This window comes from Xiphophorus couchianus, chromosome 3 (genome assembly GCF_001444195.1).
Source record: "Xiphophorus couchianus chromosome 3, X_couchianus-1.0, whole genome shotgun sequence".
Lineage (NCBI taxonomy): Eukaryota > Metazoa > Chordata > Actinopteri > Cyprinodontiformes > Poeciliidae > Xiphophorus > Xiphophorus couchianus.
In genome coordinates this window covers 11,617,388-11,858,421 of record NC_040230.1, presented here as the reverse complement: position 1 = coordinate 11,858,421, position 241,034 = coordinate 11,617,388, and the positions used below count along the sequence as shown (strand labels likewise).

The 241,034-nt window shown below is 39.5% G+C and overlaps 5 protein-coding genes and 2 long non-coding RNA genes across 13 annotated transcripts in view; 5 read left to right on the top strand and 2 right to left on the bottom strand.

Moving 5' to 3' along the window:
* The window catches only part of atp1a3b (ATPase Na+/K+ transporting subunit alpha 3b), a 27,512-nt gene extending 21,311 nt beyond the window's left edge, over positions 1-6,201 (top strand). For both annotated transcript variants that reach the window (XM_028008304.1, XM_028008296.1), the window contains exons 15-23: positions 1-12; positions 423-591; positions 1,097-1,251; positions 1,349-1,472; positions 2,375-2,520; positions 2,618-2,748; positions 2,832-2,933; positions 3,029-3,120; positions 4,651-6,201. The exon at positions 1-12 is cut by the window's left edge and continues 139 nt beyond it. In XM_028008304.1, the coding sequence (XP_027864105.1) occupies positions 1-12; positions 423-591; positions 1,097-1,251; positions 1,349-1,472; positions 2,375-2,520; positions 2,618-2,748; positions 2,832-2,933; positions 3,029-3,120; positions 4,651-4,679 (960 nt within the window). In that variant the 3' untranslated portion in view covers positions 4,680-6,201. The remainder of the gene's footprint in view (positions 13-422; positions 592-1,096; positions 1,252-1,348; positions 1,473-2,374; positions 2,521-2,617; positions 2,749-2,831; positions 2,934-3,028; positions 3,121-4,650) is intronic.
* Positions 6,202-7,701: 1,500 nt separating this feature from the next.
* rabac1 (Rab acceptor 1 (prenylated)) lies at positions 7,702-12,252 on the bottom strand. The gene is made up of 6 exons (XM_028008549.1): positions 12,124-12,252; positions 10,295-10,436; positions 9,971-10,183; positions 9,694-9,791; positions 9,393-9,494; positions 7,702-8,527 (listed from the first exon to the last, which is right to left on the bottom strand). The coding sequence occupies exons 2-6, from the start codon at positions 10,423-10,425 to the stop codon at positions 8,439-8,441; spliced, it is 633 nt and encodes a 210-aa protein (XP_027864350.1). The 5' UTR covers positions 10,426-10,436; positions 12,124-12,252; the 3' UTR covers positions 7,702-8,438.
* Positions 12,253-12,449: 197 nt separating this feature from the next.
* Positions 12,450-28,261, top strand: dedd1 (death effector domain-containing 1). Its single transcript, XM_028008478.1, has 6 exons — positions 12,450-12,605; positions 12,892-13,087; positions 15,727-16,240; positions 16,344-16,466; positions 16,795-16,935; positions 26,450-28,261. The coding sequence occupies exons 3-6, from the start codon at positions 15,769-15,771 to the stop codon at positions 26,845-26,847; spliced, it is 1,134 nt and encodes a 377-aa protein (XP_027864279.1). The 5' UTR covers positions 12,450-12,605; positions 12,892-13,087; positions 15,727-15,768; the 3' UTR covers positions 26,848-28,261.
* A 34,534-nt stretch (positions 28,262-62,795) lies between these two features.
* pou2f2b (POU class 2 homeobox 2b) lies at positions 62,796-129,306 on the top strand. 5 transcript variants are annotated; one of them, XM_028008319.1, is made up of 16 exons: positions 62,802-64,230; positions 105,168-105,233; positions 105,393-105,427; positions 107,427-107,483; positions 108,191-108,310; positions 108,466-108,816; positions 109,055-109,160; positions 111,102-111,193; positions 111,307-111,462; positions 111,547-111,688; positions 111,763-111,911; positions 113,314-113,511; positions 113,600-113,826; positions 115,222-115,290; positions 115,556-115,629; positions 119,123-129,306. In XM_028008319.1, exons 1-16 carry the CDS (start codon positions 64,131-64,133, stop codon positions 119,449-119,451), a joined length of 2,271 nt encoding a protein of 756 aa, XP_027864120.1. In that variant the 5' UTR covers positions 62,802-64,130; the 3' UTR covers positions 119,452-129,306. The 5 variants fall into 5 exon arrangements, with proteins under 5 accessions (XP_027864135.1, XP_027864120.1, XP_027864150.1 ...); XM_028008326.1 differs by lacking the exon at positions 62,802-64,230 and adding an exon at positions 99,429-99,576; XM_028008334.1 differs by lacking the exon at positions 108,466-108,816 and having other exon boundaries at positions 62,796-64,230.
* A 4,970-nt stretch (positions 129,307-134,276) lies between these two features.
* On the top strand, positions 134,277-155,177 carry LOC114138987 (uncharacterized). Its single transcript, XR_003594360.1, has 4 exons — positions 134,277-134,407; positions 142,162-142,272; positions 154,092-154,185; positions 154,282-155,177. It is a non-coding gene; the product is annotated as an uncharacterized LOC114138987 (long non-coding RNA).
* A 2,299-nt stretch (positions 155,178-157,476) lies between these two features.
* On the top strand, positions 157,477-218,803 carry erfl3 (Ets2 repressor factor like 3). Its single transcript, XM_028008361.1, has 5 exons — positions 157,477-158,287; positions 203,661-203,895; positions 215,377-215,492; positions 215,904-217,036; positions 217,376-218,803. Exons 1-5 carry the CDS (start codon positions 158,266-158,268, stop codon positions 218,021-218,023), a joined length of 2,154 nt encoding a protein of 717 aa, XP_027864162.1. The 5' UTR covers positions 157,477-158,265; the 3' UTR covers positions 218,024-218,803.
* Positions 201,553-228,511, bottom strand: LOC114138978 (uncharacterized). Of its 2 annotated transcripts, XR_003594357.1 has the most exons (5): positions 228,497-228,506; positions 228,125-228,251; positions 214,197-214,277; positions 203,639-203,833; positions 201,553-201,858 (listed from the first exon to the last, which is right to left on the bottom strand). It is a non-coding gene; the product is annotated as an uncharacterized LOC114138978 (long non-coding RNA). The 2 variants fall into 2 exon arrangements; XR_003594358.1 differs by lacking the exons at positions 201,553-201,858; positions 203,639-203,833; positions 214,197-214,277 and adding an exon at positions 220,217-222,300 and having other exon boundaries at positions 228,497-228,511.
* Between the last annotated feature and the right edge of the window lie 12,523 nt (positions 228,512-241,034).

The window sequence follows — 241,034 nt, the reverse complement described above, 5'->3', positions numbered from 1 at the left end:
TGCCAGAGACAGGTTGAGACATTTTGACATTGTTTTAATGAAGAGTCTTATAAGAAACTTGGTACTGCGTGGAATTACGGTAGTCTGTCCGACATGTTATACTTGTTCACCAGCAGGTGGTGCTAGATATCCAGTAAATGGGCATCTCTAGACAAAAGGATACAGTTAAATAAAATACCTATTTTTAGTTGCATTTCAATTGAAATAAAGTAGATAATTTAAACAGTTTACATCAGAAAACAAATTCAACCTGTCAAACATAATCTTATTTATACCTTAAAAAATAATATAATATTTATTATAAATAATACTTAAACTATTAAGGCTTTTCAGAATGTTTAAGTTTGACTGTTTCTAAAATAAAAAGCCGTTCCTTTGGTAGATCATCTCAGCATCTCATGCCTTTTCTCCATCTATCCCAGGGTGCCATTGTCGCTGTGACAGGTGATGGTGTGAATGACTCTCCTGCTCTGAAAAAGGCCGACATCGGTGTTGCCATGGGAATCTCAGGCTCCGATGTGTCCAAACAGGCTGCAGACATGATCTTATTGGATGACAACTTTGCCTCCATTGTTACCGGAGTGGAAGAAGGTGGGAAGGCCCAGTGGAGAGGACTGAGATGAGATCGATAAAGTGTTGATAATGGAAACCTTAAATAATGGAAGACGGTGGAAAATTCGATTTCAAAAAAACATAATCTGATGGGAAGTCTTTATGAATAAAATATATAAATTGATGAAGAATAACATAATTTGGGTATTATGTCAACCAAGTGTGGTTTAACCTTTAACCAATCTGATTCTGGCCCAATTAAACAGAATGTAGTTGGGCTCAGTTGACCAGGTTTGGTTTAATCTATATTCTAAATTGTTTAAAAAACAATGTTCAGCTTAAAGTATCCTTGTTTACTTTTGCATCAGATATTCATACTAAGCATAGAGTACTTTGTAAGTTTTTCCTTTCTGTACTGACTATATGACCAAGCATTTTGGTCCATGTCTGAATCTTGAACATAGCTTAGCATCTTAGCATTTCTATGCCCAGATGTCCATTGTAAATGTTGTCTAATGTGATTTTTCCACTTATTCACCATCAGGCCGGTTGATCTTTGATAACCTGAAGAAGTCCATTGCCTACACCTTGACCAGCAACATCCCAGAGATTACCCCCTTCCTGTTCTTCATCATCGCCAACATCCCTCTGCCTCTGGGAACCATCACTATCCTCTGCATCGATTTGGGAACTGACATGGTGAGAACAATTAAAGCCAGACAGTGTGAATTTATATACATACACTTAGAAACAGCTGTGCAGTATAGAAGGTTATCTCTTACTCTTCCTTTGATAGGTTCCAGCTATTTCTTTGGCTTATGAAGCAGCTGAGAGCGACATCATGAAGCGTCAGCCCAGGAACCCCTTCAGGGACAAGCTTGTAAATGAGAGGCTCATCAGCATCGCTTATGGACAAATCGGTGTGCAAAAAAGACTAAACCTAAATGTTCTTGCAATTATTCACAAGCATTGTATGTAAATACAAGCTATAGTCTGAAGAAGTATCAAAACAACTTTCAAATGATATCAAAATGATATTTGAAAGTTAAAAATCAAGACAGCTAAAATTATGGGGTGATTTACTATAAACTATATTTACAAATAAACCTGTGAAAAGTTAGATTTTTCTTTGTACCTATCAGAAAAACATCTTTAGTGAATGTTATTCTGTTTTATTGGTTAGAATAAATGCCAGTTAAATGACTTACAATAGTCCCTTTATTCTACAAAAGGTCACATTCATTCCTGTTGAATGTGATATTCCCACCATTAATAGTGAAAAGGTACATCTTACTTTGAAATTAAAATGTTAGGTTTTAATTTCCCCTCACACAAAACACTATGAATAAATCCTGAACTAAATTATTTCCATCTTTTTGAAACAGCTTGGATTTTGCTCATTTATCAAATCAGTAAATATTCAGTTTGGTTGCTTGAAACATGAAATTAAAGATTGTTTGATTGACTTAAAAAACAACAACTCATCTTTGTTGGACCAAAACATGAACAATAAGGTGTCAACAAGAATGAAAAAATAAACTACTAATTATATTCTGGGTATCTTATCGTCTTTTAAAATTCTCAAAACTGCAACACTAATCAGCTAATGTAACATGTATTTAGGGGGATTATACAGATAGTATCAAGGGATTGGAGCACAAATGGAAAACACAAACTTGTTGATAGCAATAAATCTACTGAAGCTATAAATCCTACCTATGCTTCTTTTAGATGGATTGTTTATTTTAATAAAACCTTATTTTAGTCTTACTTGTTGAACATAAACCATGTCTACATTATGTCAACCTGTCTGCCTCCACAGGAATGATCCAGGCGTTGGGAGGCTTCTTCAGCTACTTTGTCATCCTGGCTGAAAATGGTTTCCTGCCCAGTCGACTGTTGGGCATCCGACTGGACTGGGATGACCGCAGTTGCAACGACCTGGAAGACAGCTATGGACAGCAGTGGGTACGTGTCTTTTTCTTTTCTTTTGTAGTTTCAGTATCTTTCTTCATATTTTGCCAGCTGGTCTTACTCTCTGTCTGTCGTCTCCTTCCTCACACAGACATACGAACAGAGGAAGATTGTCGAGTATACATGTCACACAGCCTTCTTTGTCAGCATCGTGGTGGTGCAGTGGGCCGATCTCATCATTTGCAAGACCAGACGTAACTCTGTGTTCCAGCAGGGCATGAAGTGAGTGCTGGAGCTACACATATGCATATTTAAAAGTCTTCATGAATTGTTCTTACTGATGCTTGCTGCGTTTCTGCGCTCAGGAACAAGATTTTGATCTTTGGCCTGTTCGAAGAAACTGCCCTGGCTGCCTTCCTGTCCTACTGCCCTGGCATGGATGTGGCTCTCAGGATGTATCCTCTAAAGTATGTCTCAGAGATAAATGTTTCGCTCTGTTATAAGATCTGACATATTTCTTGCTTACTTTACTCACTTTACTTTACTCATTTCTTGTTTGCAGGCCTTCCTGGTGGTTTTGTGCATTCCCATATAGTTTTCTCATCTTTGTTTATGATGAAGTACGAAAACTTATCCTCCGCCGGAACCCTGGCGGTAAGTCTCTGTTTTTTCTCTTATTAAGGGTTTTAGTTGTATGGAAAATATGAGATTTACATTTTTACATTTTTGCGTTCTTCTCCACATGATTGAAGTTGTTCAGAAATTGTTCTTTGGCAAGTTTTTCAAAAGCACAGTTGTTCTTCTCTCCTCCCAGAAGGTGTCCTTTAGGTTCAGGAGTGTTTCTTAGTGGAGAAAAAAAGGCAGGTCTCATTCTGCAGAGCCGTTGTCAAAATAAGCTGCCGTTTGTTCTTGATAAAGGTTAAAACCATTTTCCCAGCAGCTTTTCTTTCTTTTCTTTTCTTTTTGTTTTTTCCTGAATTTAGTGTAAAACATTTCACTCCAGATTAGGTCATAAGTCTTTGCTTCTCACATTTTTTAAATTTTTTATTTATATATTAAAAGACACTAAACAAAAAACAGATCAATAGTTAGTATTCATTGCATTGTACAAGGGCATCTCAATAAATTATATCAATGAAATCTTGCCTTTATTTCAGTAATTCAATAAAAAGGGGAAACTTATGTCTTACATGGATTTATTACATGCAAAGTGATGTATATTTTATGTGTTTGTTTTTATTTTAATGATTATATCTTACACAAAAATTTTCACTTCTTAGAAGAACTATTCCCATGTTCTGAGTACTATAAACACTCGATACGTGGTTGGGTCTCCTTTTGGCTTGGATTACTGGATCAGTGCAGACCAAGTTGCTTTAATATCAGAGATAATTTCATCTGTTTTGTTGGTTCTGGTGTCTTTTGTGCTTCTCTTGACCATAACTCCAAACTACATAGATCGGGGTTCAGGTCTCCAAAATATCACTGACTGTGGAAACTTCACAGTGTGGGTTCTGCCTTTCCACTCTTCTTCTAGATCCTGCTAGGACCTTGCCTTTCAGATAAAATGAAAATTTACCTACATTTTAGGACCACAGAGTTACCCCTCTTTCCCTTAGTCCAGATTTATTTCTGACATTTCTGAATCTGGAGTGGCTTAACAAAGGGAATGTGACAGGAATATTGGAGCATAACCAGGATATACCTTTCTGTGGAGGATGTTGAAGGTTTTAATCTCACTGGGTCCAAACTTGTAAATTAGCTTTGCTTCTCAATCCTGACCATTTATGGCGTACCTGTCTTGTTGATGGTGGCAGTGAAAGGCAGTGCTGGTTTACCATGATTGTGGAGTCAAAATATTTCTGTATTGAAATCTCTATTACAAATGAAATCCCAGTATTCTAGAAAATTTACTTTTGTTTCATTAGCTTTGTCATAACTATCAAAGGGAACAGAAATGAACATTTGAGCCATATCACTTTGCGAATAATGAATCAACATGCCACCTTTAAATTGAATTACTAAAATGAATTACCTTTTTAACTATAATTTACTCAGATGAACTTGTTTTTTGGGGGGGGGGGGGGGTTGCGCTAATTTAAGAATGCCAATGTGCACATTTCCTAAAATGTTTATAACGTCAAGTGTGAACTTCTCTGTGTTTTTCATATTTTTGTGCTGCAGGTTGGGTGGAGAAGGAGACATATTATTGATCAGTGGAGCACCTTTGCTCAAGCCCCTTTACATCTTCTACTCATCCGTTCTCCCCTTCACTTCATCCTTGGCAAGACTCATCTCCAGATGCCCTCTGCCCCCCTTTTAAAGACAAAACCTGCTTTCAAGCAATTTCCATCACAACTGCCCCAAAGATTAAAAACAGCAAAAGCACCTTTACAACTTTCTACATTGCCCTGCGCCCCTTCTCCTTACCTCCTATGATACTCTTTGCATGTGTTCTCTCACTGCTGTGTACTTAAACCAATATATCTACCAAACGGCAGCTGCATATTGTGTATGTAGATTTGAATGAGCTGACGATACAGAGGGAGTGTCTATGCTCTGCAAAAAAAGGACCATTCAGCTTCCTTTCCTCCCTTTCCTATCCCCTCTGTATTTTAGTAGGCCCATCTCCTTTCTCTCCTCGCCAGCAGCCCTTTTGCTTGTCCTCCAATCACACACAGATTAAAAGATCACACCGAGTGATCCCAACGCCGGCCACCACTTCGACTGCCATCTCTCGCCTCTGTCTCCTGTTTGTGGAGAAACCGCAGAGTGGTCACCTCCCCGACGATCTCACTACATCCATTTTTATTTTTTGTTTCTTCTGTTTTCCACAATCAGTGTTGTTGTTTTTTTAATATGTGGGGGCAGGAGGGATTTTGATGATTTATTTGTCTTTTTTTATTTCTGATATGGGAGAGAAGGTGTGTGAGAGCAACTTTTCCTCATTTAAGCTTAACAAAGCACATCTCATGGCGTCCTGTCCTCCCTCTTGCTCCCTTCTGTCTCTCACAGCCCTCCTCTCCCTTTCCCTCCTGTCCCATTTGTCTCTGTTTGTGTGCACAGTGTGAACCATTGTCGTTGTTAATAACTATTACAGTACATCCCCTCTACCCCAAGTTGGTAAATCAACTCAATCTTTCTGTGTGCTCTAGGAAATCTATGTAATTCTATTCCTGAATTTAAATGAGACAATAAAAAAATATGTTGGAAAGCAATGCAAGAGAGACATTCATGAAGAGCATAAACACTACTGGTCAGGATCTGTCTCTCTTTTTGTATTTTCTTTGTTTTCTGTTTTTTTTTTTTTGTTTGTTTTTTTGCTGGTTTCTCAAGAGGCTAATCTTCAGTGTAACAGCAAAGCAGGGTGTCAGGTTGTGTTTATCAAACCAAAAGGCTTCAGGTTCCCCATCAAGGCATGTGTGCAGGTATGATGTGGTGAAAGTGTGCTGCGATGTAGTTCGAGTGGTGACAGTGTGACTCCATGCGCCTGGGGCCCTTCTTACGGGACCCGGGTCCTGATCCCGATAAGTCCGGCTCGGATCTGTGCACACTTGCGTGTTGGAGACCAGTCGAAGGGCACCAGCAGTCTCAGCTGGGTCCATCCCAGACCACAGAAAGGGACGAGATTGATGAAGAAAAAAATACCATCATACAAAACTTGTAGAAATATTGTGTGTCAAATAAATGAAACCAACACCAATAAAACATCTAGAACATTTAATACAACCTAAACCTGCGTGTTTGGTTTTGATTTTGTGTCACTGACTTCCTGCATCTTTCATGTCGAAATTCCTCCATTTTCCAGACTGACGTTTTTAGAAACACAACAGTAAAATGTAAAATTATGGTGAACTTAAATTCACTGTAAACTCATGGTGAACCAGGTTACACATCGCTTCAGGTATGAAAGCTGTAAAAAAAATTTTTTAGTAGGAAACAGATGGATGGATTTAAGCAGTAGGGTTGATAAAAACCTGATTTTTAGTCTATTTTATAATCATAAGTACATTTGAAACCTGGAAAACAATTGAATCAAACTCTAGATTTTTCCAGATAGTGAAGAAGTTCTTCTATTACATGTGATACATATTTCACCTTTACTTGAATATAGTTTTCCTAATATGAATGGATAGAGACATTTCACATTAATTCTTGCAGCCTTCCTCCACTCTTTTATTATTTAATAACATAAATGTAGATTTGGTGCAGATATGTAGCAGTAATTGTAGCTGAAATGGCCTAACATGAATCTGAGGTTAAGGAGCCACCTGGTGTCTCTGATCTATAGGGGAAGAGTTGGCAACAGCCCAGGGTAATGCACCAAAACCTGTACATGTCAGCCTCACCTGACTTCAACATACGAGCTTCAATAAGAGACAAGATTGCTAAGTATTATTGTAAACAATAAAAATAAGCATTGTGAAGGTGTAGTATGGATTAAGAATAAGAAAAGGTTGCATTCCTGTAGCTCCTGCCTTCAGGCTGTAATCTCTCAGAGGTCATCTGTTTAAAATAAACCTCCTGTAGATCATCTAGTACACAGGAAGCCATGCATGGTTTAATTCTGTATCACCTGAAAGAACAGGTTACTTAAATACTTTGCCTGCCGTGGCAAAAATTGGAGAAACAAAAACTTTCAGAGACTGCTCCACCGCTGTCTAATGACAAACCTGCTCCCTTTCACACACACATTGTGTCACTCTCGCTGACAAACACCCTCTCACTCTCACCCTTGTTCTAATTTCCCTGGTGTCTCTGCAGTGAGCTCACTGCAGTGCGACTCCCCACTCTCTCCCCCTCCGCCCCGACGTATAATAGAATATCGATCGCTCGGCTTTTTGCCGCAGTGTGTAAGCGAGTGTTCCTGTGGACGGGTGAATGTCTGGCTGGGGCCCTCCAAGGTCATTGCCATGGCAACTGGTGCATGGGGTCCTTTGGCTGTGCTGTCAGAGAGCACAGGTCACAGGGGTCACATGAAGAGGGGGAGCAATGGGGGGAAACGAAAGCGAGAAGGGGAGGGCGGTTGTCGGTGACCGGTGCAGTTTGCAGCGCCGCAGACACACAGAAAGAGAGAGACAGAGAGAGGGAGAGCAGGGATTCATGGTGTTTTATTCCACTGTGCATTCAGACCGGACCGGAATAATAACCGAACGGTACAGACGAGGTTCTGAGGGCTTCAAAGTTCAACGCAAAGCACTGCCAAGCATGCACAAACAGAAGACAAACATGCTGTTTAAGGATGAATCAGTAACAAGGATTTATTGCACTTCCAAAAATTCCAATACAAAAACACACCACTTCCATCAGATGTAAACAAATAGTACATTTCTGAAACATGCTTTCATTAGCTGAACGTTCAAAGCAGACTGATTAAATATGCACACCATGAGAACAGCGAAAATCTCAACACAGCAGGCCTTCAGTACCTTGTAAGTGATCCAGAAGCTTTTCTCAAATTAGCATTTTATTCAATAAAAACAGGCATTTTAAAGCTTTATATGGCACTTTACCTTTGGAAATTACTCATAAACAGCCGTTTATAAATATGAAGTATGCACAGAATCTGTTTCTACAGCAGAGAGTTCATTGCGGAAGCTCTATTTATAGATGGTGAGTATATCAGTAAGGAGCAAGAGGCCTTATGACACAAACCAGAGGCATAAGAGGTTAGAAATATTCAGATCAAGGCCCATAATCTCACAATGTGCTTTAATTGATTATTAAGAAATTCATGATTTGTGCATATGACCAGCTATGTACATGAAAGAGTGTAACAACAGTTCTTTGACACAATGTAAGGTGCGTTGATAAATGCCATAATGTTAAATACCTGGAATATAAGATACACGTATAGCTTGGAAACGGTTTCAGAGCAGTTTCTCCCCCAAACACCTGAAGGCTGGTGCAATCACTGGGTCAAAAAGACGCCCAACCGTCCATCAGCAGCTGCTTCAAGTTCAGCTGGGTCGTCACACGGGCTCCATGAGCAGCTCATCCAAGTCCGTTCCCTCCAGCTGCCGGAAGGCGGCATGGGAGCCAATCACAAACAGCGTAGCTCCTGGGAGGAGGCAAAAATGGAAAAATGCATTTTAGAACAGAGAATATGTCGAGCTTTTTAATAAAACAATAACAGCCCATGAAACCGAATATATTATCAGGAAAAAAACCAAGGTCATAAAAATGCAATGGCCCTCATTAATTAGACATTTGGGTGTAAAGTTATCATCACATAACAAATTTAACAATTTGTGGGTGAGCGTAGGGCTTCACCACACCAGGCTTCAGATTGAAACAGTGTGGACCTGAGGTGCAGCAGAGAAAATTAAGTTGTGCCAAAGCAACATTATTATTCCATACTAGTGCAAAATGATGAATAGCAGCACAAGTTTTTAGCACATTTATTTTAGATTAAAGTTTATCAATAGCTTTTTATCATTAACTTGGTTTGAAAATTTGAGAGGTTGGCTGCTTCAATATGCCATCGGCTGTACAAAGCAACCACTGAGGTGACCTGCATATTTAGGCAGACAGAATAGCACGCCTGGAGACTGACTGGAGTTAAAACTGTACATCTCCTAAAGAAAATCTGTGGTTCAACTGAGATGAAAACAGTATGAATATAGGGATGTTTGTGTCTGTATTGGTTGTCATGCAGGTAAAGCACGACAGCTTCACCTGCATGACCTAAAACAAAGTTTCAGGTTTTGTTTGAGTCTTTTAGTTTCTTGTAATTCTTGGAGTGATGCACCTGAAAAAAAGTGTGTATTTCTTTGAATAACCTTTTAATGCCACAGATTTTGTGAGCATGGCCACTGAATAAACATGTACAGTGCCACATATTTTGTTGGCAATTTGTTGCCAGCAAACTAATGCCAGCAGATCAGCAACATGTGGCAAAACCTAACTGCAGTGGTTTGACTTACCAAGAACCCAGAAAACAGCAGTACCGGCTCCTGCCAACCAGAACACGGGCAGAGAGATGGCTCCAGCTAAACTCATCTGGTGGGGGACGGTTAGCTCTTTACCTGATGAACAAGAGAGTACAAAGAAAACAGACTGATACACTTTATACGTGCTGGTTTGTTCTGCCTAATACAGGACTGGTTGGGCTTATACGTCATGATAAAACGACTACATGCTTCCAAGGAAGTCTGAGAAATAAAACTCATCCAAGGAACACATGTAAAAAAATACATAACTTCATTTTATGCCAACTTTACTCACCAAGAACAACCAGCTTGGACTCCAGAGACTTGAGGTGGATTATGTAGAAGGCACCAGCAAACACAGCCAAGGCAATCAGCAGCATGGGTGAGCTGATGCTGAGGATCAGGAGCACAAACAAGTCAATCAGTCAGATTTCAAGGTAATAATTCTTATCTCATGACCTTTTAAATGTGTTTTAATCACACAGACTACATAAAAACAACTGCTAATATGAGAGGCAAATTTTTTTGTTTTGAGATTAAACCAACACTGATCCATCTCATTGAGGCCTTACATGCAGTAGAGGATGAGACCCAGAAAGATGAAGGTGTAGTTGCTGTTGTAAACCTCCACATTCTTCACCACCCTCTGGCAGAGCTCTCCGAAGTTTCGAGGTTTCGAGAACTTCCTTTGGTCAACAAAACTGGCCCACGGTCGAATGGACACCCTGCGGCGGTTAAACCATTCTTTAGCCACGCTGACTGAGAGGCCTTTGGGAAGCCACAGCCTGGAAAGTAAAGGCAAGGTAGAATACATATGAAAATAAAATAATCTATGTAATAACTTTGATGTAATCTGTTATTTTTAACATGAAAAATCTAAAGTGAAAGGCTCTTACTTCGACAGGACTCCAGTAGCGCCGTTGCCCCCCGTTCCAGTCGGATGAGCATCCTCTGCACCAAACAGATCTCCAGCCTTGCTGTCCATGTCCACAAGGCAGTTCTCTCCCTTTGGTGCACCTGAGGACATCTGAAGACTTTCTGTTGAAAGGAGATTTCAAGGAATTTAAAATGTCTGGATGTAAAATGCGACTAAACATTGAACACGTTTGCAGCAATAAGTTGATCATCAAGTAGCTGCTAACCAAAAGCCTTCCTCCTCTTGACCCAATACACTTTGCTTTAATAAAGACTTTTAAAGTGAGTGGTAGAAGTACTCAGAAAATACTGCTTGATATTTACATAATAAATATCAAGAAAGTTCACAAAGAGTTGCACTATAATAGGAGAACATGCAATTGCAACATGGTATTGTTGAATATTGTGATGAAGATATACGGTGTGATAAACATTTTCCTTTTCATCTAAATCAGTTGGTGTATTCACACCTCAGACACTAAATTCTGTATCAGGGAGGGGATCAAAACCCATATAACTCAACTGATATACAGTTATCATGTGGAGGATGAATACAAAACACATAAAATACAATTGACAACCTAGAATTATGTCAAAGGAGACTTTTGGGATTGTAATATTGTACACATGCTTCAATGGTGATTGCAATTCAATATATTATGAAGTTAACATTTATTACAAGCCAGTTTTGGCAATACTTTAGGTATAACATAAAGTGTAAATAAGGATTAGCTACAGATGTCATGGAGATACAAAGCAACACTTTATTACTAAAGTTTAAAAAGTGAAGCGGCCATATTGGATTTTGACATTTGATTGGTGAGAAAGTCCAAATCTGTTCCTTCAATGTTAATTATTGCAGCAGTACTAGGAAATAATATTCCACAAACTTAATGAATAAGAAAAATAGAATCAGTTTGTTCAATAAATAACTTGGTGATCAATGAAAAAATTGCTACATCTGACTGACAGATTGGTGTATTTCTAGTATTTACCCTGGCAGTACTTGTTACATAAGGTGAGAACCACCTTATGTAACAAGGTGTAACGCTCATTCAAATTACTTTACCTGTTTGTTTGTTTTTTAATCCATTGAACCAACAGGGAGAAAATGTGCAGAAATAAAATCATTGTTTTAGTTTATTTACGAGATTGTTTGGAAGATCATCACAAAGCCTGGACAGCTCAAGATAATTAGAGGGGGAAGAATTCTTTAACGCAATATACAAATATAAATAAAATAGCTTACCTGATTTTATAACCCACTATACAATAAATCTGGTGGTTAAAACTACATAAAAAATGAAGCATAATTGAACTTAAGGCAACTACACCTATGCTAAAGCCTAAAACAATACCAATAGCTCGCTCTCAAATCCAAAGGCTTTTAATTTATACCAGAGAAAACTTATTTGAATAGATTGTTGATCAAATGTACGTTCAAACCGGCTGAATACTTTGTTAGTAGAAGAGCAGTGGAAAATTACAATCAAAAAGGGCCTGGTCAATACCACATCTCTCAACAAACATGATATTCATGAATCTGTTATTGTTAGCAATAATATGTTTATTTAGAGAGTCGCTGTGTCAAGTGATATCCATAAATATATGCTTAAAAACACAACTTTACCGGAAATTCAACACACTAACATGTAGCTTCTTTGCTAACGTTTACGTCAACTCTAGTCCAAGCGGACAGCTTATCATAACATCAAAACACTTTACACATACTCATATTCGTTCTTGACGACTAAAGGACATTTACAATTTTTACGTCATACAATCCTTAATATAAAATCTAGGTACTCACTGAAAAAGTTTTATGAGACAACCTCCACCTCTTTGTTGCTGTTCAGGATCACGGATGTGATGTGGCCACGGAGATAGAGAGAGAGGGGGAAAAAAACATCTTGGTATTCTGATGCACCACATTGCCACCTATTGGCCACACTGTGAACCTCATTGAAAACGGGATGCTTCAAATAATAAAAATAAGTTTGTATTAATATCTTTATCTCTTCTGTGTGTTTTAACTCGAAATGCTTATCTACAATATGTAAGCTAAGCGACAGCCATGAGATCAGATGTGTGGTGCCCGTTGTCCTCGTTCACAGTTCACAGATCGCACAAAGAACTGACCGCAGATCAGTGGCGTGAAAAACGTGACCTTACGTCATCCGTCAAGAAGGAGGGATATGATTGGTCGTTTTCCCAGCGTTGTCGTCAGCGTGGACGTTGGTCTGTGGAAGTTGCTAGATTTTCCAGCGGAAGAGGAGAAATAACAAGAGAACTGTAAGTATGAATTATGTGTTTTATTTTACTGAAAGAACAAGTCTAAAATGTTTTCAAATACTTCACAGCACGCTCTTTATTCTTTAGCGAAACTGTGCTTCCATAACAAGAGTCAAGCAATGTTATAGACTTGATGTCGGTTAGCACAAACGGTAGAAAACGGCTGCTAACAAAGGACCGATGCATGTTTAACAACCCACTAAATGCCTGTCGGTCTAACCTTGACCTCTCAAGCATAAGAAACATTTTTGTTAAATGTGAGAAGCATTGTTTTGTTTTCCAACAGAAAACGTGACGGGTTACATAAACCATCACACGGCTCCACCAATCAGCGCTGCTGTTGGGCGTCAGAAGAAAGGACAACTTGTATTTGGCTTCTAGCGTTTTGCTGCATTCTGCTGAACAAAGCGACAGTTTAACATTCACAGCTGGCCGTTTGTTTGGCGAGTCTCGAAACAGCGTTGAGCTACGGACGCTAAAAGGTAAATCCTCAGACCTCGATATGCTTTAGTTCTATGCAGTCCTGTCCGGTGACTAATGCTGGGCTGTTATGAAGTATAATTATAATTAGAATACCATTAAAAAGCTAATACAAATTCTACACACAGAAATCCACTTCAAAGGTTTATTTCTGTAAGCTTCGATGAGTATGGTTTAAAGTGAATAAAAATCCTCAATTTTGCTCTCCAGAAAACTAGTATAATGACAATGTGAAAAAGGAGCTTCAATACAGAAATGTTATTGCCTACATCATCATGAATGACTGCTGACTTGACGGTGGTTCAGCAAACAGTTATTGACACAAATAGGGTAGCCCACAGAATGCCATTACTAATTAAGCTGGCTGTTCAAAGAATGCTTTATCCAAGCAAATGAGTGGAAAATTGGATGGAAGGAAAACCTATGATGCAATAGGGGGAGGCTTCAAAAGCCAATTGAAGAGTTAAGCATTGACAAGGCGTCATTAGCTAGAGACAGAGCATCAAGACTCACGCCACGGAGATGTGTCCATGACATGGTTAAATTGCCATTTTGTCATGCTAAGCTATACCTGAAACAGAAGACAATGTTGTTGAGACAGGTTAAAGTACTTTAAAAAAAAAATAATTAGGTTCCAAGTCTGGACTGGTGTTAGTCTGCTGTGTTGTATTATGTCTAAAGTCAGAGCAGTCATCAACCAGGAGTTAAAGAGCACTTTAAGCTCCTCTCTTATTCTCTTATTCATTCGTCAAGCCGGCGCAGCTGGCTGCCTGCAGATGCAGCTCCCGTCGTGTGTGTTTGTCTGTGTATATTTGCTGTAACCGATTAATGAACCGTGCTTGAAGAACCCATGAATCATCAGTTGGGCTTTCCACAATGGCTGGATGTGGTTCTGTTGATGTTCTCTGCGTTCTTCTGCTACTTTTTCTACTCTTGGTTGCGGAGAACCTCGCCGAGCGGAGTAGCGGCATTGTTTGCTTACGTGAACGGCTGATTGCGCTGTGTAAGCCTCTGCTGCTGCCCGGAGACGGGCCTGTGGTCCCGGAGGAGTTACGGAGGAGACGACGGGGCTGCGGGTCTGGAGTTAAACGGAGGTAGAAGAAGAGACGGCGCAGGCCAGCGTTACCGGCGATTATTGTGGGGAACGTGAGGTCTTTGGGAAATTGGACAGACGAACTCACGGCGCTGGTTAGGACCCAGAAGGAGTACTGGGAGTGCAGTATCTTCTGCTTCACGGAAACCTGGCTGCACTCGCTTATTCCGGACTACAGCGTGGAGGTTCCTGGATTTTCCTTGGTGCGTGGGGACAGGGACTTTTCCAAGAGTCGGAAGAAGAGGGGCGGCGGGATTGCACTTATGTGAGTGAGAGGTGGTGTAATCCCGTCATGTTAACGTGAAGGAACAGATTTGTAGCCCGGACATTGAACTTCTGGCTGTGGGAATGCGGCCGTGTTATTTACCGAGGGAGTTTACGTCCGCCATTTTGATTGCTGTTTACATTCCCCCATCAGCTGATGCAGCGGTGGCCTGTGACGTCATCAGCTCTGACACAGCCAAACTCCAGAGTCAACACCCGGACGTTGTTATTGTGTCTTGTCTCTTGTCTTGTCTTGTCTCTATGCTGTAACTGCGAAGTAATTTCCCTGCTGGGATGAATAAAGTACTTCTATTCTGACAAACTTGATTGATATGCTTATTCAGTTTTCCAGAAGGACACAACCTGCTTTAATTACAGTGGTACTTGACTGACCACCAAGCTGCCCTGATCTAAAATCTACAGAGATTCTATTCTGTATTGTCAACTGTAAGATGAGACACCAGACCTAATACCAGTTAATGGGGGCATATGCTGTCCAGTACATGAGATTGTTTTTCATTTGGTCAACACGTCTGCACAAAAGTTATTTTTTTATTATACTTAGAAAATATTCAGATTTTATAATAACAAAGACTTTGGGTTTTCATTTGCTGTAAGCATTGAGATTAGCTGAAATAGATAATTTAATATTTAAAACCATGTGATCCAGAGCCAATATAAAAGTTGTATTTTTTGAATTCAGTGTCCTGAAACAAATGAACTGTTAATGAAATATTTATTTATTAAGATGACCCCATAACTTTTTCTATTAGCATCTTCTGCTAGTTTAGTATTATTTGTTAATCCTTCATAATTCAGCATGTGATCTATCCCATCTATGACATGTTAAAACCAGCATTTACTGCTCACATGCCTTTGGTTTGTTTGGGGGGTTTTCCTATGTTTTTCATTATAAGACCCTGGTCTGAATCCAAAATTTGAGTCACTAGATTCAAATTGTGTTTCGAAAATTTGCTAATTAAACAAATAATGCAGATCAAAACAGTCAAGCTGCAGCAAAAATGAAAATGTATATAAAATTGCATAAGCTTTGTGCAGCACAAATTTTTGTTTCTCACTGTCACCACTCCCACAACTAATTCTGCTCCATGGAAACTACCAAAACACGGCTTGACACACAACACTCACCTTTATTGTTGTTATAAGTAAAAAAATAATAATAATAATTTGAGTAAATGTCGGTTTCCTGGTACCCATGGAGTCGGCCAAATATCTTATTGTTTAAAATAATGTTTGTGTATCTTTCCTGTTGAAATTTTTCAGATAAGAGAGACCGTGGGAAGGAACCACAGTGGAACTGTGACCATGGCTGCAGTGCAGTACCCAGGTCGCCCCATCAGGGACTCACTCCACTGGGACGAAACCGAGTGCCTGAACTACTACGGGATGCTCTCTCTCCATGAGATGTTTGACGTAGTTGCCTCTCAGCTCACAGAATCTGACATTGAAGCTCTCTCTTTCCTTTTGAATGAAACCTACCCTGCACAGCACCCTCTTGACCCAGCGGGCTGGACAGTTGAACCTGCTGAAGACGATTCAGAGGACTCTGGTGTAGCTCCAAGTCCACAGCTGCTGAGGGCATGGAGGCGGTTAAAACCTAGCGGATCACAGCAGCCTTTAGAGGACTTCAAGTTTAAAAGTGGTCTTGAGCTGTTGCTGGAGCTTGAGAGGAGAGGATATCTCTATGATGGCAACCTGGAGCCACTGTTGCAACTTTTAAGAGTGCTTACCCGTCATGATCTGTTGCCATTTGTATCCCACAAGAAGAGGAGGACAGGTAATCATTATGATCTCATCTCACTAGCTGTTGTAACTCAGCAATAGTCTCTCAGAATTAGTCATTCATTTGTTGGTTAGTTAATTTTTTATCTGTTTTTCAGTGTCTCCAGAGAGAATTGGACAGAGATTTGAATTGGATAAAACAGAACTAGTGTTTGGATTACAGCATAGCTGCAGAGCGACAGATATGCCACTCCCATCCTTCACACAACAGTTAACAACTGGTAAGTCTGCTGACCTGTCATTTTTATTGTAGAATAGTATTCATTCTACTTATGCAAATATTTATAAAGTGCCCTCTAAAAGTATTTACATCTCATTTCATCACATGACAACAACATACAAACTTGAGTTCAGAGTTCTTTCTGGTGTCCTTATGTCTACATGATATTATAGACTTTTGTTTTTAAGTCTGTGTTTTGAAAATGTGCATACAATTGCTATTGCTGCAATTGTAATCAGAAAAAACTGTCGCAACAGCTATTTAAAGACAATGTCCAATTTCTGCCCATTTCTTACATTCAAGTAGTGACACAGACTCTGGGTTTTCAGATATTTACTCTCCAGCTCCTGGGTCATCTACAAGGACGCGGAGGAAGAAGAGGGGACATGGCTGGAGCCGTAGGCCCAAGAAAACAAGCAGACTGGTCCAGCCACTGCCTCTCCCATTAGGACCTCAGAAAGTGTCATGTGGTAAGTGCAGTGAATACATGTGCAACATGTCCCTTTTCAGTTTCTTCCCTTTGCTTTCGGAAACACTTTAATTTTTCCTCCTATTAACTGTTTTTTCTTCATTTAAGTTTAATATTCAAAAAACATCCGGTCTTCAGTCTGTTAACATCTTCAACAATTCTCTGTATTTTATTTACTGATGTTCCAAACTGATGATGTTCATCTCTGCTGAACCTCAGCTTGAATCATTGCGTTTCCTGACAGCCTGTCATCTTTCTCACCATTTAGTGGAAAAACCAAATAAGCCATCTGTTTATTTACAAGTGCTACTCTACAAAATGTTTCACACACTAGAGCAATAAGTTACTATATTTATCGCTTGATGAAGATAAAAACAGGTTAAAAATAATTTAACACCTTAAGAAGTGTTGCGCATTTGAATTAGACCTTGTTGGTAAATTCTGCAGATCCAAACCCACTGCTGCTAATGTCAAAATCACACTTTTCTGGCTCATTCATTACATTTACCAGCCTACAGTTTGAGTGGTAAAATTCACAACTTGAGGTTTATGATTGGACAAAAATAATGTCACCGTTATAACTTTCTACATTCCTCTTTTGATCACCAAAATCCAAAACATTCAAGCTATTTTCAGTCTTACATTCTTATTGGATGGACAGTATCCTAATAACTTTCTCAAACATCAAAAATTTGTTTTCTGTTTCTTCATCTTGACTTTCCCTACATTTTTGTGCTCTCATAACATTTTACTAACCCATTGGTCTGTGTTCAGCTGCTGCTGCTACGAATGGAAACTGGTGGCCACTCCCTGTTCTTTTTGTCTTTACTTTCAAGCCAAGTTTTTTAATCTTGTCACCTTAAAAGATGCTCTTATTCTGCTATGTTGTGCTTCTTTTATCTAATTTTCCTTTGATATTTGTAAAGAATAATTGAAATGAACTAAACTCATGGAGATATCCCAAGTTGATTCCTTCAAAAGTGAAAAAATCCCTTTAGATCTTGAAAAATAGTTGGTAAACTATTGTTGACCACAACACTTTAACTCAAGAGAAAATGGACACTAAATACTTGTGCAACAGATTATTCAGCTTTTCGTTGCTTTTTATCTGGGATGGGTATCAAGATCCAATACAAAACTGCTCCGAGTTCCTTGTTCTTCAGCTCTGAAATGTCATAATTAGGAATTTTTATTTTCAATGATAAATTATCTCTATTAAACTTGAGCGACTTTAATGTGAAAACACTTCAATATAACATGAACATTGCGGTATTTTAAAATGTACTCCTTGTGTTGCTATTTGGAATCAAATCATGTAGGAATCATGAAAAGATACCTAAAATAAAGATTTTCCTTTTAAAATTGATGATTATCAGTCTAACAAAATACAAGTGTGCAACCTTTTTTGTAACACAGCTGGTGTTCCTTGTAATTCATTAATTAGGCTTCCTCAGGTCTCTTCCACACACATTAAAAATCAGACAGAACATGAAGAATTCAGCAGTCTTCCTAGTATGCATTAATCCACTGTTTTGAACTCAAACATAACTTTGGCAGTGAGATCTTGTTGGTTTATTGTGGCAACATGCAACTTATCCAGATTGTGTTGCCTGGGTACCAGTGGACTGGCCATCAGAGAATTGAAACAGGAAAAGATACGTTGGTCTCATTGTATTCACACCGGATTGTCGGTACTAAAAGAATGTTCGAAGAATTCTTTGCGCTGGGGCTTTTGAGATTAGGCCCATGACACATGGGGATCAATATGTGCTTTGTTCTCAGTTCTGGAGAAGTGCACACTTCTCCAAATTGCACACAGACTAAATACTGGAGGAGCAAAGGAAGTTTTGTGTTTTTCAGGCAGCGCTTGAAATGTCAAATTCCTGGCATTGTACTGTCATACAGATGCTGCATCACCACTTTTAAAAACTCAATTCAGGCTTTAGTATTTTGGTAAGATTATTAAAGACAGATTTTTATTTATTTATTTTTTGTATAAGTTATTTTTTTGACTCTACTTGTCAAGATAGAGTCACACAGCCCCAACCAGTTTAAAATATTGGCAGGATGGCCATCTCCACATTGACCAGTAGTTCATACAGAAATCAGCCATTACCTAAGTCCTTTCATTCTGATAAGCTGATGAAGGATTCCTCCTCTACAGCAAGGTTAAAACTGATGGTGCGGGAGCAGAAACCTTCCATGTACTCAAATAACTATTTACATAGTTATGTAAATTATGAGGACTCATCGTAGTCCAACATTCAAACGTGATTTAAGTTCTGGATACTATGGAATGGTCTTAATCCAGTGTTAAGAGGACCTAAAGCATCTGAGGTATGTCAGTCTATCATCTACAGTCAGGCCAGGCTTTATTTGCACATTAATAGTTACACATATACTATGTAGTCTGTGGAAGAGGGTAATAATAGTAACATACAGGCAAGGTCTGCATAGCTGATTATTTTAGGATAGGAAGTGCTTCGTGTAATTTGTTCAACATCAGCTCTATGGAATAAAATGCATCCATCTACTGACAAACACAAATAATCAGTAAATATTACTTTAAAATTTGAGAATAGAACATTTAAGTATCTTCCACAGCATTGTGACAAATAAATCCTCTTATGTTTTAACTGTTACTGTTTCAAAATAGTAAAATGCTTTTATTTTGACTCAAAATAATTTAAAGGGATCTTTATCAGATGCAATAATTCTAGTATTCATGTCAATAAAATCCTAATGATACCCATCCCTTTCTCAACACTTAAATATGAGTATTGCGCCAGAGTTTGTTTTCCTTTGTGTTGTTTGCTCAGTTATTTAAGAAGCTTGCACGTTGCTTGTAAAGGCCCGTGTCTGCCTGAAAATACGAAATACAGGCCAAACCAAAAACTTCATGATCCTGATTTGATCAAAATATAATCTTAGAAGGAAGACAGCCCTCCCCCTATTGGTATTAAAGTTGAGTGATGTGCCTGTGAACATGCTGCTGTCTTGACTCCACATTTGATTCCACCAGGTTGACTCCGATTGTGACTCAGATCAAGTTACCTATGACACAATGGATCACGAAGACAGAGATCGAGACTGAGGAACAAAACAAAAAAGTCTGTCACTCCACTCTGTGCATTCGTACCGCAGTGTGCGTGATCAACTCAGTCATGTGCTCTCACAAGTCTGGGCCGATGCCTAAGGTAAAAAGAGGCTCTCCTCCCTATTACAACAGGGGGTGGAGCTGCTACTTTGCTCTGTATACGATGCTTGTCTATCATAATATAGGTGCTCCTTACCTGGTCTCCTATCCTCAAATTTAATTGGATTTAGATAAATCATCTTTTGTTATTTAGTCTTGTTCACTGTGGAAAAAAAGAAAACCTTGTCACAGAATATGGATTCCTTCCTGTTCTGACAAGAGTCTACTGTTTTACAGAACTGACCAGAGTCCTCAGCAGTGCGCTACAAATTCCTCTCACAAATCTGCAGCTTGTGTTCAAAAGTAAAACTACCAAGAGATTTCTGGAAAGGTCTTCTTAACTAAAGTCATGCCAATCTGGAACTGAATTGTAGTTAATAAGAATGGATAGTGTGTTCTGTGGGCTTAATAAATCTTAACAAATATGGCCAACATTCTGTCTTAAAAATGGAGTGAAATTACTCCTGAGTTTATAAAAAAACAAGAGATTTTTGTTTCTTACAACAAAACATTTAAATGAAGCAGATATGTTTCATAAGATGAGAACCCCAACTGCAAAGCGAATGAAGTCATGAAGCTTCAAGTTGCAACCAGAGGTTTATGGCCGATGTCCTCCATCCAGTTTTGTAAAATTTTTACCTGCCAATAGTGATTTTAACAGAAAAGGTAAATCTTTTTCCTTAACCTTTAGGCATGTAAATGGCTGCCAACATAAATCTGTAAAGGAACCATCTGAAAAAAAAGGATAGAACAGAGCACTTCTGCTGCAATATGATCAGCCTTCACACAATTTGCTAAAGTCTCTCGCTCTGTTCAAAAATTGTCTCCATAAACATAAGAACACTTTTTAGATGAAATTTTAATCTTTACATCTCCTGCAGATTCATTAAATACCTTAATGGTGGCCACGTTTCTTTTTCCTCTGTAACATCTTCCACACAGAAGAGAGAAAAAAAGTCAGATTTTTGGGTTTCTAATGAGACGGTTAATAGTCATAGAGACAGTCACCAGCTGATTTCTCTGCCCATTAAATATTTTTTTTTTATGATCAACTACTTCATTCTGTCTTTATGCTACCCACTGCACAGTGGTGCAGTTGGTAGCACTATTGCCTTGCACAGTTCTTCTGTCAGGTTAATTGGTCTCTCTAAATTCTCCCTAGGTGTGAGTGTGCATGGTTGTGTGTCCTGTCCGTCTCTGTGTTGCCCTGCGACTGACTGGCGACCTGTCCAGGGTGACCCCGCCTCTCGCCGGGAACGGTAGCTGGAGATGGGCACCAGCACCTCCTGACCCCTCTAGGGACAAGGGTGTTAGAAAATGGATGGATGGAGAAACAGTGCAGCATTATTGAGATGAAGTTGAATCTACCTAAAGTTGATTTGTACCGCAGTATTAAAAAGATAATATATTTGGTCTAATATCAGTTGAAAAAAATTTTGTCCAAATTTGGAGAGACTTTTTTTGTTTTAGGAGGTCATAAAATAAAATAGAAGATAAACACAGACATATGTTGGTCACATTTGTGAAAAAAGCCCATTTCACCTTTTTAGCATAATTTTATAAAAACTATTTGTCAGTATGTGAGGACCAGCCCGTTTTTCTTTTCAGAAAATCTAAGATGGCTGCCACTTTTAAAGAAATTACTTTTTTTTTCTCAAGCAGTTCTGAGAAAACAGAGTAGTGCTCTGCTGAGGGAAGGTCGTGTTGTATCTTATCTCTGCAACCCGTGTGAGGCCCCTCATGTGCGTTTGTCAAGACGGAGCAGAGATAGATAGGGCAGTTCAGTCCATCACTGGCCCCTAGCATTTCAACAGACCTTAAATAGTCTCTCTTGTCATGACTCATCTCTGAAACCATTTTCACCAGAGTGTCTGAATTAAACTGTGACAATAACGACTGCCATTATTGCTGTTCCTATAAAGGGTGCTTGGGGAAGCGTATGCTTGGTTTAATTGACCCTGTTGGTTAGCCTTTGCAGTTGGATCTTAAATTATTAGCTCTCAAGGTTGAATGTAAGAAAATTGTCCAACGTAACCCTAATCCCAAGCATCCCAGTGTCTCATAAGGACATATTTAAGTGTATCTGGATATATTAAGTTGACAATGACTCCTACTGGTCAGTCTGAAAGCTGATTACAACTAAGAAGTGCCTGCTTGATGTTGAAGGAAAAAAAAAAAAACAGCAACCCAGTCAACTATCATCCAACCCACTTGTGCTTGTCTCTTTCTTTTTCTGTATTCACAGTTCTAAACAGTCCCAACGTGTGTATCAGGATGCGATATCCTTACACACAAAGAGAGAGTGAGAGATCGAACACTAAATGTTCAAACCACGCAAAACGGTAAAGAGTGATTTGTCTATGGGACATGAGAGGTTTGTGTGCCTGTCTCTCAGATTTCCCCGTAGCTCTCCACTCTTGGTCGGTTGTTCACCAGAAAAATGGATCGATAAAGAGTTGAAGTTCTCCGTGCCAAGCGACTCCTCGTAAATGGGTACTTAAAGTTTTTTGAGAGGGGTGGGGGGGGGGCTGAGATGAGGAATCCAAACGGGCTTGGTGCTGAAAGTGAGTAATGAAAACTGTGCCTCCTAATGTCCTGTCTAAGTGGATGTCTCTGTGTCCGATGAAGCGTGAAGTGCTCTGTAACCCTAACAAAATGACTATCACTGTGTTCCTGTGGTTTTTAAATGGCCTTCCCCTTGCTGTCACTGTCTTTACTTCTATCCTGCTCAGTGTGAAATGAAGGCCACCCATAAATGCAGTAATTGGCAAGTATTTATCGTAGCCCTGGCAATCGCATGCTGTGTAATGATAGAAAAGGTCAATTTATAAGACTTTAAATGCCTTACTCTGACCACAGAAGGTACTTTAAAAAAGTTAAAGCTTTTGCAAACAATAAAAGATTTACTTGGAGGCCTTGACGGGAAACATCCCAATTGTGAAATTGAATCATAGCACCTTTGGAAGTGTTTTTTCTGAGTCAAAGCAGATGTACACAATGGACAGTTGTAAACTTTAACCAAAGAATCTCCAAACCTTTAGATAACAGAATCATTTAAGATTTTTACACCTTTTCTGTTTTCACCTCATCCCCACCCTAATCTTAATTATATTTGACTTTCCCCTGTAGGGTATTGCTGCTTTTGAACAAAATATGAGCCTTTTCCCCTCCTTATTGATTGATCATTCATTCTTTGTAATATGCCTGCATTTTTTTTTTTTTTTTTTTTGCTGTTTTTTCTTTTGCCATGAAAAAGTTACAATCTTTTATTAGTCCACTGATATCGTAAAGTATGGCAATGGAGCCATGAAAAATACTTCCATGTACTCACTTTTCAAAATATAAACAATGAATTGTGGTATAAAAAGAAATACTATAAAATTGTTCATTTGTGATGTAAGCCATCAGAATTAAATGTCTTCATGAAACTGGATTTGTTCTTGTACCTTAATTCTTTCCTAAACAAAACCTATTTGCTGTGCCTGAATCTTGCAACCAGCCCTTACAAATGTAACATTTAGATTGTCCTGTTTGAGCCAGTCTTCTGCTTTTATAATCTAATTACACACTTCTGAAGAATGCAAATGAAAACCAATGTTTTGATACCACCCCTCTACAAATGTTAAGGGATTCAAAATCAATTCCTTCATTTGTCATTTGCATTTCTAATCTTGGCATTTTCTAAATGTTTTCCTAATGAGTCGGGTGCCTTTCGCTGTGGCCTCAAACAAAATGTTGAGTTAATGGGACTTCTCGCATCAGGGTGTAGCTGTTGAATGAGATTGAAAACGAAACGTGTTAAAGTAGTGCATAATGTCATGTCAGCATGGACTGAAACTCTTGCAATTGTCTTTTCAACAGTCACAAGTACAAACTGTATGTACAGTATGCCCCTGGTACATATTTGTGAAACCTTTTAAAGGAATCCATGTTTTAGCGCAGCAGTATATCCTCATTTTAAAAAGTAGAAAAAATGCAGCATTTAATTTGACCAAGCTCAGTGGGGGATATTAAAGAAAGTGTTCTTTTTACCAACACGTTTTAATAAATTACTTCTAGTTCCTATGGGGTTTCAATATGACGTAAACCATTTTTTTCCTTGGCTAATATTTGTTACAGGAATAGTGACTGGAGATTATTAAATGATGTAGATTCTCCTTCACTACAAGTCTATCACTGCATCTGGTGAAACTCTCCTAGACACAAATAAGTTGGAAAAAATATAACCAGTTTTCAGTCATGCTTTTAAAAATAAATGCTGCATTTGATCTTTCTCTGAAATAGTTGGGGGGGACTAACAAGTTCACTGGAGGTAAAATACATAAAATTCACTCTTGAGGTCAAAAAGTCCACATCATATTTGAAGGCTTTTCTTCTCCTTGCCAGAGTTACCAATAAATGTAGCTAGAATCTGTTTTCTTCGTAAACGAGAGTGGTCCGTCCACTTACCTGAAAAGACAATTTACATAAAGATATTTCAGTCCCAATACTTTAAGACTTTAAATTGTTTCAGTATTTGCTCATGATTTTAGCAAATACTAAACTCAGCCCTTCTAACCCGTTAGAAGGGCTGAGTTTATAGTTAGTTTCACTAAACATTATTGAATGAGCATGTTTCTAGATTGTGACAACTGCTGTTGTTGGAGAGCTTTGATTGGGAGAGCTGGGTCTTTGTTGCAGCAAAAGTCATCAGCAGCTGGTTGCCTCTTGGAGCTCTGGAAAAAATTCATGGGAGATGATCTCAGCGTTGCTCTTACTCAGTACAGTATGTATCCTCTAATCTTTCTCGCTGTGCTGTTGCATGACCATCAGTCCTGTAAACTGCGGAATCTCAAGAAGCTACTTATTTTCTGCAAAGAACATTATATTGAGAATCTGCCGAATGTAAAGATTTAAAGTGTGACAATAAGCCCGTCTAAAACTTGGTACAGCTGAGTTGTTTTACAAAAAAAAAAGAGAAAAATTTAAGGTGTCAACTTTTTCAGTACTTGGTTACATGAACGCTTCAACCATGATGTTTGTGGACCTTTTAAAGCTGTCGCACTGAAAGTTCTCATGCTCCAGTTTCTTCTGATTCAACCGTTTTGTTAACAGCTGCCAATGATACTCAAATTCATAGAAATGACCGACCGAGAAATGGAACAACACTGCTGGATCAGATGAGTATTTCTTTCCTTGCTCCGACTTACCAACTTAAGTTTCACCAAAACAAACCGAGGGGCCAGATTTACAGCAAAGATGCTCTCAGATGGGTTGGTCTACTTCCAGTGCCCTCTCATCTCAGTTTACTCTGCATCGCTGCACCTTTTTTATGTGAAACTGATTTTAAAACAAAAAGAAATAACATTGAGTTCAGCCTGTTGAGTAGGAACTGCGCCCCCTTTAAAAAAAAAAAAAAAAAAAAAAATCACTGCTCAGTTTAATATTGATCAATATGATGCCCAGTGCTATGAAAAATATTTACTCTGTATAGATTTCTTCTCTTTGCTTTTTTGTCACTAAATGTTTCATATGCAGAAAACAGCTTTTAATTTATCATTTTATATCTTAAGATGGAAATGCTATTTGAAATCTTGTTCTAAATGAAAACTGCTTTTGATCTAAAGCTAATAAGTAGCAGTGCCACATTTGGCAACAACTCCTATAAAATATTGGTAATAACAAACCAGTCAGTCCTTTACATCACTTAGAAAAAGTTTTGACCCACTCTTCTTTCCAGAATTGTTTTAATTCAGCCTAATTTTAAAGTCTGGCCTGTTTAATGTCAGCATCTCAATCACTTATTTCCATGCAAAAAAATCTTTTTGAGATTTTTTTTAAACCTGTTTCTTGTTGTCATACTGGTTCCATTTAGAGTATTTCCTGATTCTACTGGGCTAACCGTAATAAGGCTTCAAAATGGTTTCGAAATGGAATAAGTTTTCCATTAAAATTAATTTTAAGTCAATTTATGATTTAACAAAAGTAGCAATAACTTTTCAACACAACCAACAAGCTGTGTTATTTTGTTATTTTTCTTTGATTTTAAAAAGTTTAATCTGAAACAATCAAGTGTGACAAAAAAAGCAAACAAAAATGTATAAAGGCATTGAATGCTTCTTCACAGCACTCTAGAATAAACCTAAATAATTGGTGTCTGAACATTTTTTTAATGTTTCTGTCTTTCCTCCCTTTGTTTTGCCCTCATGACCCCTTAAAATCTTTCCCCTTTCTTTCTGTCATTCTTTTCTTTCCCTTCTTCATTATCTGCTGGCTCCTTTGACCCCTTCACTTCCTCCCACCTGCCCCCACTGTTTCCTCCACCTTCTGCTGTTATCAGATATCCGCCTACGCGTACGGGCAGAGTACCTGGAGCACGAGTCAGCGCTACGTGAGGGCGTCTCGTCAAACAAGCGTCAGCCGCTGGAGCGTCAGTTCGAGTTGTTCAGCAGATCCAGTTCGCTGCTGCGCGCCAGAGACCTGGGCTCCATCGTCTGCGACATCAAGTTCACAGAGCTGGACAACCTGGAGGCCTTCTGGGCCGACTATCTGAGCGGGGCTCTGCTGGAGGCCCTGAAGGGTGTCTTCATCACGGACTCCCTGAGGACGGCCGCCGGCTCTGAGGGCGTCCGCCTGCTGATCAGCGTTGACCAGGACGACTACGAGGAGGGCCGCAGGCTGCTGAGAGCCAGGAAGGCGATGTCCTCCGGTAACGGTGGGCGCACACAGAATTGCTAGGCCTTGTGATCCAATGAGACTCTTTTGGTTGTATGATATGAAGCTTGAAGGAAGGAATAGCTGGGACTATAATGGAAGGTTCAGGTGGAAGTCGGAAGCACTTTTAAGGCCTTTTTTGTTTTGCTGTTTACGTGACAACCACTAGATGGCATAAGTAACTATTGGCCCTTTTTGTTTATACCATGCCTTTCAGTTTTCAGTCTAAGTTGGGACATTAATATTTATGAATGAAAGAGGAATAATTATGGATTAGTCTGTTAAATTTTGTTTATGTACAGGTGCTACATTATTAAACACCAGGATGAAACTGGAAGGAGGGAGAATTTTTTTTGACGCAGCTAGAAACGGATAAAGCAAGAGTGGGCCTCCTGATTGAGTGATGACACTGTCAGTTATTTAATAGATTTATAAACTAATAAGCTAAAGACCATAGTCAATTGACTATCAAAATTTGAACATTTTATTTTCTTCTATACTTTTTACTTGGTTCTGGACAGTCTCATTTACAACTCCACCACTAAAACTACAAACACTACTTTAATTTAGTTTGAATGTTAAGAAAATAATGAAATCAGGAATTTGGTTAATACTTTATTTAAAAAATGTGGAAAAAAAGAAATAATTTCTGAATCAAACTAAAATTGAGCAAAATCGGAAGAATGTGCAGCTTTCACCACAGTTTGACTTCTGCATCGAACTTTGGAGAGCCCCGCCGACACAGGAGAGACCAGATAACGCCGGGAATCTCTGCCCCGTGCACCACCATAACCCACCGTATGATTGCCGTGGTCAGTGGATGCTTTAGTCATCAGTAGATGACAGCAGTGATTAGGAACAGGTCTCAACAGACCATGGAAGATTCATCATCACAAGCTTGTCAAGAGTGGCCCTGATAATGTAATGGTGGCTTGTGCCTGGGCTCCCAGTTAGGCCTCAGCAAGTGCTTCTCTCAGCAAGTAAAGCACAGGACGGAGCGTCAGTCAATACAAGTGATGTTGGAGAGATCAAAATCAAAAGTGCACATCCCAGCTCCACTCAGCCCTGCGATGTTGGCCCAGTAGAGTGGCTCACGGACAGCTGTCTACTCGCCCTGCTGGAACTAATGCCTGGACTTCACTCATAGAAGACGATCAATAAGGCCTCTCTCTCTTAAGTCCCTTCATACTGGCACGACTTAAGCAGGCAGACACTGTCTGAAGTACAACTCTCTGCAGGGCTGAGCAGAGACCAGCGAGAGGACAATGGGCAGATTTCCATGTTTACTTTGTGTGTTTTTGGTAAAGGAGATAATGTATGTTTGTGCTGTTCACTAATTCAGGGGATTTTTTTTCTTTTGAACAGTAGTCATTTTTTGTGGAAATCTTTGTATATTGGACATTACTTCTGGTGAATAATAAAAGTTTTGATGACCTTATGTTGTTTTTTGATACATTCATATTTGTCAACATTTTGCATAGTTCCGATTGTGATATTGGAAAAATCAGTACTGTACAGTATTGTCTTTTATTAGCTATTTGGCTAATTTATTATTGGTTCTTCACACTCTACATCTGAAACATTTGAAGTTGATTCTTAACACAAATAACCTGAAAGGCTCTTGCTGAGAACTGACTGTTTAATATTGCTGGTTTAAAATGTTCCTGGAAAAAGTATTTTAAAATTTAAAAGATAATATTTTGAATTATGCTAATTGCTGCAATAAAGTAATTTAAGTTGTTGAAATTCTTAAATCTTAGTTTTTTTGATACTTTTGAAATTTCTCATGCTTCCAAACGTTTGCTACTGTTCTCCAGAAGAAGCTGATCATATCCAGGAGAACTTCATGTAAAATTGCACAAAACTTTACCACATTTTTTTAAAAGGAAATTTGTTATACAATGAATTGGCTGAGTGGAGACGCTACCAGTATGCCATACCGACTCATGGAGTTCCTTTTGCTTAAGGTATTGTTTTTTGAATTGACTAACCTTAGCTTTTACTGTTAGCAACAATCACTGAACAGAAAATAAAACTGAAGCTTAGTATCACATCAAGGACTTTTAATTCTAGAATATAAAGATGAATGGTAAATACAAAGCATGTAAACAAAAGTATATTTTATTCCACTAACATTATCCTAAACTAAAATTTGACTAATTAATTATACCAGGCATAAAAAAAAGTGTTGGTAGCTCTAATGGCCCGTTTTTAGATGAATGCAAGTGAAGCACTTCTCATTTGTTTTAATTTTCAATATTGGTGAAAATGTTGAGGAACTTGTGATTGGAAGTCTGGAAAATCTTTTCTTCGTGGTTTAAAAATGCGACACAGTGACCCGATTCTTTTAGCCGTTGGCTCCAAGACTCCAGAGGAACGTGTTTATCTTGGATTTTAAGGTGGTTAGAAAAGATTAAAATTAAAATTACCCTGTAAGTATTAATTTTATGTAAAATTTAATGTTGAAAAGAATTTGTGGAAGTGTTTCTGAATGTTCTGAATTAGTAGTTTTTTATTATTTTTATCTTTAAAATGCAAGAATTTGTTCATAACTTTATAGTTTGTCTGCCTGGTAACATAACTTATAACATTAAGATTTTATGATCGGTTACTCAGTACTTGAGTAGCCTTTCTACTAAATACTTTTATACTCTTGCTTGAGTAATTTCCTGGATGGCTGTTGTTTACTTTGACTTGATTATAAAGTACTGCTCTTACTTTAGTAAAAATTTTGACCACTCTACCCACCTCTGCCATTGTTTTTCCAGAGTCGTAAATCTGACGTTTTTGAAAAGCGAATCAAAAGAAAACCACATTTTATTTAAAACATTTTTGCCTTCCACAAACTCTACATCAACCTGCTGTAAAGATGCCACCATCGTTTGTTCAGCTGGTAGCTTCCAGCGTCCAGAAACATCCTCTGTGACAAATGCAGGTCTCTTATTGAACGGCCCTCGTGGAGAACAATAATAAGGCCCAACCCTCTGGGAGAAAACCTGATGGGGTGTTTTCTACCCTGTTTGGAGTACGCTTTGTTTGATGGCCAGCTCAACTGCCCCGGGCTTGCCTTCGGGGAAAACCTTCTTGTTTTAGAAAGCCCAGTTCTCACCCTCCCAGCCTTAAAGCAGAGAGCAGTGAAGTGATGCCCACAGGTAGATTTAGGCACTTTCTCTGAGAAGTCAGCAGAACTACAGAGAAATGGCTCAAATGATACTGTGATGTTCTTCCTTAGAACTCTGACTCTGCCTTCGATGCTCTTGCCATTATGAGATACTTTCTTGGTAGGGAAAAAAAAGAGATGCACACAGTTGAAACCAGATGTTTACATACATAAAAAACATACTTTTTTCTTCTTTTTTTTCCCCCCCAAGTCGCTGACTGAAGTTAAATTAGACAAAATCTCTTGTTTTAGGTCAAGTAGAACTACCAAAATTATTTCTATATGCTAAATACCAAATAATGAAAGAATAAATCAGAGAAATATTAGTTAATGCCTTCAAAATCAGACGTTTACATACAAAATGTTTACAGTTTTTTTTACGTAATGAGGGAAAGTTCAGATGATGTCATGGCTTTGGAAACCTCTGATAGGTTAACTGAATTAATTGGGTTTATAAGCATTTTTCTATACAAACAATTATATGATAGTATAAACTTGATGGGAATGTCGAAACATCATACTGCTCTGGAAAGAGAGCAGGAATTAATGTGTTTTGTTCCAAAATGCACAAATCAACCCAAAACAAAACTTAAAGACTTTGTGAAAATGGGTTCTTTAAAAACATGGGCTGAAGGGCCACTCAGTGAGGGGGAAGCCTCTACTCCTAAAGCAAATGCACACAGGGATAAAGACCTGCATTTTAGGAGACGTGTCATTATGGAACACTTTGGCCATAATGACCTTTGTTTGGAGGAAAAATGTAGAGGCTTTTAAGCCTGGGAACACCATCATATCTGTGGCAGCATCATGTTGTGGGACTGTTTTTGCTGCAGAAGAGACGAGTGCACTTCATTACAGAGATGGAATCATGAGGAAAGAACATCTAAAGACGTCAACCAGGAACCTAAAGCTCAGGCGGTCTTTGTAGATTGCAGCTTCTCACGTAATGTGACTTAAAAATCTACATACACCTTGATGATAGGGCAGGATTTTGTGATGTGAAAAATTACTTAAATATTTTTCACATAGCTATCATGAGACATTTATCTTGGACAATTCTTAGAAAAACAAATCTGCTAGAGAAAGGAGGTGAATAAAGGTCAGCTGTTCTCTTCAGATTTCCCTGTCTTCCATGTTTACGTCCTTTAGTGAACAAAGTGTGGACAAGAGATGTCCTCACAATCAGATAAATTTGTAGAACCTTTGCAAGGTAGAGTGGACACAAATTACAAAGATAAGATGTGGGATGCTGAAACACTCAACAGGAACACTGAAAGCTAAAATTAAATCCAAGGGCGTTTGAAGTCATTATTTTGTTGTTCACATTGGTGTAATTCCTTTTAATAGATTTGTTTCTTTTCCAGTTGGATTGTATTGGACAAATGTTGCATTTTATGTGAAAACTGTTTCAAATGTGCACTGTAGTACAAGGAAAGTCACTCTGCTTTGGTGATCCACATCCAGGCCAAAGAATCTACAGACGGGTTCTAAGATCAACTAGTTTCAGTGAACATGATTCTGTGGGAAATTTTCAGTGCAATCTACACTATGACTCGAGGACAATGTGAGAAAAAAAATTGTTTTTAAGGAAGAAATCAATCAGTTTTGACACATGTTTTCACTTTCCATGACCTGCACTGGGGAATAACTTGAAATAAACTACATAAACCACCCCTTACTTTTTTTAAGCATCACATCACACTGAACATTTTCTGAAGCGAATGTCCAGTTTATTACCTGGCCCACTTCAGAGACACATCAGAGACGGTTTCGTGTTCTGTGGTGCAAATTGTATTGCTGTACAAAAAGCTAAATGTAATGTTGCTTTGTGTGGCAGGGGACGGCTCATCATTCTCCTGTAGACTTTATTCCACTGTCCGCAGGTGTTCCTCCGACCGCCTTGATTGGATGGCGACTCCAGTCATCTTGTGATAGCTGAGGCCTAAATCAGCCCCGCTATCGAAACGTGTCATCTAAAGCTGATAGACACTATAGGCTGCTGTCGGCCCGCTGGGCCCGCTTTCATTGTATGTATACCCTGCAGCATATTGCTCATCCCTTTGATCGGACAGAGAAATATTTTGCTTTTATTAAGGAGAAAAGAATCAGATAAGGTTTCTTTTCTGATTCCCCTGCACATGGTGTGTTCAGCTGTCAGTGGCTTCAGGTGCCTTGTCGCTGTAACATGACTTTTTCCTCAAAGGGACATAAATCAGATGAAATTTGTGGAATATGTTTACTTGTTTCAGTGTAATGAATGTATCAATAAATGAGTAAGTAAACCACTTATTCAAGTAAGTAGTTGCTGTTGATTTTTCCAGTGACTTTGGTATCAACCAGTCTCTGTGGTGCCCTAAGTGGCTCCTGAATAGAAGATGGTATCATTAGAATCTTAGCGTCCACTGTAACGTACAAGAGGTTTGTTTAAGGGTGCTTTGGTTGGGTTTTAGAGCTGTGTTTGGCAGCTGAAATTATATCTGGTCTCATTTGGACTTTTTCTGGTAATAGATCATTTAGTTCTTTGAAACATCTAATTTTCTATTGCTTTGTATAGGGAAATGTTCCTTGTAAGTCTATCACTCTTTGTGTCTCTCTGTAACTTTAATAGATTTGAATTATGGTTAACAATTTAACATTTAAATTCAGTTACATAAAATGGATTTGATGATTTTGATGGTTTGACTTAGAAAACGTGTGAGGAGAAAAAGATTTGTCACTGTTCAGAGCTGATCTGTAGATATGGAGGAACACCAGCTCTACTTTGAGCTCATCCTGGTCGATGCAGTTCCTCGTCATCTCTCTAAAGTTCCTTCCTGCTGCAAAGCAACAGTGCTACCTACGACCATTCATGATGCCATACCTAATTTTGAACTATTATGAATGTATTGGTTTATTTATTGTTCACCTTTTTAGTCATACCAGGGCCTAAATGTTTTTGATTGCCAAGCTTTGTGTTTTTAATCTTCATTGGTTGATGCAGGAGAATTTAAATGGAAATCTATGTAATTTGGTTTAATACAACAGGATGCACAGTGGTGCAGTTGATAGCACTGCAGCAAGATGGTTTGAATCCCAGCCTGAGGTCTTTCTGCATGGAGTTTGCGTGCTCTCCCTTGTGGGTTGTCTCTGGGTAATGTAAATTACATTTTCCTTAGGTGTTGGTATGTCTGCATGATTGTTCTTGTCCTGTCTTTTTGCTGAAAGGATTAATATAGAGAAGCATAGATAAACGGTTAAACCATGCAGTTTGTTTGACCAACATTTATAATCTTTTAACTACATTTTAAAATTCCCAATCTCATAAATATGCAACAGATAGTTTACAAGAAAGTCTGTAACAGCTAATTTTTGTTTTACTTTTTCCTATAAACATAACCAATTGTCCAAGTAAAACTTGCTATGCTTACATCCTGGCTGCCAGAAGTCGGTGGTAATATTCTGACCAAAGTGGAGTGTTTTCTTTGGCCTGCAGGTGGCAGCATATTGATGCATGCTAAATTTGAGGAGGCCTCGTATTCAAAGCAGTAGAGCTGCTGCTGAATATCCGCTCAGGTGAGTCCGGGTAGGAAGTTATAGAACTTATTTAAAAGCCTCACATAACTCGAAATTAATAATAAAGTTATAGATTTAACTGAATTGAAAAAAAAAAATAATTTTCTCAGTACGTATATTAATTAGCTCTTTGGACGCTAATTAATATACGCAGGCCTACCTGACTTTGAGAGAAAATGAAAGTCAGGATCTTAAACATGAAAACGGCAGAGCTGTAAATCATCGTCCAGATGCTGCTGATAATCTTAGATGTGGCTTCATCCCCCACCAGCACCTCACAAATGACCGTCTCCTCTTCATCCTCTCTTCTTCCTCACTCTCACGCACGCGCCTCTTTCTCCTCGGCAGCATCACAGCCTCCGAGTCGCTATGGAAACCGCTGAGAGACACGCGTCGAGGGTGAGAGATGGAGAGAAAGAGGGGGGAACATAAAAGGTTAGGGTGTCACCAAAGCCTCACACGCACCCCCCTACCTCCCAGTTTAATGCCGAGCCCCCCACTCCAGACCCAGCGTCCCACTCGGTCCCAGCCCCGGCCCCCCTTTCACCTACCTCTGCGCCTCTCCCCCAGCTTTACCCGCTCTCCATCCCTCCTCTTGTCCAGACAGGCTGCACGCGTGGCGGGGATGGAGACGTTCACCGATGGAAGCACTGGTAAATTTTCCACACCTATAAAACAAACTAAACAAGAACATTATTCTGATAGGGGTGGGGTCCATCCAGCACATATTCCTCTCACCCCCCTTTCACTCTCTTTTCACCTTCTCAAATCTCACCCTTGTTCTGTTCAGTCTGATCAAAAAATAATAATATTTGAGTCTAACTTTCCTGCTCGCGGAAGAAGGGAGTGAGGACATAATGATGGGTGTGTGTGTGAGAAAGTGTGCGCGCGGGGTTGGGCTTTTTCTTTGTTATTGATTAGAAAGAAATTAATTCACCGGGGCAACCCTCTGACTGTTCTGACTCTCACCTCTCCCTCACTCCCTCTCTCCTGCGTTCTCCCTTGCTCCTTTGCTCCGCGGACGAATGGCGTTGAGTCCTTTTGCCTGCTCTGCATGTTGCATAATATCGCGGGAATATTTGATTCGGGATGCGCTGTGTGCCATGCACCTGCAGGTTTTGCACGTTGTGTGCGCGTGATGGTGCTGATTGGCGCTCACATTTGAATTTCTGCGCCCATCTATGGAGGTTTAGATCTCTAGGAAGGGAATTGTTAAATCAGACACATGTAAATCCATTTCCAGTTTTTGCGCTCTGGTGGCGCTGATCCTAATACAGATCTCTTTCTGGATCTGTATAAGGATATGATTTTTTTTTTTCTTTTTCGATTGTGAATACCCCATAAGGTCTGCATTGACGGCCAGATTCACCTGCGCTGAGGGCTTCTTAATCAATGTGGTCGATATTTGCTCCCGACGTCCGCAGATAGCAACAATACCACCTCAGGATGTAGGAGCTTATGCGCCGCCGAAAGGAAATCGATGGACAGACTGAGTTAATTATGGGAAAATCAATTAAAAGGAGGGGAATTGAGGGGCTTTATAAGCCCGAGAAGGAAGCGCTGAGCGGCAGAGGAGCGGAGGAGAGAGCAGCCGTCCTGCCGCTGCGCTCCTCTGTCTGCCCGCCTCGCTGCTCCGCTGCTCCGCTGCAGCGGCTCCGTCTCTCCGCTGTTCGTCTGTGGATCTTCACCATCCACCAAACTGAAATATCTGCGTGCATTTATTTAGTGGCACCGTTTTAATTTTGATCTACCCAGAGATTAGTTGCAGGCTGTCACAATATTTGTAGAATTCAGTTTGGAGACATTTTTATCTTTTTTTTTTTCTTTTTTTCCAGACTTGACCTTTGCTCGTCATAAAACTAAATAGTAAAACACAGATTCTGTTATGTGAGACGCATTGTGTTATGGCAACACATCGGTTTTAAATACAGTCAAATTTAGAGCTGCCATTCTCCTGATTCCACTGGTCTTACTGGTTTCTGAGTGGGAGCTTGTGAAGTCGTTCAAGTTTGTAGAGTCAGGTGCAGACAGCACGTCCCACTCTGGCGTTTTAAATGATGCGCAATAAATGTGACAAATACAGTGAAGTGCACATTTCAATGTGGTATATGGATTAATGCTACGAGGCTAAAGTATGTTACGAATGAATGAAATGTGCGCAGCGACGTTTCCTAATGTGGTTTTAAAGCCAATGAGGCAGAGGATTCATTAAAAACAAACTTTTAATGGAGGATAACTATCTGTCATTTTTATTCGCCAGCTTGTCTCGCTTAAATTGAACAGGAAAATGGAGTGACCGCATGTTGTTGTTTTATGAAACACGTACTTTTTGCTTTATTCCGAAAGTTACCTGACAATTATAAACACACGAGGGAAATACCGCAGCCAGGCCTGGTTTTCATAAATGTTTATCCAATGACTTCACCACTAAAACGCCACATTAAGTTCAGTTCAGTTTATTTATTTAAACTAACACCTCAATGCATCGTACAAGAAATTCAGGTCCAATTCGTAGCCAGTTATGTAGAAATATATAATCCAGTCTAATGACGTAGACAATTAAATTCATTCAAATTACTTCCTGAATGTAATACGACTCAAATAAAAGTATTCATTTGTATTTTTATTTGATGTATCCCATTTCTGTCTTTTATAACTTGCCTACTTTAAGGTGTGTGCAAGTGTGTGTGTGTGTGTGTGTGTGTGTGTGTGTGCTTCAACCTCTATCAGTTTTTAAATTTATTTTATCTCTAATTCGGAAATTTGTTTCATTTTTATTAAAATTTAGGCTTCGATGTAGATTTAAAATCGAATTAAACTTTTTTTCAGCCTCGATTATAAACTTTGAACATGGGAAAAAACCCAACAGATTCATTATTTGCATACGCGGCTACGAGCTCAATTATCAATAATATTTTGCGTTTTTAGCGTTTTCTTTGCTCATTCGGTTAATTATATTTTTAGATTTTGTCAGTGAATATGTACATTTTAATTCAGGCTGTTTTGCATGTGGATATTTTTATATTAGGACGTTTTTGCTGTTGTTTTTTCAAATCGCCTTATGTCAGGTGCTCCACTCACTGTTTGGAGGCCCGTATGCTTATTATTCAAATAAAATCATTCACTTAAATTCAGAAAAAATATTGCTGAATATTTTATACTATTAAGTTGAGCTTAGAATTGTGATATTTCTTCACTATGACGTAGAAACTCTCTGAGTCATGTCCATGCTGCAAATAAAGATTTATTATTTATCCGGGGATTGTTTGTGAGAATCATATGATGATTTTGTCCGTTGGAGTCGCAGCATTGATAATGACAGTAAATGATCCCAGCTCAAAGTGACTGTTTGTTGTAACTTCAGAGAAAAAAATTCAGCTAAATCTTTTTTTTTTTTTTTTTTTTTTTTTGCATTCCAGAAATAAGGCAAAACACGTTGAGGTAAATTTTCTTTTTCCCCTTCTTTCAGAATATTATTTAAAATTCGGTCTAAAATGATTAATGTCCATCGAGATGCATTTTTAAAGCTTTAGTTTTAATCTAGTAATTACTAATGCATATATTTAGGGGCAAAAACGCTAAGATTAAATTTCGAATAAACAATTTCCCAATTCTGCATGTTTTACACGGAGCTCTTTAAAGGACAAATTGATCACATTTAATCGGTGATCAGAAAGTGATCGAGGTGAGGCTCTGTCAGATCCTGCTGCTGCTCCTGACTCCTTATCATCTTCAAACACACCATCACAGCCCAGATCTCTCATTTCATGGTTAATGTAAGCAGCCATGTCCCAAAATCTTCTTCCTGAAACTTTATTGGTTCAGTTTTGATGTAAAACATCTGCATCGCTCCTGCAAAGGTTTTGAGAGTCTGGATTTTTTTTTTTTTATTCTCTTCCCTTCCTGTTCGTTTTTGTCACTTGCAATTTTCAGTCGGTATCAAGCACCACGGGCCATATATTTGGAATTAATCCATTTTCTGCGCACGGCTCTTCTCCCCAAATGGTGCTGGCGGCTCTCCATGTCCCTGTGCACAATGAGCTAATGACCTGCAGGTCAAAGGTCGCCTGGCCAGTTCCTCAATTAAGGCAGAGAGATTGCAGTTGCACAGCCAGTCGCCTTTTTTTCCTGAGTAGGATTCATCATTGACCAGCAAACTAAATATATATCATATTGTATTATTTTATATGATTTGTTTATGCATTCATTTATTCTCAAAATAAGCTGCCAAATTTAAACTTTTAAAATTTAAAGGCCCTCATTTTGTATTATTTTATTATATTTTTTCATTGTTTAAAATTAGCCTACTTTCAGGAATATATGCCTTCACTGTATCAGTCATTTTTATTTAATGATTTTTTAAAGCATATAGTGCAGAATTATTAAAAATGACCAGAATCTAATGCTTTATGCATTTTTCTTAAAAGCCAGCTGGAAAAATAGTGTAAAGTATGAAAATAATGATTTGTAATAGTTTGAAGTGTGTGTGTGTGTGTGTGTGTGCAGATTGTTGACATTCTTGCCCTTACCTGTGTGTTTTTCACTGCATCATGTTTCAGAATCTAATGCTTTATGCATTTTTCTTAAAAGCCAGCTGGAAAAATAGTGTAAAGTATGAAAATAATGATTTGTAATAGTTTGAAGTGTGTGTGTGTGTGTGTGTGTGTGTGCAGATTGTTGACATTCTTGCCCTTACCTGTGTGTTTTTCACTGCATCATGTTTCAGCTGTTACTGGATATAATCAATGATCAGTTCCCAATCATGGTCATATTGATTAGCTGATGATGGATTCTTTGCCTGCAAAATACAGAAAATGTGATCAATTTTGTTTCAAAACTGTCGTTTTGAAGCCGACTGGCTTGACCGGTACAGCAGCAGCTGCACAGAGGGGGGGGCTTCAGCAGCAGAGACAGGACTTCAATAAGTGACAAAAGAGAGGTGATAAATTGATCAAAAATGACCACAATGAAACGGGGCTCTTGTGAGGCCACACATGTCCATTATGGCAGTGTGTCTGCGGGGTTTTGTGGTTGGAATACATCAAGGTTCTTCGGGTCAGAGGTGAGCTTCATCCCAGACTGATGACCCTGCAGACGGACTGACCTCTGAGGGGTCTAACAGCTGGGGGAGGAGGCAGCACTCTGGACCGGGCAGGGGGAGCGGCCGGAGGGATAATAGGGGAAGATGGAGAAAGAAAAAGTGAAGTAAAAGTTGGAGCGTACAGCGGGACCTCGCCAGAGGAAGAAGCAGAGGTGCGTGGTTCCAATAGTGGACCTTTGATGTTTCCGAGTGGGTTCTGTCGCCCCTGGTTTCTGTGTTCTCGACTCTGGTTTGAAGCAGTGAATTAACACCTGACCCCAGCGTCTGACCCTGCCCCTTTCATCCAACTACCCCCTCCAGATTAGCAAATACGGACTATCTGGCCTGGACACACACACACCCACACACGCCCACACACACACACACACACAACACAGTCTCTCTCAGGAACATACATAAATTTACCTGTATCAACAATCAATAGCAATCACATGTAAACGCACACAGCTACCTAATGTACAGAGAGTTAGCAATATGCTAATTCAGGGTGTGAATATGGTCTGAAGAACCTCACATCCCATCATCAGCGCCCATTCAATTCCCCCGAGTAGATCTTCAGTGTGTCAGTGCTTGTCGTCGTAATGGTCAGTCTGTAATGGCTATCTCTTCCCCATCACACACACACACACACACACCCCCACGCACACAGACCTGCAGGATACCCGCAGGTCCATTTTACCTGCAGGATATAGTCTGCTGTTTCTCGGGGGGCTGGAGCTGCGACTTGGGGCATGTTCCCACCATGACAGACCACCACAAACATGACTTACAGTCGACCAGTCAATAATGACAATTTGGAAATGTGTTTAATTTATATGAACAATAATTGAAGTCTGTTTATGCAAAGTGGTAAGAGAGTACGAAGCAGGGCAGAATGAATGTAACCCAACCTGGTTTCAGAATGCGACACTGAGACTGTGGGGCTATAAGTGATTGGTGCAGTTATTCAGCTTGATGTGATGGTTTTTGTTGGATAGCTTTTTATCAGTTGGCATATTTCATTGACCTCCACCTCTTAGCAAAGTTGTTGTTGTCCTCTGAAACTTGCTTTATTGAATTTGATGCTTTCTGATGAAGGCAGATTGAAGCTGTTTTCAGTAGATTACAATACTACTAAAATAAAACTGCAGTATATTTGCTATTTTGAGACCTGAGTATGACAAAAGAAATCAGGCTTAATGTGGATTTGACATTTATACATATTGTAAATAGCAATATATAATTCATGAATGTAATAATTTAACACTTTGTGTATTTTGGTAGCAGAAAACTAAACCATAAAAGACATAAAAACTGAGAAAGTGATTAAAAAGATGAATCCCGTTTAGGTAAAATCATCCAGGTAGCAGATCAGCTTCTAAGTTATAAAAGTTTCTGCCAAATATTTTTTGCATGAATGAAATCAATGAATGCAATCTTTATTCTGAAGATATAAAAGAGAACTATCAACTGAAAGCTATAATAAAATATAAATAATAATAATTAAAAAACCTTCACATTCAGTTTAAAAATTAGCAGAAAATGAGTCGGTGCTTAATGAATGCTATCCCCGTTTGACCAACTCAGCATAGATACTTTATATATTCTAGATTGAAATGCATAGTATCAGGCTGTAAAGAGTTAATCTGAATTTGACTGTGTTGTTTTATAATAAGGAGTGAACTGGAATATTTAAATGAATTTGAATCTATTTGATCAGAATCATAACCAGTTTATTTGAATGATTTGTTCACAACAACAAGCTGACTTTGGTTCCACTTTGCTCTCAGTGTTCAGATATTTAATTATAACTATATACATAAGACAGATTTTTAAAAATGGACATATGACATACAGCATTATTATACAAACAAATGAACTGTATTTTACTGATTTTCAAACGTATTTCTGGATATAAATTTGATCTAAAGGGTTCTGAGATGCTTTCATAATCAACTGAAGAAAATTGAGCTGGTTTGGGTTTTTCTCAGAGGAGTCATGATTGGAGTTCAGTGTTTTGAAAATTCAAAATGTCCCATTTCTAACTGAAAACTATACTTGCAATTAACACAAAATAATCTCCAAAATACAGTGTATATACACACTAATGCAGTGCAAGAAGATTAAGTTCACAGCTTAATAGATGCATGAGAAACAATAGATGTGAAAAGACAAAGTAAAATGACAATAGTCATAATAATAAAGATCTAACATGACATGGACTGAGTGTGCAACAGGAAGTAGAACACAGGCGGTACCAGCATTGATTGTATATAAATGCGTGCAGCTGTACAGGTTTATTACTACTACTATTACTTTAGACTGAAATTATATGCAATGCTGCATATAATTGTAATATCAGCAAAGTTCAGAGCATGCTTTATAAAACTCAATGTGAAAAATTAGTTTATTGCTTTTGTGTCAGACTGGATTTCTTCAAATCTCTCTTTGTCGGTCCGCCATCGCAGGTCTGCAGCGAGTCCAGAAGACTGCTGCCAGAATTTTAACACCCAGGAAGCAGGAAGCCCTCAAATCAGCTCCGGCAGCGTTCAGTACTGATTTTAAGGGTTTTGGTTTTAAACGTCTTCATGTTCGCGCCCTTCCATATCTTGGTGATGTGATTAGCAGATATGCTCCACCTAGATTTTAGGGTAATGGCATTTTACTAGGACTTGAGAGATGAGGGAAAAACTGCTTTAGTTATTATGGGAACACAATCCCACAGACTTTGAGAACTGCTGACCCTTTAAGAAAGGATATGAGAACTCACTTTATTTTCTCTCAAATTTCTCGTCTTTGTTTCTTCTTTGTTGCTGTTGCTGCTTTGTCTTTAAAGCTCTTGATTGCTTTTAAATTTGACATGAGGTGCTGTACAATGTATTTATTTCACCTTTTTAACATCAGAAGGCAGATATAAAAATTGATATTAGTTATTAGTATGAGTGATTTAAAAAAAACTGCATATTAGATCATTTATGTATTTACGTTTTTTATTGTCACAATGTTTTATCTCTGAGTCTGATGCTGAATATCTACAGCTTATTCCAAATAATGCTGTAAATTTGTTACAATTTGTTCAATCTCAGATACTAGATCTTAAAAAATAAATTTTAAAGTTGCATTAGGTTGGTTAAGTTTTTGGTCATACTTTTTTATTATTTAATGCAAATATAGGAGAGTTTGAGCCGTACCAAAGTGATGCTCTGTTTTTCTATTAAAACATTTTTGATTTTTTGAAATGGACTTTTAATTTCCTGCATATCATTCAGGGAAGGAAACAGAAAATGTTTCCACTTGAACTTGAACTAGACCTCTTTCATTCTAATAGCTTGACACATTAATTGTCTTTGACAAATAATCAATTACCTAATGTTGGTTATATTAACATGTGAACCGGGAAACATTTTCTCTGCCAACTTGTTCAGATTTTTGTTTTTGGTGGTCACAGGCGCCGTCAGGTTTCACTCAGCTTGTGTTTTTTTGACACTTCAGTGGCTCATCGTACCCACTGAGCATTGCAGGACCACATCCTCTCCTTCTTCATCCCCTCTCGCTCAGCCTCCTCCGGGCCATTGTCCTGGATTGATGGCCGCTAGGTGAGGAAGGCGGGAGAGAGGACGGGGGATGCTGGCCTGGTCAGCAGAATTTGTAGTGCCCTCCCTCTGCCTGTGAGTGTCAGCAGAGAGCAGCCAGATTGTCTGGCTTGATTAGGTTTCCTACCTATCTTCCCACTGTGTCAGACAGAGGAGGATGGTGGCATAGAGAGAAGGGGGGGGAGAGCAGCGGGAAGTTGCCCAGAGGAGAGGGAGTACAACAGAAGAAGCAGGAAAAACACATCTTTTTATCCCCGCTCTCTCTGTCAAAAGCCCTGTACAGTTTCCTCTCGCTGTGTCTCTCATTCTGCTGTTTTTCTGCTGCTCCATCCCGCCTGCCTCTCACTTTGTCCCACTCTCCCATCCAGACCTCTAATCCTCCTCCTTTTACCTCACACTCATTCCCTAATCCCAAATCTCCTGCACCAGACCCCCTTTTTTTTTCCTCCTTCAAATTCTTCTCTCTGTTTCTCACCTCCGCTCTGATCTTTCTTTCTGTCAAATCTGAACATGCTACCTTTCAGCACAACCCTCTTAGACACTCCAGGTGACGGCAGCACACCTCATTTTCTCTTCTTCATCACTTTGGTGTGTGTGTGTGTGTGTGCTCAACATGTTCTTTGTTTTCTCCAAGAATTGTCACCCAAATTTCCTCTTCATGATTTGCTCTTATTATTTATGCTTTGATATAAATGCTAGCACTTCCATTGTGTGAAGGCGGGTGCCTGGTTTACTGGTATCTTGAGTGAGCTCACACCAGTTTTTGTCGCCGCAGCCATTTTGTTGGATGTGATCAATTTTCTGTGATTTGGCCTCGGTGATTTTTGGCTCATCGGGCATCGCTGTGTTTCCACTCGCTCTGCAACATTTTGAGCTTATCTGAGGGTCAGATATCAAATTTTCATTTATGGAAAAAAAAACCTTTGGTTGTTGCTCATTTCTTTATATTTTCCTTGCAAAGTGGCAGACATTTCTTGTCATCTTTTGAATAATTTGCAGGATTATGTCAGACATACAGATGTCAGACATGATACTTTTTTTGTATTTGGCTGCTTTCTTCATTCATTTTTATTTTGAGCTCTGAACCATTCTGTGATAAAATGGCTCCTGAACAGCCGTAATAGTAGAAAACCTGTTTAATTAGATTTTTAAGCACTTTGTTCTGATCAGCGTCACAAAGACAGGATTTATTTCTATTTCTTTTGATGATAGTATAAAAATTACTAAATGTAACACATTTTACCTGAAGGAAAAATATAATTTTAGCACAAAATAATGAGATTTGCACAGAGTTGAGCTCTTAACACTTGTCACACAGCAGATGATCAACTGAAGGATGATGCATCTCTCAGGTCCTGTGTGCAGGGCTCCTGTTTCTCTGTGATTGCTGCATACAATAACTCGGTATATAAATGAAATGTAAATATATATTCAATTATTGTTGTATAGTGTTTTGGAGAAATGTCTATGCCATTTGAACCTTATCACAGACTGTCACATTACAAGCACAAACATTTTTTTTAAATTATTTTATTTATATTTTTAAGTGACAAAGTAACACAAAAAAAGGGAGTAAAAAATTATATGGTTTTCAAAAGCTTTTAGAAATAATCTGACAGGTTGGTCATGCATATGCATTCTACTCTCTGATTTAACATGCAAATTTCATGTAGAAAGACCCCAGCCTGAGATTCAAACTCTCAACTTTGTTTTGTTTTAAAGCAGCAGTGATGTTAACAGAGCTACTGTCCATTCTCCTTCACAGAACAGCTGCATTTATACTGAGATGAAACACTTTGACAGCTCACTAGGTGATCCATGCAGCTGTTTGGACTGTCGGCTGCATAAACATGCTCACCACACTTTTCAGGTTTTTATTTATTTAAAATTTTGAAAACTGTGTATTATTTTCCTTCTGCTTCCTAGTTATGCTGTACTTTGTTTTGTTCTCTCACATTTGATCCAGGTATAATACAGTTGAATTTGAGATTATGTTGTGACAAAATACAATTAATATGAAAGAATATGAATATTTGCAGTCAACCCTTCTTGACTAGACGAGGTGTGTCAGTCTCCAGTTCTCGAGAGCTAAGATGCATCCTTTCTTAAAAACACCTGACTCAAACGACTCATTTCCCTCATCAACGTATCTCATTCAGTACTGCAGAAACCTGGTAATAAGCCTTTGATTTGATTCAGGTGTGTTGAAGAAGGAGGAAGGAAAAAGTTTCAGATTGATGACTCTAGAGAACTTGAGCTGTGTCTAAACATTCTGGATGTGATGCCATCCTGGCTTCTGTCAGGTTTGTGCAAGATTTCTTTCTATTTATTATCCCATGAAAGTCAAATTTTGTTGAGTTATTTTGAAGTCTTTTTAGGTGATGTCAACTTAGCTTTTTGCATGCTGCAGAATGAGCTTTCATGGTACAAGGTGAGATGTAAAATAAACACAAAAAAACTCTCACAAGCTTCAGACGCTTGTCTCCTTGGTTGCAGAATAGTGTGAATGTCCCGCTTCCCATCAGAAAAAGTATAAATTGATATTTTCCTGCCAACTAAAATTATAAATATATCTGTCACACATAAAACGATGTTGCAACCAAAGCGAAACGTACGTTCACTTCCACAGTTGAAATTTTTTTAAGTCGTGATGACAGGCTGTAATTTCACTGTTTCACACGCAGCGTTTCAGTGCCGCCTCAGCGCCACTCACATTATTCAGATAACAAGAGAGGCTCTGTCACGTTCTACAAAATGGGATATGTTTTCTTAATCTGCAAATGGCTCAGCTCTCTGAAAGACTTCATTTTGGCTGAGCTATGAAAAGGCTCAGAAAACATCAATATGGCTGAGCAGGATAAGAAGAAAAGGGCCGTATTCTCCTACTGCATCACGTTCCCTCCATATCCCTCCCATTTGTATTGGTGCAGATATTGGGTCTCAAGCGAGAAATCAGGATTGCGTCCCTCTCTGAATGGCAGCATCCGTCTGCTGAAGTGGAATAGGAACGTTATACGGAACCAATGCATCCAGGCTTGCCTGGACATCTTCAACAATGCGACTTCACACTTTCACCCGTCTCTCCTCCCCCCCTCTGTCCACTCCTCAATATGTTTCCTCCTCTCCATCTCCATCATAACCACAACAGTGTGAAGGAAGAGGTTTGGATTAGCCCTAAACATAAAATCATGTCGACCCCAGCCATGACTGCCTGCTGCTCACCCCGGGTCCACCATGAAAATAAAGAAGGAAGGAGAAATAAAAAAACAAACAAACAGGAAATCCAGTCCATTTCATACGCTTCTCACTTCCATTCTCTTTGTCCGTTTAATGTGTGAAAACGGATTGCTCTGAAGATGTCAAGCAGCATGGAAAAATAAAGAGAGTTGCTTTCTCTTTCCTTTCAAACTGCATGGTTGATTCAAAGAAACATGCAGAGTCTGGATTTTGGCCTTTTCGCATAACTTGTACGTCTGAACGCAAATTTAAAGGCCGATTTTTATGCATCTGTCTGTAGCTGATCAATCGTGTCCTTCTAGTCACACTGCAGGGATATTCTGCCTGCATGCAGAAATTCATCCACTCTGAGCCTTTTTCTTGCATTAATATTAATTAACCAGAGTTAGATGTAAATGGATCAGTATTTTTTGGTGGTCTGTCAGTGCAGAGATGTGTGCATCTTCCACTTTTTCCCTTCACCTTCACTCATCCTGTTTTCTGCTCTTTATTTTTTTACACAAGGGAAAAAATGAGGAAGAGCAAAACCAACATATGAAAACTAAAACATGAGAGACAGAAAAGAGGGGGAGGCGAAAGGAAAGGAGGAGGAGGAGGAGGGCAGGAGGAACAGAGGAAGGAGAGGCAATCTCAGAAAACAAGGGGGCTTTCAAAAGTAAGGGATGAAAGCTAGTCGGGCTGTTATTTTTGAAAAATGATCCTTGTGTAGTGCTCCTCTTAAGAGCCAGGTACATATTATTTTATCTTCCTGAGGACACTCAGCGAGGTGCTTTGGCACAAAGGAAATCTGCAACAGTTTCCTTTAAGTTGCACACTTTATTGTTCTTAATGTGATTTCTGACAGCTGCATGCTATCTCCTCTGTAAAAGGCTTTTTTGATCAGATCTGGTATTTCTTTAGTGAGTATTGAAATTCTGATTCTTCGGATTGTTTTGCTGTTATTTTTTCACTGATTCTTAACAACTTAGATGTTTGAAAATGTTCCAATGATTCAGTCAGAACTGGAAGAGTGACTCCACAGACTCTGGACCTGCATCCTTGCAATGAAGGCCGGAGCTGACTGGACAGCGGTCTCCATGCAGTCATTACGGCCAACCTTAAAATCACACGGCTGGAAAGATGAGACAGATAACTAAATGTGTTTGAAAAATGTCAAAACCACCTTTCATGCCTGGGAATCCTGCTTTTCAGGACAAGTTTTGCAAAAGAAAACTAAATATTTCTGTTTTTCTCTCTCTTTTGAGAGATCCAGCCTTGGAAAAGGTATTCATTTCCCACATTTTTCCACATTACAACTAAAAGCTAAAATGTTAGGATTCTTAACACAACATTTGCATTCAATCCTGTTTACTCTCAGACCCCTCAATGCAATTTACTGCAGCTAATTTACTTTAAAAATCACCCACTTAGTCAGTGCAGGCAGAGGTCTGTCAGAGGAAATTGGTGAAACCGAAGCCAAGAAACAAGGTTGGATTATAAACCAACAGAGGACAGACGACAAAATGAAAAGATTATGACACCAGTGCAAATGTACCAAACGCATGACTGTCCACCTGAACTATCAGGGAAGCTTTGATTTAAGGAGCCTTTCAGAGGCCCATAGAGGGGATGCAGCGATCCAGCTCAGGTGAATCTGTTCACATCAACTTTCAGCTCATCTACAGAAAGAATCGGCAACAAGAAACTTCTTGATAAAAGAAAACGATGGCTGCCCTATTTGCCACAAGTCAAACTAGAGACACGGTACACATGTTGAAATAGATGACTTGGAGGATAAACACTTTTAGTCGAGGAAAAATAAATCTGATTAAATATTCTGTAGTTGAAACACATGAGTGGTTGGACCAAGGCATGGAGATGCTTTAGAGTATGGATGAAGCTAAATACAGAGCAAGAAAACTTGCAAAGATGTTGAGACCGGGGTTTTACCTTCCGACAGGATACTGACCCTAAACATGCAGCCAGAGCTACAGTGGAACAGTTTAGATCGAAGCATTGTCACATGCCAGCGGCCCAGTCAAAGTCCGGATCGAAGTTCAACTCAGAATCGAAGACAAGATTTGAAGATTGCAGTAATGAAGATTGAGCAACAATTTCAAGTTCTGCACACTGCAAAAATAAAACCTTACCAAGTATTTTTTGGTCTTGTTGGTAGTAAAAACAACTTGAAATAACACAAAAATAACTTACAAGTAAATTTTCAGCAAAAAATAGGAGCTTGTTTTAAGTCAATAATTTTGTAATATTGATGAAAAAGTACAAGTTCTACTGGCAGATTATTTCACTAATAGTGAGACATTTTAATCTCGAGAAAAAGTAAAACTGGTACTTTCTAATCAATAATAAGAACTAAGCGACTTAAAACAAGCTCCTATATATTTCTGGAAAGTTACCTCTAAGTTTTTGTCTTATTTCATGCATACTAAAATTTTTATAATTGAGACTAGGCAGTCTTTGTGTTTTTATAGTGCAAAGATGGTATTCAGTTCATGCCACCAAGGCCGTGCTTGTGTTGCGCTATCCCAAAATATTCCAATAAAATATACAACGGTTGTTAATGGTTTTACAAAGTGCTGTATTTTCTCCTCGCTCTTCGTCATTCTTCAGCGCAGCTCTGTGTTGGAATCCGTCCACGTGAGCGACGGTCCGTGTGCGTCCAACACGTGTCTCCCTGTATCAATAGGTTAATAGCTGAGATGTCAGTTTCAGTGAGTGGCTGATTAGTTGTGTGTTCACTAATCCACTCCGGGGTGGGGAACTATTGGCTTCCCCATTGATTTTAGCTTGGTGAGTAGGCAGAAGATAGAGAGAGGGGAGATCTATTGATTGACCCCAAATTAGCCCACCACCCTCCACCCACTTTCCCTCCACCTCCACCCAACCTGTCGTTCCTGTACTCAGCGGCTGCGGTCCCATTGGGCCGCCACCCTGTTGAACGTTGGTTCTGATTGGCTGCTTCGGTGGGGAGCAAAATGCCTCATTTTTTGTGTGTTGTTCCTGATTTGGAAGTGCTGCTTGTTTGTGATTTTGCTGTCACTTGATTGGTCGTCTTGTGAGGATGAGTGAGTGACTGTAGGGCGCAGCTGCTTCGGGAGGCTTTGATGAGCGAAATAGCTGCACTTCCACAGGGACAGCATTACTTTTGTGTTTCTGATCACAAAGTGTGACCTTATTTGTAATGGTTACATGCTCTTTTTTTTCCTGTCTTGGACAAAGAATACTCAGAGAAAAAGGCTGGATTTATAAAAAAAATAACACACAAATCCTTCAAGTTTTTCTTTTCTCCTACAAGACTGTCAACCTGCTGCATCATTTTCTTTTTTTCCTACTCTTTATCTCCATTTTTTATCCTTCACTCACTGCCTATCTCGTCCCTGTCCAATCCCTCTTTCCCTGGATATGAGCTCTGAGCTTCCTCTCCTGAGCCTTTCCCTCCCATATATCACTCCATCTCATCCTTCTGTGTCTACCTCGGATATTCCTCTCCAGGCCCTTTTTTTCTCCCCCACTGTCACTCTCTCTCCTCCTACTCCCTCTGTCTATGTAAGCAAGAGGAGGTTGTTAAACATTTTTCTTCCCTCTTAATTGTTTTGACTGGGCCGATTGGCATCCCGATTAGGCCCATTGATTTCCTGGCGCTAAGTGCATTGATTTTTAAATTTCTTATTGATCCTCGCTCTAAATCTCTTGCACACTCACTCGCGCAGCCCTACAGCATTCGCCAGGGCTAAGACGGAGGAAGAGGAGTAAAAGAGGAAGCGGGAAAAAAAGGAGGAGAGGTTGGTGTTTTGTAATTATACAGTGGTGTGAATTAACAGACTGACTGAAGAAGAGCAGAGATTAAGTTCGGAAGTGAGAGAAGCTGTGAATCACTTCAACACATAGCAAATCTCTTCTACTCACTTTTTAATGAAGGCCAGATTTACATAATGTCAACAGATCCTCCCACCTGAGCTGTGGGTCTCAATTGCTCCTCCAGAGTTGCCATTATCTTCCCTGATTGATCCTTTGCTTTGCTGGTCTGTCAGTTCAGGTAAACCAGACAAGTTCTGGTTAGTTTTGCAGATGTTAAACTATCTCCATTTTTAAATGATGTGTTGAACGACTGTCTGTTAGATACTGAAATGTTGTCTCATAACCTAACTGCTCTCTGCAACTTCCTCTCTGTTCTTTGGTCTTAGAGCTGGCGATGCAACTTTTATAAAGAAGAAACAACGTTTTTACATATTTGTTAAAACTGTCACCATGTCATGACCGTATAGTACAAGACAGATAATCTGTGAAAATATGGAGTTCTTCCCCCAGTCCTCCCAACTAGAAACAACCAATCAGAGCCAGGAGGCGGGTCTTCAAGCTGTCAATCATTCTAGTGTACTCTCTGCTCAGAGCCTCCTCCTTTGTTTTCAGCTATGCTAAAGCTATAGAGCATGTTGTGAATGCCCAGGCTAGTTAACATGGCCACCGATGACGGCAGATACAGTAGATGTTTTTTTATTGGAGCGGTAAGTTGTTTTTCCACCTTTACCACATTGAGCAGCGCGTACACAAGCTTGATTGACAGTGCTAAGACCTTCCTCCTGGCTATGATTGGTTGTTTTCCACTGTGAGCGGAGGAGGAGATTGATCTTTTCACAGATTATCTGTTTCATATCATGTTATCATCATGACATGGTGACAGTTTTATGTTTTTTTTACAAATATTTTAAAATCATACTTTTGTAAAAGTTACATCTCCCAGGTTTAATGATGCTGTTTGGTCATTAATGTTCAGTAACAAACCTCTGAGCTCCTTCGGAAACAGCTGGATTTTTCCTGAGACTCTAAAATTTCCTCCTTCATGGTGGCAGCATGTTGGAGCAGCTCTGCTATGTTAGATTTGATTTGTTTAGTAGATTTTTGTTCATAGTGGATTTTTTTCTTTGACGATTATTCCCTCTGGTTTTGGACGCTGTGTAACTGGAAAGATTCTTGCTCTTACCTTTTTACTTTTGGACAGCTGTTATGGTGAGTAACCATGGTGACAAGGTATTTATTATTAGTATTATTTATTTATTTTTTTACAGTTGGGAGCAGATGATTAGCATCTTAAAAGGTCAAATAACACGTGGGCTGCTAACAGTAGCAGGACCGAAGAGCAGTGAAAGAACGAGGATGCTCAAATCATCTTTTTGCAAAAGCAAATGAGGTGGATTAGTAGTTTTTGCCAATGACTGGTGGTGTCATCAAGAACATGTTACTGTGAAATATTGTCCCTGCTACCCTGATGTTGAGCGTTTCATGACAGTCTTCAGGCTTCAGTCAGAGGCTTCTTCAGATTTGTTGCAAAACTGACTGCTTCCTTCCTGCCTCAACATCACCAACCTTAGCGACTCTTTGAAGATACTTGGATGATATGAGTCACCTCAACATCTAATTTCCCTCTGGGATAAATAAAGTAGTTTTGAATTCACTTGAGTTAAATTATACATCAATGCAATCTGTTTACTAATTAGAGGAATCAGAGTAAAGCTGGATGAAAACAAATGCTCCCAGATTTTTAGTTGCAAAAAAGTTTGTAAAAAATATGTTTGGTTTGTTCCACCAAACATTTATGGTTAATTTAGTGTTGGTCACACAAAATCCACATTTTTGTGTAAACATGAAGTTGTGGTGTAAGCTGTGGTCTGAATAGTTTTAAGGCTTCGTAGATATCCTGAGTACTTAAGATAACTCATCATAAATACATCTGATTTTGCAACAGTTGCCACATTTAAAAAGAATCAATATTTTTGTGCGGGTAACAAGAATCGCGGCGTGCTGTCTGTCGGCAAGCTGGCAGCCGGCTGGATGGAACATGTTCATCTTTGAAGAATGAGACACTTTATGAGTGAACAGAGGTTTATAAGGGATAGACAGATATTGGAAATGTCAGAGATGGAATGGAGTGTTTTGTCTTTGCCTTGCTATTTCACATGGTCTGCAGAGCCTACTGGAGACGCTCGCGTGTGAAGGCGTGTGTGTGTGTGTGTTATTTCTGGCTTATGACTGTGTTAGGGTTTTAGAGGCCTGCGAGACTCTGAATCTTACATGCCCACTGGTGTTTCTCAGAAGGTGGTGGGCCTAATTGGCTGAATCCGAGTCTGTGCATGTGTGGGAGCACACGCTGACACACTCCACTGTGTCTGTGTGTGCACGGCGGCTCAGCTATACGTGTAGCGAACGTTAAATTCTGTATGTGCACTGGAAGCTTTTTGTGTGTTTTTTATAATCTGTTTGTATATTTTTCCGTGTGTATGTGTGCGTCTGACCTTTTCTTGACTTAAGCGTTGAGGCTCACATTCAGACGTAGCTTTTCCTTTTGTGTCCTCTGTACTTGATGGAATTGTGCTAACCTTTTCTGGAGTCATTTGCTGCTTTTTTGATTCTGTTTGTGGTTTAAGCGGCTTGCATGATGCCCAATACATGGACCATATGTACCATTACTCTCTTGCAATTACACTTTACTCTGCGTGGATCCACTTAAGATAAGTGCTTTCAAAAGGCGAAAGGAGGAAACGCAACCATTGTCAGCAACACTAGCAAAACTTTAATATCTTTGCAGCTGTCGGAGACGGTTCAGTGCTCTGATCTGATTTAAAGTTTGTGTCTGTATTTGTTACAGATGTTTTATTGAGATTATGGCGAAGCTTTAATTATCATAGCACAGACAGTATGTATAAACGTTTGCATTTGCAGAAGCAAGCTTGGATTAAAATAATACATTCCAGGGTTGTGCAAATAAACAATGCAAGATAAAGTGCTTAAAATGCATCCACAGGGCCGAGCTGTTTGCCTGTAGTGATGGGGCTTGTGTTTGCTCTGATGATAGGGCTGACCTGACAACACATGCTCTCGAACACGCACACACACACCCCCGCACACACACATACAGCTGGTTTACAAACTAATGGATGCATTAAAAATATGTGTCTCTGCTCGCTGTTTATTACTATTTCTGGTTTAATGATGCTCAGACGAACTGATGGCTGCTCAAATTGGCCGCTCTCTCAGACGGACTCGGCCACACACGTTTCTCCTAGCTCATGCACATACACAAACACGCTCTATCCTTGGATCACACAAGCTTTTTTGTTCAACACAAACTCAAAAATTACCCTTGACCTGCAGCGCTCTGAGCCTGCACGTGCTTCATCCGGTGACAGAGGGATGTCACACGTGTTTATGTGCATCTTTTAGCACATACTGACCACACGTCAACGAAAAGCACAAATTCAGACCGTCTTCTCTGAGAGATCTGAAAAAAAAAGCTTTTGAGCTGGCAACCTTGTGGTGTGTTTGCTTATTCTCAATCAATATTTAATAGGAAAAAGCCGTGAAGATATTTTACTATTTTAAATTACTTGAACAGATAGAAAATACTTAAGGTGTTGAACTTGAGTAGTAAAATAATGTTGAGAGTTTTATTAACTGTTTCACATGAACATAAACTTTTGAGTACTTTATTGGGATTTTTTTTCTTGGTTGACCAACACAAAGAAGCACATTTATGTGAAGTGGAATAAAATAAGTTGCTTGGTTTTCAATAATTTATATAGTGTAACATTTATTCGACTCCCTTTTTGCTCTTTCACCCCTAAATAAAACCCAGTGCAACCGTCTCAGTATAAATCCAGCTGCTCTGTGAAGGCCTCAGAGGTTTGCTGGAGCACATTAATTAACAAACAGCTTCATGAAAACCAAGGAAGAGAGCAGAAGGTCAGGGAGAAAGATATGGATAAATTCAATGCAAGGTTAAGTTATAAAACACTATCTCAAGCCTTGCAGACTCCACAGAGAAATGTTCAGTACATCATCTACCAAGACATGGCTGGTCATGAACTGATAGGCTTGGCAACGACAGCGTTAATTAAAAAATTAGCCAAGAAGTTACTCTGGATGAGCTGCAAAGAGCAACAGCTCAGGTGGCAGAGACTAAAATAAGATTGAAAGAATCCCACGTTAATTTCCTTCAGCTGTCTGCTAACAGGCCTGGAGGTGACATGGCCAACAAGATCCCACTTCTGAATACTTGGAGGCTGCGGCATCATGTTGTGATGACTCTTTTATTCACAAGAAACATTTAAACTTTTAAAAACGATGGGAATATCAGTGGCAGCAAAAGACTTGTGGTGATGGTTCACCTTGCAGCAGGACATTAAACTAACTGACCAGAATAGCCTAAAGGATATTCATCATGTGTTAGAAATATCCATCAGAGGTTGATATTTATCGAGATAAATGTGTTATCATGATAAGATTTTTGTCTTGTGTACCATGATAAATTCAAATAGGTAAAAAAAAAAAACTGTCCATACTGTCAGGATTATCACCATTTATTTCTGTTTGATCAATGAGACTATCGATAAATACCAATAAATTTTAATATATAATTAAATACAACTACTGTGTGCAGTTTGAGTAATAAAAATGACACTTCCTTATGAGACTGGTGTCCTAAAGTAGCACATAACAAATAGGATTTTTTTTTCAAGAGCAATATTTGTGTTTGTGGGCCTATGAATGTCTTGCAGTTACACCTATACAGGTTCCTAAAAAGAAGTAATAAATAGTTATTTTTCATCGGTTTTATCATTTTCACAGTAGTACCACAATACATTGCGATAAAACTTAAGTCCATATCACCCAGTCATGGTTCATACCTCATATCTGTCACAAGAGTTAAAGTATCTTCCCACTTCCCAGTAATCTGCCACTCTGTGATGGTTTTCAATCCCAATGAAATGCTACATAAAGTTTATTGATACAATATGCTAATATACAGAAAAGTTCAAACTTTTGGCTGGACTGTATCAATTCTACTCTTTGTCCAGTTATTAATTGAATGAAAGGCAGAACAAAATTGTGAGGAGTGCTTTATCACACCTTCAAATAGTAACTCAGAAAAACTCAAAGTACTGGACCTTTATTATCAGAGTACTAGAGTAGCTGTAAATCCTGTTTGCATGTAACGTACCTCTGTCTATCAGGTTGATGGTGGGTTTAGGATTTTAAATATTGTGTTGGTCAAAGCCTTTATTTTAGTAGTTTTGCACCAGAATAGTTTAAATATGTTTCCTGGCCTTTGCACCGGGGCTGGATATGATTAATTTTTGTTTTTGTAAATGTTTGTTTCCACATTTTGGGAGTAAGATAAACTCCTCTCCCAGTTGTTACATGCTAACAAGGTAACTCAAAAAATTAATATGTGAAGCAGTTAAAACACAAAAAATATTGTAATGTAAAGAATTTAAACCAAAAAATGTTTTCGATAATTTTTTTTTTGCTTTTTTGGTCAGCTGAATTTCAGTTCTATTTCTCACATCTCTGTGTGTTTGTTCGTTGGTTTTCTTCCCAAAATGTGTCTATAAAATTAGAGCAGATTTGGCCGAACCCGGTGATGAATTTCACTGTCAGAGACAAATTCGAAATAAATCTCTCGCCATGCACTTCCAGCATGTGTCGCACTCTGATAATTTCCACAATATCCTCTGCAACCCCCCTTGGGGGCAGATTTTTTCCCCTCCTCTCTCCTCCTGTTATTTCTCTCTCCATCCTCTCCTGTTTGTTTCTGTCCCTGTAAAACGCTGGTTGCTTTACTGAAATACTGCAATGTGCTTTATCTGCCCTCCTTTTCCTCCCTTTTTGCCCCCCTCCACGACCCACCTCCTACACCTTTAGTTGTTGTTGTTAAAGGAGCTGCTGCTGGTGGTGGTGATGGAGGTGGAGGTGGTAGATGGGGTGAGGAGGAGGTAAAGGGTGAGACAGAGAGGGGAGGGGGCTAGTAGCAAGAAGCAGGCCCAATGACGTGGGTGCGACATGTAACCGTGGTGCAGGAGAGGAAATCAATACATGAAAGGATGAGGAGCACTGGGGTGGATTACCGTCTGGGGCCCTGGCTACAGGCGGAGGGGGGGGTGTAGATGAGGCCTGTGGGGGTGTGGAGTAAGAGAGGGGGGCGTACGGGGTGGATTAAGGAGGGCGAGAGGCCAGATTGTCCTATCCCCTCTCTCCGACATCGCCTCCCCTTGACCAAGTGCTGTTTGAATCTTGACCCTTCTTCCCTTCCTGCCTCCTGTAGAAACTCCCTCGGTTCCTAAACGCCGCTCGGCGCCGCCAGGTGAGCCTCCCGCTCTTCATGGACTCTCACACACAGCCAGAGGACTCCATAATGCCGGGTGAATGCATGGAGCGGCCGCAGCCCGATAACCCTGCACTATCTGTGTGGGGAATAATCGCCTGATATTACCAGTGTAAATTAAAGACTCCCAGAGAGACTGTGTGTTCTCTCCTGTGGGTGTGGGTGTGTGGGTGTGTGTGTGTGTGCGTGTGTGTGTGTGTGTGTGTGTGTGTGTGTGTGTGTGTGTGTGTGTGTGTGTGTGTGTGTGAGGTCTTCGGCAGGGTGCATCTACAGCACTGCCACAAACCCAGATAATAAATATCTATTATAAATATCATTATTATTGGGCCAATCTCCCCCAATAACAGAGCCTCAGTGAAAGATGGCACGAGGGACTGAGCTGGATATTGGCAATATATCAGCATTGATTATTGGGGGTGCTGACAGAGAGATGGAGGCAAAGTTAATAAAAACTCATAAAAAAAGACAAGAAATACAGAAAGAACAAGGGCTTTAGCTGGATCAGACGGAGGGAAGAGGGAGTGGACGGTGGAGGTATGCAGGTGGGAGATACGGGCTGCATTTTCTGGCTCTGTATCTGACTCCCAGGTCTTATCTTCCCTGCTGGGTATGTGGTACTTTTTTTGTGTGTGTGTGCGACTGTGAACCAGCATTGACATCCTCATGCTTACATCCACCAACAGACTCGCACAACTGCCGCTCTTTCCGCTTCTGTTTGTGTGTGTGTTTTCTTGGAAAATTGATTGGATCTCAGTTGGATCTGAACTCTGTAGTTTGGTGGTGGTGAGGGATCCAAAGCCTGCCGAAAACCTCGCACCAACCCACACACCATCACCCACCGAGATGCACAAACAACATACCTGCCCACATATACACAGACTGAGACACCAACAAATAAAGCTCATAAAAGCCCATGCATCATATCCATATTATCTTGACAAATCTATACATCATGTCAGAATGTGGTTTTCTGTGAATATTGCATTTTTTCTGCTGGATGTTATTGGTGCGGTTTTGCGGAGAGGATATGAGACCAACATGTTGGACGGTTCTTGAGACGGAACGGGGGGGCCGCCACGTCCTTCCTAATAGGGGGCCTTGTTAGGTCGCTGACAGAGCCAGAAACGCCACCGTTGGCCCGCTATTGATTCCTGACCAAAGCTGTTATTGATGAGTGAGAATTTAATTCAACCCGCTCGTTTGTCATCGTGACATCACCATTTAACTGTGACCATGACATGGATGCGAACACCCACAACAGAGCAGGGTCACATGAGAACACACAGACACACACACGCGCGCACCCCTGCCCGCCCACCCACACACACCAGTTTTTCTTCAAATTAAACTTAGTTCATTTTCCCTTTTATGTCTTCTGCACCATTTCCCATAAAACTGATGCTAATTATTCAAATCCTGTTGAAAATCGGTCAAATCAATCATTCAAAAATGGATAAAAGGGCGATTACCAAGAGTGCAATAAACAAAATGACTAATGGATGGCTCCGGTTTATGACTAATGTGTAGCCTGAGGATACTTTTGTCTCCTTTTGATTGGATAAATATTTCATGCAGCGTCCTGACCTACAGCATGGATGTGACATTGAAAACATGTGGTGGTGAGAAATTGAACAAATTGCTGTTTGTTGTGATAGAAAACCACATGATCAAGTAGATCTGAAACAAAAATACTTCAAAATAATTAAAAAGTATGACATACTTGGAAAAAAAACATAAATAGATAGCCATTTATGACTGAGATCAAATTAACTGTAGCAGAAAAAGTTTAACAATTCATGTTTTATTTATTAATTAAAGCATGACTGTTTATTTTAATATACGGTGAGATTGACGTGTTTTTTTAACAAACTGATTATGGCAATTCTAAACAACCTTTCAAGCATAAAGACAATTATTGATTATTCCAATAACTTGTTTATTCTCAAGATGTATACACTTTAGAAATGTGTATCATGAATATTTTACTTCCTAAGAGTACTGTAGTTTACTTTATAAATATGATTAATGTAATGCTAAATTTAAATACAGCATTTAAAACAAGCAGCAATCAAAATAACAAACACAATAAAAAAATTTAACAAATATATATACATTAACAGATGAGATATGTGTATTTTGAATGTTACAGAAAAACTGGAAGAAATGAAGTTTGCTGATTTTAGAGGAAAAGTCTCCTGAATTTCTTTGATAAAAGCTTGAATTCTGCAGCAAAACTACATGAATTATCTTCAATCTCTGAACTTTGCAGAGAGTATCCACTGTTCAATATTTCATCCATTACCGTATCTCAGAAAAGAATAGAAGCAAAACACCACAAAGAGAAAAAGAGACAATTTTCTATAAGACCGTTTTTTTGTGTGAAAGCACCGAATAGAAAACAATGGAGCCAGATATCATGGGTCTGTATGGATTGTAAGAGGGATTGGTGGGGGGGACAGTCAGGACAGTCAGTGAGAGCGGTCCAGTGGGGGTTATTGGCTGTAGCGACCCCTCCTACCCCACCTCAGGAGAGTCCTCCCTAGAAGTCCCAGGGGACTGAAGCTCGCTGCGGGGGCCCCATAGGCAGCAGACGAGAAGCACCGACTGGGCTGAAACTCACGATGTGGGCTTGAGACGGACAGATGGACTCAATGTGAGACCGCAGACGGGTGTCATCACCAGGTATCGCCCCCTTTGTGTTGGGGTTTGTACTTGTCAAACTACACGACGCAGTGGAACATGATGAGGGAGAGCCGCCTTAATTGGGTTAAAAAAATAATTCAATTGAAACCTTCATTTGCCTCAGTCTGCCGGTGAGTGAACGACCCCGAAACTCAGGCAGGTGTTTTAAAAAGGTTTTCATGTCGGGGAGATTACCTGGTTGGCAGTTTTCCGTGTCAGGTGGAGGAAAAAGAAGAGTTTGGCAAGACGAGTGTGTGGAGGACAAACGGGTGGATGCTGTTAGCGCCACCACCCTCACCCCCCCGCCCCATTCTCCTCCTCACCTCCTCATCTTCCTCACCCCTTTCCAACACCATCTTATTTTCCCCTCCTTCAATCTCACACACCCTCCCTCCATCCCTCTCTTCCACAGACGCGCACAGCCACACTACATTCTACAAGAAATAATTGCTTTTGTCTGGAAGGAGTGCAGGGAGGAGGGAAAGGGGGCGCGCATGGCTCCCTTTGTGGAGAGAAGGGGGTCTTTGAAGGACAACTAGTCACTTCTCCCTTCCCTCATTTCTTCCTTTCTCCTCTTCTCCTACCTTTTCATTACTCCTCTCTCCCTCCTCTTCTTCATTGGACCTGCGGATGTCATCTGTCATGTGTGAAGCGGAGGGAGAAGGACAATAAAACCGGGTTGTCTTCTGCAGGGGATGAGGCATTTTTCATAATTAAGAGCACACCAGATTAGTGTGCCGCTCACATTTCTGGCAATTAGGCTGTCGGTTGATGACTGAGTGAACGGGGAACATGGCGATGAGAAGCAAATAACTCACTGCACGCATCCAATCTCAAGTTCAAGCAGGCCTAATCACCTGCAGATACTAAAACATGCAGCCCTGATGATGGAGGCATGGAGGGAGGAGGTGGAGGTGGTGGGGGGGGATTTCTCAGCCCCAACAGGAGCAAGAGCAAGAGCGGGCTCATTCCTATTGATTTGCCCGTATTGACTGTGATGTTTAAAGTATAGATTTTTCTATTTAAAAATCTATATCGACAATAATCTGGTGTGTAAGCGCCCGGCGCTGACTGATGCTGGCCCGTAATTGACAAGCATGTAACACGTCGCTGCAGAGGAAGCGAGGACAGAGGGGAGCTATCCAGGGACGAAAGGGGCAGATAGTGATTTTACCTGTAACCCGGGAGCATCGTCAACATTTATTCAAAATACAATCCTGGGGATTTTTCATGCACTTATCAGATTTATGCAGTTCACTCTAAAAAATAAATAAATGAAAGGGTTTTTTCAGCCAAGTTACTCATACCAGGAGTGCTGCTTCCTGTTTAGAACTGTATCAGGAAAACATGACATTTCAATATTATTTCAATATTTTCCATTTGCTACAAGGACTTTCAATTATTTCCCTCCCTTTTCTCAGGATGTGAATTGATAAAATCCATCTCACAAGGGATCATAAAACAGAAACCAAGTGGTAAAATGTGTTAATGCCATGACATATTTAATGCACTACACTTGAAATATCATAGCCAACAAAATATTGCATCCAATCAGTCCTTTGTGATTGTGATTTGCACATGCTGTTGTTGCATGGCAATGGTGATCTGATATATTATTCAGTTGTTCCTGTCTTCTAGCATTGACCTGAAAGTCCACTTTGGTCCACTAAGGGGGGCTTAATGTGGTCAGGAGCAGAACAGGCCAAGATTGTTTGCAGCTCTAAGCAAAATTTGATTTAGAGTCAGTTTTTTATCACCAACAACAGGACCACAAAAGTCCTGTTTGATTTGTCTCGGAGGTCAGAGCTCAGACCTGGGAATAACGTAGCACATGAGAAGAACCGGTTCTAGCTCTGGAGCAGAAGCAGTTGAGTCTCCTAATTGTTGTGGTGCCAACTTGACAAAATACTTTTTCTTTATTTTATGCATTTAGAAACTAAAGTGCTAATAAATAGTTTAGCGATTCAACACGCACTAGTTATTTTCTACATTTATAACTTGAAAACTCTGACTTCCCAGTACAAACAGAATGAAACATAATATTTAACGTAAATTGTCTAAGTTGTTTTTTTCTTCTTCTTCTACTTTTTGTTGTATGTTTTGAAGTAACCCTTCAGACCAACGACTATAATAACTATGTCACACAATATACTTTTTGGGTCAGTTTATTCCTCTGCTGATTTGTACCCCACTTCATAACTACACATTGCCATTTATTTCTTTCCCGTTTCCTTAAAATATAATAAATTAATATTTTGTACCAACGTGGCCCACCTACACCCTCACATGCTAGTATGTTTTTCTGTGAATTAAGTATTTTTTATGAATTATAGAAATGCAAAACATTTAATTACATTCCCCCAAAAACATTTGATTACAGAACAACCACCACTACAACAATAAGAAATGAAAAGAGAACATTTTTAATGCAGAATTAGATAGTTTGTAAAGGGGGACATTTACATTACTTTTGGTTACAAGTTAACAAAGAAAATAATAATTTATTCATTGAATAAAGCAGCAACTATATGAAATGTGACAGAAAATATCATAAATACTCAAGCTAGCATAATTAAATTAATGCTATAATTTATCTCAGTAAATCCAACTATCTTTCTGTTTTTAGTAAAAAAAATTATTCAAATTATGATCAATTTAAATTCTTTCAAATTTGATGTTCAAAAACCTTTAATGTAAAAAAGACTGAAGGATATACAGTCTGTTTAAATGGTGAACCAGTGTTGCCTTAGCAGTGACGTTTACTTATGCTTTGTGAAACATAGCAGATGCTATTTGAAGGCAATCTTCAAGCTCACAAAGTGATACTTTATTAACCGCTGATGCTTGTTTATTCATTACCCCATTTATCATCTATGCTTCACATTTTGTCTTTGTCTACTTCCATTTACTGCAAGTAAACAAACCGTTTCACACCCATTTTATTGAACTATGGAGAAACTTGTTGTTCTTTTGCCTCAAACCACCACACAGCCATGGTGACGTTTCTATACCACTAATGCCTGTTGATGCATATGGAATACCAACAAGCATCATATTTACACACATTTAGCTCATCTGAATGCTAAATATCTATAGTCAAATTCATTACATGTGCTATATGATGATTAGCTACCACCACTCTGTTTAAAAGTTAAACCCCATTTAATTTTGTATGTAGTTGCACATAAATTCAGGAAGTAAGTTTATTTTTCCTATAGTTCATATGGTGATAAATAGTAATTAAGATGTTAAAATTAAATATTTGCATGAAAAGTCTCATCTGGCTTTGTATTACACTATATTTACAGATTTTTTTGTTCTGATTTCATGTTTTATAAAATTTTGTCTACAAAGCAGCCTTACGGGATACAGAACCCCTGTGACCTCTGACCTTTCTGGTCAAAATTCTGACTTTAGGTGGCATTTGTTCCATTTTCTATTGGAAACTAGAGAAAATCTGTCTGTGAAGTATGAATAGAGCCCATTATAAAATCCCTTCAAATAGCCCAAATCTTTATTCCATGTATTGCATTTAACCCCAATAGATTCATGTTTTACTAGCAGTGCAACAATAAGTATGAGATAACCTGGTTAGCTGGACCCTCATGGTAACTCAGCTCTGGGTCACTTCATTTCTTTTTCATACAAAACCTGCAGACATAAATAATCATAAACATACTCAGATGGCATGTAATGCAATTTAATTATGACTTTATTTTCTGAAAACCTTTTAAAAAACACTTTATTTTGGTTGTGACTCATTAAATATGACCCCAGATCAAAACAAAAATAAATGAGGGATTTCGTATTTCTTTCCCTACAGAGTTTAAGTAGAAAATAGAAAATAGTTTTAAATGTTTACCCCTCAACCGATATAAATGAAATGCAATGCAGCTCTGCACAAAGCATGCAAGCTAATCTTGCTATTCTCAGCAGCAACCAGGGGGTTTCTACTCAACCCATAGGCACGCGGCTCCCCATTGGCCGCTCATGTATCAAGCAATAGAAAACTTCTTCATGGCCCAGCTGACAAATATCTTCTATGTTTCTATCTGGTGCTCTTTGCCCTTTCAATGCGTCCCTGGGCAACCTGGTACCTGCTTGCCCCTCTGTCAGAAGTCACTCTTGCTGACTGGGGTGGGGAAGCTTAATTCGCTTATACCTTCGGCCGGCTCTGAACGGGAGCAGCGTGATAACTTCATTATGAGCAAGCCTTGCATCCTGACGGATATCGGCTGCATAGGCGCCTCTTATGGGGACTTTTGTCCCTTCTCAAGGAGTCTAAACAGTAATGCACTGATCAACGCTGGCATCATTATAGTCGGTATTATTAAGAGGAGGTGGTGTTGGTGGAGGGGGGTGATGGTGGCGGTGCAAAAAAAATCAATACAGGATACCTTTTGCAGCGGTAGTGAAAACGAGAGAGAGGTGGGAAAGGAGGGGCGGTGGTGAGGTGCTTAGGCGGGTGTAGGAGGCAGGAGGAGGGAGGGATTGAAGGAGGGAGGAGGGAGGAGGGGAGGTGCGGAGGATGGGGGTGGTGATGTGTGAGTAGTAGCGGCTCCTCTCTCGCCTCAATGTTGCGGCCAGCCTGGTGGCAGATCGCTACAATCCTGGAGGGGAGCCGGGTCGAGTGAGCTATCTGGGGGTTCCCAAATTATAACGGGAAGGGGACAAAAAGAGACAAACAAAAATCAAAAAAGAGAGAAAGAAAGACAAAAAAAAAAACAAAAAAACAAAAACAAAAACAAAGACACACAGGCGGATGGACGGAGATATAGGCAAGTGTTCCGATAAGACGCGGCACCATGGTCGGATTCTAGAATAGCAACGCCGTCTTGTGGTTTTATTTATTTATTTATTTTTTGTTTCTTTTCTGTTCGTGGGGATTTCCGTTTTTAGTATTTATTTATTTAGATGTTTATTTATTTATCTATCGATTGATTGCGTTTTAATTACTGCCTTGTGACAGAGAGCGAAGGAGGAGGAGCGTCAGTGCCATGCGCGCTCGCTGCTGTGTTCTCTGACTCCTGTTTGTTTGTGCCCCCTTTTATTTATCATTTGTTTATACCTATTTATTATTAGATTTAGAAAAAAAACCCCGCTTAAACCGAGCTGTGTTGAATGCGCGATCCGGCGCGTTTGCGCGTATTGGATGAATGTAGACGACTAAGGAGCAGCTAAAGACCAAATATATATACAATATCCCCACAAAATGCATACATCTTAACAACTCTGCGTGTCTTTTCTTGTCCTGTCTTTGTGTAATCTCCGATGGTGTTGTTCTAAACTGCAAACGCGATACCAAAGCGGCGACGCCACAGGAATAGGCTCAGCGACTGTTCTCATGCCTTCTTCACACCTACAGGAACTGCTGAGGAGTGAGAGGATAAAATAAGCTCCGGGGGCCTCTATGTTTACTCAAGGAGAAAGCTTTAACAGAGCAAAGGTAGTGAAAGAAAGGCGTAGGTGCATCAGCTTTTATTCTAAGCTTTAATTCTAAGGGAACTTTCTACGTAGCTGCAGAAGTCGAGCTCCTCTCTTCCCCGTCTGCGTGATAGTTACTCAAGGGACCACGTCTATATAAGTATATATCTATATATGAATGCTCTATGCACATTTAGGCTACACCAAAACTCTAATGCATCACACGTGTACATAGAAAAGTGCGCAGCCGAGGCTACATGTGCACACATCTAACTGCGAATGTTGTGAGCTCTACAAACCAAATATTCCCCCAAAGCTGTCTGCCAGAGAAGAGCCAGAAGCATCAGAGGAGGACAGAGCTTGTCACCCAGCTTGTGTCAGATTATTTGCATCCAAACGAGAAGCAGGAGGAAGAAGAAGATCATGTTTGTTCCCTTGCCGGTGCCGTTCGTCTTTCAGAGAACTGCCCCTGACCTCAGCGCCTGGCGTCTCAAGTCTCCTCTGGCTCTCCGCTCCAACTCTGGTAAGACATTTTTTTTTAATTTGTATTTATTTTTACTATATTGTTTTATCTTCCCTCCTTATCTTCCTTGTGCTACACCTCCTCCATGTCGGCCAGCCTTGCAGACCCGCCCCGATGCGCTTGCAGAGCTGGAAGAGCTGTCGGCGCACACACACCCACTTTACACACTCACTTCCCCCGGTCTCCTCTTTTTTTCCTAACCAGATTCCTGTGCAACCTTTTGTTTGAATCGGAATTAATTTATCCGTGCATTAAGATAAAAAAAAAAATATAGATGTATATCCTCGTATTTGCTGTCCAGTCCGATGCGCCGTTACTCCATCCACCCCCTGCGTGTGATGTTTTATTTCCTCTCCGCCTCTGTGCTCCTTTCTCCGGGTATTTCGCTCTCCAGAATCCGCTCCCCGTCCTTCCCCTCTCCTCCGCTGCCTGCGCCTGAGCCTCAGCCTCCGACTCTCCCCAACTAGACTCTCGGCAGGCAGGGAATATTCATGCCAACTTATCGATCCTGCGGAGATCGATTCCGGGGCCGGTGGAAGAAGTGAGAGGGGGAGACAGAAGGAGAGAGCAAGGTGTACGGAGAAGTGCAACCATGCTGAATGAGAAGAGAATTACACCCTTTTATTCCTTTATTTATTTTTTTTAAATTGTGTGCATGAGCTTCATTCACAAACATAATCTGCAGGGGAACCACATACTAGTATTTATCATTGTTTATTGAGGCGCACGAATGCTCCCATCTTGGCAAAAATCTCCACTTGGAGTGACTGACTGCGTCTCTTTCAGTCCCATGGCTTGGCTGCTGCGCGGTTGGGAGCGAAGGGAGTGTGGAGTCAGGGAGGAAGAGGAGAGGAAGATGAGGGGGAGAGGGGGGGATGAAGCAGTGGCGCCGTCTGTGTTTTATCTGCGCTCATGTGGAAGAAAAGGGACGCATGTTGGGAGCATCCAGACCGGCCTCAGTATATAAGTGCTGCTGTCAGAGGACTCTGAGCGCAGTCCAGCCTGGTCTGATTTCTACGCATGCAACAGCTTCCTCTTTCTGTCTCGTTTGTGGACGAATAAAAATCAAAATAGTTCAGCAAAGTGTTGTAATAGTAGATCTCCATAGCTTGTGAAGATGGCCTGAGGTATAAGCAAACTTTGAACCTGCATAGTTGCACAAATGCACAAGTTTTATGCAGTTGCATAAAACTTAAATTATACTATCAATAGTTTCATTTAATTAAGTAATTTATTTTAAAAGTGAAACTAAAGTTACAAAACCTGACTACACAGTGTGTTGTATTCATTTCGATAATTTTGGTTTACAGAAAATGGCGCATCTCCACATGGAGAGCACTCCACAAAACACTGCTGCTAAAAAAAGAGAAAAAGCTAAATGTTCACAGAGCGCTGTATGTTCATGGAAAGTTAAGTGGAAGGAAAAAGGCATTGTAGAAAATGATGGACAATTAATTTATGATTGCCAATAGTTGTACGTTGTAACCATCTAAACAGCAACAAAAGCCAGAAATATATTTCTGTGTGTCATCAATCTCAAACTTCACTTTTTGAAAACTCTTTAATGATTTTCTCCATTATTAAGATGCATGTTGCCTTTGTCCACTGATTTAAATTAGCTTTTAAAGGGACAGTTAAAAATTTTGGAAGTGAGGTTCTGCTAAAAGACTATTATTTCACCTTTAATGTGCTATTCCACACTTCCATTAAGTATAATGTAGGGGACCACATATGTGTTGTGATGTGCATCCTTGCTGCATGTAGTAATCCAGTGTTATTTGTAATTGTTTTATGTTTTTATTGTTTAAATGAATGACAACAATTCTTTCCATTTCATGCATTCAAGCACTAAATTACATTTTTCACAAATAGCGGTGTTACAGTACATATAGTAAATATAAATTATATATTAAATAGATGCAACTTTTAGGATATTTTTATGCATGGCAGCCATCTTGGATGGATGCGGGGCTTCTCGGCAACTTCCAGCTTCACCAGTTACAATTCTGGTTTCAGGGGGACGTTCTTGTTTTGTTTTGTACGGGGAACCCAAAAGTTAAAATTTCCCCTTTATAGAGACGATGCCCCATAAATCCAGACTACTAGGACCCAGAGGCTGAAGAGGAACCTTTTTTTTTCTCAGCTAATGTGGGGAAAAAAGTAACGAACTATCTCTTCAACGGCACAACCAAAACAAGCCGTCCCAAATTCCTAGTATCACTTTTAGAAATCTGTTTTGAATCATTTGATTTTGGAGACAGCCAGTTTCACCTCTCACTGCAACTGCAGCCACGACAAAGGGCAAGTGATGGAGATAAATAGAGAAAAACAGCGTGCAGGGACGAGAATGACCTGTTACCTGACATTTCTCCAGAGATGTATACAAAGAGGAGAAGGGACAGATGTTGGAAGGAGGGTGAGGCAAAGGGACCCGCGGGGAGGAGTTTTTGCACTCCAAGTGTTGAAAAATGGCAAATGTCAGAATGAGATACAAAAAAAAAATGTGGAAGGAGAGAGAGAGAAAGGAGAGAATCACGTGAAAGTGAGTCAGATGACAGTGAAAAACGAGGAAGGTGAGGAAAACTCAGTTTGAGTGGAGAGGTGAGGATAAACCACAGATGAGCCATTATGTTGCAGCGTCCCGGGCCCTGGCCTTGCATCTGAATAAGCAGACAAACGGATGGGAAGTTTGCGCAGGCAGCTGAGCTACTTGAATGAGGGGGATGACAGTGATTCACAATGCTATGCTGATTTTATTCTGTTTAGATAAAGCAGAACGGCGCAATGTCCTTCTTGAAAAATGCAGGGTTTGTTGCTGCAAGGGTCGATTCACAAACCCCGGAGTGAAACGAGATTGGGAACACAAGGAAACAAGATGGAAGCAAGGATGTTCGGCAACAAATTAATACTGAAACCAACTAACAGTAAATTAACCGACATTTTAAAGTTGCTTAACATCTGAGCTGTAATAGTTCATAGCTTTTGCTCTGTAAATGTATTTTTGCCACCAACTTTCTCATATCTTGTCATGTTACTACCACAGACTTTAATGTGTTTGGCCAAAAACAATTTGTAGAAAAGTGGAAGGAAAAAGGGATGTATGTGATTTTTACTAATAAAAATTACAAAAGTGTGTCAAGAATATGGATTCAGGCGATTTTACTCTGATACCCCCTAAAGAAGTGAAACCTGCTGGCTTCAGAAGTCAACTTGTTGGTAAACAGAGTCAAAATGTCTGTGATTTAATCTCAATAGGAATCCAGCTGTTCTGTGAAGGCTTCAAATGTGGAAAATTGATGCTTGCAGACACTCTGTGAGCTCTTTGCAAAGAGAGAGAGTTTTAAAAAAACTTCAGTTCAAGCAGGTAGCAAAAAACTCCAAAGCTGTTACTGCATTAAAAGGGGGTTTGACAAAGTGCTGATTCAAAATGGCTAAATATGAATGCAGGCCACACATATTTGATTTTTATTCATACAACATACAGTAACTGTGCTTCACTTTCCTTCCACTGCAAAATGATGCTCTACTTTGTGTTTGTCTCCCACATCAACTCTCAGTGAAATACATTAAAGTTTGTGATTGTGACGTCACAAAGTGTGAAAAAGTTCGGATGGGAACACTTTTGCAAGGCCTGCAGATTTCCCGTGTAGTCGATGGGCTTTTGACTTGAGCTCTCGGTTAACTTGTCTCTTTGACTGGTGGCAGCTACTTGACTCCTTTGCGTCACAGCTTTGTGCGGGGTCAGAGGTCACAGCGGCAGTGTTAGATTCAGCCCCACCTGACCCTGCTCTGCCCCCCTGTGTGTTCATTCTCTTTTATGTTACAACAGGCCTCGAGCACTCATGCACAACCCCTGTGGGGGCTCTCACACACACACACACACACACCCCAACAGACACCCACACACACCGTCATGAAACAGACAAGCCATCACATACAGTAGCATAAAACAAGCGTGTTAGACCCTTTTCCACCTGGATGGCGAGCTGCTGTAACCCATCCAGGTTTTGTTCTATTTTTAATGGCACCGTGTCTGTGAAAGGTACAGGTCAGTGGCATCGCTGTGTGAACTACCTGTGTGTACGTAGTAAAGTGGTTTGTAGAGCCATCAGCATTAACCGGCGTATGAAAGTTTAATGGGACATAGAGGAGAAACCGGTGAGTTTCCCGCACAGTGCTGGGCTTGCTGGGATATGATATGATGGGGCCAAAAACTGCCTTTTTCCTCACACACTCATAGATTCAGTTCATCTTCGCTATGCACTCTCTGTCACACACCATTAGCCACTGTTTCCTACAAGACTGACTCTCTTTCACGCATGCAAGCGCTTACACTTACAAATGGGTTTCAAATTTCAGATTTAAAATGCTGTTTATTTTATTTTATTTTTTATATATACTGCTCAAAAAAATAAAGGGAACACTTTAAGTGTTAAACACCTGTTTAAGTGTTCCCTTTATTTTTTTGAGCAGTGTATTTCTTTATCTGCTTTTATCATTTAGTGACATTTAGAGACATTTTTGCTGTGCAGCTCCTCCACGGTTTTCATTCATATGACGAATAAAAAATGTGACCTGTATCCAGATCAGGATTTTCCTGAGGTATACAAATGTCTGTTGTTTTTTTTTTTCTTTGATTCAGTTTTTTTTTTCCTGAAAGCCATAAATGCTGATATGAAATCAACACATTTCCATTTACACTCATCACATTTTTGCTGTAGAAGTCTGAGATCCACATTTCGTTATGCAGAAATTTGCCTCAGAGTCTTTTAATATTTTGAAATTCTTTTGAGCCATATTTCTCTAGGCTTTCCAAAGCCAAACTCTGGCTCCTTTGGGACCTTGCATCCAAACTCAGGTCATATTTCTACTCATATAAGATGATTTTGCCATAATTTAAGAGAGGCAACAGTCAGGCTTTGACACACTGATACTGATTTCTGCTTGATTTGGGCTTTCTCTGTTTTTTGTTGTTTTTAAGGGCAATAAATGCCCCCTTTTTGTAACAAGACTGAAAAAGTGCCCTTTTCAATGATTGGATCTCTTAGCTTAAATGCATTCCCCGTTTTTCCACCAATCAGAGCTAATCAGTGAAAACTGATGAATTCCAATCTCTGGTTGGTTGACTGGTGCATCTCACTCTTCAACACTTCAACTCCTTCTTTTGCTCGTGTTTTTTGTTCCTTCCTTTATTTACTTGGAACATGATGTAATGTCATGCATGCATCTACTTTGTGTGTGTGTGTTTAATGAAGAGGGAATAAATGTGCACAAGTATGAAGGCGTGTGCAAACTGGTGTGTGCAGGTATAGATTGGCTTGTGGAGGGGGAGCGTGCAAGTCGCAGTGTTAACATGATTGCAAATGACAAAATGTCAACCTGGGTTTGTTAGCAACATAATGGGGAATCAATAGACACGAGAAAGATGTCAATACTACATGCTTTATTGCATTAAGCAACCTCTCTCTTCTTCTGTGGCTCTCTCCCTCCCTCTCCTCTTCTTTTCCCATTTCTTTCCCACTCTCTGCTCTCTGTCACAACCCGAATCCCTCTCACTCCCTCCGCTCCGCTCTGCTCTCCCTGTGGTAGTAGAATTAGATTGCAGTTTATGAGGCAGCCGCGGAGTCCTGAATGTAGCACACTTATGTCAGGATGCTTCAGCAGCTAATGGGCTATCAGTTGGTCTATATTAGTTTGACAATGTGACAAGACCCAAAGAACGCCGGAGGCGGGGTGGTTTATGTTTAGCTGATGTGGAATGCCTTAGCCATGGAAGTCAGGATTGGATTTAATTTTAAAATCGGCGTATGGCAATACGAGCATGTAATCATACCCGCTCTAATTACAGCGACTTCATTCTCCTAAAATACTCACTGGAAGTTAAACCTGTTATGTGGTTCTGGATTAATCCACACAGATTCAGTCTGAGACTGTATGTAATGACACCATTATTTAAGATGTCTTATTTGTACTTCTTAGTATTAATGCTCATTAGCAGCATTAGTAGTATTGAATTTCCCTTAAGAACCACAGGGATCAAGATGCATACATATAAGGGGCATCTTAATATGTATTTTTGTCATGTTACAACTACAAACAAAATTTTTGTGTGCTAAATCAATACAAAGTAATGCATTACTGTAAATGTAAAGAAAATGACCAGTCTTAAGTTATACATTTTTTTAAAAAGGTTTTTGTGGCTCTTATTTGCAGTATTCAGAAAGTAAATGGGCAGAGAAAGAAGAGAGTAAATGCAGCAAAAGTCCCAAAGTTTGGAATCAAACTCTGGATTGCTGCTACAAAGTTCAATATAAGGGTCTCACTCTACCTCTACACAACACAGTGGTGGCAGGATGATATGGTATGGTATGTGGTAATGGCTTTTTCTGCCTGAGCAGGAAAACTGGTAATAGTTGATGGGAAGATGATACAGATTAATCCTGGAAGAAAACCTGTCAGAGGCAGTGAAAGACTTGATAGGTGGAGGTTCTCCGTTCTCCAGGACAACAACACTAAACATACAGCCAGAGCCACATCAGTTTAAAGGATATTCATGTTTCTGTATGGTCCAGTCAAAGTCCAGATTAGAAATCTGTGGTAAAGCTTTAAAACTGATGTTCACAAATTATCTTCAATCATTCTGACCAAGCTTGTCTAACTTTGCGGTAAAGAATATTATGTAAAAAAAAATCAGTCATTTGGTGTTTAAAGAGAGTAAAACGTAATCATATGAAGATTTGATTTGGCAGTGGAGAGAGACAAGCAACACATTTTCAGATTTTTACTTCACTAAAAAAATAAACTGGAGATAATGCATCCTTGATCCCTCAACACATTATATGCTACTTTGTGCTGGTCTATAAACTCCCAATTAAATCCATCGAATTTTGAGGTTTTCACATGAAAAAGGGTGAAAAAGTTCAAGTGATGTGAAGATGTTTGCAGTGCGAAGGGAAAGTGACCTTTACAGCCTTGCTTTAAATGTCCATACCTCCACAAAGACACTTTGAAGCGTACGCAGCTGGACGTCATTAAAAAAATATCACTCACCGACCTCGATGAGTTGCATCTACAGCCTGATTAGCTCTGAATTTGTTTACTGAATCGCTGCAGATGCATTTTGTGGTGTTGGTCGGTGTGTGTCCGGTGAAATAAAGCCCAACATTAGCCCCAACCAGGAGCTGGATGAGCGGGCCACTTAATCACATCCCGAGACCTTAATCAGCTGCAGAACACACACATACACACCAGGATGGAAGAAGAGTGTGTGGTATGTGGTGAGGTGTGTGCAGTGCAGTTAATCAACACATCAGCAGGACTAAACACATACAAACCTCCTGACTCCATTCTAGATATTGATTTATACTCCTTTCTCTGGTTCTTGCTCCCATTCCTCCTCTCTCTCTCTTCCTCACCCTTTCTCTTGGAGCGTCTCTCTCCGGCTGCGTTTGGATGCTTGGTCAGAGGTAGAAGCTCTGTTATCAGGGATTGAGCGGACGTCTCAACAGGCTGCCAATCACAAACCTCAAACTATCAGGAAGTCACAGTATGAATCACACCAGACTGTTTCTAACACTTTATTAACTTATTAAATATATTATTTCCACACAGTTTACTCCTAATGTCCTCCCTGGGACATTAGGAATATGAAATCTCAGTTTCATAATATAAAACTGAAATGATTCTGTAATAGAGCAGCTTGTATTGTGCTTTGTTGTCATTACTCCACAAGTGTTAGAAGACTGTGTGACATGTTGGGATGATTTTCTCTTAAAGGTAGATTAAACTACTCACTACTCGCGCTGAACACCTGTGATTTCATTTCAAAATGTATCATTTAGCCAAAATAGACATTTTCACTTTACTAGGCATGCTATAAAACAGAAATGTATTTTTCCAAAGGTTAGAACTAATGTACAGTTCTGCTCTGTGTAACGGCAGCATATGTTATATTTAATGATAGTAAATTAAAGGTAAAATATTTTAGTGTTCTTCAGACAATGTACGTTTGTGGTTGTGAGTTGGATATATTGCACTACTGTATATATATCTATATACAGTATATAATATGGTTTATGCCATGTTGTCTTGTTTTGTTTTTATTTAGTTTCTAAAAACTGTTTAATGATGTGACTCATGTGATGCGTGGATCACTGTAAAAATAGCATTGATGGAGCTAGATGTGGATATAAACTAAACTAAACTAAACTGAAGCTAAATCCATTTTCTCTTCCCTCTTTTTTCCATTGGATTGGAGTTGTGTGTACTACTCTCCTCCTCTTACTCATAAATAAGGGCTACATTTCATGCATATTCTTCATGCACATTGTGCAACATCTGCAGAGATGACTGATTTACAGACTACCAATTGTGTTTCCCCCGGCCGTTGTCTTCTTTTGTTGTTGATTGCTATGGGCTGTCACCTCTGCCACCCGGCTCATGTGCCAGTACATTTAGATAATAAAAAAGACCAATAAAACCCAGGGGTTTGATTGGGTGTCTCCCTTTTAGTCCAGCGGAGCAGGAGGCCTAAATCAGAGCCCCTTCTCGCCCATTTCATTTAGCTGATAAGATTTATGGTAATGAAGACGTCCTATTAACCTCCGGGGTTCCATCGCATGTCCTTCAGAGTGCAGGCGGATGAGAGTGCTCAGCGTTTGGGGTTTTCAAACCGGCGGTGAATGTGTCTTCCAGAAGCTATGTCACATCACTGCAAATGCATACACATTCACACACATTCACAGGCAGCAGAGACCCCCACACACCCCACTCCCCAAAAAAAAAGAAGAAAAAGGGAAACACTGCAGCCCTTTGAGAGAGCTGAATGCATGTTTAATCTCCGTTCTCTTCTTTTTCTTCTCAGCGTTTTCCCCGCTCCTGATCCCCTCTATCCTTCCTGCTCTCTGTCCTTCTCTCAGCAGGAGCATTCTGTTCTGAAATTAATCTGTTGTACTTCACCACCTCTTCTGCTTCTCATTTCCCTCCCTTGTGCAGCTTCTCTCACTCCTGTCTTTCTTCAAAAAGTGCATAAACTTTTTTTTTTTATTGCAGCTGCAAACACGTGACAGTCTTTAGCAATTATTTGTTGGTTTTTAATCCATATAACAGTCTTTGTTGCCTTGCAAAAATATTCACGTTCTTTAACATTTAAAACTTTACAGCTACAAACTTCATCGGCAAACTTTAACTTCTAATAAAACTTCAATGTGTTTTATTAGAAGTTAATATGATGGACCAACACATATAGTGCATAGCTGGAATAAATCTGGAAGAAAACTGAACCCAACGCACTGAGCCTCTGTGAAAATTAAGTTTCAGGTTTTGCCTCTGTTGGAGTTGGGGTTCAGACTTTGACTGGGCCATTCTAACACATGAATATGATTTCATCCCAGTGTAGCTCTGGCTTGTGGGTCATTTTTCTGTTTGAAGCCGAACCTCTGGCCTAGCCTCAAGTCTTTTTCAACCTCTAAAGCCTGGTTGATTTCTATGCCGATTTTCGGCCCGATCTTCGTCTTCTTCCAGTCTAAAGGTCTCTCCGATTATCGTGATGGCTCTTAAGATAATCTTAGGAGATATTCCTGCTCTGTGTGATGTCTTAGGAGTGATCTGGTTTGCTCGGAAGGATGTCTGGACCGCTACGACCTCAAATCGGGGATATTGAACAAGTCGGATTGTCTTGGTCTGATATTTCGGAGTGTGAGTTGTTCCCAGTGGAAAAACTCACTTGAATGTGACCTGTAGCCAGTCAGAAAGTAAATTGACAGAAAGATGGAGGGGAATCCAAAACACATGATAATAATTAAACCCTCACCTATTAAAAAACTATAACTTCTTCAACTAACTCCTTTTATTTTTGAGTTATTGTTTCTCTTTTAAAAATAATCCGCAAACTATCGCCTTTGCTTCTTCCTCATCGGCCTTGTTTACTTACTCTGAGCTATTGTTTTGTATCGAGAGGTTTTGTGAGATTTTCTTTCCGGCAGCTGAAATATTTGTGAGTGGAATCTGCTTGTGTCTATTAAATACACGATTTGTTTTCGTCGTGTGTGGAGCCTCTCCGATTTGGAAAATCAATGAAAAATATTAAAATCTTGCCTTTTTAAACAGGCAGAACAGTTTTTCTTCCAGGATTGCTTTGTGTTTACATAATGACTAGCTTCTCTGTCTCTTCTGAAGAAACGCATCCCCGTATCATGATGCTGCCACCACTGTGTTTTAAAGTGGCAGTAGTATTTTCAGGGTAATCAAAGCATCTTCTTGCATGGTTTGCAAACATAACTTTTTAGAATCTTCATTTCTGAATATTCTGGTTACTATTTATACAGTCAAGCCACATTTTTCTGATTTTTATTTGACCAACCCCTAACTTAAAATCTAGATGCTGTCTAAATAAAAATGTTACACTTTGTCCACCATCTTAATACGCTTGTGGTATTAACTGGTTGTCTGGAAATATTAGCAAGCGTAGAAAAGAGGGGAGGTATCTTAGGGTGTTAGAGGGAGGCACAAACCCCTCCCTCCTCTGTACAAGGGTTGCTCCCCTCTGTCCCTTTGTCTGCTTGTAAAAAAAAAGAAAAACAAGGGGGGATGAAGGAGGAGGCGCAGAGCGGGGGTACCGGGGGAGTGACTAAGTGACCCCTCTCTCCCCTCTCTTTTGACGTGTCCATGTTCTGTCCATTTTGTCCCTCTCCCTTCCTTTCATCCTGTTTCGTTCCCCCAGTTTTCAACCTGGTTAAGTCGGCCTCGCGTGTCCTGGCCCTCTCTCCCTCGTGCTGTCCTCACATCTTCTTGGGAGTGGAGGGGGTGGGGGACCGCAGCCTTGTTGCCAAAGTGTCTCTAGGACACATTAAGGCCCATAAAAGCCTAGTCTGCCGTCGCACTCTTAACCACCAGTCAGAGGTAGTGTGCAAAAGTGACTTTAAATGAGTCTGTGATTACCTTGGAACATGGGCACACGCTGAAGTGGCCAAGAGAGTGTGAGACAAGGCCAAAGCATCGTGGAAAGAGACGGAAAGTGCATTTCTCTGCTTTGTTTCTTGAATCCCGTACGAAAGATTGAACAGGAATTAATATTGGTTTCCGGCATAGGTAAGAGCTGAAAAGGCCAGCTAAGTGGAAGAAGCAGTGATGGGCCTAAAATCTCCCTCCCCCACGTTGCAACCTGCTTGTCCCTTCCCTCCCCTTCACCCCGTCCTCCTAATTGGCCACATGCTGCCATGAGTGACAAGTGTAATCATCAGTCAAATTATGATGCGAAGAGGAGGAGGAGGAAGGTGGAGGTGGGAGAGAGGAGCAACAGAAGGAGGTTGGGGGGCAGGAGGAGGCGATATGAGTGGGGGGTGAGTTTGAAAGGATGCGCTTTGATCAGAGGCAGAGAGGGGGCGAGTGGGCAAACTGACAGAGCAACATGGAAACCTGCTGTTCACACACCTGCTGCTTCAGAGATGGGCAGCATTAGTACCCTCAGGACCTCACAGTGGAACAAAACAGCTCAGGAAAAATCCACAGCAGCAGATAAGGAGAACACAGTTCATGCTAAATAGAGTTTAAATAGTAATTTATTAGTATTTACAAAATGCAGCCAAAGTTTGCACTTTTCAGTCTTTTGCACAGAGGTTTGGACATTTTTCTATGTGTTTCTATTGAGATATCTTGTCTGTTCTTAATATTTTGTGATTTCGTTTTTGTTTGTAACACAGTTTTGATTATTTTAGCACAAATGACATTGTAAAATGTCACATTCCCATCTCAAGGTTTCCCAAAAACCCCAAATCCTCTCACAATAACTTTTGCCAACCCTACATCGTCCCCACTCTCCACCAGATGCTTAATGATCCGAGTCATAACAACAGTTTTAACAAAAATGAACAAATAAGAGAAAATAAATAAGGAAAATAACCTTAAAAAATAAAGATAAAATCACATAAACCCCTGAAGTCGTATTCACCATTCAATCTGATGCCCTTTTATAGGAGCTTATATGAAAAAATAGCAATTTTTGCCTCTACAATTAACACTTTGAACTTCCTGATTTCCAATATCCAATTTTGAACTGTTGAGATTTTAGCATTTGACTCAGTGCAACAAATGTTCAGAAAGTAACAGAGTGTCTTCAGTCAGAGGCTTCTTCAAATTCACTTTAATACTGACTGCTACATCCTTTCTGCTAACGGCCATCACTGTTTATAAGAGCTCTGAAGAATTTGAATGAATGCGTTACAACAAGATTTAATTTCCTTTTGGGAGAACTGATGTATTTCTGAGTTTGAATTTGAACCAGTGTTTCATTGAAAGATCACATGGTGGACGCCACATCTTAACCACTAATTGCTTGTCGCAGTTAGACCAGTCAGCCCTAATTTGTGTGTATTTGGTACCACTGAAAAGCTGGAGTCATCTTTTTTCTCTTGTAAAACTCTGAGACAAATGTAACAACTTGACAATAAACCAAATTTTGATTTTGAAACTCCAGCTCGGTCTTTGTTTTCCTGCTCCGCTACGTCAGGCCATGTTGATGTTACATTTTTGCTTTAGCTAGTCACTGAGAGCAGATGTTGGCTTTCCAGCCGGCTAACGAGGTTTAGAGTAATTAGAAGTGCTGATGAGGCGCTTTGATTCTCCGGCTGTGGCGGCCTTCTCATTAGCGGCTAGCTGTGGCTAGCGCTGCAGCAGTCACATCCTATTAGGCGGCTCAATGTACTCTGTGAATTAAGAGCAAGAGATTAAGAGGAGATGAAAACGGTCTGTGTATACACACACAAATACACATGCACACACGGAGACAGATGACTCAGAGTGTTTTGAAAAGATCAGCAAAGTTCACATCTGCTCACTCCTGTAATGAGATTGGAACCAAAAGCAAAACCTACAAACTGTTCAGCTTTCCAACCTCAGAATAACAGAGGAAGGAAGCAACTAGTGACCCCAACTACAAGTTGAGCCTGCAAACTTTACTACTCAATTAAATTGGAACACAAGCTGCAAATACGTTGTCACATTTGCATTATTTTCTCAGTTTTTCTCACTTAAACAAGTATACTGCCAAGTAACCAAATAGCAGAGGTGTAAATAAATCCTGAAATAATTCTCACTGAAATAAATAAATCTGTCTTATGGATTCATATGCTTTATTGCATTTTGAAATCAGTTTCATTGCTTAGTTATATCACAACACTGTCAAGCTAGTTAAGTTATAGTTGTTGTTTTGGCATTTCTATTGGCCTTGTTTGTAGTTCTAATTAGAATTAGAATAAAAAATACTTCTTTAGTTTAAACGTCTTTTAGCCATAGATGAAATAGCTACAGCTAAGTCATCATCACTAAGCCAAGCAGTATTTATACCGAAAAGTAATTCTCAAGATATAAAACAATGTATAGAAACTATATCTTGTGAGAAAATAGCTTATCTGTTTATTTTCATTTTATTAAAAAAAAGATGTTAAAAATTATTTGTACCTTTCTCAATAATGACTGGCTTATTTTGTCCATAATCTTTTTATTTTAACATTAATAACAGTGTTATCACTCCTACTGATGGGACATGTTTCTGTGTTTTTTATGAGAACAGCAAAGAGTTTGTAGATGCATATTTACGTTTTCAAAAATGGTGTAAATGTTTTATAAGTATAATTTGACAAATATTACACTATTTATGCTTTAATGCCAGCAACACACCAGCAGGTCAACATTAGACAAATATATTATAATATAATATTCAGAGGAATAAGCTCCTGATTCTTGGGAACTCTGGCTAAGGAGAAGGTTGTCCTAAAGCAGAGTTTTACTTATGTTTTACAAAAGATTTTACCCTTTTCTCTGAGTCATCAACATCTTTAGCTTATAATTAAAGTTTAATGGAAACAGAATCTGGACAAAGTAATACCAGTGTAGAATAGCTGACATAAAATTACAATATTTTTGTGTTTCCTAGCATGAAAATTAAAGATTAGGAATGGGCAAAATGGACTTCTAAGTCATATTCTCTACATATCCAGTTCACGTGTATAGAAAAAAATCCTCTTTGATAAGCATTTTTTTTTATATGACCAGTTTTTCTTCACCAAAGCCTCTTTTTGCGTTTTTAAAATTTTGTTTCTGAAAATAATCTGGACTAACATTGGCAGGACTTCTGATTAATGTGCTTGTTTTTCATATAAAAAAGAAGTACTGCAAAACAGTCTTACTTCTTCTTAGATTTTGAAACTGTTTCCTTCAAATTACAGAAAACAAAAAGACAACCTTGAAAACACATTTACCCCCAGTCGTCACTGCTCGTCATCAGCGCTTTCCTCTCCATGGTTCCCTTCCTCTCCTTCTGTCTCTTGTCGTCTTTTGTGTGATGGAGTGATTATTGAGGACGTGGCTCCTGTGTTTAACACTGGTTGATGAAGTCTGCCTTTGTCTGTCTGCGCTAACCTGTCGCAACCGGGACATCGCTTATAGCAAAATCAATACACAGAGTAGAAGAGAGAGGCCAGGCGAGGGAGATATGGAGGAAAAAGAAAAGGTTGGAGATGATGGGTGGGAAGACGGGGCTTTTTTTAGTGTGTGTGTGTGCGTGTGTGTGTTGGAGGTAGATAAATGCTGCTATCAGATGGACAACTGTAAGCAGATTTAGAACTGGAAAAGGGCAAAGTGAGGAGAGCAGCGCATTTATATGTATATGTTTGTGGAGCCTGTCGATGGCCTTGACCCAGGTGACGGTTTGCATCACTTGTGGTGTGAATGCCGGCGGTTGTTTGAGTTGGAGCCCCTATCTGTTTTCATCGTCTTCCGATCCCCAGAGCTGAAAGTGGTGTGAAGAGGAAAAGGGGGACCAATGAGAAAGGGATGGGACAAGGAAAAGGAAAAACAGAGGTGTGTGGGGGCGTGCGAGTGTGTGTGTGTGTGTGTGTTTTTTGTATTAAGGGTAGAGGATCCAGGGGGGTGCTGGCTGTTGTGTGAGAGAGGCACAGCTGGGAAATGAGAAATGCAACCCCCTCTCCATACCACTACCTTATACTCACATATCCAGCGCACACACACACACACACGGACACACGATCCCCATCTCTTTATCCTCCCCTCAGGAAAGACGGTTTGGAGGTGCTGGTGGTGAAGGAGGAGGAGGAGAGGTGGAGGAAGGAGAAGGGAGAGGCATGGAGAAGGGGACAGATAGGGGCATTAAAATTCATGGCTCTTTTTTTTATTTTCCCTGCTGAAAATCAATAGTGTTTACTATGAATGAGTGGAACAGTGGACAACAGTGGTGCCGGGGGGACACGGAGAGAGAGAGAGACGGAAAGAGGGGAGGAGGAGGAGAAGAAGGAGGAGGAGGAGGAGGGGTGACTTTATTGCGATAGGCAGAAGCACCAGAGGCCAAGGTTAAAGACTATCCGGGGCAGAGAGACAGAAAAAGATAGCAGTGCAAAGTAAATTCGCTTGTCTTCTAAATCAGACATACTGCCCCCGTGAATGCATATTTATCGTCCACTGCCATAACAATGTAATGCAAACCACAGGTTTTCATGCTGAGGCAACATCAATTGTTCCACCTCCTGTGCTTTTTTCTTTTTTTTTTTTACTTTATCTTCCCATTCCTTATTTCCCGCTCCAGCTAACTCTGAGTCTGTGTGTTAATTGGCAGCACACAAACATCACTGACATGGTTTCTAGCAGACAAACACCAAACTCCCCCTCCAAAAAAAAAAAAAAAAAAGTGAAAGAAACCCCCACACACACTGAAGCTGGCTCACACTGAGTTGTTCAGCAGCCTTGACCCTGTTTCTTGCAGTCGAAAGCCTGGAAGTTCAGGATGGCTTACCAGTGTTTTGATTAAGCACTGTCTGTGTGTTTCACACCGCTTGATCAAAGTACGGGTTTTTTTTATCTGTTTTTAAACCAGCTATGTCTCCAACGTGCTTCAGAGCAAGCTAACGCTTTCAAAGAAGCTTCTGCAAGCAAAGTTTTGTCAGAAACTATACCATTAGACCAAACATAACACACATCTATAGGACATAAAGTATTTTCATGTTGAATTACTTTTTAACAGAGTCTATTTTTTTTTTCAATCTTGTCTCAACGTATCGGCTCGGCCGTCTTGTGCATACCTGCGCACACGCCGGGGGCCTCGTGCCTTCTCGCGCGTGTCGGAGTGTGTGAGTGAGCTGTGCAGAGGATGATATATATGCAGTCAGCTCATGCATTATGGAGAGTGCAGGTGAGCTCGTCTAAATGTGAACTGCTGGTATGTGGAAGGTTCAGGGCCAATCTCACCAAAGCCTTTTTGTATTAGCATAGCATCTCCATTTCAAATCGACCCCAGTCAAAAACCAGCTGCATCTTTTATTCAGCAAAAGATATTGATCACACTTTTCGCATGAATATCTAATATGCGTTGTATGCTAAGTTTAAACCTCTAGCATGTGTGAGAGGTGTGTCCTGCTAGAACACTTTGCATGAATTAATATGATGCAAAGCTTATGTTTTTTTGTGCCAAAATACTGATTTGTAGGGTTATGCTTATTAAAAATCTTTTGGGCTTCATTTTTGCCTATCAATACAGGTTATTCTTAAAATATATATCATAAGACAATATTAAAACAGGACTCAAAAATGTTTTCATTGCCTTCCCTTCCTCACAGTTAATTATTTATATTAGAAGCTACACCATAAACACCATAATGCTGAATAAGAGAGGAATCACTGTAAATAACTACAGTATGATTACATATTATTATTTAACCTGTCAGTAGACTCTGACTTTAATAATTAGCATGGTTAGGGCAGCTAAAACCAAAGTCTCTGTGTGGTTTCTATAGAGAATGTTGTTTCTTTCTTGTACCATAGGTTGAGCAACATTTCAAATTCAGTCATATTCCATAACAGATGATGGTTAAAACCTCAAAAACATCAAACACAGCAACATTACGTACTTTGTTAAGGCTTCCTGTTATGTGTGGAGGAGTTAGCTCTTTCTTTCTGTCAGCCTGAGAGGACTGCAGGCTGCAGTCTCAACATGATGGGACCCAACAGTATATGGAGACCCGCCATGTTTCACAAGTTTTTTTTAGCACTTTCCTAAATCTCTGCGCTCCCTCTGATCTCATTCTGAAAATCCTTCTGATCTTGAAAATCATTCGCTGCATTCTCTGATCCCCCAAAATTTGTTTTTTTGAGTTTTGAAGCAGCATTTCACCAGTCAGGGTTCATCAAGCTGAATATCATCTGATTCAGCCTTTTCTCTATGTTTCTGTTATGTTAATCTTTAAATTAAGGATGCATTCACACCAGTCTTGCTTATTTTGTTTTAATTGAACTCTAGGTTTTCTAAGTAGTCTGATTCATTTGGGGAGTTTGAATTCACAATTGAACTTTGACAAGGACCAAAAAACCAAACTCTTGTTCCTCGGTTCAACCTCGGTTTGGTTGAACCTCGGAACAACCAAACCTCGGTTTTGGTTGTTCCGAGGTTGTGCATAGGTTCGAACATATGCGGTTCAAATGCGTATGTGAATACAAGGAGGACCAGAGACCGCTCCAAAAGCACGAAGCGAACTATAGCACAGGGCATTCTGGGAAAATACAACCAAAACAAAGCATGAATCTAGTGCTAGTTAGAGGAATGACTCATGGTCTTCTACCAAAGAAAAAAGAGAAATCCTTCTACTACTAAAATCTGCAGATACTCCATTTTTGTTTACATTATTTGAAGAAGGAAGTTGATGTTATATCTTCTTCTGAGGTTTTTATGTCGTTTTGTTCAGTGGTTCTTGCTGCAGTGCCACTAGAGGCGAGGAGTGGAACAGGTTTTTCAAAAAGTTTGGATCCTTTGTCCAGTGTGAAAGTGAACTACACCAGCTGAAAAAGTAACAAATGTTGCAATTTTGGTTTCCCAATTGAACTGAGTCAGCATACTTGGGCTCAATGATTCAGGTCAGGTTGGAGTGGGTTTTGGATCACAATAGCTTTCTCATATGGGATCCATTGCGTTTCCTAAATGCATCCCATATGGGAAAAAAACAGTTTGGTACCTTCAGTCTTATCTGGATCTTAGATATGAAGCAAACCAATTCAAATCAAGAAACACAGATAGAGCCCATACTGCAATTAGCACAAGGCCATCTTGTACCTTCTTGCCTTTTCTCTACCGATATATGAATGTTGGCTGGGTAGAAAGTTAAGAATGCTTTATTTACTAATTGTAGGAGAAGACAGACAGAGCTACAGTAACATGGAGAGCCTTCCAAGGTCAGAGTGGTTTGTGGCCACAGCCATGTTTGTTCATTACTGCAATGCCTGAAAAGATCAAGGAACGTGTTGTTTGCTAACTTTAGTTTCTAAGTGCACTCTCCTGGCTTTTTGCTTGTTGGTCAGAATGACCTCCAAAGCACCCTTATATACATTAACGGCCAACATTTCACTATGACAGCTTCTCTTTTTGCGTGTACATGTTTTTCCATCAATATTCCTCTATGTGTTAAAACAGAGACAATGGAGGCCGTCTCTGCCTCTCTGTCATGTGCCTGTTTTTTACCATCATGCCGCTCTAAATCTCCCCTTCCTAAATGACTGGAGTGGATGAGAGGTCACAGTATATGGGGGAGGAGGAGGACAATGCGGGCTGTGGCTGTGATAGAGCCTCTCCTCGTTGCCTTTTATGAGTAGAGGTGGTCCATTGGCTGAATCGGACTCAGGGAAGGTAAATGTTGGTATGTCGTGAATTTTTGCTGTTTATCAGCAAAACACATTGTTGAAATGGTTAAATTCAGTGCTGGATTAGCTGTTAGTCTTCCATGCTACCTGCTCCACCTTCCCCCTGCCCCCTCTACTCTGTTCCCTTCGCGACCGTTTCCAAGGTGCCCATTCCCAAGGGCTGGAGGAGGGGTGCAGTGATGTCATCCATGCATAACTCCACACCTGTAATTCATGGCCTGCTCTCCCAACCTCTTTGTCACTGTCACTTATTTCTTTCTGTACTGCATCTTTTATACTCCCCCGCCACTTTTTTCTTGAATATTCTGTTGTAGGCATGCTCCAGTATTTTTTATCCAAACGTGCAGTGGCACCATCAACTATAAAATTTCACCTTTGATTCAGGAATAACTCAGTTTTATTCCAGGGCTTTGTGAAACCGTGACACTTATCTTTTCACTAGCCATTAAGAGACGGACAGTTGAGGCGCCCTCTGTCCATAGTGTGCATAACTCTCTACATCTGCTCCATGTTTAAAAGGTCATTTGTCTAACCTGACATTTTCTGCCCTTACCAAAGGTTTCCTCAATATCCAGCTCCGGCTCGCTCAATCAGAGTTTATGTTTTCCCATCTATTTATATGCGTTTGTATAAACCTTTTCTGACAATATGTTGCTCTTTTGGTGTCAGAAAATATCAAATGAGTGGGCGGCTGATTTCTATCATCTTGTAATGTTCCATAAACTAAGAAATGACAGATGTTATCCTGTGTGTATGTGTGTGGTCTTGTTTTTGCTACAGTGTAAGGACCATTTTCCTACCTATTCCCTGGTCCCACTAGTCCTTATGGGGCCAGAAGCCTGGGTCCCATAAGAAGAAGTGCTGTTTCTGGTTAGGTGTGAATTGAGTTTAGGTTAGGGTTAGGGTCAGGCATGTACTGGTAATGGCTAGGTCTAGCATTTGTCATCTTACAGGGCTCATTAGGCCAACAAATGCAATCCAACTGCAAAGTGTGATTTTAATACCTGTGATTCGTGCTATATAATAAATTTTACTTACTTACTTACAAAGCCCAGGCCTCATACGAATGTGTTGTTTTTTGGTTAGGTTTAGGTCTATGGTGTGAATTCAGTTCAGGTTAGGGTTTAGAAATGAACGAAAAATGAATAGAAATTTTTGCAAAGTTATTGCAACCATAAAAAGACACACCCTGTGCGGGCATGAGTGTATGTATGTGTGGTACAGCTAGATTTACCGATACCAGTTTGAGTTTTGAGTTTTAGACGTCTGCAAATAGAAAGCTGGGAGAAAAGGAAGGCATTGTAGAAAATATGTGGCAGTAGGAGCTTTTTTATATATAATGAACTCAGCACAGGTTGTCACTCTCTTGTTTTTGCCTCGTGTGCCTTTTGTTCCTCCCCTTCTCCACCATTTTGGGTGTTGTCAAGGACAAAAAGAGAGGTCCCACGGAAAGGCCCCCTACCTGAGCAACTCACTGCCTCCCACCTGACATTCTTCTAAATCTCTATCACATCTTGGTTTTCATTTCTTTTTGCTTTTTTTCCCAGTTTATTTTTTACTCAAACCTCAGTATTTTGTAGGAACGAATGTTTTGTCAGCAGCTAAATGGACTAGTTTTAATATAAAATCATAATGTTGAACTTAATGTTAATTAAGTAATTAATGTTTACATTAATATTAATGTCCTAGGCATTATAAGTTTTTAACTGAGCACTGCTCTCACTAGTGATGGGAAGTTCAACACATTTTAGAGCTGAACCGGCTTCTTCAGCTCACAGTCTTACTTTATTCTTATCTGCAACTTCATGTATTATCTTAACTTAGCAAATATGCATATTTTGTATGATAATAAGTCCTTTTGCATTTAGTATTTTATTTGAAGCCTTTTGCTGGCCTAATTTTACGTATTTATTTTGTGGCAAAAGCAGGCATTAATACTTCCATGAATTCTTTATTCAAATTTTTAGCTTTTATTTGACACAAAAAACAGATGAACAAAACATTTCAAACAACTCTGCAGAGCAGAAACTTTAGCTATTTTATGCAGAAAAGAAATTACGTTAACCCTCAACGGTAAGCGCTTGACTTGTTGCGTGTGTTTATGCACACAGGAAAGTTTCAAACTTCTATGCACACAGATCTGTGTCTGTGGAAGGACATCATTGGTTATGTGTGCCTCTCATTTCACTTTTTATTTGTCACTGTAAATGTGTAGCTGAAACTACAGCATAGATATTTAAATTAGAGTGAGGTTTCTCTTTAATCTGATTCAAATGTCACTGATTTCATTTTAAAGGTTTTAAATGAAAAATGAAACATCTGTCTGGTTCTTTGAAAATTCACATAATTAAAAAAGCATCATAAAATAGACAAATTTTCAAAAGGTTCACTCACTTTACTATTAAATTTATAGATGGTATTGTGTGCCAGGGCTCTTTGAATCACTATAATTAATTTCAGATAACTGGGTTGATTAGTTTGTCTGGTGAGCTCAATTAAAGGAAATCTACTGAAGAAGGATGTTCCACATTATTAAGCAGGCCACAGGTTTCAAACAATATGGGAAAGAGAAAGGATCTCTCTGCTGACGAAAATCATCACATAGTGTAGTGCCGTATGACAAGATATGAAAACATTAGATATTTAACAAAAACTGAAGCGTTATCGTACTGTGAAGAGATTTGTGGCTGATTCAGAACAAAGATGGGTTTGTACAGATAAAGGCATAATGGTGGTGGATGGCCACCACGTCCCAACACGGCTGTGATGTCAGCAAGGAGGTGGTGGAGTCATTTTTTGGGCTAAAATCATGTGGAGAGAATCAATGGTCGGCCCCTTGAGAGTCCATGAAGTGTGAAAATGACCTCAGCAAAGTATATGAACTTTCTGACTGATCACTTTCTTTCGTGGTTCAAAAAGAAGAGGCGAACCTTCAGTAGCAAAATCATATTCATGCATGACAATGCACCATCTCATGCTGCAAGGAATACCACTGTGTCATTGGCTGCTATGGGCATGAAAGGGGAGAAACTCATGGTGTGGTCACCATCCTCCTCTGACCTCAACCCTATTGAGAACCTTTGGAGTTTCCTCAAGCAGAAGATCTGAGGGTGGAATGCAGTTCATATCAAAACAGCAACTATGGGAAGGTTTTCTGACATCCTGCAAAGAAATTCAAGCAGAAACTTCCCACAAACTCACAAGTTCAATGGATCAAGAATTGTGCAGGTGATATCAAAAAACGGGTTCTATGTTAACATGTAACTCGGTCTGTTAAGATGTTTTTGATTGAAATAGTTTTTGATTTTAGTACATGTGACCACTTAATGCTGCACATTCAAAGAATGACTGTTTGCAGTTCTTTATAATCCATAAAATGTTTAGAAAATCTGCTGTGCATAATAATTTGGAACAGTGCAATTTGAGTTATTTTTGAAAGAAATACTGTTCTCATGGGGAACTTTGTTCAGTAAAATTTTATTTATACTGTAATAGTTCATGACTTAAAAATTATATATACATCATTTGCATTGACCATTTAAGAAAATCTGAGAAAATATCACTTGCATAATAATTTGGAACATGGTGTATACTTTTCTTATCATGATTAGGGAAATTAGAATTCATCAGTAAAAACTGAGGAAACTCCCCCCCCCTCGTTTTGATTTATAGGGACCAAATCATTGTTGAGCCAAGTTTATTTATACTCAGTGGTCAAGTTTAAGTTGCTCTTGGTGTATTTCTTGTCTTTTCTAGGCTCTTCCTCCTGCTCCTCCCTTTCCTCTGTGCAGCCATGTGTTGTGGTGATGGGAGGGCACTGGATGACTTGTTGAATGAACTCTGTGGCTGTACTAACAAATCAATGATAAAGAGGAATGACATCAACAGCATAATGCACCTCTTAATGTTTTTATTGATGCTCCTTTCCTCACTCCCTGACCCCAGACTCCCTTCTTAACTTTTGTGCCACCTCATGTCTTTGCCTTTTGCTTTGCCCAGCAAACAATCTATTTCTTCATATTTTTCATTATACGTATTCTTTATCTGTGTCATTTGTTTCTCTCTGTTGGTCTGTCTATCCTCTAACTACCTCCCTCTCCCTCCCTTCCTCTCTGACTCTCCCTCTCTATTGATCCAGTCATAGTTTTCTCAGTCTTCACAGTACTGGGCCGCTCTAATCAATACAGATAATTGTCTGCTCTCTCTCTCGATGCCAAACATAGTCTCCCCTTCTCCCCTCTCTCCCTTTTTATCAATGAACCCCCGGTCTTCCCTCACCCCGCCTCACCCACCAGGCCCTCCCCACCCCCCTTCCAGACAGGGATTCCCCCTCCCATAATGACGAAAGATAACCTGCTTTCTTTACCGATTTTCTCCCCCACACACACATCCCTTCCTCACCCACTGCCTCCCTTTCCTCCCTTGTTCATCGATTACCGTGAGAGTCTGGGCTCGGCCTGCCCGCCCTGCAGATGTAAACACACACGGCGCTCGTGTTGTGGTTTAGTTGCCCTTCAACTCTTCCACGTGTGTGGGCCCTTTGGTTAATCCGACGGTTGTTTTGTTTTTTTCTTGCTCACCCTCATCGTGAGCAATTATCAGATACACATGGCTCACATTAAGATTTATATTTTTGTTAATTAGAGGATCTTCTGTTTTATCTTTTTGACCCTATCAGACATTTACGAAACTAAAATATTAAAGCCACCAACCAAAAGTTGCGCAGGCAGAACAACTTGGACTGAACATTTGACCTGCTGAGGTGGGCAGCTGTCAGGGACTGCAGTCATGAATGTGGTCATGGTCTTTTTATATGTTCATATGGGCAGAATATGTCAACATAACAACAACATGAATGTCGGGGCCTCCTGATTTCCTGCAGAACATTTCATTAAACAACACGTACAGTGTTTCCATTAAAAGCAACAACAACTTGACCTGCTGAGGGGTGTCACTGTCACTTATTGCTGTCACAAAAATGGTCTGGATATTTTCCATTGGCGGCATGTTGAAAGTAAAGGACAGTTTATTTATCTGACAATTTTTACAGAAGAAAATCACAAAATGCTCCTTTACAGAGTCGAGGAATGAGAATTAAAACGTGGTGTGGCCATTTTTTAACATTTTTGTAAATCATAAGCATTTTTCTTTAAGCTGTTAGAATATGCTTAAGCTGGTTTGTAACAAAAATATTAAATTAATTATCACATTTGAAAATATTGTGATTGCTAACTTTTAAATGCTCCAATTAATTTAAGAAAGTAAGAACTGGCTGGCTTGATGGATATAACTTTTGTTTGTCTGGCGTGATGAAGTGAAGTTTCTTAAAATTATTTTTTAACCACTTTTCGAATGTGACGAATCAGATTAAGTTATCTTTTGTTTACATCTATGTTGTAAGACAATCTTGGTTATTAATTGTTATATATATTTTCTTAATTATTATTTTGTCTATATTTCTACAACAAATAACACATCTGTCAAAGAATCAAGTTGGAAGTGTGTTGAAGAAACCTGCTCTGTGACAAAATATGTAAATAGAGACATAAAAAGAAATGTTTAATTGTATGGATAATTAGAAACTAATAAAAAAAAAAAACATTGAATTGTCAAGAGAACATAAAATTAAAAGTGGAAAAGTATGATTGCCTCAACTTTTACTGTCTGGCCTCTGAATGTAAATTATATTTCTTTTAGGACCTGAGGAGTCGAGTTGATTCTTCAAGTTTCCTGATGTACTAAGAAGTTTGACCATGCAAAGCCGTGGAAGTTTAACTGGTCCAATAGTGATACTGACTTGATATTATTGGTATTTTGGACCCTTTATTGTACTCCAGGTCAATCAATCCTGTGAGCCCTCTATTGAGCCTTTTCTGGAAAGTAGTTGCTGTTCGAGTTCAAGTTGACCTGCTGAATTGGAAAGGGGCGGGGGTGCTGTCAGAGACTGCCATCATGGAGGTGGTCTGCACTTTGTATGCTCTGCTATGTTTAGGTGGGCAGCATGTGTCAGTGTAACAGCCACATGAATGCCAGCTTCTCTTGTCTCCCAGCAGAACATTGCATTGTAACAAGACAATTTTCCTGCCTCACCTGTCAAGTGTGACCGCCATGTTCAGCCTGGCTAATCAGCACACATGAAACATTTTTGCCAAAGATTCTGTCTTTTAATATGAATCAAAATGTAAATTATTATTAAATTATTTTCTGGAACAGTCGGAATTTTGCTAAGAGTAAAAACAGGAAAAATGGTAAAGAAAAAAATTGTTTTGCAGAAAGAAAGAGCAATAATCTTTTAATAATAATTATTATTAAACTATTAATTTAACACACTAACATGTATGAGGTAAAAGCAGTGAGTAAATTTGGTCCAGAATAGTGAAAACTGAAGGGAACGAGTGCATATCCACAGTAGTGCAGCATTCATTTTCTGTCTCTACATATGAAATCCTATGTGTTTAATAATGCATTTACCCATCCAGCCAACAAGGCAGGTTATGGGCCTGCAGGTTATTGTACTATTGGTGTGTGTGCATGTGTGCGTGCGTGCCTGTGTGTGTTTCCATGTGAGTGTGTGCAGTGGCACACGTATGTGTCTATCTTTCTACAAATCAAACGCGTAGTATCCAGCACAAGTCTCTGATGTATACTCTATCACTGAACTCAATCTGGAGCTGCGCTAAACCACACAGGCAATATCAATGACAATATATATTTATAGTGTATGTATCCACTGTTTACAGGAATTTGTCACATTGACTCACATCTGCTGCTGCTGATATCCGAGGCCCTGACATGTTTCTGGAGTAAGTGAGATGGAGTTGGAGAAGGCAGCGATTGTTTCAGTCATGATGGGGGCTGGGAATTACATGATCAGTGGTAATGTGGGGAAAAAAACAGACAACCGCAAGGAGGGAAACATTTGTTTTTGAATTGTACGAGCATGCTGGAGTTTTATGAATATGTTCCACTGAGTTATCGCTGTGAGTGTGTATTTGTTTGCCAGTGCTTTGGCGGTCCAGCCCCAGGTTTACATGGGATCAGACTAAGTGGGAGAGGGATGTTTGGATGGGAGACAGAGGGGATTCTCCTTGCCCGCTGGGAGTTGAACCTACAACCCCTGACCTCCATCTAGCCCTGTGGTCATAAACTTGAACCCTGTAACCTTTGTGACACACAATCTGTTTCAGTCCCTGCCTTGCTGCAACGCTGCGCATCCTATCAACGGATAAATAGCCCCCTCATCCAGCCATGTTGAAGTCAAGTGTTTGATTAGCTGGCCTCGTCTTCAAATCTCTTCTTCAACACAAAAGAAGAAGAAGAGTGGGGCGAGGAGTGGCATTTTGCTGTTTCAATTCTCCCCTTTCTTGTCACTTGTTTGTTGATATTTGCTATTTGTACGTCGGCGTGAGATGCGTTTCCTCCTTTTTGCGCTCATTGAAGTAGTTCAGCATGCTACAGAGCGTCATCCTCAGGGGCTTTTTCCTGTCACTCAGTGGGTACAGTCTCCCCTGCTGTCCCTCTAACGAGGACAGAAACAGGGAGCTTTATGCATGCTTGGGCCCGGTTCATTCTTCACCTGTCAACAAATTCCTTCTCACCATACACAAGCGGAAAAAAACAAAAAGCGTGGGGATACGGTTGGGAGGAGGACAGTTACTGTGAGAGGGGGAGAAAAGAAGGAGTACAGGAGCTGATTTATTCCTTTTTGCTCGTTTATTCCTCCCATTTCTTCCCCCTGTTTGTGTTTGTGGGCCCTCCTTATCAGATCCCAGCTTCATTCAAGGCCTCAGTCAGGGGGAGAAGCCAGACGCCTCCATCTCTCTCTCTCTTTTTTTCATCCAGTTTCTCTTTCTTGAGCTCTCCAACCTCGAATTTGAATTTCAGAGTGAGCCAGCGAGCGAGCAGAAGGTTTTGGAGTCGGGAGGAAAAGCAAGGAGGAGAGGGGCTGGGAGGAGAGGGGGAGCCTCGTCATTGAGAAAGGGCCCGCTCGGCGCGTCCCCCAGCCTCCCCCCTCACAGGGGCCCCGATCGATACAAACTCGGAGCAATAAAGCTTTCCCCCTGTCATCTCTGCAGAATACAAAGCAGAATAGAGGGAGGGAGAGAGGAGGAAAGGGAGGGAGAGAAAAGAGAGGGAGAGAGAGGTGAAAAGCTGTTCCGCTAGCCAGACCAATTTCCTTGCGCCCCCCTTCTCTAGTTTGCTTCACCACCACCTATATCACCCCCTTCCTTAGCTTCTTATTTCTCTTACCTATCCCTCTTTCACCTCTTTGCACAATACATCCATTTGACTGCATAATTGAACAAATATTTCTCACTATAAATGCAACATGAGGAGAGTCTGATCTTGCAAAAATAATGGTATTAGGTGGGAAATGGAATAGTATGGAAAAGGAACAAGGGAGGAAGTGAATCTGTAGAAAGAGGCAGGCAGGAGCGTTGAGGAGAAAATGTGTGAAGAAGGCCCAGAGAGGTGATGGGGTCAAAGAGCAACTCCCTTAAATTGAGAGCCAATCGCTATAATTGTCATCTAGATTCAAAGCAGACACACAAACACACACTCCACAGACAAAGGGGTGCGCGTGTGCATGTGTGTCTACATGCTGTGTTGATTCTTGTGAAGAACTGCAGATCCATGTGAGCGCGAGCGTCTCCATTCTTCTCCACTGAATGGCGGTGCAGGAGTCAGGCTGCCAATCAACTATTGTGCTCTTGTCAATTTAATAATATTTCTGAGCGCTGACCTCCACAGCTCTCCACAGCCATCACTCTGTGTGTGTGTGTGTAGGGGTGTTTTTGAGTGTGTTCCTCTATATTTCTCTGTCTCTACCTCTTTCACCTCAGTCTAACCCCCCTCCTCACCTCTCTTTGCTTTCCGGCTCCCTCCCTCTGTCCCTGTCTCCTGTTCTTTCCTTTATTAGAAGGAGATAGTATGAATCCTTCATCTCTTTCTCCACTAATTCTCCCTGTTATTGTCCTTCCTGTTTCTCACCATATTCCCCATCACTTGTCTTTTTCTAATTCTTCCGTCCACTTTATCAAACCCCATCTTTCGTCTTGTATTTTTCCCTCAGAGCTCATCCCTCTATCACCTTATCTCAACTTCCAAGCACCTCTCCTTTCAGCACCATCCAAGGCCGACTCCTGCTGCCGTCCTTTCCCAGTTTTCATTTTTTCATCACCTTACTCTCGTTTTGTCAACTCTGCGTCCCCCTCCATCACTCCTCAGACTCCTTCCTTTCCTTCTATCCTTCCTTCCTTCCTCATCTCTCCCTTCCTCCACCCTTTTTCATTCCCTGGGGAGGTCAGTAATAATGGTTGTGATGGAGTGAGAGAGGGAGGTGCGATTATTGTCTTGTCGGGAGTCAGAGGAATCGATCGGCCCAGAAATATGAGGCGCGAGAAAGAGCCGCTGTGTCAGATACAATAACCACCCGCTCCCGGGGGCTTAGATACACACACACACACACACACACACACACACACACACACACACACACAGAGCATACAGACATATACCCATTTCCAACACGCGCATTCATTTAGTTGGACACTGACGCGCGTGCACACTTGTGCCATCTTTCTTCTTTATTAACGCACACATATATCCCTCTTCTTCTTCTGCGTTGGAGGAGGACGGCGCCGAGGCAGCCCAATCATCTACATGCTTTGATCTGTGATAAAGCATGGAGGTATATCTGTTCTGATCATTCTTCGTGCACAGATAAAGGGCAAGGCGAGGAAAATCGCTCACACACCTTTCACTCACGAAGCTACAAACAGACATAAACACACACGCGCACACACGAGCGAGCACGCTCTCACCGAGACCTTTCGCTGCTGTTGCCTGGCAACGTGGCCGAGTGTCCAATCCAAGCGGAGAACGGTGGCCGGTGATGTCACAGCTGCTGCTGACCAGCAGGTCTGAGGGAGAAAGAGAGGCAGAGGAGGAGAGGAGAAAGTTTGAACTGGGTGAAAGGAAAGACGAGGAAGGTTGCAAAGAGAGAGCAGGACACTGATGAGGATGATGATGACAGGGTTTGGCATGAAAGAAGAAGAAGAGGAGATGAAGATTAGGCTGAAGATGACCACAGCTGAAGTCACTAGAGATGTTCTGATCTGAATTATGTGAATCTCTGGGTTTGGTACATCTTCAAACTGCCAAAACCAAATCTAGTCGATTCCAATTTTGTTTTAAGAACTATCATGTAAGGAGCCAAGAGGAGAATTAAAAATATATTTGTTTAGCCTTCCTGCCATGAGCCATCATTAATTATTTATATTAGCAGAGGCAATGTCATGATGCGGTGTGAGAGATCAGACGCTGTAAAATAGGGGTTTGCTAACATTTTAAGGCAAAGCGAAAATCTTTTAAACCAACTTTTTCCATCTTATGGTAGCTGATAGCGTTACTAAAGCAGCATTTTCTGATACCTGAGGCTGATGTTTGATAATCCAGCAGATCCATAGCAAACAGAGATTCAAACGTACAATGGATGAAACAAAACAAGTTTTCTGTGCAGCCTTCCTGTTAACTGCTAAACTGTTGCTCTCCCTCACAGACTGAATGAACTGCAAATACGTTGACTTAGAAAAGATTATCTGAGTCTCTGTGTTTCTTCTGAAGCTAAAAAACTAGTTTCCCCTCAGTAACAGCATCCACATACAGCTGTGGTTACTGAAACGTGGTGGCAGTTAAATAAAGTTCACTGATTACAGAAAGATACAAGTTTTCAACTGGTTGGTAAAAAAAAAAAAGTCAGAACCAAAATTTTCCATTTCTGTCCAATAAACCATTTCTCAGTCCATCTCTGAACTTGAGCAGAGAAGGTAATGTTCCAGGGAGGAATGTAAGCAAATATTCAGGACAATAGATTATTAATCTTAAATACTTCCAATATGTAGCTTGGAATCAGTGTCTGTACTTGAACTTTGGATTCCTCTGTAAAAAAATAACAATAATTGACATACTGTTTCTGTAACTTGCAGCTATGTGCTGTTTATTGTGAACGAGGTCATTCTAAAACGTTCTGTAATCTTTTCAATTCTTTTTATTTAGATAATACCTATTTATAACAAATATATCAAACCACTTTAAAAGATATACCATCTAACTCTATATCTTACTTGCATAGAATCCACTTGATTCCAGATTCAGTAAATTTCAATCCAGTCAATTCCTATTAAATCATGCAGTTAGTTTAAATCCGGTTGGATTCACTTTCGTTTAATTGATTTAACTGAGTAATAATGGCTGACTGGTAAAAAGTTATTGATGAATCTCAGGCAATAGCTCATCCTGAGTAAGTATGTGGCAAAAGTGGACAGTAATTACTTTCTTTTAAAGGAGATCTATTATGTTAAATTCCAATTTGGCATGTTTTTATTCTTCTATTTGGGTCTCAACGCCTTCTAAAAACACTTATTTTTTGCCAATAAATTAATGTCTAAAAAATTTGCTGCTTCAAAAACCTCATGAGTCACAGTTGACAGACGTCAGTGTCACTTATGGCTATAATTGTTTTTCCACTTTACAATACATTTTATAAAATTGTTATCTAATTTTAGTCATTCAAAGAAAGAAAAAATAAAAAGTAATGCTTTTACTACTATATAGTATGCACATTCTTGAGAATGCAAACTGATAGAAATGCTTTTAAACACATCTTTAATGTAGGTGTTTGTACGTTTTATGTGTTTGGATGCCATATTGGTTTTTGAGGTTGAAATTGATGACTTTCCAGAAAAGATGTCAATCTTTCAGGGTTAAGCCGATTTTTAATTTTTTTAACTTTGAACTCAGACAACATTGCATTTGATGTAAAAATGTAGTCCAGTAAGTGCCACAACATTTAATGGGCTTTTTTCTAACTTCCTCTTGCACCTAATTGTGTTGCAGAGACACACTAAATCGTTTGTAAACAGAAAAACATCGAGACTCAGTTTTAGTTCTTCTTTTCCTCAGTTGCAGTTCTACTTATTGTTGTCTAAATAATTTCAAATTCAAGTTCAAAAATACTTTACTAATCCCGAAAGGAGATAGATGTTGTTGTAATTCACTTTTTCAAAGCCTTCGAAGGGTTATTGTAGTTAGTGATTACTGTTAGCAGAAAGATCTCTTGTAACAGTCTATTTTGCAGCGAATCTGAAAAGGTCTCTGATTGAAGAAACTTTGTTTTCCCAAGACAGTCTCATGAAGAGGATGGTCAGGGTTGTCCATAATTTTCTTGACCTTATAAAGAATCCCTCTTAGCATCATCATCTCCAGGAGGTTAAATTTAAATTAACAAATCTAAATTTGATAGCCACGTTGCCATGTCCCTCAGCGGCCACAAGGGGGAGAGGTCTCTGAAACCACAGCAACTTGATGTCCATCTGTACATATTTTAATAAGCAGAGTGTTAAGAGCGTGGATGGCTTTTTGCTGCAGCCTCTTTAGTCAGTGAGCAGTTTAGTGGCCTTGGTGGCCCTTTGTGCAGCCAGTCCCTTCCCTCCTGTGCCTAAAGAACAGGCCAGGGTTAGGCGAGCAGAGATAAAGATTTGAGCTTCAACCTTGGTCGCGCCATGGGAGAGAGCAGTGTCTGTCTAGACAAACCTGGCTCCCAATGGGCTGCCGAGATGCTACAGAGAGGAGGAAGAGGGATGGAGGGGCAGAGGGCGTAGAGGATGAGAAGCAATTGAGAAGTATTAGGAGAGGAGAGGAAGAGGTGTTGTGAAGGTGTATGTGGTTGAGATGGCGCCAGTCCCAAAGCAACCAGCAGGGTTAGTGTGTTTTAGCCCCTGCTGCGTCCCATAGGTTACCTCAACCTCTGTAGAGCGCATACTGTTAGAGCTACTGTTTATAATCCTGCAAGTCTTCGTGGAGCTACACACAAACACACCTGGACGTGGGAGTGGATTTTAAATCTCTCCCTTTGTATAATCGAGTCATACTGTTTGGACTTGGGGTTCGTGTCCGAGCCCCGTTCTGTCCCCATCCAGAAGGAGAGGAATGTGATGGATTATATGAATTAAAGCCAGAGTGTGCTGTAGGCCCGAGGCTGCGGTAGATATAGGAGGGCCTCGCTGTAGCACTATACTGAACCAGTTGGAGACCTTTGAAATGTCCCTGTGATGACCCATTATACAAACATCCTCCTCCCAGCTGACATCCTCCCTCCAATCTCTTTATTCATCCCCTTCTCACCTTCATCCCCGTCACCTTTACATCTCCTTCCTCCTTCCCTCGCAGTTTCCCCCTTCCTCTTTCTCTTTTTGTAGCATCTAATACTCTCCCTCCCTGCCTCTCCCTCATTCTTTGACAGTGGAGTGATTGATGGCACTCCAGAGGCTCCAGCCTCCTCCCATCCTCCTCCCTGGAGTCGCACAATCAGATTGCGTGCTTGTGTTCACCGTTTTACAAACACAACTTTTAGTAGTGAGCAAATTCTCACCATAAACAGCTGAAGCTTTGAAATCTCCAGCTGGTATAAATCAGTTTCGGCAGTGGATTTGGCTCACGGCTCTGGTCTGAATAAATAAGTGTAAATGACTGAATAAAGTCCTTGTGTGGTTTAAGTTGTGAGCGTTTTGCTTGCTGTGTAATTTCACTGCAACAGCTTGTTTGAGTTTCTCAATCAACTATGCATTCATGCATATTTACTCTGGTTTATGTGGGCTGGTTTTGGTCTGAGCAAAGGTCACTGCCTTAGTGACCCCTGACCCAAGAACCCACCAAACGCCTCCCTGACCTCCCTTAAAATACCTTCTGTCACTGATTGGTCCAGCTGAGTGGTTTCCAAATCTGACACAGTAAGTTAAAACTTTCGGCCTTTAATGATGTGTCCAGTGTAGTGTCGGAGATTTATTGTATAGTTTATTATTTATTGTGATAAGAAATTGAATTTATCCTTCATGCTAAATTTAGATTAATTTTGTTTAAAAAAACCCAAACTGTTTGTATTATTGAAAATATTACTTATATCAATATCAATAAGTTTTAAAATTCACACTTCTTTTTGTGACTGGTGTCCTAAAGAAGCCTATTACGAATGAATGTTTTTTAAGAGCAGTATTTGTGTTTGTGGGGCTCTGATTGCTGTGCCATGCAGTGCCAGCCATAGTTACCTAAAAGAAAAGTCACATTGTGATAAATCTTTAAGTCCATATCGCAGAATAGTCCAGTGTGCGGCTTGGGGATCTTTTGCAGCCTTTGGATTATGATTTTGTGAAATACAAGAATAGAGCAAATTTCAAACTTCGTAGATACTTCAAGCAGATTTACACTTTCTAAGCATTTTTTGGTTTGACATTTTCACTTACAAAAGAAAAAAGGAAAGTATCTGGTACAACACAAAGCATTCTTCTTTGACTAATCATGTTTTTTGTTTTGTTTAAACATAGTACAAATGACCACTAACGCCCAGTGACTTGCTGCAAAAGCAGACATGGATGCACCTGAACATCAAGCTCGGTGAAACACACCTCTGCTTTTACCGAAAGAGTAAAACACATCGTTCTTTTGTTGCTAAGAATAAACTAGAACTTATTTTTGCATCAAAAACACTCTCAAATTGGAAATTGTGTGCCTTTCTTGTAATAAAGCAAACAAGAGAGAATCTTTTTATATTCACTATGATTTGCAGAAAATGGTTAAAGTTTATTGCTGAACGGTTAAAGCAATTATGAAAAATACTTTTTGTTTAATAAAATAAAATAAAAAGGCACATTTCACACCAAAACCATATTATCTGTGGGACAAACATCCAGTTTCTGGCCTGATGGTCGGATATTCCCATGTTTTTCTACAGTTCTCTTCCTGCGAGCTTCACTGGTTTCTTTTAATTTCCCTGTAAAGACACACAAGGAAGCAATGGTTTCACCCTATGACATCATCAAATGGGCTTCCCCAAATTGTATAAAGACACTGACTTTAGTGAAAGTAAACGTCTGAATTTACAGAACGTATTAAAATCTCTCTCTCATTATTCTTGCATTTAGTGCATAGAAATAATTTTGGTAATACTGACCGACTTAAAACAGAAAAGGTTTTGTCTGATTTAACGTCAGACTGTTAGAAAAATAAAGTTATGTATCTTCTTTAGTATTCCCTGTAAAAATGTGTAAAAATTTCTGCTGTAACATTTTTATTCCTCTTTTCTTATGATTGAAGACCTTTCTTTTTAAAGGCATTGTTTTGAGAAAGCACCAGTACAAAAATGTTTGCGGTCAACAAGCGTTGAAAACGTTGAAATATTAATTGATTGTAATTTTTTATAAACTTTTGTGCGCCATAATTGTTTCTAAACCTGGGAGGGATAAACCTAGAAATGGGATCCAGCCAAAAAAACAATGCTGTTTCTTTTTAACTGAGCACCTGAAGTGCGGCACTGTGTCCTGCAGAACATGGGGTTGTTGTAAATCACCACATAAAGTATTTATAAGGTTAAACTTGGGAACTCTGCTGCTGTTAGCTTTTGAATTAGTGAACTCAGACCCAGGGAGAGGGGACAGGGAGGAGTGATTCGACCTTTCTCTTTAGGGGCCGGATCCCGGCTTAGAAGAGCAAAGAGTGCCACCCTGTGGCCGCTCCGGCTCACTGCCACATCAGCCCACTGACTCATTCAGATACGAGAATCTGGTGAGAATAAATCCTGCTGAAACGCGCCGTTCTGCAACCGCAGCATCATTCCTCGACGTTAGCTTTTCACTTGTTTATCGGTTTAGTCTTTTAATCCAAGTGGGTGGCACTGATAGTGGCTCATATTTACTTTTATCTGCAATGTTCCACTCATGCCCCGTGTACCCGTCACGTGTAGAGATTCATAGTGTGGGTTTCTGTGGTGTGTCACTGTGTGCAGCCCTCAGTGTGGCGTGGTCAGTGGTACAGTGAGCGTACTGACTGACTTTTTCCTTCCGCTTGGGTTAGATTGTTAAACTTAGCTGAGGATGTCTCACTTGTTCTGCTGCTGGGGGCTGACAGACCACCGGACGCCCACCCGTGTGCCCCTTCTCGCCCCCTTCAGTCAAAATATAAACACAGGTATGACGAAAGAAACTGTGATGGTGTAAAAGTTTTAAAGAGCTCTCTCTTGAAAGTACCCTGGCCCAAAGTACAATGGGTCAGGGTTCAAGCCATCCGTCATAAACTCGTCAAGCTTGCTGTTTTCAGCTCGCATGTGTGAGCGGGTTAACAGGAGTGTGTGTGACCGAGTGTGTGTGAGTGGCTGTTTCCAGCCGCGCCATCACTTTCCGACGGCACTTATCATCCCCCTCTTTTTCACCTCAATCTATCTGATCAATCTCCTCGCTCACTCACTCTCTCTCCCACTCTCTTCTGCCGTGTCCCCCTTTCTTTTTCAGTTTTTTTATGCATGTGTTGTATTTTACTCTCCACTCTGTGTTTGAGTTCCTATTCGTTTGAGAGCTACTTCCTGTTATGTTGCAGGATGTGGGGAGGAGGTGGGGCCTTGGGGGTGTGGACTGGTTCAGAAAGAGAGAGAGCGATAGAGAGGCAGGCACGGGAGGGAGGAGTAATTCAACCATATGATTGAATACACTCGGCACGGGGAGGGCGAGTGAGAGTTTTTCTTTAGGAAGCACGCACGCTCTCACACAGATATGACCAAGACAGCGGCGATAGCGGCCAAGGACTTCTCCAGTATGTGGTTGCCAGGTGAGTGGCCGTCTGTGCAGCTCTCTGTCGTTGCTGCCCATCATTTGCCAAGACCAATTAGGCGTGAGGAAGAGGGAACTGTGTGTGTGTGAGGAAGAGTCATCGCTAGGCTGTTGATTAATGCCACTGGGTCCAACAAGCTCAGCTAATTAGAGAACATCAAAGGATGAGAGGTGAAAGGATGGACTGGACGCAGGGAAAGGTCACCTGACTTGCCCTGCGTGTGTTCATGTGCGTGCATGCTTTAAATTAATGGTACATGTTAAATATTCTTGTGGAAATTCAATTTAGGATGGAAAAATGTGCTGCACCGTCAACAACATTTTCTTTTTTTTTCTCAAGTGTTGTAGCATTAGGGTTTTACCTCAATGATGTTTCACTGATAAGGAAGGCTTCATGCAACTTTTAAAGTGGTATAAACTTTGCATGCCACAGAGAGTTTGCTTTTGCTTTGACCAGCCTTAATTTGTCGGTACGTTAACAAAGAAACAGAATATCAAAAGGGGAAACACTTAAAATAATCCTCCTTCTCAGTAGTTAAAAATATTTAGGAGGAAAGCAGAATGAATTGCAGCTCTTCTCACCTCACGACCTCGGTTAGGTGGTCAAAAGAGGCTGCGAGAAGTGACAGAGAGCCTGAGCTGACCGGCTAAACACACACACACACACACACGCCAATACACACACACACACAGCAGGGCTGCTGGTTGACTCACCAATTACCAGAAATCAATTTTTCAAATGTCAATTATCTCATGTTTTCTCCGTGCCCGTCGTCAAGACTCAATTTTTTAAACATGTTGCGAATTTTCATGTGCTGATGTGCCACCTTTTATCAGAGGGTGATTCACGGATTTGAAAAAGCTCAGTCACATCTTAACCCTGATGTGGTCACTCTCTGCGGCCTCGGAGAAATTGCTCCGATCATCACGGTGACACATCAGCCGCACAGACAGCAGCAAACAGTAACAGTTTCACTGTAACACAGTGGAAAACAATGCAGACGAAGCAAAGGTAGAAGCTGGTAAAAGAAGAAAGTTATGTCAGAAGCTCTGATAACGGAGTCTGCAGTTATTTTGCATGTGTTTGCATACAACTGGAGAATGAGCTCAATAATTGAGTGTAAAGGTGAAACAATTTCTCAATTGAGAAGATTAGAAATTAACTAATACATTTTAATATTCATTTAAAATTGATTCATTTAAATCCTTACATTAGGGTTAGGGTTGTATTATAATATGTGAAATGTTTCTATTTTTCTATGTAGAAACATGAGCCTGGGATCAGCCTCAGTTATCACATTAGGCTGTTTATGAGTTTATTTTATTTAATGTTTAACTGTTTTATCAAGCTGAAAGTTGCAAATCGTTCAAATGATCAATGATGAAATGCAAACTTTCATCATTAACCAGCAACTTCTGTTTTAATTTACGCGTCTTTCTGTATTATTTTATTTCTTACGTTGATATTTGATTAAAATATTTTGTCGTCTTATTTTAATATTCAATAATAGTTTACGTACTGCTCCGTTTGGTTGGTATCTGGAAGGAGTTAAATTTCTTCCTGATGCTAAAAAATTGTTTTATTACAGCTAAAGTGAGAGTCTTGTTGGATTTATACTTCTTATTTTTTTAATTATTGAACAATAATCGCAATAACTCCACATCCAAAGCTGATTCAGGAAGTGTGGGTGAGGGCTTTGGGGCTCAGACTTGTTGCAGTGAAGTTTATCTGAGCCAAAATACCCAGAGGAGAATAACAGAAACAGTCCAGACTGTGCACAGACTGCGTTGTTCCTCGTTCCTTTCTGTTGCATCATTTATTCATGACACAGGATTATACAGCATTAATTTTTATCTGGTTAAGCGTTTCGTCTGGTTTCGCCTTCTGGCTTCACAAAGTCACAGATCAAACCCCCTGAACCCTGAAGATACCTAAGAAAAAAAGTTTTTCTCTGCTGGTTTTCATTGTGTTTGTGCAGAAATATGCATCTTCTTGCTCCTAATACTATCGTCTTTAACTTATTGTGATGGGTAAAATAAGTTGTGTGTTTGAACACGCAGCAGCGTGTTGTTAAAGATAAGCAGTTTTTTTAAAAAGATGGAGTGAAAAAGAGAGTGAGAGAGGGAGAGCAGGTTAATATTAATAGCTACATTGACAGTAAATGTCAGGTTTAGCACTCAGCATTCAACCCGGTACAAGGGGAAGTCGGGAGGGGAAGTGAGAAAAAGTACACAGCATCTTGATATACTGTCCCGCCACCATATTACTGACCACATTATCCGCCATGCTACCGTCTGCAGGCCGTTTCACGCCATGAATCGGCACACACCTTTTCCCCGTCTGCTGCACACATGGACGAGAAGAACATGCATCATTTCATCCGCTTGATTTTGGTCTTGTGACCGTCAGCTCCAAACGTCTCGATCCGAGCAGCTATTAAAGTAACGTTTGTGTCTTTTTACCAATTTTGTGGTGAGTTTTTTTATAAATAAGAGGAAGATGCTATTTTGGGGCAAATTCTGTGGTTTTCAGCAGAAATTGAGCAACAGTGGACACTTCTCATATTTCCCTAATAGCCGCCATCACAAAGTCCCCAAGACAGGGGGGCTTACTGTATGTAAAATGGGAACAACCACAAACTGACCCTGAAAATAGACTAACCAGCATCCTTAATTTTGCATTCTGACCAAATTAGCTTCCACGTTTTGAGGGAAATCCTGCAGTCAGCATGTTGGTTTGCACGCATGTGTGTGGGCCCTCACCGTCATGCAGCGAGTGGAGCTTCTCAAGCAGATCGTCACCTAAACTCCTCCATTCCCTAAAGACATTCATGCATGCTCTGAAGCTGACTGATCTCACATCTGGTTCACTAAAACAAACATGTTGCTGCTGCAGGGAACCAGCCAGGAACCAGCCAACATGTGTATGTGGGTTCTGTTTGGATTCTGCTGACGCTGGATGGACACCAAGTTGGTTTGGTTTCAGTATTGGCTTCTCGTATGTGATGCACTGACTTCATGTGAACTACATCTGGACAAGCAGCTTTAACTATCTATGCTTAAAAATTACAACCAGTTTGAATTTTTTACATGGAGTTGCTCTGCATCAAATCGGCGTAGCTAATTAGTTTGATCCAGTATGTAACCCATGTTGTGAAAACAGATGTAAATGTTAACTGTGTCTGGGTTCAACTTACAATGGTGAAGTGGTGCTTCAAAAGAATGAGCCGTATCAGAATATCAAGTGGCTCTATTTTTGCTTTTGAGCGACTGATGGAAACTCAAAACTGCCATACTATTCAAAAGAAAAGAAAGCATAACCTGTGCAAAATTAAATATCAAAATCAATGTTCCAACTCTTTAAAACGTGTTGTGTTTTTTAAAGTCGTAATAATAATGTTTTTGAAAAGTTTTGCATAAAACTTTCTGTCAGGCTGCATATTTGTTCTGCGGTGATCATCGCCTGAACGTTTCCTTTATTCAGCTGTTCAGGGTTTCAAGAAAGTTAATTTAAAAGTTTCTAAGATCATTACTAATTAAAGATAAGACACATGAAAGATAACATAACCTGCTCAATAGTTTAAGTATATTTAAAATAACTTTAACAACCACAGATTTTGAGCTGTGCTATGCGACTCGAACGCATTTCGATGACGCTTCAAGGCCGTCCTACACCAGATAGTAAAATTTATGATGGCTATTACAGCGATTATAATCGCTGCTCTCAAGTTATATTTTATTATATCTGTGTCCAGTGATTTAAGAAGCCTGTGGAGTGAAATAAGAATATTATAAATGTATTGACCTAAACATAATTTTATGCCAGAAAGTCATTTTCACAAGTTGAACTATTTTATTAGGGAACCTAAATGTCCCTAAGATGAGGCTTATTGCATCTCTGTATCATGACATTTGTAGTTTTGTCACAGCTTATTTTTTTAAAGGTTTTAGTCCAAAGAAATGAATAAACACAGATACATAAAAAAGTCATTTTTAGCCTATTGTCTGACCATGTTTAATTATTTTATGGTCTGAAATTTAGACCTTTACACTTTTTAAGAAGTCTACAAACATTCTGTTTGTAGACTTGGTTGCTTTGAGCCCAACATCTTTAGCTATAAAAGCAATAATCATCTTCGCAGTGACCATGCATCAATCAATGCCTGCTTTGGCTGCTACTTTTCTGTATTCAATTGTAAGGAAATGTTATGACTATTAATAAATGATGCTTATCAACTGAAAGTCCCTCAGTTCTTTTGGTTTGATCAGAGTTGCCAGTAATAAGGAGTAAAATGAAGCCGTCAGAAGGCAAAAATTCAATTAGACTAAACTGAGTTGAATTAAACTACATGTGAGGTCTCCATAATTTATGAAAATACTTTCCTTAAAAAGAAAAATTAAAGAATACTTAAGGTTTTTCAGTGCATAAGTGTGAAATGAGAGCAAGCAAGGCAGGAAATGTGAACCCAAGCCAATGATGAGGCGAAATTACTCTGAGCTGTAGAGGTGACATCTGACTGATGGCTGGCTCACTTAAAACAGGGCATCTGGTCAGCAGTGGTCAGGGAATCGGTGTGTCGCTGCTGCCACCCAGTGGCGGAAAAACTGCTTGACCATTTGCAAAGTGAGTGGTCATGTTTTGGTCACATTTGTCTTCATGGAGAAATATAAATGAAATCGAGGCATCATGTGCGACAACAGAACCAAGAGAGAAGAGAGGCTGAACATGAGAAGGGAGACTGAGTTTATTATGCAGGTGGCAGATATAATTAGTTGATCGTTGGGCAGATTTGCATGTTTTCACAAAAGGGAAGTTGCTCTGTGTGTGTGGGGGGGGTTGTGTGGGCGTGGGTGTGTGTGAGTGTGTGTTTGTGTTAAGGGAAGGCAGAGCAAGAGAGTGGGGGGAGAAATGGTTTCAAATGGACACAACAAAAAGTTTTTCTTTTACAGTTTGTGGTTTCAGATAAATAAAAAGTCTTTTGTAGCAGATAATGCCACAGGCTGATAACCAAACATAAGTTACCGCACACTGGCGCATCTATAGACACACACACCTTTGTATTCTGCGTAAACTCCTCTCAAACATCCCCATCCCTGTCTTCCCAAGCCTAAATTCCACTTTTGTCCTGACAAACATAAGCAAAGACTTAAATTTGCAGCCTTGCCCTATTCATGACTGTCGCCGCTGGGACTGTCCCAAACAAAAGAACCAGAAAGTGATGCGGTCTTGTGATGAATGACAAACAACATGAGACATTTTCAGAGCTCCTTTACTCCCACGAAAACACCCAGGTTAAATTTAGAACAAGCAAACACCTTTAGGTCAACCCACTCCTATGTTCAACCACTATTTGGAAAGAGTGAATGAATGTGGGTCGGATGTATAGTTGTGAATGATTCAGTTTAAGTTTACAGTGTGTAGGCTTCTCTCTGTGACCTGAAAAACACTCAACCCCAACACATCGGAGATCGCCGCCCTGGCCTTCCGCTTTCCCCTGCTCTCATCTAGATTCTGGTCACTTACATGTTCTGCTATCATCTGCACTTCTTCTTCTGTGACACATTTTACTCGTGTCTTTCCTGCCGCAGATATCAGGATGTCAAAGCCAGCCGAGGTTGAGAAAGTCGGGGCTGACTCACCGTTAGAAGGCACAGGTAGGATCGGCCTCAGTTACTTCGGATAAATAGCTACTCCTTTAGTATAGATGTGTAACAAACAGGGCATTGGAAAGTATTTGTGTAAACTGGTGTGTGTGTGAGAGAGAGCTGTGCTGGAGATGAGATTTATCACTTTTTCCTTTGCCTCCTACGCAGAGTCAGAGCGGAATGGACCTGAATCAAATCACCAGGTAGGTCTTACACTTCTGATTGTTACAATCATCTTCCGCCTCCTTTACCTACAAACTGATCTGCTTAATGAGATAACAGCTCCAAATAGTAATTTTTGAACTTGTTATTTACAATAAAGTTCACAATATTTTGGTAAAAATGTCCAGCAACCCGTCAAATAAGAGTATCTTTTGTTCCAGTAGCACTTCCAATCAAAGTTTTCATTTTAATACTTTTTTTTATTGGGGGATATGAATAAGAAATAATTGTTTTTATTTGAAATTATGTGCACAGTAACTAATACTTTGTAGAATCCCATTTGCTAGTAAAATGGCTCTTCTACAAAATTTCACAATCCAAATTGAGAATGGTGTAAATGTAGTCACATTTTTATTATTTTAATATGATAAATTCACTGACAAATAATTAAAACAAGATTAACCAAAGAAAATATTTCATACAACACAAAGAGTTTGCTCATCATTGCCCACATTTTCTTTGCCTGTGTTTTAATCTTCTAAGTAAAAGGGACCAAAAATATTCTGAGAATTTTACTCAAAAACAAACTTGGGTAAAATCCATTCATGAAACTTTTGAATAAAGAGTGATCCATATCCTGCTCTTGCTTCTGAGGATAGACAAAAAGTTAAACAGACTAAACTTTTTAATAATGAAGAGAACAGAAAACAATCTACCTAAAATGTAAGAAGTTGTATTAATTTGTTTTTCAATAAGGGACACATCAGACTCTTTTTGTTTCGAATCTACAATAGTTTATAAATTATTGTACAGCAAAACCCTACATCTTACTTTAATTAAAATTAGTTTATTGTTAGCATGCACAACAAAAAAAATACTTTCTTTTTTTTCTTTTTTAAATAAAAACATGAATATTTATGGTCTGTATGAAACCATGTTTGATCATCCAGAGTCCTGAGTATCTTTTCTTGAGCTTCTCCTAATTCTTTTCTAAAAGGTTTAGGTTGGGAACTGAGAAGAGAGTTATTTGGTACCTGTTTTGGATCCCGGCCCTGACAAAAAATCAAATGATATATGGCCCATTAATAGTTTATTAGGAAACTAGATTTTTATCTATTCATTCAAAGAATCAGCTCTTTGGAAGAAAAACAGACCCTCAGCATTACGGATCCTCCAACGTATTTCACAGCAGGCAGGAATGATTGTCACTAAAGAGTTGAAACTCAGTCCTATCAGAGCTCTATATGTTTATGTTTGTGATTCAAGGGGGAAAAACGTATTTCTATCATGCATTCAGTTGACATGCAGCAAGCATCTAATAGTTGTTTGGAAACTTGGTGTAGATTTTGTATCTACATTCTTTGCCTTCTTTCTCAGTCTGCTTGATGAGAAGATAGTTTTTAGCTTTGTTCTAGTTTTGTTTGTTACGTTTCAGCGTTTTTAAAGTTTTTTATCTGACTGTACACAATTATGAGCAACTTTAAGCAAGATAAGTCCTTTCTATTCTTAGGAAGATTAACAATCCTCCTGCTTCTTTTAAATGGCATGTTCTCCCTTCATTTGTACATTTGATAAATAGCATTTATTCTTAGTTTATACCTCAGTTTATATGTAGCCACTGATTACTAATGAAAAGTTAATAGATACTTCAAAAAGTAAGAGAAAAATTACCAAAATGTCTGAGTTACTTTCATTTCATAGGATATTTTTAATAATTGTGGCACAAACAATTTAGTTACAAAGGTAAATTTCTTCTTGTGGTTTCTCCTACTCATAAATGTACTAAGAGCAAGGTTTTAAAATGTGATACATTGTGTCTGAATAATTTGGACTGAAATAAAATGTAAGTTGTTTTGTAAAGTGTGCCTGCTGAGATTTTGCATTAAAGCAAGACAGAAAGCATTTAGAAAAATGTCCCCAAGAAAATCTCTAAATTTCTCCCTTCATTTGGTCAGAAAAGCATTTGGATATCAGTCCATAATATCAACAGTCATTGTTCAGGTTGTTTATGTAATTCAGTGTTTGACTCATTTCTCCAAGGTTCAGGCGATGAAAGTCAGCCCCTTTTCTCTGTCACCAAACCTGAACAGCAGCAAGGTGAGCGAACTGTTGTGTGTCAGTATTAACGAGCTGCCCCTGCATGTCGCTGCGTGATTCTGCTTCAGAGTTTGTGCATCTTTTGTATCCTGGCGTCACGCTGTATGCTTATTGACAGTATGGCTGCTGAAGCTTTGTGCTTATTTCTAAGCTCTGAATCGCTCTTTTGTTGCATCGGATGGTCAGGCTGACAATGTGTCCACTCTCCGCCCCGTCTTCGGTGTAAACAAATTCACAAAAAAAGCGCATTAAGGCTCTCTGCTGTCACTAAGCCCAATGATAAATTAAGTAAGTCTGTGAGATTACTCATTTCACCAAGTTATTATACTTCGTTTTCATACCACGAGAGATATGCAAATCAGTACACTGGAAGAAGCTTGGTCTTCCAGTCCAAACATGCCCCGACCTGGGAGAAAAAATATCATCCCTATGTGCTGAGCAAACACAGATTGGAAACACAGTTCAACTATGGTTAAATAATAACACTGTAACTGACTCAGAGAAAGCAAGCTAACCCCACTCAGGTTCACAAATCCAGATCAGTAGATTATTAACCTTTTGTCTTAAAACTTTAAATTTAATTTCAATCCTAAGTAGCCTCTACGTTTAACCATTTTCTTTTCACTGTTTAGATATCACCACCAGCTTTTTTTTTTGTTAGATTTTCTTCTACATTTGTCCCCATATGATCTTTGTTTTTAAACCAGAATAAGATGGATGAGTGCCCAGAAATGTCTCCAGGCCTTCCTCCATCTCACGGCCCGACCCCTTCCCAGACAGCCCTGCAACACACTCAGCTCATGCTGACTGGCTCACAGCTAGCAGGGGTAAGACTAACAAATACGCACAGCCGTGCGCGCTGCTAGGCCTTTACCTCGCTTGCTTCTACTCGTGCTGCTTTTTGAACACTTTGTTTCCCTTCTTCATCCTAACTTCTTGCTCTTTTCCTCTTCTGTACCTGCCTCTTTCTTTCTTTCTGCAGCTGACAGCTTTATTGCCAGCACAGCAACAGCTGCTGCTGCAGCAGGCTCAGGCACAGCTCCTGGCTGCCGCCGTGCAGCAGTCCAATGCAGCCCATGCAGCTCATGCTGCCCATGCCGCCGCTCAAGCCAATCAGCAAGCTCAGGCAGCTGCAGCAGCAAATCAGCAAGCCCAGCAGCAGCAGCAGCAACAGCAGCAGCAGCAGCAGCAGCAACACACAGGACAAACAGGGCAGCAGGCTCAGTCCCAGGGACAGGGACAGAGCACACAGGAGCAAAACACCCAAAGTGTCTCTGTCCCGCCTCCTCCACCTCAGCTCACACTCTCCCAGCCTATCCAGCTCACAGCCCAGGTACTGACCACCAGTCCCGGACATTTCCTGATCAGAGAGGGGCCTTCAGTCAGTCGAACAACTCATCCTGATTCACCTATTTGTTCATATCATTCTTCTCCTCATCCAGACCCATTCTCTTTTTCCAATGAAAACAAATTATGTATTAACACGCCTTTCCGTTATGAAATCCTTTTCTTGTGAATATGAGTCAATTCCCGCCTGCTAACATTTATGAACTTGTTTCTCTGTTGAACAGGACATTCAGCAGCTGCTGCAGCTTCAGCAGCTGGTGTTGGTGCCCGGTCACCCACTTCCGTCTCCAGCCCAGTTTCTCCTCCCGCAGGCACAGCAGAGCCAGCAAGGTGGGAATGCCAGACTTTTTGATTTATGCAGTGTTTTATAAAAGTATTGATGCCTTTTGAACCTTTTCTCAGTATGTCACATTATGCAGAGGATGTCATGTGACAGACTGACAAAGTGGACGTAATTGTGAAGTTAAAGAATTGGAATACACAGTTAAATTTATTTTTACGAATAAAACTATGAAAATTGAAGTAGCCATTTGGATTTTTACTCTAATATTATTTACAAATAACTTTTACTCTAATTGTACATATAATGCAGCTGCACTTTGAAAGCCCTTGGACGAGAGTAGATACCAAATTATTGCATATTTTGGATACAATGCAGGACCTATATCAATACTGATACCAATACATTTTATTTAAATTTGATATGTCATCAAACATCTGAACTTAAGGTGTTTTTTCTTGTTTTTCTTTGACTTATGTTTTTTTTTCAAACCTAGGAAAATATTTGGACAGAGTTTTAAGGTGTCAACAAAGTCATTTAATAACATATTGACATGATTTGGGAGCTTTTTTCCTAAATAAACAAAGTGCAAAATATTACAATTTGAGAGCAAATCAAAACAAAATTTATTTTGAGGCAGAGTTGAGAAACTACAACACAAAAATAAAAGTAAGAAATCAACAGTGAATCTGAAACTAAAGTATCAATCTGATACAGATAATGACTTGGTATTGATATTATCAATATTTCAGATTGATCCACCCACCTCTATCTCAGAGGTTTTTAAAATATATATATATTAGTGACCAAAAAGCATCATGAAGACCAAGAAACACAGCAAGAAACTCCATAAGACATGGCTGTCCACCTGAAATGAGAGAAGAAGGAGAAACAGCAAAGTGGCCCATGATACATTGAGGGGAGCCACAGAATCTATTGATGGAATAAATGTTAGTCTTCCATACAAAGTCCTGTTTGCACTTTGCCACAAGCAATATAAGAAGAAGGTGCTCATTGTGTTAGCAGCTTGATGCTGAAGGAATGCTTGTCTTCACAATTTCTTTACAATTTGTAAACGTTCTAAGAAACTGCAGAAATGTACCCCAAATAATTTACAGTGTAATTGCTGTGAAAGGCGGTATTAATTCAGAGAATACAAAAACACTTCCTGCTTGAGGGTCACATATTATGCTTGTTTGACCAGGTTAGGATAAGTCTAAAGTCATTCTGAGATGATGAGATTTTAGCTGCTCAGTTCTGACTATTTTGAGCTCCTTTCAGACGGAACTGTTGTACAGCGTCTTGTCACTTTAAATTTAAATAAGCTTGTCAAAGTTTACACTCGCACATGAAAATGGCTGCAACCAGATGCACAATTATACACCTGTACATCTTTGAAAAGCAGAAGTAAAGCCTCCTGCACAACTGACAAGAATGTAGCAAGTGGTTTATGGATGGTAAGTCGAAAAAAAAAAAACTTGTCTTTTCCAGCAGCCATTGTACACCCCATACAGCAGTAAAACCAACCGAATGTGCTGGAGCTTCACTTGGGTTGCTAAGTAACAGTCTGGGATTTGCTGGAGTTGCGAGGTGGGGGCCAGTGCCTGCTGATTTGTAACTTTACTTTTGGCAGGTTTTTGAAATGACTAATTTTTCAGACACCAAAAGAAATAAACTTATTGACAAGAAGCCCACTATGTGGGTTTTTCAAACACTTGGACTTCTTTTAAAAGCAGCAGAAACCCAAATGGAACATGCAAAATGTGAATAATAATAGCTCCCCTTTAAAAGATTTCTTATAGTAAAATAATGTTGAGAACCGTGGGTTATTTTTCTTTTAGGTTCCAAATACATTCTGCTTTGTGTTGTTCTACATTGATGTTTTTGATTTTAACGTGTCGATGTGTGAAAAGGTTCAATGGTTGCTGATCTAGACAAAATCTTCTTCTTTTTGATTTATGCACAATTTCTTGTGCGTTCTTGTTGATCAGGACTCCTATCGACACCAAATCTTATTCCGCTACCTCAGCAAAACCAAGGGAGCCTCCTGGCTGCTCCAACTAGAATGGGACTCCAGTCGCAGGTAGGAAACTTTTTACTCAGTGGAAAAGACAAACCCACTCCCTGAACAAGCATGGTGAGAAAAAAAACACTTCCTTTCTCATTTTCACTTTCATTCATCTCATGTCCTGTCAGGTGCAGCGAGATAAGAGCATAGATGTGGGGGGAGGCGGAGGCATGACTACGGTGCCCTCTGTGACCTCTCACCCCGAGGAGCCCAGCGACCTGGAGGAGCTGGAACAGTTTGCCCGCACCTTCAAGCAGAGACGCATCAAGCTGGGCTTCACACAGGTGAGCAGAGGCAGATGTTGCGTCAGCACTGAAGCATCTCTGCTTTGACTTGTCTCAAACCGTTTTCCTCCACCCTGCCAACAGGGAGACGTCGGTCTGGCCATGGGGAAGCTGTACGGCAACGACTTCAGCCAGACCACCATCTCTCGCTTCGAGGCGCTCAACCTGAGCTTTAAGAACATGTGCAAGCTGAAGCCACTGCTGGAAAAGTGGCTCAATGATGCAGGTGAGCTCTTATTAAAATATATTTACAGTTTCACTCCTTCTGACTGAGGACTAACATTGGGTTTTTCCCTGCAGAGACCATGTCCATAGACAGCACCCTGCCCAGTCCCAGCTCCCTGTCCTCTCCGTCTCTGGGCTTCGATGGCCTTCCTGGTCGCAGGAGAAAGAAGAGAACCAGCATTGAGACGAATGTACGTGTGGCCCTGGAGCGTTCATTCCTGACGGTAAGATATCAGGCTTTATTATTATTATTATTATTATTATTAAAATCTATTACAGTGAACCCTCGTTTTTCGCGGGGGTTACGTTCCAAAAAGAAGCCATGATAGGCGAAATCCGTGAAGTAGTAACCTTTATTTTTTTTTACAATTATTATACAATGAAATACTCCATAATACATTGAAACCAAAGAACAAAACCTTTTTACAGGCTCAAGCATTTGTTTAACAAATAAAAGTACTGTATAAATGGGTTTTTTTTACAAATAACAACTGTACTGTAAAATAATAATTTTAATCATCAATACGAACTGAAGGCTTCAAATTGCGGAGATCAGCACCGCCCCACAGCAACCCGAGTCATTGGATTATGGAACGAATGGAAATTAATTTTGTAATGGCGACCTACAGCCGCATGGCTTCTACCTTCCTTTAGCATGTCCAGAAGTTCAACTTTTTCCATGATAGTTAGCATCTTCCTCTGCCTTTTGGGCCCGACCGTAAGTGCCTTTGTCGATGCAGAACGTTTTGTCGACATTATGGGTTTTAGAGAAACTTGAAATTGCAAGAGATTTTGCAAACTTAAATATGGCAAGCTGTTTTACGTACGTGTACATATTAAACCGCAACGTTATTGACACACAGGTAGAGAAGAAGCGGAGAGACTGTTTAGCCAATCAGAATGCAGAACACAAAATGCGATGCAAATCCGTGAAGCAGCGAAACGGTGAAAGGTGAACTGCTTTATAGCGAGAGTTCACTGTACCTAGTTTTTAAAGTTTGTATGTTTGTATTTATTAATTAATAGTAATTATAAATGAAGAGGAAGATTCTAATTCTTCTTTTCTATTTATTTATATGGCTTCAGTTCAATTATCTATGTATTTAAAGTAAATAAAATTGAACAATTGCTGATTTGATGATCTAGGACAGAAAATTACAAAATCTTTTTTTTAAACACATGAAAACACAACAATTATTTTGTCGTCTTGTAGGCTTTTACAGTTCTGGTTGTGGCAGCTTTACGTCTCTTTGTATCTTGTATTATGGTCACTATTAATCACCAAAGTTAGTAAGTAAGTTAGTTAGTAATCCTTCAGTAACACCAATACTGAATGCCACTCTACACAGTCTCCACAGTGTTGACCTCTTAAACTGTTAACACAAATCTATAAATTGCTCATTAATAGACCCATAACAGTAACGATTGGGTTTTTTTTAACAGAGGGCTCATGTGACTTTTAAATTTGAACTTTTCTATGTTCCTTCGGTAGCTACCTGTGTTTCTGTGCAAACACTAGCAGGTTTTTTATACCAACTTTACAGCTAATAACATTTTTGTTCTCGTTTTTATAACCCTGGCTCCTTCAGCACAGTTGAAACAATGTGGACTAATTTTTCCATTCAGAACCAGAAGCCTACCTCGGAGGAGATCCTGCTGATTGCGGAGCAGCTGAACATGGAGAAAGAGGTGATCCGGGTTTGGTTCTGCAACCGCCGGCAGAAAGAGAAGCGCATCAACCCAACCAGTGCCACCCCTCCGCTGCCCAGCCAGCCCCCCACTGCCCCACAAACGCACAAGCCGCCCTGCTACAGCCCTCACATGGTGACTATCAGACGACGTGTCTCTGTTTGGAGACTGTGTTATTGTCTCGCAGTGTCTTATCGGTGCCGTTTTGTTTTTTTCTGACCAGATGTCCAGCCAGCTGTCGCAGGCCGTGACCAGTCTCAACAGCACAACGGTGACCACCATGTCCTCCATTTGCCCCCTGACCTCCAGCCTCACTTCCACTCACCCCTCTCTCACCTCAGCCCACCCCCCTCTGAGCTCCACACCCTCCCCAGCGACTCCTCCACCTCCTCCCCGCAGCACAGCCAGCCCTGCCACTCCCAGCCACAGTACACTCAACCTAAACACAGGGTAAGAGACCCGGAGACGTTCACAGTATGCAGGGCCGGCACAAAACTGTCTGGGGCCCCAAGAGGAGAATGTTTGAATGAAGGCACCACGTCATTTAGAGCAGCAAAAACTTGCAATCTGCTTGAGTCTGACAAGAAAACCAGTAAATCCTTACTGGTTTTCTATCCCAGTAGTGGATAGAAAATGAGCAGCTGCTAACACTTTCCTTCAGTAACTAAAAGTAGAGTGTTCAATAACCGGTTTGTGAAGACACATCTGCATTTTCAAATGTTAAAACTTGTCTAATCTTTCTAAGCCAGCAGAATGCCGTCCTTTGTTGCTTATTTTACATGAGACCCAAATCTTCCCAAGCTTTTAATCTTGACCCTGCAATTTATGGCACGATGGTCCAATTTTCAAAGTGAAGTTTTGGGACAAATAGTGAAATTTCTTAGATCCAAATATTTATATTTATCAATATAAATAAATTTTTTCTTTATTTATTTTTTTGACTTGACTTAGCAGGTGAATAATGTGCAGCGTCTGAAAACAAATTTTATGGTCTGGATTTTATTTTTTTAACTATTTCATTTTTTAATTAAAATATAAAATTTTAATGAAAAATATTTTTTAAGTTCTTTTCCATTTTAATAATAACATTTTTTAATATAGAATTAGCTCCTGAAACAACGTATTAATTTTGACATCTGTATTCCAATGAGTCAAAGGCTCTTGGGGGCCCCCTGCTGCCCTGGAGCCCTGAGCAGCTGCTTGGTTTGCTTGCACTTTGGACCGGCTCTTACATAATACTCTATTTAAAGGCCTACTCAGTTAGATTGCAGAATTCAGTCTGGTGGAAATTTTAGTTTTGGAAAACAACAACAAAAACAAAAAACTGCACGTTTGAGTAGTACTTTTAGCAAAATATTTCTAATTGTTTTAGCCACTGAAATTAACTTTTAAGTGCATTTGACTATTTAGGATAATCAAGTACAACGTAAAAATAATCTGTTTTGTTTAACTTTTACAGTATCAAATAAAAATATATATCAAGAAAAATTGTAACATATAAAAATTTATTTATTTGTGATGTTTCATAACAAAAATTTTAAAAAACACACAATTACTTAATGCATTGTTAATCACTGTTTCTTTTTTCACACTTCCCATCACAAGTTATTAAATTTAGGCAAATTAAACCCACAATGCTGCTTCACATTGCCACACATTTCCATAAATATAATTACAATTTACACTGCACAGCAGCCTGCAGAGTTCATCTGCAGCTTGTATTTAAATTATTGACACCCAGAACAAATGCTTACATTGATAATGAACCATCCCACTTTCTCCTTCAACTTCCTCTTTGCAGCAACAGAATCTAATCCTGTGTGTGTCTGTGTGTTGTGTTCACAGCTTGTGGCGTATGGGTAAAAAGAACGGTGAAATGTCCAACTACATCACTGACTTTGCTGCAAACCTGAGGTGAGACAGGCTACATATCACACTTAAAAACAAGTCTGTGCACCTTAGCTTTGTGTGAATTAACCGTGCAAAAAATGAATAGATATTTAGAGCTTTGAAGTTTTTCCTCTTTGCTTTTTCTGAGCCTTTCTCAGACAGACGTCTGTCTAAGTGGATGAGTTTATCCTTTGCTTTCTTGCTGCTAAACTTGCTTTTTTTCCCTCACCTCTTCTCCTCTGCCTGTCTGTGTTTGTGTACATGCTTGCACACGCGTGTGCCGCAACAGGAACACTGTGATGGGAGTTAACACGGGGATGAACCAAGCCCTCCTCGGTAACAATCCCCTGGCCACTATCCAAGGTGTGTGTTTGTAAAAGCAGGGAAACGGAGGCACGGGCATTTAATAATTAATGAAGGAAAATTAACGGTTTAACTGCTAATAAACATTTGATCCTTAAAATGGTTAAGATTGTTGTGAAACAATATATTTATTAAAAAATGCAGTGCCTTGCAATAATATCTATATTAGTTTATTACGATTTATGTAATGGACCAATAAAAACACAGTAGTGTTGGTGCATACAGAGTGATTACTTGTTGTGTTAAAAGGGGTCTTGCAAATAAAAATCTGAAAAGTATGGTGTGCATTTGTACCCAGCCTCCGTGACTCAAAACTTGTGCATTTTAGTGTACATCTCTATCAGCTTCATACATTTAGAGATTAAAATATCGGTCTTGCCTTTGTGGGAATATAGAGTTAGATATGCTGCACAGTGGCACAGTTGGTAGCACTGTTGCCTTGCAGCAAGAAGGTCCTGGGTTCGATTCTCGGCCAGGGGTCTTTCTGCACGGAGTTTGCATGTTCTCCCTGTGCATGCATGGGTTCTCTCCGGGTACTCCGGCTTCCTCCCACAGTCCAAAAACATGACTGTCCGGTTAATTGGCCTCTCTAAATTCTCCCTAGGTGTGAGTGTGTGTGTGCATGGTTGTGTGTCCTGTCCGTCTGTGTTGGCTGGCGACCTGTCCAGGGTGACCCTGCCTCTCACCCGGAACATTAGCTGGAGATGGGCACCAGCACCTCCCAACCCCACTAGGGACCAGGGTGTAAGAAAATGGATGGATGGACCATTACGCTGGCCCAAGTCTCTAGTGTTTTGCAGGCTCTATTTAGGTCCATCTTTCTTCATTTAACTCCTTGTCCCTGCTTTAAAAAAGCGTCCCTTCAGCATGATGGTGCCACCAATTTGATTCACAATGGAGGTGTGAGCAGCTTACATACTGTACACATACCGTGTCACACCCTGTGGCGTGAAACAACGGGACTTTTTATGGCTTTCTTTCAGCAATGACTTTCTTTTGTACCCTAATGAATAAGTGAATGAGTAATAGGTTTCTCATGAAGAAGTTTTTCTATTTGAACTGTGGATCTCTGCAGCCCCTTCTGAAGCTGCTCTTGTATGAGAGGTTAATGCTTCTTGCCCCGTGTCAGTTTCAGTGGGTTGATAGGTTTCTCTTTACCATCAGATAATGGCCTCAGCTGTATCTTATTAAAATGCTCGGCTCAGGATTTAGTTTCAACACTACACTAATCGTCTAAACAGGCGACTTCTTAAGATAATTGGAAGCGCTGGGTTTAATTTTCAGAATAAAGGGAGCTACAAACAAATCCATACTTCTCCTTCTTTTATTTGCAGTGTTTGTAAAACCATATATTCATATCTGGCTGTGGTCGTCATGTGACAAGATGCGGAAATGTTTGAGGGGTATGAACAGCTTGACAAGGCACTGTAAATAAACTCATGTTAGTAGATTTTCCTCCTCTTAAGCAGTTACAGTCTCACTCACTCCCACACAGATGTGAACACTGAAACTCACATGCACACCCAGAACATGACACGCGTCGTTATTCACCTTCCTACACTTGAGAACAGCGCAAGAAAAGCCTTAAAACAAGCAGTGACCCCCACCTCTGAAGAGCCAGCGTCAGTTGGACACCGATCGGTTTTAATCACCTCCACGGGGTGAGAGAGAGAGAGACTGATGAAGGGGGGAGGGGGCTCATCAAAAACAGAAGGGCGATGATGACTAATACAGTTACACACAGTGGGTGTGTAACTGTTACACACAAGGCGCTCTGGTTGACTACAGACTGGAGACACGGATGAATAGGCAGCCGAGTGTGTTTGCTCATCAACAGTGTGAAACAGCTGAGGCAGAGAGCGCGCTCCTTAGGAAATAAATAACTTATTTTTCATCAGACGTCGCCATCTACTGCCATTAATCCATCCCAGCATGTGTGTGCTTGTGTGTCACTGTGCTTACGCTAATGTGTGGGATCGTGTTTTTGTTTGTCAGGTCCTGTTTTGCTCATCTTTACCCTTTTCGTCTGTTTTTTCTATTTTTTTTTAATCATTTGAACGTCAGTATTTTGCTCTTTGAGTCAGAAAACCATCTGTTTGAGAAGCTCATTTTCTGTGTAGGAATCTTATGAACACGAGTGTATTTGATTTAATGTCAATAAACTTTCAAAAATAATCATCCAGCCACCAAAATTTTGAAGTTTTTGTGGACTTTAGTTGGAGCTTGAATCTTGAAACGATATATTTAGTTTAGCATTTTATTACACGTATTACCTTTTTATTCTCGTTGTCTGATATTAAGTCGGATTTAATGTCAGACTTAACTTAGTCTGATTATGGAGAATCCTAATTTCAATTTGCTTACTGGCAGAATAATAAACGAGTAAACATGCATGTGTTTGTTTTTATTTGTTAAAATTCAGAGGTTTGCACATCTGGGCAGTTGACAGAATTTCCTTTAAACTCTATGACTTGGGTGAAATATCTTGGGTTTCCTTGCTCAAGTTTCTCACAGTAGCTTGCTGAAAGTTTCGCTCATTCCTCCTGACAGAACAGGTGCAACTGAGTCAGGTTCGCAGGCCGTCTCTTCTGTAGATTTCCTATCTGACTCAGATCAGGGTTTTGTAATGGCCAGTCCTAAACATTGATTTTGGTGTCATTAAGCTGCATTGTAACAAATTTGATGGTTTGTTTCGACCCATTTGCTCCCAAACTTTAGCATCCTGACTGATGCCCTTAGATGTTGCTTCAGTATTTCCACATAATGTTCATTTGATGTTCTTTAATTCAAACTTTTATGCATTAGGATGTTGTCACCGTTTTGACGTTATTTATCATATGCTGTGTGACACACGATTTACGACCTACAGAGCGCTGTGCATTATCTATATTATCTAAGACTTGACTTTTCTTTTGACATCATTTAAGATTTTATTACATGGAAAATCAGTGACTCATCTTGGGGTCATATGCTAAAATATGTCGATGAATCACTTTCTCTGATTTTTATCTTCCACCCACCATGAGAAAAATTACGAACAAGAATCAAGTAATTAATATGAAACAGCAAGCAAAAGTGCGGCATCTGCTCCTTATCAACTGCTTTTAATGAGTCTGAATGTGGAGGACTGTGTTGATCATTGCAATAAAAGTAACAGCTTAGATATTTTTATACTAAAGAAAGAATCTGCCTTTAGCAGTACAACTCCAAAACAAGAAAATCTATTTAAATGTTTTGCATAATTTAAGAAAATATACACCCATATTTCTTTTCAAATATGTTGAAATTTATTTTAAAATATATTTTTATATATATTTTAAAATAAATTAAAATATATTCATATATTTAAGGTGGATCACCATTTTTTTTGTTTGTTTTTTCAGTGTGTAAACTACAGGCTCAAATGACAACCATGTTGAAATGACGATAATAAATAAAATAAAATGATGAAAGTTATTGTTTTTAATTATAGCATCTCCTTTTCTGTCCCCAGCCCTAGCAGCCAGTGGTGGTCAGCTGCCTCTTTCCACTCTTGAGGGCGGCAGTAAGGTGATGCTTGGGTCGTCTGGGGGTCAAGGAGGCGGGCTTCCCTCCTCCCTCTTCCTCAACCACCCGACCCTCCTTCACATGGGTCAGAACCCCGGCGTTGGTCTGGTCAGCGCCGCCATAGCCAAAGTCTCCCAGCCCTCAAACTTCCCCTCGGCCAGCAGCATCAGCCCCACGCCCTGCTCCCCCTCCCCCTGCTCCAGTCCTGCCTCCTCCTGCTCCTCCAGCGAAATGGCACACAGCCCATCCTCCCTGGGGGGGCCCAAGATTGAGTGACCACAGCTGGGGGTCAATCAGAGAGGAGCAGAAAGGATTAAAGAAGAACCTCGCCTTTCACACCAAAGCTATCTCTTTCTCTCTCTTGTGCTCTTCTTCCGTTTTTGTTCTCGTTTTGTTTTTTCCCGGCGTCTCTCTCCGTCTTTCTCTCCAAGTCTTTCGATGCCAAAAATACACAGAATGAAAGAGGAGAGAAGGAGGGAAAGAAGTAAGAGAAGGGAAAAGGAGGAGAAAGATTGAAACCAAAAATCTTTATGTATCCAGTCGGATGAAACGGAGACAGCAATGGACATTTTTCTCTAAAACGTGCGACGTGGCACGTTTCTCTGAAGGAAAACAAACCAATGACTCTGCAACAAAGAGGTGGAAGAGACGGCACGTCCGAGTGCATAAACCAAAAATGACAAAAAGATAACTTTGACTATATGACAAGAAGGAATGGCAGCACGGACAAAGAAACAAAGAGGAGAACTATCCTTTTTTTTAAAAAAATGTCATTTTCCAAAAAGCTGCGGGTCTGAAAGAAGAAGAGGCGATGCGAGGAGGATACATTTAAACCAAAAATTTTACCTGAGGAGGTGGAGGAGACACAATGAGACAAAAAAAAAAAACAAAACAAAACAAAAAAAAAACAACAACCAAACCAAAATCACAAATACCAAAAATACGGAGAGAAAAGCTTTATTCAAAGGACGTGTAAATACTGAAGCTATCCAGGACCAGGACTCTACTGCTACTGCAACAAGCAAACACACAAGCATATGAAACATGAAGAACCAGCTCATCCGGTCACTGACTCATTCTGTCTCTCACTTCATGTGTCTCTCACGGATTTTTTTTTTAATATAATTTTGTAAAATAGTGTTACTTTTTTGCATCATGTGTGTGAGCGTCTGCTAGAAGAGCATAAAATTGCATTCGTTTTTCTAAAGTCCAACTTTTTAGCACGTTATTTTCTAAGTACAGTTTAACATTAGTTTTTCTTTTACTATTTATTAGTGCTGTTACACATTTCAGCTCCTATTTATTGTTGTGTGCTACTGTAGTTTTAGCTCTCATCATTATCATTGCCATCATCTTCGTCTGTGTCATCATCGTTGCCATGTATTTTGTTTGTAACGCGACTCTCCCTGCAGCAGGGCGAAAGTGATCCAGTCCTCGCCAAGTGCCGCCAGCTCGCAGATCGAGATGGCTCACTTTGTTGTAACTTACAGTGTGAATTCATTCATTATGAACAGGTTGACATTTTGAAGCGCTTATTTAGATCGCTCGACCCTCACTCTTTAAGATGAAAGTGTTGAATGTTGTTTCTTTCTCAGTAAAAAAAAAAAAGAAATCCTAATAAGTTAGTCCATAAATGAATTTATATGTAAAAGAATTGATCAAATGTATTAAATACTGAGCCACAAAAGTATTTTTTTGGTAATGGCAGCTTATCACATGAAATAAATCTTGTTGTATTGTGTCCTAATATAGGCTGAGTCCAACTCTTTCTAAAGCCGTTGGAGGCTCTAATTTTCTCCTGAGAAACTTTTCTGACTATCCACTAAACTCAGTTATCATACGTACTAGGAGGAACACCTGGTCTCCTCCTCACTCCACTGGTTTATGGTGAAATGATGTTCTACTCAACTCTTAATTTTAGCCCAATCAGTGCTCTCTGGAATATTCAGAACCTTAGAAACATGTCAGCAACCAACGGCATTCCTTTGATTTGCAACAATAAGGTTTTCGGAAAGCTCTTAGTAGATAATTGTCATGCTCTTTGTAAGCTTTTAAAGAAGACCTATTATGTAAAATTCACTTATTGCACATTTTTATGCTTCCATTTGGGTCTCAACTGCTTCTAAAAACAGCTTTAAAATAAACAGCCAGCTATTTTTTGGCAATAAGTTAATGTTTTTGGAAAACAGACTGTTACCTAGCAACACCATTCCCATTACCTGGCAACCCAAGCAAGTTTACCACTGTATGTGCTGTACAATGGCTGCTGGAAAAGACAAGTGTTTTGTTGTAGACTAACTATTCAGAACCTACTTTCTGCATTGTTGTTGAATGTGCAGGAGGCTCTACTACTGCTTCTCAAAGATGTACAGGTGCATAATTACGCATCTGTTTGCAGCCATTTTCACGTGTAAACATTGAGTTAAAGTGTGTGGCCAGCAGCAACCTAATTGGATTTAAAGTGACAAGATGACTAAAAACAGCTCATTCTGAAACTAGCTCAAAATAGATAGAAAAATCTCATTATCTAAGAATAAGTTTGTGCAAAAAATGAAACAGACATGTTTTGTATAGAAACATAGACGTATTCTCAACTGTTGAAGGAAGCACAACAGGTCACCTTTAGTGGACTAACCAATATTTATTTAACTTATAAAAAGCTTACTTAATAGAGACCAGATTCCACTTTACTACAGATAACTTTATTATGGACTAATTTGTTTTGATTTCTTTGGGGCTGCTTATTTTTTTCTTTTGTGTTTTTACCAACATCTGATCTGGATTTCATCTCAGCTGCCACTTTAGAAATATATTTACTGAGAGAAGCACTGATACTTGTTGAGCTCGTTATCAGGGCAGTCCGTGTCTAAATGAACATGCCCAGGAAACTTTGCACGCTGAAAATGATGTTGAAAGTATGAAATAGGGGCTGTGATGGAAGATTTGAAGGAATAACCACTGAGACTGAAGGCTAAATAAGTCAATAAAGCCAAGTTTAGTCACAGCTTGCTCTCGTCCCTGCGTCGTCTATCAGCACAGACCGCCTGACATCTGTACGTCTCGATGTATATGTCTGCTTCCATCATCGCTTCATCAGTCACATTTCACATGTCATTTTCCACCCCACTCTTCCATTAATCCTCAAATAGATACCAAAGCATTATGTTCTTCTCGAGCCTTAGCCGAGACGTAAACACAATAAAGAGGCTCCTGTGGGGAGGGGTGCATTTCTGAGGGACGGGGCTGAGAACAGGATGCTGCCACTGAAAGGCCCCACTGGAGAATCTCCTCCACCTGAAAGCTTTATTTAGGGGCTGATCTTTTACTCTGAACACCCCACACACAGACACACACACACACAACACACAACAAAGGGTAGTCACACTTTTTTCTAAAGAGGATACCAAAAACAAACCCAAACCAAACCAAAACGGCGAACTCTCACTACCCAAGGAATGACTGAAGCAAACCAAAAATAACCCAAACCAAATGTGGCTGGAGGGAGGAGGGGAGGAGGACCAGCAGATATCCGCCTGTCCGTCTGTTAGCTTTAGGCCTGCAGAACTGCGGCCCGCTCTGAAACTGTGTAGCACTGATGGAGGGATGAACAGACAGGCAGAAAGACAAGAAAAACAAAGAATGGGTCCATTCCTCCCTTCCTCTGCCTCCCTCTCTCCAGCTCGGCTCTCTGGTCCTGGATGGAGCTAAACGCAAATGACCTCACTGAACTGAAATTTGTTTTTATTTCAAATGTTTTTAGTTTTGATTCTGATTCCTTTGTCCCCTCTGCTGTGTCTCTTGATGCCGTTTCATGTACTGTATTTTAGTGCTTATTACTTATTTGGAATAACGTACTCGCTTACTTACTTACTACAAGAGCTCCTTATTTTTTTTGTAGTCGTGCTAGAGATTTTTATCAGGTGGTTGACGATAAAAACAAAAAAATACTGTGAAAATTTAGCTTCCAGATTTTTATTAGCCTGTCCTGGCGGGGGGGCAAATAGACAACACAAAAGCCAAATTGAGCAGCAAACCTTGAACTTGTCAAACCAAATACTGAAGCAAACCAAATTGTGCACGAGGACAAAGAAAACGGGTCAGTTTGTCTGAGGTGAGCGTTTTCTGCATGCAAGTGTTCGTTGGAGGCTTAAAAATGAAGACGTGGGTTGGGTCAGGAGTGATGTCTTGTAATTTTTTAACCCAAAGACGGCAATCTGAGCTACACTTTAAGATGCAGAGCTGTACTCGCAGCGTAGGTCTCGGTTTATTTGACGCGTGGGGAGTTGGACTCTATCCAAAGAATATTTGGTTTGATCCTCGCCGGGCGAAACAGTCGACACACGAGAATCGTTTCACGAACCAAGCTTTAGATGTGGAAGGGAGGGTTTGCACCTTAAAGGTGAGGCCTTCTCTCCACATTGACTCTTAGACGGAATGTATCTGTTAGTGCTTCTATAGATTTTGTAGAAAAAAAGATCTATGTTCTACTGCTTACTTATCGCTGATGTACTGAAAAGAAAAAAACTTTAAAAAAAAAAAAGACTTTGAGAAAAAAGATCCTTAAAACATTGATAACTTGATTTTAGACCAAAAATTTTAACTATCTCTCTTTGGATTTTTTTTTATTGTTATTTCTCTTTTTTCAATCATGATTTAGACTTTTGATTGTACTATTTATTCAGGGTTGATTTATTGGCTTGTCTGTTTATTCGTTAATTTATTTCTAGAGGTGCTTTTCTGATCATGTGATGGGTTTGTAATGGATTTTCTTATTTTATGCCCCCTGTGAAAGGCCTTTATTTTACTTCTTTACACCAAATTATACCAGAAATGTATTTTAAAAGCCCTGTAGAGACTCTACATACAGCTCAACATCAGTAAAGATGTGTAACAAGCCTTTAAATAAATTAATATTTTATTGCAATAACATAATCCTACACTGAAAATCTTTAGAAAATCCAATGATAAGTGATTATTGTTTTTAATATTATTGATGGCACACTTATTAGGGCATCTAATTATTCCTTTATATTAATTGCATCAATTTAATTTAAGTTGTGGATCAAAGTATAATTTTCTAATTAATAATTCACAACTTCCTGTTTGTCTTGGGTATATATTTTTGTGACACCAAGATCATTTTTCTTGACAGATCTCAAAATAAGACTCTCAGGAGATCATGCTATTTTAATAAGGCCGATGTGTTGATCTTAAATAGCCACAAAAATAGCTAGTTAAGCTCCTCAAATTTTTGAACTACCAGAATATTTTATATAAAAACCTGATGCAATTATCCAGAAAAATGAGTATGGGTCATCAAAAGATCATTCAGCTGATTAATGTTTCAAAAACTGAGCAAAATAATGAAAACATGATTCACTAGATGAAAAATGAAGTACAGCTCAATCCCCAGACCTACACACTGTTGGCAAAAGGTGGTTGCGAAATGAATTAACAACATGAGTATCAACCATTTTACCACTAGTTACCATATGGTATTTTCACCACAACGAACTTTCTTCTTGCAATAAATTATGAATTTATTTTAAGCCTTCTGCACATCTCTACCAGGTGTTTCCATTAATGTTGCAGGCCCTGTGAATTTAAAGTGGCAGCACTGTGCGCAAAACACCTCATGATTGTTTTGACACAGAAGAAGTTAACATTTTTGATTTCCTTGACTTACATTTTCCCTTCAATCTCCTTGAAGTTCAAACTCTGATGAGTAAACAGGAAAGCGATTTGACTGTGAGTCTTATCGTGAGGTCGTTGTGGCACAGAGCTGCTTCTTTCTTTTAATACTCTCCACATCAAACCAAGAGCTTTACTGTTACGCCAAAAACACAGAAGAGGAGTATCAACGGTGGCAAAAAGCTGAAGTGTTTTTTTCCCGACAGAGACAACAGAAGGAGGTAGAGTCCTACATTACCCTCTAACTAACTTCTTGTTTTGTCTCTGTTTCGTTTTGCTTCTGTATCTTGTTTTGTTTTCACTTTCCTGTACGATTGCTTTAAAATGATTTCTTCATCCACTGTCAGATGTAAAAGAGAGATAGTTCATCATATACCTCATATTCTTTGATGATAAACCAAATAGATGAATGCTTTAAAAAGCGGGGTTCAGGTGCGGATCAGGGTCCTGGAATGGGTCCAGGTGCAGGACGGTGTGTTTGCTCTGTGAGATCTGGTCCCTCTTCAGTCTCCACATAGCTGCACGCTGATCCACCCTCCCTGGAAACTCAACCCTCTCCTCACATTTGAGCCTCACTGCTTCCTCCCTGTCAAACCTGGACTGTGGGCTTGATGCTGCTCTTTGACTTGGATCTTAGATCAGCTCCGGATCTGGGTCCGCCTCGTAGCGGCTTTATCACCAAAGCTGTCCCCTCTCTGGTCCCTAACGCCCGACGAGGGGGCTTGTTGTTCAGTTTAATGCCAGGGAGCAGCTGACTGAAGTAACTAGGTGACATGTACAGACAGTTATGTGTATGTGTGTGTTGAGGAAGTGGAAGCTGGAGGGAGAGGTGAGCACATTATCTGAACATCTGGATTCTCCGTGTTTTCCCCCTTTGGAGGAAAGGAGAAAGAGCGACTCTGCTGTGCAACTCAGGGTTTGATGGACTTGGTGCACAGTGCAGGACTGTGGTGGGGATACCCCACTAAGCGAATGATACCAAAGTCTATGCCCCACCATGGATCCAGCACTATGTGCACACTCCCTAAAATCTTGATACTGGCAGAGTGTTTGCTGAAAAGCTCTGTTACAAAACAATGGCAGCAGGATTGTCTGAAGTACATAAATTATACTCTTTAACAATTTCAGAGCAAGGATCTTTAGAGGGTTCTTTTTTGTCATCTTAGCACAAAGACTGGAATTAACGCACTTACAGCAATGCAAAATTCAAATTAACTTCCATTTGGGTCTCTACTGGTTCTGAAAACAGCCAATGCACTTAAAACACACCCGGACATTTCTTGGCAATAAGTTAATTTTCTTATGTCTGAAAAATGAGTTGTTAAGGTAGTCCAGCCTGTTACCTAGCAACTCCACTGGAACTCCACCATGTTGGTCAGCTGGTTTTACTGCTGAATGCGCTGTACAATGGCTACTGGAAAAGACAAGTGTTTTATTCTTAACTTACCATTTAGGAACCAATTGTTGCATTCTCATTGGTTGTGCAGGAGGCTCCAGTTCTGCTTTTCAAATACGTACAGTTGTGTAATTGTGCACCTGTTTGCAGCCATTTTCATGTGTGAGTGAAAGCGTTAAGTTGGGGGCGTGGCCAGCAGCAGCTTATTTGTATGTAAAGTGACAGGAAACCGCTCATTCTGAAAGGAGACAGAAGTGAGCAGATTAAAATCTGATTATCTAAGAACCATTTTTGAGCAAAAAATTTAATGAATATAATAGTTCACCTGTTTTCATAGACCATCTCTTCAACACACTGATTTTAAATCCATAACGTGTGTTGAACCACGTTTTAGGGGTGTAATGTAGTGTCAAGTAACATGTCTAAAAATTGTTTATATAGGAATAAAGTGTTACATCTGTAGCAGTAAAGTAGTGCCAGGGGTAAAAATAAAAAGGATCTCTGTTCAGCTGGTTCAGAAAATCAATGCTGGCTTTTGAGTTGATTAAGAAATCTTCAACTTTACAAGTCAGGATTACAACATTAAGAGGACTTCCCTTCCAGCTCTCCATCAAGGAACTTGGAAATTCCAGTTTCTGTGAATGGAAACCCAGCAAAAGATCCTCGCTTAGTCCTTAGTTCCCCCAAGCTAGGAAGTTGGCTAAATCCCAGGATTTATTACTGTTAAAACAAACCTATTCAACTGAACTAAAATCCTCCTAAATGATGCAAGCACACACTTTTATAATACAATACCACTGGGGTCTGGATTATTTCACATGCAGATTGTGCACAGTTCCTGTAAAACTATTTGGATGGTTCCCTAATTGAAGATGAATCATTTCCCTTTCATTAGTTCTTGATTATCCATGTAACGTCTTGTAGGAACTATTAGAAAAAAGAAAAATCAGTAAAACAAAGTATTGTTGCAGTTTTGTTTGCAATTAATTTAAACTGCATCTGGATGGCTACATTCTGTGGAAAATTTTGAATTTAGCTGGAAAAATGTATTGTTTGCATTGCTCTTGAAATACAATACTCTCCCTAATATTGCACCTAAGCAGTTCTTTGGAATTTCATGTTGATGACTGAAGATGATAACGATTTAACAAGGCGTGGTATTCATTTGAAGCAGCGGTGGCTGAGCTCCCCTCACTGGAAACTGAAGCCACTGCTGCTTGAGGCTTTATGTGTCATCAGCCTGTTAAAGTCTCACTAATAGACAGCAAAAGCCACAGAAACAGCAAAAATGCAATACGAGCTTTTCTGTCCTGAACCGAAAGTTGCAAGTGAACCAGAAAAACGGTGAAGTTGAAAATGAATCAGCGTGACAAACATAGAGTGAGAAAGTGCATTTAAACTATGATGACGAGGAGAAGAAGAAGAAGAAAAAGGTATGCAATCTGTACAATCAGTGATGGCACATGCTGGAGGTTAGCAAAACGGTCTGAATCAGCAGTGATTCATAATTTCCACTTTGTTTAGGCAGAGGAAAGCCAACTCCTCCATCTGTTTCCAGTCTTTGTGCTAAGCTAAGTTTACCAACCACAAGCCTGCATGGCTCTCTGTTTTTGTGCAACCTCCTATTAAAACTACAGCTATTCCTTGGATTCACGTGAAGAGAAGCAGTTTCCCAAAGTCATGAGCAATATTTCCTTTATTTAGAAGGAGAGGCAGCGCAAGCTGAGCAAAAGGAACCCTCAACAAAGCTGCCACATCTTCCTCCACCCACTCTCATCCACACGTACGCACTCTTCCTCTACTTCATCTCTTCTCTACTCTTCTCTCTTTCTCTTTTCTACAATACAGCTTTAGTCCAAAGGTTCTGCAGCAACACAGCAAAGCAAAGTCAGATGTTAAAGAATAAAACCAAAGAGCTCTAACTTGATCCTCTTTTTAAACTCGAGCCCTCCGTCCCTCACCTTTCCCTGTCTGCCCTATTTCGTCACCTAGTGAGCCAGAATTTGAAGCATTAACCTCAGCTATCCAAAGGGAAATAATAATAATAATAATAATAATAATAATAATAATAATAATAATGATCATTAAGATATTGATGATGATGAAATGTATATTTTTAAGTATTTGTCATTGGGGGAAAAAAAGTAACCTTAAACTTCTCATGAGTAAGATGATGACAACGGTGATGATGATGAAAAAGAAGTTTCTCTTGGTATCTTTGTAGCTGTTCAGATCCTTCCTAAGTTTGTGTCTTTTTCTGCTCGTGCTGCCAGAGTACCGCTTTACTCCCCCCTTATTCTCCACGCTCATTCATTCCCAATGTTTGACCCTGACGTCTGTCTGTCTGTCTGAGTTTTAACCCCCTCTGCGTTTGTCTGAGAGCTGTAAAACCATCCTGATGGGGAAGTTTGGGATTTTTCTCTGGAAGTTGGTTCATGTTTACAGACAGCGAGGAGGCTGTTACAACTGTAACCGTACCTGTATGCGTGTGTGTGTGGGGGGGGGTGTGTGCGTGTATGTGTGGGGGTGTGTGTGTGTACACGGTTGATTAATAGGCGGGGGGGTTTTCGGCTGTTAAAGGACAAAAAGAGCCCTTGTTCTTGTTACAATAATGCATCCCGGCTCATGATCTGTACTGTTTGCCAACTTCCCAAAAGATGTAGCTTTAATCTCTCCACCTCTGTCACAACAGAGTGTTTCCTTATTTTATGTGTGTGTGTGTGCGTGCGTGTGTGGGGGTGCGCGTGGGATTTGTGTGTGTGGGCATGTGTGTGCGTGTGTTTGCAGGTACGGCTGTGTTAACGTTGCCAATCCTTTTGTCTCTTTCCATTCTGTGATTTGTCTCCCATCTGCACTTTTTTTCCTATCCTCCCCGTTTCCGATCCCGTGGTAGCAACTTAGACTTTTAGTGTATTTATCTTGAAAACCCCCAAAAAAGAAAGAAAAATAACTGCTTGTTCATTGTACAGTGTTGTTCATTTTAAGTCATTTTTGTAACTGAAAGTGTTTCATTCATCCAAATAAAACAGGAGACAAAAACTGTACAGATGATCTCCCTTTTCCCCTTCGCCTCTTGCCTTTTTTGTGTGTTGAGCTCTTGAATGTTGATATGTTTTTATCTTGAACCACAGGTTTCACTTGGTTTGGAGAAACCTCATCGATGAAACAGGAAACACACGCCACCGTATATTTGATATGCCTCTTTCTAACCAGAAGAGGGGGCTGTTAGACTTATTATCGCCCGGTTTACTACGTTTCTATCAGGTGATATCTGACATTGATTCCTGTTGATAGATAGAAACGACCACAAATCACAAACGTTTATAATCTAAGATGTTTAACGTTCCTCTACAATATAATTTCACTGACGTAATATGAGCATCAGTGCTGCTTTGTGTCACTTTTAAAATGTTTCAGATCATTAAAGACATTTTAATATCAAGATATGAATAGAAAACACATTTTTCAAATGATAGTTTCATTTATTAGAACATGAAACAAAGTTTTGTTTTTTTATCATTTCATTTGCTAAGGCAAAACATTTTTATTACATTTCACAGAAGATTGCAAAGGTTCTCCTAATTTCTTGATTGTTTATAGTAGTTGAGGCTTTCACTGCTGTTAATATTTTTACTGAATAAGTTACAAAAACACAGATTGTCATAAGGTGTCCTGATGTTTTTTTTATTATGACTGTAGTAATCACTTCTTTTGACATGGGAAATTATGCTGTAAAAATGATTGCTCATCACCTAATTGGTCCCATCTCACTGGGTGGAGTTGCTCCTGGATGATCTTTTGACACATTTTCTTTTATTCCTGGATGTATTTTTAGGCCAAGCGATCCACTCCCTAGATGGTAGCCAACCCTGCACATGAATACAAGAATGCTTTAATTTGCCAATGTCCTCATTTTTTGACATTTCATCTCCAGACGTTTTGCTCTCCTGCACATTTCCAGCCTATTATTCCACTTTAGCCAGAACTAACAGATAGTTAGTAGCATTTTTCCTACATAAAAAGCACTAATATTCTGACTACGATGCTTAAAAATATGTTAGGAATCAAATCAGTTTTTCATTGTATCGGGCCACAGTCGACCCTTTAATAACATATACTGTATGATTTTTATGTTGCTTAAAATAAAAGTAAGTTTAACAATCTTGGTATAAGATATACTGCCAAAACACAAATAACTCAAATTTCCCTTCTTTTTGTGGCGATGCATGAATAGGATTTAATTTTTTCAAATTCTCCAGCAAAACTTCAGTCCTAGAATAGATGTGGTGCATGTTTTTACGTACTGAAAACATTGACTTTCTTGCTGGATGTCAATTAACAAATATGTAAAAATCTGATACTTTGCTGGTGTAACTATTTCACCCTTACAGTAGAAAATATTCCATTTTAATGTCATCTACATTGTTTTTATTACAGTAAACTCTGCATTTAAAGTCAAACCCATGCTTGTACACCATATCTGAAGGCTGATTGTTTTTATTTCTCCAGCAGTAATTGCAGTGAAAAAGTTTGCCAGGACGTAAAGTGAGGAGTTTCATGCAGTTTGTTTTCTGAGGAATTTAGCAAAGTTGGCAGCATCCTTCCTTCACTGAGCTGATAACCGGTGAGGCGAAGCCGTTCTGAACTGCAATACAGTAATAAAACACTCTGGCTCAAACAGCTTATTGTCTTGGCTGAAACTAATAAAAAAGAGGAAATAAAAACTGTGTGTGAGGTGGGTTGATGTTGAAACCGAGGGCTGCAGCGTCTCATCCTGTGTCTCCACTCCGTTAAAACAAGTTCTCACCTTGGGCTCTTGTAGGTGTTGGAGGAGTTAAGGAGTCGGTTCATCTTCATCCTCTAGTGAAATCCTCTCTGCTGAGTAACGGGTGACATCTGCTAATTGACAAAGTGCATCCCTATAATTTTGTTCACTTTCCTCCAGCAGAAGCGCATGTGTTTGTTTCATGGTTTAACTGTTTTTGCTGTCTCTTTCCATGTTTTCTCCTTCCTCCTCCTCCTCTTCCTCCAGCTCATCGCTCTCTCCCTCTCTCGTTAACTGCCTCTCCTTCAGTCTGTCTCCTGCTCCCCCCTGCTGGGTGGCACAGTAGGTGGATGATTAGGTAGGATGCTGGAGTGTGTAAGTGTGACAGCTTTCAGACACCCACCTCCGAGTTGAGTCATGGACGGCAGCGGAGAGCATGTGATCCCATCACCAGGGTGACTCGGATAAGATCTGCGTTGCTGTGTTTGTCGCATCGTTTAGTAATGCTTGTTCTCTCTCAAAATGTCGACATCTTGGAGGAATCTGAACATCATATTTATTTCTAGAAAGTTAAAACATTTTCTGTTTGTTGTTGCTCATCAGTATCAGTAAGTGCTGAATGTTTCCTTCATTTAATTCAGTTTTGTGCCATGATGTAACATACAACGATCAAAAACTAAAGAGGAACATAGTTGTTTTTTTGCATGAGTTAGATATTTAAACTACTCAAGTTGTCAGATTGAATCAAGATCTTCACTGTTATGTACAATCGTTGGAACAAAAAGGAGGGATGAGGGAAGAGATGGGTGGAGAACTCACATTTTACTCAAGTAAGAGCAGGACTTTGTTTTGTTTCAGTCTGAAAATCTTTTATTCCTTTTTTTCACCAATTAGTGCACACAGAACAAACATTACAGACCATCAAAAAGAATTATTAATCTTCAAAATAACTGGACAAGAGAACTAATAATAATAATAATAATAATAATAATAATAAAACAATAGAAGCACTACTACATTGTTTTACTCAGGTAAGTGAAAACTAGCCATCCAAGAAATTACTCAAGAGTAAGAAAAGTATTTAGTAAAAAAGTTACTCAAGTACAAAGTGACTGATCAAAGCATCAATCATTTAATTTTTAGACATTATATTATCAGATGGATCACAACATAAAATTACAAGGAATTTTTTGTAATTTAAAAACCAAAATGAAAATAGTTAATATAAATAACACATTTAATAAATAAATAAATCAGGCAAAAGAACACATTTTCAAAATCAATTTCTTTCTGTATAAAACTTAGGAAAATGAATTTTTGGTTAAAAGAAGCTTGTTCTTCATTCAGTGAAGTTACTAACAGTAGGCAGAATATCCAGAAACTCAAACTAGATTAGCAATACTTCATAAAAAATTACTCTAGTAATAGCAAAAAGCACTACATAGTGAAAATACTCCTAAAAGGAAAGTTTTTCCAAAAATCTACAAACAAAAGTAACTAGTTACTACCCAACTCTGGATGAGGGATTAAAATTAAGAGGTGAAGAATCAGGGATGAAGGATTATCAATGATGGATGAAACAGGATATAAATTATCAGGAAGGTAATGGTTCAGACTTGGCGCCTCCCATCAAAAAGTCTTGACCAGAAAAGGAGAAAAAGATGGCTGATTAAGTGAATGTGTGGTGAAGGAGTGGCCTAAGTTAGAGTTTCTTACATGTCAAATCGTGTAAGAAAATAAATGATGAAAAACAAGAAGGAAGAATAAAAATTGCTATTTTTTTGTCTGACTAAAAACATCACAACTTTTATCAACAGTTCCACCGATGACTGTGTTTCATGATTAAATAAAGATGCATTCGTCTCTCCGTGGCCCTGAGACATGTAACTGGAGAACAGCATATCTTGTTAGGTGAGGAGTCAGTTAACGCCGTAATAATTTCTCCAGGATTGGAAGTGTCCCAGTAAAAGTGGACCTGGCCACGAATAAGGGCCTCAGTGTGTCAGCGGTAGCAGAGACTGAACGCCAGCTGTCGGTTTAACCAGGAACGCTGCCAACGGGACGGTGAGGGTGTTCAGCACTTTGAGGACAAACGTGAGCTGTAGCTCAACAGACTAGGGACATTTCGGACTATCAGAGATCGATCTTTCTCACAACTGTTTGAAGAGTTTTGTGGGATTCTTGTGGTGTTGATTAAATTTAGGGTAATGTCTGATGCAGGAGAGCCATGATAATGTGTGTGTTGTGTTTTTGGTGCCAGTGAGAGATGGTGCCAGCAGTGAAGTGCCACTAACAGATCTGGTTTCCTTCTCTGAGCAGCAATGTGCTCACATTTTGTGTAGGTGACTGTGTTTTGTGTGTCAGCTATTGTTGCATTTTTCTGTTTTAAATCCAACCTGCTGCCAAAGTTTTACAAAGAAAAGAAGACGTTTATTTAATTATCCATCTATTCTCTATACTCGCTTATTCTTGCAAGGTTGCAGAGGGTACAAGTCCATCCCAGGATAATGCAGAAATGCAACCTTACACACACTCATATTTGTACAATTTAGAGAGATAAAATGTTTTTGAACTATTGGAGGAAGCCGGAGTACCCAGTGAGAATCCTCACATGCATAGGACAAACATGCAGTCCCTATGCAGTCTCCAGGTAGAACGACCCCAGCCTGGGATTTTAAACCAGGACCTTTTTGGTGCAAGGCAACAATGCTACCATCTTGTTGTAAAATCTGAAAAGAAAAGTGGAAATAAATATACGGTATAGTATACGTGCAATCAGGGGAACCAGAGGAGTCACGTGAGGCAATTTATTTTTAATAAGTTGCTTTTCTAATTGGTAGTTTCAACAATTTTATGGTCAAAATTGCTGAATTTACCCATTGCCTCTTGAAATACATAAAACAAGACCGAGACAAGGCAGTGCAGTCCTGTGCCTCACCTCTGGGGGCGCTGTACTACACAAGTGAATGAAGCAGGCATTTGGCGCTTGTCCATTGGTGTCTATCTTCATATCGCCAACTTAATTGTTAAATTACACATTTTCTACATACGCTGACGTTACACAGTCTGTTTGCTACATTTAAGATGCGTGTGACATATTTAGCCATAAATGTGCAGTCAATGAAAATGCGGCGGTGAGGCAGAACGTACCGTGCCTCACTGATAGGGGGCAGTGCTGAGCCCCATAAACACGACGAGCAACAGGTGATCTTCTTCTACGCATTGAAAAGACTGAAAACACAGAAAAAACAAACACACGGACCAGGCTGCCAGATTCTTGAAAAAGAAAGAAAAATGAGGGACAAGGAAGCTTTTTTTGTCGTTGTTGGGTTTTTTTTACAACAGAATTACAGAAACATTTGACGTCATATAAAATAAAGGTAAGATCATACACGGTTTTCAGTTTTAATCAGGAAAGAGATGTCAGCCAAACAAGACATTCAAATATTAAAATAATGAAACATTACTAAAAATTATTTTATCGTTCTTACTATTGTATAGTTAGAAGCTGTAATTGGTTATGGTCAAGATGTCTTTTTTCCAGGGACCATATAGGATTCGTGTTTTTTGTTCTCTACTCTGAATAATTATGTTTACTAAAAGTGGGTGAAGAAACAGCCACAGTTAAAAATAAGCACTTTTAATAAAACCCTCAAGCAGCAATGAGAAATGTTGATGAAAAGTGCTGCATCATACTTACTTTGCATGTGTTTCTTTCACGATTTAGTGTAAAGTTTAATTTCACAGCTTAAATACATGACTTTTCTTAAAACACACAAAAAACAGGAACCTCTTATCTTGTCAGTGTAGTTTTATCGTCTACATCTTTTGCAGATCAGATGTCAAAATGCACTCAAAAACATCTGAGGATGTATTTTTATTTAATTTCTATTTAATATATATATTGAAGTTTAGTCGTGGATTAACAAAGACAGCGTCATTGTTTGCAATCCTTTGACAAAATATTATTTTGCTTACTTTATGAGAAACCAAGAGCGAGCTCCATTTCTACAGAAGTCCTTTCATCAGAGCAAGAAAGGAATAATAAAATAAAATAACTCCTGCTCTTACCTTTCTACCAAAAATGTCTTGAAAACACTAAATGAGTCAATTTTGCTCCATTCTTCTAAGAGATTTCTTTGAATAGATCAAAGACAAGGCCTCAACTTGTCAGCTGCATTGTTACTCAGTCACTTTAAGATGTGTGTGTTATAAAGCATAAAGGAAGAAGCAGCGAGCGTCTGCAGGCAGCGCTGCTTCCTGATCAGGCTCTGCGTCTGAGGAGCCGTCATTTAATTCTGCTGCTGTTTGATCTGTTTTTCTCCCTGTCGTCTTTTCATTTCAAGCGACTGTTTCAGCTTGGCGTTTCCGGGTAAATCTGACAATGGTGTAATCAGCATCGCCTTAATGTGTTGTATGACTCTGCTAATCTTATCTGTGCTGTCATTCTCTCTGCATTCAGCCTGTCAGTAAACTGCTGAGAGCCTGAATGAAGGCAGGACGCCGACACTTCATGGAAATTAACATCAGAGCGCTCCAGGAGAGATACATTCAGTGCCTACTCCATTCCTTCATCAAGGCACTCTTATGAATGTCTACACAAACAGTGGGCACAACAGTGAAGTCATCCACCTCCCGCCCTGAATCACACGTCACCCAAAGTGCATGCTGCCCCCACCAAAAAAAAAAAACAACAAAAAAACAATATGATGCCATAAATCCAACACTCTTTTAGTTCTTCCTCTGATTTAAAGCTTCTCAGACCACTCTGAGCGCTGAAACAGCTCTGATTGCTCCTTCTGCTGAGGAAATCAAGAAAACCTCTCGGAAAAGTAAATGGGCCTTAAGTGGGATTGCTAAAAGATCAAGTCAGCGTTTACACGCAGCAGTATCACCGCGTTTAGTCATCAATGGGGCGCATTTAGACAGGCTTACTTTTTACACAGAGTTATGACTTGGGAAACAAGTTTTAAAGCTTCCGGATAATTAGCTGGGCTCCAGGTTTTTGATTTTTTCCAGGAAGTTAAATCTGACTCTGCATGATAGCAGCTTCTAGATGCAACCTGGTTTCATTAAGACCCTTGACGGTTCATCATGAGTAATCTAATACTTCCTCATCCAGGAATATTATATTATGAGCATAAAACTTTTTAACCATGGTCAGATTTTATCATCTGGGATTATTCCCAATCAGGAAAACTTAGTTGTGAAATTAATAGCAGAAAAATCAACTATTAATGATTTTTGATAACCGCTGATTAAAGGTTAGGACACCCTATGTGGTAAAAGCCTGTCTCCAAATAAAATCTTGATCTTATTTAGAAGATTAGACGTTTGGCAGTTCTTGGTGAGTCTACTTGTATGTTTTGGGGTCATTGGTATGTTGCAGGATTCAGTTCTACTGCAGCTTTTATTTTTCTCCACAGATAGTCTCACATTTTCACACTTTTGATTCTATGATTGTCAGCTGATCAGGTCTTGCTGAAGCAAACCATCCTCAAATCAAAGTACTTTCAGCACCATACTTCATAGCAGGTGTGAGTCTTTTTCTGGAATGCTGTGTTAAATTTATGCAAGTAAACATGAAATGCTTTAGACTTGTACTGTATATCTAGAGAACATTTTTCCAGAAGTCCTAGTCTTTGTCTATGTTTTCTTTGGATGTTTCCTCCTTGCACACCTCTCAACAGTTTCATCCCTGGCCAACTAAATTTTGATTTCAAATGATGTATTTTTTATTTCCGGCTGAAAACTTAGACAACCTGCCCATCAATGATACAGAAAAGTCTTTAAATATTCAACTTAGGAGATCTGGGAAGGATGGGCGAGTATTAAAAATACTTTTCATTTATCTGTTTACAGTTAAAGTGCACATGAAGAGTAAAGTATAACTACCAAGGTTTTTCTATGTACATATAGTAATTGTGCATTTACAAATGTGTGTTGTGTAAATTCAACAGATTGCAGTGAACACAGTGTAACGTTTGCTTTTACCTTAAGCCAGCTCTGCCTGGATGCTTCACTTTTACTGCTTCTCCATTTAGTTTGGACTCCAAATTTATGTGACAACCAAAATCCTTTGCTGCACTCTATTCATTTAAATGAATTTATTTAGTGTCATGTCATGCCATATTTTTTGCATAAGGTGGAAGTGCTGCTGTTATTTTAAGGTAGTATTCAGTTGTAGCCATTATGGACAAAAACATATTTATTAGGGTTGTGCAATATGTCAGAAAAAAGAAATTTATTATATCCGTGTGTGCAACATTAATATTGCCAAATATCAGCCTGTTGGATGCACTGCATATGTTTGCACTAGCAGATGTTAATGCACCAGATGCTAAAGATAGAGAGAACTGAAAAGACCATAATATCTGCAAAACTTGCTCTAGTCAGATTTGTCTTTCTGGGTCACAGTGGTTTGTGAGGGGTAGATTATGAGCACATCTTATTTTACCTGCAAAACACATTTACATTAATCATCTACACCTCATTTGAAGTGAAACAGCAACAAAGGTTAAAGTTAAATATCTACACATGATTTGCAAAGTTTGTTTATTCTGCAAAGTCATATGTTATTTTTTAGGTTTGGTTACTCTGTTTTCCTTAGTCTCTTTCTTTGGTTAGATCAGTTTGTTTCTGTTTTACTTTAGTCCTTAGTATTCTAGTTGTTTATTTCGAGTTATTCCTTGTTACCCTAGTTTAATTGCTTCTTAGCTCTAGTTTTTCTTTAGCGTTCAATTCATTTCCTAGTCTCTTGTACTCTCCCTTGTCTTCTGTGTTACTTTCCTTCTCTCTTTATCTCCCCTCACACCTGCAACCCGTTTCTAATCTGCCACCAGTTTCTTGTTCAGTAATCAACCTCCCCAGTATACAACTCATTCTCAGTTACTCCTTGCTGGTTCCTCCTATCTAATCCCATTATGTCCTCACTCTGCTTTGTGTTTTCCTCAACTCTCCTTGTTGGTTTTTCCCTTGGATTTATGGTTTGTGTTTTGCCCTTGTAACCCAGGGTAAAAATTGCCTTAGTCCCACCCTTGCTACTTCATTGGTTAGAGTGACAGTCAGTCACACAGTGCAATCAGCCAATCACTGCACCTGAAGTAGGTTTTTCAGGCCTGCTCCAGCTTTCCCAATCAGCTGTGAGAGGGAGAGCTGGAGACAAAGGAGCTGCAGGTTTGTGCTGTCAAACAATTGGTTCTTTCTTTGTTTGTATGCACTTTGTTTAAAAAACTCACAATATAAACCATGTAGATCTGAATATCCAGTGAGCTTGGAGCCATGAAGCTGCCATGCACTGATCTTTAAAAGGAATTGGTGAGTAGTGAACATGAATGTTTTGTTTGGTTGACATATTGATGGTGATAGCCAAATTGTGTAATCATCAAACACACAATCTAACTTTTAAATGCAACATATGTGTTTAAGATGATGTGATAAATGTTAAATATCTTTATCTTAAATAATTGATTGTAGATATAATTGCATTTATTTATGTATAATTGCATTTATTTATGTGTACAACGGAAACGAGTCTAGTTAACTAGCAGGCTGGTAATTGACTGGTCCTGTTTATTTTAATACAGGCCAGGTGATTTCCCCTTTTTGGGGTTAAAGGATGGCGAGCTTCTAAGATCTGGCTGGAGCCAGGAGAACCGAATTTCACTCCATACTGGTCTGGTAGAAGTTTGATGGTCCATGAACTTTCCCCTCCTTCTCATTACACAGACACACTACCCATTATTCACCCTTTTCATCAGAGCTGAATTGCGCTTGGACATTTTCCCTTAAAGTTTCTGGATAAACAAACTATGGACTTTTAAATGTGTGTCGGTCAGACACTGTGTTGACCAAGCGGGGAAAAGTGAAGGACTCTGTGCACATTATAACATCAACTGCAGTATTGTGTATATATTTATTGTATTTTGGTTTCCATGTATTTTTTGTGTTTTGTATTGTTTATTTAATTTTCTTCTTTAAAAAAATACATAGTATTGAAAACAGTTACTCTCTTGTATTGTTTTATTGATTTCTGACGACAGCTCCAGCAGACGAATTTAGTTTTCTGATGTCAGAAGCTATCTAGTCCTTCAGTGCATTAAGTACTGCTACATTATAAACATCAAATAGTGCTACACCCTGGATCCCTGTGATTTTTGTATGTTTGTTTATTTTTTCATTAAATTCACTAAACTCTATTTGACGTTTCCACCTGCTCCATTTCGGTCCATTCAACAAATGGAGATCATGACACCTTGTAAGGACAATATTGTCTCACACATCCAAGACAAACTTAAAGTATGGATTTTTGCATGCGTTTTCATGCACCAACTCTTAAATTGCTGAAGGAAAAGTTTATTTATTACCCATTTCTTTAAGTTACAGCAACAGCTTCATTCCTTATGTAATAAGTCAGTTCATAACCCTAAAAAAAAACAATTGAATCTGCAAGCATGCTAATAGTTGCCAGCTTGCAGTAATCAGCTCAATCAGCTACTGAGACTGATGAGCCGCAGCTCTTTGTCACAAACCAAAGAACAAATGGGTAAATGTGTATGCCGATCATGGAAAGTAAAAGGTTTACTGGTTCATCCTCATGAATGAAATGAAATAATTAGAGCAATTATCACATTGGAACAAAAAAACTTCATCCCACTCTTTTCAGTGGGTGTTCTCCTAAAACGATGGTTTCATTGTAGTTTGCCTTTAGTCAACTCAAGCTCAAGCATATGTTGAACAAACAGATACTGCAGCCCTGGGGCAGTTTTCTCTTGTGTTTTTTTCACTGGATAGTGGGACATTAGCTTAATGCAGGTTCAATTAACTGCAGTCGTTCATTGACACAAAATTTGTCAAAAAGCGTTAAATATCCTTGCAGACTTTGTAAAGTTTTTGTAAAGAAATTCAAGCTGCTTTTGTGATCTTCTGCATATAGGTCGAATTTAATTTCCTCTACATGAAGGTTTCTACATTTTGTGGTGCTGAGGTTGCAAGCAACTATGTTAAATTTCTCTTGATGCTTTAGCTGGATGGAGATACTCTGATGAATCAGGCAATCCAGTCAGAAAGCAGATGCTGTAAATTCTTAAAGTGGAAGCAATAAAATAGCACAAGCCAAAACTTGCCCATAAATACAGTCGAAGCAATAATTTAAAAAAATAAAGCAGCTGGAAATATGACAAGCAAGCCTATCTAGCAGGGTCGTAGTGGAGGTAAAGAAAACGTCTCCAAAGCTCAGAGTGGCATTTTGGGGTTACCAAGTTGCTATCTTAACACTTAATTTTTAAGCACTTATATTCACAGTTCACATATTTACAAAGAAGCTCCAGGAATTGTGACTCAAGGCATTTGTAAACCTTTTTTACACACTCAAAGATTGAAATTTTTCATGGCTTATGGCTTCCAGTGGAATAACTTGATTTATACATGCAGATTCTAAAATCATTTGCAACTGTTGAATATTTACACATTTTGACTGAGTTTGAAAAAAGCTGCTACAGACATATTCCAAAAGATTTTATATAATTTCCACTTAAATACATAGATGTTTGTAGCTGTGACTGTGGCTGCATCCTAAATGCACAAAGGAGCTGCAAACCTTTATAATCGTCTGTTTTCAACAAACTCAATAGTTGTTTACACCTTTGATTTTTTCAGTTTTTCTCATTTTAAATAACATTTCTATTATTTGCACATCTCTGCTATTGCATAGTTTTATTATAGCTTATTGTAAATAGTCTGTTATTTCTTTTAATGCTCAAATTCACATGTACGTTTTGTAATTTTTTTTTAATTATCCTACTTACTGTATTTGCACACTCCTTTAGATTGTAGTATGCTATTTTTAATATTTACATTGTATTTTTCACTTTCTGCACAGTATATTATTCTTAACTCTTGTTTTTTATATGTTTTAGATTTTTTTCTTTGTGTGAACCTGCATACTTTGCCTGTCACTTTGCAACTGTTTGCACCAGATTTTCCCCACTGTGGGACAATAAACTGTATTTCTGTTCTATTCTATCATGAAAAAAAAGTCGAGGAATAATTTACCAGGCACTGCATGTGTTCACAATTGTTTGGACTCCAATTTGAGCCTCTGGTACAATGGCTCTGAAGGAGAACATGAACATTTCCTGGTCCACTGGAGTTATTGAATACGGCTATGCATGAGTACTTGATACACCTGGTCCTCCGAGATAACTGATATGCCCCATTCACTACCAGTTTGCTGCATAGAAAGGCAAGTCAATAACATGGGGCAAATAATATCTAACAGTATGAGCAAACTGCAAGACAACTGCAATACATATATGATTGACAGTCTGACATTAAAACAAATTAAGGTTTTTCATGGGGTTTTTTGTTGTTGTGGTTTGCCTTGTAAGAGTATAAAAATTTATTAAAAATAAAGTATTAAAACAAAATTACGGTTTTTCTATTTTAGGTCATCAAAATTATTACTAACCCCTAAATGCCAAAATGAGAGAATTTTTCTGCAATATACATATCTCTACAATTTCTTTACATTATAAAAATGCTCAGGATGCATGTAAACATTTGAAATTTGGTGGCGTTGCCCTTGACTTTGGATAAACATGCTGTCTATACTACTCACAATAGTTTGCTAGTATTTTGGCCCATTTCTGCTGACAAAACTGTTGTAACTGAGACAAGTTTACAGACTACCTTGCTCAGAGACATCACAAATCAATGTGAGATCCTGACTTTGTGATGACTACTCTGAAACTTTTGACATTCTTCTCCTTTGGCCACTTTGTAGCTAATTTGGCGACATGGCCAAGGACGTTTGGAAGACCCACTTGTGCCCAAATGACTCTCTTCCTGATGTCTTGTGTTGTTTTGAGACGTATCTTCAATATTGTCACATAGTTTTCTCGTGAAACCGCCTGTGCACCAATCTGTCCTACAATAAACCAAACCCTACAATATGAGGCTGCCACTTTCTTACATTACATTTCTTTCCAAATTTAACAATGGTCATCAAGGCCAAACACTTTCATTTTAGTTTCATCACAGTAAACTAAAATCATCACCATAGGATATGTCTCCAAGAATTAAGGCATTTGTCCCTGAGTGCAAACTGAAATGTGTCTTTTTTATGTTTGTTTAGGAGTTACGTCTTCTTCCTCCCTGATTGGCCTTTCAACTTTTATTGGTACCGGTTTTGCTTCACTGTGGATTTTGTAAGTCTCTTACCAGCTTCAGCCAACATTTTTACAAGGTAATTTGCTTTTTTTCCATATTTGATGCACAGTTCACATCAAAACACATTTGTTTCTGCAACACAGAATCTGTCTCCTTCCTGAATGTCATGATGGTTGAATATTCCCGATGCTGCTACTTGCATGCAACTGTTTGAATGTGCCTAAAGTTTAATCAGTCAGAGATATGGAGGTCTGCAGCTCTGCTCTGGACATTTTGTCTGATTTATTTTTACTTTTCAAAAAAAAAACAAAAAAAAAACCTTCAGTTGTGGCTCCATTAACTAAAATTAGAAATCTGGGTATAGATACTTCTGAATTAAAAAAAAGCAAACTCTTTTCTTAGCAAATATATACAATGTTGATGATCTTAGTTGATCTAAAAGAAAAGAAGATAACGTTTTTTGTATGTAAATACTGAGTTTTGGTTTGTTTAAGGTCAGTCTTCACTTATAAAAATGAATTTAGCTGAAGGGTGGATATTTTGTTTATCTTCATCAAACTAGTTTCACCTTTTTGATAAGAGCTACTGAAGAAAACAAGAACAAAAGTGTTTTTAAGAAGATTGGTGGATAAATCCTTCATTTGACACTCTTAAAAAATCATTTGCAACTATTTTTTTATGAAAAATAAGTTGCTGTTTTTCAGCCCTGAGGATAAGCTGCAGTGCTCAAACGTTGCGCACACAGAACAGATCCCAGCAGAGGGGCCGCCTGCAACTAATCAGCTGAGGGCTGCCATGATGTAAAACATTATCCGTCACAACGGCACACTCAGGTCGGAAAAGACAGGAAAAATGAATCAGTGCCACTGTATAACAGCAGCTCCCACACTGTGAATGAGCCCACTGCAAGGCGCCTCCACAAAAGGACCTACGTTGTACCATCACAAAAACAATCCCTCTCACACACACTCACGCACGTTCGTGGAGAAATCCGACAAAGCAGAAAGGATGATGGTGATTATGACACATAGCTATGCCACCCACAGCGGTGCCTGCGTGAGGGCAGAGCACATCAAACTGAGCAAGTGTAACACATGCTCTGTGTCAGTCCTCCTCCCCTGCACTGGCATGTAATGCATGACACATAGCTGAACCACCTACAGGCCTGCTGTCTCCATGCCCAGCTGATGATGGAAGAGGGGGGACTGAGGGTAGCAGCCAAGGAGACGGATTTTACACGATTGTCCTCTGAATGAAAGTGTTTACAAGCTCAGGCTGTTTCCTGAGTGGAGAATTACTTCTTGGATTGGCTCAGATGTTTCTCTTTTTAACTTGAAAATATCACCAAGTGTCACTTCGAAGCAAAGTGCTGATTTACTGTTAATAGTCATCTGCTGCTGCTTCTCACCCAGCAGCCCAACATGTGAAAACATGTTGCAAACGGACCTCTGGGTGTTCTGTGACTGCATCTGTCGTAAGCACAGAGCTATTCTCTGAATGTGATGAGTGTCTGTGTGTATTATTGGATGTGATGGGACGGCTGGTGGTGGAGGAGGGGGGAGTTTGATGGCCTGCAGCCGCGTACTTCCAGGTGATCCAATCTGAGTGACCCTGAATTGGCCCGCTGTGAGGATGATGAATTAAAGCAGGAACGGTTACTTGATCCGACCCAGACCTCCTCCTCAAATACAGTATGTGCATAATTCACATGCATGCACCAGCATAAGATCTGCACTGCTCTGATGATCTCGTTCTGCAGTTGTTTTGGCACATATTGATGAATGAGAGGACAGGCGAGACGAATATTTGGTCAGAAACTTAAGATCTTTCAAAAGTTTTAAATAAATCTTGTGTTCCAGAAGCTTAATGTAACATAGAAAAATCTGACTTTAAATTTAAGTGCATTTGTTATTTGTGAGTGAATCACAATGTGTGATTAAAAAAATCTGTATTTGTTCATGTTCACCTTGGTTTTTGAACATATTTCTGTCTTTATGTCTCTGAATTTGTGATCCATGGCACCAAAAGCTTTTTCTAACCTTTCAAAACTGTGTCTATCAAATTGTTGCATCAGACATTTTGACAGCTTTTTTTGTCCATTTTCATTCCCTATGTCTGACAATACAACTACAGGGTTGCAAGTTATTGTGCAGTTTTCCCTTTTAACACCTTAAAAGCTAAAAAGAAAACAAAAAAAGATCCAGTAGATTAATTTATTTAAAGGTTTGCATGAACAAAGGTAACATTAACAAGCTTTATTTACCTATCAAGACCACAAGTTAAAAATTGATCAAAAGAGAAATAATATTAATCACTACCAAAGAGTCTAGCAAAAGTCTTCAGCTATTTTGCAACAGATTTTAATAGAACCATCCACTGCATGTCACAGATTTAGCCAGCAGCTTTGTGGGATAGTCTTGTTAAGGCTTGAGTGGTAAACTAAGTTGTTGTTGACTTTTTGCAGATGCCACAAATTAAATTTGTGGCCTCTGTGGAAAATGTGTATTTTCTGCAAACAGGTGGTAAAAACTAATTTGTCATTGGTTAACTGGGATTTTTGTGCTGGCACAGAACTGACTCTCTTTCCTTTAGCAGGCTTTTTTCATTCTTGAATGATTTAAAGGTCACTGCTGAAATAATTGGTTCAGCAAACAAAAAATATCCCCTTGATAATAATGTAAAAGTAATGTTTCAAGCAAAATGTTGTGTGTCAGACCAAAAGGATCCTCGATCCTTTGTCTGCTGTGTGGATATCCTACCCACAGATTTCCTAAAGGAAGTTTTGTCTGTCGCTGCATCTGATCTGATTCAAAGAGTAAACTCATTCCTCCCATCAGGTGTTTTTCCTCAAGGTTTCATAATAATCTGGACATGTTTCTCAATCTCCAGCTATCCATTCATCAGCAAAAACAGTTATATAGTTTCTGACCAACAACTTTGAGCTTTAAAGTCTTTCATTTTGGTTTTAGTGCTCACCAAGGAACAGAGACTGAGTTTTTCACAGTTGTCAATGACATCCACTTAAAAACAGACGGAAGAACTGCAGTGCTGGTGCAGCACAACGTTCAACAATGTTGGCCATGACATATTATTGAGGCAACTGGACTCTCTCCTGCAGTATTTAGCTGGTTCAAATCTTACCTAAAGAACCAGGATTTTTTGTGTCAATAGTTAACTTCTCATTGGAATGGACTGAAGTCCAATGTGAGGTACCTCAAGGTTCCATCCTGACTCTCTCTTATTTAGTATCTCTATAATATTATTAATTACTAATATTTTATATTAATGTTTAATGTCTCCTTCCAACTCAGATTAGAGTAATTATGCAGATAAAAATAAACATAACTGATCTAGAGTCAGTTCCTAGCTTCAGTTATTACAGCTAGAAACTAATGATCAGGCTCAAAATCTGGGGGTAGTGATGAACTCAGGCCTGAACCTTCAAAGATGCATAAAGACAATTACAAAGTCGGGCTTCTGTCACCTGAAGGACATTTCCAGGATTAAAGGACTTGTTTATCTTTTGTCACGTTGATTACTGCAGCAGTGGCTAAAAAAATCAATCCTGCAGCTGATGCATAACGCTACTTTTCACACTCTCACTAAAATCAGGAAGATAAAGCATATCACACCAGTTCATATGTTCTTACATTGGCTCCCTGAACCTCAGAAAATAGACTTTAAGATATGTTTGTTAGTTTATAAATCATTGAATAGTTTAACACTAAAATACATTAAAACCCTGTTGTCGTACCAACTTTCCAGAGGACCCAGGTCTTCTGGTTCTGGTTCTGCTCTGCATCCCCAGAACCAGAACCAAACATGGAGAAACAGCATTCAGCTTCTATGCATCATACATCTGGAACAAACTTCCAGAAAACTATAAAATTGCTGAAACACTGAGTTCCTTTAAATCAAGACAAAAAACCCACTTGCTTAGAGTCGTCTTTGTTTAATAACAATGGGAACATAAATTTATTTTAGTTAGGAATGCATCTTTTCATTACTTCTCTTTATTTTGTCACCATGTTGTTTTTTGGGGGGGGGGGTTTGCTTGTTCATTGTTTTTCTAGTGAAACACTTGTTGCTGAAATGTGCTATGCAAATAAACTTAACTTGACTATTACTGTTAAAAAACTAACAATAATTTCTTTGAAGAACCTCGAATAATATGAGTTACAACAACATTTAATTTACCTTTGGGATCAATGAGGTACTTTTTGAATTTGAATGATGCCTTTGAGTACGACATTCAGCTGATACAGCTCAATGTTTTATTTCTTCTTCTCATGTTGCCTGTGAAAGAAATATCTCAAAGAGAAAATACTTGCTGGCGGAGGCCTTTGCTCAACTCGGTGTTTATTTGTTGCTTTGATAATTAGCTTCTGATTCATGCAAATGAAACCCAACTGACTTCAACTGGCCCAGAAAGAGGAAGAAGGCGCAGCGGGCACGTATGCAGCTGAGTCGTTCCAGGTGATTGTACTGAGTGGGGACAGATGATAGCGAGACAGATGTGGTGCGAGGAGAAGATAAGGCAGAGGAACAGAGGCGACGTGTGGAGACAGAGAGATTGCACTTTGCTCTCCGAGGGGAAGAGGAAGCTCTGCGCTGTGCCAATAGGAAGAGTTTGTTCCTCGGCGAGATACAGGAGACAGTGTCAACACACACGCTGAGCTCAATATAGCTGCTGTCACCCAGCCAAGCATACCTCCGTCTCCTCTCCAGCCTGACACCTGCACCTTCCTCAACACCTCTCCTTCCTTGCTCATGTGCCTTTTGTCTCTTCCCTTATATATTCCTCTCCTCTCCTCCCTACAACCCGTGTCCATCAATGTCACGTCCTAGGAGCTCAATTAACTGATCCCTCCTTTCCCAAGCTCTCTCCCCATCTTTCTCCTCCACCTCATTGTACTGTATATATTCCATAGACTTGACACGGAGCCAGACGTTGGCTTAATATAACACGCTTTCTCTGTGGCTGCCACCCGCTCCCACATTACCCTCTCTTTCCGACTCCCACCACCCCGGCTTTCATATGGGCACCGGCTACTTGTTTTTTTTTTTTTTTTTTTTTTTTTTTTTCCATACTTTACCCACTGCACAAAAAGGGAGCTTTTTGTTCTTGAATAGCTCCCTCATTGCCATGGTAATCCAGCAGAAAAAGAGAGTGCGGTTTCTCTGTCTAGGGCCTCTTGGATGAAAATAGTAAGTCACGATGAGTTTCTTTAAGTGGCCCTGAATCTGAGAAATCAGTCTGTGTAAATCTGGAGCTCTGCACGCATTTATGGACGCGTATGAATATCCCAATGGTCTGTCTTCTTCTGGTTGGACTTTTTGCTCCAGTGTCAGCCCTCCTGTTAATCCCCCTCTTCTTCCTTTTCCTCCTATATCTCGCTCTCCCTTTACTCTCCCGCTGCACTAACCCACTACTTGCTGTGGTAATCCCATTACTCATGTGAAAATACCAGCTGGGGGAGAGAGGGAGGGAACATGTGCACAGTTGAAAACTGTCTGGAGGCCTCGCTTCAGACATGTTTTTAAAATCCTTCAGTAGGAAAGGCGATGAACGCAGGCTTGCTGCGGCAGTTTTTTGTGCAAAAGAGTAGATTTTTTTATGTCCTTGAAAAGACTGAAAAGAGTAAAAAAGATTTTAACCAACGGGAAATATTTGTTAAATGCCTTGCAAAAGTATTCAGACTCCCTGAATTTTTTGACATTGTAGGACAGTACAGCCGAGAACTTCAATGTATTTAGTGGAAAACATATTTCATTCAATGGTTAGTTTGTATTTAGCTTTTACTATTTTATATTCCACTCTAACAAGTCTCTCTAGTGGGAAAAAAACACCCCCACAGCAGTCTGCATCTCCTCTCCTGTAACTTTTTGATGCTTCCCTACTCCAACACCCCTGAACCAAAAGGCTGAATTACCATAACGAGACACCTATTTATTGACAGGCATTTTAATATGTAGTTTTATCTATAAATTTTTCCACAACATCCCTCTGAGTACATTCATAATCTTGATGTGGCCAGAAATAAAAATGAGGTGGCACCCTTGCTTTAGATCCAAAGTCCAGGCTGAAACCCAATGGACAATCTACGGCAATATTTGAAGTGAATGTTAACAGATGATTAAAATTCAATCTGTCTGAGCCTCAGCTTTGTATCAAAGAAAAATACTTAACAACTTCAGTCTCTGGGTGTGCAAAAGCTGGTGGAGACGCACCCCAAAAGAGTTGCAGCAAAGAAGAATTCAATATTACTGACTCAGAAATGCCACAACTTTGAAAACCATGATTTACTTTCATTCCATTCCACAGATGTGCTCTGTGTCCGTTTATGACATAAGACCTCGGTATAGTACAATAACGTTTGTAGTTTTAATACAGCAAAATGTTAAGTTCAAGGAGAACAAATCCTTTAGCAGTTTGTCAGCTTGAAATGTTTTTAATCCTTTCTTCTTTTGTCCTTCCTTTATCACTTAGCATTTTAAGGACAAACTGCCCACCATAATTAGAAATACCAAGGTTCAAGGACCAGATTTGTGAACGCTGAAGTAAAAAGAATAAGTATTCGCCTATCGCTTTGGGAACTTGCAGCGTTTTTATTTTTTTTGCGCTGATTATCCTACGAGGGGTAACAGACTGAGAGAATAGACAGAGAGAGAAACAGTGAGTGATGTGTGGCCGTGCCTCCTGACTGTTGGACTTGCAAGCTTGAAAATAAACAAGTTCTGCAAAGACAAAGAACCCATTGACTCCCTTGTTCCGTCTCCCTCTCCCACTCCTTATTCTCCACAGCTTCGCTCTTTTCCTGTTTCTCCCTCTCTGTCTTTTCTTGCTGCTCGTCGTTCAAAGTGATGAGGTTGCAGGGTGAGTAGGCGGGGTATTAACCGCCACCCTCGCCGCACTTGTTGTCCTGCTGATGCCTTTTTCTCTGTCTCTTTTATCTGGCCTGCTCTAACTGTCAGTGGCTTTTAGTCCGGCAGCACATTTTCAGTCTTCAAGTTCTGCGTGTGTGAAACAGGAATGATGGGGTGTTTTGTTGGTGTTTTGCATAAACCTATCCGAAGTTGACTGTTTCAGTTAATGGCCAGGAAACAAAGTTTGAGAAAGATGTGACATGGGTGAATAAAGGAGGATAAAAGGGGGAAGTGAGTGTGTATTCATGCATGAATTGTTTGTCAATGCATTTACTCTCTTCCCCATTGGAGTGAATCATCTCATTCAGTGTGTACATACTGTATTACACCTCTGTTGGCTGTTCAACGCCCCGTCCAGGAATTATAATCCCTGCCTGGTCTCCGCTGGTTGCAGAAATCAGGTTTTGCGTCCAACATGCATGCAAGTGTGTGAATGTTGAGTGTGCCTGCTGTGCCTGCGGTGGCTCTGGTTAGTGGGTTACCACACCCATTGTCCACGGTAATTACCCAGACTCAAGCCATCTGCGTTGTGGAGGAAATCAGTGAATGTGTCAGTGCTGACTGTAAGGCCTGGTATGCAGTTGCTCCACTGATGTCCACTGAAAAGAAACAGCATGTTGAGGTTTTAAGATCCTTGGTATTTAAAGCCTAAAATATATGTCAGCTTCAAGTGGTTGGCAAAGATTTCTGTCGCGATGGCTGCTCTTGGTTTAGAGGATGCATCAATTCAGTCTTCTCAGAAGATGAAGGGGAGCTTGCGGGGGGATATGAATGAAGGTTTGCATCTATAGGAAAATGTGTCTGGAGTGTAGTCAGATGCACACACACACTGCAGCGACAAAATCTGAGCTCTCCCTTTCATTCTCTTCGTCTTTCTCTGCAGAGCGTCTGTCTGTCATTCTGATTAGGAACGGACAGAGTCGCATAAAGCTGAGTGTGGGGGGGTGGTGATACAAAAAGGGCGGGATGGGACATGGAGGGAGTTACAGATGATGTGGAGCCAATAACACAAGGCTCCTCTGTGATGCACTGTCTGTCAGAGCCATTAGCATGTTCACTTCCCATGCCGCTTCAGCTTTAACGGCTGGAAATTTGAATTTCATTTAAATAAATGGTACCAGAAATTGCCACTGCGGATGTGGGGGAACATCTTCCTCTTTGGTGCAAAGAGTAACTTTTCACGCATCCTTAGTTTTCTGACTAATGCTTTACTTCTGAAGTGGTTTTTTTAGTGGCTTACAAATGAGTGTGAGATAAGCATTTGATATTGTTGCATAAAACAGAGGTTTCCAAAGTGGAGGTTGGATCCCCCACTGGGGATCAGAAATCACCAAGTTCAGTAAGAAATCAAAGTAACACAAAAATAGGTCATGAAGGGTATTCATGCTACAAATCATAGCAGAGATACAAAATATGCAATCAATAAACTGATAGAAATTGTTTAAAAGTGTTGTTATTGTCATACTAGCAACTAACAAAGCTTCTTCATTAGTTTCAATAGTACATCACAAAATTATTTAACTGAAATAACATTTTCAGGCATTATGTTTCAGTGCCCTGTGTTAATTAATCAGAGAAGCAGAAAAGATGCTCATAATAACTTTGGAGAAACTGGAGCTCAGGTGGAGGAATCTGTTGACACGAACACAATTAGCTGTACACTACACATCTCTGACCGTTGGGGAAGAATGGGAGGAAAACGCCAAAATCCATCTCATCTGTTTGGCGTAAGTAAAATGGGATGTATGGCAGAAACATAACCGTGACTTGAGTTCAGGCTGCCCACATTAAAAAACCATGGGCAGCATCCTGGTTTGAGGGTGCTTTTCCTTAGCAGGGAAGCTGTGGCCTTAGCATGTAAAAACAATCTCTAACCCGAAACGGGATTGCTGTTGAGCCAGAGGAAAGACCCTCTTAGGGAACAGCAACCAATCAAAACATTTTTGTTCTGTCTGTAAAAAAAAGAATGCTAAAAATATATTATGGAAACAATTTCAGTTTTGGGTTCAGGCTGGACAACAGTGAAGAAGCCACAGCATCATCATGTTGTGGTTAGAAGTGACAGGGAGTCTGGTCAGATTTAATAGGAAGTTGAATGGAGATAAATACACTACATTTCTCAAATATAACCCTTTGAAAGCTGCTTTCCAACAGAAAAAGGCCTCTAAACATACACCTAGAACATAATAGAGCTTATTAATATGTTAGAATGGCCCAGTCAAAGTTCAGACATGGATCAAATGAACAATCCAGGGCTACTCTACCTTGCCCACCACCAGGAGGGATGTCAGTCCTTTCTCTCCCACCTGGGGCTCCAGTTTCTCCACAGAAGCCCATTCTGCCACCTTCAGAAGACCTCACATTATCTAATAATTAATTTACTATCACTGGTTTTATAATCGCTTTTTATGATTATTCATGGATTTCTCAAAACAAACAAAAAACAATTTGAGTCTTTACAGTGGATTTTTATCAGTCTTTATTTATCAGATAAAGACAAATATGTGGGGTAACATCTCAAGTTTTTTCCTCTTCAGACATAATCAGCACATAACCTGAGCTGAAAGTGTTTTTGATTATTCACAATTAATCTCCATCTAAAAGACCTGGAGGTTAAGTGCAACAAAAAGTGAATTACAAAGTGTTGACTCAGTGGAGTAGAACAGAAATTCCCACCACACTTTTCTGATTTGTATTTACTCAAATCTATGGAAATGTCCTTGCACAGCACAATTATGGGCTACTGTGTGTTTGTCTGTCATGTGAAATCCCAAAATAACACATTTGTGGTTGCAACAGAGGAACAAAGCAAAAAGGTTCAAGAAGTATAAGTACCGTTGTGGAACCGTATAATCAAACAGCTTAGAATAAAGTTAGAATCAAAGGCTGCTTTATTTTTGACAGTATAAGCACACAAATCACAACAGAAATAATAAAACACTGTCACAGAAGTTCGTCTATACCTTTGTTTTTCTTTTAAAACTTCAAAACTTCACCTATACTTTCTTAAAAGTCATGTTAATTAGAAGAAACTTTTGTCTAATTAGGATCCAAATTGTGAACTTATCAGGATGGATGCACTGCAGAGGATCAGCATCTACAGCTAAAGAAGTGCTAAAGCAGCTGCTAAATAAAGCCAACATGTGAGCATTAATTGGAGGATCAGAATATTGTTTCTGCCTGTGTCTCATAATTACATGGACGGTGTCAAGGTCTCATTAATGTTCGATTGAGGTTAAGATCACAAATTAGCACTATTACTGAAATAAAATAAAAAGAATCTTTTAACTGAGAGCAAAATTATACAAAATGAATCTCATTTCCTCCATCCATCAGGCATGTAGGTGAAACCATTACCTGAGGAGGAGAGGAGGTAGGAGGGAAGGAGGTGGAGGCGCAAAGAGGTGGCAGAGGCAGAGGCAGGAGGAGGAAAGGAAGAGGTGTGAGAGTGAAGGAAAGGAGAGTGGACGCCGTGTATGACGGGTGGTGGAGGATGACAAAGCACAGCAAAGACAGAATGGGGAGAAAAACAATCAGAGTGCACAAGGAGGAGGAAGCTGAGGAGGAGGAGGAGGAGGAGGAGGAGGAGAACACAGGTGGGAGAAAGGGAGCGGGTTGAGCGAACCGCCGTGTTTATTAGTGTTCAGAATGTACTGTGCTGTAGATTTGTCTGTAAATGTCATCTGCTGCACTTGAGTTACAATAGTGCACGCTCACACAAGTCCGCAGCATGCGCACACATACACGTAGGTATAAAGACCCAGAATTATAGAACAGAGGCAGCCATCTGTCCACACAGCACTAATTATCTCTTATGTGACCATGTTATTGGAAAACTTGTCCTCTAGCTCATTTCTTCTCCTTTATTTTCATTTGCAGTGCTATATCTTACAAAGGTATTCAAAGCCAAAAGGATTTTAGTGGTTTTTCTGGTCATAATCACAAACTTGAATGTATTTTATGTGATATTAGTTCATAATTGTGAAGTGAAAGGAAATTAATTTGAGAAATTTAGCTAAGAAATTGTGAGAATTGATTTGCTTCTGAACTCATTCTGAAGTAAATTTTCTAATACAAGCCAGTGTGAGGGTAAAAGTTTACTCGTTGGCCACAAAAATGTATATTTTTAAATTAGAAGTCCCAAACTAATGTAATATTTTAATTAAACCAATAACATAGTGTATCTGTAAGTCATTGCAGATCTAAGAGATTGAAAGGATATTGGAACTGCAAACATGTCCTGAAAGAAAGGTGGACAATTTATAAATTTTTGCATGTTTTTTTTTAACAACAAATACAGGATGTGAGTCAGTGTTTCTTTGAAAACACTGGCTGTATTTAGCCATTGTGTTGAATGAGTATGCTAAAGTCTGATTTTTAATAAAAGTTGCTGGATTCTTCCACCCAATGTTGTCAGACAACATTCAATGCTGTCTGGTATTTATCGTCATCCTTCAACATCTGCTCACCATGATTCTGCCACCACCGTGTTTGAAGGTGGAGCTAGCTTTCAGGACGTGGTTCAACTTTTGTTTCCTACCATGTCATCCAATCTTCTATCAGATTCTCAAGGATTGTGGTCAAAGGGAAATTAGACTTCCTGTCACCTGCTTTCAACAAGGATTTTCTTTTTACCCCTTTCCCAAACGGCCTGACTAAGTGGAGGACATGATTCTCCCACCAGATGTTTGCAGAGCCTCTAAAAATATCATTGGCCTCTAACATTCTCCAGCAAACCTCTGAGGCCTTCACTGATCATCCATTTAATTTCACACATGACATTTTTATTTGTAGAAATTATTGAGAACTATGTTTCATTTTCCTTCGACTTCATAATTATGCACTACTCTCAGTTGGTGTGTCATAAAATATACATGACAGTTTATGGTTGTAACATGAGCAAATGTGAAAAGTTTCAAGAGGTATTAAAAGTTTTGAAAAGCATTGAACGAAGATGTAGTGTTTTAGATGCATGCTGGAGGAAGTGACAGAGCATCCAGTGAAGGAAGGAGAAAAGTGCACCCTTATTGTCCCATTGTCAGTGTGGGAACATATCATCCAGGTTTGTTTCTGTGGTTGTCCTGCCCCTGCAGAATATAGCAGCTCTGAAACCAACAGCGTCAGTGTCCAATTGAATATTCTTTTTCTTTTGGTTTAGTTTCTTATCTGGCAGAGCAGAGTCCGTTTCCTGCGACTGTCAAAGAATGGGCAGCGAAGGGAGGAGAAATCCTGTTTGTAAATCACCCTACCGGGACGCTGCTGCCAGGGGACTCTGTTTACTTTGTTTTACTACCACTGTCTTATCCTGTTGACAGGGCAGGGCAGCGGTGTGTATCACTGATGTAACAGTGCAGTCGGGAAAAAGAAGCACATAAACACATATCAGGCCTCCATCCTGTTCAGCCAGGTGCCAGTGTTCAAGAAGGCACAAAAGGAGATTCACTTCACCTCCCATGTCTGACGCCTCACCCCTTCGCTATCAGCGTAAGAGGAAGCAGAAGGTCAGCGTGTTCGAGGTGACGGGAAGCAAGTCGGGGCTTAACACCGGTGGTCTCAGTCGAACAGGTCATGCTGAACCTTTGAGAAAGAGAACGTTTACAAATTACATAAATCTGTGATGTGAAGATGTTTAATATGCCCACACCTACAGCGTATGCAAATGAACGCCACGGCTCACGGCACAGCCGCTTGTGATGCTCGTGGGTGAAATACATAATAGAGCTCGTGCTGACTGCATGTTTTAGGAAAACATAGTTAGAGTTTCTACAAATGATGACTCGAATTCATTTACACATCTTTTTTTCCCTTTTCAGTAAGGTTGGTTTTGTTGATTTTAGCATTTATCACATTGTCATTGTTGACTGTTTACAGCAGCCAAAGTGAAGCATTTCATTCTTCAAGAGCTGCTTCTTCTGCTTTTAACACATTAAAATAAAATGAAGAAGAACTTAAAACATATCAATTACAGTATAAACAAACAATGGATATACTGGTACTGTATAGGTTTTGAAATGTTCAGTTAGGGGCCAATAAATGTATAAGTGAAATGTGATATAAAGCAGTTTATAAAATGTAATATAAAGAAAAGGCTGGCATTGTTTTATTTTCAATTTTTATGCTTTTTTATGTGCAAAAGCAAATAACATAAAATTAGTGGGCTATAACAGCAAGCCACCATATCAATTTCGACACGCTTTGCTGGTAAATTAATGGAGGAAAAATAAGTTAAATTATTATTATTTTATCCTTTCTCAACATCCCATAGTTAAATTGATAAACTGGAAAATGAGGGCACTACAATCTACTGACTGTTCTAAGAAATGTCCTTTTGGCAAAACAATTTGTTCACCCTCTTGGATGTTTTTTTAAATAAACTGTAGCACTGTTTTGTTTTTTGTAGCCCTTTCATATCCTGAGATGAAAATGGCACTATAAAAATATATTATTGTCCTTATTAAGCAGTGATTATAGCAAATAATAAAACACTAATAAAGCTATAAATCCAAATGGCAAAGTAGTTTTCTATCCAAATAGTCACTGATGAATCATAGTGGATATTCTTAGACGTAGATTTTTATTTTTTTAATTTTTGTTACAAAAGAACTTAGATTTTGAAAGAACATGCAGGCAAGTGTTGAAGTTGAAAACATACAGCTGCTAAACCTTGATTTGGAAAATCATCCAAAGTGCTTCATTAAAAGGCAACAAGTCTTTTTCTCTTGTTTCCTGAGGATGTTCACCTGTTTTCCAAAAGGTTGAGATGACTGCTCACTGGACATGGCTCCCAAAGTGCAAATGGGTTAATCCAAGGTATTTACTGAGGAGCTTAAGAAATAGATATTTTAATATTTTGCTGGCACAATAGACACATGGAGAGGGACTGGTAAAATATTCAGTGTCTTTCTACATATCTGAAGCTATGTCTGAATGGTAACATTCATTCGGTTAAAATCTATGCATATTTGATTTTTATATTGATTCTTAAATGCAACATATCTCTCTACGTTCCAGTACAACTTATGTTGCACACTGAATTTGTTCATTTACAGACAAATACAGTATTTTCTATTCTATTCTGTTCTAGTCTATTCTATTATATTCTGTTAAGTTGAATGTACCAAGAGTAGTGGTGCGTCTTATCGATTAATGCCTGCACGTGTGACATTTTAATAATCACTGCATGTTTTGTGCAGTAATGCATCAACTAATAAATTATTATTATTAGACTTCTGGCTAGGATAGTTTTATCAGAAGCATTGACCTTCCAAAATAAAACGGATTCAAAAGACATGAGACTTGACAAAAATATAAAAATATGTGCAAATTCTGGTATTTGAAGACTGAAATGAAAATATGATACAAATAGATAATTACAAAATGACAAATGTTATGCAGAAAAAAACATTTTTCTAAATCATTTTTTTTCCCCCAGTATTAAACTTATACTGTTGTACGTAGTGTGTATATATGTTAGAAGAGGGTAAAGTACTTCCAGTGAGACTATAAGATGTTTACTGTATCTTCTTGCTCTCCAAATGGCACAACAGGCTCAGCACAACAGATAGTCAATAATAGTAGAAAAACAACACCTATGTACAAAAACTAAATCTAAGTTTAACATAAACTGTAGGTTTCTGTCTATGTCTGCTACATTTCAGGTTAAAACGTGTCTGTTCTTCATTTAGTGAAGTTATTCATTGATTATCCAGAAATTTTACTCAAGTAAGAATAGTGACATTTCATAATAATATAACTCAAGTAAAAGTTAAACAGTATGGAGTAGTAAAACTACTCCTATTTTTTTCCACCAAAATATTATTCAGGTAAATGTAACTGACTGCATGTAACTGCTTACTACCCACCTGTGGTGGCTGGAAGGCCCCAAATGAAACTCTGGTTTGGGCCTCATTTAGGCTTTGGTTGGCCCTGCAATGGATTGATTTCCAACAGGTTTTTAATGTTGTTTGAACACGTGAAACTTGTTTTTTCTTGGAGGCAAACACAGATGAATGAAGCTTTTATGCGTAATCTACACATGCAAACAAATAGAAAGGACAAACCTTCTGGCAAAACATACATTTTAATGTGAAAGGAAGTGAATTTCTAACACAGAACTTCAAAAGATGGCAGCAACGGCGCGTTTAAGCGCTCTGATTTCAGTATTAATCACCACCTGACGCTGTCGTGTAATTTAACAAGTGTAATTATGCTGATATGAAAAGGTCTAATTATCTCAGACTGACGCAAAAGGACACAGCGAGCCGGGCCGCTCTTGCGCCTCTCCTCCATTCGCAGCATTCGGATATGATGTCAGCACGGCGGCGCGCTGCGACAGTCTCCTTGGCAACGTGGCGTGCGGCAGTGACGCCAGTGCGGGCCCCCGGCTCGTGGTGAGTGGGCGTGACTCGCGACGTTAGCCCCCTCCCTCCTGTCTCCTCGTCAGTGTGGGCGGGCCCCAGTCAGGAGAGAGAGAGCGAAACACGACACCCCCGAGGAACCGAGCGAGGCGCGGGGGGGAGGAGAGCAGCGCGGAGTGGAGTGGAGTGGAGTAGAGTGAGAGTGAGTGGAGCACTAAAAAGTCTGCGAAGAAGCACAGGTTTGCTTTCCAACCTTCGTTTCTGACACACAAGTAGTGGAGCCTTTGAAGCCGGACTGTGAGAAAGATGCGGCCGGGGCGGAGGAAGCAGCTACCGGACAGTTAGCCAAACTACTTGAAGAGGAGGAGACGGAGTGAAAGGCTGTTCGGTTGCCTCTCGGATCAGGACGGTTGGCTGTTTCCCCGGAGCGAGTTGAGCAGATTGAAACGCTCCCAGTTGCTCCAGGACCAGCAGCGAGGACCCACAAACGTACACATTTTCTTCTTCTTCTTTTTTTATTTTTTATTGAGAGGTGGAGGACTTTTCGGTTTTTATTGATCCGGGGAAACCGACGGAGTAAGAGCGGAGCGGCTGTAACGAGGACAGAGCCGCTGAAGCGGTAGCTCCCGAAAGAAGAAGAAGAAAAAGTTTTCAGCGTGTCTTTACCAAGTTTTCCAGACTGGAAACCGGAGCGGAAAGAAGAGGCCAGAGAGACTGACTTTTTCTTCCACAAGCAACTTTTGTGGAGTTCCTCCAGTTTAGCTTTCCAGTTCAGCTGAAGCAGAATGAAAACACCTGGAGATACTGGTGAGTTGGCTATGATTGTTGTCTACCATTGTCTTTCTTGTTTACTTACTCAGCAGGGCTGGCAGTGTGTGATAACTAACTTGTATAATCGATTTAACAAAAAGGGGGGGGAAACCATGAAGAAGACCTGTTGATTAGAGCTGCTCTCACGTGTGCAGCAGCGGCTTGATAAGCAGGTAAAATCTGGTGCAGGTTTGGCACTGTACCGGTCTGAGAGGAAGTGGTTATACTACTGTACAGGTTTTCAAGCGACATGCTACCGTGTCACCGTGACAACCTTATTTTACCTTCCGCCAGCTTTCAGAGAAGTGGCTGGGGAAAAAAAGAAAAAAGAGAGAAATCCTAGAAACACCAGATTCCTCCTGCTGCTGCAGCGGCGCTTAGAGGTGGACGGAGCCAAGCAGGTATAGGAAGTAAGTAAGTGACTTTTTGTCAGGTACTTGGCCTGTCAGTGAGCTGAAGTCAGGAGGGGGGGATTCCCAGCAGTCAGCTGAGGTCTCTGAGTCTGTAATTCCCGAAATGCTTGCATAAGTTTGTTCTTGCTTCTCTCTATCTTAAGGTCAGTGTAAAATTTCTCCAGAAAGGAGGAAGTGGAAGTACTGTCATGTGTGTCATCTATTAAATTTGCTGGGTTTTTTATTTATTTTTGTTTTGCAGTGGCAGACATAATTTATCAACCACTTTTAATCTCAAGAAACTTTTAAGTATATGTTGGTACAATTTTCAAAACATTAAATTAATCTTATGTGGAAAAATATTTAATTTATGTTTGTTAGTAGTTGTAATCCACCTTAACCACTAAATTGATTTTTAATAATAGCTATGTATGTTAGCAAAGCTTCAAGAATTGTAGTATAATCATGTGGTTTAATTTAAAAATTGTGAAAGCTATAGCAATTTAAAATTTCAAATTTCTGTGGGAAAACCATGAAAGTTTCACACCTAAAACAGAATATTCACTGTAAAAGTCAACATAATTTTGACATTGTTTCAGATATTATGACATTTTGAGTGGATGTTCTTCAATGAATCTACTCTTTAATATGAACCAGTTAACTCTCATCTAATGGTTGGTGCTTAAGCAAAGCCTCATCTAAGCTAACGAATCTAAAAGACCGTTGAAAGATATCTGGAATAAAGCTCAAATTATGTATGCAACTTGAAATTAAAGAAGTTACAGCACATTTATAGCAAACATACAGAGGTTATTTATGTAAATAAGTTGAAAGGTTATGGCAAAAATTGACATGATTTCTAAAATTCATTTTCTATTTTATGATTAAATAAAATGGTCTGATGGATTCTCCACATTTACTGGACACCAGAATAAATACTAATCACTAATTTGACTACCTTATTTGTCCAGAATGTGATGTTTGTTACTGAAGAAAAGTATACTTTCACCTCCCTTTAATTTTCACACCTTAACTATTTCTCAACAGCCAACTTTGTCTGTTTTAGATTGATGAAAGCCATTAGTATGCTTCTTTCAGCTAGCTGGAGGGCAGTGTTCAGCAACAAGTGAGGGAGGCGAAATTCTACCTTTTACTTTATGCTTAAATCACACCTGCGTTTCCCCCACAGACTCATTACAAGAACTTTAAACTTTAAGAGCAATGTGATAAAACCGTATGAAAAGGTAACTTCACGGTATGCCAGTGTAGTTTATCTTTATTCCTAAATCGCTGTTTCTGTAGGAGGATCATGACATTTCTTTAAGTACTTCCTAAGAAGCATTCGGCTCAGGATCATATGTGTGTTTGATTGACAATCTGTGCAGGACCCCTTTCCTTCTGGGAGAGCCCCCTTCCTTTCCTGCTCTGCCTCCTCTTGACTCCCTCTGCACCCAGCCTAAGCACTTCAGCCCCTCCACATTCCAGCGCACACACACCCACACTCTTCAGTGGCCCTGAGGAGACTGCCGTGACATCCCACCACCATCACTAGCTGCTTTACAACAATAAACTCTGTGTTTTGTGTGGCAGCATGTAGCTGGAGGCACTAAAAACGTGTTTGTTTTTGGGGTTTGGTGTATGTTGTGGATTTGTTTATTCTGAGTTTTTACTCTTGGTTGTTTTACCATTCAGGTAGTTAACATTTAACTTCCTAGGTATGAGCTTTTTTTTTTCTTTTTCTGTAGAGCATATTTTTATGTGTCATCTTAAGGCACTTTACGTAAAACTGTTCCAATTGTAACTTAATAAGAATTTAAATTAAATCAATCAGATAGACGTTATACTAATTCAATACAGTTCAATTTGATTCTGGTTAGAATACTGTGCAAATATCAACTTTGCTTAGGTTTTAATGGTAAATTAAATATAATCTATTCAACTTTTAGATTGGCTTAAATTATTTATTGGGTTTTATGACCATAATGGTCTTAAATAGACAAAATCCTATAGTACCATATTTAATTTTCAGCTCTTATTGGTAAACATAGAAAGTCTGGGTCAAAATCTGACCTCTGCAGCACCTTTTAAACAGCAGAAATATTAAAGTTGTTAATCTGCAGGATTGTCCCTGGTCTGTCTGAGCTCCTGCTGTTCCCACATATGCAATCCCAGCACTGTCTCCAACCCATCAGTGTTTTTGCATCATTTAGATTAAGCTGTGTTGTAGGATGTGGATGAGTAGTCTGTGAGATAAAAAAAAATGTAATCATTCCTTCCTCTGTGGGGATGTTAGATGTGGGATTATGCCGCGTATGATAATCTGCTCGCTTTGTTGAGTTTACTTCCCTTCTGTAAACGGTGTGCTTCCCTTTTACATCTATATTTTACAGATATTGCATTAGCCTGAACAGATAATAGGATTTCTGGTTAGAAAGTGAGTAGATGTGACGAAAACAGACGCAGCAGGGTTTTATCTACATCTGCTGGCGCTGGCAGGTTGGTGCTGCTGTTGCAGTGCTGGAAATTATCCAATTTAATTTAGGTTTTATATCTAATCACTGCTGTATACCTGGCTTTTGTTAGTGATTGACGGAGTTTGAGAGGTGGGATGCATTTCATCTGTGCTCTCACAAATGTGCCCGCCTATGTTTGTGGCTGAAAGCTGTGCTAATGATTGATTAACCTCTGGTGATAAAGATTTGGAGAAACACAATTAAAACTCTTATCAGCAACCCACAACAAACACCGCGCCGCTTTGCAACTCCGTTCTTCTCCATCAGACTTGAAGGGTTACAGTTCTTTTTCCCTCCTCTCTGACGGGACGAGGACTTGTGTGTGTCTTTGTGTGACGGTATTGCACGGTGGGACCCCTAGCTCTAGAGTCGGCCTTTGTGTGGGTGTGTGTGGAGTGTGGGACAATGGTGGGAGTGGGGCAGGGCCTGGGACTGATTGTGTGTGGACTTGTGGGGCCAGGGACCTCTCATTGTGGTAATAATGGTGCAGAGTAGCTCATAGTTTGACGGTGCTTTTGACACATGAAGAGACCCCACTTCTGCATGTGTGTTAAATGAGGGAGAGTGGGTGTGAGAGAGCGGCAGTGAGTGTGGAAAAAGTGGAGCAAATCTGAACATCCAAGTGTACTTTTCAACAAGTGTAGGGAGAGAGAAAAAAACGTGCTTTTAATGATTTTTGTTGTTCACTTCTCCCTGCTTCCTAAGAGTGATTGATGTGCCTCAGAGGTGTATTGCCATTTATTTTTATGGACATACAGAACACTCAGCAGACAAATGTAAAATATCACGTTTTCCTTTTGTGTTTCCGTGTGTGATTGCAAGCATATGGGTTTCAATCTCAGCAACGGCTGTGATGATAAGCACGGTGATTAGCTGTATCTGGGAAAACTCCCTTGCAGCACTGACCACAGCAAAAGCCTGCATTTCTTCCTGTCTCAGTTCAGTTTTACAACCAGGTTTGTGTTACGGGTTTATGTGTCCTGCTGCGATGAAGCTCAGCCAAAACGCCTAAAAGCCTGAAACTGATAGTGTGCCGCAGCAGAACTGGTTGTCCTCCAAAACCTCCTTGATTGCTTGTTTCAGGAAACCAGCTGTTGAGCCAGTATTGCTGAGAAATATGCGCACAAACCCAAAGAAGCCCCTTGTGTTGTTTTTTTTTTTGTGCACAACACGAAAAGTTGTGAAGATTTTCATCTTTTAGTTTGAGTTTATTTATTTGGGCCCTCGAGAGACGGGTGAACCAGATTTAGCCACTGGCTAGCCTCCATCTGCAGCTCTTAACTTAGCTTTTTTTTTTTTTTTTCTTTTCAAAAACTGAATCTTTTTTGTAATAGTCAGAAGTAGAACATCCAATGTAAACATAGAAGTGTCATCTGTAAGGTTTACCAACATTTTAAAAAGTTAGTTCCAAACCACAAAAAATGTCCATCTTGCCATTCCTTTAGCCAAAAATACTTTTACTGAGATGTAATAGACAGAAGAGATTATGAGTGCGTTATAGTCCAAAAACTAATAAATAAAAAATCATCCAAAATCTAAATCTGAATGTCAAACCTGAAACAAAACCAGAAATTATTACCAGCCTGGTTAAAAAGTCCAATAAAATATCAAACAACACCAATTATTGGTGTGTTTTTGCTCATGTATACCAAGAGAATCTCATTCCAGCCCATACCTACTCCTGTGCTTTTCTGGTTGCAAAAATTCATCATGAAAGTTTAGATGTGTCCCTCTGTGATGCTAAGTTGACAAATGACTTCTGGTTGGAAGGCGGCCTCAATTGTGGAAATGTCTGCATTTAGCGAGGAATGTGACCAAAGGGAACAATGTGCCCAGCCAGTCGTCACTAATGGACCTCTGCACCATTAGTCCAGCGTCGCCCTTGACCACCGAGACCACAGCCAGCAAGGCCTGGATGCTTGTGACTGCTCTCGACCCTCTCTTCCCTTGTGGAAGTTTGTTTTAACCTCTTCAAGCTAAGCTTTTTTTTTTAGCATTGTTTCATTAGTTGCACAATTATGAAGGTTAGTGCTACATAGTTTCACTTCTTTTTATCACAGATAAACCGTGTGCATGTCTCCGATGTGAGTCAAATCCAGTTGTGCTGCAATAACATTGGTTGTAGGCAGCGTGACCCACATCGATCTTTATTGGTTATTGTTCAGGCGGGCTGGGTGTGCATGTGTGAACGGGACGGAGTGTTGATAGATGACTGTAGCACTCTTGAAGAGCAGATTTGTGGCTCCACATACGGAAAAGACGCACACACTCACGCACAGGCTGCAGCTATTTTATTTGAATTCTTGGACCTCCCACATTCCTGCTCAGAAGGTTAATAGTTGCCGGCTGTGTTGCATTACACATGAGGGGGGGGGAAACACAACAGTTACTATCTATTCCTTAGTAAAGCATGCATTCTTGCAGACTGTGTCGGCTGAATCTGATTATATGATGAAATTTATTTATTTAAAGAAGTTTGTAGTATCGGGATGCACACACACGCACACACACACACACACGGGGCTCTCTTTTCAAATGAGTATCAAAATTCATGTTAAGAATGCTTGGTTTGACCTGCTCTGTTCGGCAGCTGTCTGCGCATGCATGCGCGTTCGTAACGTAATGAGGGGACTTTACACAACTCCACTGCTCATTCTTCACCAGAGGTGACTGAAAGGCACGCAGTCGTGAAACAATATGTAGAGTGTATGTTTCTACGTGGGCAGCTCTTTAAAGGTAACAGAGCTTTGTACGTCCGTGCCCGTGGGTGTATGTAACAGCCTCTCGGTGACGGCGGCGCCAATGAAACCGATCCCCGGCCGTTGACATGCACGCACACACACATCCACGCCTGATGATCAGGTAACTCTATGCCTCTGATCCCTCTAGATGAGAGGTTTTATTTTGGATCAGAACAAAGCAATGTCCTTTAGGTTAGAGCTCGGACTGTCACCTTGCTACTGGTTAGAATATAATCGGGGTGTAAGCTGTCAAGACTGTGGCAGCACTTGGGGTTCGTCATTCAAGTGTGAAGCCAACTCTTAGCTGGTCCTGCAAACCCACAAATACAGAGACTAATTTCTTTTATCCGTCTCTTGATAGTGCTATCTTTAGTCCCATATTTTCCAGCCTGTAGTTGTAGTTTTTTTTTTATAGATTAGTGGTTCCTACAACTTATATACGTTTCTCTCCTCTTCATGATGCATTTTTTGATTGATGCATTCATTTTGATTGAGTTCATTTATGCTGATGAACATGAACTAAGAATTAAAAGTTTGGAAAGCTAAACTCAGGCTAAAACGAAAATGGAACGACTCCACAGTTGGGTGCTTAAACATGCTGTGAGGCTTATGAACGATGCATTTGACAATTTATTAATGAATGTGAATTATACTCCAGAGCAGCCTACATACGTTTCTTTCCACTTATTGTGCTGCTTTTATTCCGGAGCTACTTGTAGTCCAGAAAATACAGTATTTAGAATTTTTCCATTAGGCTAAGGTGTTGCACACGTTTTATGATGTTGCACTTCAAATCTTCCTGTATTGGACCTGTATTTATCTCAGTGATGGCAGCATCATGCTTCGGAGATGCGTTTCTTCAGCAGAAACAGGGAAACTGGTCAGAGGGTCTGAGATTTTCACCATGGAAACAGTTTGTTCTGGGTGATGGGTGTTTTCTCCCAAGCATAGGATAGTTGCATTCAGTTTTTGCCTTTTCTGAGCAGAGCGCCTTCTTTTGCACGTTTTGTTTTGTGAGGGAACACAGTGAACATTACATTTCTTCCAAACACTCAGGATTCGTGCAGTGCACGGCTCATTGTAGCCGTAGAGTTACCATGGATCTCTTGGCTGCTATTTAGATTAATTCTTTCCAGCTTCTTGTTATTTCCTAACCAAACTTTGATTTAAAATAGTCCATAACTTCATCTCTGACCTGCCTTTCTGGTATGTTCTTTGTTCTTCATGATGCTGTTTGTTCCCTAATTTTCTCTAATAAACCTCTGATGCCTTCACAAAATGCCTGCATTTATATGAGGTTAAATTACTCACAGGTGGCCTCTATTTACTAGTTTGGGAACTTCTGAAGGAAACTGCACTAGATTTTCATTATGGCTATTAGAATTAAAAGGGGCTAAGTACAAATGCACACCATACTTTTAAGATTTTGTATATAAAAAGGTGCTACTTTGTTGTTGTCTTATCACATAAAATCCCCATTAAAATGCATTAAAGTTGGTGCGTTGTTGCATAACAGCAACATGAGTAACATGTGGACAGGGATGCGTACTTTCAGGAGGCACCGTATGTTGTAATTATACTTCTAAACTTTTGGGATTAACCCTAATGCTTGTGGTCATGCTGAAGACACCTTTAGAGATGTGTACATTTGGCTCCTAATGTGCAAAACAAAAATATACATATTTATGATGTTTTAGGAATATTTTAAGGAATAATGGAATAATGGACATTTTCTCGCTCAGACTGTACTGGAAGTTGCCCTTTCTCTCCGTGTCCCAGGCTGTCTGATGTAGAGAGGTGGCGAGTGGAGCTCCTAACCCCGCTCTAACCCCTCATGTCCAGTGCAGGCAGCGGACACTCCCTAGAAAAAGGCAGCAGTGTTCGAATAGTTCCTCTGGCTATTTTTATCTGGGAATCTGCCTCTGTGTTGGACCCAGAGAGTTAGGGTGGAGGGCAAATATCTAATCTAATTCTGGATGATGGGAAGTCACCAAAAGGACTTCTGTGCCACTCGCAGTGTCGATATTTGGTGTGTGTGTGTCTGTGGTTGGCTGCCGGGTCTTGAAATGCTGTCTGGCGCCAAGTTAAACTTTCTCCCAAGTCGCCCTGCCCCCCCTCTTCTCTACCCTCCTCGCCGTTCCCCCCCTCTCTCTCTTGTCCTCGCTCTTCTCTTCCCTTCACCCCATGTAAGGAATGCAAGATCACGTTTTGAGTTTTTGTTTCAACCAGTCGTTGCTCTTCCTTTCTCTGCATGTCTTTCAAAACGATCGTCTTCGTCTTTACCTATTTTCTCTGCTCTTTTTTTAAATTATATCTTTTATTCAAGTAATTTTATGTAATGGAGAAAGGCATGAGCTCTCTACTGAGAAGTTGTTGGAGGTTAAGTGTTTCATTGTGGAAACAAATTCTCCTCAAATGGTCTTAAAGTGGCTGTTAAAGTTGCAGACGTGTAGACATTTAATATCCGCTACCATTGCTGCAGCTTGAGTTTAATACCTAAAACAAGATGCTCTGATGTCGTTATTTTCCCCAAAACTTGTAGAACATGTCATCTTTGTCAGATACAAGAACTGTTATTGATAACTTCATAAATACCCAAAATACCTCTTTAATAGTTCTACTGTTTTTGCAGGTGTTTACAAAGAGAAGCCACATAATTGCTAACCTAATGACACTCTGTCCAGCTTCAGTAGAAAGTTTAAAGTGAGGGGATAACTAGAGTTAAGCAGGGAGAGGACATCCTCTGTTATTTATTCACCATGAGTGCCTAATCTAATTTGAGATTTCTGGACAAGTCTATATGCAGACACTGTCTGCTGGATTTAGAAGCACAAACCCACTGTCTCAGACAAAATTAGACCAATCATGGCTAATCTGTCTCTTGCAGCAATCAAAGGCCTGTTGCTGAATGCTGCTCTTTAGCAAGACTTGTGACTCTTCAGCCAGATAGGGCCCTTCTGCAAGATGTGTGTGTGTGGGGGGATGGGGTAGGGGGGTGCGTGTGTGTGTGAGGAGAAAGGGAGTGTGTTTTTGTGTCTGACTCTTGTTTGTCTGCTTGCAGATGCACACGTCCCTGCAGGGGAGTGAAACCTTTTTATGTATCAATTGACCCTCCTGTCCCACCGTCCTCTCCTCCCTCTTGCTATCATTTCTGTCACCAATCTATGAACTAATACCCCAGTGGCAGCTCCTCTTCCATTAGCCTGCTCCTCCTCTTCCCCTCAGTCCTGCTTTGTCACCCTTACCCCATCCCTCACTTATCTTTTTCTTGCGACCCAAAATACCTTTATAAGTAAATGGTTTAGAGTTGGTATAAAAATAGGCATTTTGCCTTGCATGGGTTTGTCTGACAGCTAAAAGTTGATGGTAATAGCATGGGTTTAAATTATTTGAAAAAGGAACTTTAGAGTCTATTATTTCATTCTCCCCTCTTGTCTCCTCTGTCTTTTAAATGTTCTTGGTGATCCAGGTGTGTTTGTTTTTTTTTGTGCTCATATCTTTGCCTGAGTGTCTTTTCTGGATGACGACTTAAGAGAATCTGAATAATGCATTCGATCATTGGAAAGGTATTTATAGGAAAGCACAGTGATTAAATTTTAATAGGAAAGATGGCCATCAACGCAGGACAGCATATAGCAAATATCCCTCTCCTCCCATACACACCAAACCATCTATTTGTTCCTAAGCGAGTTTGTTTGCCAGTTTTGTATGTTTTCACCACTTTGAGCTCTTTTTTTAGTTTCTCGACGTAAACATGAGCTCTTTTTAGATAGCTGTGCTGTTTGGTGATTTGATGTTCAGCTAAATAATTCATGCCAGAAAACTGTTACACGCGCTCAAGGACAGGGACTTGGAGGACATGTCTGTAGTTCTTTGTGAAGAAGTTCACTTCCTTTCTCCTTTCATCGATCCTGTTCTGCAACATGATTATTTGCAAAAAGGGATCTACATCATTTATATTACAGTAGGCTAGCAGTCGAGTTATAATCAATGCAGTGAATAAAAAACATTAGAAATATCTATTTTATAAGAAACGTTTTTTTTATACTTAAAACATGAGACTAAAAATTATGTTTGAATCATATTGCGTTTTAATCAATAAAAGTGTTGAATAGTTTTTTTCTAGCATTTTCTTTTTTTATACATATTTCTATTACTAGCATAAGTAGCTACGACACAACGGGATATTTGTTTTCATTCATTACTTGATTAATCGTCAGAATAATCAATAGATTATTCAACTACTAAAATAATAGTTTACAACAGAGATATCCTTTGTTTAATGGTTGCTATGGAGACGGTAGCTCAGGTAACCTCCTGTAACAACCAAGGCATGCTGCAGTTCTCCAACAGTGAGTTTTTGAGATGTCAGTGCAGAGAGATAAATATGGGTCTTTCCCCAGCCAAGTGGCTCTGTGTTGCATTGTGATTAATAACTAGAAACACTGATCAATTAAAATGTAGATTTTAAAAAAATTATAATTTTAAATAACCCCACCACCAGTGTTTGTTTTTAGGGGATTGGAGGGGGGGAATAACAATTATTTCCTAACAGAGGAAGTGTTTTCTCTTAGAATAAATGTTCCTAAATTGAAAGTTGTCTCTTTCAAAAATTTGTTTAGTGAGGATATTCTACTTCTTTATTTTACTTCAAGGCTATTTACACATTTCTACCAAGTGTGCATATAAATGTGGCCGGCTCTGTGTTGTAATTAACCCATAATGTTTCTGTTTTATCATGAAAGTGTCGCTGAAGGTAAAAACCTGATTTTCTTGATGAAGTAACTGGTGGGTTTTTTGTAGCGATTAAAATTTTTGAAAGATGATTCATAACTCGACACTAATGAGGCTCGGGTTCAATTAAGGAAATGGCCAAAAAAAAAAAAAAAGAGAAGAGTATTTTCAGCTTATGGTTAAGCAGCTTCACCAGCCCCCTGCTGTCTGTGTGTGCACTGTGCCCCTGTGCAGTACAGTAGGCCTGGCTTCGGTCACAATAGTTTTATCCATGTCCATTTTTAGCATCAGTCGTGGCCCAGTGAAATTACGTAAGAGCCAGGCAGCTGAATCCGGGTGGGTGCACGCACAGATAACCCTGCCGTACAAATGCACGCAGTCATTGTTGTTTTAGGAGATTAAAGCTTTGAGAACAGGGAGCTAGATCCCCTGACCAGTCACAGGGTGAGAGGGGAAAATGAAAGCGGGGAAGAATTATAGGAAGGCATGCAACAGGGGGGATTTTCAAAGCCTCAAGGCAAGGAGGGTGAGGCAACGAGTTAAACTGGGGAAACCACACGTTTTTTTGGTGGGAGAGAAATGGGCACAGCTTGGTTGGGCTTAGAGCTGGGTGAGAAACTGCTGGGAGAGGAGCCGTCCAGCTGCAGTAAACAGGTGTGTGCGGATAACTAAAGCAGCGCTCGTGCAAAGACTTCATTTAAGAGATTAAAACTTTAATCTGTAGCAGCACATTACATATTGTGGTTGCCGAAAACCAGATTTTATTTGCATATTTTCTTTTATTTAACGTGTACCGTCTGGTTTTCAGCTTCCAGCATGTGCAAATGTAGTAAACAGTCATATTTTGTGTACGTGTCTCCATGGAAGCAAGACATCAGACCCTGCCAATAGTTGCCAATCAAAATATCACACCCTTACCTCCAGACTGCAGAAGAGGAGCAGGAAATGAATTAGGAGAGCTGTAACCATTATTTAATAAAATTATTTTGCTGTCATATAAAATAGCAAAAGCAAGAGGTAGCATCATCCCTCTGCGTTTGTGTGGGTGTTGTTTGTTGGATTAATGTGTTTGTCTGAACAAACAATTAGCCACGATCTGGGTGAAGACTCTCCCTTTGCTTTCTGAAAACAGGCAGAAGAACTAAGTAAGAGTGGAAACAAGCGATTAGTGATGGCGCATGTTTGACTTACTTCACATGTTTCATCATTCTTTGCCTACATCGCTAATAGTTATGATGTTCCAATTATCTTTGTGGAGCATGATTTATTACCCTTTTAAAAGCTGTTTTTCACTGGCACCATTGGAAATGAAAAGGTAGGAGCTCTAAAATATGTTTAATTTTTAAATACTTATACACAGGTCAGTTCAAAGATTGATACAATTTAAAGTCTACAGTCTTTACGTTTGCATAATGTACTGAAAGTTTATTGTTGTAATATTGCACGAAATCTGTATATCGTAAAGAACCATAATAAGCTCTAATAATCGGCCCTGATTTTCTTTATTTTGGTTGATCAGCCGATACTTGCATGTGAAACCGATCTTATCCACTAATTTTATCTGCCTCTGGAAATGTCTGAAAATCAGCCGCTCTCTCCTTCTGCTCTGTGTGAGAGAGAGCTGACAGACAGACATGCCTACCAGGTCAGGTCTAAACTTTTCATTGTATATGCGAGTGTTACCTCATGTTCAGTTAAAACAAGTTTGTATTGTTTAATGGGTATTGTTCTATGTTTTTCAATGAAATAAGATTGTGTCATTGAAGGTGTATCGCGACCTTATAACACCTGGCAGTCTCGGTTATGAAAAAAATGGCATTGGTCAAAATGAGGATCAGTAGGTCAGGTTTATTTAAAGACTGGTGATCGGCCAGAGAATTGCAACCTGGTAATAAGTGTTAGCTCATTATTTAAGTACCATGCATTTGGAACTTAAATAATGCAATATATTTGGAGAAACGTCCTTTTTATGCAGCATTAAGAGTTTTAGGTTGACATTTTGGAGGAAGAAACTGGAATCAAACCTACAACTTTCAGATTGTAGGAAGTAAATTTGCTGTTGAACTGCAGTTTTAGATGTATGCCACTGTTGAGACTGAAAACCTGTTATAAAAATATGAGAACCACTGCTCTGTGCCTTTTGATATTTTATAAGTCATTCTTTGAGTCAGCGTATACTTAAGGAGGCATGTGTTTGCATGTTTTCTCAATTACCTAATACGCAAAAGCTCATTCAGAGTAATGCTGATCTTGTTCAAATTTACAAAGATTTTATATTCTTATCAGGTGTTTAAAAGTAAAAGCAGTTCATATAGTGTAAACACAGATTTTAATTCTAATTTATCATAATACCAATGGAGCAAGGAGTTTCAACAAGGAATCCCCCTGATACCTTACGGCCTGAGCTGTCTGGATCCCATTTAAAGCTTGTATCTAACGTGTGTGTTCAGTTCATGTAAGTGAGCAGTACATTGTATTTTCATTCAGATGTACCTACATGCATACCCAGCACACAAAGGCAAACTGTGAGGTAGCGCCTCATGTTATGAGTTCCACCAAGCGGAGGTAATTGGTGTGGGTACACTGGGCTCTTACATAACACCATCCAAGCAGTGTACCGACAGAGAGGGGAGAAAGTTCACTGCTTTCGCAGTCTCTGTCACTCAGTCTTTTATCTCAGTAATCTTTCTTCCTTCCCCACTGCTCATTCATTTCTCTTTTTAACTTCCTTCCTCTTTGTCGGTTCTTTTTCTTTCTCCGATGACACTTGTTTTTTAACGTTGTGTATACAACATGTGGATAAAAAATTTCTGATTAATATAATTTCTTTTATTTTATGCTTTTCTGTATAAAGTCTACAGCACATAAAAACTAATTTGTGTGAGTTTGTGGTTTATATCAACAATTAAACCTAAAAAGCATCGACCTGTAAGAAAACTGTGCTGCCTGCTTCTTGGCAGATATTGTTGTTTTGACTCAAATAGAAAACAAACATCCACATCTAAGCACCCAAGCACATCCCCTAACTTTTATTACATTTTTCCAAAAGTCAAAGTGTAAAAGACAGCATGCTGCTTAATGATGCATTTACAAATATAAAAATGTAGGAATGTTTAGCTTTGATGCAATTATTGAGTAGGAATAAACTTACAGTTGAGGCAAAACTTGTCATATTTAATCAATGATGCATTGCTAGTAATACGGATGATTTATATAACCATTTTTGCCTCATTATTTAAAGCTTTTGATTGTTTAGTGTTTTAAAGTGGAAAATGTAACTGTATTTTCCTGGTCACATTTCTCTCAGCGTTCCCGGTTATCCATGTTAAACTGTTTAATAAATGTAAGATGTTCTCATTAATAATGTTCCTGTTAACTGAGGAGTACATTTTGTGTGACATTCAAGTCATTATTCTAAAACCCGGTCTATATTTGCTTACTCTCTGTACCTGGCAACAGCAATTAAATAAGGCCTCCGGCAAGAAGAAATCATGAATTAATTTAGCACTTCCTCACTGAATGAGGAGCTGTTTGCTAATTCAAGATTTCTGTTTCAATTATTCCTCGTGTTCTTTTTGGAAAATGAAGCTAATCGGATTTAAAGTTTTTATTTGAAGCTCACCACTCCTAAAATCAGATGGGCAAAAACTCACTGGTCACTTTCTTAGGTACACGTATCTTTGCTTTCAGTCTTTGCAGCATAGATAAAACAAGACATTGGGGACATTTCTCTGAGGTTTTGGTTCATATTGGCAATTCTACTTATGTTTACTATGTCGGTAATTATTTACAAGTCAATTTTGCCTTTACGGGCCAAGAAAAGTGAGCCTGTAGAACTGCTATGCAAAACGCGATGATGTCAAACCTTTGGGTGCACCTCACTTTTGTGCTGTTGCACCTAAGAAGAAAATATATGCTGTAGTCCTGAGCCAGCCTGCAGCAGACTGTTGGTAATGCACCCTCAGATTAGAGGAGCATGGAGCATTTGCAACACTAAGGCATGTTTTATTGATATCAAAACATTAACTATCACCAAATAATTCATAATGTTTGAAATGGAGCCTTGTTGGGGGTTTTAAGGCAATGTGAGACAGTTTGTTTAACACACTGGGTCAGCTCAGTGCAGCTTTACAAATTGATTCAATGTAATAATGTTTAGTTTTTGCCTAAATTGATGTTAGATTTTGACAGTTTGGCTCATTTGAGTATTTTTATTTTTTTATTTATTTATTTAATGAACCTGGTTGGAGCAGAGATTATTTTTGCTTCTCAGTCTTAAACCCTCCCTGCTTCTCAGCAGGAGTTGTTAACCACTGCCTTCTGCAGGTAAGACACTGACAGCTTCAAAGTACTTAGGACAACCCCATTTACAAAAAAAGAACAAAACATCCCTTTAAGCTGATATAGTCTGTTCTATAATTCAAGCACAGAGATAGTGTTTCCTGACCTGGATTCACCCACCCTGTCTGGTCAGAACCAGAGTCACATTTGTCAATGAAGGAGTCTGTAATGAAACTGAGGACAAAAATGAGGCTGACTTATTATTAGGCCTGTCGTGATAAACGATAAATCGATTAATCGTACGATAAATTAAAACTATCGACGTCATTTTAATTATCGGCATTATAGTCTCTTCCGGCCTTTTTCTCTTTCTGTTAATGACACTGAATGAAAAAAGGCTCAACTCCGGTGCTCTCCACTGACCCTCCCTTCCTCATTTCCTTAGTGTAAAGCCCAGAGCACACTACACCATCTTAGAGCTGTGGGCTGATTGTCGGCCCATTTTCAAAACCTAACAGACCACACATTAGCCGACAGAAATCCTAGGTATAACGGTTCGATCGGGTTCGGTCCTGCCGTGTGGTGTCCAACAATGGGAACAAAACAATGGCTACAAGTTCAGTTAACTAATTTTAAAACCAGGCATTAATCAATGCTTTACTACAATCTACCTGCAATGCATGTGGCTAGTGTCAGCGTAAAGTCCTGACTGAATGAAAATCATTAGAACCTGTTTACGTCACGTTAACGAAGAACAGCTGAAAAGTTACCAGGTTTATCAACTGCAGTAGTAATTTCGCTCCAACTCCTCCTCTTGTCATTTCTATATTCTTTGCATGTTGAATAAACATTAATGTTGTTTCCACGTCGGCTGGACTTCGGGTTGCTCCGTGTCGCTCCGTGTCAGCTGTTTGGGATTCCCCGACGTAATTTCCCCTCAGAAAGCACAGGAGAATTCGTGCTTTCTGATTGGCTACCTGTCACATTCAACAGGCTGCGTTAAGATCCCAGTCGGGAAAAACCCCTGATTTGGATCGGAGCGGCAACGACGATCTACCGTAACACACCACACAATCTTAGAAAGACCAACGTTTTAAGATTGTCATAAGGGGAAAAATAGGAGCAAAAAATCATATAGTGTGAACTATTGCATCAGGTAGTCGATGTGCCCATCTTCTCTATTTAAATCTAATTATTACTGAAGGGCAACATAATATACAGACTTCATAATCTGCACTCTTTTGGTTGAATGCAGTATTTATTTCCACTTTGGCTTTATGTTGTTTAGTTTTTATCAAGTACATTTTTTGTTAATGGAGACTGAGAATCCATTTTGTTTTTGGTTGTTTTGTTTATTTTGTTTATCAGTTCCAGTGTTAAATATTCTTTTGAAAATAAAGTGCATCTATCTTTGGCAGGAAATCGCATGCATTATTACGTCATTTCCATTAAATCAGTGTAAAAAGGTCTTCAGACAATATTATCGTTTATCGCAATAGTTTTTTGAGACAATTAATCGCTCAGCAAAATTTGCTATCGTGACAGGCCTACTTATTATATAATCTACTTTTTTGCGCGGCTGGGGCAAAGATGCAAGAGCACAAGGAGTACCAGCCTGTGCCAGTGGAGAGTGGTTCTGTTCTTACAGCTTTGCTCACCGTCTCATGGTCCAGATTATGTGGGTTTGATTGTTGTCATGTAAAGCCAACTGCTTCAAGCTGCCTTATCACACACCTCTGTTGCTTCTCCTCTCCATCTCTTTCTCTCCTGCTCCTTATCTTTTATGTATTCTGCTTTTCTCCCAAGTTACATCATCATCAGTTTTTCTCTCATCCTCACTCTCCGTGCCTCTTGCATAACATCCAGCTTTATGTGCTCCAGCTGAGGATCCTAATCTTTCCCACGAGGCAGAGAGCGAGAGCGAACCAGGAGAGAAGCGAGGAGATGGGCGGGTCGGCCACTCAGCCTCACCTGCCTTCAGGCTCTCCTTCGTTAGCTCAGCCAATTAATTTGATGCTCGGCTTTCTTTACGAGCCTCGCCGACGCTTTGATGATTAAACGCATCTCTATGCATTTGTGATTGTAAAGACTGTTTTCTCTGCTAAGTCTCAGTTGGCTGCTCCATGTTGACTGGGGGGGATAAGAGGAGATTATCCACGCATCCTGCAGCATGGGCGGATGCATATGCATGCAGACAGACGCATTTATAGAAACCTGGGGAGACCGGTGGTGTGGACATTCCACCGCCGAAGCCAAATATGCTCATGTTAATGAGACCATGTGCCGACTTGGCTTCCACCCAAGAAGGCAGAGAGATGCAGTCATGTATCAACACAGCTTCATCTTTGTGCAACTGCGAATACTTTACGCAGATCAGTGCACATTTAAGCAAAGTTCTTACTGAATCTCTTGCACACATGCAAAAGAAACGACTTACAAAGGGAGTGTGCTGGCTGGCTGGCTGGCTGGCCGGCTGGCAGCAACGGCTCTGCGAGGTGAGTGTTACATAAGGATGATCAACACTACCTAATCAGCTTTAAGAGACATTCTTAACAAGCTGACCAAGTGGGGCGCGGGTTAGAAGAGGATAGGGAGGGGGGAGCAGGCGAAGGGATGCAGAGGGGCTTTAGAAGGGAGGTGGGAGGTAAAACCGAGTAGATGTGGAAACGGTGGGGAAAGAAGAGAAAGTGGTGACAGGCGGCGAGGCGGCATGCGTCTCCTGTCCCTGTTTACGACAGGATAAACACACACGTATAAACACGCTGTGCTTTGCCCTCCGTGTCCCCCTCGCAGCCCACTGTGACACACAGTGGTGTTCGGCAGAATCCTGTTTATGAGCACAGTGTGCATTTCCCTGCCTATGTGCATGTGGAAGCGCTAGTGTGTTATCTTTTTCCAGACAACTGCATTGTACTTTAGATGACCCTCTAATACAGTATTAGGCAAACTGAACCAACAGAAGTTTCTGTAATGATCACCATTTGCAGCTCACAGATATAAACTATTCACAACTAGTAATATGGACTAAAGTTTTATCACAATGCTCTGTAGTACAATTGTGATAACAATAAAAGTGACAATAAGAGCTATTTATTTCTTTTTTGGGTAACTGTATGGCTGTGACAGCAATCATAACTTCACAGACACAAGTAATGTTTTTGAGAAACATTCTAAGTGGTAATACGGTTCTTTAGGACACTGTCACATAAAAAAAAGTTATTTGTATCATTAAACTGCACACAGTAACTGCAGTTAATCATATTTTTTAAAATAATTGATATATATTGATACTCTCATTGAACAAACAGTGAAGAAAATGGCAAAAGCAACAACCCTGAATGCACAGACCTTTTTGGAGGTCTTTAAAAGTCATTTATTGGAATTTATCACAACAATAAATCTGAATTCTTATGGGAAATTGAACACAATAAATGAAAAACAATACTAAAAAATGCCCACACCTGTTCACAACCCTGGACCTTGTTCTTGTTCTGTTAAATTGCAACTACAAACTTCAGTGTATTGAAGATTTACAACATAAAGTGCTTTTATTTGGGAGGAAAATAAGGAAAATTTGAAAAGTGTGGCATGCATTTGTTAATGTCTGTCTTTTGGTTATGTTTCATAGCTTTGGTTGTCTATTCAAGCTTATTAATTTTGATGTTTTGATATATTTTTTTTAAAACATGCAATGAAAGACCAGTTTCTTGCGGTGAAGAAAAGAAAATCTTATTGTACCAGCATGTTTTTCATCTACTGAGGTTTTATTTTGGTTGGCCAATAAATCAAAACTACAAGCTGAGTTTATTTTTTCTTTTGTCTTTTATTTTACACCACAAATTATTCCCATTTAGGTTATTTATGTTACTCGCGGAGAAGACCTCATTCAGGCGTTGTGCCTTTACATTTACCCATTCTTCATGTGGTAAATGAAGCCAAATTATCATGTTTTACTCAATCCACGTTTTCTTTACTCATGATGACAGTCTGTTGCGCTTGTGGTCCCCCGTTTACCAAAATAAATATCTAGGAAGTCGCTCCAAAACTAAATAATTACAGTTCAGTCATGATTGAGATCTGATGTGGTTGTGACCTTTGCTTTGTCTTTGTCCTACTTTCTCTTTTATTTGTTTCTTTTTTCTCAAAAGTTCTTCAGTTATCTCTGCTCCTCCACTTGTTAACTTCTCTGCCTTTGACCTTTTCCCAGTTTTTATTCTGTCTGTCTACACATTCACACACACACACACACACACATCGAAGAATGACTTGCAGATGTTGTCAGAGGGTTTTGCCTTCATCTAAAATTAGCTGCAACAGAAGAATGGCAGGAAAGCACATAGGGCCGTGTTGCCAGGAGGGAGGAGTTGGATGGAGAGATCGACGGAGGTTTTGACTGAGAGTGAAGGGATTATGCTTCCTAACAAAAGTGTTTATGTTTGAATTTTGTCCCGCTACATCCTCAAACTTGTCTTTTTTTCCCTAGGATTTCATAGAAGTATGCATTGACTTTCAAAAATGTTTTGCAGATGAAAATCTGAATAGTGTGGCGTGCAAAAGTATTCACTGCCCCTCCATAAGCTTCTGTTTTGTCCAAAACTACAGATTGCAATCTGAATTTCTGTTTTCAAATGTTTCCACACCTTCCCAGTAGTTGTCTTTTGTTTCCTCCAACATGTTTCCTTAGTGGATTTGTCTGTATTTAGCACCAAACATCTGACTATAAACTCTGGCCATATATATATATATATATATATATACTGTATATATATGTGTATATATATATATATGTATATATATATATATATATATATATATACTGTATATGTTTTGTAAATATTAATTTAGCCCGGTTTTGAGTGCAGCTTCTTTGAGGCTCTTTGAAGAATCTTGATGAGCTACAACAATAGTAAATTTCCCTTTGGGATTAATAAAGTATTTTTGAATTTGACTTCTCTGTCCTTGCTTAAGAAAAGCACCCCCACAGCATGATGCTGCCGCCACCAAACCTCACCATTGTTCTGATCTGTTTAGGGGTTGAAATGCAGTGTTGCTTCTGAAACATTTTGTATTTTGTAAGAACTTTTAAGTTTTATCTGACCTGCAGCTTCTTCCACATGTTTGCTGTATCCTCATGTGCCTTGTTTAGATTAGCTGAGTTCATAACTGGTAATTACAAAGTTAAATGTCAGAAGATTCTTCCACCTGAACTGTGGATCTTTGTCGCTCCTCCAGAGTCAACTCTCTTTGCTTGGTGAAATGTATTTTTTACTTCAAAAGCATACACTGCTTGGTATTATCACATAAAATCCCACTAAATTCCACCCAATCTTGTGGTTGCAGTGTGTCACAGAGGTAGAAAAGTGCACAAGGTGTGAGTATTTTAAGGTGCTGAAGTGAAGTCGTGTGTATTTCTGCTGCAGTTGACACAAAGCTGAATTAAATTAACCACTAAAGACTTGTCCCTGTCATCAGGGACTGTGTCTGGACTTGTATTTCTGTGTGCCAGACTTTGTTTTGTTGTGGGTGTGTGGCCCACTGTGACAAAATGCAATAGAAGCAGCTAATTAAAAGTTGCGACAGGTTGTTAGGGTGGTGTGACAACAAAGCAATATATTTCTCTCTATACAGTTAGTCAATGCATATTGTCTTGCAGCACCAGTAATTATAGTTTGCAATAAGAGTATGATGAGAAACGATTAACACGGTGATCCCTTTCAGCTGCAGTCAGCAAGACACATCTACTGATACTGGCTGCAGTCGTTTTGTCTTGCACTCCGTCTTATGAAAGCCTCCCACCCCTTTTTTTTGTTATTGCCCTTTTATTATCACCTTGGAAGCAGGAAGTTGTACACAACTGCAAAACAGCAGCACTGGTTGGCAAGCTTCCACTGGCCTCTGTTCGGCGAGCACCCAGGGGCCCGTTTAGACTACCACATCAACACAGCACCACTTTAGCCCCAAGTTAGGTTCATCTTTCCCCTGGTGATCATCGTCTGCAAGGTAGCATGCACCCATGCATACGTGTGGGATGCAACTTTGTTGACCTTACTCAGCAAGCTAAACTTCAAACTTGTTTTTGGGGGGTTTTTTGCATAAAACATTCGCCAAACCTCTGTTTTTCACAAAAAACATGCACAGCTCTTTATTCTATAGCTGCTCTTAGAAAACAAAGGTGTGTGTCTGTTTGTACCTTATTACTCAGAATGTGAATGCGAGCCATCATCAGCATAGTTAACAGCAGCAGAGCAGTGAGAAAAACATAATTCCCCAGGGCCCAACACGTATTTCTCCCTCTCTTCTCGTCTGAACAACATGGAGCTCATAACAAACACTCGCACATAAAGTGCATCCCCAGGCTTCCCACTGGAGCTTTTGAAGATAAGAGTTTTTATGTCTGTCTTTCTTCTGCAATACTAGAGTATTCCTCCAAGGATACATTTCTAGAAGCGGTGCTGTTAATTTTTGGAGCTAAACATAACATAAGTTGGCATTTATAGAGTAAAGTAGCTATTGAATGTTGCAAGCAGCTAAAAACCTAAGTTTTAAAGGAATAGTCCTATACATAAGTTTTCTTATTTGTCATAATCTGCAAATGCATGTCACTGCATAGGTTCTCAATGTCCACATGTTGTCTTTCACAAAGAAAACACAGTTTGTGTTTTAAGACTTTTATTATTACCATTGTTTGGGTGTTATACCTCTTAAATATCTTATTATGGTAATAACAGCAATAGTAGATTAAATAACTCGGAGAACAATAGAACAATATTCAATGCCAGCATGGATTGTAAAGGCAGAATAAAAACTGTTTAATACTGAAATGGGTAGTTTGCTTACTCTATGCTGTTTTGTTTTAGACTGAATTGATAATAATAACAATGAATTATTATTAATGACAATGTTTTATGTTTTCTTGTATATTAAGTTTAATTTACTTTAGATGTCCATTTGACAGTATTTATATATATTCATATTTTTATAACCATTTTCCTCACTATTGGATTATGAGCATATCACTGTCTCAGGTGTGTATCTCCAAACCAAAGGTCATATGAGAATCTGGCATCATGGATCAAGTTCGTATACAAACTAAATAAATCTTTTGCTGTTCAGATTCTGCTTGGGAAACTCTATATTTAGGATAATCAACAGGTTTATTCACTTAGTAATGCTTTGATTTGTCAGGACTTGGGAATGATGACACACCCCGAGGTTGGTGCGCTCCAGTTGCATGCCAGAAAACCAGTGCGATTTGCTAAACCTTGTGGTTAGCAAACTGTTATGTTAGCAGCATGAGCAGATAACAACTTATTTATCTCCATTTTGTTTTCAAATAGAGATAGAAACAATCAGAAACATAAATATGCGTTTCATTCCTGGGAATTTGAGTGTTTAATGTGTCTGGCAGCCATGTTGGAACCTATTTGCTTCAGGTCCCTCTGACTTTGGCTGTTATTATTTTTTTCTACCAAGTTTGAACTTTGCTTTCGAGTTAAAATCAAGTGCACCACTTGTGTTCTCTCTCAAAGTTTTTATATTTGTCTGGCAAATGTATTTGTTACATTGCATTTCCTCTCATAAACTCTGCAGGGTTAACATCAAGGCATTGCAATTCCTAATATTTGAAGAATGAAATGTTTCTTTCTCCATTTTTTTTTTTTTTTACAAATACTTTAATTCATCTCTAACAATTTCCACAGCTGAGAAGAAAAAAATCTGGATGCCAGGCTCAAATAAATACAGAATGGTTTGAAGTTTTGCTGCATCTCTAACATATTTTATCAGAAAAGTATAAAAGCTATTTTGATCCACTCTGAAACCTGAACATTTCAGAGCCTTCAGAACGGAGTGAGATCCTGCCAAGTGCTTTGTCCTCTATAAGTTTATTACCATTCTGTTAGACTCTGTTATGTCCTTCAAGGCACTCAAAGAGTTTCACATATTTAAAGTTTTGTCTGTATACACTAAATGTTAGGCAAGTCTGACGCACCATTCAGCATTTATTGGCTCACATCAAATCAAAACTTTAATATGACTGTAGTTTGGCGATATCAGAAAAGTATTGCTTAACGTAGTTCAGCTCAAAGAATTTATGAAGATTTACTTGATACTGAAGCTAGGAGAAACTAACAACTTGATTGCTTTATATTTTTCATTTAAAATTTTCAGAATTTTTAATTAGGAAAAAACCTTTTAACAAGCATGATTTGGTGTTTATTCTTTTCCTCCATGTGGCTGTTCATAGATCAGCAGGTAAAGAAAATGGATGCATGACTAAATGGACAGATGTTTCTTCTGCTTAAGTAAAATAAGTTTTGCTGAAACTCAAGAATTCACCTTAGATTGTGAAAAACTGGCTACATGATGGTGCAAAGATACATTATTTTCCTGCAAAGGGTTTTGAATAGCTTGCATTTTTAAAAATTGGAATTTAGAATTTATGTTTAAAATATTTTTAGTGACTTATTATTTAAAAGACTGAAAAATACCAAAAAGGATTTTTATTTTAAAATAATGCAAGAATTGAAATTTTGCATAAAAAGTAAAAAAAAATAATTGTACAACTAGCAGGACTTGAAACAAATTTTTAAAATGACACAATTCAATACATTTGAAATGCACATTTAAAAAAAAAATACATCGTAGATCAAGATTATTTAGAAACAAACGTTACTTATTGATTGAAAATGAGTGCAAAACTTGTAAGTTGAAGAACCATATTTCTTAGTTTGTATGGTTTTGCTTTGTCCATTTAACCCACTGATCGCTTTGAAAAAGTTTCAGTTTTGCCAACTTTCCGACCTTCTCTAATCATGTTCACCTATTATTAAATGCTTCTAAGTGCAAGACACACCAACCCTTTCACTCGTGAAATTATTCAAAAGAACATCAAGAACTTCTCATGACTTCTTATACTTCTGGTGTGAAGAGCCGCTTTGTTTTTATAACTTGCTATCTCATAACCAGCATGGTAATTCACTGTGGAATGTGTCAGCTGCAGGCGCTAAACTGCAGGCCGCCCTGCTTGTGTGTGTCCATGACTCAGTCGTCTTTCACTTACTTTCATAATGTTGTTTATTTTGCACCAAATAAAGAGGAGAAAACTCACAATAGCAATGTTCCCTGTCAGAGGAGGAGACCTCAGACGTGCAATACAATGATAACAACGCCGTGTGTGTGATGTATGTCAAAACACCTACACTGTTTAGGATTGTATGTTTGCACACTAGTGTTGAATTTATGAACATAATAGTCAGTTCCTAAACAGTCAGCATCTAGGCTTCTGTTCTTACTTTTTTTCTTTTTGACTGGAACATCTCCTGTAAATCAGATAAGATGAAAATTATCCTTTATCCAAACTTCTTTTCTTTCATATCTGATGTAAGCCAGAACCAGTGAAGAAGCTATTGGCAGGATCTTATTTCTGGCTAAATGATTAATGTATCTGTAGTAAAAAAGGATAAGATATAATCTTTTTTATTATTATTATTTAGTTGTTTCTGATTAAGCAAAACCAATATTTAGACTTTTATTAACCCCAGTTTACCCACAGTTGTGCCTGTCTGTGGGAGAACTAGCCACATTTGGCATATTTTCTCATACACCTATATTTTTTCTTGAGAAAATGACTTTGAACCGTGCGCTCGCCTGGTGTGAGATTTGTGAGAGGATGCGTGAGAGCCAGTGTCTAACATCAAAAGCAACAGTGTTTTAAATCGCATGATAATTTCAGGAGTTATTATGTCGCTGCAGGCAACTCCGGCACACGAGTTTGTGATTAGACGTCCTCCTCTCGAGAGATAACTTTAATAACCAATAGAAATGTCAAGCTGTAGAAATGCTCCATTAATAAAATAGCTTCCAGGTTGTGCGTGAAATCTTTAACTGTTTAACGTAAGAAACATGTTGCAGTTTGTGGAGGTTGCTGCTCCGAATCGTGTCTCTATTCATTCTTTTAAAAACTTTTTCTAATAATACTTTTTTTCCAGCTTCTTGCACAACTGAGTGGCTGTGTTACAGTACAGTTTGTGCTCGCCTTGAGCAGTTGCAGCTTGGAGACGCAGGTAGAAAGGCCTACCGGTCGTGGCTACTGGGCAAACAGACGTGCAGAGCAGAAGTCTGTCTCCTGACGACTACCTGTTGCTGGCAGATTCGACTCCCACTCTCTCTCCCCCAATGCTTTCTCTTCTTCTCACGCTGTCTTGCTCCCGTTCTTCTCTTTCCTCGCTAATACCTGGTCTATTTGAGTCGGTGTTCCAGGCCTGAAAGGATTAATTGCCGTTTATGCTTTATTTTTTTGTTCTGTTCGTTTCTGGAGGGGTTATTTTTAGGCCTTAAGTGTCTGGTTGCTAGGAGACACAGAGCGAAAGACAAGAGAATGGAGGAGAGTTTGCGTTGTTGAAGGCTGAATTACAAACACATTCACGCACTGAGTCAGCACTGACGCACACTCGCGCACATAAATATACTCACGCCGGGCATCTTTAGTCTGTAGCTGTTATTGCGGATTTGTTTTTCTGGTTCTCTTTTTGTCACCGTCATTTAAGTTTGATTTCTCAACAAGGCGCACTTCCTGCTGTCACATGCAAGCAAAAATGTGAAAATGCACCAGTACTAAATTAGCTTTTACTTTTTGACCACTGACCGTTAAACTGAACTAAACTGTTTACATTGATAGAACATGCTGTTCTTCTGGGAAACTGCTCCTCCTTTACATTGACAATACTTTAAAGCTTTTCTTCCACATTATCTGCTAAAACTGTTTTTGTTTTTGTATTTTGGATCAAGAATCCACCCTACTGTTCACATTTATTAAAATATTTGAGAACAATGAGGCATTTTGGGGTTTTTTTTCTTTGCAACTCAAGATCACAAATGATCCGTGGAGAGGAAGTAGTAACTTTTTTGGAGTAGCATTTGCGCTAATTGCTCCTTCATATAACAACCTTATTCTTAATCAATAAAAGATTGCCTTGAGGAATTAATTTTACTCTAACAAATGGGTCATGTTAGGATGAGAATGAATCCCACAGAAGACTTCAGGTTTGGATTAAGTTAAACTTGATTTGAATGTTGGGTTGCAAGATATTTGAACATAATACTTTGATGTTGTATAAGGGTGCAAACATTATGTTCAGCTCCTACTATGATGCACAATATTGGGTTTGTGAAAACAAGACGAGATCGTATTTTAGCAGGAAAATAAAGCAACTGGCACATTGAAAAAACACTCAACCTGGGTCTAAATGAGGGGGATTTTGTGAAGAATCGAGGCCTCTTGCATTAATTGTCAATGTGCTTTGTTATGAAGGGTGTGGTATTCAGTCTTCTGCTGCATCAAGATGCGATTAGATCAATTTTAGTGACATCACCTCCATGTTTGATGTATTTTGTCTTATTTAATAATCAATTGATCCTGAGAATCACATTTTAATGCTCTCTTACTTGAAAATCTTTTCAAAACATCAATACTGGCGCTTGTTGCAATAATTACTGTGATAATTTACCATCAAGTAAAATTTATCGTGACAGAAATAGATACATGTCTTGTATTTTTATGCTAAATGTGTAGAGCATGTTAGATCCATATGCTCTTAATTTAGGCAGTGTTGTGCAACATGCACCAATATTGTATTCTAGGAAATATTATCTTCGCTTTTAAACAGTAAACACAGGTATTTCGGTCAGACTAAATTTATTGGGTTTAATTGTTGCCTCAGTGGGTTTTTCATTCCTGCCAGATTTTATTGTACATCAGAAATGACATGAACACACACACAGGAAACAGCTCTGTTGCGTTGGTGCACACACACACACACACACACAGTTGCTCACATCCTGTGCCACAAGAGTGGCACATTCCAGGAAACCGCCCTCTGAAAGTGCCACCCATCTCTGGCACACTCAAACCTTCCACACCTGATAGATACACGCTTCGATTTTGCCACATCTAATTTACTCCTGTGTGGCAAGTTCAGTGCTGGACCTTCTCGCCGTGCAAAGAATTATTCGTGTCCACACGCCAGGAGCATGTTTCCTATTCACACAACACAGTCAGAATATCAGAGAGACTAATGCGTATTTTTAGAAATGGAAAACCAACAAAGTAAGAATTTATGTTTATCTTACACATCAAGCATAAATGAAATAGATAATAAACTTTTAAAATTGATGCAGTCCCCCTTCTCTCACATGAACATCCTTGTTAGATGTGTTTTTGCTTTGAAAACTGGAGATATGTTCAAGAAATGTGTTTTAGTGGTTTTCATTTACTAATGAATTTTCTGTGAGAAGATCTACAGTTTTGAAAAAGCTCAAGGTGATTCTTTTGCTCTGAAAGCTGAGATATGTTGAAAAACAAAAGTGCAAACTGAGTGTTACATTGTTTCCTGACAAGAGTAGTCAGTATAAGATTTATATGTTTCATTCGTATCTTTTAATATGCCTTCAAACTATTTATTTTTCTAGAATTGTGCCAGTCTTGGTGGCCGCACATTGGAGTTGCTCTGTTATGTTATTTCTGATTTCTTCTTTCTGTAGATTTTTATTTGTGTATATATATATATATATATATATATTATTATTTTTATAGCCGTTGGGTATTTGAACAATTATTCTCTCTGGTTTTGGATGTTATGCAACTGCAACGATTTTTGCTCTTACTTTGTAAACTTTTGGATAGTTGTAACCATGGCAACATTACATTAGCATCTCAAAAGCTCAAATAATACCTGAACTATGACCTCAAATCCCAGAGGAGTTGAAAAGGAGACTTCAAGGATCCAGATCAGGACCAAAGAGCAGAGAGAGAAGGAGGAAGTTTAAACCATCTCACATCTATCGTAATCATAGCTTCGACTCCCAACGTCTCTTTACCTAACTTCCTAATCTTATAGATTGAGATTTAAAGAGGAACGGCTAAAGCACATGAGGTGGATTAGCAGGGTAGGCCAACAACTGACATTCAGGAAATGTTACATCTTCTGCCCGGAAATGGAGCTGCCGTTATGTCATGACAGTCATAAAGCTGTCATATAGCAACAGTCTTCAGTCAGAGGCCTCTTCAGATTTGACGTGAGACTGACTGCTACCAGAGATCTTTCCTACCCACAGTATTGCCATCCACAATAATCTTCAAAGATTATTGAATAACTTACGACAACTTTTTATTTTCCTTTTGGAATAAATAAAATATTTTTTTTATGTAATTACATTTAAAAATGACAATAAAATGAATGTAAAGAGAAATATGATTCACAAATAAGTGCTTGATTTGATTTATTTGTATTTTTAACTGTAGTGAAGAGGATTAATTAAAAAATATTTTCTAGATCTTGGCTCTTTCAGGTCTTAACAGACACACATTGACATCCGTTGGTCTCTCCTGATAATTGTATGGGATATTACATGAGGATAACCACTGTATTCTTTTTTCTTTTTCTGGATTTTCACAGAAGTTGTTCCTCCTCAAATGTGGGTTTGATTTGATTAGATCGTCACAGCGACGAGTGATATGGCCCTTATCGCTTTGCAGCTTTGTTGACTCTCTTGAAACTGGTGACTGGATAAGAGTTGTTTGCAGCTTTTCAAAGGATTGTTTTACTTTGCTGTCGAATAAAAATCTAACTAGTGTGCAACTAGTGTGCTGTTGAACCAGAGGGGAAGTGTCAACTGGCAACTCCGTGCCAAACACTTGGCTGCAGAAGTACATTAACACCAGGCTGTGAGATAGGTAGGCTGGGTGAAGGAGAAGTGAGGCGCCTGAGGCCAATAACATGCATGTGCAAAGGCAGAAGGACTTAAAAAATGTACTTTGATGGAAATTAATACTTTAATGTGGCAAAAGAAACGGTTTTGATGCAAAGTCAGCAGATATTGTGTTTTTTTGTGCTTTACAACCATTTAACGGAGTCACTTGTCCAAACCATTTGCATTTGACTTGAGGCTGCTGCATAGCTTCAGACATGCCAATGCATTACTCTACATTCCACTGTAATAGTATCAGCCTAGCCAATGACTTCATTACATTTCCCGCACAATGGAAACATCCTCTGGAGACGGTCTATAACAGGAAAAGAGGTGAGGTCTTTTGACAAAAATAAGACTTCATTTTTGTCTGTTTACAAAATATTTAGTTTTCTGCTATACGTCATACAGAAGCACAGATTAAAGAAAAAGTTTAGAAACTACTTCAGATGAGAGTCGGCATCTATGTGCATGTTGGAGTCAGAGGAACTGGAAAATGGTGATCTGCTCCATCTGGGGCAGAAATCCATCCCTGCCACAAGCAGAGCAGCTAAAGTATCTTGGTTTCTTATTCACTTGTGGCTGTAGGACAGGAAGCAGACAGACAGATTGGGGCCTCATCTGGAGTAATGTAGCCACTTCTCTGGTTTGCTGTAGTAAAAAAACAAGAACTTAGCCAAAAAAAAGCAAAGCTCGATTTACCTGTCCGTCTACCTTCTAACACACACCTCTGGATTATGACTAAAATAACTAAATCCCAGTTACAATAGGAGCTCTTGGTAGAGTCTCGGCTCCTTTGCTTCAAAATGTCTCAGTTCAGGTGTTTTGTTTTTGATATCTCCTAGAATGATCCAGAAAGTGTTACTGGGGTTTCCGGCATCTGGATTTCCCTTTTAGACCTATTACCTTTAATCATATTCATAAAATGAGAATGACTCTCTTCCAGATCAAGGAGTGCAGCAAATTATGTGGTGCTTTCTAGCAGTCTGAACTCTGCACTTTTGGGTTTCTAATCTTTTTCACACGGCCAGACAAAAGATGACTTTCCCATAACTACCGATTTGTGTTTTCATGGATGTTTGTTTAGCACCACAATTTAGAAAGTTTAGTTTGTCTGTAAAACCAGCACAGAAAAGTCAAACATGGTATTATGTTTCACAGTCAAACCTTTTGTCTGGGACTGAACTTTGTGACAAATCCGAATGAATAGCTGCTGTTGTCAGGTTTGTATGCTCTTTGACCGCTGGTGCGGAAACCTGGTTTGTGGCAATGAAGGCTGTGTTCAGCTGAACATTGTTGATGTTGCAGTATGTTTGCAGAGTAAAAAGGACTTGCATAAGGATTTGATTTTATTGTGAACTTTATTGGTTCCAGGAAGACGATAGGTGTTGATCTTTTCCACTTGCACCAGTGCAGCTCATAGTATGTGGGGGTGTTCATGTGTGTGTGCTTTGATCCAAGGAGAGAAGTTAATGTCCTGGGAGCAGTGTGTCACTTTGGTGAGAGTAAATATACCTACCAGCACCTTGAGAGCAACAGGACTTTTCTCTTGCTGACACAATATTATTCTGCTGTTCTTAACACTCTCCTGAGAACACACACACCTATATACACACCAAGCTTGTTTATGGGTGTGATTACATGCAGAAAGTTCAGTTGTCCAGACCATCTGAGATTGGATCAAGTGCGGTTTATTGGTTCTTTTTTGTATGATTATCATTGATAAATCTATAGTTTTGTTAGCATAATGTTCAATATCTCTTCTAGAGGTTCACAGATCTGGATTTTGTAACCTATTTTCTAATCAATTTTAGACACTCTCCCGATTTTTATTTAGGAACTATATCATAAGATGACATGAGAACATCCAGCCAGGTTCATTATCCACTCACTCCCACTAGGTTTGCATCGGGGTCTGTGTTTATAACCAGCTACTAGTGGCAGGGTACACAGACACCCTCACACCAGAGAACAATTTAGAGGCCAATTAACCTATTTTCCTTCTCTTTTTTGCTTCAAGTTCCCAGAGTAAATGCATAAATGGATATGGAGAGCATGGAGAACTCGGTGCAGAATTTGCCCTGACCAGAATTCGAACCCAGGTCATACTTGCTCCAAACCAAAAGCGTTAACAGTTGTTCCACATTGTAGGCCGGGAAATGAGAAGCATTACTGCCTTAAGTGGTCATTAATTATGTATATTGGAAGCAGAGGTGACATCACTGTGTGTGAACGATTTCAAACAGACTAAGTGATTATGGACTTGATATTTTAAAATCTCAGTCTGACGTCTCTAGAGAATGTAACTCTAAGATTTCATTAAAGACTTCCAAAATTTCCAAATCCAGCTGAAGAAACCTAAACAGAAGAAGAAACAAAGTAGCTACTTGTGAGAAAATAATTCAGCCACACTTTTAGCTGTTGACGTCTTGCTCTCTCTCGCCTTCTCTCAGCCGAAATGAGACATGTGGAATAAATATTTTGCTTCATTTTTATTTATTAACCCCATTGATACTAAATATAAATAGCTTTAAGCCGTCTTTACCTGTGGCCGAATATACCGAACTGATGTTGTTACAAGGGCTGAAACGGTTAATCTGATTAATTGTGATGACTCAAATATTGAAATAATCATCAGCTAATTTAGTTATCTATCGATAACTGGAGAAAAAAAAAGCCTATTTGCAGAAAAAACAACACAACCAGCAATTAAGCCAAAACTGTACCAGACAGATGCATTTTGCATTAGAGATAAAAACACATTTGAATGTTTTGGCTTCACCCGATTCAGATTCACTGAAGAAATGCAACGTTATTGCATTTTAGTCAATGATAAATGTTTATTTTCTTATTTTAAAAAGGAATTGAACAATTTATTTTCTTTTAATGCATCCTTTTCATCCAATTAATCGTCAGAATAATCAACAGAATAATCAAATACTAAAAATAATCATTAGTTTCAGCCCTAGTTACCAAGACTCTTAAGTCAGAAGGTCAGATTTTGTAGCTGAATTCCCCTTTGTATTTCTTCACATTTCCAATCACTGCATCATTCTAAAGGAATGATGCATTTTTAGTGCTGGTCTGTTATTATAGAGACCTCTTGGTGCATGCGCTGATGTTCGCCATGCTCTTTGTATGTATTTAGTTGAGTCCTGTGGGTATGAGCTGCACGCCTTGTTCCCCACAGCCTAAAATCATCCTCTCATCAACAGACTGGAGCCCTTTTCACACATCAGTCAACATTCTTGTTAAGCTGCCTCTGTTTCCCTTTGGTGATTCACACAAACCAAACAGAGGTGGCTCAGCGTAGGATCACTGTGTTCCTACTCACAGGAAGGCAGCATCGTATAATCAGCCAAGTGACAGCAGTGACGCTGCTTAGAGTGCTGCTGCACATCCCACCGTCGTACAGGCCAGTTGGCACCAACTTTGACCCCGACCAGAAATATGCTTCTGGTACACATGACAGCAAAACACATTGAACACTTCAGCCTGACTTGAACTTCTATGCTAAAAGGTCTTGGATCCTTCTAGGAGCCAGTCTCCTCTTAGGTGTTTAAATATTTACCGTAGATTTACTGGCTGTTAATAAGTAGAGGTGCTGTTCATAAAAGTTTAAGTGCTTAATATGTAGATCATCCATTTTTTACACCTGGAAATATTTTATAGAGAACTTTTTTCAAGATTTTGAACCGTTTGTGCAGCCATATATTTTCACTTTCATCAAACTTCTTCTTATGTGCAATGTTTTTGCTTCTCCTAAGTCATACATTAGAAATCTTGTGCAACTCTTTCAGATTATGTCACCTGTTTTGTCATTGTTTCAGCTAGATAAGGAGTCCTTCTTGTTCTGGGATTGAAGGTCCTTCTGGATTCTGCTCTTTTCTTTTCTCTCGCTCCGCCCCTCGTTTTCCTGGAAAAGACTCCAGTCTGTTCACTGGGAGAAGCGTTTCTAGAAGCGATGAGCGACACTGAGAGGCCAAATTGTTCATCTTACATCATGTCCTTCTCATTCTCTGTCCCGCTTGTGCCTGCGTCTCCTCCTCTTCTTCCTCCACCATCGCTTCTGTACTTTCCCCTCTTCTCTCCATCCAAGTTGTGTTTTTGCTCTCTCTGGTGAACAATGACTCCAGTGTGTGTGTGTGTTAGTGTGTGCGTTGCTATTTTCAGCTCTTCCAAAGTTGCGGAGCAGTTCTTGTTCTCTCCAGGCTCTGCTTTAGAGCCTATGGAGGATGTTGGACTGTGATGACCTCTACAATTGGCGGAGTAGCCTCCCTACCCTCTGTTTAAATGTTTGGTGTTTAATGTTTGTTCAACCCGTCATGACACTCAAGTGATGCTCAGACTGTCCTGAGAAATCCTTTGAGGGAAGTTATGGTCCGATCCCATCTCTGGAATAATTTATTTATCTTTTTAAAGATTTGTATTCAGCTATCGGCCAGAAAACTGCAAACAGAGCACAACCAGATATAACCATCTAGTCCTCTGAACAACTTTACTACCCAGTACTTAATCAGAAATCTTCCTAAGTTCATCTTTTGTGCTGATTTTAACCAGTCAATACAAATTAAATCTGCATGTATGTTTGCCTCGTCATTGCAAACAATGAGCTCAGTACCAGGAAATATGAGACAGGCAGAGGAACAGAGGGAGTGCAATCTGGTAAGTACTTCAACACATTTCTTTATCTTTGCAAGCAGTTTAAAAAGTTTATTTTTGTTTTAGAAAACATTGGCTGCAAAAATGACTAAAACAACTTACCATATTGAACATCCTCTGTTCCTCTGCCGGCCTCATATTTACTTCTGTTCAGTTCTTTCTTTGCAATGACAAAGCAAAGCATGCATGCATTTTTCATGGACACATTAACATGTTCCTTCATGTACAAGGCTTTGGCTGTGAAAAATGGCTTTCTTCTACTAAATAGGCATATGTTTTTATGTAAAAGGAGAAACTATTTGGTTTTACACTGACTGGTTTTTAGCTATTTGAACTTCTGGGTCGGGTTTAACTTGAAGCCTAGCGTTCTTATGTAAAGTTGCACAGTAAAACTTTATATTTTTAACTTTTCATGCAGACAATTTGAAGATTTGGTCTTAAATTTTAGGTAGCTGCTGTTTTACCTCACATGTTCATTCTCCCTATTCATGACAGCAGCAGATATTTTTGTTAATGCAGGTCAGTCACAATCTATTGTCCAACACACACCAACTGTGTTAAGAAAGCTACTATGACACATTTCTTTATATATTCAGAGCTTTGTAATATTTTCCAAACAAAATCCTCTGTTTTGAAATGACTTGTTGATAATCACGACATAATTCGGCTCATTTTCACAACCAGAAAAATTTATTTTTCTGCTTCAGGATGTCAGGCGTTTGTTTTAAATGTTCAGAGAATAAATGGATTGTGTTTTGCCTGCCTTGTTTTGAACTCGTTCTGCTATATTCAGAGCTTATATGTAGAGAACAGCAGGACTAAGTTGCCAGTCCTCTGCAGCAAACACCGAATGTCATAGTCAAGAGTGAAAAAGGGCTTGGATACCAGATACTCACATTCAATCAACCACATAATGTGCACAGAACTTGTCACAGAAGCAATTAAAGATGGTGTCTAACTCTCAACATCTTTTTTAACCATTTTCCTAGCTATAAACTGCTCAAATAAAGTTACTGTTGTAGAAAAACCAATAAGTTTCCTCAAACCCCAGTTGGCCGCTCAGACTTAGTCTGGTTCTGGTTTCTTCCTAAACTATTGTTACATGTCCAGAATGAGGAATTGCTGCAAAGTTAATCTCTCAATTGACTGTTGTTATGCATTCGATTAGAAGAGAGATTGCTGCAAAGTCAGTGAACTTTTTTCACTGTCAGACTTTTTTTTCTAGTTTTGAAATTTTTGCATATAAACTGGTTGTTGTTTTTATCTTTAAAGACCCTTTAGAAAACATATGTTTTGAATCTGTACCAAATACATAAATTGTAGTTAAGTAGAAGGTTAATTGGTTACATGTTGAGTAGTTTTAAACTAGAGGTTAACTTCTCATTTTCTTCTTTCTGTTATCTTCTTTCACTTTTCAGTCTCCCTGTCTTTCTCTCTGTTTGACTCATTCTCAGTCTTTCTCTAATATTGGCCAAATAAATTTTTAATGGACTTGTGGGAAGAGCCCAGACACTTTGGGATTTAGGCATATGCGCTCTGATTACCCTCCTCCTGCCGAGCAAGCCCACCTCCATCCTCCCTCCTTCCTCTCCTATCACTCTTACTTTCTGTCTCAAAGCCTTCCAGTCTTCATCATCCCTCCATCCTATGAGTTTCTGCCTTTTCATTTTCAAAATATCTGAAAGATAAGAACAAATCTGTATGCTTTAATATAAAAGTCATTTTAAGTAAATAAGCGTCCTAACTTTGAGTGCTTTTATGAACACTCTGACATCAGACAGTGACCTCACCTCCTTCATCCATACACAGTGTTCATATCCCACATCCACGCTAAAGCTGAGTGTGGTTAAAGTCGTACAGTGGCAGCCAGCTGCTGCTAATGGCTGTTCAGAGGCCCTGGCCTTGTATTAAAAAAAAAAAAAAAAAAAACCTGAGTCTGCAACTCTCCTGTTACTTTGGCACGGCCCTGTCAGTTGATTTGCTGCTGAGTCGGACTCACAGCTCTGGGAATCTCTTCTCTCCTCGTCTCTTTTCTCACTAATACTTTGTCTGACCGCCCGTCTGTCTCTGCCTCCTTCCCATCAGGACTTGCCCTCTGTGACACTTTGGTGCTAAAGCGCTAATGCAGACATCAGATGTTAATTTTTAATCATGATGCGTATTAGGTGTTGGATTATTTAGTACAAAAGTTGCATTTTTAATTTGTTTAAAATCAAGAAATGTTTATCTGAGATTATCATTATGGTGTTTACAAAATACAGGAGCTGAAACTTTGCTTTATTTTAAGATTGGTTTTGTCTTCAATTTTAACCTTAGTTGTAAGTGTAGTATGTTTGGTTGTCTCTTCCCCACTGCGCCTCTTCATCCTGCTGTTCAGCTTTAGTTTTTTGTGTTATTCTGTGAGATCGACCGCAGATTAGCGATGAGGTAAGTGCAGTGACACCTTTTATTTAAATATGAAATTGAGAAAATTGCTGACGTGTGAAATCCATTAATCATCCACAATCAACAAAGCAAGTTTACTTGGAAACAAGAATGTTCTCAGGGTGCAGTGCTGTACAAGTCTTACCTTCATTGTGTTTTTTATATTTTACTTATGTTTTTTTTTTTTTACAGAAGTTGCATTAATCAATAGTTTTTCTGAAGATATTTTTAGAACCTTGGCTGCTTTTTCACACATTTCCAGGTCATTTGCTGATCGTTTTTGTTTATTTTTGTTTTGTTAAGTCACTTTTTTGCTCTTTGCTCTGCTTTTTTCTTTTTATTTGTTCTCTCTTTCTTTTGTTTTGTTTTTTTCCACTTTCTTTCACTGTCTTTTTGCTCCCGGTCTTTTGCACTTTCTTTCATCACACTGTTGCTCCTTTCTGCTTTCTTTCTTTCTTTCTTCTTTATTTCACGCTTTCTTTTTTCTCTCACTCCTTTTCGTTCATTCTCTCGCTCTCTCAGTTAATCTTCCCCGCTCTCCCCTACTGTTTTTACACGCTGAGCACCACACATTGCTGGAATAGCAACGGTATTCAAAGCCTGCTACCAGGATCACAAAGAGGAAGAGGGTCATCTGTACTCTCAGAGGAGGGAAAGAGAGCAGGAATGAGAGATGGATGGAGTAAAGGAGAGGGAGAGAAGGAGGGGGAGATCTCAGCAATCTGACCTGGAATGACAACAGACTACCAGATGAGCTATGATCTCATCGCTCCCTTAATCCCCCTCTTTTCCTCCTCCCTCCTTCCTTCCCTCCGTCCACCCCCTCTCACTCACTTTTCTCCCACACTAACCATTGTCATACTTTCTTTTTCTTCCCACTCTTGTTTCCCAGACCTCCCTCCCCCATCCCTCGTTCTTTCTCTCTTCTTTCTGTTCTTTTACTTGTCCTAGAGCTCACCCCATCTCATCTTGCCTTCTTCTCTTTCACTCCAACCCCTCCCTCCATCCTCCATCTCTTTGCTCGCTTTGCATTACTTTCTACCACCTGCCCCTCACTTGTCCCACTTCACAATACACACACACGCACACCCTCACACACACACTTCTTGACGCACTTGCTTTTTCTCGGTGGTGTCCCAGGGCAGAGATTAGGCGCACCCCTATCGTCAACGCTCCACGCCGGTTTCTACATTATTGATGCAGAGTGTGTGCTTGTGTGTGTGTCGGGCTCGTGCATTCAGGCTGTAATGGCTATCTGGTGTCTCCCCCGGGGAGGGAGGGAGGCGGGTGAGGGTGGAAAGGAGCCAAAGAGAGGGAGAGTGGAGGTCAGAGAGGTTAAGTGTGGTGGTGGGGGTTATGTCATGCTCTGCAGGCTCTTCCCTGCTGCTCCTCTTCATCCTGCTGTTCAGCTTGAAAAACACAGATTCCCAAAATTCCCTCCTAAAATTCTCCTATGGGGTGTATGAGGCTGATGAAACGGATCTGTGTGTGTGTGTTAGTGGATCCAGTGTTAGTCAGGACAGATCGGGCCGGGCTGGACTTCAGCTGAACGGACGGACAAAGACACCTGTTCTTTCTCTCAACATTCCTCCAGACATAATCCTCACCATCTTTGTCACACACACAGCTTGTGCAGCAGGGCGTATTGCCTCTCCAAATTCATTTGATGAAAAAGCAGAAAAGATTCAGCTATCTTCTATGAAAACTTTACTGGAAATGCTCTGTCCAGTTGATGGACTGAAGCTGTTTATGGATGGACTGTTTATGCTTTAAGGATGAAACAGAGCAACTTTTCTGTACTTTAAGCCTTACCGTTATCTGCTTTAAGTTTTTCTCTCTTGAAGCCTGAAAGTGCGTCAGACTGATCGCAGAAGAAACAGCTTCCTCATAAATATCTTCTTTTTATCTTCTGGCTTAATTTTGAGCACCTCACTGATACTGAAATAAGTTGGCTTTGAGGGCGTTTCCACACTTTATAGTCTGGTTGACTCGGTTCAATTGGGGACCAAAATTGCAACATTTGTTACATTTTCAGATGGTGCTATTTGCTTTCACACTACACTGTGTCAAACAAACCAAATCTTTTGAGAAACCTGTCTCACTTTTCACCTGTGGTGGCGCTGCACCAAGAACCAATGATGGAAAGAAGAAGACATGAGCGCAACTTTCCTTTTCACAAAATGTTCCAAAATTTGGAGTAGGAAAATGCTAATTTGAGATGTTTCCATCTACTGGTTTGGAGCGAATCAACCAGTTGTGGTTTCATCAGATGTTGATGTTCCACATGGCCGTAATAACAAAGATGTTTATAAGCCCGGAGTACCTCGCGCCGGTTTGGTTCCACCAAATGGAGGTTTGGACTGGGAGGTTTAGACTGGTGGGAAGGTTTGCGACATTAGAACATATTCAGAAAACGTGTTTCCATCTTTTTTCAGTCAAGGCAAAACCATCTAAAGAGGGCTTAAAAACTTTTTTGCGAAGTTAATGTTGCCATCTCCCTCAACCATTTCCAATGTGATACTTAAAAATGCGCATAAAAAAATGTTGATGAAAACACGGCTAATATAACCTTGAATGTTTCTTCTTTCCAAGTTTCTTGTATTTGAGAACGAACCTGAAGATTGAGATTTACAGCTGAACAGCAAATGAAAGAAATGCTCTTATTTTCTGCTGAATGTTTATTATTTAGCAGAAGGCATAAAGTATAACCATCTAGAACCCGATGAGTCCTGCAGTATTTGCTATCAGCCTCTGTACTGCAAAGGTTTACCTTGCACCACCTTAAATTGTCCCCTTCAGACCACCAGAGATATAAGCTGGTTTAAAGCCTCTCTGGATTAGCTTAGTTTTTCAGCCTCACACATCACGGCATGTCCAACTGTTGCATAGAGCCTATAGTTTAATTTCCATCTCTCCCACACACACAGGTTCATTAAAAGGAGGTGTTGATTGTTCTTTCTGCTCTGCTTTTCCACCAGCACAGAAAAACACTTAACATGTGCCCTCTTTGATTTACTGCTTTGTGATGAGTTATACAAAGTACACAACATCCCGGCACGTGTTTGCACAGTTGGCATATAAACACAAACCTGAACCGTGTGGCTCAGTTTTTGATTTATGTTGCTGCTGATGACGGGAACTCATCAGGGCTCCGCTCTATTTTTAGGGACATGCATGCAACTGAATGAAATAGTTTCAAGGACGGTGTCACTGGATTGTTTTGCTGAGCTCTTGTCATCCAACGTACCTAATGCATATTGATTCTAGATTAGTATTTAGGTCATTAAAGTGTATTGGCTTAGTCATTTAACTTGGGTCCTTACTTGTTTCTTCAACAAATAACATATTTTAGTGTTGTTTTCAATAAACATTTAGAATTTACTTAAAATATTTTTCCCAGTAACATAATTATCCATCCATCCATCAACCCTATGACCACAGACGCTTCGCAGATTCACTTATTTGCTGAATTTTCTGTGGAATGTAACCCTAAACTATAACTGGAAAACCTGTTGATTCACTCAATTTTTCATATGCATATTTAAAATATTAGTCAAGCCAGGGGCATTAATTTTCCTTACCACTGATTGGTTGTACCCCTAAGAGCAGAAATAAGAAACTTTGTATATGTTAGATTTTGCAGTAGCAGTAAGACAGTTTCAACTGTGTGTATTAATGTGAATTATTTGGTGTTTTAAACAGTTTTAAACTATTTGCAAATTTTAGCTGTCCGTAGGTGGTTTTTGTCCCTAACCGCCTCGAATACGGGGGTTCGTATCAGATTCAAAATATCTGCTGTTTGGTTGCTTACTATCCTCCTTAGAGAATGTTGATCCCTAACTTTTATATATCTGAAAGGCAGCAAACATTGCCAAATCAAGCATGTTCCATCACAGGGGTTTAAAGCTCAAAACAGTAAAGCATAGTATCTTTGCTATAATACATTCATCCTTCCTGTTATCTACTGAAGGTCTCAACATGTCCTAGAAAGACTTCTCAGACCTCTCTGCTTCTTCAGACTTAACTTTGTTTTTTTTAAAATAATAATTGTAATTTATTGTGATAATGATAAATCAAAATTCTTATGATGGGAAATTTATCACGACAAATGTAAAGTGATACGATAAATGCATCCTAAACATAAGGATGCATTTATGCTCTGCTCTTTGGTCCTGCTCTGTGTCCATGAAACTCATTTTAAACTCCTTTGGGATTAGGGGTCATAATTCAAGTATTAGAGCTTTTGATATGGTAATCTGCTGTTCTCAATTGTGAAAAATACCTTGTTGCCATGTTTACAGATCATAGCAACTCTCCAATAGTTAAAAAAAAAGAAAAGAAGGAAGAGTAAAAATTCTTCCAGGTGACCACATCCAAAACCAGAGGGAATAATTGTCAAAACCTGCAATGCCTCAGCTAAACCCATTATGAACAGAAGTCTACAAAAAGAACAAGTCAGAACAAAAATAACAGAGCTGCTCCAACATGCTGCCACCATGAGCAGAATTGCGTTCCACCACAATTTTATCTTGCAAACGTAAGATTATGTCAGTACAACAAAATGTCTTTGGAAATTGCCTTCATTTTAGATCAAACCTTAATTGGCGCCAGTGCAGCTTTGTGGGCATTTCACACTAACCTTTGCAGAACAGGGGGAAAGGTAGCTGTCGAATTTAACTCCAGAATAACGTTGGAAGAACTTTTTTCCCAGAACTGCAAAACCACCGAGTATTCTGGGTACTTTTCCCTCACTTCCAGTGCCAAAGTTGAAACAGATGATTGCATATGCACAAAGACCATCTAACTGCTCAGTGTCTGCATAGCAGCTTTAAACCCGCGAAGCTGTTTTTCATGCCATATTCATCTGGTGTTTGTTTGAGAAGCTCTGCTTATTTTTTACAGCTCCCTGCTTTACATGCAGACATCTACACACAGTCATCCCATGTTGGCTTCAGTGGAGCAGCTGTCTAGTTTAACAGCAACACGTCAGGGTTAGTGGTGAAGATGTGGTCAGCACTCTTCATTTATTCATTCCAGCCAGATGGAGATATGACCAGTCTCTTCAGTTTGAGCCGATCTTGATCATTGTAAAATATAATCACCATTTCTCTTTTGCTATCTTGAAGTCTATACAGGAAAATGTGTTGTGATGCCTCACTGTTTGGTTCTGCCTCCTGATTTAATATAAATGCATGCAAGACAGGAGGAGGAGGAGGAGGAGGGTGAGAAAAAGGGAAAAAAGGAAACAAAGTGACTTTGTCATTTGCATGTTAACTGCCACCTACATATGCAGCCCTGGAAAGTCTTAGAAACTACAGATGACAGTTTGACGTTTTTATTTTTTATTTTTTGCACAGATGGACATTTCACATGTTACTCGCAGAGACATAGATCCATAGTTTAGGTCCAGACGCTCTTAATTGTGGCTTTAGCTGCTATGGTGAGCATGGAAAATGTGTAGGCATCTCATACATAATTTGAGTAACATCAGAAATCTTTATTTTCTATCACAAAATGACTTGTGAGTAGGTGTTTGTGATTCATTGACCATGCTTTGCAGATAGATCGCTGTGGAGGGAAAATGCAGCATAATCATGATGAGAAATGGCTCCTTACTGAGTAGGAAGGCATTAAGCAGTTTTTTATATACACGAAAGTTTGCTATGAGCCTTATTTTGTGTTATGCAATGGTTCTGAAATGGTTAGGGCAGCAGAGATTATCAGGGCTACCCATCTCTGCTGCAGGCCGTCGTCCAGACTGACACGCCTGGACATCCATAATCTGACGATTTAGTCCCGTTTATCCATCGCAACGTTTTGCTTTTGGATTCTCTGAATTTCATAATGCTTCATTATTAATCTTTTCCTGGATTTTCAAATGAAATGTATAATTAGCTAAATAAATAACAATAGAAATCTCACAGGAGTACATAAGAAAATGACTGTAATAAATTACATTCATCTGTGTTTTGAACATGTTTATTTTGCTCTATGATGATATTGAAGGTTGTAGTTTTATTAACTTCTTAGGTCTTGGCTAAATATGTACATGAGAGAAAGTTTAATTACTAATCAAGTCACAGTTGCCCAGTACAACAATGGCTCACTATATTTAAAGTCTTAATAAAACATTTATTGCAAGAAAAGATGAATTTTTTTTAGACTAAAATCTAACCTTAAATTTGAATCCACTCGTTATGGTTGAAGACCACAGCCATCCATGAACACTTAGAATCTATGAGTACCTAGAAATAAATACTTATAATGGCAGATTTTGATGATAATAATTTATTATATACAATATGAAACTGTACTAGCACCCCAACAGAAGCTGTTAATTGGGGTACAGCCAATCAGCACCAAGGAAAATGAATGCAGCTTCTGGATTGGCTGCTTTGCAAGCATTATTTCAACTTCACACTGTACAAAAAATGATATGAATATGCGGCTTTTCAAAAAAAGATTTTTGGAGTGACGACCCACTAAAACATCAGTGAATACTAAACATGAATTAGTGGGGGTCCACTGTATATTTATTTAATGAGAGAGGGGAAAAAAAGACAAATTAATAAATAATTTTTGACAACCATCCTGTCAGTTCAGTGGGAAACCACTTACTCTACTCCTATAACATTTTAAAAGGTTGGTTCAGACGGGTCTTTAATCATTCTTCCATACACTGTCCACTCTTCTCCTCAGTTTTCAAGAATGTGCATGAAGGATGATGGGTTTGGTGTTCATTTTAGATTTTCCTACTTGTATGGTTTTAGTACTTTTTTTTTTTTTTTTTTGCTTTAAATGCAGGTGATTCAAAGCTCATTTCCCAGAGTGTTTGAAAAAGAAAAAGGCCCACATCATCACAGATCCTCCACTGTACTTAACACTTTCCATATTTTTCACCTTTTGTCACACAAGACCCACATGGAACGTTTTTGTTGCAGAAATCTCAATCTGACCACAGCAGACTGTTCCAGCTGAATCGTAGCAGAGTTTAGCAAATATTGCATATGATTATGATAATGATTATGTTTATGATGGTAGGACAAAAGAGTTTTTTTTTCCCAGGCTTCTTTAACATAGTATCGTCTATAGTTTTTCTAGAGTCTTTTCTCTATATTGAAAATCGCAGACAATAAACTTTGGAAATGGTTTCCCTTTTTGTGGTGGCAACATAAACTTTGGCATTCAGACTTATTCGGCGCCTTTCAGTTTTTTTGTCAGAGTGTAGAAATTTACAAGTTTGAACAAGTATATATTTTCATTACATTTCTTGCCATGTAAACACATATTTAATTTAATGTCCATGTTCTTATCTTTCCCATTTTGATTAGTTTGTGAAAGAAATTTGATTCTGTCCTATTTTTAGATTTCTGGAGGGACAAAAAACATTGGTTGTTAAATAAAGCTGAATTCTTTAATCGAGATTTTTTTTTTTTAAATGACCACAAAATGATTTTCTTTTTCCTACTGAATAAATAAACTCGGATCAAGATTCACCCTGAGAGTCTACTACTCATCTCTACCAGAAGAGTCAACAGATTTGGAGGATGCTTTGATGCAAATTCTTCTGGTTGTTCATCCTCTTATCTGATGCTTTTTGCAACAAGAAGTATCCATATGTGCTGCAGATGACATTCAAGCAGGATGGGTTATGTTTCTTTGTCTTAGCCAACCTTGTATTTCTAATCTCTGAGCCATCAATGTGAGTGTAGCTAAAATAAAATCCAGTCCAGGCAAAATTTGGCAATATACTACGCTCCAATAGTTTGTTTTGCTCAGTCGTGTCAGATTTATTGACCACCCAGGCAACAGAATGTTAGTGGGAGACTTGCACAAACATTTTTAAACACACGCAATGCCACATAAACTCTTTCAGGCTCGTGCATTTGGGCACACACATGCTCATGAAAACAGTCATATACCCTCGCCTACGGTCTCATTCTGCGCCTCCGATTCTGCGATTCCTTCAAGCGGAGGGTGAAGAGAGAGAGAGAGAGAGAGAGAGAGATGGAGGGATAGACAGGAGGAATGACTTGCCATGTTGTTTTCCTCTGGTCAGGGGAAAGAGTGACTGCCTGAAAGAGGAAAGAGGTGGAGGAGAGGTGGAAAGGTTTTTTTTCAAGCACCTACCCCTTCCATAAAAGCCCACTTACACAACGACTTTCAGTTGTAGTTTCTGTGTGTGTGTGTTTCCTGCAAAGAGCTGCTGTGGCGAGGCGGTGACCTAATGACAGCATGGGGAAGTGGTTTAGAAAAGTCAATGAGAGTCGTGATTAAGACGAACACAGAGCTGCACATCCTGGCTGAAATATGTCAGAGTTTTGTTTGGTTGTTTGTTCATTAAGGTTTAGTTTTGTTCAGCGTTTTTCACGCTGGTGTTGCAGAACAGAGATAGTTCGGATCAGATGGTAACACCAACAGGAAGCATCGCACAACAAGCTTGACCTCATAATATGATCAGTGAAAACTTTGACCTCAAAGTTTCCTACTATAGCTGATCATCTGTAATACTTAGAATGAATGTCTTTCAATATAGTTTGTTGCTGCTGCTGTAATATTTATTGTTTTCATATGTTGGGAATCTTTCACTTTCTCACAATTCAATTCAAAATCAATTTTTGATTCAAAATTATTTCTACTTCAATCTATAGTTGTGCAAAGAACCCTCACAGTGTTCTCCAGTCTCCTTTATAAGACAGAATGAAAAATGGAGACATTAAAGTGTTTTTTCAGTTTTAAATGTTAAACTTTTAGCCATGTTTAGATTACCTTTTTTGCAAGTTGCATCACATGTTATTGTGTTGGTGTCTCTGGTTGATTTGGCCAAGGCAGTTATAAGCTTTCTTTTAGTTTCTTGGTAAAGCTGCAGCACAGTTGTCTCAGTGAAAAACTCACAGGATGGTATGGCGTAATTTGGCTCTGCATATTTTCAGTGTTCAGAAAGTGATTAACCTTTGTTTTGCAAACCTATATCAAATCTGAATTGTACAGATTTGAAAATTGCTATGACATTGGAATTGACACACCCCTGTTGTAAAGTTTGTGGTACAATTGACAATATTTACATTCAGTGTTTGGTAAGACTGAGTGTTGAGATTTATTCTTCCTCATATCCTCATTTATTCTTCCTCATATCCAAGTCTACCAGTTTCAGTTTCAACAGGTAATTTAATATTTGTTTTCCAGGTTGTTATTTTTTTATTTTTTACCAAAAAATTGTATTAGGAAAGCATTACAGTAACATTGTTGAATATTGTGACAGTTATTCTTAGGTCTTCACAACTCTCTGGAAACTTTAGCATCTAAAATGAAAGTCCATGAAGCTGGCCGGGTATATTACTATACCAGTAGAGTGAATGCATGAAACTTAAAATACACTAACTCAACAAATATTGCATCCAAGCAATCCTTTATGATTGTTATATTGCAGCCCTTTAATAATGCAACGTATTGTGCAGCTCTAGTTCTTTTAAATTTTATGCCTCTCAAGTCCAAAGCGAATAAAAAATCACAGCAGGACGATACCAAAGGAGGAGGTCAAATGTAACTTGAATCTGAGTTAAAAAGAAATAAAGTAGTCCATTTCTAAAGCCAATACTAAAAATATTGCTTGAATAAATTTAGATAAATCACAGTTTGAGTCCTTTAAGTGCGCTGCAGGTGTCGGACCTCTTAAATGTTTTTTATTATTATTATTATTATTGCAATGCACAACAGAACGATATGCGCTGCTTTCAATCATCTGCCAGAAAATGTAATGTCTCTGAGCATACACCGATTGTTTCAAGACCCCACATTGGAGATCATTGCTACCACTTTATGGTTTCAGGCAAAGTTCAGATCCCACCCACTCACCCTTTTGCTCTGTCTGCTGCAGGGTTCGCCTTTCCCGAATGGGCCTACAAGCCAGAGTCGAGCCCCGGGTCAAGGCAGATCCAGCTGTGGCACTTCATCCTGGAGCTGCTCAGGAAAGAAGAGTATCATGATGTCATCGCGTGGCAAGGCGACTACGGGGAGTTCGTCATCAAGGACCCGGACGAGGTGGCCCGGCTGTGGGGGGCGAGGAAGTGTAAACCACAGATGAACTACGACAAGCTCAGCAGGGCGCTGAGGTAGGCAGACAGTTTGACTGACTGAGGGTGATTGTTTGTGAGAGCGAGGCTATCACCGTTTCATCTGCTAATTCAGACAATCTCATAAACCTCACAAGCTTCAGCAGAGAAAACTCCATCAAGACACAAAACTGTCTTGATGGAGTTTTATCACTTTACTTGTTTTTTGTATACAAAAACAAAAGCACCTGAATTTAGATTTATCAACGTATACAAGGTTAAGGGTATGAACTATCCTGAATGTATTCACAAATGAGTAAACATGTTGGTAAGACTCTCTGTGAATGTCTGTCTTAAACCTTATTTTACGTATTATCACACCTGACAGTCCAGTAGATGTTCGATTAGGACCACAATTGCAGCATTTGTTACATTTTCACCTGGTGTGGTTCGATTTCACACTGCAATGTGTCAAATGATCCAGACCCTCTGAAAAACCTTTTCACCCCCCTCACCTGTGGTGGCACTGCACCCAGAACCACTGAAGGAAATGACACAGAAACCTCAAAAGAAGACGTGAAGTAGCGTAGAAATTTAACAGTTGTAGGATTTCTTTTGTCTTTTGGCAAAAGAAAAAAGGCAAAAAGAATCCTACAAAAGACCATGAGCTTTTTCTCCTGCTAGCGCTAGACTCACACGCTTCGTTTGGTTGCATTTACCCAGAATGCCTTGCAGTATAGTTTGCTTCCTGCTTTTGGAGAAGTCTCTGGATCCCTTGGTGTTCACATATGCATTCGAACTGTGTCAGAAACAAGCCCTAAGTTTGTAGGCGGAGCAGATTTAGCTTTTTTGTTCCACATCAGAAATTAGCATTCACACCTCCCCAAATAAACCGAGCATTCTAAGCAACTTTCTCCGTTTTTAATTAAACAACGGTTCATTTGACTAGAAAGTTTGGTTCTAGTGCGAGATATTTTTGTGGGGATACAGAAAAAAGTCTAAAGGAACTGCTTTGGTGAACTAAATATTGTAAATTTCAGCTTGGTAAGTTTTGCTATACAAACTGATGGAGGTATCAGGGCAAAAAGTAACACATTTTTTTAGTCAGTGCTGAGGTTAATGAGCCACAACTTCAAAACTGGGTTAATGAAATCCTAAAAACTGAAAAAGATGAACTTTGGGGAAGTGATCAGGTGGACTGTGGTGAAGTGATCTCTGAATGCTGCAGAAGAAAAACCTGTAACTGTGATTTACATGAAGACAACAGTGAGGATGCATCTCAGTCTAGATGCAAAAGAAATAACCTTATTGGTTTGATGGGATAAATTTAGCCGCTGTTTTTCTCCAATTAGAGCTACAGCAGTAACCCAATTGCCCAATAAGGTCTTTACACCTTTTGGTTCAGGTTTTATCCATGGACACCTACTCTGCCAAGTACATTAGTGTATTACAGGGATGTCCTAAGTTTGAAGCTCACAGAGCAGCTTTTTTTTAGATGTTCATAGTGCTAAAAGCTCTCAGTATGAGGAAATCCTCAGTCAAAACCTCATGGTATTTTACACAAAATGTATAAAATCTTTAACCCGTTCTGGGATTTTTAAAGAAGAAACAATTATTTCTACTACTGCTTAAACTGAAATACTACAGTTGGAATATCTGTTTAATGTTTTTGCATTTAGATTTTGACAAAAAGAGAATAAGTATTCTCTAAATCCAGTGATCTGGTTTCTGTATGTTCACAGTTTTGTCCGTTCATGTTCGTTTGAATCCAACAGCAAGTCCATTACCCTGAGGAACTCCTCTGGTCTGATCCTGTCTCATTCACTCCTTCTTTAGTTTCCGACTCATTGTGTCTTTAAAAGACAGCTGAGATGGGGTTAGCACGCCCCACGTTTGGAGGCCTTAGTCCTCGACGCGGACGTCGCGGGGTCGACTCCCGGTCCCGACGACCTTTACCGCATGTCTTCCCCCCTCTCCTCACCCTCCTTCCTGTCTGCCTACTGTACAAAAAATACGAGCCACTAGCGCTGCAAAAACTCTTCGGAGAAAAAAATGGAAAAAAAAAAAAAAAGACAGCCGAGATTAGGTTAAGCACTTTAAAGAAAGCCACATAAGGGAGAGAAATGCACTGGATTGATGCACTGGATTGCTCCATAGCACAGCTTAAAAACGCTTGTTTACTGGTGAGATTAGGACGACGTCCGTTACAGACGGGGTCCCATGAGGACAGCCGGCATTAAAAGAGACTGCTTATGTTTGCCCACATTTAACGACACAATTATTGAGACCAGCAATCTGGATTTAGCCTCCCAGATTTAGATAGAAAGGAATACTTGTTGTCTGGCTTTGTATTTATAGCTTGTCCATCCGTTTGGAGCTGGAGTAGATTTGGAGCTTAGGCCTCGGTAAGTGCTTATATATAGTGGGTCTTAGTGCTGTCTGATGGACCAGACTTGGAGACTGATTGCCAGTTAGTCCTTCCTGCAATCTCGTCCTCAGGTTCCCCTGGTTTGTCCCTGTTGGACACCATGTATGACGTGGTGTCACTTCAGAATTAGAGCAAGAAGATCAGCGAATAAGATCCTGCACCCTCGACCAACATGAGGGCAGTGTTCGTCAGGGTACTGGAAAATGGTAATTAATTACTCATTTCTGATTACTTTCCCAAGAAAATAATCCAGTTAGTTTGCTGATTAATAATCTTCAATAGTAATTAGTTGCTTTAATAATCATTGCACAACACTGCACAACCAGAATATGCTATAAAGCAGCAAATTAGAGTTACAGCAGTAACCCAATTGCCCAATAAGGCCTTTACATCTTTTGGTTTTTTTGGTTTTGCATATTCCATCATAGAAAAAAATAGTCAAATAAAGAAGAACCTCAGGTAATATTTAAACATTTTCTCTTCAATTTCTCTTCAAATTGCACTATATCTTTTAAGAAAATTCCATTGAACTGTATTCCTATTTCAACACGTAAAATACTTTTACTTTTTGTATTCGAATAGATGTAAAATACACAGATAAAATTATTTACGTCTAACTCCTCACCCGAGCTCCAAATTACTCATGTTGTCATCTTTTAACAGATGAAGTGCAGAGAGGAGTAATAATAAGTTTTAAAAATCTATTATCTCCTATTTAGCAGGAGAGGGACAGTCGGAGGTTTGCCCAGTGGAGTTAGATCCGGTATCCACAGCGGTCATGTCAGAGGGGGGATCTGGAGGTTTCTGCGACTTTCTAGGTCCTTTCTCAGAGTTGAAGTGGAGGTTTTCACTGTAGATACGTTTTCTTCCCACTCATGAAATGGTTTTGTCACCGAGTTAAATTAATGTCAGTTTTAAACGCTGCCCCAAGATTCTCACAAACAAAATTCTTGTTTTTTGCAATTGTAATCCCTTACTTTATTCGATACTTTAAAAAAATAAAAATAAATCGGATTACAGTAACGCGTTACTGACCATCACTGCATGAGAGTTAACCTGATTTGAAACCAGCGCTGCCCTCGCATCAAGAATCTGCAGAAGTGAATCCTCTCAAGACACCAAGATGACTAAAGATTGATTAACTTATAAGAGGAGCACAGAATCACACATGCACCGTAACCATCCCCATATGGAGCGAAGTGCTGGAGAGCAGGCCTCCCTGTGCCCCTCATATGGAGAAAACCTGCAGTCTGCTAATAATGGAGCCCACAGTCAGCATGTGGCAGCGAGCCGACACACTTGAAAAGGCCTGCTTGTTTTGAAGTGTTCCTTTTATCACTCAGCTTTTGTAATTATTATTTTTACCCCGGTGTTCCTATTCTTTTCTGCCTGCCGCGCACATGGTGGAAATTCCCTTAATCAGGACGCCTTCATTGTGTGTGGACATGTGTGTATGTGCCGGCTTTCCGCTGAGGGGACACGGCCTCGGCCCATGCGTCATCCTGGCCTCCTGCTCCCATGGCTGCTGTGAAATTCCCGCTCATGTTGAGAGGATTACACTCAAACTGTGCGAGTGTGTGTTTGCGTACAGGAACGTGCTTGTGGAAGCGGCGGATGTTAAGAAGTTAAATGTCGTTTTACAGCTTTTATTTATGAATTAAAGTGGTTACAGAGGTATTCTGTCATATCCCCCCAAATTCTTCATATTTTTTCACCTGACAGCCGCAAACCCCAGTGGATTTAATTGGGATTTTATGTGGTAGATCCAAACAAAGTATTTGCATTTACAAATAAAAAATCTTCTGTTTCCATGTCAAGTGTTTCTCCCACCTGAGCAGTTGAAAGCTGCAGCTCCTCTAAGGTTACAGTGAAACTCTTGGTTGTTTCTCAAACTATTGTCGTCCTTGTCTGGTTTGTCGGTTCAGGTTTGTCGGCCCTGTCTTGGTAGTTCTTTCCATTTTCAGATGATGGATTTGAACGGAGCTCTGCAAGTTGTTCAACACTTGGGAATTTGTTTTATGACCCAGTCGTGTTTCAGATTTCTCCTCGACTTTCTCCCTGACCTCCCTTCTCTGTTCCCTGGTTTTCATGATGCTGTTTGTTCACTTATGTTCTCTAATAAACCTCTAACGCCTTTATATCGCTGGATAAAGATCTCAGTTTATAGCTGGATTTACTGGGAATAAATTATATAGTCATGGGCTCTCTTTTTTTGTAGCAAATGAGGCAAACTGCATGCAACACTTCCAAATTTAACCAATGTGTTTTCTTATTGTTGCATTTTTACATCCTGCATGCAGTACATTAAACACTCCCAGGTCAAATTGCAGGAATTTTAAGAAGGTTTAAGTATACACTCCTAAAATACATTTAATTTTGTTTTTACAGGACAAAATGTGGAAAAGTTTAGTGACACTGCTGTCCTATACTGATGCAGAAAGTCAGATTTATTAATATTATGCTTTCCTTGACAGGCTAGGATAGGTCTATGGACTCTACAAAACACGTTCATTAATTTTTTTCCACAAAATAATTCTTAAATAATGAGTTTTTAGTCTGGTCAGTTCTGTCTATTTCCAGTTTCTTATAGAATGAGCTGTTTTAGGGTGTTGTCACTTTAAATCCAAATAAGCTGCTGCTGGCCACATCGGCCAACATTTACATTCACACGTGAAAATAGCTGCAAACAGATGCTCAAACATACAACCATGTTTGAAAAGCAGAAGTGAAGCCACCTGCACAACCAACAAGAATTATGCAAATGGTTTCTTAATTCAACAACAAAATACTAGTCTTTTCCAGCAGCCGTTGTACAACGCATACAGCGGAAAAACTAGGTGACCAAATGTGCTGGAGCTTAGCTCAGGTTGCTAGGTAACGGCGCAGCGCTCATCAATTGTGACTTAACAATCAAGATCTTTATGAAGCGGCTTGTTTTCCAGACACCAAAACGCATTAACTTGTTGCCTAGAACTGTCCGGGTGTTTTTTCTTTAAGTGCCTGGACTATTTTCAGAAGTAGTTGAGATCCAATTGGAAGCATAAAAACGTGGAAAATTTGAATTCCACATAATAGGTCCCCTTTAAAGCAGTCATGAGGTTCGTTTTTTTTTTTTTTTAGCTCCAGAGCCACATAAAAACATCTCCAGTCTTCTTCACTTCCATCCTTTAAGATTTCTGAAAGTTTAAATCCACTCCTGTTAAGTTTTATCTGTGGTTACTTGAAGGAAATGAGAAATTAAAAAAAAGCCTAAACCTGCTTGTTTCACTGCTCACTTTTTGCACCACTTTGTGCTCTCATGAAACAGAACGACTGCAATGAGCCAAGCAGGGTGGAGGCAAATGAAGCCTGTTACCAATCAGGCATCGCAGAGTGCTGCCCTAATGAGTGTAATCACGCTAAGAGGTCCCAGCTCCTTTAGACCCCCAGACCTCCGTGTCGGGCCAGTCATCAGCCACCGTTTGCTCGGTGGTCAGAGGTCACGGCGACTGCCACACACAGCTGGTAAAGATTACCAACACAGCTCATGCCCTCATTCGTGTACACAAACGCACCATTGTACAGACTGTTGCCCAAGCAGGCTTTCCTTACACACAATCGGTTCTTTCCCAGCATTTATTTAATTGATGGGCCACCACTTGAGAATTTCACGATGTGTTACACGAATGCTTTTTTAAACTGCACATTTAGTTCTAACCCGAGTGACCACATTTACAAAACCTGTTGCAGGAAATGCAGCTGCATCTGCACCCTGTTATCCACCACGCTGGCAGGGTCTGTTTATGGGTCAGAGGTTGTCTGTTTACAGCCGTGCATTCAGTAGAAGCACCTAGCGCCAGGGAGAAACTGCAGGGACAGAGCCACTGCATGCATTGTTTAACCATTGTCTCTATCTGCAGCATGTATGTATTCAACTTACATGAGTTCTGTGTGTTTGTCTTTGTCCTCAGTTGAATGGGGTCTCTGTTTTCTGCTCTGCTCTACTACATCTCTGCGCCCACAGAGCGTGTGACCGGGCCAATCAGAGCCTGACCAGACCCTTTTCTTCAAAATAAACACATTCACATCGATGTAAATGCATCAAAAGTATTTATATCATTGCACGCATTCGTACAGAGCATGCAACATCTTCACAAGTCACACCCCCAGCCCACATGCTCGCACAAACACATTTAATTTCCTTTTCCACTCAGTAAACACTGTTACACGAAGGGCTTTGACGTGTGCGACTTGTTCACACAAACACACACCTGAGTATGAGCAGCTGGTGTGTGTGCATATGTGTTGAGGTAGATCTGGCTGGGATGCGAGTGTTTGTAACAGCCGACGCTGACGAAAGAGGCAGAAAATAAACACAGGACGCATGGGGAGTATTGTAATCCTAACTTCCTGTCACAGTCAGCCCCTATTTACGGCCCAACAATGGGCGCGTGCACGCAGAGCGGGGCTGCCACTGTTCGCTTTTAGAGGAGGACATTGGTGTGTTTGGGTGTGTAGAGTGATACTGAAAAAGAGCTCATCAGGACAACAAATTACAAGATGTTAAACACAGTTCATCTATAAAAGGCTTTTTTTTTTTTACTTGACAGACTTTGATGTTCAAGAACATTTTGAGCTCTAACTTTGTCTTTCATCTGCTGGCATTGTGGGTTTTTTAGCACCTAGGGTTATGCTGCACTCCTGCCATCCTGTTGACAATTACCCTGCACTGATCTTGCCTCTTTTTGCAAATGCTATAAGTATAGTTTCAATCTGCATTGGAGAGTTATTCTAATTGTCAGGGCACTGGTGATAATCAATGGTAAATACTGAAATATCAGTTGTCATACAGTATATGCCTGTTTTCTTCTTTCCTCTCTTTTTTTATCTGTGCTTCCATCACTCTGTGAGCATTTTGGGCAACATCATTAGTGTCCAGTGTGAACGTCTGTTGCTGTATGACTCTGTTCAACTGGCTGAATATTATTACATTAGGATGAAAAATACAGGTTCATAACACTTTTAATATATCGGACAACAATTCGGTCAGTCCTTTGTGGTGTGAATATAGCACACAATGATACTACAATATAATGTTCAGCCCTACTATAAACCAAAGTACATGATTTTCTCTTCCCAAAAACCATTCGTTACACCAAATATTTCTTATTTTAGATCTTTAAAGTTTAAGTTTTTTTAAAACTTTAAAGTTGCTGGTCAGATTGTTCCGGAGAATCAACCAAACTCAGTTTAGTGTGACCTTTATCTTTCATGATTGTGATTTTTGTAGTTGTTTTGCAGTTTGGTTGTAAATCTTTTTGTGATTCATATCACAACAAACTTCCATCTGTACATGACTGTGGTGGCATCACAGAAGGCATAAAGCAGCTCAGAGTATGCATTGCATTTTTCTTGAAAAATCATTTTTAGTGCTGCCTACCACAGCCATGGTTAACCCAATTATGTAGCTGGAAACTTAAACAGCAGACTTTGTTACACTGATGGGTCTTATTTTAGACGCACTCACTGAGACACAGCATAATAACAACAACAAATATCTGAAAATACTGTCAGTGATGTTTGTAAAGCCTAACTTTAGTTTCCCTCTTAGTTATTACACCCATAACTTTTGAGCTCAAAAGTTGTTCTTATATGTATACAGTAGTTGTGTATTTTTCTGTCAGGAAATGGAGAGAGTCTGTTTTTGTTTATAAATATAATTAATGTGCAGTTTGAAGTGTTGATGTCCTTGCATTGCACTGCTGCTTATCTCTGCTTTGATCATCAGATCATTGCAGCCTTACGCCTACAGTCAATCACACGCTCCTTTGTTTCCTTGGATCTTGTCAGGGCCATCGTTTCAGTTCAGCACAGAGCGGAATAAAGATGCAAAAGATAAATCTGAGGGGTCACTGATGTGTGTTTCTGAATGATATGGAGCAGTGTGTGTTAGAGGTGCAAGTGTCTGTGTATGCATACAGCGCAAGTTTGGTGGGCAGCTAAACACAGGCACTCAAAGAATCCCTTTCTTCTCTTTTGAAGTGAGTTCAAATGCTCTTCAAAGACCGTCTGCCCGTATGACGGCGCAGGAGTCGGTGGGTGGGGGTGGATCGCCACGTGCTCCAGACTCACCACCAGTTGCTGCTAAGTCGTTGGCAGTTTCCAACTTTGGATCTCGGTATTTTCTTGCTTCACCGATCCATTCATCTTTAGTGTACAAGGTTCCACCTTCGATTCAAGTTCATTTTCCATATTTTATGGAGCAACAAAGTCTTTTAGCCCTAATTTGAATATATATCCATTATAAAAACGGGGTTTATTTGTTTTTGTTCTAAATGTCCCAGATTCAGGGTTTTGTATCAGGAAATAGTAGAAACATGACAGACTTTATATTAGATTGCTCACTAGTTAAAGAAGTGATACTCTTTGATTGTATTAGCTCTGATTTATAATTTTAGATGCAATAAGTCAGATTTTTAGAGTTAGTCTGGAACTCAATCATTAACAGTCGTCTTTGGGAATATTTACATCTATATAATAATGTGGGTGTTGAATTTAAATTGTAGTTAAGGGCACCCAGTTTGGGAGGTTTACATTGTTTCAAACAAATATTTTATTCTATTTATTTATACTCTTTTCAGTGACCCAGTTTGGCTACAAAGCTGGAAAACTGAATGTTGTAGGGCCCACGATCCAATTCGATTATGATTCTCTTTGGGTCACAATTCAGTTCGATTTAGATTCAGTTTTGATTTAAATATTTCAATATTGATTTCCTAATAAGTAGTATAGAAGTAATTTATGAATTGTCTATTAATAATTTTATGTGTTATTTTTTATTTTCTCTGTTTACTATTTACAGCGTATATATTAACATTTTTTTAGCAGGAAAATAGCAAAATTGCACTTGTGCTCAATTTGGAGTACAAAAGTTAAAACATGACAATAGTGTGTTAAAACTGAAGTAAAATATATCTAAATGTAAATAATTCTCCTTGTGGAAACTGAGATAATTCACATTTTTTAATATTTTTTAACTGTATTGGAACAATATTCTGACTCTTACTCCTCACCAGTAGGTGGCGGTAATGCAACTACCAATAAACTGAGAAGATGATCAGAGGGTCTTCTACAAAGACCGTATGATGGTTGCAAAGCGTTGAAGAATTAATATTTTTACCCACCCTTGAATCTGGAGTATTCCAACTGAGAATATGTTCCTGTAACTTTTCTGACTTTTTGTCCAGTCTGGATTGGTACCGGAACCTCAGATGGTCAGCAGCGCAGCTTGTTGACTTTTCAGTAATCAACTGATTTGGCCACACTCTTGTTCTGATTTGAATTCTTTCTGATTTCCTGCCTGCTTCTCCGTCTCCTTCCCTCCCTTTGCTCCGGATCACCTCACCCTCCCTCCTCTCCAGACCCTTGTGAGTGTCTCCCCTAGAGCAGAAATTACATGCTGCTTTGTGCCTGGCGTAAACAATGTTTTCAACAGTGCAGGCCTGTCCTGTCTCTCGCTGTCCCTCCCTCACTCACCCATCGCCTCGAGGGGGATCAGTGGAGATAGTTGGAGGAGAAAGTGGAAGACAGGGGGTATGAGTGTGGGAGAAATGAAGAAGAGAGGGGAGGGTGAAGAGGACAAGTGAAAAAGAGCAACAGCTTGTTCCCAGAGCAAGAAAAATGGTAGAAAAAGGCTGGCAATAGGTATAATAAGAGGGGGAAAGAAGGCAACAGGAAAAACAGACACACACCGGCATGTAGTTAACTACCACCGAGTTTAAATGATCGTCAGCAGGCTTTGATTAACCAAACAATAAACTACATACCTTCAAGAAATCCTTATCTTTACCAGGCCTCATTTTCTAACTCATGCTAGAAAACACATGCTGAAAGAAAATTAAAGTGTGTTTGTGTAAAAATTAAGAGGCATGCAGCATCCTGGCTTGTTCTCTACCTGTTTCTGTGTTTCTTCTGCTGCCCTTAGACGGTGTGTGGCAGCCAGGGTTCTGGAGGTTACATAAAAGTGGATGTGGATCTGGATAAGAAAGGAGAGAGATGTTACATAAAGAGCTGTAGCTGGACAAAGGTTAATAAAAATGGAGCCTTGTAGTGTAGGGAGGAACCATGGGGGAGAGAGAAAGCTCAGGGGGAGAAATGGAGAGAATGGCCATTACATAAACAGATAAAGATGGCTTGAATTATTGGTGGATTTGCTTTGCTGTTACATAAAATGAAAATCTAGCAAAATGATAACAAAATGTCCCGTCTGGTGTGTGGCACCACACTGACACCATTTGAACCCTCTTTTACATAAATAAAACCAACAAATAAATATGGAAATCTCATAGCATGTTATTTTGAAGGATACCACAGCTTTATGGCAATAACACAACAATTTGTAATACTTTTATTTAACACTGAAAATAAGCTGGTATAATAAATAAGCTATAATTAAAGATGCAAATTCCTGGCTTTGCTTTTGACAAACTTTGACCTGCTAATATCATTCATTGTTGGTGCATTTATGATTTCTCTTTATGAAATCATAACTGGCGAAGAGATGAACGGGTTTTTCCAGTTAGTTTGTTGGGGGGGTTTGACACAGTTTAGTGTCAAACCAAACCAACTGAAAATCTAACAAGTGTTGCAATTTTGGCCCCTAATCAAACGACCGGACTGTCAGGTGTTAAGCACCACGACCACCTGTAAAATCTACTTTCAGCCTGTCCTGTCCTAATAATCCACTCTGGACAGCCTACCTATTGGCTGGGATGGTGATGCTGCTCACAGCAGCCTCTGATCTTTTTAATCATTTGCTTTTCCTTACACACAGCATCACTGTGCTGCTCCACAGATCATCTGTCTGTTTTCTCTCATCTCGTTTACCCTCCCCTCTCCTCCTCCATCCTCCTTTTTCTGGGTCTGCTTTGTGCAAATGTCATACAACACTCTGTAATATCTGTCGTGCCGGTGGTGAGGGGTGCATGAAAGACTCGTGCCTTATTAAAGTGTGGGCTAGTGCGTGCAGGCACATCTGTCGCAGCCTCCATGATTTCGATGAAATGATTGATGCAACACGACGCCTGAGTCTTGAATTAAATAGTGCGATGTGTTTCGCTTTTGCTCTTTTCTAGATACTACTACAACAAGAGGATCCTTCATAAGACCAAAGGCAAGAGGTTCACATATAAGTTCAACTTCAACAAACTGGTTTTGGTCAACTACCCGTTTTTCGATGTGGGTTCCACTGGTAAGCCTGGATCAAATATTTTGTTGTATTTATCTAATTAAATTAGGACTAAGTATATTAATCAACATGTCAGCATTAAGCTTCAATGTAAAAATGCTCAAGTTAGCACAACAGCTAGTTTTCATCCGTTATCCTAAGGCAGGTAAGAACAAGAAGCATCTCCTAAAACAAAGAGCAGAAAAAAAAATGCAAACATCAACATTTCAGCTACAAGGCAAATCAAACTGCTTTACATCATAAAAACACAAAAATAAAAGTAATTAAACACCATACAGTCGCCACATGAGAAATCAGTAACAAACATTACATTTGGTTAAGTCCCAGTTATTTGGTCAATGGAAATGCAGCTTTTGTTATATGGGATTGTTTCAGGGCATTTCGTTTAATTTCTTTTTTCATTGGTGTTCCCAGGAAGCAGTGTACCTCAGAGTGCGCCGCCTGTCCCCACCGGAGCAGGAACCCATTTCCGTTTCCCTCCTTCCACGCCTTCTGAGGTTCTCTCCCCCAACGAGGATCTGCGCAGCCCAGGGGGCATGTTCAGCACCGTGGCGCGACGGATGGCCCGCGGCTCCGTCAGCGACTGCAGCGACGGTACTTCGGTCAACTCAGAGATCGAGGAGGGAAACGGTGGTGCAGGAGAAGAGAGGGGTGAGAGGAGTGTGAGCGGAGGAGGAGGGGGCCCCGGCGGCGGCGGGAACTACCGAAGCATCATCCATCCCCGTCTGTCTCATGAGGCTCTCTTCCGTATGTACGGAGGACCAGGTAACCCTGCAGGCCACCCCGGGCCGCGTGGCCCTGCGGGGCACCGGATCCACCAGGAGCCACTGTCTCCCTTCCCCGTGTCCCCACTGCCTGGACCCCCAGGGGCGAGCCTCTTGGCCCCTCCTCTGTCTCCAGCGCTGTCCATGACCCCAACGTCCCACCTGCCCTACACCCCGTCCCCCACGCTGTCTCCCATGCTGGGTTCCCACTTCTCCTTCAACCCAGAGGACATGAAGCGCTACCTGCAGGCCCACACCCAGTCCGTTTACAACTACGGCCTCAGCCCCCGGGCGTTCCTCCAGTACCCCAACATCGTGATCCCTCAGCCCCACCGGCCCGCCGCCGACAAGCCCAGCATGGCCGCTGAGAGGGCAGAGCGAGGCGGGGGAGGGGAGAGGGCTGGAGAGCGACACCATCACCCGTCTCTGGCTCACTCCGCCCACCACCACCCACAGCTTCCTCACTCTGCCCACTCACACCCCCATTCCCACCCCATGCATCACCCTCTCCACCTGGGGGAGGAGCCACCTCACATGTCTCCCTTCAAGTTCAAGCTGCAGCCGCCACCTCTGGGGAGGAAGCAGAGGGACGGACAGAGCCAGGGCAAACCAAGGCAGAGCTCCCTGTCCTCTGGCTCCGGGTCCGGGTCCATGTCCTCCACCTCTGGACTGGGGTCCTCGCTGTCCTTCGGCAGCGACCTGAGCTCGGCAAGCGGGTCAGGGGTCATTTCTGCCTCCTCCTCAACGCAGTCCTTGAACAGTGCTGGTCTCCCAAAGATAAAGGTGCGTAAACTTTCTCTTTAATCAAAGATTAATTCTTTGGTCATTTTATTGTACCTGGCAAAAGTTTTCACAGTTTCTCACATTTCAACCACAAACTTCATTGTGTTTCATTGGATTTTACAAGCATGAGATGGACCAATAGAAAGTAGTGTGTTATTCAGGATTCATACAGGTGCCAGCCCTAACTCCAACCCTAGTTATGGGTTAAATTTTCAAGAGATATGAATACTTTCAAGGTGTAGACTAACAAGAAAGTGAGGTTAGTTGTAAAATAAATAAAACCGCTGGATCATAATTCTGTTTCTGTCTTAATTTATGTTGTAATTTATCGTTCCTAAGGTGGAGCCCATCTCTGATATAGAGTCAGAGGAAGAGGTGGAGGTGACGGACATCAGCGATGAAGACCCAGACGAAAGAGATGAGTTTGAGCTCTTCTCCGCTCGACACTCCAGAATTTCCAACCACCACAACCACCACCTGTCCAATGGCACGGCGGCTGCCCATCATCCGTCGCAGGACGAAGACCTGGACGAGGACGTCTTCAAAGCCCCTGCTCCTCCTCCTCCGGGTCTGATGCCGTTCTTCACCTCGCAGCATGCCCACCGCGGCCTGACCACCCTTAAGAGTGAACCGGTGGAGCCGGGCGAGAGCCACGCCACCCAGTCGCAGACGGCCTCGACCGGAGCCGCGCAGGGGAAGTGCATCCCTCTGAAGCTGCGGTTCAAGAGGCGCTGGAGCGAGGACCAGCGCATGGAGGCGTCGCAGGAAGAGTCGGACGACAAGAAGGTCCGACCGGAGGAGGGCAGGAATAAAGGGAGGCAAACTAACGGATGTGTAGAGATGGAGGAGGACGGGGAAGACGGAGACAGTCCCCCTCCGCTAGCTTATGAGGGGTCTTTATCAGCGCCTCTGGCTTCACATCGGAGGGTCAGCGCCGAGCTGCACCGCGCCACGGCCCAGCTGTCCCTGGAGAACAAAGACTGCTGAGGAGCGCAGCCCCAACACTACTGCTCCAGCAGTACATGAGTTTGTAAATGTAATCCCACTCCCACACTGACAAACTAGACGACCCGAGAGCAGAGCCTGACACACACGCTCATAAAACTGACACAGTCAGACTCCTGTTGAGTCAGAGCCGCCATCAATCCTGGAAGAACCAGCTGTGTTTTTATCTAGTTTCTAGTGCAAATGTCTTAGTACGCTTGAAATAAGACAAAATTAATATACAAGCAACTGTTCAGCACGATGTAGGAGCTTGTTTAGAGTCAAATTTTCAAGTCCGGCCACATATTTTCAGTTGAACTTAGGTCTAGACTTTGACTAGACCATTTTAATATGTGAATATTTTTTAATCTAAACCAGTGGTGCCCAAACTTTTTGCGGAAACTGCCAAATTTAAACTACTGGCAGGACACAGAGTTCCTGAAATTAAAAATGCAAAAATGAATTTATTGTGATTTTACTTTGTTTTTAACATTCTACCTGCTCGACAATGCAACATTTTTATGAAATCTATGTACATAAAAACTCAAAACATAAAAAAAGGGGCAAAAATTTGTTGTGATTTTTCTTAGTTGCTCGACGGTTAACAAAATTTTAATGAAATCCATAAAATTTCATTTTATAGAATATTTAGACTTTCCACATTGTTATCTTAGCAGATGATAAACAGACAATTTCTACATTTTTGGGATCTAACTCTAATTAAGACAGTAAATATTTTAATATTTATGAAAAAGTCCTAGTTAGGACCTGCACTTTTTCATCAATATTAACAAATTATTGACTTAAAACAAGCTCCTTCGTCTTGCTGAGTAAGTTATTTTTGTCTCATTTGTACTCGGATATTTTCTTTAGAAACTAGACTAAAAATACTTGGTAAGATTTTGGTGTTTTTGCAGTGCACCGGGCCAGTGAAGCTCCCATCTTCTCATCATCAGCAGCCACACAACTCTTTCCTCAGGAGAAACGACCCCTCACAGCCCTGCAGCTCGCCCTACAGGCCGACGGGACTTCTAAGTGCCTGCATCAAACCCCGAGAGCCCTGGAGAGACATGCTGGGTGGGACAGAGGAGGGCAGCTGGGAGGAAAGATCATGTGGGACAGGAAGGAAAGTGTGGTGAGTGGGGCTGTTGGGTGTTTGTCTGGCCCTCTCCACTCAGGGAAGCCTTTTGCTGTATCTTTATTGGATCCACACAGACGCATCGAACGGGACTCAAGGGACTTTATCGAGCCCAAACCAAGCAGAGACGTCAGCTTTTCCCTCAACATTTGACTTTGACACCACCACCCCTCTGATTTCCTCCTGTTCTGTCTCGTTTCACTTCAAAACCACAAAATATAACCAAGTTTTTTTGCTCTATTTCCTGATGAAAATATCTTAAGACACTTGAAATAAGACAAAACTAACTGAAGAGTAACTTTTCAGCAAGATATAGGAACTGGTTTTGAGTAAAGAATTCATTACTATTGATGAAACAGTAGTAGATTATTTCACTTTAATCTGCCAGTAGAACTAGTACTTTTTCATCAATATTAATTAATAATTTACTTAAAATAGGCTGCTATATCTTGCTCAAAAGTTACTTCTGAGTTAGTTTTGTCTTATTCCAAATGTACTAAGATATTTGTGCTTGTACTTGGAGCAAAAATACTTGGTGAGATGTTGTGTTTTTGCAGTGTTCTCTCGTGGACCACGTGTGGAAACATCACGACTCTCTTCTCGCAGAAACAATATGAACCCCAGGTTGATGTGGGGGAGCGTAAAAAAACGAAGGAAGAGCGTGCTTCTCCACCTGAAGTAGTTTCAGCTGCAGCTCGAGCTCGTCTAACAATCGTAGTGTTAAACTAAACCAGCAACGACACACAGACACACATGCACAGCACTGCCGTCACAGCTCCCTCTCCCTGCAAACACACACTGCCGCTGATCGCCTTCTTTTTAAAGCTTGTAAAGTAGTTCAAACTGAGCTCTAAAACCACACACAGAATATATCTTTATAAATGTTCAGACGGAGATGATTACAGAAGAGTTTAAGAGAAGCACAGCATTTTAATGATGGATTTTTTTTTTTATGGTAAGTGGATCATTTTCAGATGGTATTGTTATGGGGGCAGCAGAACAAGGAGCAGTGGGGGATTTCTTGTATATTTGTTGCATATGTAAACAAAGAGCTCAGGCCTGTCCACCAGAGGAAGGAAGAGAAAACCAGCAGACTGCTAATGATTCAGACAGTTTGCTTGGCTCTGCTGTTCACTTGGTTTTGCAGTAGCCTGCCCTTTCACCGTGCAGTTCTCTGGTTTTTTTTGTTTGTTTTTTTTTGTTTCCCTGTCTGCAGTCTCGCTCTGCTCAGCAGGGTTCTCCCTGGTCGGAGCTGTCCTGGCTGCAGGCCACCTCTCCAGGCTTCCTCTGCTTGTCAGAGCCGGCTAAGCGAGGCGCTAATCCTGCACTGTTCTCCTACTCCAGTTAGTATTAACGCTTCAAAGTTCAGCACACTTGAGAGAAAAGGGTTAATTATTATACCGAGATGCCCCTCTCTCTAAAATCTATGCACTTTTACACACACACACAGCCCAGCACGCGCCCACACACACACACCCAGACAGACACGGGTGTTTTTGACGGGCTCTAAATTCCTGATGTCACCTGGTTGTTACCTCTGTTCCTTGAAAACCGTTTTGAAACTTTTTGTCAGTGAATCAACAAGCTTCGTCGTATTTTATGTGATAAACCAACACAAGTTACTGCATCGATGTAAAGCGGAGAAGATGAATTGGTTTCATTTTTACTTTTTTAAATCTGAAAAGTGTGGTTGGCCTCTCTTTAGCTACCATGTCTTCACCAGCTTTGTACATCTACATCTTTTAGCTTGTTTTTCTTTGCAAACAAGCTCAAGCTCAGTCAGATCGGACTGAAAATCTCTGTGAACATGAATTTTCAAGTCCTGCCACATATTTTCATGTTGACTCAATCAAAATAATTTCAAGAGCCACAAATGGCCCCTGAGCCACGTTTTGGACCTCTCCTAGTTGATTGCGATGGAGACTTTTTTTTCCAACTAGGACTAAACTTTGACCCATAAATTAAAATCTTCTCATCTTCTTTGATACAACACAAACTATTCATCTTTTTATAAACCATCAGATCAGAACACATCTATCCATTGACCCAAATCTGTCTTTAATTACATTTTTAAAACATGGCTAAATACTTTATTTTTAAATAAAGAGCGACCCAAATCATGTTTTTATTGCTGCAAATAGACTAAAAAGTTTGGACACACCTGGTTTAGTCTAAAGTCTTTTGCAACCGAAGAGAAGCATTTCTACGTCATGATACTTCCACCACCATGCTTCACCATATTGATGGTGTGGAAAACTGCAGATGGCACTTATCTCTCATTTCTTTCAACAATAGCCAGACCAGGGGTCTGCAACCTGCGGCTCTGGACCCACAACTGGCTCTTTGGACGATCCCCACGGTCCTCCACCTCTGGACTGGGGTCCTCGCTTAAAAACTTTGACTAAAAATCATAAAGAAATAACTGAAGTTTTAAAAAGATATAATAACAAATGCATGTATTAGCTATTTTCAGTTTCTATATTTTATTTCCATAGCAATGATACTAGTACCAACCATTTTTATTTGATCTATTTTTCTTATTAGGTTGGCAGTATGTGCAAATATCAATCCTATCAAAAGTTAGATATTTAAAAGGTAGATATTTATCAAAAGTTATAAGATCAGGTCATATTTGTGGCTCTAAACCCATTTTATTTAGCTGAACTGAAGTCTTCATGATGCTTTTTGTTCACTATTGTTCTCTAACAGATGTCCAAGGTCTTCAAAGAACATCTGGATTTATACTAAAATGACATTACACGGATAGGCTTTTATTACCAGCTTAATTACAAGCAACTCCTAAAATAAATGCACACTGCACTTTTCAGATTTTTAACCTGTTTGTGTTTGTCCTTCAAGGAACAGTAGATGATCTGCAGTCTGTCTGTGGCTGAATTGATTAAATTTCTCTCATTAAGACCTCTGGTGGTCTGGATTGAAGCACACACACACACACACACCCACACACCCACCAGGTCGTACGTCTGTATTTGAACTGACAGCTGCCTTACTTCACCACATCTCAGCGACAGACATGACGCCCGTCTGAGCTGCTCTGCTCTCGCTGCTGAACGTTTCCTCGCCGTGTCGGACTCGGCAGTGAAAAGGTCACCAGTTACTCTCATCCTGTTACAGGCCTCAACTGTCAAACAAACGGCACAGATTTTACATTTCTCCATTTTCAAAAAAAAAAAGAGAAAAAAAGAGTACAGACTTCTTGGTTTATTTTTATGATGTCAGTATGAATATGGATTCTTGTTGTTTTTATTGAGTAATTTACCTCTCCACCTGGCATTATTTTTATTCCACGGCTCGGCTACTTGTTGCTTTCTGCGTCGTGAACATCACTATGGAGGGTATTACTGATTTGACCCCCTGAACTTCATTCCCTGTATTGAATCCTTTCCAGCTTTTAGTTCTTTTTCTTTAACGTGATATAAGTGAAATATGTGACAATAACTTCAGTGCTGACAGAGATCTACCACCTGGGATGGAGCAGGAAGCAAAGCGGGCGAAGATTTTATTTCAGGGCACAGAGGGAGTTTTTATCCTTTTTTTTTTGTCTTGTCATTTTAATTTCATAATGTTACTTTTATCGGTCACTCTTGTATATTTTTCTTGTGTTGTTTTTTGGGGGCAGGGGTGGGGAGGTGTATGATTTTAAAAGAAGAAAAGTTGTGTTTTACAGTGTAAAGATCTCCCTCTTTCAGTCTGTTCTCTCTCCTCTTCTCTCCCCAGAGCTGTTGCGTAACATCTCACACGGAGACCGGAGAGTTAATACTATGATGTAACATTGAATTTCTGCGCTTCTTTCATTGTTTTGTTTTTTTTTCCAAACTTGTAATTAAGATGTAATCAGGGTTAATTAAAACCAGTTAAAACCCCAATATGAATATTGCTGCTCTTCCTTAATGCATACATATTCATACTATGTATTCATTCAGGGGATTCATCCAGACTTCAGGGTTTTATTGTGTGTTTATTTGTAAACAAAGAGATTAACTTCAGACTTCCTGTCGTCAGCATCGAGCCAACGTACGTGCATGAAGGATTTGGTTGTTTCAAGATTAAAGTAAATGTAAAATTACTCACAAAATGCTTCCTTACGAAAAGCATTTTTAAGACAAAAGGATGGAATTTATTCCTTTTTTCTTAATAATAGGTTCCAAGTCTGAGGATTGGTTTTAGTACTTTCCAGAAAAATAAAAGAAATTGTTGTAGTTCTACACTTTATTCCGTGTTAAACTTCCTAAATTCTGTATTCTTCCTTTTTTTCTTTCTTTCTTGTGCAGTTCATTTCTCCCATCCAGGTCATTCATTTTTCTTCTTCCCTTCCTATTTTTTCTACCGTTTACTTTTCTTTCTTATTTGTCATCCCTTCCTCCCTTTCTTTTCTGCCTTTTGTCCTATTTCAAACTTTTTCTTCCCTGTTTTTTTTTCTCATGTTCTTCTGTCCTTCCTTTCTTCCTAGTTTACATCATTTCCTTCCTCTCTTCCTTGTATCCTATTGTCCTTGCAACATTCTTTCCCTTTCTCTTTTCTTTCCTTTCTTGATTCCTTCCTTTTGCCCTTGTTTCCTTTCTGCTCATCTTAAACCATCTGTCCTTCCTTATTTGCTTTCTTCTTTTCCTTCCTCTGTTGTCCTTCCTTCCTACCTGCTCCTATCTTTTTTTCCAGCCTCCCTACATCTTCCAACACCGTACAACCAGCTATGAATTCATAGTAAGCTTCAGTATTTTATATTTAATTTAAACAACTGCAAAAGTTTGAACAGATCACATCCTGCTCTTTATTGATGTCTGATCTCACAAAGTGGAGAGGCGATGTTTTGAAGATGAAATGGATTTTTCTTCATTACTGCACCAGTTTTTAATTGTTCCCAGCTGTTTGGAGCCTGAGCAGCAGTCCTCCTGGATTATTCTGTTTGTCAACCTGGACTGACTTCATGCTGTGAAGATCAGTGCAGGTCTGGCTGCAGCACATGTTGCAGGCTGATGGAGGACGTTTATGACTACAACTGGACAGATGTCCTCGTCTTCATGCTCAGGGCTTCATAATCGCTTTTCCAGACTAATATATCTCAGCTTTAGTTTTTTTTTTTTTTTGTACGCTGTTTGGAGTTTGTCATTTGTATGTTTCAAACACTACAAAGAGTCTCAAAGTGTGCTTGAAACGTATTAATCAAACTATACAACATTTTTGACAGTAATTTTCAGAAAGGCTGATCAATAAAATGTTGAGGCTTTTATTTCTGGTTCTTTGCTGTTAAAATATAAAAAAGAATGGCAGCGTTAAAACCTCTGAATCTTCCATCGTCTGTATCGGGAGTCTGCAACCTGCAGCTCTGGAGCCACAAATGGATCTTAAAAAATTTATGAAGAAACGACTTGATTCTCATAAACTGTCTTACTTAATAGATTTTCTGTAAAACCTCAGAAAATGTGACACTAAAGCATTGATTTAGTCTTTAAAATATTCCCTTAAATTCCTTTAAGACACTTTTTTCCCCCCCAATTTCTAAACTTCAGTAAACACTCAAGTGTGTAAAGGTTTAGCAAAAATATTTCTGCTGATAAAGCTTTTTTTTTTCTTCTTTTTTTTTTTAAACATTCCTCGTAAAAATCTCTAAGGCAACTTTTAGAGATAATTTCATCACATTCTTCAAAGAGTTCATCACCTATTAGAAAAAGTTTGAGGAATCCTTTCATAACCGTTTATTTTCTACGGAGCCCTCTAGGGGACATGGGGAATTTTTTTTCTTTTGCGTTACCTCGCAATACTTTTGCGTTACCTCGCAATACTTTTGCGTTCCCTCGCAAAACCTTTGCGTTCCCTCGCAAAACTTTTGCGTTCCCTCGCAAAACCTTTGCGTTCCCTCGCAATACTTTTGCGTTCCCTCGCAAAACTTTTGCGTTACCTCGCAAAACTGTACTGGTCAGTTATGCAGCATAATTGAATACTGCAAGCCTTTCTTACGGTGGGCGCCGTACTTTATGCTTTAATATAAGGTTATGTGAGGTTTTTCCATGAATGTTAGTATCTTTTTGTGAAATATCTGAAGTTTTATATCTTTCTTTAGGATAGAAAGGCACCACAAACCTACGATATAAACAGAAACCTTCCGTAAGTAGGAAAGAAATAAAAATACATTATAATTTGGACTATTTCTGAGTTATTATCGCGAGTAATAAATCATCTGACAGTTTTGATTGTGTCTCTGTTGTGTTCTAGTCTGAATGGTTTAAAGAGCTGCTTTCAGTGCCGCTCCATCTCAGCCTTAACAGACATAAACATGCAGTAATAAATCGATTTTCAATCAGTGTTTTGCACCAAACAGTTAATAATAATAAACAAGTTTTCACTGAGGCTCTGTAAGAGCCATATGAATGAAATAAGTAATTATTGATATGACAGGAGCAGCGGCTTTGACACTTGTGTGGTGGGTGTGTCGATGTGGGCGTGACGTCACCAGGTATGAATGGGAAGGATACTGGCTTTGTGTGTATTAGGAAGCGGTGAGCGGGGCGGTCAGTCCTTGCAAAGTTTGGAGCATGATCATCAAAATGGAATAAATCGATAATTGTGACAGAACAAAGAAGAGGTTTGGAGTTGATTGATAAACGGACAGATGAGATTCCCAGAGTTAACCCAGTGCGGCCCTTTACCATCATTAGTTTGTCGTGTTTTTAATAATAAAAACTTGTTAACAGTAAAAACTGTTTGGTGCAAAACACTGATTAAAAATCGATTTATTACTGCATGTTTATGTCTGGTAAGGCGAAGATGGAGCGGCACTGAAAGCAGCTCTTTAAACCATTCAGGTTACGAACACAACAGAGACACAATCAAAACTGTAAGATGATTTATTACCCGCGATAACTCAGAAATAGTCCAAATTATAATGTATTTTTATTTCTTTCCTACTTATGGAAGGTTTCTGTTTATATCGTAGGTTTGTGGTGCCTTTCTATCCTAAAGAAAGATATAAAACTTCAGATATTTCACAAAAAGATATTAACATTCATGGAAAAACCTCACATAACCTTATATTAAAGCATAAAGTACGGCGCCCACCGTAGGAAAGGCTTGCAGTATTCAATTATGCTGCATAACTGACCAGTACAGTATTGCGAGGGAACGCAAAAGTTTTGCGAGGGAACGCAAAAGTATTGCGAGGTAACGCAAAAGTTTTGCGAGGTAACGCAAAAGAAAAAAAATTCCCCATGTCCCCTAGAGGGCTCCGTAATTTTCTACGGAGCCCTCTAGGGGACATGGGGAATTTTTTTTCTTTTGCGTTACCTCGCAATACTGCACTGGTCAGTTATGCAGCATAATTGAATACTGCAAGCCTTTCCTACGGTGGGCGCCGTACTTTATGCTTTAATATAAGGTTATGTGAGGTATTTCCATGAATGTTAGTATCTTTTTGTGAAATATCTGAAGTTTTATATCTTTCTTTAGGATAGAAAGGCACCACAAACCTACGATATAAACAGAAACCTTCCGTAAGTAGGAAAGAAATAAAAATACATTATAATTTGGACTATTTCTGAGTTATTATCGCGGGTAATAAGTCATCTGACAGTTTTGATTGTGTCTCTGTTGTGTTCGTAACCTGAATGGTTTAAAGAGCTGCTTTCAGTGCCACTCCATCTTAGCCTTAACAGACATAAACATGCAGTAATAAATCGATTTTCAATCAGTGTTTTGCACCAAACAGTTTGTACTGTTAGCAAGTTTTTATTATTAAAAACACGACAAACTAATGATGGTAAAGGGCCGCACTGGGTTAACTCGGGGAATCTCATCTGTCTGTGTATCAATCAACTCCAAACCTTTTCTTTGTTCTGTCACAATTATCGATTTATTCCATTTTGATGATCATGCTCCAAATTTTGCAAGGACTGACCGCCCCGCTCACCGCTTACCGCTTCCTAAAACACACAAAGCCAGTATCCTTCCCATTCATACCTGGTGACGTCACTCCCACGTCGACACACCTAAGTGTCAAAGCCGCTGCTCCTGTCATATCAATAATTACTTATTTCATTCATATGGCTCTTACAGAGCCTCAGTGAAAACTTGTTTATTATTATTAACTGTTTGGTGCAAAACACTAATTGAAAATCGATTTATTTTTTACTGCATGTTTATGTCTGCTAAGGCTAAGATGGAGCGGCACTGAAAGCAGCTCTTTAAACCATTCAGACTACGAACACAACAGAGACACAATCAAAACTGTCAGATGATTTATTACCCGCGATAATAACTCAGAAATAGTCCAAATTATAATGTATTTTTATTTCTTTCCTACTTACGGAAGGTTTCTGTTTATATCGTAGGTTTGCGGTGCCTTTCTATCCTAAAGAAAGATATAAAACTTCAGATATTTCACAAAAAGATACTAACATTCATGGAAAAACCTCACATAACCTTATATTAAAGCATAAAGTACGGCGCCCACCGTAAGAAAGGCTTGCAGTATTCAATTATGCTGCATAACTGACCAGTACAGTTTTGCGAGGTAACGCAAAAGTATTGCGAGGGAACGCAAAAGTATTGCGAGGGAACGCAAAAGTTTTGCGAGGTAACGCAAAAGTATTGCGATGTAACGCAAAAGTATTGCGAGGTAACGCAAAAGTTTTGCGAGGTAACGCAAAAGTATTGCGAGGGAACGCAAAAGTTTTAGGGAACGCAAAAGTATTGCGAGGTAACGCAAATGTTTTGCGAGGGAACGCAAAAGAAAAAAAATTCCCCATGTCCCCTAGAGGGCTCCGTAATTTTCTAACTTTCCTGTTGGATGCTGAGAGTTTTGAACGCAATGATTCCCCAAGACTGTAAATTTCACTAAATTATCTCATTCATGCTGCTGTGAAACATTTATTTGAATAATCACAGAGCAGAAGTCCATCGTTTCACCATGTCAGTTATGAATGAGTGAAAGTGGTCCTCACTGATATATTTACCTCTGAGAAGAAAAGCATTGTGTCTTTTCACCCACATAATGCTCAGAAAAGGTTCCGCCATGTTACCTTGCAACGTGACGTCTGTAGCCGCCGCCTTTCTTCGTCGGTCTCAGGTCCAGTAGGTTCCCTTAACGACAGACACACTCAGGTTCACTGTTTTTATTCTAACAAAATGAAAAAATGCTGGTGGTTAGCATTAGTCCCGCAGCTTCTACCCCTATACATTAGATAAAATACAATAAATGGCCCCAAACAAACTGTAGTTTGCATTCGACAGTTGACAGTTGGCAGCGGTTAGCTTGTAAAATAAAACAGCTAAAATCCTCAACATTAATCATGATAACAGTTAAAGATATTTACAGAATTACTCACGAAACACTGCGCATGATTACATTTGTCTAAAATATATGTTAAAATATAATACTTGTAAAGAAAAACACAGAGCTAATCCCAAAACATACCACAGTTACTGGCGGCAACAGAAAAAAGGAGGACGAGTTGTCAGTTACTGGTTGCTACGGTAACCACCAACAGTCACGAGCAGCGTAACAGAACTTGGTACGCCAATAAAAGTCTGGAGGAACAACTTCTGGACTAAACTAAATACATTCAAAGAGTAAATGAACAAATTTTGACAAATTTCACATCTAAAATATCGTTGAAATAAAACCCTGTTGCATATGAAGGAGGAGGAAGAGCAGAGAGAGAGAAGAGTCGCTGGGATGTTGATGTGGGAAAAAGCGAACAATTAAACTACAGTCAAACAGATTCAGTTTAAGCCCTGAAGGAGAAAATTAGGATTAAATGCCATTTTCTTTGAGTTTACTTTCTGACTACTTCTTTCCAACACATTAGCACATTTTACCGTAATCATTATTTTTTAAAAATGAAAAAAACCCTTCATTTAAATCTGGGTGCATGCCTGTACAAAAGTTTTCAGTAATCCATAATAATTTACTCCAATTCAGCCAGACTTCGCAGCGTTTATGGTGGTTTTAGAGTAAAATATCTTCTTAGAGTTTGAGGAGATATTGCTCAAGATCATAAAATCCAAGGCTCAGACTTTATGTTTTTGATTTATTATTGCCTCTTGTTTTCTCAGCCACAAGCAAGCAACTTTGTATGAAAAGAAAACCAGTAAGTGGAGGATTAAAGAAGATGAAATCATAAAAGGTAGAGTACATAGCAACTAAAAGTCATGTCCTTAAGAAACTAAATCCTGATCCATTCCGCTTTTACTCCAGACTCTGGAATCTTCATTTCCAAATGAAAAGTAAAGTTTACTGTCATCTGAAAAGAGAACTATGTTTTAGATAGGTGTGTGTGTGTGTGTGTGTGTGTGTGTGTACTGACTCTAGTTGCAGTCCACGGCTTCTGAAACTCCTCCACGCTCCTGAATTGACTTTTTTTTCACAAGTCTCTCAAGACTGCGGTTATCATGTTGCTCGTGTACTTTTTCCTAACACACTTTTTCCTTCCACTCAGCTTTCCATTGCTATGTTTGGATACAGTCCTGTGTGAACAGCCAGTTTTCAGCCACGGGTTGTCAACGTCTGTTAGTGCAGAGGCCACGATGGGATCAGAACTTACAGCTGAAAATAGCCTTTTTATGTTACTTTCATTTAATAAGAAACTGAATTTGGGGTTTTCATATGCCATAATAACGATGTATATATTTTCACTTTTTTACTGATTTCATTCATTGTGGATGATGGTGATGCTGAGGGGATTTCCAGGAGCAGTCAGTCTTGTAATTAATCTGAAGAGGCCTCTGACTGAAGACTTGCTGTGACCGTCTGATGACTGTCATAATATGCTAATAGCTAAATATCCAAGCAGCAGAGAAGATAAACTCACAGTAACTCCTCAACATAGCATTGCTAATCCACCTCATTTGCTTTTGCTTCTATATAAATATCTGGATGGTCGTTCGGTTACAAAGCCAGACAGAGAAACTTTAGTTAAGGATGTGATCCTTGCCTATTGTAACTGATGTTCGAGAAATATTCATACTCCTCTTCCAGGCGTGACATTTTTTTTCTACCTTAACAATTTGAACTTCCTCCTTCTCTCTCTCTCTGTTCTTTGGTCTTCCATGAAGCCTCTTTTTCAACTAATCTGAGATTTGGGGCTGTAGTTGGGATATTATTTGCTGAAATAATTTAATTTTCAATGTTGTGCTAATTTATTTGTCACTGGTGTTCAAAGTGGGGCTCTGGGGTCATTTGCTGTTAAAACTTGGCTAAATATAAGAACTGTTTTCACATGAAGACTGACCCTGATCCTGTTTTTATTGCTGAGAATACACAACAACAAAAACAAAATCAGTTTTCTTCAATCAAGCTCAGAATAACAAGTCAACCGGATTCCTTTTTGTTAACAAGGAAAAAATAACAACTCGTAGTTTTGGATCCTGTTCCTACAAAAAAACAAAACAAATCTGATAACTTTAATTAAAATAGTTAATGCTTTGTTTATTGTTGAGTAGATTTCAAAAACAACATTTTTGGTGATCTTACTTTTTAGAAATTATCTCTTTTTTTTTGTGTCCAGTAAGTACCTTTGAGCTGATAATTTTGGTCCACAAGATAAATAGTTTTGCACACCTGTCAGTATCAAAGATGTGAATATTTCCATCCTTTTTGGAAACTTTTGGATTCCACGTAGAAATATTGCAGTGCATGAAGTACTAGACTAAAATAGTGTTGAGTAGGTAGGGGAAAAAAAGTCAACATTCTCGATGATTTTAGTTCTTTAAAATTATATTTTTTGACCTTCGAGTACTTTTGAACTGACTATATATTTTTTTGCACATATAAAATATAGTGTTCAGGCTTCTATTTCAGGCCCAAACGTGTGATGATTAATGTGGTAAAGACCTAAAAAGTTCAAATGTCCAAGCTCGGTTGAAGGGCATGAAAATTATACCTCATATCTTTATTATTATAATCTTTGGGTTGTTAGAAGGTTAGGAAATCAGGCCTGCGTTCAGGGCCTGCATATCCTGCTGACTCCTGCGCCCTTGCAGAGGGTCACTGTGCCTGTGTGAGATCACGCCAGCCTTCCAGGTGCTCTAACATCAACACACACACACACACACACACACAGAGACACCACAGGAGCCGCTGAGCTCCGTCACCTGGGCCACATCCCTCTCCCCTCCGCTTCCTCCAAATTGTGAAGCGCTTGCTTTCGCGGAAACCAGCGCAGAGGCTGGCTTTCTGCTCCACATTTAACCGCAGCCTCTGCACTGTGCACACAGTGCACAGCAAGAAGCCCGTCCTGAATGCCCTTTCATGCACACACACACACGCACGCACACACACAAACAAAGTGTTGCATCCTCAGAGAGAGAGTTACGGTACGGCTCAGCACCGAGGCCTGCGAGTAAGTTCACCACATCCTCCACCATACTGAGAAGAAGCGCACCGCACCGCCATGAGGCTCTTTCACAGCGACGCTGCTTTGAGCTCTGACAAGTGTAAATGCACATTGATGTGGTTTGTTTGATACTCTGCTTCTTGTATTTCCGTTTCCTCCTTCCTTTCCCGCCAGTTGTCGCCAACTATTTGAGCTAAACAGAGGCAGCGGCGTTATTATTTCTGTGTGTAATTTTAGCTCTCGATGACTTGTGATGAAATAAATCTATGTGAAAAGGTGTACGATAAAGTTTTCATTCACCTCCACTGATGCTTGTTTACTCCGAGACAATTTTAGGGCCAATGTCTCCCCCTGTTGTTGGATTACCGCAATAGCACCCATTTTACTGCTCACAACATCAGAATCACCTTAATGCCAGTAAATAAGTACATAGACTAGAATATAGCTCTAATATAATGGTGCGGAAAAAATAGAATAAAAAACAAATTACATATGAGAAAGGAAGAAGAAAAATATACAATATATATGCTTGTGAATAGTGTATACCTGATGGATTCATCAAAATTGTAAATATTGCTCATTGTTGACAATTCAACCTTTTATTCAAATGGAATATGTATTGTCAATCTAATCATAATCATAGAAAAATATTATGTCCACAAAATGAAATGGAGTAAAGAAAAAAAATTCTCATGTAATAATTTTAAAGGAACTGACTTAAAAACATATGTTGCCTCAGTTGGAAAGCTTAATTTAAATAATCAGAACCTTGTAAAAACAATAACACTTCTTAAGAAATTGAACTCCATCTCATAAGCAGATTTATTTGCGATATCATTTACTTTTGTTTTTATTTTAGTTGTTACAACAGATCATTTATTATATGCATGAATGTACTTACATTTTTAAAGAAAATAATAATCATAATAATAATACTGTTTGCATAGACTAAAAAGTACACATTTTATTTTAAGTATTTAGGTATCTTTTTATTTTGTTTATTTTATTTTGTAGATTGCAATAACCTTTAGTAGTAATGCCAAAGTTTGTGGTTATTTTATATTATTATATATTATTACTCTATTTTCTTATTTCATGTAATCTGATATTACATGTTATGTTGAAGATCTTTTTTGTATTGTTATTTGTTCAAAATAAAGTAAGTTTTGAAGAAAAAAAAGGACAACTTTCAAACTTACTTTCTGGATTAGTTTGAATAAAAATAACCATTTTAATTTCTATTCAGTAAATCATTTCCTTAGATTAAAGAACAGACTAAAATAATCCCAACATAATAATCCCAAGATTTGTTTTGGTTTGTACTTTCTTTACACTATAATTTAAGTTAATTTTTTTCAATATCTGCTTTCAAATGTAGTTTTAGGATTTATCATGTTTTGACATCTTACCATATTTTCTTAACTTGATTCAGGTTTGGGCTTTGACTGGGCCATTTTAGCACATCGTTATGCTTTGATTTAAGTCGTTCCATTGCAGCTTCATTCATCTTCCTATCAACTCTGACTGGCTGCTCTGTTTCTGCTGGAGAAAAGCAGCCCACAGCAATATGCTGCCACTACCACATTTCATGATAGAGATTGCTTTTTCAGTTGGGTTACAAATGACAATTATTTTAGTAATCGGTAATTCTATTAATTATTCTGACCGATTAATCAGATGAAAAAATTGGCACATTTTACAGATTTTTCATGTAACTTCTTAAGCTTTTTTATACAACATTAGAAATATATTAAAAGATGGAAATAAAAAAGTAGTTCAACTCTTTTTTCAAGTAAGAAGATAAACAGGTTATATCTAAAATGCATCAACATGAATCTGGTGAAGCTAAAATTGTGCCACTTGAGGAATAGGTACAATATTTTGTGTAATATATTTACAGACAAAGGTGTTTTTGTCTTATATGTAAAACATATACATATATATGTATATATGTATGTATGTATGTTGAACAGTTTTGGCGTAGTTACTGCTCTGAATATGTTTGTTTTTTTCAGCAAATAGCCTTTTTTTTTAGTCTGTATACTCCATTTAACTATTAATCGATTACTAAGTTAATTGAAAATTGTTTCAATAACCGATTCATCAGTTTTAGTTTTGAACCACGCTTAGCATTTTTGCACATATGCTCAAATGACCAGTTTGTGTAAATGTGAGCTGGAAAAAGACTGAATACTTTTGCAATTAACAGAGCACAATGTCGCTCATATGCTGCTTTCATAAAAACTAATGTGCACAATTTCATGCAGCAGCCAGACACATTGAGGTCATTGTTACTGCACTGAATGCATGTGCTGTGCTCTCTGTCTTCTCTTGAGCACAGGGTGAAGTCTGTGTGTGTGACCAGCGATGCCTCGCGAGGGTCCTGCCTTCAGCTCGGCGACATGACGTGGACCCCGAGGAACAGCTGAGCGGTGTACAGTTACCCTGAGCTAGAATGCAGTGAGCACAAGGCCCTACTGTTCTCCCGGATGTCGACCCCCTGCACCAGCCCGGTGAGGTCATAACATCACCTCAGTCTGCCGTTTATCACGGCGCAGTTTGCCTCAGCGTGCAGAGGCGGCTCAGGTGTCTGAATTAATCCATTCAAGAGTGTCTTCCTTAAACATTTCCTTTGTGACAGCGTCCCGTTTTCCCAAACTGTTCTTTATCTCTGGGTTTGATCCTGCCTTGCACCGCCTGGATCTCCAGTAAATCCTCACCCTGGCGGAGTGAGAGTGCAGCACTTATCAGCTGTTAAGACTGCTCCTGTACGCTACAGAGGAAAACTTGTCCTCTGCTGACACTTGATACACAAAGAGGCCCTCCACCCCTTCAATAACTCCCTCCTTTAAAAGCTCACAGCACAAAATGCTTTGCTAAGACTCATGGACACTTATGTAAGAATTATTACGTAAACTCAACATGTGGAGGCTTAAAAGAAGATAAAATCATATGTCCTTCATTAGAAATAGACGCACACATGATTGTCAGATTCCTAGTACATGTTAGCACATAAAAGCCTCTGTTGACATCTAACTGCTTCTATGAAAGCAAGGCCCCGTTCTGCTGCTATGCCTTTGCTGAATATCTAAAGTCAAGGCCCCAAACCTCCACCTAAAGGCTCAGCTCCTGCTGGTAACAAGAATCCGTTGCTCCAGGGGTCCTGGAAGACGAGCTTTCAGGTGAAGCAGGGTGCATGACTCTGCGGCGGCGTACAGAAAATCCTCCCTGAACCTTCACAATCTGAGTTTTATTGTTGGTTTTCATCGTTTTATTTGAACTGACTTCCATGCTACTGCTTTGAAAGCCTTTCAGCCTCCCAGTTTTCTTTTTTCCTCTTATGTTTAGATTTTCTTACTATTCTTTATAAAGAAAGGTGGCATACATGATTGAATGAAGAGGTCAGAGTTCATGTTACTCTCAGGCTACGTCCACAAAGCCAGCTCTTGATGCTCAGTTCCGATTTTTTTCTGAAGTCAGATTTTTCTTTTCTCTTGCGTGGTCATTCATATCGTTAATTAAATTATTGGATGTGCAGTCAGAGCCAGAATCAGTGGGACTGTGATGTGCTGCTGTTTTTGGACACAGATATCTTTTATAATTTAATAATAATAATTTTCAGCCTTTATTTACTCCCTGATTAATGTCATCTAGCTTGTTCTGGTGCAGAATCATGGTGCATGTCTCAATGCAAATGAGACATGCATTTTGTCAATGACAAAAAAGTTGCACAAAATGCGACATGATCATTGGACAGCAGGTGCTTTGAAAACTATTGGATCCGATTTAATTACATACAGCTCAAGGAAAAAATTAAGAGACCACTAAAATTAGTTTCTCTGGTTTTACTCTTTATAGGTATATGTTTGAGTAAAATGAACATTCTCTTATTCTATGAACTACTGACAACGTGTTTCTGAACTGCCAAGTAAAAATGTAGTATTTATATTTGCAGAAAATGAGAAATGGTCAAAATAAAGAAAAAGATGCCGTGCTTTCAGACCTCAAATAAATCAAAGAAAACAAGTTCATATTCGTTTAATATTGTTTAGAAACAACAACACTAGTGTTTTAACTCAGGAAGAGTTCAGAAATCAGTATTTGGTGAAATAACCAGCAGGTTTTCAATCAGTCTCAGTGCTGTGGGCTCTTAATTTTTTCCAGACCTGTATTTGAAAGTGGCACAAATCAGATTTTTTTTTTTCTATTTTTGTGAAAAGATCAGAATTGTAACCATGCGATCTATATCCGACGTTTTCACTGCAATCTGAACGGCCCAATACCGATCTCGTCATCCAATGTGTGCTGCTTCATATGTGAAACTAAACTGGATATCCGATCTTTTAAAGGCGTCTGCAGTCTGAACGGTCATGTCACATTTTATCAGACTTTTATGTCATTGATGTGAGACGTGGGTCATAATTCTGCACCAGGAGAAGCCAGACAAGGCAAATCAGGATGTAATACAAATTATGAAAATTACGATTATGAATTTATGAAAGAAATGTGCACCACCGCAGTCACACCACTTTTGGCTCTGACTTCACCTCTAAAGAGACTTCTTTACAACTTGCAGTGAAAGCTCTGCTAAAAGTCAATCTTATTAATTGTGTTTTATTTGTATTGTCTTTCTTTGGAAACGCAAAGAAAGACAATCTTGTGACGACACTGTTGGCTCCATTGCTGAATAAACATTAAAATTGATCCATAAGCACTTTGCATCAGTTATTTCTTCTGTAAATACATGAAGTCAAAGTTCTTGTGCGCATGAGGGTCGCTTTGGTTACGTAATCCCTTCACTGTTGGGTTTAATTGCGTGAACAAAAAAAAATAAAAAATCGGATTTTAGCAAAAACCAAATAAATAATTAAGTCAGAATTTGGCACCAAGACTTGCTGTATGAACTTAATGTCTGCACTAAAAAACGGTCAGGTTTTATGTTGGGCGGATTCAGTTAGTTCAGTGGGACAATAAAACAAAAGAGCAATCTCATTAAATGTCTACTCAAAGTCAAAATCTTTCCTGTGTGAGTTTCCTGCTACCTGATGCTGCCCTGACACCAGGGCGCAGCAGGAGTCCAGCGTCTCTGAGGATTGAGTGACGGCCTGACGGTGACTGCACAGGGCGGGGGTCAAGGGTGGAGGTCAGGGGTCAGGCGCCCTGTGGAGGACAGAGATCATAGCAAGAGGGACGGATGCTAACGAGGCACAGGGGTCAGAAAAGAAACCATTAAAATAAAATAAAGCAGAGAATTGTTAGTCATCATCAAAAATAGGAAGAAAATAAGTTAAATCAGCTAAATGGATTTACAGTGAATTGGGAAAAAAATATATCTATACCCCTAATAGATACCCCTTCTTTCATCCAAGAAGTTGTTTTCTGATTGAAAATTACCCTGGCATGTGGGAGAGGTGAGATTTCATGAATTTATTTATAACACGGGAAAAAAACATTCCATAATTATTCACACACTTTCTCTGTTAAAAGTCTCTATTGAATGTTAGAAACAACAAAATGAAATCTCTGACCGTTTGGCTTCAGTGATGAGCTCAAAGTCTTTGAGGTTGGAAGTCCTCTTTCTCATCACCCTAATCTTTCCCTCCCTTCACAGATTCTCTATCATAGATGTGCCAAACTCAAGGCCCGCAGGGCAAATCCGGTCCGCCCGAAGATTTTATGTGGTCCTCTAGGCTCTAGAAATTGCATTAATGTTTTAAAAATTATTTTATCAATGAAATCAGCAGATTTATCTGCATTCTGCTATTAGGTCAAGGTAAAAAAGGAAAAAAGAAAAGATTCATATCCAAAGCAATTCAAAGTGATTTGTTGGAAGTTACAAGAAAGACAGAAATAAACAAAGCATGAGCATAAATCATTGCGCATAAGAAAATATGTTAAAATACAGATATTAAAGTCATAAAAGAAACTAATTTTGAGTCCTGATTTAAAGGAACCAATAGTTTCTGCACATTTCAGGTTTTCACAAAGTTTGTTTCAAACAGGAATCTAGAAAGCGGTTCCATGAAATATTGACTCAGGGGAGCCAAATACATATCCATGCCGCACTTTTCAGAGTTTTATTTGTAAAACAAAGATTTAAGCCATGCGTCATTTTTCTCTCATCTTCCCAGTTATACACTTTTGCATTCCACTGCATCTATATCACCATTTTACCCATCATGAGGCTTTTTGATCTGTTTAGCGTCTGAGGCTATTTGAGGTGTTAACACAATTGTCATGTTATGGTTGTTATGACGTTAGGCTGGTAAATAAATAAATGCTACAAATGAAATATTTCTTTTTCTTTTTAAAAAAAGAAAACCAGCATAATCATGTGGAAGTTCAAGGCTGCTCGATAGCTTTGAGAAAAAGGATACCAACTTGTTAGGGAAGTTTATTCCTTCTCAGAGTTACCATGGACAGTTATCTGTTGTTGCTAATTTAAAAGATTCATTGCAGTTTTCCAACCTTGGCCCAAGGTTATAAATGCTTCTCCAAGCATTTATAACCTGCTGTCTCTGACAGCTGACAGGAAAAGATTGGACTCAAACTGTACAAACTTTGTGAGACAACTACTTTTAGTACTGATGAAAAGGAAGATCAAAGTCCTGTCTGACCGTAAAATAACTGTAGATTCACAGCTTCAGATGTTAGACAGAATCATGAGCAAAACAAATGCTTATAAAAACATTCTTGAAATAATTTCTTTAAAATAGAAGCTGAACTGAGGCAGAATATGTTTGGAGAAGAAAAAAATGAAGGCAATGTTTGATGAACAAAGAACAAAGAAAGAAGACCTCTTTCAACTTTTCACAGAGCAGATCGATGCTCCTTTGAGCGTTAAAAATGTTTATTTTCTTCAGGGAAAAATAGATTCAGTGAGACAGCAATACATTCTTGAAGCAAACATCATATTATCTGGAAAAAAAAAATACAAACAGCATAGCCTGTATGAATGTTATCTAAACATCTGGATTCCTGAATTCAAAATGAGCAAAAATTTAAACTGCATGTTTTGGTTGAAGGCTCATGGAAAAACCTTCAGCTTCATTTCCAAGGGCGTCATCAGAGAAAACACGTGGGCAGGTGTGAGGAGGAGTGAATGCAAACTCCGTGCAAACGTTTTCAACATTTTGTCACATTATAACCGTGAACTTGAAGGAACTTTACTCGGATATTACGTGAAAGGGAAGGGAAATGAGGTCATGCAGTAAAAACATATTCACCGTTTGAGATTCCTTTAGTGGTTTGATGTTAGTTTGTCACACTTAAATGCGTCTAATCAAATAAACTTTTATTAAAGAAAAATAGCAACAAAAACTAATAACCAGATGTATCGCTAACAGTTGCCAACACTTTTTTTTGCCCACTCTTATTTCCAGATTTATTATAAACCGTGTTTATTCCTCATCCGATTTGAGGAATAAACTCTGATTCAGGATTGGTATGTTGGTTTTTAGATATTTAAGCTTACTTCATATTGTCAGACAGTTTCTATTTAAGAATCAATACTTCATTTATGGCTGCATGGTGGCACAATTGGAAGCACTTTTGCCTTGCAGCAATTATAAGTTGTAAGTATAGAAACTTTATAGGGAGTAAAATAAAGGATGAAAGAAACATGTAAGTACAGCCAATTTATTTACGTATTTTGAAAAGTAACGAAAAGAAAAAGAGGTTGTCATGGTGCAAATATACTTAAATGATCTGATGTCTAAATTAGTTGGATGATCTTGAATATGTAAGTTTGCCAAAAAAGCAAATTATTTCATTTAACTATTATTTTACCAGGAAGTTGCTTGAGATAAAATAATCTCTTTTTCAAGACAGACCTGGCCAGGAGTCACACCAGCATACAGGATATTAAATAATAGGCACAGACAATTAAAACATTACAAAATTCCCTCGAGAACTTCCGAAATAAAAACGGACAAAAATAGATTGTAGTATTAAGACTTAATAAAATAATTTTAAATGATTTAAGAATAGCATTTACGCTCTTCAGTTAAACAGAAAAGTTTTAAATGTATTCTTCTGAATAAACTGTTGGAGTTTTAATGACTTCTGCAAATTATTCCAGCACCAAGGTGCAACGTAAAATAAATCCTCTGAGGAGATTTTGGCCACAGTGAAAAGAAGCAAATGTGATTTTGTGTCAACTTCTGACTGGAGACACGAGGCGAAGCAAATATAAAGGCTGCTTACCCAAGACAGCTTCAAAAATGAATTTGAACCAGTTGCTGTTGCCTCCTTTGTTTTACTGAATACCATGATGTTAAGGCATAATGTTTATAGTGTTAACTCCTGAAGGCAGATTATGTGATGAAATGTGAATCACTGTGACATATTGCATGCAGACAACAAAGTGTTGAAGCTGCATTCTTGTGGATACTGTCTCCATATTACAACACATTCAGGAAAGTTGTTTACAGGAGCTTTTTCCTTATCTCCAGCTTCATGCAGGATTTGTGTCGATACAAGAAGCCACTCACAGCTTTGAGCTTTTTCAGCAGATGTTCTACATGAGGTGGAAAAGACCATTTGTGATTTGTCATCAATCCATGTGTCCAAACATTTGTAAGCTGACACGTTCTCAGTTTTTTCCCCATAAGGTCCAAATGCTTTACTGATCTAAGTTTAAAGAACAAGCTTTTATATGTTTTTTGAGGAGCAAATTCAAATGATGGAGTGAAATGCAGAGCTGGTGAAAACAAGTCTGTAGTTATGTATATGATATAATGGCTAGTAAAGCTACAATATTAATGGTTTTTTACAACAATGTACATGAATTTATCAATTTTATGCAAACAAAACTCTGAAAAGTGATGGATTCGAATTTAAAGTATTTAGCCCTCTTTTAATTTTCCCCACATTAAATATAATCTGCTGCAAATAATTAAGTAAATAAGTTAACTTTATTTATACAGTACCTTTTATAGGTCAGATATAACAAAGTGCTTTATAAAATGTAAGATATATAAACACATAGCATAAAACAAAAGAGGAGATTAAACAGCATGTGTGTGACATAAAACTAAATAAAAACAAAAACGTAAACAAATTAATAAACAGAGTCAACTGTGTGTTGTTTAAGCTTCCTATATATCCAGCTGTTTATTGTTTATTAGAGAATATTAGTGAACAATCAGCATCATGAAGACCAAGGAGAACAGCAGGGCTAAAGTTGTAAAGAAGTTTAGAGTAATTATGGTCAGCATCACAATTTTTCAACATCAAACAATAACTCTGTTTATTGGGATTTTATATGAAAAAACAAATGCTCACAAACAGTTGCAGAGTTGAAAGAAAATTGTTTTAAAATTTTTATTCCAAATAAAATCTGAAAAGCGCGGCATGCATTCTGGCCTCATAGGTCCATTTTTCTTCCAGGGTTTGCATTGCAGTAACAACTGCAAGTTTTTTGTGGTATGTCCCTTCCAGGTTTCTACATCTAGAGACTAAATTTGCTTCTGATTAGATGGAGATAGTTTGTGAAAACCAATTTAATATTCTATACTTTGATAGAGTC

Bases quoted from the DNA above. Each gene is read 5' to 3' on its own strand.
- rabac1 (XM_028008549.1), bottom strand. From the start codon at position 10,425: ATGTCCTCAGGTGCACCAAAGGGAGAGAACTGCCTTGTGGACATGGAC. The intron at 9,792-9,970 runs GTAAGGCCTCAA...CCTGATCCTCAG, and splicing joins GGTCTCATCCTCTACTGCAT to CATCAGCTCACCCATGCTGC. The intron at 8,528-9,392 runs GTAAGTCAAACC...GCCTCCTCCCAG, and splicing joins TGCTGTTTTCTGGGTTCTTG to GAGCTACGCTGTTTGTGATT.
- dedd1 (XM_028008478.1), top strand. From the start codon at position 15,769: ATGGCTGCAGTGCAGTACCCAGGTCGCCCCATCAGGGACTCACTCCAC. The intron at 16,241-16,343 runs GTAATCATTATG...TCTGTTTTTCAG, and splicing joins CCACAAGAAGAGGAGGACAG to TGTCTCCAGAGAGAATTGGA. The intron at 16,467-16,794 runs GTAAGTCTGCTG...CTGGGTTTTCAG, and splicing joins CACACAACAGTTAACAACTG to ATATTTACTCTCCAGCTCCT.
- pou2f2b (XM_028008319.1), top strand. From the start codon at position 64,131: ATGTTTGTTCCCTTGCCGGTGCCGTTCGTCTTTCAGAGAACTGCCCCT. The intron at 111,463-111,546 runs GTGAGCAGAGGC...CCCTGCCAACAG, and splicing joins TCAAGCTGGGCTTCACACAG to GGAGACGTCGGTCTGGCCAT. The intron at 111,689-111,762 runs GTGAGCTCTTAT...TTTTCCCTGCAG, and splicing joins AAAGTGGCTCAATGATGCAG to AGACCATGTCCATAGACAGC.
- erfl3 (XM_028008361.1), top strand. From the start codon at position 158,266: ATGAAAACACCTGGAGATACTG. The intron at 158,288-203,660 runs GTGAGTTGGCTA...TGTCTGCTGCAG, and splicing joins GAAAACACCTGGAGATACTG to GGTTCGCCTTTCCCGAATGG. The intron at 203,896-215,376 runs GTAGGCAGACAG...GCTCTTTTCTAG, and splicing joins AAGCTCAGCAGGGCGCTGAG to ATACTACTACAACAAGAGGA.